This window comes from Serinus canaria, chromosome 20 (assembly GCF_022539315.1).
Source record: "Serinus canaria isolate serCan28SL12 chromosome 20, serCan2020, whole genome shotgun sequence".
Classification (NCBI taxonomy): Eukaryota; Metazoa; Chordata; class Aves; order Passeriformes; family Fringillidae; genus Serinus; species Serinus canaria.
In genome coordinates, this window is record NC_066333.1 from 5,394,974 (window position 1) to 5,665,393 (window position 270,420).

General features: G+C 50.0%; 5 protein-coding genes across 15 annotated transcripts; 3 read left to right on the forward strand and 2 right to left on the reverse strand.

Moving 5' to 3' along the window:
• The first annotated feature begins 18,784 nt into the window (after nucleotides 1–18,784).
• Nucleotides 18,785–84,616, forward strand: TOP1 (DNA topoisomerase I). Its single transcript, XM_030231955.2, has 21 exons — nucleotides 18,785–18,936; nucleotides 19,435–19,459; nucleotides 47,697–47,799; nucleotides 57,506–57,632; nucleotides 58,172–58,230; nucleotides 60,967–61,062; nucleotides 63,487–63,562; nucleotides 64,514–64,611; nucleotides 68,932–69,047; nucleotides 72,292–72,413; nucleotides 73,087–73,209; nucleotides 74,626–74,813; nucleotides 75,444–75,588; nucleotides 76,618–76,761; nucleotides 77,779–77,964; nucleotides 79,436–79,504; nucleotides 80,108–80,222; nucleotides 80,917–81,044; nucleotides 82,111–82,205; nucleotides 82,927–83,076; nucleotides 83,213–84,616. Exons 1-21 carry the CDS (start codon nucleotides 18,904–18,906, stop codon nucleotides 83,313–83,315), a joined length of 2,301 nt encoding a protein of 766 aa, XP_030087815.1. The 5' UTR covers nucleotides 18,785–18,903; the 3' UTR covers nucleotides 83,316–84,616.
• Nucleotides 84,617–89,149: 4,533 nt separating this feature from the next.
• On the forward strand, nucleotides 89,150–131,505 carry PLCG1 (phospholipase C gamma 1). Of its 4 annotated transcripts, none has more exons than XM_050982077.1 (32): nucleotides 89,150–89,420; nucleotides 107,385–107,537; nucleotides 107,896–107,989; nucleotides 108,429–108,476; nucleotides 112,753–112,837; nucleotides 113,831–113,914; nucleotides 114,085–114,107; nucleotides 115,166–115,238; nucleotides 116,214–116,315; nucleotides 117,043–117,161; nucleotides 117,940–118,025; nucleotides 118,469–118,589; nucleotides 118,962–119,130; nucleotides 119,546–119,668; nucleotides 120,527–120,628; nucleotides 120,857–121,044; nucleotides 121,305–121,505; nucleotides 121,860–121,979; nucleotides 122,264–122,444; nucleotides 122,720–122,797; nucleotides 123,297–123,400; nucleotides 123,637–123,733; nucleotides 123,834–123,906; nucleotides 124,132–124,289; nucleotides 124,800–124,896; nucleotides 125,347–125,571; nucleotides 126,370–126,518; nucleotides 128,702–128,816; nucleotides 129,009–129,170; nucleotides 129,674–129,762; nucleotides 130,391–130,578; nucleotides 130,900–131,505. In XM_050982077.1, exons 1-32 carry the CDS (start codon nucleotides 89,219–89,221, stop codon nucleotides 130,940–130,942), a joined length of 3,852 nt encoding a protein of 1,283 aa, XP_050838034.1. In that variant the 5' UTR covers nucleotides 89,150–89,218; the 3' UTR covers nucleotides 130,943–131,505. The 4 variants fall into 4 exon arrangements, with proteins under 4 accessions (XP_050838034.1, XP_050838036.1, XP_050838035.1 ...); XM_050982079.1 differs by having other exon boundaries at nucleotides 130,394–130,578; XM_050982078.1 differs by having other exon boundaries at nucleotides 89,151–89,420; nucleotides 123,837–123,906.
• Nucleotides 131,506–136,358: 4,853 nt separating this feature from the next.
• Nucleotides 136,359–178,306, reverse strand: ZHX3 (zinc fingers and homeoboxes 3). Of its 7 annotated transcripts, none has more exons than XM_030233130.2 (4): nucleotides 178,231–178,306; nucleotides 161,098–161,204; nucleotides 138,924–141,644; nucleotides 136,359–137,493 (listed from the first exon to the last, which is right to left on the reverse strand). In XM_030233130.2, the coding sequence occupies exons 3-4, from the start codon at nucleotides 141,492–141,494 to the stop codon at nucleotides 137,431–137,433; spliced, it is 2,634 nt and encodes an 877-aa protein (XP_030088990.2). In that variant the 5' UTR covers nucleotides 141,495–141,644; nucleotides 161,098–161,204; nucleotides 178,231–178,306; the 3' UTR covers nucleotides 136,359–137,430. The 7 variants fall into 7 exon arrangements, with proteins under 7 accessions (XP_030088990.2, XP_050838038.1, XP_030088996.1 ...); XM_050982081.1 differs by lacking the exon at nucleotides 178,231–178,306 and adding an exon at nucleotides 143,017–143,213 and having other exon boundaries at nucleotides 161,098–161,695; XM_030233136.2 differs by lacking the exon at nucleotides 178,231–178,306 and having other exon boundaries at nucleotides 139,401–141,644; nucleotides 161,098–161,695.
• Nucleotides 178,307–182,445: 4,139 nt separating this feature from the next.
• On the forward strand, nucleotides 182,446–193,134 carry LOC103818791 (phosphatidate phosphatase LPIN3). Of its 2 annotated transcripts, XM_018917202.3 has the most exons (20): nucleotides 182,446–182,569; nucleotides 184,536–184,736; nucleotides 185,062–185,157; nucleotides 185,915–186,126; nucleotides 186,348–186,458; nucleotides 186,896–187,016; nucleotides 187,176–187,587; nucleotides 188,196–188,292; nucleotides 188,414–188,577; nucleotides 188,660–188,753; nucleotides 188,933–189,002; nucleotides 189,092–189,184; nucleotides 189,756–189,823; nucleotides 189,963–190,092; nucleotides 190,334–190,482; nucleotides 190,648–190,734; nucleotides 191,671–191,823; nucleotides 192,118–192,229; nucleotides 192,321–192,424; nucleotides 192,536–193,134. In XM_018917202.3, the coding sequence occupies exons 2-20, from the start codon at nucleotides 184,545–184,547 to the stop codon at nucleotides 192,669–192,671; spliced, it is 2,601 nt and encodes an 866-aa protein (XP_018772747.1). In that variant the 5' UTR covers nucleotides 182,446–182,569; nucleotides 184,536–184,544; the 3' UTR covers nucleotides 192,672–193,134. The 2 variants fall into 2 exon arrangements, with proteins under 2 accessions (XP_018772747.1, XP_030088633.1); XM_030232773.2 differs by lacking the exon at nucleotides 185,062–185,157.
• Nucleotides 193,135–193,749: 615 nt separating this feature from the next.
• Nucleotides 193,750–205,592, reverse strand: EMILIN3 (elastin microfibril interfacer 3). The gene is made up of 4 exons (XM_030232774.2): nucleotides 205,396–205,592; nucleotides 202,246–202,368; nucleotides 199,147–199,394; nucleotides 193,750–198,239 (listed from the first exon to the last, which is right to left on the reverse strand). The coding sequence occupies exons 1-4, from the start codon at nucleotides 205,590–205,592 to the stop codon at nucleotides 196,345–196,347; spliced, it is 2,463 nt and encodes an 820-aa protein (XP_030088634.1). The 3' UTR covers nucleotides 193,750–196,344.
• Nucleotides 205,593–270,420: the final 64,828 nt, after the last annotated feature.

Genomic DNA, 270,420 nt, shown 5'->3' on the forward strand with positions numbered 1-270,420 from the left:
ACAGCAGTAGCTGAAGGAGTCCTGGGAGCTTTGGGGTAGGTGCTTGCTGGTGTGTGTGAGGAGGGAGATCACCCTCTAGACTTCTCAGTAAATCTGTGCCCAAGCTGTCAGTGTGAGGAGTAGCAGGGACCCAGTATTTATGCTTAATGCTAAAGTTTGTCTCCAGTGCTGATGTGTAAACGAGACTAAGGACCTGCAGATCTACAGCTGAGAGGGAGGGGGATGGTGATCACCTCTTCCTTTATAAAATAGCCCTGTCCTGGTCACTAAATCATTAAGGTTGGAAAAGACCTCTAGGATCATGGAGTCAAGGCATCAACCCAGCACTGCCAAGCCCATCAGCAACCCACATCCCCAGGAACCACATCCACACTCTTTTGAAACACTGCCAGGGGCAGCAATCCCACCACTTCTCTGGGCACCCTGTTGTGATGTTGACCACCCTTGCAGCACAGAATTTTTTTGAATTATCCCACGTAAATGATGACAAGGGATAGAAACTTTGCTGCCTGCCCCATCATCCAGCTCTGCCCTGTGGACAGCAGTGAGGAGGGAAAGGAGTGGGTGCCCCAGAGTGTGACAGAACAGGTGGGACCCAGCCCCAGCAAAGGCCATGGATGCTGCTGGGGCAGCCACAAAGGAGTTAAATTTGATTTCCTCATGGGGAAGAGGCTTGCAAGGGAAGCAGGTAAAAAATGGCTTGGCTTCATCTTTCTCCCATTTTAGAAAAATTAATTTTTGAGAAACCTCCACAGTTTCACTATTTCTGGTGCTTAAATCAGGCCGCCTGACAGCCTGTCCGGGGCTATTTATGGGTTCCCTTGCCGTGGCCATCTTCAGGGAGCCCGGCTGCATCTGCAGACCACGAGTGCCATCTTCTGGGAGCCTGCAGCCGCATCCCCTTCTCCTTCCCCGCAGCACCCCCGAGCTGTGCCATAAATCTCCATTCCAGAGGAAAAAGTTTCACTGCACTGAGCCTCACCCTTGGGTTTTTCACCACTGGGTACCAAGGCACCACCGGCAGCAGGGCAACACGGGGCTCCTCGCTGTCCTGCGGGGAAACTGAGGCACAGACACCGTGGCTGTGAACCAGTTCAGATGCACAGAGGGGTCTGAGATGTTCTGTGGTCTCTGACACACCCAAGAGGCTCAGGATCAGAAGGGGCTGTTGTGCCCCAGGTTCACTCTCAATTTGGGGCTCTTCTCTAGCATCAAGTAACAAACTGAGACCTCCTTTTTCTTTTCTCTGTTAGTATTCTGTTAAGGAGAGATCATTTTTGTGCGCCAGGATTTAACTCCAGAATTGTGCACTGTAAGATATTCTTGGCCTATCACCTGCACCGAGCTAAATCCCAGGGAAGGGCAGCATTGGAATGAAACTTTTTGCTTAAAAGGAAGGAATTGCCTCAGCTGGAGCACAAGGCAGTGAGGCTGCAGAGAGGGAGTGCTCAAAGAACCCCAGGAAAGCAGACAGAGGCCATGATGTGGGGACAGTGCCCCTCTGGCAGAGGTTTACAAAGGCTTTCATTTCTTTTCCTGTAAAACTCACCAGAGCATTTTGCTCAGGTCTGATTTATGGCAGTGGAAGTGACCAGGCACATGAGCCAGCAGTGGTGGTGGCACGGAGGGGGCTGCCAGGCAGGCCCAGAGCAGCCATGCCCATGAGAAGCCAAAGAACTGGCCTTTCCAGTGAGTGTGGATCTGTTTGACTCTGGACAGTGATCCCCATGCTGACAGGTGAGGCAAGCACTCCCCTGGTGCCTGGCACTAGTGTGTGCATGAGTGCAGGTGATAGGATGTCAAAAACACCTCTGGTGGTTATTGCAGCCCCTGGAGCAGGGCACAGCTCAGCCTGCATGGCAGCCTGCAGCCCATCCAGCAGCTCTGTGGGTGCAGCCCATCAGCAGTGGTGGGAACATACAGCAGGGTGGGATGTGCAGTGTGCAATGTTCAGCAGGGACAGATGTGCAGGGTGGAATGTGCAGCAGTGTGTGATGTTCAGCAGGGTCAGATGTACAGTGTGTGATGTCCAGTAGTGTGGGATGTGCAGGGTGTGATGTCCAGTAGTGTGGGATGTGCAGTGTGTGATATTCAGCAGTTATTGAGCAGTGTGGGATGTTCAGGGTAGGATGTTAAGCAGGGTGGGATGTTCAGGGTGGGATGAGCAGCAGGGTGGGATGAGCAGCAGGGTGGGATGTTCAGCAGTGACAGATGTTCAGCAGTGTGTGATGAGCAGTGTGTGATGTGCAGCAGTGTGGGATGTCCAGGCTAGGATGTTCAGCAGGATGGGATGAGCAGCAGTGTGGGATGTGCAGCAGGGTGGGATGTGCAGCAGTGGGGGATGTTCAGGGTTCAGGGTAGGATGTTCAACAGGATGGGATGTTCAGGGTAGGATGTTAAGCAGGGTGGGATGTTCAGCAGTGACAGTTGTGCAGTGTGTGACGTGCAGTGTGTGATGTGCAGCAGTGTGGGATGTCCAGGCTAGGATGTTCAGCGGGGTGGGATGAGCAGCAGTGGGAAGCACAGCAGAGCTCTCTGTGTAGAGCACATGCCAGCACAGTCTGTACCACACGATGGTGCTCGGAGCTCTCACTCCTGCTTTCCCCGCAAGCCAGCGCTGCCGGAGCGGATGGCAGATCTGGCCCTTGGAGATATCAGTCTCCCAGACAGACCCAAAGAGCCCTTGCCATGGTGTCTACACTCTCCTCTGCTCCCTGCCCAGCCCCTTACCCAGCTGTGCTTGAAAGTGCTCCAGAGTTCATTGGGGTGCCCATGGCTGTATTATCTCCATGGGATTGTCACATTGGCACCGACAGGTTCTGCCTTGATGCAGGATATGGTCATTCAATTTGTCACTGTGAATTGCTCAGATCTCACCTGGCTCATCCAGGAATTTGGTCCATTTCTGTAGTGACTCTCAGGGTCCCTGGGTTGTGTAAGACCTGCTGCTTATGTGGGTTATGGAGTTCTTCCTAAAATTTTATCAGTGACAGGGTGCATCCAGCAGAAACTGGGAAGCAATAGGCCAGTTTGTCATGTTTATAAAAAGAAAGTCCTCTTACACTGCCTTTCCAGCTGCTCATTGCAATCACTGGGAATCTGTGCTAGTGTATTCCGAGCATTTTTTGGTTCCCAAAGTTTCCAAGGTGACTTGGAAAAGTGAGGAATTCATTGAGTAAAGGTCCAACAGCTATATTCTTCTGTCATTCCTCCCATGTTTTGTCCTTATCAGCTAAAACAAGGCCTGTCCTAGCCATGAGTAGAGCTGGTCCCTGTTTATCAGCCCCTCAGCAGATGCAGCCATGACTTTTGCATGCTGTTTTCTCCCAAGGCTGGAGTAACAAGCCCTCCAGCATCATTCCCTTTCACTCCAGAGCCTGCAGGGAAGCAGCAGGGCAGGCAGCAACATCCCATGGGGTAAACATAGGCGTGGGTCACCCAGTGACTCCCCTGGGTCACCTCAGGCACCAGACGGGTGTTCCCTCTCCTTTGATCTTTCTCTTCCTTCCAAGGGGCTGAACTCCCTCCTGGGCACTGCTTTCCTCCCCTGGGGTGAAGCAGAGGGTGGCCCTGCTGCAGCTCCTGCTACATCTCCCTTCCCAAAAGGATATTTTGCAAGCTGGATGTTCAGAGATTTGGTTTTAACAAACTTTGCCTGCATGTGCAGCAGGTTCAGGAGCTCTGGAAGAGAAGGAGGATTGGGTCATCTCCATGGGAACATCGTGGGAAGACTGATATGTGCCCCGAGAGGCAGGTGCAGTTATGAGCATGTTCCAGATCCTTTCCTGCAGCCTTTTTTTTTTTATGTTTTTCCCTGCTGAGGAGGAAGAGCTGGAGTGTTTTCTAGGAGAAAAGAACGTGAACATCTGAAACAAAAGCACCAGTGCAGATCCCAGCCCCTTTTGGCAGCAGGTCTCTGTTGCTTGTCACAGCACAGCTGAGCGAGTTCCAGCCGCACCAGAGCCCGAGGGAGCCAAGTGGGCTTGCCCAGGAAAGGACAACCCTGCTGGCAGGGTGACACAGCTGGTACCAGACATCACCAGCTGGATGCAGAGCACTTGGAGATGGCACTTGGCAAGGCCTGGGCAAGGAGGGTGAAGAGAGCAGCTCCTGGTCACAGCCACGGGGTGCAGCGAGTTCTTGTCTTCTCACTGCCTCACCACCACAAGCCCTTCACATCACAGCATCACCTGGGACAGCAAGATGGACTCCAGCTCAGTTTGGTGAGCTGAGCATAGATCTGAGCACCCAAATATTTCTGGTGTAACCAGGAGGGTCAGAGGAGGCCAGCTCACCTCAGTCTCCTCTCAAAGCCCTGCTGACCCTGGCCAGCACCAGGGACTGCCAAGAGTCCTCACACATGCTAACCATTTCCAGGAGTGGTGGTGGGCTGAGACAAGCCCTTCAGCCTTGCTGGAGCCAAGAATGAGAAACCAGATGGTGCATGACCTGGTAAAGCCCCCTGTGATCTTCTGTTTGTTATTCTCCTACGAGCATATCGGGCTGGGAAAAAATCCAAGGGTTCATTTCCAGGACCCAGACTCCTTTCATGTGCAACAACTGCACCTACCCTGGCCACACACATTGCTCACGAGACTCTCTTGCTGCTGCAATAAGGGGTTTGGGTGCAGGGGGTCTGGTGAGGTTTCCTAGAAAAAAAAAAAAAAACAGGATTTATCTTCTCATTCAGCTCCTCTGGGGTACAGCTGCAATACAGCTCCCATTTCTGTAGGGCACCTAAAGAGAGAGTCCCAGCCCTGGCAGCCCTCCCATGGGTGTCACTCCAAAATTACTAGCAACAAGAATATGTTTAAAATAAAAACTTCTGCTCTGGGCTATATAGGAATTAATCACAAATAAATCACAACGCTCAGGAGGAACTTTATTGTTGCCAAGCTGATTTTATCAGTTTGCCAAGTGGACACAAGTGCAGAAGCAGATCTGTAACATGCTCCTCAGGTGAAGAGTGTATGCTTCTCTCCCACCCCATTTAATTTCTGCTTGCCTCCTACTCCAATTAATTTCTGCCTGGCAGTGAAATTTGGATGGCTGGTCTCTGCAGGGCAGGACATCAGTCCCAGTATCTGTGTGTGCAGCACGGTCAGGACTGGAAAAATCAAGGCAGCATTTGCAGTAACAATAATAGTGAAGTCCCCAGAGTGACATTTCAAATGCAAATGAAAAGAATAAAAATATCAGTTCCTGTTATAACTTTGTTGCTGCTGTAACCAATCCAAATGAAGGCTTGAAGCCGTCCCTTCTGCCTGACTGGCAGCAGAGCTGTGACTGTTTAGTTTCATTCCCCCTGCCCAAGTGGACAAGGACTCAGCCACGAGCTGAGAAATGGGGTCAGGAGCTGAGGCTGACCAGACACTCTCATTGTGGCACTTGCCAGATGTTAGTCCCATCTCAGGCATGCAAAGTGAAGGGTGACAGCAGCTCTGTATGGTGTAACTGATAACTCAGCAGAGCCCTGCAGTGAGCCCCTGAGCCCTGCTGGGCACTGGGGGCTTTGACTTTCCAGACATCATGCACTCCAGCCCTGGGATGGGAAATGCTTTGTGGAGTGGGCCCAGCAAGAAAGATTTCTTGCAGTTTGGATTTGGATGTTCACCTCCAGTAACCAATGGCATCCCTTCACTCTTCCTGAATTAGCAAACACAGTTCCCTTCCCTTCCCTTCCCTTCCCTTCCCTTCCCTTCCCTTCCCTTCCCTTCCCTTCCCTTCCCGTCCCTTCCCTTCCCTTCCCTTCCCTTCCCTTCCCTTCCCTTCCTTCCCTTCCCTTCCCTTCCCTTCCCTTCCCTTCCCTTCCCTTCCCTTCCCTTCCCTTCCCTTCCCTTCCCTTCCCTTCCCTTCCCTTCCCTTCCTTTTCCCTTCTCACAATGCTGAGCATTCACTGCTGTGTTTTGTGGCCTTTGCACAAATGCACATGGATAATACATTTTAATCTGAAATCAGCATCACTCAATTTGTGTGTCCTGGGCAGAGAAGGGGGACTGGGGTGCAGAGGTTTGGGCTTGTGTGAGCCCAGAAGCACAGGGCTGCCTCCATCCCATGCACAAGGTAACTCCAAACATGCACAGCCCCATACCCTGGCCCTGTGGTGAGTATTCTGGAAATTCAGAAGCACAATATCTAATCCATTGTAAAAATAAGCCCTTTGACATTGATCACTCAGGATCAGTTTGGCTACCAGTGGGAGAATCTAGCAAGAATTTATGGTCAGGATTCGTGGTCAGAGAGCACATGGAGGTGGCACTTATTTGGGCCATTCTACCAGTAGCTTTTAAACCAAGACAGATCTCTTTATCTGAAAACATATTTATTTTATTATTTTTTTGTAGCAAAGAGATTGTCTGAGAATGAAACTGATGATTTTAAAAAACAAAGAAGAACAAAAAAAGGACCTGAAACTGCTCGGGCTGTTTTCAGTTGCCAAGATGAATGAAACGTAAAAAAATTAAATGGGCTGCAACTTTTGAATTCTAAAAATGACCAGTCTGAAAACAAGAAAATCCAAGCAGGTGCAGTCAGCTGCAAGCACTGACAAGGCAAGCTCCTCTGCTGGCAAGTGGTGGAAGATTTCAGCAGGCACACATGGGACAACTCAAACCTGCTCATCTGCAGGGCTCTTTAATTATCAGGGGAGACCAGAGACACGTTAAGGCTTTGCTGTTGCTCCTCATTCCTGGTTCCCAAGGCTGGAGGCTGCTGATAGAGCTGCCAGCAGGGCAGATCAGACCTGCAACCCTGACACAGAAGGGTGCAGCAGAGAGCAGCACAAATGGAGGTAATGCATCAAGGGAGAGAAGGCAATGCAGCTCAGGCTTGTGCCCCCACCCACAGCCCATCCACAAAGTGTTCCAGCCTCTCCCTTGTCCTGGGACTTTTCCTCTCATTTTCATCAGCATGATGCAGGGGGAGATGATCAGGACAACTGGAGGACAGACAGCCTCACCAGTGTAATAAAACCTCAAGATTTCTACTCTCCAAAACCACCACCACCTCCCACAGCCCCCCACAGCAATTCAGGAGAGGAAGCTGTGCACAGTAATTCAGAAACAAATCTGAGCTGCCCACTTCAAGATGTGGCTCTGAAAATTCCCTTCCTAGTGTGTAGTGCCACCATGGGATATGCATGGGTGGGTGGAGGACGGAGGACAGGACCTGAGTGCCCATCACTGGTGGCTGAGCCAGCTCGTGATGCCATCCATGGCAAGAAGGAGCTGCTCCAGCACGGATGGAAGGGCAGCACTTACCCCATGGCAGGGGGAGACAGCCAGGCTCAAGAGTTTCCTCTGGGCAGCAGCACTAGGACCCAGCAAAGCCCCTTGCAGCACAAAGCCCATGCTAATCAGAGACTGGAGGCCCCAAAGGTCATGGAACTGAGGGCTGAGGAGATTTCCAACCCACTGCACTTGTATTTGGGGCATCTCCTGCCTTTGTCAGTGACTGTGACCATCAGCTGCTCCCAGGGCCATGTCCCCATCCCTGCCTCAGCACAGGGGTGTGATGGGACACAATCACACTGACACTGGTACATGAAACAGGGGTAGACTGAACAGAAAGGGCAAAAGCACCTTAACACCCACAGATGTGGGTTTATGCTCAGGGGCCAGCAGTAATTCTTCTCTGGCTGAAGCAGAAAACCCTTCCCAGAGCCCTGTCCCTCTGTTCCCTTGCTCACAGCAATTTGGGTTGGTGCTGATCAAGTTCATTATATTTCAGTTACCTATCAGGCAGTTGCAGTACAGAGTCCTAAGCACCATGACCACATCTGACTGCCCCAGGGGTGCCTCTATGGGTCTGGATGTGCTGACAGCTCTAATGCCTCCTGCCCTGGTGACCATACAGATGCACAAACACTGCAATGGGGCTTCCAGAGGCTTTGCTGAAGTTTATTAGTTTTTATAATGGTCATGAAAATAATTGGATCTCAGACACACACCGGTAATTTGGTACGAAGGAGAAAAAAAATGAGGCCAGATGAGGTGTAAATCAGGAGTAACTCCAGGGCTGCTGGAGAGGTGTGAGCAGAGCAGGGTGAGGCAGAGAGGCAGAGTACAACAGTGATGTGGGATTTGGGAAGATCCCAGAGTCCTTGCTGAAATTACCTGGCCCATCTCAGTGAGGAAGGGGATGATGCTGGAATGCCTGGACCAGGTGCTGCACCCAGGAGCTGTACAGGCCCCAGTGACTCCACTCACACCTTGCAGGTGTCACAGCGCTGTGTGTGATGGGAATTAGATCCTTGCAGGCATTATGGACACTGCTGATGGCTGTGGGCACTGGCAGCACTTGCCCCACTGTCTGCCCAGCTCCCATAGAAATCCACAAGCTGCTGCCAAGCTCAGGGCTGCCACTCTCTGCCAGCTGGGACCCTCTCACCTTGCTCAGTACCCATCCCCATCCTCCCTCAGGGCCAGCAATGCTGATGGCAGCTCCTGTCCTTGCCAGCTTTTCCAGCAGGATTTTCCCTCTGAAGCCCTTCAAGGAGATAGCATCACCCTTTTCCATTTTGCAGCTGGGGAAACTGAGGCCCTGAGGAGCACCCTCAAGCAAGCAAGCAGCCAGAAGAGCCTGAAGTCTCTGGGGCTTGTCCTGTGTGCTGGCATAAGGGGGTTTCCCCAGCACCATTCCCTGTTGTGAGCCTTTCCCAGGCCTGCTCTGGGAAGAACAGAGCAGGGTTGGGATGTGCTGACCCCAGCAGGGGCTCAGGGTGCTGCTGGGTGGGTTGAGCCTTGCCGCAAGCAGTGCAAGCAGCAGCTGACCATGAGCTTTCCACCACAAAGCCACCGATCCTGTTCCCCCAGCTCCATCCATGCTCACAGGCTCTCCATGCCAGCTCCATCCCAACAAAGCAGTCCCTGTTCCCTGCTCCATCCCAGCTCCTCCCTTAAGCCCCACCCCAGCCAGGGCTGGATTTATGAATGAGTGCCCTGCTCTGGTGACAGCAGGCCCTGCCAGCCTGGGGTGTCTCACTCCAGGGAGGAGGCACAGCAGGATTTCTCTGCCATCAGGAGCAGCACAGGATGGGGATGGCAGAGCTTTGGGGTGCACAGCCTGCACCCCACAGAGGGCACAGTGCCACGCTCCCCTCCCAGCCCCAGCCTGGCCCCATGCCCACTTGTTGGGAACTATTTTGGATTACAACTCGTGAGCTGCCTGTGCCAGGTTGCCAGCTGGCACCACTGCATGGGAAACAGCTCCTGATCCTCACCCCCTGGCACAGCAGCACAGGCTGTGTTGGTTCCCTTTGCTTCTCTGGGCTGCAAACTCCAGCCATGTGAGGCTTTCCTGGGAGAGAGGCATCCCCACTGGGACCTCGGGCAGGCAGGCAATTCAAGCAGCTGGCCTGCAGCCCTTGTGCACCACCAGGCTCACACTTTGTGTTTTTAGCAGCAGCTAACACAACACAGATGAAGGATGGCTGATTTCAACACGCTCCATGCAAACGAAGACACAGAGCTGGCAAAGCGCTCAGCAGCATCACACGCTCGAGGCACATCGTGTAAACCTGACAGTGACAGCTTGTTCACTTGCCCAACACCTTGTGTGCCCAAGAGCTCTGCCCATACTCCTGGGAAAACCCTTCCAGCACCTCTCTGAGCCAGGTCAGGGCTCATCAGGATGGTGTCACTCAGACACTGAGCTCTCTTACACATTATTTTCTGCTGGTGTTGATGCTCAGCATCCACAACTTCCCAGGAGACAGGATTTCACCCTGAGCTTCCAGACCACACTGGAAGTGAGTAGCTGCTTTGGTGTCATGTGTCCCCTCCCCTCTGCATGTCTGGCTTGGGACCCTTCCTGGAGCTCTGTGAACCATAACAAACCTTTCTTGCTGCTTTCAGACTGGCTTTGGCTCAGTGTTGTGCCAGCAGCTGGCCCAGTGTATTTGCATTTATTTCTTCTGCATCTTGATTGCTCTAAGTATGATCATCAAAAACAGTTCCCAGCACTGCAGGGGCTGTGGTCTTCATGGGCAGAACAAATGGAAATTGCTGCTCTGTGGCATTTCATGGCTGTACAGCCCCATCTCCAACTCTCTTCCTTCTCCTGCATTTGGAGAGTCTTGGAAAAGCAAAGGGGAGCAGTAGCAACCAGAGCTGAGGCCCAGCTTAGAGGTGAGAAAGGAGCTGGTTCCACCTGGGTGGGTTCTCACTTGGTGCCTGGAAGCAGACAACAGTTGCATCTCCATCCTCTCCAGAACCTTTCTTCCTCCTCCTCCCTCCCCCACGATGTCCCTGCTGGCTGCTCCCCTCGGAGCCACAGAGCCTGGGCTCGTGGAGCCTCTGCCGTGTGCCTGGAGGGAAATGTGTTCCAGCCCACAGCAGCAGGAACTCAGGGAGACCAAGAGCTAGACAAAACCACTATTTCTGTCTTCCCACTCCAGCTCCAGGCTCTGAAGTGACACTTTCCCATGGGCTCCTTGTTACTTTTATTTATTTTTTAAGGCTTCTTCACATCCACGTGGTTGGGCTGTGATATGAGCTATGCTTTGCTTTGCCACCAGGCTGCTTGCCTACAAACACACGGCTTACACCAACCCTACAGGAAGATATTTAAGCCTATATTTCAAACCACATAGAGCTGGCTAAGCCTCTCCTTATAATTGCATCTGCACACCCTTGCTTTATTACCTAGAGTTAATACTCACATATCTCCATGATGAATTCAGAGGTGCACTACTCTGATAACAGCCTTAGGAAGTCATCTGCCTGCTGCCAGGAGGTCTTGGGGCTGCATGCAAGAATCCCTCAGACACACTAAGAAAAGCTCCCTATCTTGAGAAAGGCTGATCCTGCTGCCAGCTGCCTGTGTGTGTGCCCAGACCAGCTCTACCCCCTTCTCCAAGCAGACACCAGGGGCTGCTTGCACAGAGCTCCTGTTGTTCTGGGAACAGGAGCAAAAGATTAGCATCCTCCTCAGGATCAGACAGAGGCCTTAGATGAGGTTAAATACCATTTTAGATAGCTGGTTATCCACATGTCTGAAATGTCTCCACAGCACCAAGGCTTTCTAAAGCAGTGATGGTTTTGCCTGGCTATCTCTCTCTCTCTCCTTTGACACAAATGTTGAGTCAGGCATGGATGGTACAGACCAAGGACTCGATCTGCTGGACAATCCTTTTTCTGGTTATGGTCTGCATGCTTTGCCTTGCTCCATCTTGCCCAACCAGACAAGGACATGTTGTTGAACAGGGTTTAAAGGTTACCACCATAAGAAGTTTATCCCACCACCTTGACACAGGGGGTGATTGCAACTTCCCTCCTCACCACTTACCTGCCCATTTTCTGGCTTCATCCAGAAAAAAAAAAATCTGTATTAAAGGAAAAACATTGTTGTTGTCATTGTTATTGTCATTATTATTATTGTTATTGTTATTAAGCCACCAGTTTGTTTCTCTGGCCCAAAGATGCAATTCACCTGCAGTGTAAGCTTCCCTTAGCATGGAGGAGTGCTCACATAAGGTCTAATCACTGATCTAATTAAACTGATTTGCTGCTGTGTTAAATCAGTGAAGCTATATTGAGCAGATCAGGTCTATGTTTCTATTCCACCTCATCTTAATAAATGATAATAAAAAGCACCTTCAAGACATCAGTGTGAAGAATTTAAACAGAAAGTTACATTTATTATTTTAAATCTAGTCTCATTATTTCCAGGCTAGGGATTTTTGAACAGAGATATGAAATCCTTGGCCTTGACAATATTCATCTCATATATTATCAAGAGCTCTACAGTACATGGAAATATTTCTTAATGTTTCAGAAGGGTTTAGAGAGTTTAAAAATCTAAATTCCAATGAAGGTAATGACCATCTTTTAAAATAAAAAAGGCATGCCAAAACCCTCATTATTTTAAAAATCCATTTCATCATTATTTTCATTCATTATTTGAGATTGATTATTGTTTCCCTATGAAGTATCTTCATTACTTCCTCCTTGACAAAATTACATTAAAGTAGTTATTTCCACTTGAGGTTTTGGTGGATTTCCTGATCAAGGGTTCATGCTTTGGCTTTCATAGCTCTGTTACAATACTAACATTGCAAGTTATTTTAGGAAACATTTATGTTCCAGCAAAAACCATGATAAATATATTTAAAGCCAGTGATATGGATGTTTTTAAGCAGGGCTATCTAACATACAGATTTGACCACTGGATTTTCAGAGGCAGCAGGATTTTCCTATCCTGCCTGACAGCAGGACAGCCCTAGGCTTAGACACTAATATCCCTCCAAAACCTCTCCAGCCTGTTTGTGATGCTGCCTGTGGACATGGTACCTGGCTGTGACATGGAATTCATGGTTAGCACCCAGGGTGCAGGTGCTGCTGGGTTTGCTCTGTGGGGTGAGCCCTGGCAGCCCTGCCCTGAATGAACAGCCCTGACATGTTCTGCACCTGCCCCTGCTCATTGTTCACCACATCCTGATATTAGTGCAAGGATTTGCACCCAGGCTGGACCCAAGCACAGTTTGATGGCCTAGGAGGGGATGCTAAGAGCTAACCCACCTCCAGGGAGAGGAGAGACCTTAACAGACCCCACCTGGAGCTACAGCTGCTCAGTAATGGCAGTATTGATCAGGCTGATTAGCTCAGACCTGAAAATGCCCCACTCCTTCGGGTCACTCTCCCCTGATCAGCAGAACATCCCACACCTGCATTTCTCACCCCATCACCTCCACTGGCAGGAAGGAACTGTGAGCCTCATCTGCCAGATGATGAATTGAAGCACATAGAGCCCAAAAGGAGGGTAACCTACAATAGACCCTCCTTCAAGTAGGAGGTTTGCAGCCCCAAAAGCAGGGCTGGTCTCTATCTCACCCTTACCAAGGGTCAACTCACAAAAGACCTTCTGGTTTATTTTCTAAATAAAGGGTACCAGCTGTACCCAGAGCTCAGGAAAAGCTGCAGAAGAGAGCTGAGGCACTCGGGAAGAGTTGCCAGTGCCTTTCTGGCTGTCCAAGGAATGTGCTGGAAGGAGTGCAGGGTGGGATCCCCCATTCAGCTGGGTGACCAAGCAGGACACAGCGCTCCTGGAGCCAATCCCTGCCGAGAGAAAGCTGTGGCTCAGTGAGCACAGACACCACGAGAAAGCTGTGCCAGAGCAGGAATCAAGCAGCTCTTGCAGCCCTGATCTCCTCACTGGGAAGTGCCGCCCAATTGCATGGGGCCACCAAAGCTAATAAAGCCATTAATGGGGCCACATGTCACCTCCTGACTAAGGCAGGAGCAATTCACACCTCATTCGAGGTTTCTAGTCAGAAAGCGCCCACGTTTGGCTGGACTGCTCTCCAGCTTGGAGGACAAGCCAGCTTAAGGTTAGTTCCCCACATTTTGCAGGGATCTTTTCCACTGAGTTTTCCAGGCTAGGCTGAGCTTAGGCTGTCTCAGAGCCCTCCAGCTAAAAGCAGATTTTTTGGCATGGGACAGGAGGGCGATGGCAACTGGCACGTCACAGGGAAGCCGTGCCAAGAATCTCTGCTGAATTTTCAGTGCCTGCCACTGACTCGAGCAAAGTCTTTAAAGGCTCCTTTTCCAAAGTATTCCCGAGTTCAGCAGGGCCAGTCTCTGGGATACGTCTGGACTGGCACTTGGAGTGACGAGTATCAGAGCTCCCATGGATTTTGGATGCGTTTAGGCTGCTTGGATCTCCTGGAGTTGGGCCCAGCATTCTCCACATGGCGCAACTCCAGAAATGGAAATACTCCAAGTGAGCAGTTTCTTTCCCAAAATGGGGATTCTTCTCTCCTTTGGATGGAAAACAGTAGACACAGGAGAAATATTATCTCATTGTACTGTGAAGGAGAGACATTTATTAACTGTGGGTACCAAATTTAACTCTGGGTATTTTTTAATAGCAGTTCTGATGTGAATAGAAATGCTTGGATGCTTTTCCTTGCAATGTCAGGAATCTGCATCACAGAATTATGTCATATTGTGAGAAAGAGCCACTGAATTCAACTACAGGAGATAAAAGTGAAACCAGCTAGCCTAAATTCATGAGAAATTCATTCCAGGGGGCACAGATTATATGAAATGGCTCCTTATCTCAGCTATATTTGCAACATGTGAACGCTCTAAAAGAGCCATCCTATTGCCTCCCACGCCTGCCACGTTATGCAAGGGTGGCTTTTCTCACGTGCTCTGGGGCTCCCAAAGCACCCACGCTTTGCTGCCGGGAGCCCCGGGGTGGGGTAATCTCCAAATACCGGGCACTGACTGCTCTGCAGGGCAAAATGAAGAGGCCAGGCTGCAGCAAGGTATTGTTTATGGGCTTCTCATTGTTTTTTTGTCATTGTTTTCTCAAGCAGGAGAGTCACTTTTATTTGCTAGGAGGAAGGCAATGAGGCTCAGAGGGATAGATGTGCCTGACAGCATTTGGTGCTACACACTGGCCACGCAGCAGCCACAAACCTTCACGGCAGATGTGTGTGTATGTGCTTGGGAATGTTAGCTGGAATCCAGGCACGTGCTCCTTGGATTATGATCCGAATGTTCTCCTTTCCATTACACCAACCTCTCTACCACTGCTGTCTCTCTTAACCAAGGCAAATGAGGACATAATGAAGTTCAAGTGATATCAGCTATTGTTTTCTAACTGGTAATTTCCCAGGACTTCTGCAAGCTTCTCCCATCCCAGGTGAAACTCAGTAATTAAGACTGACCTTTGAAAGCTCCCACTTACAATCATATCTGCTGGTTCTGCTTAATTTGCTCCCTTGCCTTACACATAAAACTGTGAATAATTGCTGCAGTTTATTAAAGTGCATTTCTTTCAGAGCACTGAGATCGTTTAGTTTCAATGCATTCGACAGTACATAATAAGTATGAGTGTTTTGAACAGGTCATGCTCATGAAAAATGAGTGGGGACTCATGTATCTGACTGTTCCTATTTTGTATCAGTGTCACTTGGTTCTAGAGATAGCAGGTTTACAGGATGATGCCAATTGGGAATTCTGCACATCAGGCAGGTCTCTGGCTGTGAAAAAAATGTACAGTAGTGATAGAAATAGCCAAACCATAGCTCTTACAAATGAGCTGAGACTAAAAAATTCATTACAGGCTTTTAAAAATAAGATTTTTGGGTTTCGATGTGTTTTGTAATTGGTTCTTTGTTACCTCCTCACAAGCAAAATGCATTTGTTTCATATTCAGATGGAGGGACATTTTTTGCTTTTTTTTTTTCCTCCAAAAACATAAATACTAGAAACTGGCTGCTGCCTCTGACAAAAGTGGAGATTTTTACAAAATTATATAAAGAAAAACTAAACACGTGAACTTGGATCTGTGGAACTGCTAATAAAATTGAATGAGTTGTCATTGTTGTGCTCCTCCTTCTGCACTCCAAAATAAGCTCTAAGGCCTGAACTTTTGAGATTGTAATCAAAAATACCAAGATATGAGCATATTTAATTACCAGTGTTGTTTCACTTTCAAACTTGAAATGCATCATATAATCAAGTTAAATATAAAGGAGAATTACCAGAAGGAACACAATGTAGATGGCTTCACCTGAGGCTAAGACCAAGGCTTGGAAAGAGGGCTGTGGAAGGTTTAGGGGTTTGGATGTTGAGGTTTCTTGTCATGTGTTGGTCCATGCACGAGAATGGGGACTCAGGCTGGAGCACGGTATAGGATCCCATCCTGATACAGGACTGCAAAGGTGGCCAGGAAAACAGCACCCACCTCCCCCTCCCAAAACATGCACCCTGAGCACAGCGTGAGGCCCCCAGTGCACCAGATAAATCCAATCTCAGAATTCACCAGGATCAAGAACTGGAGGCTTTTCTACTGGTTTTGTATCCTGGGTGATTTATGATTTAATTTAAACACATAGTTTCCAGCTGTTTCTTTTTGCAGGCAATCACCTAGGCTACATTAACCCGATGGTGATGTACTGGTCCCAGGGAGCCCTGGGGAGAGACCACAGCACTCCGAGGTGCGAACTTCCCCCATTTATCTTGATGGGGTGTGCACAGCTTCGCCAGGGAAGCAGGTCCAATCACGTTAACCCCTTCACTGCCAGCCTCCACCGTGGAAAGGCTGCTTAGAATCAGAATCTCCCAAGCTGGGAGGGATGCACAAGGATCATCGAGTCCAACTCCCACGTAGGACAACCCCAAGAATCCTTTGTGCTTGAAAGCATTGTCCAAATGCTTCTCTGACTCTGGCAGGCTTGGGGCCACAGCCACTTCACAGTGGTGTGTCCTGTACAGCCTTCCTCTCCTTTGGCAGAGCCTCCCGTGTCCCAAGGGATGTCAGCCTGGGAAGGAGTGAGGGAGGTTCAGTCTCCTGGAGGGTGGTGCTGCAGGTTATAGGTTTGGAGATCAGAAGGATTCTAATCGTACAGCTCCTTGCAACAATGGGGCCACACAGGTGTTCCGGTTTAATGTGTTTTGAACAAGCTGTATAATTTTATATATATATATATATATATATATATATATATATATATATATATATATATAAAACCCTGCCTCTTGGGTTCTTACAGCAGAGCAAGGGCTCCCTGCACTCTCCAGCATAATCCTGTGGAAGACTGGGGACAAAACGGATCAGCATGGCTGGGTTTGGGAGGTGCCTCTGCAGGCTCACCTACAGCAGCAGGTTGCACAGGTTTGTGTCCCCGTGGGTTTCCGATAGCTCCAGAGGAGGAGGCTCCGTGCAGCAGATGGGAAGCGATTCCTGGGAGGCAGCTCGAGCACGGCTGTCTCAGCTGCAGGTTCCCTCGTGGTGTGAGAGGCGTTTGACATTCGAGCAGAAGGTTTTGCTCGTCCCTAATGGCTCTGGCACTGCTGCCAGGACCTGAGATACCAAACTGGGAAGCTCCCTGTTCCTTCGGAGCTCTCCCACCCGGCTGTCAGCAGGCTCCTGCGGGCAGCACCGCGCTAAACCTCTCGTGGCCGGTTTCGGGGGCTCTGCTTTGCAGCCAGACGCGCAGTGAAGGTGGCAGCCGCTGGAAGGGGCCGTGCTGCCTTCCCCTGCACAGGGCTGGCTGCAGCTGCAGCGTGCCGGGCATGCTGGTGGGTCCCTTTCTTGTGTCACGCACAGCCACCTGAGCAGGGCTGCTTGGGGAGACAAAGATGCGAGGTTTAAAGTGAAATTACTGCTTCAAAGGAAGAGCTTTTAGGAATTTCTAATGTTGGAAGCAGGAGGTGCCAGCCCGCTCCCCGGCTGTCTCGAAAGACACAGTCCTGCAGCCCTGGATGGCAGCAAAGGAGGGACTCAAACCCAGGGCAAAGCCTCCTTTCACCTCATTGTGAGCCAGGGCCACACACCTCTTCCCGGTGTCTGAAACAGCCCTTTCATTATGTTTATATTTAAAAATCTATCAGTGACTAAAGCAGTTTGCATAATAAACAGCTCCAGAGCCAGAAATATTTGCCTGCTCTCGGTAAAAAAAGGAAGTCCTCAGATCCTCTTCTGAAGACGGTAAGAAAGTGACAGAGTTTTCCCTTTGCAGGATATAAATATGCAGTGCAAATAGGTGGCTGCTGTCACTGCTTACATTTTGATGTATCTCTTCAGATAGCCTGGCAGCGCCAGGTTATTTTAGTGTCAAATCAAAGCTCTGGTTGTATAAAGAAGCTGAGGAAAGGTACAGTCTGTGTTGCAGCAGAGGATGGAAGCTCCAAGAAGACTGGAGGCAGTCCTGTGAGACACGTACCAGCCATGCATACTAAACCTGCCATTTAGTACACCGACAAGAAAACCCGTTTATAAGAGCTGCTGCGGAACAGAAATAAATGTCTTCAGGTTTGGGCGGAGGAAGGAGGGGTGTTTTTCTAGGCAGGCACGTGCTCCATTATCACATTACCTAAAAGAAAATAAAGCTTTGGTCCCCTTTTACCCTCCATTTCCTTGCAGGAGAAAGAAATTTTAAGAGCCTGCTTATGCCAGAAGAAAAACCTTGCGGGCTGATCCCTTTTTAATGCTCTTGTATGCAATGCACCAGTGCTGTCCTTGACTCAAACGAGTCAAGTGAGCCCAAACCTGCCTGATCTGCATCTCCCCGCGGTTCTTGCGGCCCCCGCACTCCAGCCTGGTGCGGTGGCGTGCAGAGACGGACAGCGAGGGGTCAGCCACACCGATAACAGCACTGATAACGAGGGGTCTGCGGGACAGGGGCGCGCACCCCCTCGCCTCCTCTCACTAGGAAATGCTCTAATTACCAATGAACTGGTGGCTATGGGGGGGGTCTGGGACTTCAGACCGGCGGGACTTCAGGGGAAGCCCCGAAGGCCCCACAGCCCGCAGGGTTCGGGGGCTGGGGGCCCGGTGGGGTGCGGGGCCGTCGCTGTGGGGTTACCGCGGGGACCAGCGGAAACTCCTCCCCTCAGAGCAGCCCGCCTGCCATGCGGCCCTGGAGGCGGAGCCTGTGGACGGGGGAGGGGCCTGTATGTAAATACAGCAGGCGGAGCGGAGAGGTAGCGCATGCGTACTGCTAGCACGGCGCAGCATGGGTTCTTACACAATGCACCGTGCTGGGCAGCCGCGGGAGGGGGCGGGACCCCACATGTAAATGAGTGCAGGGTTTTGCCGCGCCATTGGGTGAAGGCGAGGAAGGGGCGGGACCGGATATGTAAAGCAGCGAGCCGGCGAAGAGACAGTGGGGGGCAGTGGGTCGGAGCGGTCACGCCGGCGGGGCGTGGCCCCCATGCAAATCATGCCGGCTCCGTGGGCGTGGCTCGGATGCAAATAGGCGCGCGGCCGCTTCCCGCCCCCTGCCCATCAGTCCTCACCGCCGCTTTAAAAGGCGCCGCGCCTGCGCAGAGCGCCGAAACCGGGACTTAGTCTGTTACACAACCGCGCTGCGCTCCCCGCGTCCCGCTCCGCCCGGCGCTCCTCTGCCCGCCGCTCCTCCCGCTCCGCCCGGCCGCCCGCGCCTCCGGCATGAGCGGGGACCAGCTGCACAACGATTCCCAGGTGAGCGCCCCGTGCCCGCCTGCGGGGCGCGCTCCCGGGGGACCCCCACCGCGGTGCTCGCATATCCCCGTGCCGGCCCTGGGCTGGCCGCCTCGCCGCCCCCCGTAACCCCAGCGGGGGAGCCGTGCTCTGCAGCCGCCCCCATAAGTCTGGGCAGAGCCCTGTCAGCCCAGCTTTCCCTCTGCGGTGGGATGCGGGGCGGTGGGAGCGGGGACCCGCGTGTGGCCCCCCGGGCTGGGTGGAGAAGGGGAAGGGGCGCCTGCCGCGCTCCCCCGGCTCGCTCCCCTTTGGGGGGCCTCGGGAGGGGTCCCCTTATGAGCTGTGCGGGGGCTGGGGGGCGCTTCACCGGTTCCCCCATCACCTTCCGCATCGCGCCGGGCTTTTCCCATTTAGTATTAAATTCCCCTAAAAATGAGGGTGAGGGCGAGAGTGGGGGTTCCCCGGAGCGTCGCGGACCTGGGCGTACTGACGGTGTGTCCCTGTGTGCTCTCCCCGCAGATCGAGGCGGATTTCCGAGCGAACGGTGAGTGCGGCCCCGGCGCGCCCCTCGCACAGACATGGCGTCCCAGAGACTAAGTCCCGGCTCCGCGCTCACCGGCCCCATTGTTCCCATCGAGCTGCCAAAAGCGCCCCTTTCCCGCCGGGATCGGCCCCCCCCGACCCCCGCCGCCCCGAGTGGGGGCACCGCAGGCCCCCGATCCGAGCGTAGCGGCTCGGCCGGGGTCGCCTTTGGGCCCCGATTCCTCCCTGGAAAGTCGCCTTGTCGACGGTCGGGACTTAGTCTCTGCGCCATTTTCTTTTTCTCTCGCTCTCTCTGTGGCTTTTCTCTCCTTCTCCTCCTCCCCGAGCTGCCGCCGAGCCGCCTCTGCAGAGGCACTGGGCCGCCATCCCCGGCACCAGCCTCTTGTAACCAAAGGGAAAGCGAAGTTTTTAGCTTCAAAAAAAAAAAAAAAATTAAAAATCCCAAGTCGCTTTTTTTTTTTTTTTTTTTTTTTTTTTTTTTAAATCGCAGGCTCCCTCCCCCCACTGCTCCCCGTCTCTGTTCCTTTGAGGGAATCCCTCCCTTCCCCTAAAATGAAAGGTGATTGCAACATGTTGCTCTTTAAAAGAAACTGCTGCATCCATTTTAAGATCAGCCTTATTTTTTTCCTGGCTATTTAAATGATGTGACTTTACCTTGCTAGATGGGGTTTTTTAAAATTAAAATAAAACCTACTTTAAAAACCCAACAGACCATAGTGTAGACAATTCCAGAAGGGTAGACAGCATCACTTTAGGGACTTTGCCAGCTAACTTAATTTTGTTTAGAAACATTTACAGGAGTCCTGTAATTAACTATATGTTTATATATATGTGTAGACACTTACATATAATTTTTGTATGTTTATATATAAATATATATGCATATCTCTATATATTTATATTCATATATATCTACATACATACAATATTTTCAATCAGCCTGTTGACTGCTAACTTTTTCTGATAATTTATTAATTTTTATAGGAAGCAAGCTGATTGCAAGCCTGTCTCATTTGATAGGTGTCAAATCGAAGGGCTTAAATAGGGTGGAGGGGAGTTGAGGGTACACAACCAACCTTTGTGTGTGTGTATTACTGTCACTGTTTGGGATGTGTGAGGAGCTCTGAGCTGTCTCCTGACTGCTGAGGTGGTAAAGGACAAAAAAGGTGGTTGAAAATATCTGCTTGACTTATAGTTACACTAATTTTTAGAATGCTTTTCTGGATGATGTCCACGTGCCTGGTTGCTTTGTAGGCTACAGCGTGTAAATATTTACAGATCTACGCTTGCGAGCACCTTTCGTTCTGTCAGTTCATTGGAATGTGATTGTGTGTGTGCAGCAGGAGCAGACAGTATCAAATATGCTCGTTTTGAACTCTTAATTCTGAATTTTTAGTGGGGCTCTATCAATAATTGTTATCAGGAAAAAAGGGTGCAGTGGATTTCCCAAGAAGTAAGGGTGTAACTCTTGAAGCAATTTAAATGTAAGCTTATATAGGAATGCTTGTAGCCTTCTTGTACTGGAAAATACTTGTTTCATCTAAGGATCATCTTTATTTAGGGAAAAATACTCCCTGGTAAACTTTAGTTATTTAATACTGTTGTACATAGAGGAAGTGATGTATATTTGACCTTTTGACTCCATCTTCCAGTGAACCTTTCAGAGGGATTTTTCTCCTCTATTGTGACCATGTGCTGTTTTATTCTTCTAAGAGCTTTAGTCCTGCAGCTCTTAAAACTCCTGTGGTTTTTATTTCTACCATGTGTTGAAGGAATTCAATACAGAAATTCAAAGTCAGACACCTTGATGGAAAAACCAAATTCCTGGTAAATCAAGCACACCCAACAAAATCCATACCAGTGTAGGCATCAGCACTCTTTCCCTCCTACTGCAATTATTTATGGCAGTCATGTAGCATCATTGTCATTGATCAGAGGTCCCTAAACCCCAAAACCCTTTTCAGCACTGGAAGGTACGTGTAACACCGTTAGTCTTGCTAGGGGAATAATGCTGAATAGACACTGGGCACTCTGACCTTGTGACCACCCCTGATCTCCCTGAAAATCTGTCACCTCTGCTTGCTCTGAGCCTTGTTTCCTCTGTACAGGAGCTCTTTGCACTGGTGCGTCGGGAATTGTCACGCGTGGATGTGAGAGCAGCAGTTCTCCTTCAGGCAGAGACTGAGGCTCTTGCTCTTATTTTCTTGATTTTTGATCCTATTCAGTGGCAAAGATTAGGAGTGGGTGGTAGGAATCCAAGTGCCAGGTTTTTTTCCCCCCGGATGTTTAGAATTGGTTTGTACTTTGATTATTGTCAGGCAGCGCTAAACAGTAGAGCCAAACTCCTTTTAGGGTCTCCTGTATTTCACATTTGGGGGAAGGGAAGCTTTTCTGGGGGCTGGTACTGACTCATTCTAAGTGTTGAGTGTAGCAGCAGTAAAGATTTTTGTTAGTAAAGAGTGTTTTGGGTGACTTTTGGCTAGTGTATCAGTAATAGGGTAGCTTAAGCACTTTGAAGCTTCCTGTTATTAATGTTTCTATCTGGGTCAGTGGACACACTCCCTCGGGTTGTGGTCACACAAGTTGTTGCAGCTGCAATAGGTTGGGTGGATCTGCCCATTGCAGGTCACCACGGGGCAGCCTGGTTGTAGCTGGAGCCTGGGTCTGGTTACACACCCATTTCATTGATAGCAGGGTAGTGTTGGGTATGAGAGGGGGTGCCAGCAGTAAATTCGTGTTCCTGGCTATTTCTTGTCATTAAATAGCCAGATCACTCTAAGCAAGAGTGTCCTGGGCAAATTCCAACTTGAGTAATTGCATTCCATTTCAATATCCAGGTTCTCCCCCCTGTTTGGCTGTAGTGGGTATTTTTTTCACCTTAGCTGTATTTTTAGTATCCGTACGCATTGCAAAGAATTTTCCGTGTTCAGTCCTCACAGTGCCTGTTTGCAGACCATGCTGAGAGCAGTATTGTGCTGAAACAGCCAGCCTTTTCTGCAAGTAACATCCTTGCAGTCCTCAGCATTCAGAAGGGAAATGGAGTCCAAAATTGTTGTTTCCAACTACAGCTTGGATGCTAAAAATGTCCCCACGTTCACAGATTTGGATTCTATTGAGTTTTGCCTTTAAGAGCTTTGTTACTCAGGTTGGATGTAACATCCTCTTACTAGTGAGGGCAATGAGACTAAAAGCAATTTATCTTGACTTTGAGCTCTCCCATTGTGTTTGCAGAGTGCAGTAGATAAAAATTACTTTTGTTTGCAAAATAATCAAATTGCATTCCAAAACTACTAAATTCTACTAACTGCTATTAGTGCCTTGGCTGCTCAGCAGCCTGTGATCAGAACTTGTGTAAAATCCAGAACTGCTCAGTGTGGAGACTGAGGACATCACCCCAAGCAGTGCTTTTTGCTTCCAATTGATTTGGCCAGTAATGTTAAGATGCAATTTGAGGTCAAGTATCACTGGAGTAACCATTACAATGCGTTAACAGGAGTCAAGTGTGAATTTGTCCACCGTCACAGAGGTAGCTTCTGGAATTCAAATATGTTTGAAGGAGGGGCTTGCTTTAACAGTGAGTATTTTTTTGGAGAAAAAAACTGAAGCCCTTACTGCTGCAGCATCTTATCAGGAACTGGCAGGTTTTTTTTGTTGGCCCAAGCGCTCCTGGGGCATCTGTGTATTTATCAGGCTGGCAACATGAAGGAATGAGCAAGAGGGAAATTCAAATTAAATAACAGGAGTGCTGAACCAAATGCCTTACAAGTTAAGGAATTTCAGCACGTTTTATGTTTTGCATTAAATTCATGTTTCATGGATGACAGAGCTGTGCAATAAGAGGTGTGGGTGATTTAAATGCTAACAAACTGTAGAGCAACATAGCAGAGATCTTTAGGATTTCTCAGTGGTTGTGAAACAGTCTGTTGGAGACCAGATTTGTGCTTCCTTGCTGCTGCCTTTGCTGGCGCCTTCTGGATGGGTGAGAGTTTTTTGAAGGAGAGCAGGGCCACTTCTGGCATAGGGCTGTGTGTACCTTAGCACTGCTGTTAGAGCCACTGCGCTAAACAAACTGCACGGATTTAGGAAGTGTGAAGGCACTGCCTGTGCTCTGTGTGTGTGTGACATGTCAGGGAGAAACTGTCTTTTAAGTTCCCTGGGAACATGTCTCAGGAATGCTTTAAATGTCAAACGTTTGGCAAGGGATCCAAAGTACAAAAGGTAATTAATAGTATTTAGGTGCAGATTGATATCTCTGCTGAAAATTTCCTTTGCCTTTTCTGTGATACATGGAGATGAGAATCCAGAAGAATGTAGCTTGTTCCTTCCTTGCATGGCTCCCTGCCTTCGCTCCAGACTGCAGTGCTGGTGGTGAGCCTGCATTGTGGGAAGTGCTGCCCACAGCCTCAGAACAATACTTGGGTAGTTTTAAGTCTGCAACCACTTAGTTGGTTTTTTTTTTTTTAATTTTATTTCCGAAGTATTTTACATAAGACGCCAATCTCGGCAAAATTTCTTATTTTTGTTTTTTGCATTGATTTTCAATATGTTCAGAGCAATCTTTATCAGGGCTTGTTAGGATATGAGAGTGTAGCTTCACTGTGGGAATTTTCAGATTGTGATAGGTGAGAGTATTCTGAAGTAAATTTGTCATTCATGACACTTCTCAGAAATGTAAATAAACATATTGTTGGTAAGCTGTTCTTCACCATCATGTGCTACATAAGTTGGTTGCATTTATTTTCCCCAGCAGAAGCCTCAGAAGGGCTTTGCTAAAGACCTTGAGGTCTGTTGTGTTAATTGTTCTGACACATTCAGCGTTTAGGTTAAAACTTAATGGGTGTCTGGTGGGAGTGGGGAGTTAAGTGTGTTTCTGGGAGCTGCAGCCGACTTGTGTTTTTGTTAAAACTCAGCAGAATTACTTAAATGTGCTGGAAGATGTGTTTTGGGGGTTAATGGCCCGTGTGTTTCTTCCTGCTAGCAGGTTTTCTTAAGATGTTTCTTCTTTCACTCCAGTGTTAAGCACTCTCTGTTATTAATGTGTTATCAGGGCTTCTTTGTTTACTTTGTAAAACATGAAAAATTTTGGACCAGGGGACTTGTGTAAAAATGTGCTTTTTTTGCATTGCTTCGTGTAAATTAGACCCACAGCTCATAAATGTGATCAAGCACAAATCAGACTTAATTTCATTTACAACTGTGACTTCAGATATTCGTTAGATAGTTCATTGAATTCCAACCTCCTGAGTTGCACTGTCAGCAGAAACTGCAATAATATGTAATTATAGCAAGTACTTAACATCTCATTGACTCAAATTCCTCTGTTAATGATTTCACTGGATTCCTGTTAAAGTGATACCTGCTGAAATAGCACAAGCCACTGCCCTGTTAGAGGGAGGCTCCAGGTCAGATTCTCCCTGGTGTTGTAAATTGGTGTAGTTCTGCTAAAATCAGTGGAGCACTGACATGTATCTGCTTTTTTGTTACTGGACTGCAGGGATGGGCTTTAATGTCACAGTGACTATTTAAGAGAAATACAGTTTAACCTAGGAAATCATTGCAGATTTTTTTTTTCCTGTGGCTTTTCAAGATGGGACAGTTTCTCTTTCAAGTCCGTTTGAGCTGATTGTGCTGATGCAGTTTTTCATATCCTTGTAGAACATTCACAAATATTTATTGGCTTATTAAATTTAATTGATTTTGTGGCTTCCAGTTTTATACATACTGCTCCTCATTTTATAGAAAACCTCACACTCCAAAACATGGGAGCATAATCTATTTAGTGTTATATATGCTGCTTCTGCCTGGGTTTTTGAAGGTCTGCATCTTAGCTTTCCAAATCTGATAGAAGATAGTTGATGTTGAAATCAGTGTTTATTACATTGCTCCCCTGGGACTGTCCTTTTTGACAGAGCATATGACACATCTGCCTGTACCTTCTCCCTACAGGACTCTCTGTTCTGAGCTGTTCAGCACTGTCAGCATTCAAATGTGGATCATCTTTAGATTTCAGAATGGTCAGGGAATGAAAGAAGAATAAGGGCTTGCTGTGGTTTTAGCAACAAGTTTGCTGCTGTTCTGCTCTTCTGAAAAAAAAAAGCAGAAAATAAATTTAAAACCCAGTTCAGAGCTGCAGTCGGATTACTCCTTTTAAAGTGTTCCCAGTTACTGTTGTCCTTACTCTGCCAGTAGCTGCCTGCTCCAGTGAGTTCCTCTGTGTGTGCTCTGGTGGCTTCCACTGTCCATCAGTGGTTGAGGGCTGGAATTACTACAGTGTGGAAGTGCTGTTCCAGGCAGAGCAGAGAGAGCCTTTTCTGCTGCAGGCTCCTGCGATTTCCTAGCTCAGCTGAACATGCTGTAGTAGTGGTTTCCCGGTGTGTATGAGACTACAGTATTTTTAGCACAGTGTTTGTTCAAAATGTCCTGGCTGACATAAATGCTAACTAGCTCCAGTGGATTTAATGAGGTTTATAGTTGGAAATATTTTCATCTTGAATGCTTGCTTTTTAAACTACTGATCTTAGTCAACTGCTGTAATATCTTGCAGTGTCAGAGCAAGAGTTAGGACTTTTGGAAGGTGATGTGAAAAGAAAGGGTGAAGTTAAATTTGGATTCTTGTGACCTGCATGGTATAAGGAGGATTAAAAAATTGGTTTTGGCTTGAGAAATATGAGCATACCTGCATGTTTTCAAGTGGAAATTTGGTTTCTAAATTTGACTTCTGTAGCTGCTCAGCTGATGAACAAGTGAGAGGTCCAGAGTTGAGAATGAAAGTTGAGAATGTGGAGCAGTAGTCAATCTTCCTGAAATTTGTTCTTTTGTAACATGTACTTAGCATCAATGATTCCCTGACTTCTTTGAGAAAAAAAAAATCAGGATTTTTTAAAAATCCCTGTCTGTGTCAGCAGGAGCAGTGGCAGGAAATACAGTTTTGTGCCAGTCCTTGCAAAAAACAATGATCTGGGAGATCCTCCAACTGGTGGAGGTCAGACTTGATGCTTTTGGAGACGTGGGAGACCTTGGCAATTAGTTCTCTATTAATACTAATGATAGAGATGGAGTTCTGTAATGAGGGGAGATGAGTAGGAGAAGGACAGCGGTTCAAGTAAGAATTGCCTCACAGATTCTCTAGTGTTGTCACAGAGTTCTGGTGATGTTTTCCATCATCTCAAGGCCTGTTTCTCTGCTAGAATAAAATACTGTACTGCTGCTTTACCCTGGGGAAGTTCACCTTGTTTCATGGCTGTTGCTTGAGTCTGAACAGTTTCTCTCAGAGGTGGTTGCAGCAGTAGTTCAGTTTGGAAGAATGACTTGCACTGCCAGCTGCTCTGGGCTTGGGATCTGCCTGTTCCCAGTATGAAGGAGCCCCAAGGACAGGCAGCAGTGAGCATGCCTTACTCCTGTCTTGGGAGGCTTTGGAGGCGGGGGCTGGAAAATGTCTGAAGTGCTTATCTTGATGGGATGGGGGCAGTGCAGGCTCACTGGAGGCACAGCAGGAAAGTTAGTTTAGGTGCTTGTCACTCAGCCTCGGCGGACAGTGTCTCCTCAAGAAAAACACCCTGCATCTCCACCTGGAGTACTTAAACCCCTTTCTAAGTCTGAAGGTGTTGACTTCTGAAATTGGGATGATGGCAGGGTAAAGAGGGACAGCATCAGAATGTTGGGAAATGGTTTTAATTGGAGGCTCTTGTCAGTCTCAAAGAGACAAAAGTTCCTTCCCACAGAGCTTCCGATCAGTAGAGGTTTTCGGATTCCTTATTGATATTTTTGACGTGAGTGTATTTGTTCATGTTCACCATATGCTTTGTGCAGTTGTGAGCTTTGTGGGTGTCCCTGGATGTATTTTTATCTTATACCTTCGTCAGAGAAGGAGCTTTTTAGGGAGTGTTAGCAAGACAATGGCTTTCTTCTCTATTAGTATTGCAGAATGCTGAGCCTCATGGTGCCCACCAAAAGATGGAGATTTTCCTTCATAATTCTGCCCAGCATAGACATGTTAGAGACAGATGGACATTCATGGAATTCAGCTTTGCAGCGGAGTAATTCTGCAGCTGCCTGTATCTTTCCATCACTGGAGAGAGATTGATTTCTGCCTCAGGAAAGCTTGGAATGTACTTGTAGCTTCACTAAAATAGTTTTATCAGTCTGTGTAACTCATCTTTGGCCATGTCCATGGAACTCATGTTCCATGGTGGGGATGTACTTGTGTCCTGGTTTGGGCAGGCTGGAGTTAAGTTTCTTTGTAGTAGCTGGTACAGTGCTGTGCTTTTGGATTTGGTATGAGAATAGTGTTGATAACACACTGATGTTTTAGTTTGGACAACTAGCTGAGTGCTTGCTAGGTCTCATCAGCTGCAATGTACAGCTGACAATCTCTTTCACACACACAGCATTCAGCACATAGTGCAGCTTTATTTAGGGGAGAAATACTCTTACATTCTCAATGAAGGCATAGTTCTGGTTCTTCAAGATGTCCATTTTCTTTCATAATGCTATTTTTCAGTGGTTTTCTAAAAATAAGATCCTGGTGGCTTTTATTCCTTATTGCTCATTTTGTAATCCCAGTCATTGATTTGCATAGTGTTACTGATTTTTGCAGCAAGCATCCAGGACCTCAGTAGTTGAATATTTTGCTGTGTTTAAGAATAAATTATAAGAAGAAATTCAATATGAGACCTGGTGTTGAACATTTATAAACTGCATACAGCTTTTCTGTCCAAAACCCACTGCTGGGTTCACTCTACTACTTGGTGTATGCAGCAGGAAATTGTTTCCATCCAAATGTCTTGTCAGTTTGGTGCGGCTAGATGTGTGGCAGTGTCTAAAGGGAATAATTTTAAGAATTTTTAAGAACAGTTTTTTAATTTATTGGCCAGAGATGTGGCTTCATAGTTAAGAAGTCAAGAAAATAATTCTTAGGGATGGAGCAATCCCCAAGTGCAGATAGCTTTTTAATTTTTTCCTGGCATTTGTCACATACTCTGCTCTGTTGCCTAACACAGCTTCTGACACATGAGAGCATGAACTTGTACAGTGTTATCCAGAACATTTTTTTCTTTCATTTGTCACTTCTGTACACATTTTCAATTGAACAACATTACAGCAGCTTTTCCTGTGCATGTAACATGGAATAGATGACCTGTACTTTAAGGCCAGGGCAATGTACTTTAGTTGAACTTTTTATTGATGGCAATATTTTACTACTCAAGGCTTATCCTGGTATTTGAACAAGGGCCAGACTTGTCAAAACAGCTGCTCCTCTTCCTCTGAGGTTGCACTTTCTTGTTTTGCAGAGGTGACTTATAAAGACCTTTTAGGAGAGAAGATGCTTCAGTGTTTTTCCCCCCTTTAAACTATAGTGTCTGTTGCCGATTTTTCAGTAGCTGGAGGCAAGACAAAGACACCCTGTTACATTCCATCTCTTTGGAGACCTGATAACCAGGTGGAAGGCTGTCTTCCTTCATCTGCTCTGCAGCAGATGCAAGTGGATGGAGTTGGTGCTGTCCTTAGGGAGATTAGTAGCCGATAAGTTGGCAATTCTTATTGCAGCTTCTGGTTTGGTGCAGTGCTGCCTTGCCAGCTGTCAGCTTGTCTGGAGTGCTTGGTGCTCTGCTCAGGACATGAGGGTGTGAAGGGTTGAAAGTGAAGAGAGACTCTTTTGAAGCTGAAGGCACGAAGCACCAGGGAGGGACATTTTGTTACTCATGGATGCTGTGTCTGGGTTTAAGGTCATTTGTGCTGTACATTGTTATCTTGTCCTCAGGCCATATTGTTTAAATAGGCAACACAATGGGGAAAGAGGGAGTACTATGCTCTTCTCAGAGCTGGAGAAACCAGAACATAGTGGAGTGATTTTTTTTTTCCAGCACAGAAGTAGATGTAAAGCTGTCTGGCTGGGATGGAGATTCAGTTCCATCTTGGACACTTGCTCCTGACTTTTAATTCCTTCTCCAGCTTAAGACTGAGGTGCTTATCAAAGGGGCAGCACATAGGAAAAAAAAAAAAGGCGCTTCTGCATATTGTTATGCAATTTTAGCATATTGTTATATGAAAAGCTCATCTTAGGAGCTAAGGTGGGCATTTTTTTCTGTGGTACTATATTCTTTAATGAACACTTATGGTACAATACAGATTAGAAATGTTGTGTGGAAGGTTCTGCAATTAGTGAAATCACTGATTTTGCAATAGGGAGACAGTGTCTTCCTGGTTTGTGTACAGGGTTCTGGTATCAGGTATGTCAGTCTCTTGCACCATACAGCCACCTTGCTATGAGTCTCTCCTAAGTGGGCCTGGAGCAATAGGAAGAGCAAATTATGTCTTCTCCCAGTTTGTGAATGCTGGTGAGTGTGTGAGTAAGATCAGTTTTTGGAAAGATAAAATAGCTGGGATGGGCAGGTACTGGTTTAAACTTGCCTTAGGAAGGCACCTTACAAGTCAGACGAGCACTCTCCAGTTTAATCCAGCCTTTTGGGAAATGGGAAGCTGGAACTCTTTGGAGATCCATGTGAAGGGGATGATTCATTGCAACACAAGCAGTATGTACAAAATGGAGGGATGAAGGAGAGCTAGTGACGTACTCTGAGGTTTTTTCTCTAGAGTTAATGACCACCAGATGGGGAATAAAAGGCAGCCTGCTTTTCTTTGGAGGACCGGGAATGTCATTGAGGCTGTTAAAATGTGCTGTATCTGTGGTAATGCTGCTTGTGCACAGCAAACCCTTTGATGTGTGGATCAGAGTTAACTTCTCTTGCTGGTGTTTCCCCTCAACACTTGGGGTTTAACAAGGGCTTTGGATGAAGATGAGATTCTTACAGTGTGGTTTACAGAGCACCTCAGGGATACAGAGCAAAAGTCTTTGAATTCTTTCTGCAGTAGAAAAAGTGAGGTGTAGGTTGTGTTCCTGTGCACAGTGTAAGTGGCCAGACACCCAGGGGCAGTTGGTTCATGTGGACAGAACTATGGTGCCAGATGAGTGAGATGAACTCAAAACAACAGTGACCTTGATTAACTTCTGCAATGTTGCCCAATCTCTCTGTAGGTGTCATCTCCATCCATCTTTGCAGTAAGCAAGCACTGGCACAAATCAGAGTCTGAATGTCAATGCTGTTAAAACTCTGATGCTCACAAGTTGTCATCCTAGAAGTGTGTAGGTGTTTGGGTTACTTCGTCTTGCTCCATCAGATGGGACATCTCTCCAGCTGTCCAGGTTACCTTTGGACATGAATGTGGAAAACATTGGCATTTTTCAAGAGCCTTTTACACTTTTGCAATCTCCTATCCTGCCTTCTTCCTACTCCAAAACCTGGAAGACTGTCAGAGGAGCCGTCATGTTGTCTGAGTCATGTTATCAAAGCTGTGTATGTCACCTGCACTTCATTAGGGAGCATAAGCAGGCTGTCCTTGAAATACCTGTTTTTATGAGTAGATAGAGTCTTCTAATTTAAAATATGCTGCTCTCTGGATTTTGGTAGCTGTCATAAACATTGTCTTTCTTTTATCATCAAGTGGGCTTATTCAGCATCACCTGTATCTAAAGGAAGCTGCTTCCTGGGTTTTAGGCTGTTGTAATTGTACAGATATAAAAAGTACATTGATGCTCTTGGCCCTTGATGCTCTGTGCTTGGCAGCTTTAGTTGTCAGAATGAGGTCTTGGGAGAGCCCAGTAGTTTTATTTGCCCCAGTCTATAGCTTGTCTTGCAGTAGATGGAGGCTGCAGCTGGCAATCCCAGTAATTTAATTCTTAAATTGAATCCTGGGCAAAAGACAGAAGCAGTTGAACTGGCAAGTGCATAATTTTCTTGTTTCAGAAGTGAAGGTGTAAAGCTGTTGTTCTGGAAGCACTGCTTTCTGTCTAACACGTTTTCCCCTTCCTGTCCTGCCCTGTTGTTGTGACTTCTGTCCACTGATGCATAATCGTCAGTTTATGGCTTTGCTCCGCGCCACTGTCAAAACATGAGCTTGTCTGTGCACAGCAAAATGTGAATTTACATTTGAACAACAGTCTGAGTTAAAATTCTCCTTCCCTATGTTCATGAGTGGGCCTCTCCTGCAGCACTCATCCTGGGCAATATTTGCCTCTTTCAAGAATCTGATAGATTTTTCTTCAAAGCTCCCAGTGTTGTCTTTGCACACCAGCTGAATCTGGTCTGCATGGCAGCAGGCTGGGTACTACATGGCTGCTGACAGCAGGGATAGTGTTCAGCAGGGGCACTGGATCTCCCAGGAGCTAATCTGTGCTTGGGCTGTGCCCATGGCTGCTCAGTGTGCTTGGTGAGAATGTGAAACGATGCTGACACCATGGCCACGTTTCTGAGGGATCAGAGCTTTGCTAAGTCTTTGTGTACTAAAGCTAGGGTGTATTTTTAAATGGTTTCCTTTGTAGGGAATGAGCTGTGGAGCATTGTTTTGTGAAATAAGTCCCCTGTAGCTGTATTTCACAATAGCATGAAACAGTGTTCAAAACAGATGTGAGCCTCATTTATTAAGAGCAGAATTAGTTTGGTTTTAATTTAAGTTTTTGTGTTTTTTCCTCCCTTTTTGTAAGTACCCCATCCATTCACCCTAGCACAGGAGCCTCATGGTCAGATTCTAATTCAGAGTAAGAAGACTTGAATTCCAAAGGGAATTTGTTAGTGTGTGATTTTTCTTTTCTAAGATAAATTTTTATATTGTCTTTTTGTGTGTGTTAACATTTTAGTTTCTGCAGAGCTTTGGAATTAGTCTTTGACAGTTAGCTCCATAGGTAACCAGAGTCAAATATAGCCTGACTTTGTTTTTCCCTAGTACTAAGAAAAGTATTAAAAAATTATTGTTGTTCATGGACTACAAAAAAGTGTAATGGTAATCTTTATCATAGTATCTCCAGAGGCCAGACAAGTAAGTTTTCCACTGGTTTTCAGTTCAGGAAAGATACAGTCTTCAGAAGGGCTTTCTTCTAAGCATCCATGAAGTGTTTAAAGTTTCAAGAATTAATGCAGATTTGTGTAGTTTCTAGGTTTGTGACAGGTCTGTTATATCCAGGTCTGAAGGTGGTGTCATTTGGTCAGCAAGTGTCAGGGACACTTGTTCAGTTCCTCATCCTGTGAGCTCAGGCTCTTTTTAAAATCTTTCCTGCCTCTTCCCAATCTCTGCCAGTTATTCTTACAGTTTGTATGTACTGCTAGGAGGTGTGTTCAGCACTTTGCTCACTACAGGTATGTGATTTCCCAGATCCTGTCATCTGAATGGGTTTAGTTACATTCAGATCAAGTTACCTGAGGAGATTGGTACTTCAAAAAGGCACAGACTTAGGTTGTCAGGCATCTTTGTACACCAAGAGTCAGAAGATGTTTCTTCCCTGTAGGTCACTGCAGTTTTCCCTTGCACTTAATCCACCCAGAATTAGCCTTGTACATCAGATGTGCACGTAGTTTGTAAAACACTCTGTTATAGAACAAATGCTGACCATGACCTTAACTGTAGACTTTTCATAGTAGCAAAGTTAGATGGGTGTTTTTGTTTATCATGTTTGGTATTAGCAAATTACCTCCTTGTGTTACTTGTCCATGCTTATGGCTTTCACTTAAAAAGGAAAATTGCAGTTTCTCTATCAGGGTAGCTGTCTTACTGGGAAGTGCAACAGGATTCCACTACTTATCACAGTGACTGCAGTGACAGAAAGTGTCTTGGTTTATGTTTTGATCTCAAGTAACTCATACTCTAAAGTCTCTTGTTGTGAAAACCTAATGCTGAACTGTTTCTCTGGTTGCAGATCCTTTCTTGAGCAGAGACTGCTGCACTGCTTCACCTCGTAGAGGTGCAAACATGTACATAGGAAACCAGGTTGAACTTACATTGTATCCAACAAATTTGGGGAATTTAGTACAACATCAGGAAAAGAAAAGTGTTACAAGCTGTTACTTAATTCTCAATTTTATTAAACCTTTTTCTTCAGGAGTATCTTGATCTGTTGGAGCAGCTGCTTAGTTTTGAGGGTGGCCTGTGAAGTTAAGTATCTCATGTTGTTTGCTACAGAATATCTCATGTTGTTTGCTAATTTTCAGAATAGGTTATTCGCAATTATTCTTTCTTCTGGTATTAGGGCCACTTCTCATGCAGCTTTCCCAACTTATGGGCCCTGTTTAGTATTACACAGCCCATTAATGAAAGCAGAAGGCTCCAGGCTTTCACTGTCAGAGCCTTTTTGCATTGGAGAGGATCGAGTAAAAGGTGATCACAGGTCGCAGTTGCTACCACAAGAAAATGAGCAAATTTTCTCTGGTCTGCTGGAGACTGGAGTACAGGAAATAAGATAATTGCTAGTTCAAAAATAATGTGGTACACTTTAAAACTTGCAGAATAATGTTGCCGAAATGCTTGGAAACTCAGACAGATTAAATGTATTTGGGTATTGCAGTTTCAGAAACTGCTGGTGCTGCTTTGCACTCCTGGGTAAAGCTGAACTTGCTCTGAGGAGAGTGAGCCTGGCTCTCTGCTGGATACCTGGATAGTGCTCTCACTCCCACAGGTGGTTTTGTCTAGCACAGGCTTGAAATATTTGGGAGATCAGGACAGGAGGGAATGGTGCAGCTGCTGCTCTAGGGTCTTTGTGTGAGAGCAAACTGCTAAATCAGCTGGAGTGGCTGCAGCTTCCATCTGGTATTAGTCATTCATGTAAAATTGATAATAAATTTTAATAGATGTATTGATTCAATTTTGACTCTAGTAAGAATTATCATAACTTTAAAAAAATTGTCTCAACATATATAAAATCGGCAGCCAAGAAATTTCAAAATATTTCGTAGCATTAGAGCTGAATCATGCAGGAATAAATTATGAGATTGTAAATAGTCTTAGATGTTCATCTTGTTTCCTTTGCCTATTTCTGCTGTAAAATAATCAAGTGGAAATAAATATTTCCTAATGCATTGGAATACCCCTGAAAATAAGATTTATAACTTGGGTTTCTCACTTTAGGTTATATTAAAGAGAAATAACAGAGCCTTGAATCTTTATGGTTGTTTCTGTAGTGCTCATATTTTTTTTAACATGTTTCTACCCTTGTCACCAGTAAGCATTTAAAAAGTATCAGGTTCCATGTTTAGAAAACTGGGAAGCAGAGAATGTGATTATGTTGCAGTAGCTGTAGAGCAGAACTCTGATATGATGGGAGCCTTTAGCTAAGCACTTAGAGTTTGAAGTGTAGTGATAAATGAACTTTTGATGACACTCTGCACCTGCAACCTATTTCCTTTGGTTTAAACAGCTCATTTAGTGACTGTGGTAGTGGAGGGCATTTGAAAGCTCAAAAGAAAAAGCTGTTTCCACAACTTGTTATTTCTGTGTAGGCAAAGAAAGAACTGCTCTTAAAATTGAGGCACAAGGTAACAGAATTGATTCAGTTCAGTTTTTGAGGACTATGTTTGCTTTTTTTTAGATGGGAAACAAATTGCATAAACATTTCCTCCCCTTCGTGTCTTATTCAAGGCAGATTTGAGTTTTTCATGGGGTGGAATCTGAAAATGTTGGCCGTGTGTTCCATGAAGAGATGCCAGCTATTAGTTTTTAAAAAATAAAAAAAAAGAAAAAGAAAACAAAACACAACAAAAAACCCTCACCAAACTGATAAAACATTGCATGGAGTTTTTTAATTGAAGAAGCTAGGAGTGTACCATGCATAATAATGTAGCCAAAGCCTTTTATCCTGTGTCAATAGGTTATGCTTTATATTCAGGTATTTGTAGTGGTGTGATGTAACAGTTGTCAACTAGTGAGATTTGGCCTGGATTTAACATAATAAACAGATTACAGCTGCATAAAGAGATTAAAATCAGTGACTTAAAGTAACATTTTGTAAATGGAAGACTTCCAGTGGAATTTAGTGCAGCTACTTATTAAAATATTGCAGTCATAGTCTTCCTTTAAAACTACCATGTCCTACACTGCTCTGCTGATCCTTCTTTCAGAAGACTCAGGAGTACAGAAGTGCAGAAATCTCAACTGTCATTAAACATTTACCTTGTGTTTACTTTCTCGTGTGTTTTAGCTGGAATCAGATTTCTTCTTGTATGCTAATTGTGGTAAAATCCCCTTAAGGCAGGGGAATTGCATTCCCTCCCTTGACTTGAGAATGGGACTTGTGGCAAGGCTGATTTTGATAAAATGCTTCTAGACACTGCTGGAATTGGCCTCTTGTGGGTGAGAGATCAATTAACTCACCCACAATGGGGACAGAGGTGAAATTGGGCTGTATCCATCCAGTGCAGCCCTATGCTTTAAATGAATCACTGTAGATACGAGGAAAAAAAAAAGACCCAACCAAAAAAATCCTGTCTGGGATCATTGTGGGAGTTGCTCCTACAGTAAGGAACCAGTTCAAGTATAATAAAAATGAGTTCCCAGTCTTCTGAAACAAACGACTTTGGCCATGCTACCCCATCAGTTCAGTATGACGGGAATGATATTAAACAAGTAGAATAATCTGACTCCAGTGCATAAAGCAGTGGTATTGCTTGGTAGAGGTGATTTAAAGCTTATACCAGCCACATTTTTTTGTCTTGTGCATTCAGTGTACACTCTCAAACCAAGCATTGCAGAGGCTTGTTCCCAAGGGTGCTGCCTCTTTAGTCTTTCCTCCCTACAGCAAGCAGGAGCCCAGCACTGGCCAAAGCCACGCGGAGTTGTCAAGGCATGGTTAATAAAAGGCTTTGAGCAAATGCCATTAGAGCCTCTCCCTGAGGACGCTGAGCATGTACCACTCCCATGTGTATAAACTGTGTGATCCTGGCTGCTGACACAGGCTGGCCATCCACTGCTGCAGGAGAGGCAGGTCAATGCAGCTGCTTTTTTTTTCCCCTTTGATTTGTTAAATTTTTCCTTGGGGGAGCCCTTGTTCTGGATTAAACCCAGGACAGTGAAACGCACCAGCCCTGTCCTTGTGTGGTGTTGGTGTGAACATAGGCTCTGTCTGAGCTGCTCTTGGGACATCACTCTTGTGCTAAGGAAGTGTCAGGATTTCAGGCAGTCTTTACAAAAAACTTATTTTCCATGAATAAAATAGTACAGCAGTGATTTACACAGCCAGCAAGAGCAAATGTTTTTCTAGGTGACATCATTGCAGGGTGATTACTCCTGACAACACAGCAGTTTTCTTGTAATCTACTACAGTTTTTAAACTTCACCCCAAAATAACATCAACCATATTTTTTAAATATGGCTGAAGTCTCTAGTATGGTCTGTAAGGACTAGGATTTGTTGTTGTTTGCCCCTGTTTTCTCCTGGCTCACCTTGTAAGTTTGCATGCAGTAATCAGCCGTTGGCTTTGCATCACAAATTGTGCTGTTTACACCTTTCCAGGCTAATGATGGTGTAAAGAGCATTTGGAGGCAGAAGGAGCTTGTGCTGGGGGCACTGACTCAGTGTGCTGATGGTGTTCAGAACACGAAGTTCTCTTGTCTGTAGTGCAAAGTTGTGACAGACTGCACCAAAAGATTCTCTTTGCTCTTGACCCAGTCTGTTGAAGTAGCTCTCAGAGCTGTTCCTGGAGCAGTTCTTTGCCAAAATTCTCCCAAAGGTGATCCAGCTCTCACCTACCTGTGTTTGTAGTGAGTCAGCAGCACTGTCACTGCATGCTGTGCTGGTAGTCTGGGCTTGGTTCTTGTACTGCAGCTGAGCACTGGCTCGGGTTCTTCCAGCTTGGAAGCAACCAAAGAGTTAAAGTGCCTCTGGTGTATGTGCACTTGGTGTTTCAGTCCACCTGACTTGCACATCCCTCCTGAGAAGGGACTGATGAAAAGTAATGTGTTGTCCCCAAAATTCTGCAGCCAAAATGGCTTGCCAAGAGCTCTTAAAGGAAAAGATTCCTGAAAACCAGAAAAATAAGGGTTAATGAAAAAAGGGGTTTGCTTTAGATAATATTGAAGTAAGGGATAGGTTATCTCCTGCAGTCCCTGATAGCTCCGAAGTCTAAACAGGGCTGTAAATGTTGGGATTGTCCTGTTTGCTCACCTTCTGCCCTGGCTCTCCAGAGGCGTGTGCCCCTGCTTCTTTCTCCTCAGCCACTCGTGGGTGACCCTGGCAGTTCTCTTTGTCTCCACACACACATCCCTCGGTGTGGTGGGTACATCCCTCCCTTTGTCTCTTCCCGAGAAAAGATTTTGTGTGACAGCACCGCGTGACAGTTTGTGCGCTAAGCTGTGGATCTGTGCTAAAGGTTGGTTTCTTTCTGACTGTGAAAATAGGATTAGTCCCCCTTGCATTATCTATTTGAATGCCCTGAAATTTTACCTTCTTTCATAATTTTAAGCTAGTTTTACACCCCTGGATGCCAGACTGGTTTGTGAACAGTTGTCCAGGCTTTCCTGGCGAGTCTGTCTGTCCTGCCGTGCCGGTTATGTTAACTGTGTTTTGCGCAATAGGGAAGAAGCGGGGGAGAATTTGGAAAAGCCTGAGATTAGATGGTGTAGTAAAAGTTTTCAGTATTAGCAGACCTAAAATCCCCAAGGAACCTGCGTTTATCAACTGCTTTTTCCCCCTCCTGTCGATTTGTAACAGCTGTTTGTGCTCAGCCACAGTCACTTTATGTACCTGTAAGTCCTTCAGGATTCCAGTCTTGTATATTTGTGTATTAGCAAATGGGGATGCAGATGGAGCTACAATATGTGTAAGGTTTTCGAAACCTCAGAGGTAAGTATGATTAAACTTGTTTCCCCTCGATCTGCTTGTGCTCTTTAGATCCCATTCTCTGCCTCATCTCAGCCTCCTGATGTGCAGGAGTGTGGCTGTTAAATTTTGAGGCAAAAGCGTGTCTTGATTTTGCTTCATTTTAAAAGGTGGACATGCAGTGCAGAACTTTGTTTATTCATGTGGTTGTAGACTCATAAAGCAGTAGGAAAAAATTGCTGAATCCATTTCTACCCCAGTAAGGGAAGGCAAGGAACTCCAGTTCTGAATGGAGGAGGCAATGGAAAATAAGTACTTCCACTCATAAGAGTGTAGCCTTATAAGAATAAATGTCACTGGGGACAAGAATGGGTTTGCTCTTGGTTCCTTAGGAGACTACTCTGGACTCTACTCTGTTCATGCCAGCACAGCAGCATTTTGAGCTATTCACTGACGCCGGTCATTCCCTGAAGTTTTAATTTGCTGTTCTGTTTTATTCTGCTTTGTTAGTGGAAACATACTAATGGGTATCAGTCTCTGTCTCTTATATATACAATTACAGGAGAATGTTTTACATCTTGGGAATCCCTGGAAACACATGTTTCTGTTCGCATGGAACTTTTTTGGTTTTGAATGCAAATAATGAATTGAAACTTCATTGTTGCCTCTCGGTCGGGAGCCCTTTGGCATGTGTAAGAAGCAACTATTAATTTAGCCTTTCTGTACTGATCAAACATGTATTTTCATGCTTTATAAGGCTTCCTTGGACTTGTTCTTTGTCTAATATTGTCTACTGCAATTTTCCTCGCAGTGATTTTATGCATTTGTTACAACAGCTAAGATCTGCTGTGGAATGGGCATATGTGAACGTGCCACCTCTTTGGGAAGAGGCCATTAAAAGGTGCTGACAAGTCATTAAACTTGCTGCTTCTGTCTACACCATTAGTTGTTTTGTTGCAGGATGCCCATAGTGTAGCAGTTTCTTAAGGTCAGCATCCCTGTATGCCATACAGCTATCTCAATTACTTAAGCATTAATTACCCACAGAGTATTAGCTACTTCCCCAGCAGGTGAAAGTGAGGTGCACAGAAAATTAGCAATTAATCCAGTGTGACTGAAAAAAAAATTTGAAGAAGGGCTCAAAACATGTGCACTAAGAGTGTCTGTCCTCTTTCTGAAGAGGCTCTTAAAACACGTCTTGCTTTGCCTCCCGAGCCTCTGTAGTCTGGGTGAGATTGATGAAATGCCAGCAGTGACATTTGCTTCAGGTTAACTTCATCTCCCAGAGGCTCCAGTCACACAAGGTAGGAGTGATTAGTCAGGTTTTTTTTCTGGCATCCTTAAGGTCTCCCTGATAAAGTTTTAATGTTTGGGGTATGGGCAAGTGTACACACCAGCCTGTCCTGTCCTGTGGCCACCATGTGCTGTCCCTGTTAGCAGTGCTGGCACATTGTTTTACCTCACTTCCTTGGATTGAAGTTGTCCTGAGATTTCGGTGGAGCAAAAAGTGCATTGGTTTCATTTTGCAAACTTCATGTTTTAAACAGGCTGTGTAATATCCTTGCTTGCATACTAAAACTGGAGCTTAGGGGAGCTTCTTGAGAAGTTAGTGGAGGTGTTCTAAAGGACTGTGAATGGCTGGACACAATTCTCTATCCACCTGTCTCTACTCTCCTGTGAAGATTCATCACCAAGTCATTCCATTGGTTTCTTCTTTTCCCTCTATTCAAAAGCAAGGAATACTGCCTTTAAATGACAAGATTAATGAAGAACGCAGTGTCTGAGGGGTCTGTCTTGTTCTGAAGCCAAGTTTCCCAGACCAGTCCATTTAAGGAAAAAGACATAATATCTGTCTGGCCCTCAGTATCTTTTGCCTCAAGTAACTGCTGAAGTGTGGAGAGGGGTTGTGAGGTCATTGGTTTTACTCTGGTTCTATCAAAAGTACTCAGTTTTCAAGCTTTGGCAGAATTGGGTACAATGTGGTGTGGTCAATTCTGGCTCGGCTCAAAACAGGTTTTGTCTCAGAGTAAATACAGTCTGGGAAATGAATAGACTCAAATCTATTCAGTTGTGCTATATTCCTTCATTTGAGGCCTTAGAAAAAGGAAGAATGCTCTCTGGAGGAGTTTGACTTTTGGTAATAATGTTCCTGCCCTAGAAAGGAAAAACTGTTGGGTTGTTCTGCTGTACTTCTCCAGGCTCCCTTTTTGAGTTTTCACAACTTCTTTCTTGTATTTTTTGTAAGATTTGAAAATGAATGACTGCAGTAAAGAGCTGCATTGTGTATTCCACTTGTGCTTAGTCACAGTTAGTTTAGTTATTTTGCAGCAAATATACTATACTATAAAACTCAGATTTTAGATGGTTTATGGAGGGAAACAGTGCAGTGTTGAATTGTCAGCATCCCTCAACTGCTGCACCTGGCCCAGTGAGGCACCTGAAGTGAAATAAGCTTGTGATAGCACAGTAACTTATTTCATTTAAATTTGATTTTGAGGAGGGTTTTAAGGATTTCTATTTCTTTAGCAATGTAGATTGTGGAGGTATCTTTATAAACACTGGTAAAAGGTTTTGTGTCAGGTTGCTTTTGGAATGGGTATCTTTGCCATTAAGTATGGCATTATGAAATGAGGAAGCAGAAGCCAGACAGTCTTGCTTCATTATCATTGTAGTTTCTTTCCTTTTTTGACTGAAAACCCAGATCCTACTTCTGCTATTGAATTTCAGGCTTAGGTTATGGGAGACTCAAGTGGTGGTTTCACTGTTTCTGTCACTCTCGTTTCAGTATTCCAAGTGTTTTGCAGTGAGTTATTGCAGAAATAAACCAGCACAGCAAACAGACCTGCAATACTTTCTCAGGGTAAATGTTTTATGTGGATTCTGCAGTTGTGTAAATAGGGCCAGTAAGTGACATATCCAGTTTCACTTGGGAAGTTTATTTTAGATTATGGTTTTCTTCTCCAGTGTATCATCCATAATACCATCATCTCTCTGAACAATGCCTTCTGGGTATGGTTTTCTGCTCTTGACACGTGTAGCTGTGTAGAAAGGTTTTCCAGTTTCTGTATCTTTCATATGTACACTTTGGTTTTCTTTGTCTGCCTTGCTTTATTGGCAAAGGTGTTGTCTCCCATACCTAGCTGCAGCTCTGTTGTTCTGCCCAGGAGCTTCTTTTTCCTGTGTTGCAGCAGTGTCAATCCATTTAAATAATTCCAGAAGTGCTGTTTCATTGATTGCTGGAACACCATGACCATAATGTGACTTCCTCTAACTGGAATACAAATATTTTAGAAAAGTTTAGAACTCTTCCAGATTACTCAGGTGGGATTATTGTAAGTGGGTTTTAAATGGTTTAATCAAAGCACATGAAATCAGATGACTTGTCCAGAGTTAAAACCTGTTCAAGAGTGAGGGTCCCTGTGCCTCAGACCATGCCATGTTAGCCTTATGGTGGCTTTTCTGAGCCACACAGGACTTGCAAATAGGATCTTTTAATTCTGCACCATGTTTGCTTTCTCAGGCAAGATTTATAAATTGACCAGCACCTCAGAGAGTGACCTTTACACGTGGGATTGCATTGCCTGTTTAGGTAATGTACTATAACCCCGTCACTATCTGTGTTAAAGATCTTGGGTAATGACTCAGTGTTACACTCTCTACTGACTGGTATCTGTGTATTGTAAAAGTTAGTGCAACACTAGACCATTCTGGTCAGATGCCAAGGGCAAAAGTATGTGTTCTTTGCCAGGAACGTGAATAATATTTTAGACACCTTGGACTACATTCACACGTTTGAACACTCATAATCGTCCCTGGCATCATTTCATCAACTAAACTGGAGTAATTTTAATAGTAGTCTTTATATACAAATTACAAGAGATTAAAACTTTAAAAGTAATATGGTTTGACAAAATAAATGGAAAAAAAAATCCCTTGAAAGGAAGAAGTCTTTTTCTGATAATCTGCATTTTAGTATGCGTGCTTAAAACAAGAGCCTGTGAGGGAGGGAAAAAGCAGTAAAATTCTTTCATTTAGGCAATAATAAAGAGACTTTTAACTTTGCTTACTATTGCATCACAACCAGTGAGAAGAATTCAGGCTAACTAGTAAAGAGGCTGCTGTGAAGTACATGGCCCTACATGAAGGTGGTGTTTGAGCTGAGAAGGGACTGACCATTTCTGCAGTGACAGGAAGCTTTTGAACTTGACCAGCTTTTGAACCTAATCCAGTGTTAGAGTTACCTCACTTTTAGCTGCATAATTTAGCAGTGGAACTGGAGAAGTCTTTTTCAAGACTTTCTTTCCTTTCCAGAGAGGCTGAAAAGACCCTGCTGGTTTCATCTCTGCCAAACCAGAGGGTTTCTTGCTCATGCTTCAAGTTGAATACAAGAGAGAGCTCTGTTCTCATACACAGCATTGATCCTGAAAGCCTTGAGAGCTCATTTGCTTCTCCTGTAACACACAACTAACACTGAGGAATTGGATTTAACTCAGGGCAGAAATTTCAGCCACTCATCTGAAGCAGAAGTGTTACTGGAATGACAAGAGGTTAAAAATGTTGGTAACAAGATGGATTTTTCATGCTGTGTCCTCAGATTTTGGGCACAGATTGTGATTCCAAGAATCCAGACAGCTTAAATCACCTTTCTGGACATTAGTGTAGAGAAGTATTGAGTAATGCATAAACTCAAGCATACTCAGCATTAGAAGTATTTCTAGCAAGAGGAAAAGAAACTGGGATGTTTTTGGAACCAGAAGGAAAATACAAAAAGTCCTTGTCCATAGAATCTAGTAAGACATTTTAAAGAACAAAGAAACCTCTCTGTAAGCAGATTAATGAGCTATTCAAATTGTGCTCACAAAAACTTAGAAGAAGGTGAACAGAAAGACAGCAAATCTTAAAGGCTAATATTTATCTGGAAAAGCTACTGTTGACCAGAAATTGAGGTTACCAGGTGTTAATTTGCTGGCTACCTCACTTAATTGGGGGAAAATTAGAAGGAACCAGATTGTGCTCAGACCTTTTTTTTCAGTTCTTTAAAAAAAATTCTAGTGCAAAATGATGGAAGGGAAATTAAAGTGGGGGGTGGGAGTGGGATAAAATGGCATCTGTAGCATCCTGTATCATGTGCCAACACTATTCTCTTGACAGCTGTACTGATTGGGCATACAAGAGCTTACACCCTTCTCTGATTTCAGTATTTTATTAGTAAAGTTGCTGTCAAAACTGCAATATTAATGTAGGAAGTAGCCCTACTTCCCTTGATTGTGACATGTAAGTAGTATTTTGGAAGGTGTGCAGAGACAGGTGTTCAGAAGTGGTTTTGTGGCAAATGAATTTGGCTTGTGAATTAAAACATCACAGTCCCACATAATTGTTTTGTCACCAGACTAATTAAGCCAAGGGTTATGCTTGTTGTGAAAGGGGACCGCTCACCTCTGCCATCTGTTGGGACTCTTCCTCTCCAGGTGACAACTGCCTGCTGAAAGAGGCTTTCTTTGCCTTCATCCCTGTTCTTGCCATGCTGCAGTTGGAGATGCCTGACCTTTTACAGCTCTGTTCCTGGATAAAGAGTAAAACTTCCCCGTTCCAGGCAGACATATATACAAGTATTGCAAATAGGGTTATGACTCAGCCTTTCCCCGGGGACTCAGCGCTGGAGCGAAGGCGGAGCAGGGAACAACACAGAGCCACAGACCAAAAGTGCTTTGAATTTCCCATCCTTAAACCAACGTCCTTGTAATCTGACAGAGTTAAAAGATGAATCAACCCTGCAAAAATGCAGAGCTGCTCGTGATTTGTTGGAGGTACAGGGGAATGGCAGGAATAGTACAGGGACTGCGGTAATCTTTTGGAGACATACCAGGCTCAGCATTAACAGACAGAGATCCAGTGCCAGAGACATCAAGCTTTCTAGAACAGAAGAGATGCCAAAAGCTCTGTTTGGGTTAGAGGATACTGAAGGGAAAGCCTCAGGGGTAATGGATGCTTGCCCAGTGAGCATAACCCCTGTCCCCGCTGTAACCTTGTGCTGAAGAGAGACTTTGCATCTTCAGAAATATTTAAATGTCACATAAACTTTTGGGGGTTGAAACTTTGCTCACAGTAGATGGTGGATTTTGCTAATGGTCTTGGAGAAGGAATAGTATTTATCTCCTTGTTTAGTGTTAGAGAGATCAGACATACTTACTGGAAGACATATAAGGCAGGAAACAAATTTGAATGTGTGATAATGTCAGAGCTCTTTCCGTAGCTGATGTGAGGCTGGACTTAGTCAACTACTAATCAGCTGCAAGCTGGGAGAGAGTTACTGGAGGCTGGAAGATTCTTCTAGGAATCAATATGCTAAATATATCAAGGAAGATACATTACAGACAGGAACACTTCCCGTTGATTGCCTGTGTGCTGATGAGGCTTGGAGTGAGGTGGCCCCGTTCCCAGCTCAGTCATCTGTTGCCTGTGTAGTTCAGTTGGAGGTGATGCTGCCCTGGCTCCTGGCAAGTGGATACACAAATGAGAGTGAAATGGCTTAAACTTGTTTCATGTCAGCCATCAAATAACCGTTGGCATGGACCTCCAGATAAAGCCAGTCTGGAACAAAGCATTTTTGTGCAGAACACCAAAAAAAAAGGAATCCCGTGCTTTTTTTATTACCCAGTCTCCTGAACTTCATCCAGCTCCACCCTCAAAAAAAAAAAAAAAAAAAAAGACTAAGAGCTTTAATGCCTTTTGAGGACATACATTTGTCAGTTCAAGACAACTGAATAAACTCTTTTGAAGTCTTCATTCTTAACCTACCTCATGGCATTGTGTCAGAAAGCAGCACCATGGAGTTTGAATACTAGGCAAATATTTCAGAATAATTTAATCCTTAGGTGACATACCTGGGAGATTGACCTCCATGGAAGTAGTACATTTCGAGTGTTGTTCATTGGGAGGGACACCAGGCAGTTCTGCCTTGACATCTTTGTGCTTTTGGTTTGAGACCATGCACAGGACCCATTGTTCCCCAGCCACTGTGGCCTTTGGGCCAGAATAGCTCCATGGAAGACCTTCCTGTTAGCAGTCCTTTGGTAGACAGCAAAGGAAAGCTGTCTGGCAACAAATCCTAGCAAGCAGAGCTAGTTGAACTGGTCAAGCTTTTTTTTTTTTTTTTTTTTTTTTTTTTTTTAACTTGCAGTACCAGGCTTTAATTGTCTGAAAATACCAAATCATTTTAAGCAGAGCCAAGAGGTAACAGATACCCAACTCCAGCAGTTCTAGGGTATATCCCTGGGACTGCTTTCCAAAAATAAATAATAATTTCAGCTGTAAAGCACCAGTCAGCTGCAAGTCAGTGATCAAAGTGTTCTGCTATCTGCTTTTCTTGGTGACAAGTCATCGTGTGGCTGTTAGTTCTAAAGAGAGCAGCACTGAGCACAGTCACACACGTTTTCCATTGATTGGTTGATAGGAAAAATTGATTGTGTGTGTGCTATACGGTGACTGTACATAGCTCTGTGTACAGCATCACGCTGGTTTCTCTTGCAATTTACCTATTCATCAAGTGTAAATAGCTGCTGTTTGCTGCAGCCGGGGCTGTGAGAATCAGTGAGTAAACCCTCTGTGGAATAAACCCCAGGCAGTTTGCAAACAGCCAGAGCTTCCAGCTCCTGGCTGAACTGAAGAATCGCAAGTGTGAAACGCACTGCGAAAACATTTTTGCCAGTGAAATGTGTGTTGTCCTGGTGGGAAGAAGGGCTCAGAGAAATTGCTTCTCTGCAGTTCAGAGCGTGTGGGTGTCTGGTCCCCACACAGTTTGCTAGAGATGCCTGCAGACTCTGCCTGCTGCGAAAGAGATTTTGCTCTTTAGGTACTCGAAAACTCTTGGGTGCTTTATGCTGTAGCACCAAATGTTCCACATAACCTGCCACGCGTATATCAAAATAAGGAAAACTTAAGCCCTGTGATTTAAACGTGTGCACTGTGTACACCAGAGCACTGGGAAACATTGCTGAGTTCAGGGGGATGGAGGAAAGGTGCTGAGGGCAAGTTGGAGGCTCTTGGATGTCAGTATTCCTGTATTGGTTTATGTTGACTTTCTGCAGGTGTCTGAAAGCAAACACTGAAGTTACAGAAAGCAATAGGTTAAAATCATGTTCTGTGAGTATGTTTCTTCTAAATCCATTTGAATGTTTTGAGGTTTTAAGAGCTGGTGTCAGTTAAGGAGAAAAATGAATTTGTGGCTAAAGACTTGGAGTCAGGAGGATGAGGCTTGTTCCTGGCTCTGCAGTGCATTTCCCATATGACTGAGAAAGTCACAAAATCCTTTTGTTGCAGTTTCCTATTCTTAGTGCAGGGATGGGAGTCTTTTTAGAGGCATGGTACCATTTTTACAATTAACGAAGCATTAATACCTTACATCCAAGATCTCTGGTGGAAATTCTAGCACTGGTATCTGAAAAACAATTTACAAAGTCAGCACAGATTTTAGGTTTCTTGAAGAGCCTGTTTAATTTTGGTTACTTTGAGTAGCATGTTCAAAACAAAACCTGGGGGGGAGTCTTTGGGTATTGCATATATTCCTCCCATTATACTGATCTTCACTGTAAATGGCCTTTTGAGGTGGTTTTGAGGTGCTAGTTCAGCCTCATCTCCTTTTTAATATACTTGTAAAAAAATGCTTGTAAATGTGTTTATTTGCAATTCAACAGTGTTGCTCTTTTTCTCTGCTGAATTCATTTCCTTGGTGCTTTAAAGGACTTCATTGTACAGCACAGTTGTCACTGAGGATGGGAAGTGTCACTCAGAGTAGAAGCTGATAGCAATAAAATTACTGTGTTCCTGTAGATTCACTTGAATGCCAACTCCCATTTCTGACCTGTCACATAATTGGGACCCGCCCTGACCTGTGTGGGTGGGTGACCACCAACACAGCTCGTTACAGCTGTCAGGTTGCATTTTCTTGGTGGGGCTGTTATCGGAAGGAGGTAAATGTGTCCTGCAGTAGAGAAGCAGGAGGAGAGAATTCTTGCTCCTTTTCACCCTTTCTTTTCATTTTCTGCCATTACTCCCCATTTTCCTTGCTTTCTGCCTGTCATGTTATATACTGTTTGGGATAAGAATAAAATGGTTTTCGTTCACAGCAGGGAGAAGGGAAGGATGCTTTGTCAAGATTAAATACTTGTGGAAGTAGAAGTATTAAATTTTGGGATTCAACAGGCCTGACACCTCAGCTTTGTGCTTTGTTCCAATATCCTTTCTGTGTATTCAGAATGAATACTTGGAGGCATAGGAAGCCAGGCTGCCAATCTGCCAAATAAGGTTGAACTTGCTGTATCAAGAGGTACCTTGTTAATGGAAGGACTGCATTTCTTCAGGGTCTATAAAGCATTTAAAGGTCGTTGAACTAAAGACCACGTAAATGCAGCTGTTGCCAAGATGAATTGACTTGTGCTACAGGAACAATGAATCCATTGAGGACCTCTGAAACCAAGATTTTTGTTACAAATTTTGAATCACAGAAATACTAGGATGCGGTGGGGAAAAATGCAGAGGTTCACAGGGGAGGTGTGGAGTTTTCTCCCAATTTAATTTCTTTTGTTTTGCCTCTCTGGTTACAGATTCTCACAAACACAAAGATAAACACAAAGACCGAGAACACCGGCACAAGGAGCACAAGAAGGACAAGGAAAAAGACCGGGAAAAGTCCAAGCACAGTAATAGGTGAGGAAAAAGTGGATGAAGTCTTCATAGGCTAAAACACCATTGAATGTGCAGTCTTACAAGAATTAGTCTGACAATAAATGAATATGGAATTGCTACATTTTGAGTGTGGTTTTACAAGTGTAGGTGCTTTAAGCCTGATTTTTGTCATTGCCAGCATTTCCATGTGGGTGGCTGAAGCTGTGTATCTTGCAAATGTGAGCTGATACTAATGTATAAAAGATTATTGTAGGTTAGAGTTGTTAAAGGTGTAGAACACTACCTCAGCCTCCCCGTCATGCAGATTGGTGGGTTTTGTTCATAATCTTTTGTATGTGATTCCAGTTGTTTGTCAGAAATGTAGAGTTCTCTTCGTGCTGGTATAAGCCCCCACTGCTTTAGCGTAGTGAGACCCCCATGTGGCTCCTAAGCCTTCTCCTGATTAGAAGTGTCTGGAAAGATGGTTTCCCAGAGAGATGGTGGTGTCCTTGCCTGTCACCACAGTGCCTGAATATCCCAGCTGTGTGAGGCAGCACTGGGAAACTGCTGAGTTAGATGGATCCCAAAGGATTGTGTGCTGTTTTGTCCAATGTGATTTATGCACTACTCTGCCACTGGATGAGGAAGGTGTTTGATGCCAATCACTTGCCAGGTCACCCACATTGATGTGATGGCCTGTAGCTCTTGAGCTGCTGAATTCCTTGGTCCAGTTGCTCCCTAGCCTGGGCTGTGAGGTGCAGGAACCAGGATGTGGAGGTCTGTGTGATGATTTGGTGTGGTGGAGCATGGGGCAAATACATGACAGCTAGAGTGTTACTCAGGGAAATTTTCCTTATTGTAAGTCCAGACACACAAGTGTCATGGAGCCTATATTGCCACCAAAACTTGGAAAAATGAGTCCCTGGAAGGAAAGATTCTGGTGTGACACTTGGTGAATGACAGATAGTGTTTATGCTGTGGGCAAGTGAGTGTACTAAGTAACTTCTGTGCAACTGTGATAGCACTGTCCAAAAAGGAACAAAAAGTTTGTATTAACAATGATTTCTATTAAAAAGAAGCATGAAAAGGAGAGAGTCTGTGCAGAGAAGTGGGTTTGTTTTATTGGGCACACACTTGATTTGAATTTTCTGTGATCTTATGAGAAGTTACACAAGCCTACTGTTCCATAATGTGTCTTTGATTGGGGAAAACCCCTAGGCCAAATAACTTGAATTTGCTGGCTCTCACAACAAAGATGAAATACTTTGGACATGTTCTTTGCCTTTGTTCACACATCTGTATTGCCTTGATTTCTAGTTTTCATTTTCCTGATCATCATGCACTCTAAAACTGACTGCCTCACATGTCCAAATGTTCATTGCTTTGCTTGAAAAACCATTCTCCTGAAATCTTAGCAGAGCACATTCTTTTCTAAGGAGTAATGTAAGCACTGTCTTTAAATTCCCAAATTCATTAATGCTTTGACTTCATTTGTGTAGGAGGTAGAAATGGTCAGCATGTTTTTAACTGGAAAAACTAATTATGGTTCATAACTTGTAGCTGACTTAGCAAACAATAAATATCAAAACAGTGGAAAGAAGGTTGAACGGCTGTGATGTTTTGAGGTGTAGCTCAGGAGGTGATATGTAATCATGTCTTATCTTGAAGTACTGTCTTCCTCCCTACCATGTTGTCTTGAAATCCCTCTGCGAAAGGTATCATGTTTTCTAGGCACTGTGCCTAGTGCTCCCAGTTGTTTTCATGGCTCTGTTAAGTGCTTGTGTGTCCTGTGAGCACAGTATCTGCTGCATCCTGGGGTCCCAAAACAAGGTCCCTCCTGTGGGTGGCATGACTGAGTGCATGCATGTGCAGGGGGTTTGTTCAAGGCATTTTTGGGGAGAGATTACACAATAATGTGTAACCTGCTCCTCAGGTTCCTTCACAAGGGAAGCTTCACTCTCCCAGACGGAGTGCACACTGCCTTTCTAAGCTGCCACCTTAAAAATGAATGTATTATAGTGCTGAATCTTGAGATTTGGTTTTGGAGCTGGTTCTCAGGGAAGTTAACATACAGGAACCTGAGATCCTGTTGGGATCACTCCTTTAAGGGTGCTCCAGAATCTTCACTATCCCATTCATGCTCGGTCATGTACAGGGTACCTGGATGCTTGCTGTGTAAAAACAGCAGACTTGTAACAGAACTTCATAGAAATAGTTAAAATTTAAACATTTCTTCTCTAAATGCTTTGCTGTCACCCAAGCAGTTCTGTAAATGTAAGTTGCTGTGAGAATGAGATTTTAGGTGACCACTGTTTGAAGGATAAAAAACCTGCCTGTTTGTACTGAAGTTTCTCCTTTGACAATGAGAAATGAGTGAAAAAGAGCCATGAATCTAGTAGAAATTAAAGAAAAATTCTCCAGGACACAAGAACAGGGTGGGTGGGATTCAGTGGTTTTTACCTGTATGAAGAATTTTTAAAGCATAAAAATTTACAGCCTTTGATAAAAGGCTGTAAATTAATCCTTTGAAAAAGTTTATCTTAGATGTATCAAATTGCATGTAAATCTTCACAAAATCCATTCTGTATTTCAGAAAATCTGCAGTGTTACTGCAAAAGCTGTGCTGTATCTTTAGTAGTTCTCAAAAGAGGTTGAATGGTACTTCAGCAGAAATTGAAGCCATTGTTTTCTGGGAGGCTTGGATTGGTACCTCAGTGACATTTTATCTGTGGTGTGTGAAGAGCTCCTGATTGCATTCTGAGAAGCACAGTGCACACTGGGCACAGTTAAGAGCAGTGTGTGGTTGTGTTTGAAGCAGATCATTTTTGTGTCTGTCTGTAATAGTTTGACAGTTTCATTTCCTGTCCTGTACTTAAAAAAGGCTTTTAAAATAAAACCTGCATCAAGAAGACAGAAAAACTCCAATGCAGGAGAATAAATGTTTCCTGTATCCAGATTTTGAAGGATCTAAACTGCCAAGATAAGTCTCTGAAATACCTAAAATAGACAATTTTGATTTCATATGACAGAAATGTGTGGAATGGTATGTAGAACTTCTTAATTTTGGTTCTTGCTTTCTTCCTCTCCCACTCACAAGATGACACTTCTGTGTCTTAACCACTCATTTACAGCTGTAGTAAACTGAGAGAGAACATTTGTGTGCCTCAGACCTCCTCATCACCCCTCAAAGAAAGAAAATGCAAAGCCCAGGGAAGAACAGTCTGTATCAAGAAATAAATCCACATCACTATCCAACAAAGTGTGGGTTTTTTGCTCATTTTCTCAGACCCATCCTTCCTGGTCTCCAAACAAAAATCTAATACACATCCATTAAATATAAATGTCAGTGGTTATAAAAATAAAATGAAACAAATCCCATGTGGCAGTAGGTTTCTGATCTGTGGGAGTTGAGTGTTTCAGACAAGTAGACCACATAAAATAATGGAATAACAGGTCCTTTGAAGCCAAGCCTTGTTAGAGAGCGGGTTGGAAGTGTTGGCAGTAACAGGTGTGCCTGTGCCAGCTGTCCTGGGCTCTCTGCAGGGAGAGTGGGCTGCCAGGAGCCTGAGGAGGGCAGGGCTGGCTGTGACAGGGGATGGGAGCAGAGAGGCTGCTCTGCAGTGCTGAGCCCTGCTGTCAGCCTGACAAGCACCGGAGCCGCAGGAAGAAAATCTTCTGTCAGATTGCATATTTCCTCCATTTACTAAATCTCTTGTGATCACAGCTTGGGATGAACCGAAGCTTGGAACACAGAAGGGATTCACAGACCTGATCTTCACTGGCATCTTCTAATTTTATGCTTTTGCTAGGAAAAACACAGATTCTGGGCATTTGCTAGCCATGGATGAAGATAAATTTCAGTTCCGATTTCTTGCATGCCTCCTCTGGTTTATTATGTGATTCTGATCTGCTTTGAATGGTGTGTGTTGGGGGCAGGAAGAGGCAGGGATACCTGATGTAGGGGTAAAGGCAATTAAAAAAAAAATAGCACACTTGCTGTTTGCTAGGACGGGTGGGTTTGTTTTTCTACTCCATTTTAGTGCACAGTTCACCTTGAGCAGTTGTCTAATGTGGCACTGCCTTCCAGTAGACAAAATGTTTTGCTTTTTACTTAGTAGTCTACCTAATTCTCACATGTCCATGGAAAGCATGTGCTAAGCATGATCCTCATTTCAATGTGTGACTATCGTTCTTATTCCTAAAATTTTTATCAGCTGTTGATTAGTCCAGCTTTTTATCTTGTTCCTCTTGCTGAAGGCTTGATCTGTTATCTATGAAAAGACTCCTTTCACCACTGGGAAGAATGATTTCAGGTTGTTCTATTTCATTGCCAGAAACCCAGCAAAACCTTTGGGGCTCACGTGTTTATTCCCTGTAATTCTATATGATAACCCTCTAACAGCATAATATCCTGCAAGCCAGCTGAAATCCTGTCCTTCCCTGGGGTGCTGTTGCTTTGGAAGTGCTCCCTGCACAGGCAGCCCTCCCTTGGTGTGCATTAGGCTGGATGTGATCGCAGGTTTCCATTAATACTGTATTGCGTCAAACGAGGCACGGGCTGTGTCACCTGTGCCCTGTCCCCATCGTGGCTTTAGGCTGCACTGAAATCACAACTCCCTGGTATTTTATGCTTCAGTTGTGCTGCAGCAGCTCCCGAGGAGGCACAGCTCCGATGGCAACCGGCGCTGGCACTCGCTTATAGCAGATTCCCTGTCACGAGCTAATTACAGCAGAGAGAGGAAATAAGAGACACTTTAGATAAAGCATCCTTCCCAGCTTGTGGTTTTGAAGCTGGAATGGAAAGGGCCTGGGAAGGGATTATTAACGTACATGAATGGCACCTGAAGAACGCAGTGTTAAATTACTGCAAAGCTGTTGCAGTTTGAAGGAGGAAGCTGTGATCTGCACATCTGCTGTTCTTTGGAAACACTTTCCACTTGTGACTTTCCCATGTGATCTCAGCCTGAGCAGCTGCTGCCAGGTGCCTGGGCTCCCTTCCTCTCCTCTCTCCTGCAGGCATTTGCATTGGGAAATATATCCATGCTTACAAGGGAAATGGCTTCTTCTGATGCATTTTCTGCTTCATGTGCTTCAGCCTGAGCTCTCCACAGCCTTTGGCTGTCCTTGTTTACATTAAAACTGTAAATGGAAGACAGTAAGCAAGCTGGCACAGGATGGAGTGCTTCAGGAGATGTGTGTACTCACCTGGCCTTTGTCTGAACTAAGCCAGTAGTATCATGATACACCTGTAGATGATGTAATCCCTTGTTCTGCCTGTGTTAATGTAGTCTCCTGCTGCACTTGGTTACCTTAAAAAAACACTAACACTGCAGGTTTGTCAGCATTAAACATCTTCAAGAGGCATAACTGTTGAGTTCTGTTGCAGTGATGCAACTGCAGTGGTTTTGGTGAGAAGGAAGACTTTACTTTGTCAGCAGAGCTGGGTATGAGCAATTGTTATGATCCACTTGTCCTGTTTTCAGGCTAGCTTCCCCTGGAGCTTCCCTCTATCTTATGGGGGTTTTGCTGTCCTACTTCCATGTCTCCAAGCTGGCTTGTTGGCAGAGAGGTATGTGCAGGAAAGGTAACAAAAGATTCACAGAGCTCTGAACAATGAATTCAAGATAAAATTAGCAGTGTGCATGTGATCTTGAGACCATTTTGCTTGGTTTTTTTAAAGAAAAGTTGATTTTTTTTTCTTCCAGTTTTGAATTGACCAGGAAGATAGGCTTCTGATCTTTAAATTGTTCCCAGTCCCACCTAATAATAGCTTTGGGATTGTCTGAAATAGCTTTCTGATAGAAGGCTGAAACTCCATCTTCAGGGTAAGGATGGCATCCTGTTGCCTTCTCTTTTCTTTTGAGATGAGTGTGGTGGTTAAATTGTGTTCCCTGTAGGCTCACATGTGTGTCTGAGCCAAGTGAAAGACCAAAGCAGCTCAGCTTGACTGCAGTTAATATGCGAGAAACTTGCTTTGCTTTGGGAGAAAAAAAGAAGTTCCTTTTCTAAGGATTGTTGCTTGAGGCCTTTGTTATCAGCTCATTTCCAAGGGAGGTTTTCTGGGAGATGGAGATTTCCATCCCTCCAAGAGAAGAGAGGCACAAGCCTTCCTTGATGCACATGTCAGAAGTTCTGTGCTGAGCTGTAGAAGAGCTGTGGTCCAGTGTCTGGAAACAGGGCTGGCAAGCAGGCTACTTACAAATAAGGGAAAGAAATTTATGCTCTCTTTTAACATGGGAGTGAAAAGTACACAGATATCAGATTTTTATCTAGGGAATTCCTCCCAGTCACCAGGAACAGCAGCAAGCAGGACCTCAGGGCCAAGCCACCAGTGCTGATCTTTGGAAAATGAAGCTGCAGAATGAAACTGGAGACAGAGTTTCCTTAGGTTATCTGAGCCCACATTGCTTGGCTGAGAAATTTACTGCTCATTGCAGAGCAAAGGGGAAGGATAGTCTTGTGATAAAAAAATTAAATTAAGACCAGCAACTAAGTCAGGAAGTAAGACTTCTTGATTCTGGCTCTAATGCTTGAAAAATCTGAGAAACTACACTGAAAAATTGAGATTAGATTGCATGACAGCTTTTCAATGCTGGCCACTTACTGTCTTTCAAGAGGGATGTCATTTGAGCTTCTACTTGAACAAGCCTAAGTTTTTAGAGGTTTTAGCACTTTTTTTAATTCCAGCTGTAGTCTGCAAGCATTCAGCACACACAAATATTGCCTCTGCCTCTCTAGACCAATGGGATTTTGTTTCTGTTTCAAGCTTAGCTTTACTGATCTACTTGGTCATCCACTGGTTTGCTTTTAATTGTGCTTTGTGTACATCCCAGGGCTCTTCCTGTCATGTACTGAAAGCTAGCTGCTTTTGGCTGTTAGTGAGATTGAGTATGGTGCTTTGGAAAACCAAACTGCTTCTCTTTTTTGGTCTTTTGTGGTTTTATTTTTGCTGTTCCAAACTCCCAAGCAACAGCCACTGCCATGAACTTTACCTCAGTGCACTAACTCCAGTAGCTGCAGTGTGTACCATGCTTTAAAGATCCAAGTTAATGTCTGAGAAAAACATGCTATTTCAGGCAGGATTTAAATATCAAATAAGAGCAAGAAAGAGTCAGAAAATAAATATAAGTAGACTTGCAAAGAACAAGATGGGTCTGAACCTTGTGTGTTACGATTTTTTTTATACATTAGAATATATATAATATATATACATTTTTTTATACATTAGGATTGTAGAATCAGAGACTGTTTTGGGTTGAAAGGGACCTTAAGGTTCAGCTCATTTCCATGCCCTGCCATGGGCAGGGACACCTTCTACCAGACAAGGTGGTCCAAGCCCTGTCCAACCTGGCCTTGAACACAGGGATGGGGCATCCACAACTTGGATTGATATAGGAAGGTTGAATATTGATTATTGATATTGAATGTTGTTATTATTATGAGTGTTGGTTTAAATACATGCAGGTTCAGCTACCCCTTAAATTGTCAACCTTAAACCTTTGGCAAATGGGGTACCTGGCATACAGATACCAATGCAGGGTACCAAGTCAGAATTTCCAAACCTTCCTGAGTTTAAAAATTATTAGTAATGTGTGGGGTTTTTGCTTTCAGACAGTCAGTGAATCTCATGGGAGCAAAGGAAAATTAAATGGGTATGTTGAGCTTGGAATGCTGATGAATAAACAGGGTACAGAAGCTGGGATGAGAGATCAGAGCAGGAGCAGCAGGCATGTTGTGGATTTCCAGGATCCAATGTCAGGATGTTCTGTGTCTGTTCTCGCATGGCCTGAGCACACTGTACATAACATGATCTGCTGGGTAAGAATAGTCTGCAGTTGTTATGCCTGCTCACAGGCAACATGTGGTGCTGTGTGTCTAACTACAAGCATTTCTAGAGTGCCTGTTGCCTTTTGATGTTCAGATAGGCCTTCACTGCTTTGTATGAAGAGGTTGCTAGAGAGTTAAAATGAAACTGGTTTCTCTGGCTGCTGATCTCTTGGTGTCACACAGCATGTGAATATACTGATTTCCTTCAGAGATGGATTTTCATGCTTTAGCTGCTTGAGCTTGGATGGCTGGTGTGTGTTTATTCAATTTATTCAATGTATATTTATTGGAGTGTTATTATTCAAGCTACTCTGGGCATGAATTATTTAGACCTTTGGCAGGTTCACATGCATTTGTCCACGCTGGTGTCTGCAGCTGTAAGCTGGGTGTGGGTTGGTGTATTTATGACTGTGATTGCCTTGCTCCTAATCACACACAGACTGTGGGAACTGGTTAATGTGCTGCTCGCTCTCTGTAGCCATCAACCTTTTTGCAGTCTATTTCTGTGATAGAAAGAAATCCCAAAGAATCTGTAATTTTTAAAAATCGTGCTCTTGCCCAGCATTCCGAGTTTGTTTTGCAGGGCTGTGTTCACCCAGATTGGTTTGGGCTTGCACCTGAGTGTTGAAATAACTGAAATAAGGAAAGTGCCTTTTTCTAGTAAAGCTTTGTAGTGCATTTTGTAATCCTGAGGAGAAGCACAGTGTGTCCCAGAGAGCAGCAGTGATGGGAGTCAAGCGCTGAGAAGGGAGAGTGTGAGCAGCCAGCATGAGAAGGGCAGCTTGGTTAGTGCCTAGCCTTGCTGATTTACACCATGCCTTTGACTTGCTAAAGCCCTGGGTGACCTCAGAGAGTCCACACAACCTTATAAGTGTGTATTGAAGGCCTGTAGAATTGCCAGGCTTGTTGCTTGGCTTCCACACCACTGCTGCTAATCCTTGTGGCCAGTTCTTGATGTTTCTATTCTGAGTCTCCTGAGAGTATTGCCTCACTTTTGGCTTCAAGGTTTGTCATTCCATGAGAAACCTCATTTTCATTTGAAAACAGCCATGTGTCTTTCTAGATGATAAAAAAAGCTTGAAAATGTGATACAAATTTATCCTGATGTCTCAGAAATCAGAAGTGGGTAGAAACAGAATAATAAAGGTTGATTTTCTTCTCCTTGTACGCATTTTCTCCTGTGTTCTGACTAAAGATTTTAGGTATTTAAATTCTCAGTGCTGCTATTCATAACACCAGAGTAGTTACAGACCAGACTCTCACTTGGAAGCACCTTTGTTGGGTTCTTGCCCCACACCATGGGGCTGTTCCAGCAGAGCTGGGCTGGCTCTGGCGGCATCAACAGCTCCAGCTGAGGGACTGCAGCATAATTCCTGCCTTTTCTGTTTGACTTTGCATAAACACAAGGACATCACATATCCTGTTTGCTCTGGTTTTCCCATCTGTTTGGGAATAATAGAGATCAGCGCTTTTCTCTTTAAGTTCCAGAGATGAGAGCTGCTACAATGACAAACTGTTGTCTGAGCAAAAGCTGACACGGGCATTGACGGGGCTGGCGGCTCTGTTCCAGTGACCTTTTATGTGGACTAGGAAAAAGAGGAAAAGCAGAGACAGTGGGAATTCATCCTAAAGTGTTGAGCTTTAAGTGTAGCAGCTGTGGATTTCCTCAGCAATCCAGGCTGATGGGTTTCCTGAAGAGGAGACTTGGCAACTGGGATTTTGTGGTATCCCTCCTGTTCTTCTTCCTCCCAAGGAGAATGGGTCATGCCTGACAGGAGACTGTGGTGGATCTTCCTGTTAAGGTGATCCCTTATTTTTTAGGGTTTGTAATCATCAAAACCTGTGACTCTTTACCACTGGAAATTGTATTAGTCAAATCTCCTTGTGTTCTCCTCTGCAAACACACTCTCTTGTCTTGCAGTGAGCACAAAGATTCCTCGGAAAAGAAACACAAAGACAAGGAGAAAACCAAACACAAAGATGGCAGCTCAGAGAAACACAAAGACAAACACAAAGATAAAGACAAGGAGAAGAGAAAGGAAGAGAAGGTGGGTGTCTCCTGTGGGAGAGACAAGAGGATGGTTCTGGCTTATAATACTGAATAGAACAAACTCAGTGGGTTAGATGTAGCTTGTACTTCTGAGTTTTTATCAACTTGGAGAGAATTATCCCAATGCTAACCCAGACACTTTTTTTGTGGAGTGGTAGTTATGAACTCATAAGGGCTTTATCTGCAGGAATGTGAATAGAAACAGTTCCACTGTGGAGCTATGTCCACTGGCTCCACATTTTCTCCCCTTACATTTCACTTTGCCAAGCTTGGGTTCAGAGACAAGGGAGAAAAATCAGTCATCTCACATTCAGTCCATGCAAGAACAAACTGTATACTTAATTCCAATTTGCTGAGGAAATTTGAGGGCCAAAAAGTACTGAATTGACGAAGACTTGCAGAAAATGTTGCCTCTCTGTCATGTAGGTCACTAAGGACTACAGGAGATGGAGATAGTCACAGTTCCTTCTGCAAGTTAAATATTTAGGGTTGTATGTTGGAAAATTCTAATCAGCTCCTACTTTTTATGTTTTTCAGATGAAGTCATCTTCTGGTGACATAAAAATAAAGAAGGAAAAGGAAAATGGTTTCTCCAGGTAAGAAATCAGGTCTATGATTTGGAAAAAGCTGCAGTTTGACTTTTTATAGGTGCTCAATGTTTGAATCCTCTCACTTGGTCTTGAGAAAAAATTGGGGCACTCTTAAGCCCTTCAGAAGATTTGTTCTTCTCAGTTATGAGAATGGGTAGATCTGCTTACCCAGTAACTGGAGATGGGAGCTGTGGAATACCTGGTGTCTCCCTTCACATGCTGGGTTTGTCTGAGTACTCAGGGGCTGGATTCTGCTGAGGACAGACTGAACTATGGGAACAGTGGTAGCTGGATTTGAAAGAGCCTCTGTTGTAAAATTGGAACTTGAACCCTGCAGACAGTCTGCTGGAGACAGGACCCAGCAGAGCCAGTCCAGATTGTCTCTGTGTGTCTCTCCTGTGTTGTGACTGCAGCCTGAAGCCTTTGTAGAGGAGTCACAAGAGTGACGTGTAAAATTAGAAGTACCTTAGGAAAGGTATAGATACATAGATGTCCTACTCTAGTACTAAATTCCTGCTTATAATAGAACCTCCTGGGCTTGAGTGTTGTATCAGTCATTGCTAAGTAGCCTTATTAAAAATCTGTGAGCAATTGATACAAGAGTACTTTTTCTTAATAGTCAACCAAGATCTCTTGAGACTTGTTTACAGTCCAGCCATTGGTTATTTTTAAGGTGCTAAATCCAGTCCACTGACTTAGTGAAGGTGTGTGGTATGGTGGATGCATACATCCATATCTGTTAGTCCAGAACAGCGCTTAGTTGTTAACAGATTCTTAATTCTTTTGGTTTGTGAGCCCACTTAAAAATCAAAACAAACAAAATCTTTCCCATCTTACCACGTTCTGTGGATACAGAGAAGATGGGAGAAGACACCTACCTGGCCCGTGCCTTTTAGGTATTCTTTATTTGTTTTGAGTTTGCCATTTTGACATGAGTTCTTCCATCTGTTTCATTTCCCTGCTCATATGTTAAAAATGCAGAGGAAGGAGCGAGGCTTGGCGCAGGGCAGAGGCGCCATCTCCAGGCCCTTTGGGGAATACTCTGGGAGTGGAAGGCAGTGACATTCAGGTGTTTCATGGTGGAGCAGGCAGTTCATAACTCTCTCTAGCCTCTGCTGCTCAGCAGGATGGCATGATGTGCTAATCTCACCAAGGATGTTGGATGCTCTCATATCAATATAGCTGAATCCTCCTTAGGTCCAAGAGCATTTTTTCATGTGTTTGGGAAAAGACTGGAGGAGCCATTGCATTTGTGCCTTCTTCAGGGTCAAGTGCTGGCTAAGAGTAAAGTAATTATTTTCTTTTTTTTTTTTTTCCCCTGCTGAAATATTCTTTTACAAGTTCAGCAGAAAAAAATGTCCTCACTCAGATGGTTTTGATTTTCTTCCTTAAGGCTTGGTACCATGAGCAGCATTACAGTCTTGGAAACAATGCAAGTCAAGGTTCAGCTTGGTCATACAGCTCCTTTCTTTTCACAGATTCACAATTTATTTCTTCCATTAAAACCCTTGTGCAATGTTTCAGTGTTAAAATAGTTAAAATTCCTAGTGACTTTACAGACTGTAGTTCTGCATTTCTGCCTGAAAGGGAGAATATATTAAGTGGAACTTTTTTTCCATAGATGTTTTTCAACTGTCTCTGTGCTGCAGACTCGTGTCTTAGTCAATTCCAGGTGATGCAACAGAAATGGCTTCTAGAGGAGCTTGTTTGTATCTCCCCTGAGCTGCATCTTCCAGCACTGCAGTGGCTTTATAGCTGTGAAGGAGCAAACTACTTGTTCTGCTTCATGGACACACTGCCAGCTAACATGAGACTCCCTAATGTCTCCTGCTGACTGTGGTCTACAAAGCTGAATGCTGCTTGTTTTAACTCCTACTTCATCTGATTGCAAAATCCCCATCTTGGCTTGGAAACTGAGTCAATTTGATGCAGAAATTGTTGGTGGGACACGAATAAGGAAGCCCAAGATGGCTTCAAAATGTAATTTTGGACTCTTTGAGACATCTTTTTCTTTATGAAGATCAGTGAAATGCTTCTCTGAAATACAGAAATAATGAGTTTGTCTAACAGAATAGTGTCTCTTGCACTCATACTCTATTTTTTTTCTTTTTGCTAATGTATTGGGACATTATAGCTGAAAACATTGAGCCTAACTTTGTGGTCTGTTGAAAGGGACAGGATTGTTTGCTTCCTCCAGTTTGGACAGTGAAAAGAGACCAATCTGTTTAACTTTGCCAAATCTTTGTTTCCTTTTCTGGTTTTCACATGCCTCAATATTTAGTTGGCAAAATGTTCCAGGGAATAGCTTTCAAATCTTTGTTTAGTTGATAATCTTTTTCTGTCTTAGAAGGCTCAATAAGGATATTGAGTTGAAACTAAATAACATCCTGCATTTGAGTCCACACAGGCAGTTCAGTTTTTAAGAACATTTGAAAGTGCTGGAAGCTACAGTTGTTTTTACTCGAAACCTCAGAGAAACAAAATTAACTTTGAGCTGTTGAAATTGAACTTGATGTTTCTTGAGAAATGGCAAATGTGTAGACATTGAACTACTCTCCTTACAGTCTGTGAGTATTTAGAAAATGACACATCTCAAGCCTTTGCTGTCTTGTGATGGCAGCACGTTCCATGGAAGGAAGACGTGCCCATTTTGCAGATTATTTCTTAAAATTTTGCTGTTGCTGGTTTCCAAGAAACTTCATCTTTGAAAGTAGAACTGTGTTTCTTTGCTTGTTTTTGTAGTCCACCACGTATTAAGGATGAACCAGATGATGATGGGTTTTATGCATCTCCTAAAGAGGACTCCAAACCCCTGAAGAGACCTCGAGAGGATGATGAGTAAGTAGTGTGGGTGCTGGTGACTTGGATGTTTGCCTTTAGTTTAAAAGGAGAACATTGAGGGAGCAGGTGGAATTTCAAGTGATCAGCAGAGACTTCTTGAGATGGCTACTGGAGGTCTGAGACCAGACTCTCTATGCTGTTACAAATTCTCTGAGCAGGGCAGGGATAGTATTTGTGCTGTGCGAGGCAAAATGCCACTACCTGCTTCTGCAGATGGTGCTGTGAAATGTTGCAGAACTAGTAAATAAAAAAGAAAAACCCCAGAAGGCAGGTAAAGACTGATGAAGACTGTAAAACAGAAATGTGAGCACGTGAGGTATTAACGTAGCTAAGTGGCTGCGGTGGTTTCTGTTGGGCAAGGAAGTGACTGCATGAGAGGTAGAAAATGCACTGTCAGCCTGTTTGGAGGCAGGGGGAGGTTTCCCTGCACTGCCTGGCGTGGTTTGCCTGGAGTCTCAATGTGTCACAAGTTATGCTGAGGCTTGTTGTCTCCCAGAGAAACACCCATGATGTTTTCCTGATGCAGGAACCCACTGAAATACAGCTCACTTCCATCTCGCTGGGATCTGCCGCTGTGCACATCCAGCTCTTCACGTAGTTTGTCCTTGTTAGCAGGCAGGAGTTAAAGGCTTGGAAGGGTGTCACCTTGGTGGCACTCCATCCTACAGGTCTCATTTCCAAGAGACATGGGTGGGACATCTTTTCTTTTGTGTAATCACTTGCTGCCTTCTGCCTTTGTATGACTTCCCCTCTCACATCTGCAATGGAGAGATTAAGGACTGGGGTGTTCCTGTACGTTAGGGAGTGGTTTGTCTGCATAGAGCTCAAGAATAGTGACGGTAAGGTTGAGTGCCTATGGATGAGCATCAAGGGGAAGGCTGGTAAGGCAGATAGTCCTGCTGGGAGCCTTGTTCCAGACCACCCAACAAGGTTGAAGAGGTGGATGAAGTATGCTGTGAGTGGCAGGTTGACGTTTCACTGCTGCCAGCCCTTGTTCTTGTGGGAGACTTTAACCTGCTGGATACCTACTGAAACTCAACCCAGCAGAGAGGAGGCAGGCTGGGAGGTTCCTGGAGTGTGTGGAAAAGAACGTTCTGTCTCAGCTGGTAAGGACAGGTGTGGCCTTACAGGGGTAGTACCCTGCTGGACCTGCTGTCTACAAACAGAAGGGCAGGTAGGAGAAGTGGTAGTTGGAGGCTGTTGTGGCATCAGAGGGCTGAGACCACCAGTATTGATGTTCAACAAGACCAAGTGCCATTTCTGACACTTTGACCACAGCCCTCTGCAGTGCTCCAGGCTGGGGGCAGAGTTGCTGGAAAGTGCCCAGCAGAAAAGACCCTGGGGATGGTGGTCAGCAGCAGCTGAACATGAGCCCAGGTGGTGAAGAAGGCCAATGGCACATGGCCTGTAGCAGGAATAGTGTGGCCAGCAGGACCAGGGAGGTGATTCTGCCCCTTTACTGGGCACTGGTGAGGGCACCTCAAGTTCTGGGCCCCTCAATTCAGAAAGGACATCAGGAGGTGTGGGAGGAAGTCCAGAAGAAGGCACTGGAGCTCAGGAAGGGTCTGGAGCACCAGTCCAATGAGGAGCAGCTGGGGGGGGGCTCAGCCTAGAGAAGAGGAAGCTCAGGAGTGACCTTATCACTCTCCAGAACTCCCTGACAGGAGGGTGCAGCTAGGTGGGGGTCAGGCTCTGCTCCCCTGCAACAAGGAATGGGACAAGAGGAGATGGTCTTAAGCTGCACCAGGGGAGGTTAGGTTGGACATTAGGAGGAATTTCTTCACACAAAGGGTGATTAGATATTGGAATTGCCTGCCCAGGGAGGTGGTGGAGTCACTGTCCCTGGAGGTGGACATGGAAAGAGTGGACATGGCACTCTGGCCTGGTCTGGTTGACAAGGTGGTGTTGAGTCATAGATTGGACTGGATGATCTCAGAGGTCTTTTCCAACCTCACTGGAAATGAGGTTGTGTTTATGTAATTTGCCAGTACTCAATTTTGCTACTGTTTGAACTAGTGGAGGGTGCAGAGAGTGAGTCTTGTGGGCAAGATCCCAGACTGATGACTGGAAAGAGAGTTGGGATAGAACATGCCAATAAGGTTATACCCATTTATCCCATCCCATGGAATCACTGAGTGGCTGCTAATGCTTTTGAATTGATTCTTCATTGAGGAAGATGTTTGTTTCAGCAGTGAAACTCGTGGAGAGGTATTGATAACAACATCTTGTAGGTTTTGTAGGCTGTTGTGCTGGATTGGGATTAGTGAGTCTTCTGAAAGAGCCAGGGTATAAGTTGTATTCTTTAGAAATTAAGAATGCCAGCTATGCTGCAAGCTTGTGCACATAAACTTTATATGTCTATGACTTCTTATTTCTACTGGAAAATGGATCAATTTCATCAGCAAGTCTTTTTGTTCTTAGTGCTGACTACAAACCCAAGAAAATCAAAACAGAAGACATCAAGAAAGCAAAGAAAAGGAAACAAGAGGAAGAAGAGGTAATGTGACAGATGAGTTTATTTTTATCATAAAGAAGAGCCAGGCTATTTGGTGTGGGATTATGCAGAGCAGGAGGAATCTGATTTTGTCTGGAACAGAGCTGTGTGTGGCAGATCCCCACTTAGGGTGCTGATATTAACTTATCTGAACTGTAATTTATAAAAAGTCAGGGGAACTTTTTTTCCAACCCTTCAAACAATGGGTGGAGAAGATGCCTCCAGGACATGAACTTCCAGGCTGTTCCAGGCAATTCACAGTCCTTCTGTTAAGGAGCTGGCAGGGGGCAGGGGAGCCTTGCTCACAACATGTGGTAATTGCACAGATGATGTGGCAGGGTTCAGAGGCAGGGGAGATGAAAGAGATTAGATGCTAGAAGGAAGCTTAAAGCATTTAGATGGAGCCTAGGTGGAAATTTCTTTGGAGAGGGACTTGGAAAAGGTTGGCCATAATTTGAGACTGACAAATGACATGTCTAGCAAAGACACCCTTGTGAGACACATGCTGCAGTACCTCTGGGCAATAGGGTTAATTCTTCCCTTCAAAGGAAGTGTCTCTGCACTGAGCATGCACCATGATAATCCCAGAAGCCACCTGACTATGGTGGTTGTGCTCTGCAGCATTTAGCAGACCAGACAGACCAGTGTAGAACAGGGAGGAGGTTCTGTAACACAGCAGTTCCCTTCCCATGGCCCAGACTTGCCCCCATCAGGTGATAACTGGCTGTGTGCATTTAGCATGTCCCCAGTGTAAAGTAAAAGAATTTGGCTGAAAACTTGAGTAGGACCATCAGCAGACTTTGACTTAATGGGGTGATCTAAGAGCACATTTATGTGGTGAAGCCACAGGAATTCAGCTCTTATATACCCCAGGACAGAGTCTTTTAACACATCTTTTCAGGGAAGGGGGGAAATACAGTAGCTTGTTCTAACAGGATCTTATTCATTTTGCAGGACAGCAAAGCAAAGAAAGTCAAGAGCAAAGATAAAAAAGTCCCTGAAGCAGATAAAAGAAAGAAGCCGAAAAAAGAAGAGGAGCAAAAATGGAAATGGTAACTATATATAGTCAGTGCTGTAGGCTCCCATCTGCACCTGGACTTGCCTGTACCTCCCATGCTGGCTGAATAAGCACATCTGGCTTTCTCTTCTGTTGATTCATGAGGATTTGTTCTGAATAATTGGCTTACTTTCTGGTAAGCTCTAAATAAATATCTCATTCACTGTGTTCATCCTCTGAAGTAGAAGTGATATCCCTAAAACAGGAAATATGTGTTTTGTGGGGCTGTCTGGGTGGTTGGGTTTTTTTCCCCTATCTGTGTCATGTAGAAGCTACCTATAATGATCAGATACCAATATTCTTCAATATTCAATATTCTTGTGCCCAGAAGCTGCTCTGTGCTGAAACTCTACAGAGCAGTAGGAAAGCTTGTAGGCTTGGGGGTGTCAGCAGGAATATATTAATAGGTGCAGGTGGATTCAGGAATATATTAATGTGTGCAGATGTGTTAAGCAGTATTCTAGTAGAACTTATCTGTGTTCCATGGAGGTACAGCTTGAGTGGGTGTCAATTGTGCCTCTCAAAACTGCTCCTGCCTCTGGCACAAAAATGAAACTTGATCAACTTGATCGAGTGACCAGTTAGCTCAGCCTGTTTGATAAATGATTTCTGAAAATGAGTTTTAAATGAAAAACACTTTCTGTCTTGCCCAGGATCCTTAAGTAACATCACTGAAGTTGTACTTTCACCCACTCTTAAATTTTTTTAGAACCTTTTTTAAGTAAGTCTGACCTTTGTGGTTCATTTGGATGACAGACCTGTGATGCATCAGTAGTGCTCTGTGTAAGAAACCTCCTGGATTCTTTTTTTTAACCCTCCATAGTAATTTAAGCTGTTATTTCTAGATTTGAGGGAGCTACCATTTTGTGTGTTTTGAAGTTTTGGCCTTAGTACTTCCCTCATTTTAGTGCATATGTACTTCTTGAAAGCATGTGTGTTTTCTGCCCGCCTGTAATGTTTTTTTATGACCTTTCAGGGATGTTTCCTTTATCTTTTCTCAGCTCATTTGGCTGTTTTTAATAGATCTGTAGAGTTGGGGAAAGGTCTTTGCAGTCTTCTACAATCATTTCAGGTTCAGTCCTTTACTCCTTTATTGACACAATTACTGATTCATCCTTAAAAAGGAAAAAATCTTTTGTAGTGTTTATAGTTATTACATATTTCTCTTTATCTGTCCCAACTTCCTCAGAACACCAGCACTTGCAAATCTTTTTCATACTTGAATTCTCCCTTAGAAACTTGGGTTTCCAGCTTCTCCCCAAAACTTCCCTTCTTCCTGAGCAATCCACTTTGTTCTCAAATCCTTTGACAGCATATTTAATGTGCTGTAACATTACCAAACTACAGCGACACAAAGCAATAAGAAGCTACAGAAGATCTTTTTAAGCCTTAATGATCTGTTTGTCTTTTTGGCTTTGTCTCAGATCCCCTTACTGGTTCTGTCTAACAGTATTCTGTTATCCCAGCTCCCTTCTATTGGGGGCTGTATCCTTGAACAGCAGACCTTTACTGGAAAGCTGTTCTCCCCTCACTTACCTGGGCAGTTTGTGCTTGCTGCTGAGGAAAAGTGCCTTGGAAAGCATGTTTTGCAGAATTTGGCACGAGGTAGCTGCATTCTTCTGCTGGTGTTCCTGTGATCCATCTGCAGCTTTGTATAGCCTGTATCTGCTGGACAAAGTTTCATGTGCACTTCACTTGTTTCTCTTAAGGGCATTTTATGTTCCATCTGAGTCAATTTTCTGAGCATCTGATACCTTTTTTTGGCTGCTTCCTCAAGTGCTTGCTGCCTTGAGCATTTTGATCCTGACTTGTGTGCATGCTTGATGCAGACATCCCCAAGGCACTGGCCTCATTCATCACCGTGTGCAGCTCTTGCAGAGGTCATTTTCACGCCCCGTCAGCGTGTGAAGAATGTGATCCAGAAGTGCACCTTAGGAGCACTTCTCCCACCTTGTGTCACAGCAAGTTCATTTCTTTGAAATAACGTATCCCTGAGATGTGTTAGGGGTTTTTTCCCAAGAATGTTCTCTCTTCTCATTCCACTTCAAAGATCTTTTCCAACTTTTCCTTCCCGAGCCACCCTGGCATATTTAGACAGGGTTGATGTGGGATTTAATTAAGAAGCCTATGTGACTGATGAGTTGTTGCTGGAATCAGTGAGGCAGCATTCTCCCACAAAATCATGTGTACCACATTGCTTTAGAACCAGAAACTGCCAAGGGCAGTGGTGCTGTAATGCTTTTCCTGTTTGAAACTAAATGAGGATGAAAAATGAGCTACACTCAGGAGACTCACTTTTATCTTTTGTCTTAATGCTTATGTGTGATGTTTAGGAAGGTGGAGGTGGGATTGGGATGGTTTGTGGTCTTTTGGGGGCACACTTTCTGGTAGTTTTGAGCTTAGAAACTACCCCATGAATCCCATGTTTCCTTGTAGCCATCCCAGAAGACACAATATCCTTCTGCTGTCTATTTAAACTGCTGCCTTTCTAATACTGCTTTTACATGCATCCTTTGTAAAAGAACAGGAAGGGATAGAGGTACTGAATTTCTCACCAAGTAAATACCAGAGGAATAAATTTGAAAAAACAAGAATGACAAACCTGTCCTGAAAACAGTAACTACTGTGAATGATGCCCTTATTTTATTCTTACTGGAATAAAATTGCTCATTGTGAGAGAGAAGCTTATTCTGGCTGAGAGAGGTTTAGATTTATTTTACTGAAAGGAGCTTCTGAGTGGAAGAACCTAGGCCTATGTTTGACAAAATATTTATATTTCAAGCTTCTAATTAATAAAAGAAAAACAAAACAAAACACAACAATCATTAGGAATGTAAATATTTGGAATCTGTGTCAATATTGGTTTCTTATATCAACATGGTTTACTCAGGCCTTCTTTTCAGCAGGGACTGAAGTCTGACATGCAGTTCTGTATTGATAGCTGGGTTTGGGTGCTTTGCTGTTAAAGTTGTTGAATCTCATCAGAAGAAGTCAGGTCCAGTGGTGTGCTCAAAGATGGTGCCTTTCAAACTCCAGCCAGCTGCTGTGTTGCTGCTGTTCCTAAATTGTTGATGTACAGACACAAGTGAAGGATTTTGAGTGTCTTCTAGGAGAAACTCTTGTCTCTGTACAGTCTTTATCTTCCATGCTGTGACTTTTATCTCAGTAGAGATGAAGCAGTCAGTCAGTGCATCACAACTCCTGAGATGCAGGCAGCCCATACTCATCTTTGCTCAGCTGCTGTGGCACCTGGAATGGGAATACTGCTCCTTAGGGCTGACACCAGACAGAAGCTTAAACTCCTTTTTTTTATTGTCATGGCTGCTCAACAAAGTTGTCTGGGCAATTCAGAGACTGAGTGCTGTGACAGGTTAATGGCCTCCCAGTTGATTGATCACTAAGGTGAAATAGCCTTTCCCAGCAGGGAATCCTGTGCCAGCAGCATGTAGCAGTGATGTTGTTGTAATCATGAAAGGAGCTTGGAGGGGAGGAGTGTGGAATCAGTGGCCTGGGCACTGGGAGCTGGGGGGAGGATCCTGGCCTGGCAGAACCCTTTTCTCTGCAGATGAATTGCTGACCCTGTTCCCTTGGAATGTGGGATTGGTGGCGCCTGCCTTGCTGTGTTGTGATACCAAATGCATCACTTACAAAGCATTTTTATAGAGCATTTTTTATAGAGTGTCTTTAAGACAAACATGCAGTTTGCTGGTTTGCTCTGTTTTTCTTCAACTATGCTTTTCTTACCCAGAGAATTGGAATGAATTTAAAATGACATAGGAGGTTTTAGTCTTTCTTCTCCAAGCAGGTTTGTTCTCATTTAGGTCATAAATGAGCATCTGTTTCTTTATCTCTGCCCTTAATGGCATATTGTCCACATCTGAAAGCAGCTGCATAATATACCACAATTGTTTGACTTTGCTGAGCAGGCATCCTGGACCTGATGTTGGATCACAGCTGAAACTAATTTGGCATGATTCTCACTGGTTTACAGGGTCCAAATCTTATTTTCTTAAGATTTAAGCAATTTCAGCTGTGTGCTTTTGTGAAAAGAGGAGCCCATGAGAGGTGAGGAATAGGATGGCATCAGATAATCTGCAGCCCAAGGTGTTCTGCTCATGGTTATGACTGTGCTTTTGGAAAAAGAAAAAGAAGGAAAAAAAGGAATTAAATAGTGATAGTACATTGAGTACTTGTTGTTGCTCTGTACCTGACAAAGCAGTGATTTCTTGCTGGTTTAGCATACTCTCATACCCACACAGTAATAAAATGAAGATTGGGAGTTAAAATTGTATTGGTTTGTATTTCTCTCTTGAAGGTGGGAAGAAGAGCGCTACCCTGAAGGCATCAAATGGAAGTTCCTAGAGCACAAAGGTCCTGTATTTGCTCCACCATATGAACCTCTGCCTGAAAATGTCAAGTTTTATTATGATGGTGAGTTAATCTGTATTTCTACTTGCTAGGAAGAGAAATAAACATCTCAGAGTATTGCACTGTTCTTCTGGGGACTGAAGAGCTGAGGAGGTGGTTGTGTTTTAGTGGTTCACTTAAATCAGCTCCACAGCAGCAAAGTGAGGTCTGTGGAAGAAAAGGAATTTACCTGAGCCTGCTGAATTCTGCTCACTGAAGTGACACAGGGATTGAACCTGCTCTCAGTCCCTTACCGGGGTGAATCTCTCAGGTTCCTTAGCAGAATGAGGGTGTCTGATGCCTCAGAGTAGCAGTGACCAGTGGAGTATGTAATTGTAGCTGCCTCATCAGTGGTCACCTTTAGGCTTGCTCTTGTTTTCTTTAACATCAAGAACTGCAGCTTCCATCATCCATGGTGAAATTCATCATCATTTGATGGCTTGAGCGAAATAAAAGACAATTGAATTTGGGTCAGATGATTAGGATCTTGTAGGAATGAATGATGACCCTGGTCATCAAGGACACAGCCCTCTCATGTCATGGTCCCATTCCCTGACCACTGCCTCTGCTAGAACTAATTGCTGTGGGGTTCAAGTATCCTGGGCTGCCTGGCAGGTAGAGGCTCATGTGGAAGGGATTATAGGATGTGATGCCTGTTGGAGCCTGGACTTGATGACCTGTGTGTTTCCTTTCTGTGATCATGTTAAATGAAGGATCAAATTAACCCAGGATTGAATTAAGTGGGAGGTATTTGAATGGATGAAAATGTAATTTTTGGTGATGGGGACATCTGCACATGGAACTCTTCCAGGAGCAACGTGCTGTTTTCATGTGATATGACACAGTGTTTTGAAATACTGAGGAATAGGTGGCATTACATTTTCAGCAGCAAAGTAGTGAAATAAATATGCTGTAGCCTATTAAAGGCCATCTCCAAGCAAGTAACACAGTGATCAAGGATGTCTGCAGCCTTCTTTCTTAGGGTTTGATAAGAGCTGATACAAAGTTATAAATTGTTTTCCTGTACTGAAAAATGCATGATCTCTCCTCTTGTCTAGAGAAGGGGAGGGGCAGATTGCACTGTGCTATCCCTTGGTGCAGACAGCAATAAGCTCCTCGTCTCTCCAGCCATCTATTTCACAGAGCAGCCTCTGCAGGGATTTCTGCAACCTCTGCCTCTGTCATCACAGAAATTCATCAATAAGCTCAACAGACACGGGCTGGGCAGGGAAGGGGGTCTGGCAAATAAAGACATCCCATAAGTCTTCCTTGAGAAACTAGGCAAAAAATCAGATGTCTGATTTACACAGCAGCTGCTGAGAGCCTCTGTCTGTGCTCACAAGGCATTGTCTCATTTCAAGATTATCCCAGGGTGATTTGTAGAGCCCAGTAATGAGGCTGTGGCTGGCCAGCAGCCGGCTCACACTGGAGGAATCTGTCCCTGGCCTAGGGATTCACTGCCTGCTTTTATCTCACAAAAAAACTGCTGGGGCTCTTGGAAGTGCCTGCAGTACCGATTCAGGGAAGGAGCTTGAAATGCCAAAGCCATCCTTTTTCAGTGCCTCTGGGTTAACCAGTCACTGCTCATAGGCCAGAGTTGGCTCTGACTTGCACATTTTTCTGTAGATGGGGCAAGGTAAGAGTGGTGGTGGCAGTTGCAGTTGTGGCCATGGGGTTTCTTTTGCTTGTTATGTCCCCTGGTTGCTCTCTAGTTTTCAGTGTTAAATCAGGTAACTAATATTCATGCCTCTGCAATAAATCCTTTCTTTACCAGCTCTATCACTAAGAGCCCTTTCAAACCTTTGTGAAAGAAAAAGGAAATTGTTTCCAGTGAAATATATTCTAAAGTGATTAGATAAAGGTGACTGAGCCTTCAGCTAGATGGGAAAAATATCAGACATTTTAGCCCCATAACATGTTACTAACTCGATAGCCTCTGTCAAGCTGAAATTGCAGCCTGGAAAAACAGTTTCCCTTGCTGTCTCTCCCTTCCCCCATTTCCTGTTATAAGCAAACAAATGCTGTATTTTAGGTTACAGCTTAAAAATTGGCAGAGTTACTGTTGGTTTAATTTAATTGTGGAATATTCTCAGATCATTGGGGGGACGTTTTGCTAAGTCCTGTTTTACAAAGCTTTATAGATCTTAAGGCTTTTTAACTGACTCCTATGCTTTAATTTTAGAGATGATGCAACTTTTGAAAATATGTAGTAAACCCAAAGCATGGTATTTTTTTTTCCAAGAGCACAGATTAAGCAGTTTCTTGTGTTCATTTGTGTGCAGTAAAATGGTTGTTAAAAATCTCCAGGTATTGACGGCCAAGCATTGGAACTTTAAATATTTCTTGCAACTAAACTAGCTGGAGATGTGAGCTGCATGCAGAATCCTTCAGAGGGATCACTGGCACCCCACATTTCATCAGGAATGCAGTCAGGACCAAAAAATGCTCGACAGGAATGTTAGATGTTGAATGCACAGCCTCGATGCAGCAGCAGTCTCTTTCCCTTGTGCTTCATTCTCCCCTTGCAGCAATTCCACTTTGTGCTGCAGTCATGCAGAGAAGCTGGAATGTGACCCCTCCATTCACTGACAGCTCAGTCTTTCTTAAAAATGACTGCCTTGAGCCTGCTTTGGAGAGGCAGGAGTGCATTCCCACAGCAGAGGGAACAATTAGCAGAGCCCTGACACATTTCCCTTCAATGAGGGAGAGTTCAATATTTGGCATCTCTTTCCAGCCTATTTGTAGAGTATCCAGAGGAAGGGCTCTTCCTGCCTACAAGTAGCTAAAGGCTGGAAGGGGTGTTCCAAGGTGGAGTCTGTCTGTGCATTGAAAAGGAATACAGGGAGTGTTTTTCCCACATGTCTGAGTGCTGGAATATGAAATTTAATAAAATCCCTGCCTTTTTGACATCAAACAGCAGTGTCTCCCCAGGAGCACGCCCAGCACGGGGGTGGCTCAGCAGAGGGTTTCCTGCAGCAGGCCTTTTCCCCTTCCTGCCCTGCAGCCCAGACCTGCCTCACATCAAATTGCTGTTGCTTTTTTTAAATGTTTAGATTCCAGAGGAAAATTTTTTCAAAATGTTTGTAGTGGAAGTCAAGCAATTGTGCTCCTCTGTTTCCTTTGTCCATTCAAGTTGCTGCATTATGTAACATTTTAAGACAAACTTCTCCGTAGTAAAAATATAATCCTTTAGGGTAGTTACTGTGTTCTCTTTATGACTTTGATTCCTGTTTACCATTTTCTTTAAGAAGAAAACCTTTCTTTGTAGGTAAAGTCATGAAGCTCAGTACCAAAGCAGAAGAAGTTGCCACATTCTTTGCAAAAATGCTTGATCATGAGTACACTACAAAGGAGATCTTCAGGAAAAACTTCTTCAAGGACTGGAGAAAGGTATGCACATAGTCTGACTGTGGGCATGGCCAGTGTCTCCTCAGCACTGACCAGAGAAAAGGGGCTGCTGTTCCATGCACACAAAAGTTGGCTTGAGGCAACTAAAAGCTGCCTCAGACTGTAGCTGTGAAGTTTCCCGTTTATCCTGTAGTTTCACCAGGAAGGACCCTACCATAAATGCCTTTCTAAACCAGCAAAGTCAGGTTCCTCTGTTGCAGCACCATGTGGTGTAGCTGACTTGCCTGTTAATGCCTTTTGTTAGAGCCAGATTTGCTACAAGGAAACCCCTACTAAACAGAGATGTTCACTTCAGTCATCAGCCATAACAGCAAGGCTTTGGATAAGTTTAGTGCTGTTTCCCTGGATATATTTCTGGGTTTTTCTCCCCATCCCTCAGCAGTCCCAGTCAGGGTGTGGGAGTTCTTTGGAAAGTGGTGCAGCATTGCCCAGTGACTGGGGACATCAGAACCCTGCTCCATAGGATCTGCTGCTTGTCCTTTCCTCTTTGACCTCAGCTGGAGTGAGCGTGTGCAAGAATTTGGGGATTCTGGTGGGGGTTATTGTGAGAACCTGGCTGTTATTCCTGTTTGAGCTGCTTGGAGTAGGGTAAGCTCTGCTCTGCATGAAAACTTTGTGTGTGTGTAAACTTAAAGCACTGCTTTCTTTCTGCAAGGAAATGACCTCTGAAGAGAAGAGCACTATCACCAACCTCAGCAAGTGTGACTTCACCCACATGAGCCAGTATTTCAAAGCTCAGTCAGAAGCTAGGAAACAGATGTCCAAGGAGGAGAAACAGGTACCAGTGGGAATTCTGGAGGCTTCTTGGTTGTAAACATTTCTGTGCAATCATTCCCCTTGCTGTGCATACGTCAGTGTTTTTCACCAGCTTTCAGATTATTGCTTTCATGTGAACTCTGCAGCTCAGGTAGGGCAGAGCACTGTGTTTATAGCTGAATCTTCATCCTGACTTGAAATGATATTGATAGGGCTGATCCTGCTTAGGGAAAGTAAGTTAAGTAAGTAACTGCTTAAGTAAAGTTAAGTAACTGCTTAAGTCAATCAAGAGAATCAGAGGTGCTGCTGCTGGGCTCATTGGTCCCTGGGAAATAATGAGCAGTGGATAGTCAGTTAAGGATGGCTTAGATCAGGATGGTGGAAAAGATGCAGCAATGCCATTAATTAATAAATTGAGAGAAGAAATCTTCAACATCAAGTAATGCTGTTTTTTGAATAAAAAATAAACTTTATTATCCAGCAGCATGGCTACATGTCTCGTAGGTTAAGAATTAAATTACCTGCAGTGAATGCTGGAAGGCGGGAACTTTGCCCAAGTTCTCAGCTTGATCTTCTGCAATGCTGTAGTAGTTGTCCTTTGAATGAAGGGCCTGGCAGCTTGGAATTACAGCCTTTGGGATCAGGGGGATCCCATCAAAATGGAGAGCCCTTGTCTTCCTGCTGTTTTTGTTTGAGAAATGTGGGTGAGCCCTTCAGTTCCTGTCCATGGTGGCTCTTAAAATGGAACAGAAGTGGCTTTTTCTGTTTCTTAGCTGGTGCAGCAGTGCTGTCTGCAGGTCAGATGTTTTATTTTGAGCTGCAGTGTTTTTATTTTTCCTGCTATATAATTAGAGTTCAGGCACAGAAGTATGCAGTGAAATCTCAGCACATTCTTTCTTAGAAGACTGTGTTCTGCTTGTGAAACCATTTGCTGACACAGGCTTGACATGCAGCAGCCTGGAGACATTCCTTTGCCTGCTTTCTGATGCTGAGTTCAAACACTGAATTCTTTTATACACAGAATTTTTATACATAAACAACGAGATAGGAAGTCCAGTGGATGTGAAATGCTCAGCATAAAATATAAAGTAGCAGTACTGTGCTGGGGGTACCCTTGAAGCTGAGATATATAGATAGAGATACACCCCTCTATTGTGGTAAAATTATAGCTGCCTTCACCAGCACTGATCTGTTTCCCTCAAATACAATGTTTCAGGGAATTTTCGCACATTCTTTCCCTTTTCCACAGTTTGTGCTGTGTGCCTTTTATGAGTGCTTTTCTGGCCAGTCTGATACACCTGCCACAATGGGGATCTGGTTTTTGGTTGGGTCTTCAGCATTAGTGTGGAGCAAATGCAAAACTGTTTCAAGTCTTGGCATACAAAGGTGCGTGTGGTGCTGCTTGTGCCACATCATCTTTGCTTTTGGCTTTTCCCAGAAAATCAAAGAGGAGAACGAGCGGCTATTGAAGGAGTATGGTTACTGTGTGATGGACAACCACAAGGAGAGGATTGCCAACTTTAAGATTGAGCCCCCAGGTCTGTTCCGAGGCCGTGGGAACCATCCCAAAATGGGGATGTTGAAGAGGCGCATCATGCCTGAAGACATCATCATCAACTGCAGCAAGTGAGCACTGCATGCTTCACGCCTTGCCTTTGCTTTCTAGAGCTCATTTTTTAAAACCCTCCATAAGTTGGAACTCAACCATGTAGAATTAGGGATGCAGCTTATCTTGTTCTCATATGGATAAGAAACTGAGTCATACAAGAAAAGACTGAGCAAGGCAATCATGGGTTTCATGTAGAACTTTCTCAACATATTTTCTTCCTCACGCCTACAGCCTGCATCTGCCTAAACTGCCTTTCCTGCTAGTATTTCCAGAAAATAAGTTTCTTATACATAGGTTGCCCTACCTTGTCTTCCATGGTGTTGAAGGCTAAGGTTTGGTAGGCTTTTCTTCACTCCTTCTAGTCCTCATAAGTGTCCACACTATTACATACAGTGTTCACAAACCAAAACTGGTCCTAGCAATTACAGTATAATTCTTCAGCAGGTACATGTTAGTAGCAGTTACATTCCTGATCTTTGTTCAGTTTTATTTTCTTGGTTTCCTGCTTGTGGAGATAATACATTTCTGTTGCCTCAGTTCCTTTCCCTACACTTTTTTTGTGTAATGCTGTTATTACCTTCTCTGTTTTGATGCTGGTGGGATTTTCTTTAACTAGCTTTTATTATATGTTTTCTAATTCTCTGTAGGGATTCCAAAATCCCTGCCCCTCCACCAGGACACAAATGGAAGGAGGTTAGGCATGATAATAAGGTGACCTGGCTGGTGTCATGGACTGAGAACATCCAAGGCTCTATCAAATACATCATGTTGAACCCTAGCTCAAGAATTAAGGTAAAGATCCAGTTAAAAAAGCAAAACCAAAGCAATCTTCCTGGTCGTGTTTCCAAGAAGCAAATGTAGCTCATGGTTAGGAGAGTGATAGGAGATAAAGCTACCTGGCTTTTTCATCCTACAGTGGTTGAAAAACACAGGGAAGCTTCTGTGCTTGTGCTTCTGTTCCCCCTTGAAAGGAGAGGATAGAGTTACTGCCCAGGAGAGCAGGTGAAATCTGGAAAATGTCTCCTGAAAAGAATCATTTCACTTCTAGTAGCAATCCTTTAACCTGTGTAAACCTAAAAGGAAGCAATTTATCCAAGAGCAGTCTTGCTCTGGTGGATGTTTCACATACATTTGGCCTTAAGTTCCCCTGCCTGGTGTTGTAGTGAAGTTCTAACCATGGATTGTTAATTAGTTGTTTGTAAAATTAAAAACCTGGCCAGGCTCCTGGCTGAGAAGGCTGGTAAGGAGCTCATGACTGAAGGAAAATAAACTCCTGCTGTGGGAGCAAATACCCAGTCTGTGGATCAAGTCCATAAAAGCAAGAATTTAAGCTCCTTTCATGAAGTCTTTTTCTGAGAGATTTTTTCCTGGATTGGAAACAAGGAGTTTGTCCTACAAATACAGGAGGAAAAATATCTCTATTCCTGCCCTCTTTTTGCTGTGTCTTGAATATATAATAATGATGATGAACTGTTGATGTTGCTTTTGCCTTTTATGGGTATTTAATTACACAGCTGAAAGAACATAAGTGCCATCTGAATAAAGCAGAGGAAACCATTTGTGTTTTGAGAAGCAGGGAAGATGTGTCTTTTGTGTCTCTCTCTAGTTGCTTCCATGGAACTATTTAATATCATGGAAATCTGAATGACCTGCAGCTGTGTGGCAGCACAGTGTGAAGCTGAGCTGTGCAGCAGCAGCATCTTGGTGCTTTTGTACAACGAGACTGTTTGCCACACACGGGCTTGCAAAGCCTTGAGATGCAGATTGGAGCTAGTCCTCTGCCTGCTCTGTAGTGCTGACTCTGTTCCAACTTCCCTGCAGGGTGAGAAGGACTGGCAGAAGTACGAGACAGCTCGGAGGTTGAAGAAGTTTGTAGATAAAATCCGGAATCAATACCGAGAAGACTGGAAATCCAAAGAGATGAAAGTTCGGCAGAGGGCTGTGGCACTGTACTTCATTGATAAGGTGAGGCTCCTTCCTTGGCTCCTCTCCTGCTGGGAATACTTGGGAATGCTGTGTGTTTGTCTTGAAGGCAGAATTGAGCCCAGTTACTAAGGTATCCTGAGACTTCCTGGTGGGCAGGCTCCCTTTCCTTCCCATTACCTGGAATCCAGAGCAATGAACTATTGTACTAAACACAGCTATTTCAGGCAGCATTGTTTAGTTCAGGCAAAACTCACAGCCTGGTTCCAGAATCACCCAGTTGGATTAGTGGGAAGATTGTGTGGGCCTTTTGTCTCCAGCTGCTTCAGTTTTCCTGCTGGGAATTTCTGCTGGTTTGTCACCTCTTCAGCATGAGGTCACAGTTGTGAGGTTTTGTAATTATGCTAATTTTTCCACCACTACATAAAGAAAACTGCAGTTGTGTTGATGCATTTAAAGCAACATAAAACCAGTTCCCAGAGAGCTGCTCCCTAGTAGCATATGGTGTCTTGAATAACTAAATTAACAGGTTTTGTTCAAAATGGTTTGATGTAAACCAGGGAACTTTAATGTCAATAATTGTGGTTTCATATGACCACCGAAGATTTCAAAAGTTAGAAATTGTCTTAGCCAGCACTGTTAAAATTTGTGGGTTTATGCAGCCAAGTGTAGCATTTAGATAATTTATACAAGCCAATATTTATATAACCTGTATGCTATTTGAAATGTATTTAGTGTGCAGTGAATAGGTAGGATCATAGAAGATGAACAACTGCACCGTATGAATTGTTTCAAGTAGAGTTCACATGGAAGTCAATTCGATTTTTAAAAACTGCCACACTTTTTGAAATTAATTTCCATTAGTCAGACCTGTCTCACAGTTTGAGTTACTTAATGAGCAAAAGTTGGTAAAGCATCCTGGCTTAAACTGTGTAAAAAAAAGGAGATACTCTCCTCTGCACCCTGCTGGTTCTAGGCCAGTATCTGAAGGTTTGCAGCATCTCTTTATTCTGGGGACGGTTTGAATTCCTTACGTCTCTTGTCTTGATATAAATGTAGCTTGCTCTGAGAGCTGGTAATGAAAAAGAAGAAGGAGAGACAGCTGACACCGTGGGCTGCTGCTCTCTGAGAGTAGAGCACATCAAGCTGCATCCTGAGCTGGATGGGCAGGAATACGTGGTTGAGTTCGACTTCCTCGGGAAGGACTCCATCCGATACTACAACAAGGTCCCTGTGGAGAAGAGGGTAAGGCACCTCCACAAGCACATACACACACTGAATAGCACAGGGATGTGGTCAGCACAGTCTGCATGGCATTCAAGGGTTGCTTTATCACTGCTCAGATACCGAGCCAGAAAATAAGTCAGTTAGTGGTATGACACAGCCCAGCAGATGAGATGTTCAGACATCTTGCAGCTCTTCCCTGTGGTCTCAGTGTGAAGAATTGATGTACAGAGCTGTAACAGCTGTGTTAAACAAGCTTCCTGGGTCTCATTCTCATCATCAGAGTTGGTTTTGTCACCTATAGATGCTGGAGTTGCAGGCCCGTGTGACAAGTTACAGCCTAAACACTTGTGAAATACTGCTGGCACTGGCAGAGGAGCAGTTTGACTGGGGCTTTGATAATAGACACCTCTGTCACAGTGGTTTGGGTCACGTTGGAGCCGAGCCCTCACAGATAGATCTTGATCTTGGCTGCTCCAGAGCCTATGGAGAAGGTGCACTGATACCTCTGGCCTATGAACTTGGGTGTCTGCCAGGCAAGACTTCTTATGTCATGGTAGTTCTTTTACTTCTGCTATCCACAGTTTCAAATCTGCCGTGATTTTGGCCTCATTTCAGAATCAATCCCTCTCCAGCAGGAGGGCACTATCCAAAATGTTTTTGTGGGTGTAACAGCTTTGCATCTGGCCCACAATTCTGTGGTCTGAGATAACTTGTGTATAATACTGTGGTAATTGTCATGACAGCCAGCAGTAAATGTTGGTGCCTTGAGGAGCAAAACAACTGAAAAAAAATAAAACTACTGCTGCTCTAGAAATTAATGTTTGCTGGAATTCTTGGGTCCCTGTGTAAAGAAGAAAACATATTTTTCTATTTAAATTTATTGGTATCTCTTGGTATTTTTTCAGTTCTTAAAATGGGCAGTTGAGTATTGTGGAACTAGAAATATTTGTATATTGGGTGTATATAGAAGAATGTGTGTTGTTGAGAAGCTGGAGAATTGGAGCATGCAGAGCTGGGATTTGTGGTCTCTGTTATAATCAAAGATGCTTTGATTATTCTTCCTACCCCAGTGAGACATATTTGGGATGAAATTGTATGAAACAATGCAGCAGGGTTGGTTTCTTGGAGCTTCAGTCCATGGGAAATGGCTCAGTGGTCTCTTGGGCACAAGTAATAATGGGAGAGAAGGAAAAGGCAGTAGCTTTGGGGTCCCTTTCTCTGTTAGGCAGCTACACCAGAGCAGTTAGGTCTCCTGACTGTAATTTTGATCCAAAGGATGATGAGGGCATCTTGTTGCTGGAGAGGATCCTGCAGCACAGGCATTGCATTGAGAGATGGGTCTTTGCCTGCTGGGAAGTAACATCCAGCATCATCACTGTTCCTGAAAGCAGTTTAATGGCTCTCTGGCAGTCCTGCTTTCATACAACTTAGTACTGCCCAGTGCTGTTTGGTCTGTGTGCCTGACATTCCTGGTTTTCTTTTCCTGCAGGTGTTTAAGAATCTTCAGCTGTTCATGGAGAACAAGCAGCCTGAGGATGACCTCTTTGACCGCCTCAATGTAAGCACATAGTTCATGGTGAGGGTGGTGGAGCATCCTGAACAGGCTTGCTCTGCACCAGGCAGTAACAGCTGCTCTGTTCCAGAAACGGTTTCAGTGGAAGTTTTCTTCCAGAGCACCTCAGAGCAGGGAGAGTCTGTCTCAGTCTGGTGTCTGAATTGTCCACTGTGCCTACAGGTTCCCAAAGCAATGGGCCTTGGTCCTGGTGAGCCTGCCTGGCTCTGACCTGGGGAGGTTTTTTCAGAGTTCAGAGATGATGAATTGTGAGGTGACAGATTTTCACACGCCATCCCTGTGCACACTCGGCTCTGTGGGAGCACTGCGGTGGTCCAGGCATGTTTATTGTTGCTGGAAACCAAAACCTCCACACCAAAAAAACCCTTTTTGGCCACTTGTGGTACTTGTTACAAATCTAATACTTGTTGGTTCTTTGTTCACTTTTGCTGTGGTTTCAGTTATGCTGTGGCTATTCTGTTGTGGTCAGGTCTGAGTACACCAGGTCTCAACCATGAGCTGCAGTCTGTGTCAGCCTTGGATCCAGAGGTTTCACAAACACTGTGGCCATTCCTAATGCTCACTGTCATCTCCTTTCTGCTTCTTTAGACCAGTATATTAAATAAACACCTTCAAGACCTTATGGAGGGGCTGACAGCCAAGGTATTCCGTACTTACAATGCCTCCATCACGCTACAGCAGCAGCTCAAGGAGCTCACGAATCGTAAGTCTTGCCCCTGAAGCTGTGAGGGGAACAGATCTTACCCTGCAATACAGATCTGACTTCCTTGGCTGAGCCACAAGCTGTCTATCTGTTCACCACTTCCTTGTAACAGTTCTCCCAGTGCAAATGTCAGGCAGCTGAGGTCTGATCAAAAATCTGCTGTCAGACAGTCTTTTATGGTAGTTGAGCAGCTCAGCACTGGGGCAGAACAGAACTGACTTGTGAGCACATTGGGGTGGGCTTTGCAGGTTATGCCTATCCTTAACCAAATCTGTTTGCTTTCTGTTAGTTTGCTGTAGATGACAGGCAGGGCAGGTGCATGTGTAACAGCCCCATGTTTCTTGGCTGCTCATGCACAACCCCTGTGAGCAGGGCTGCCTTGCACTTTGCAGCTTTACCAAGTGGGCATATTGGACCTTTGAAGCCCAGCAGTGTCCTGGGCAGGGTAGTCCTGCTGTCCCCTGCTCTGGCTGTGCTTCTCCTCTGTTGAGTTGAGGTGGTGTCAGTGGTGATGAGGAACATCCAGGAGTTAAGGGCTGGGATGGAAGTGGCCAGGCTTGGGACTGTAGTTGGAGTTGCAGTGTTGAGACTGGACAGAGGAGGGGAAGGTTGGTTCTGCAATGGCTGTGGGACACTGGCTGTGGCACCACACCCTGGAGAACTCACTTGCTCACCACTCTCCTGTCCTTCACAGCGGATGACAACATCCCAGCAAAGATCCTCTCCTACAACCGTGCCAACAGAGCGGTGGCCATTCTGTGTAACCACCAGAGAGCTCCGCCCAAAACCTTCGAGAAGTCCATGATGAACCTGCAGAGCAAGGTACCTCCCTCTGCCCAATTCTGAGGGCTCCAAGGGCTGCATCTCAGGAGTCAGCATTCCTTTCCCTTGGGGTGAAAGCAGGGCCTGCTTTTCCCTGTCAGGAGTTGGTGGTGTGCATTAGATATGGGCCTGCTCAGAGAGGAGCAGTGAGCTGGAAGGGGCTTCTCTGAGTTGTCCTCTACCTGTAAAGAACAAGACCAGGCCCTTTTTCTGCCCTTCATCCTATAGCTGTGTGTTTTGCTGCCTTTGAAACTTGAGAGCAGCAGTCTCTGGCTCTGATCTGTGTCCCCTAAAGAACCTGGAGTGGGCAGCCACCCTTGTTGTGTGAATCCCAGGCCACTGTCAGTGGTACATAGTACATTATGCCCCTCTGACTTGACCTCTTCCTTTGCAGATTGTTTCTGATGAAGGCCATGAGGTCCAAAGGGGTTAGGTCTGTTCCTGGTCTGGTTTTAGAATAACCTTCACAATAAGGAGTTCTGGTTTGGCACTGCAGTGTCCCCTGCTTCCGTAACACCTAACATGGCTGCCTTCTCCCTAGATCCTAGAGCTTGGGGATGTTTAAGGGGAGTGGTTGAACAGGGGCTGCAAAATGCTGAATTTCCCTGAATCCCAAACTTACTGAAGTAGAACTGCCTGAGGCATTAACACCTTGCAGTGTGTAGGATTTGGGGCTGATTCCTACTTGAGGGATCAAGGATCATCCTGCCATGTGGCCGTCAGAGAGCTGGTAGTGGTGGGATGCAGTGAAGGCAGACAAGCTGCTAGGAGGGGTTTGTTGGCCAAGCCAGACCAAGCCAGTTCCTCAGCCTGCATGGTTGTAGCTGTGTGAGAAAGCTCCCAGACCAGCTTGTCTTTGGAAAAGAGTGAGGCCCTGTTTTCTGAGGGGGATATCTCACCACACTTGGCTGTGCAGTGGCCTGATTGCTCTGAGGAGTGGATCTGACTGCTGATAGATTCTGAACGTGGTCACAAACTGACTCTCTGGGTCATGCTGCCCAGGGGTGACTGACACAGCTGTCAGCAGCTCGTTCTCAGTGCTGCCATCTGGTTTTGCCTCTCCTAGATTGATGCCAAGAAGGAGCAATTAGCTGATGCCAGGAGGGAACTGAAAAGCGCCAAAGCTGATGCCAAGGTCCGGAGGGATGAGAAGTCTAAAAAGTAAGGCTGGTGTTACTGGGCTGAGCAATGCTCCCAGAAGGGGCCCTTCACCCTGTACTCCACTTTCCTGGCCTGTGATTTGGGAAGGCTTTCTTTTGCCCTTTTCATTCTATGCAGGAGTGGCCACCTTTGGGGTGGTCTGACCTGTGGTTCCTCTCGTGGTCACTTGTGCCCAGCCCTCAAGAGCTGAGCCCCTGCCAGTGCTCACCCACCCTGTTGCTGCCCTGGACCAATGTGCAGCATTGATGCCTTCCTGGGGAGCCTGGGCTCGCACAATTAATAATTAATTAATTGCATAGGCACCTCCCTGAGTTCCATACTCCCTGTTGGAAGCCCATGGCACCGACCATGTGCTGGGGCTCCGTGTGGGCTCTGCAGAGCAGCCACAGGGGAGCTGAGATACAGGAGCTCTGGAAGCAGGATCACAGCATGACTTGCTGAGGGATAGATGGGCTGGTGTGGGAGTGGGTGTAGCATCAGAACAGTTCAGGCTGTTGCTTCCAACCCTTTAAAACAAAACTGCTGCTTAAGATTCCTGCTCTGCCTCTTGGAAAATGTCAGTTCTTAATTGCATGTGCTGAGTGTGTTGTTGTCACCATCTGTGCTGACACAGCTGCCCTGTGTGGCTGGTGGCATCGCTTACCTTGAGCAGAGTCCCTCTGCGTTCCCACAGTGCTGACAGGGCATTAGGAATTCAATGCTTTGTTCTTTGCCACCCCAGGACAGTGGAGAGCAAGAAGAAAGCGGTGCAGAGAATCGAGGAGCAACTGATGAAGCTGGAGGTTCAGGCTACAGATAGGGAGGAGAACAAGCAGATTGCTTTGGGCACCTCCAAACTCAACTATCTGGATCCCAGGATCTCTGTTGCTTGGTAAGCCCTGCCTGGGGTGTTCTGGGGTGACCCACCCCTCTCCTTAACCTCTGTCCTGTCCCCCCACATAGCAACAAGGGCAGGGTCTCTGGCCTTCCTTTTATCCCTAGCTCTAACAGCATCTCCTCTCCTGCAGGTGTAAGAAGTGGGGAATTCCTATAGAGAAGATTTATAACAAAACCCAACGAGAGAAATTTGCCTGGGCTATCGACATGGCAGAGGAAGACTATGAGTTTTAACCTGTTTTTATTGAGATGAATTTTATGGGAAAAGGGAGTAGCCTGGTTTTTAGGGAGTTTGATAAACTGTGAGCCTTACTTGTCCTTGGATGCTGGGGAAGGGGGAGGAAAGGGGCAAGTGAGCATCAGATAAAACAGCCAACATCTTGCAGAAAGTATAACCTGGAAATATCTTAAAGGAGCTGAGCCAGTTGTCCTATGGACAACTTATTTAAAAATGTTTCAGAGATCCAAATTCTAGCTGTCTGGTTTGTGTGGTTTTTCTCTTGAGGCAGGGCAAGTGGATGGGGGATTTGTCAACCTTCCGCCAGGCAAATTCACCATCACACTGAGAGCGTGGGAATCTTTAGCTACTGTATACAAAATCCAATTATATTGGTGCGTTTTTACAGTTAGGGTTTTGCAATAACTTCTATATTTTAATAGAAAATGGACTCCTTTACCCCTGCCCTTCCCCTCCCCCTCCCACCCCATTTCAGAATTTAACAAATAAACAAAATTTAAGGAACCCAACGCACCTGTTACAGCTGTCACTATAGTCATGGAAATACCCAAATTTTTTTCAATTTGTCACTTGAAACAGTCGTGGCATTGGAACATGAATTACAAATATCCACCACATTTGTTCAGAGCAAATCATGATGGGAAATCGGCCTCCTGACTTGAGTGTTCCTATTTTAAATGTGAATTTTTATTTCTTTTTAATTATTTTAAAATATTTAAACAGTTTTCTTTCTTTATGATCTTAAAGATCGTGTAGGTTTGGGGAGCGGGTGGGGGGAGGGGGCCGTGTGATGGAAAGATGTGTGTGGAATTTGAGGACAAATGAAATTGGAAACAAATGACATTCCCATCACCCTTTGTTCTGAACATGCTCTGTACACTTCCAAGAACTATCTACTTTTTAGGTTTGTCAGACTGTTTTACCTTCCCCCCCCCTTTTTTTCTAAGCCCCACTCCTCTCTTTTACTTGAAAGATTTTATTGTGTAAAAAGAAGTTTCACAGGTCAATAAATTTCGAGGGAAATGAGCATTGGTCCAAAAAGGAAAATAATCAAGATTTTAGGGCTTTTATTTTTTCTTTTGTAATTGTGTAAAAAAATTTTAAAAATTAAAAAGCAGAATTTTAATGTGAAACCTTTTTTTGCTATAATCATTAGTCTTAGAGGCATTGTTAGCGTAGTGTGTGTGCAAGACCATTTCCTGCAGCCTTTCCTCAACAAGTATCTTCTATTTTTATCATGAATTCCCTTTTAATCAACTGTAGGTTATTTAAAATAAATTCCTACAACTTAACTGAGTGTTGGTGTCTCTGTGTTCTTTCACCTCCAGCCCTGGATGTGAGGCCCCCATGGTCACTGGGCTGGGGGGGATGGTGGGGTGCAATTCCTGTTCCCTGCCCGAGCAGGAATTCCCTGAAGGATGTGCCCATCCCTGCCTTGCTGTGGTTGTGCTGTGCACCCTCCATGGTGCCCACTGTGCCTTTCCTTGCAGGCACAGCTCACAGTTTGCTTTGTCCTGGGAGAAGCCCTGCCCAGGGCATAGAGAGCAGGAGCAGGGGGATGCAGTGATCCCAGAGCTGCTCGTCCTGGTTTCCCTGCTGCCTTTTACTCAGCCCCAGCCCTCTGCACAGAGCAGGATGGAGGGAGAGCAGTTCCTTCCCCTTCATGGCTGGAAAGGGCAGGTGATGACAAGGGCAAGGGTGATGATGCCAAAGGTGAAGGCAAGGACATGGATGATGCTCTGATGGATGCATTCTCCTCCCTGGCATTGGGAGCAGCCCTGGCCTGGTGTCCTTGGGGACTGTGGAGCAGACACAGCTCTGGCTCCTCTGCAAGCACCTCCCTGTGACCCAGAGCTGGGTGGTTGTGGGGTCAGGCTCAGCCAGCTGAGCAGGGCAGCCAGCCCTGAGCAGGGCTTCCTGCTGCTCGCTGCGATCTTCCAGGCACTTTGTTGTGGCTGCACAAACTTGGGAGTTTGGCAGGAGCTGCCGTTTGCTCTCTGGGGCCTTTCCAAGGTGCAGCGGTAAAAATGCCAGAGGAGAGGGAAAGGGGCTCATTGTGCTCCCTGCCTGCCCGTGCCTGAACAATGCAGCCTGTAAAAATAAAGTTTCTATTTATACAGCCCTCCTTCCCGCCTGCAGACCTGGCCCAATTATCCCAAATCTTACAAATTCCAGTATCTTGCGCCACTGAGCAGGGAATTGTGGAATGCAGTGGGAAGGGATGTTCTTCCACAGAGGGGGTCCCCCACCCCAGCATTGCTGCTGGTAGATCCACCTCCTCCCGGGGCATGGTGGGGTGCTCTGGCCAGGCTGGGAGATCTGTGTCTGCCTGGAAGTGCAAGGCCAGGCTGATGTCCAAGGCTGGAGCATCTTGTGCCTCTCTGTCAGCAAGAAGGAGAAGGATGTTGGTGCAAAACCCACCCTTGAAAATTCACCCAGCTCCCTCCCAGCACTAGGGAGCACGGGCTCTGTCCTGGGCAGGGGGCTGAGGAGGGTTTAATCGGTGGTTTTGCCTGTGGCACAGCAGGGTGAGGACCACACACCCCACGCTTTCCATGGAGAATTCCCAGACCCCACTGACTCACTGTGCAAACAGAGAAATGGCCACAAACGTGCCACATCCTGTCTTGCATCCCTCCACTGCTGCAGCGCCTGCGCTCGCCTGCCCCAGTGCCACCACCCCCGCAACAGGGCCTGTGTTTGGCAGCCAGGGAAACTGAGGCAGCAGTGATGTGGAGAGGGCACAAAAGTAGCTTTGAACTGGATCTTGTGCAGCACAAGCCCATGGACAAGGCCTGGCGGCCGAGGGGAGGTGCAAAACCCTGCAGGATGCAGCCCCATCCCCCTTGAAGTCTTAAGGATTCCAGGGTTGAAAATTGAAACCAGGTGAATGCGATATTAAAAAAGTGTGTGCTCCCCGCACAGCACGGGGGAGTGGGGACAGGGAGCCCGGAGCTGCAGCGGGTTTCTCGCCAGCTGCTCGTGTCACCCAAAGGGAACAATGCAATGCTCCAGGCCATGCCTGGAAGGGGCAGGGGCTGTGGGGGAGGCAGCCTGCGGGTACGGCTTTGCCCAGCTCCGCGGAGAGCGTGCGGCACGGGGCCGGCACCGCGCCAGCCTCCGCAGCGGCTGCACAGCCCCGGGCGGCTCTGCTTTCCATCCCCGGCACAGCACTGCGCTGTGTCTGCCAACACCAGCCCGGGCAGCTCCGTACCGCCTGCCCCCAGGACCCTCCACATCCTGCTCCCCGCAGCACCACGGAAGCTCTTCCCCCGTGGCGATTTTCTCAGCTGGGGTTGTCTTTACCCAGCACAGAGCAGGCAGCGATGAGTAAATAACCGGAGAGGGGCATCTCTCCCGGAAACTGCACCACTTCGGTTGAGTGTCCGGCGCCTCCTCTCAGTGCGTGCTCCCCGGGGCAGGGGAGGGATGCATCCCTTCCCCGACACTGGTCAGAGGGATGCTGGGCTGCAGGGACCCCCTGCACTTGTCTGTGCGGTGGGCTCAGACCGCTGTGTCCCCGGATTTTGTCCCCCAGGCCTTGAGCACGCCTGGGGCTGTCCTTAAGCCAGAGGTCACCTGGCCATTGGCCTTTTCCTGGTGGGAGGATGCAGCTGCTCCATGAAGCCTGCAGGATATGGGGGATGGCATCCCGTGCTTCAGAACTCTGAAGGGGGAGGTGCTGGGGCCGCTCCGAGGGGAAAATCCCCCTTTTCCCTGAAGTGTTTGCAAGGGGAGATTGCAGAACTTGCAGGCTCCCACAGCCACATGATGAACACAGCCCAGGGAATTTCTTCAAAAGCAAAACAGGAACATAATGGAAGTTTTTGCTGCCCTGAGGGCTCGGGTGATTGTTCACAGCCTGGCTGGTACAGGAGCTGGGACCACCAAATGGGGCTGTCAGGCAGCAGGCACACAAAGGCTGTCAAATTTCCTGAGCTGTCAAATCAAACAGCAGAATTCCTTGGCATGAAACGTCTTACACACAGAGAGCTAATGCAAGGCTAAAAAATGATCAGTCAAGCTTAGAAAATAAAAAATATCCATCGCAAACAGCTCATTGTAAACCACATCCTCCACGTGCTGGCCTCAGCCACCCCGAGCTCCGTGCTGAGGACACACCTTGCCGGGTGCTCTCCATCAGCGGGAACAGGCAGTGTTTGGGAACAAGGGAGTTACCTTTTCTGCTTCTTCCATGGCCACACTCCCTTCTCAGGTTTTGCCCTCAAAAACAAGGGTGTGCCCATAATGCTCAGCTATTTTAAGACCACTGGGAGCTGGCTGCTTCCTGCCGGTCCCAAGCGAGGCCATTACACGAGGCAGGAGCCACTTCCCTGGCAGCCACGGTGTTTCACCCCGGAGAGAATGAGGCCCCGAGTGCTGTGCCAGCACCAAGCACAGCTTCCAGTAGCTCTGGCTCAGCTGAAAACATCCCCAGCATCCTTACAGGGCTATCACACACTGCTCATTTCTATCAGGGCAGGTTTAGGCTCTCACCTTGCCTGTTTTTTACACCAGGTACGATCCTAAACGACCTTATAGGGTTCCTACTGTGTGTGCATGTGTGTGTGCTGGTGAATGTCCCTGTGGAGGCAGGTGGAGCAGTAGGACAGAGAGAGCTGCTCACATGTGGGATCCACTCAGGGATGGGCCCCACGCTTAGAAGATGATGCCCCTCCCAGTCCCAGCTGTGAGCTGGAGGGGGTGAGATAAGGGCTGCTGAGCACAGGCTGCCTTGCTACAGGCCTGTGGACACGTGTGTGTACATGTGTACAAGTGTGTATTCACAGAATCATTAAGTTTGGAAAAAAGAAAAAAATCATAAAGTTGGAAAAGTCCTCTAAGATCATCAGGTCCAAGCAGTAACCCATATTTATACATTTATACACATAAATGGGACAGCCTGAGCATCCAGTGCGCCATGGGGTGCTCTGATGGAAAGGAGGGAGTGGGGAAGAAGGTCGGTGGCACACAGAAAGGGAAATCACAGGCTTTAACCACATGAATGGAGCAAACTGCATTGAAACGCTTCCCAATTCAGCCACTTATCCCCTCGCTAACCCTGCTTTTGTGTGGTCTCTAACCCTGTTTTTTCGTGGGGCCGGAGAGCAGCTGGAGAGCGTCCAGTGACCCCCGACTCCCTACAGGTCGCCCAGGGGCGGGATGCCACAGGCCACCCTGCAAGTCCTGTCCTGATTTCCATGCCAGCACGGATCCGGCTGGGATCTGTGCGGAGGAAACGACAGCAAACGCAGACCTGGCTTCACCAAGAACCCACACCATGGTGCCAGCCATACGGAGGGGTCCGTCCCCAGGAAAAGCCACCGTGGGATGCAATGTGGGGAACCCACATGTGCCACGTCAGGATACCACGCAAATCCTGCTGTGGGTGCCGGAGCCCTAAGGTATCCAGTGGGCTGTGTGACCCACGGGGGACCTGCGGGGTGCAGGGTGGTCCCGCAGGTGTGCCGTGGGGGACAGAGTCCCCCGGTCCCCCAGGCGTGCCGTGGTGCGGAGGGTGGCGCGGTTCCCAGGCCCATCCCGCACCACGCAAGGGCGGGCAGCACCGGGTGCGTGTCCCCCCCCCGCAGCCCCAGCACCGGGTCCGTGTCCCCCCGAGCCCCAGCACCGGGTGCGGGTCCCCCCCGCAGCCCCCGAGCCGCAGCACCAGGGAGCCCCCAAGCCCCAGAACCGGGTCTGGGTGCCGTCCGGGTGCCCCCCGCGGACCCCCCGCGCTGCGCGCCCGCCCCCCGCGCCAGCAGCGCTCCGCCCCTTCCCCTCCCTCCTCCCTCCTCCTTCCTCGCTCCTCCTCCTCCTCCTCCTCGGCTCCCCTCCCGCGGCGGCGGCGCGGGGCGCGGCGGGGCTCGGGCGCTCCCGCTCCCCTTTGTTCGCCGCGCCGATGGCGGCCGGGCCGGGCGCCGGCCCCGGGGCGCCCAGCGAGGCGGAGGCGGCGCAGCTCTGCCGCAGCTTGGAGGTGGGCACCGTCATGACCCTGTTCTACTCCAAAAAGTCTCAGCGACCCGAGCGGAAAACTTTCCAGGTGAAGCTGGAGACGCGGCAGGTCACCTGGAGCCGCGGCTCCGAGAAGGTCGAGGGCGCCGGTGAGTGCGGCGGGAAGGGGCGCGGAGGGGCTGCGCTCCCGCGGGCGGGGCGGCGCGGCCGGAGCCCTCCGGGAGCCGCCGTTCGGGGGGCGCCGGGGCTCCCTGGCGAGGAATGAGGAAGAAAATGAAAGATAATGAACCCCCAGGCTCGCCGTGCCCGGCATCTCCCCGCGGGCAGCCGGCGGGGCGGAGAGGGGTCCCAGCGTGGGGCCGGCCCCGACCGCCCAGTGCGCGGGGGATGCGCGGGCCGGTACCGCCGCTGCCCCCGCCCAGCGCCGCCTCCCAACTTTCCGCATCCCTGCTCGGCACCAAACTTCCCCTGGGATAAACGAGGTGTTTTCCCGGGTGGTGCCTTGGCGAGCAGCCCCTAAAGGCTGTAGGGAGCCTCAGAAGGAGGCAGGATTAGTGAGCCCTTTTGCGGTCGCACCTCGGAGCAACAGATGAGACCAAATGGAAAAGGTTAAACAGTAGGAAAACTAGCCCAAAATATTGTGCTGTGGTTCCGTCCTCTTCCCCGTTGCCCTGTGCACATCAGCCCGAGGGTGATGGCACAGGGTCAGGTGAGCCCCAGCTTCCTGTGCTGGATGGGGACAAGGCGGACAGAGGAAAGGATGCGTAAGAAACCTGAGTGTAAAACCAGGTTTCTTATGCATGGGCGTAAGGTGGGAAGGGGGTGAGATCTGGCATGCTCTGCACTCTTAAACTTGGTGTTGGTTTCCCAGGTTTTCTTAAATTATCCTTCCTGCCCCCGTGTGCACCAGCATGAGGACAGGGTCTCTGTTCCAGGTGGGACATGAGGAAGAGGGGACGTGCACGAAGGCCAAGGGCTGGGAGAGCAGGTGCTGGCCATGGCACTGGCCTTCCCTGTGCTAAGGGATGTGACTGAGGCCCAGCAAGGCCAGGGAGGGGTTGTCATCTCTCCTGGCAAGTGCTGCAGGTCCAGGATGCAAAGGTGGGATGCTGATAGTACCAGGGGCTTAGATGAGGAAAGGGCATGGAGATGGTGGCCACATCTCTGTGGCAGGTCACAGAATGCTCGTTTGGGGCTTTGGTTTGCCCTGAGACCCTTCGAGTCCTCTACCTTCTGCCCTGTGGTGTGTGCAGGCAGATCTGGAGGGAGCCTTGGGCTCCTTTAGCATCATGAGGATGTGAAACTCCCTCATCTCTTTCCCAGAATGGCCTCTGGGAGTGATGAGGCAGTGTGAGAGGGAGGAGAGAGCAGCATTCTATTGCCCCTGGGCTTAAGTTGTTCCTAAACTCAGGCTGACCAAATGTTGGTTTTGCTGGGAGATTCTGGTGTGAGACAGAGCCCACAGACTACATGTGCCCCTGGGGGACAGAAGGTCCCCTCTGGTGTCTGCAGGGATGGTTGTTCCTGGGGACAGACCTTGGTGTGTCCCTGTAACCTTTGGGGGAAATCTAGAGAACTTCAGCTTCTATACCAGAACTGTGGGCGTAACAATGATAAAGCCATGGCTGCAAGGAATTCTTATGCTGTGCAGACATCCAAGAGCAGTGAAAGCAAAAAGAGTGTCCCAGGGACTGAGATGATTGTGTTTCTTTTAATGTCACAGAAGAAAATTCCTTGAGGCTTCTCTACTGTGCCACAGGCAAGGTGTCTGGCTGGTGGCTTTGGGCTCTGGGCTCTCCATGTGTGCCTCCCAGTGCTCGTGGTGTGACCCTCCCAAGGGACCACGGGGCCTTCCTGGACACAGGACATCAGGCTGAAGAGCTGCTGTATCTTCATCCCCATCTCTCTGATGCCAGATGCTTTCCCCATGGCATCCTCTCTCACCAGAGCAACCCACCCTGTTCTCAGTCCCCTGCTCTGGTGTCACCCAGCACCCTGAGCTTGCTGGGCTGAGGAGCAGAGCTTTGCTTTAACACTTCCTGGGCAGAGCTGTGGGGCTCCAGCTGGAAATACCAGCCTGTGTACACAAATAGTGCCTGGGTTTCTAGGCAGGCAAGGCAAACCATGGGATCGATGGCCAGCAGGACTGGGTTCTTGGCCAGCTTCCCTGTTTTTATCTGGATGTGCTTTCTGGGCAGAAAGAGGATGCCTGGGGAAAGGCAGGTGTGTGACAGCTCCATGTGGCAAATACACCAAGGTATTCTCCTCCTGGCTGATCCCCTTGAGGTCAACATGGCCATGCTGGGAACCAGAGGGTGAATGTGGAGCTGAGCTCATCACTTTCAGTGCAGGGTAGTGTCAGCCATGGGCAGTGACTGATCCAGCTCTCCCCATGAAGACAAGCCATGCCAGCATAGGGAGCAGCAGGTTGGGTTTTGCTTTTGGTTTGGCCCCAGCTTGCACTATGAGAGGGTGGCCAGCTGTCAGGAGGTGAGATGTTCCTTCCCGTGGGACAGCATCTGCACCAAACGGTGTCTGGGGACTTACAGGTCAAAGATTGCTGTGATCATGGGTCAGTAATGGATGTTCTTGTGTTTCTTGAGAGACAGAGACCACCAGGGAGTTCTAGACCACCCTGGATACAGGTTAATTGTCTAAGCAGGAATGATTCTAGGTTTTTATCCATTTCAGAGCAGGTGAGCATCCACAGTATCTCACATATGGAGGCTTTGGGCACAGGGCATGTCTGTGTGGATGGCCATGTCTTGGAGAGTTCTGTCTCCATGGACACCAGCTATAGAGGATCTGTGCTCCTTTCTCTGCTCGTGGTGGGTTCTGCAGAAAGGAGATGTGTATTGGTCTCAGGGTGGGTGAGGATGGGGGACCTGGCTCCATGGCTGACAGTGTTGGGAAGAGCACAGCCCCCGTGGCTGCAGCTTGGGAAGCTCCTGTTGCATGGTGGGCAGTGCATGAAGGGGCAGAGGTCAGCTGGCTCTTCTGCAGGTGGGCTAAAGCTGCAGCGTGCCAGGAGGAGAGGGCTCTGGGCACAGCCACTGCCATCGTTCCTCAGCGTGGTGGTGCCCATTTTGGAGCTTTGCCATCACTGTCAGAGGTGTTGTGGAGCAGCTGCTGCCCCAGGAGCTGTCAGTACTTCTGATCTCTGCTAAACTCTGCAGCAGACAACCAGTTTTTTGCCTAAAAGCAGTGTTTGGGTGGTGCTTGGGTTTCTGTGCACACTGATGTGGAGTTTAGAGGGGAGCAGAGCTTGAGCAGGCTGAAGGTCACCCCACTGCTGGAGAGAGGTCCAGGGAACCTCTGTGCCTTTGGTGCCTCAACAGCCTGGTGCTGGGGGCCTGAGCTCCCTCTCTCTGCCATGCTCAGAGGTGATGTGCCACCTTTACTCAAGTTACTGAAGCCAGCAGGGCCTGGCTGGCCTCTGCAAGGAACTTTTGGCACTTAAAGACGAATGTCTCTGTGCTTCAGCATCTCCTAAGAGCAGTGAGGTAGGACCAGGGGGCTGCTGGCTGGGGAGGAGTCTGTGTAGATGTGGCACCTGGGGGCATGGCTCGGGGGTAGAGCTGGCAGTGGTTGGACTGGATGGTCTTAGAGGACTTTTCCTGCCTAATGATTCTGTGAAGGGCTGGGTGGCATGACCACACGTGCTGTAGATGGACAGGTAACCAGCTGGCCTCATTGGCCACCATGAACTGCCCAGCCTGCCTCCCCATGAGCCAGGAGGTGCTGGGGGACGGAGAGCAGAGAGCCCTGGCTGGTGTGACAGCCCTGTCCTCGTCCCCTGCTTTGTGACCCTTGTGTAGCGCTTTGTGAGAGTGCATAAAGACCCTGTGTGTGCCCCCTCTGTGCTCTCCGTGGGCAGCTCTGGCTGGGCTCAGGCTCAGCAGGGCCTCCAGCCAGCTGGGCTGCCACATGAGAGCCTCTTCTCTTGGACAGGACCTGCTCTTCCTTGAGCTCTTCACTCCAGAGTGACGAGAATCTCCATGAGCTGCGGGCTGGGGAGGGGGGGTGAGCTCCCCTGGCCTTTCCCTTCTCCTGTACTTCTTCAAAACTGTGCAAAATGCAATCCTGGTTTGTGCCAAAAAAAAAAAAAAGCGCTTTTTTTTTTTTTTTAATTAATACTTGTTTTTATTCATAGGGTTCCAGCCAGGTTTAATTATCAAGACATTGGTTTCTTGTTAATAACTCTGCAGAGGGCCTGGCTGCTACAATAGGAAGAGTGCTAATAATTTTCTCTTCTTTTTGTTAAGCACCCAGAGCAAAGGAGAGCTAATCCCTCAAGTCAGTTGTCTTTTATGCATTTATTTTCTTTTAAACTTCCTGTGTTAACTGATTCTTTATTTTTAATAAAAAGGGGTCTTGCATTCTTACCTTCTCATGCTGGGGGGGGTAATAGGCCAGCTTCAAATTGAACTTTTTGCCTTGAAACACATCAGAAAATTCAGAGAGTTTGCTCAGAGTGAGCTGAAAATTTAGAGCAGATGTTTGTTTTATAGGGGAGAGAGAGGAGGAAAAAAAAACTACCTCACAAAAACCCTGGTTGCATTCTTGCTTTCAGTGAAATGAGCTCAGTCCCTTGGAGGTGGAGAAAAGCCATTGCCTGTGTAAAAGAAAAGAAATGAGCTGTAAAATATTAATGCAAAGTGGCTCTGAAGTGTGGCTCGTACTCGCCTCAGCCGTTTCCAGCACCAACCTCTTTCATTAGTCCACTGGGGCACAGCTTCTTTAATTATGTTTTTTTGGGGCCATTTGCTTAAACTGAGGAGCTTGGAGCTCTGAAGAAGCAAGTGAGCCAGAAATGGTTTTCAAGGCTGAAATGACTTCAGAGTGAGCTCCTCCTGGGGTGCAGGATGGCTCCTGCACTGGAGGTCTCCTCCTGCTCCTCCAGCCACGGATGCAGGATGCAGCCCCTGCAGTGGGCAGGAATGGGAGGAGGGAGCTCCCCCTGAGGTGCCTGGAGCAGGGAGCTGCACAAGGGCTGGGGTGGGAAGGGGAGAGCATGGCTTGTGACTGTCGGGGTGGTTGGAGCTTCCCCTGCTGACGCTCTGCCGTGGGAGCTTTTGAGGGCAGGTTTTTTGTGTCCCCCTTCCTGCCTATGAGGGCATTTGTGCTACACACAAAGCAAGTGAGCTCTGCTCTGCCTTCACCTCCAAACTGAAACAGCCTCTCCCCTCGCTTCACATCCCTTTGTCATCCCAGTTTTACTCTTGGTAGCATCTTCCAGGAGGGGCAGGTTAGAAAACCCCTCCCCATGCAGTAAGATGTGTTGCCTCCTCCCTGCCTTGGCATCTCTGCAACCTGGAGAGCAGCTGGAAGTTGGCTGGCTGGTGTTTTCCTCTAGTACCTGCACCACGTCACCCATCCATCTGGTTCCTTCCTCTGCCAGTCAGCCACGTGGAAGGAATTGGCTTATGGGGTCCAAGCCCACTAATCAGAATGTGCTGGAGAGGTTTTGCAAAGTGTTGGATTGATTATTTCTCACCAACATCAAGGGGCTGAGTTTTTCAGGGCTTGGCTTTCTCCTTGCCATGGCTGGACACCATGTGTGGCAGCAGGAGCACCTCAGTGAGCTGGGTCTGAACATCTGGCCCTGCAGAGCTCGTGCCAAGAGGTGCCATGTTCCTCTCAGCTCCATCACCTCCATCCCCAGGGGCTGTTCTGTTGTGGGATTTTATTCAGGACTTTGATGTCTCCCATCTGAGGAGCTGAGCCAGCAGCTGCCCAAGCCAGCCTGGGATCACTCTGCTGCTCTCTTTGAGCTGCCTTGCCTGCACAGTGGGGATGGTCATCCTTATCCTTATCTCAGAGGTTTGCTGGCTCCTTATCTGATGGCAGTGGCTGCCCTGGGAACACCCCCAGGACATGCTGACTGTCCCCCTGTCCCCTGTGAGCAGGCCTGTGACCTCCTGCGTATCTTACAGATTGCAGGCACAGGAGGAAAGGCTCTGCAGCCTTGAGTCAGTGCTAAAGTCCCCTGCCCTGAGCAGCCCTGAGGTCCCTGTCCCCAAGTGCTGGGTGTGGCAGGGCAGGCTTGGCCAGTGAGTTGCTCAGGAGAGCAGATTTGGTGTAAATTCTGTGTTCCTGGGAGCCTGGGCACTGCTCTTTGGCTGGGACCTTCCCCTTCAGAGGGCTCTGGGGCTGTTGTGTCCTTTTGGAACTGACCCTCATCAGTGTGCTGTGATGGGCAGCCTGGCCAGGAGTGAAACTTGGGAACACTTGGAGTGGAGCAGGAGCTCTCAGAGCACCCTCTCCTGTGACTGCCTTACAGTTTTGGCTACATCACACACTTCTGCTGGAGTTGCAGGCTTATTGATGAGCTGCAGCAGTCAGCCTGTGGATGGCAACTTCAGAAGCTGCTGGAAGTGGAACATGTTTGATTGTGTGTCCACCTCCTCTGTCCCTGCCAAAGTGGGATCCTGCTGGGCTTGGCTTGACAGACAGTTTGTGCTGAGCATCCCCTCCAGGCCATGGGACAGGCTGGCAGGAGCTGTGGGCTCTCTTGGGGACCAGCCTGGGAGTGCTGTCCCAGGGGATCAGCCCTGGGAGTGCTGTCCCTGGCAGTGCTGTCCCTGGGGATCAGCCCTGGGGATCAGCCGTGTCTGTGCTGTCCTGCAGGGCTGTAGAACACCCCAGCACCACGCTGGGCTGTGGTCTGGCAGGTGAGGAGGCCAGTAGGGACAGTCTGTGCTCAGTGCTGGCTCAGCCAAGAGCTGGGCTGCTGGTGCAGGGCTCAGGGGTGTGTGACAGTGGCTCTAGGAGCTGCCTGACCTGGCAGGGCTGCAGCCAGCCCCCGAGCTGTGTCCCTGCTCCCGAGCTGCTGCAGGTTTTGTGAGACCCAGTGTGATGGAGCTCACAGTGAAGGAGGGTGTGGGGAGCCCAGGAAGAGCTTGCAGGGTGTGGTGAGGAGGTGTGGGCCTTTGAGCACAGAAAACCCCAGCAGCTCTCAGCTGAAAAACCATTGGCTGCACCTTACCCTACAGTAGAAGGAAATGGGTGAAGTCAGTGGAGGAGAATTGTTACTTTTCTTGTGTTCTCTGAGGTTTAAGAGCAGTAGAAATCAGAACATTCTGAAGCTCTTACAGTGCTTTTGAAAAGTTCCCCCCCACATCCTCCCTCTTTCCCCTTGGCCGGACAGGCTTGGTGAGTGGATGGTGGAAGATGATGCTGGACTAGAGCAACTAGAGGAGTTAGCATTCAGGAACACATCATCACAGAGTGATTATATGCAAGGTGCTTTTATTGAAGAGCTCTGGGTGTCAGGGGTGCACACACCCAACTCTGACCCGACACGGTTTTGAGCCAAACTTTTTATATTCTATCACTATATCACATATTAATTATTAAACTTTGTTCTATTGTATACATTGATTTCATCCAAGCATGGATTTCTCGTGATGCCCCTCAAACCCCTGACATAGTTTCTCATGATTCTTTAAGCAATAATTATATCTAACCTCATCTAACAGTTATATCATTTATCACATACTGACTACACAGTTTAACATGATCTAGCAAATACAAGGCCTAACATTTCCCAGTGCCTACCTTGAACATTTTCCCAGGGCCTCCTAAGTCTAACTTTCTTTCTAACTCCCTGAATTTTCTATGATTTTAAAATCTTTTACTATCAGAGGGATACCTGTCTAGGGAGGGATGAAAGGAGCTCTGGGTGTTCCACAGATGTTCAGCAGCTGGATGGAGAGGGCTGTGTGGTGCCTGACACCTGGGGATGCTCACAGACACCTGGGAGGCTCCTCAGCTCCCTTGGTGGTGGTGGCTGCTGCTGGTGTCCCCTGAGGATCAGTTCAGCCCCCAGCCCATCCCTGGCAGGGCTGTCCTGCCTGCTCGGGGTGGTGCCTGGCTGATCTCATGGCTGTTCCTGCTCAGCTGTTCCAGCAGTGTGGTTTTGCTGCTGGAGGTGTTACATCAGGCCCTGCTGGGAGGGTGCCTTCCAGACCAGGGAGAGCCCTTAGGAAGGGACATGGTGACAGCAGCCATTCCCAAAGGGACTCTGTAGTGCTGGAAAAGGCTGTCCTTCTAAATGGTTTTAATCTTTGAGTTTTGAGTATTCTTATTTTGAACAAAGTGCTGCTTGACGTGGAAAAAGCTTTTTCACATCGATTTCAATGAGAAACTTCCTCATTTCTGAGAATTTTCAGCCTTTCTGGAGATCCCCCAGCACTTGGAACTCTAGGCCTGGGCTGTCTGCTTCTGATCTGCCAAACTCATCCCTCCTGTCCTAGGTGTCCTTATCTCTGAGCACCTTGCTGCCTGTTGATCTGTGCTTGTCATCTACTGAGCACCTTGATACACTGGATGGCAGGAGGATTCAGGATTGTGGAGCACCCTGAGCACCCAGACAGCTGTGGGCTGATGTCACACTAGAGCTGTACAAGTCAGCAGAGCTTTAGGGTGCTGCCAGCCCATACTCTGAAAGTCTCTGTGATTTTCAAACCGATTTTTAGCTCAATCTCTGCTGTCCCTGTGGTCTGGTGGCTCTCTAGCCTGATCTGGGGTCCTGAACTTGGCTGGCTGGAGAGCTATGGAAAGCCTTCCAGAATCTGGGATGGACCTCTCCCTTGTTTTCCTCTGCAGGTCCTCCCTTCTGTTTGTACGCATTTGAGGCTCTGAGGTTTTGGTCAGTCCCTTCTTGTGCTGTCATAGGGTGCCCCAGAGTGTTCTGGCTGTCCAAGCCAAGCAAACCCTGGTGCTGGTTTAAAATCATCCCAGGGAAGGTCATGGTCCAGCACATGAGCTCCTGTGATGTGAGATGCTGTGCTGAGCTGTTTGCCCTTAAGGATGCAGTGACCAAAAGCCACAGCAGAAGGGGTAGGACTGTGACTTACAGTTGTGTTTTCTCCCCAACCCATTACAAACACATTTATTTCCCTTTTCTTTGAATATGACTCTTTTTTTCCTGCCTTGACTTATGGAATCCCAGAGCTGTGCTGCCTTGTGTTTGCAGCTCACCCCAGCCTTTATCCCTCTGGGGGTGTGCAGGACTCCTGCCTTCCCAGTCCTGGTCCTTTGGGAAGTCACCTCCTGGCTGGAGCATCTTAGGGACAAGGGTGGCCTTTCCTGCTGGCTCCAAACTCCATCCCCCAGGAGCTGGCTGTGTGGTGTGTCCCCTGCACAGGCAGGACCCCAGTGTCTGCAGGGATGGCTGCAGGAGGGCCACTGTGCTCTGGGTGACACACAGCCCTGCTGTGGCTGCTCTGCTGCCTCCTGGCTCTGCTCCAGCTATCCTGCTCTCCATCTCTGCTGGAGCTCCTCTGAGTCCCTCTGGGCTGTCCTCTGCTCCTCTCCTCCTGGGGTCCCGTGCAGAGCCCCATCCTGCTCCCTTGGAGCATCACCCCGTGGTGGGGCTGCACCAGCAGGGCTGGAAATGGCCACATCAAGGACAGCTGTCACTGCAGGCTTGGCACAGCAGCTGCCTGAGAGCCTTTTTCCTGTTTACTTGCTCCCAGAAGTGCTGATGGTGTGGTGATTAAAGGATATCCCCCCTGCATGTGCCAGTGCATCCTTCATCCCTCCTCCTCCTCACCTGTGGTGGTGCAACTCTCAGCCCAGGTCAGGCTGGCTGTGGTGGGGGCTTGGCCATGCTGGGAGCAGGGAATGTCCAAGAGGACTTTCACCCCCTTGGCTCCCTGCCCTGGAGATCTGCACCCCATAAATCTGCTTCCCAGCTGGCAGGAGGTGGGGCAGGGGCTGGCTGGGCTTGTTTGCTGAGCATTTGGACACTGCCTGTCAAGGTCCTTCTTGTCTGAGGCTCATCAGAGCAGAGCACAGAGCCTGCTGCCTCGTCCCTCCAAACTCCTGTGCTTGGATTCCTGCCCTTAGACACCACTCACCCACCTCTGGCTCCTCCTGCCAGGATTCCAGGGCACTCTGGATACCCTCCTTCTCTCCCGGGCTTGCAGTCCTTGTCCTGTTAATCCCTGCCAGCTCACAGCCCTCCCTGAGCTTCAGAAGACCCAAGAGCTGTGTCCCTGATTCCAGAGCAGATCCCAAGCACTGCCAGGGCAGTGGGGAGTTGGCTCTGCTTGTCTCTGTGTCCCAGCAAAGAAGCAGAAATTGATTTTTATTGGGTTTTTTTTTCCCTCTTCTGTGTCTCACATGTCCTGCAGTGCCTTGTGTCAGCCTGTTCTCAAGGTCTTGCTGCTAGTTGGATTATTGTCCCTGTAACCTCCAGCAGCTCAGGCTCTGGGGCACATTGTGAAGAGCTCTAGAGGTGAGGGAATAAAATTTTTGGAGCATTGATGCATCAGGTTTGATATGAGCCATGGAGCAGGTTGGAGGACAAACAGGAAGAGGTCTCCAGTTCTGGGGACCAAATAAATCCCAGGTGAGGTCATTTAAAAAAACAAACAGTCCCAAGTGGTTTCACACACCATCACCATGATCTTGTGCTTCTCCCCCATAAACTGAAAATGCTGCCATGTGCCAGGGAGTGTGGCTTGGGCAGTGTCTGATCAGTGCCTGGACATCTTCACTTGGATGGTGCTGTAAGAAGTGCCTTGGCAAAATCTGCCCTTGGCATTGAAGGTGAAACCAGCCCAGGGGGTCCCATCGTGGTTAGAGCAGATAGAGCAGTCTGGGGGAAAGGGAAGAGGAGAGTCACTGTTTCCATTTCTAACCACCTCGGGACAGGTTTGATTTCACCTGCAGCTGCTCTGGTAACTTTGTGTCAGGTTTGTGGTGGGGTGGAGAAGGGACTCGGGTGGAGCATCCAGGGAGGAGGAGGTGACAGGAGAAGGTGCTCCCTGCATTCAGTGGTTGAGATGCTCCTGCCCCTGGGACTCTCTGCACTCAGTGGCACAGAGGGAGATGGAGGGGAGGGCACACATCTGGAAGTCACATCTGTGCTCTGGCAAATACTCAGCCCTGCCAGTCTCAGAGCAGCTTTTGAGTTGAGCGTGGGGCAGGAAGAGGCCAGGTTGTTGTGGTGACTTTGAGCAGCTCAGCAGCAGATGGGATCTTCATCCCATCCTTCTCTTCCCAGTGTTGCCCTCCCACTGCAGAGTTCAAGCCCTGCTGGGGACAGGGACAAGCCACTTCCCTGCTGCCACTGAGGGTCCTGGCCAGCAGGCACCTCTGCTGTAAACCTGTCACTGAAACTTGATTGTGTCATCTGGAGGGGTGGGTGAAACCTGAGTCACAGCATTTGAGCATCACTGACATTTCCTGCCACTGTGACAAATCTTTTCTGTCCTTTGGTTTTCACTCCTTGCCTTTGTGCCCTGTCCTGGGGACAATGTGTCCAACTCTTGACTCCAGTTGATTTGTGACAGGGCATGACCCCTGGGCATGAAAGTTGGGAAGGCACCTTTGTTGAGTGCAGAAATCCCCAAAATGCTCCGAGGAGATCTTGCTGCTGTTGGACACTTGGGTCCCCAGATCCACCTCTGCCAGGGCTTCCTCACTGGCCCTGCCAGGCTCCCAGCTGTCAGGCTGTGAGCTCTGCATTCAGAACTGCTGGATTGCCACCTCTGCCCCTCTGTCCTGCTTGATTTCTGCCAGTCTGCTTGGTTCCATCCCCTTCCCCTCACTGGCACTGAGCACTCTGGCTGGCTGAGAGCCTGGGGGCATCAGTGACCCTATAAGGTCCAGGAGAGGGATGCAGAGACATTGCACAGGAGGGTTCCCTATTCAGCCAGAGAGCAGCTCCCTTCAGCCTCTCACCCTCTTCCCTGCTGAGACACAGCATGTATTGGTGCCTCTGGTTTATTCTGTTCCTTAAAGGACATTGCATTTCTCACCCAGGCAGGCAGGGCTGGGGGGTGAACCTGCCATGCCATGCAGAAGGAAGGTCACCTTGGGGGTGGGTTGTGGAGCATTCCCTAGGCAGGCTGGCCAGAGCACCAGTGCTGAGCTTCCCCTTTCCACATGAGTCAGTGGAACTTTGTGCCTCTCAGACAGGGAAATGGCTGAAGGGTCTCTCAGGCTGCCACCAGCCTGATTTCATCTGGGGCAGGGACACCAACATCTTCAGAGCAGCATCTGTGCAAGCAAAATCTGGGGCTCTGCCTCAGCTGGAGCAGCTGTGCCTCTCTCTGGGGTGGGAATGTGTTCCTGTGTCCTGTGTGGTGACAGTGCAACAAGTCCATGGCTCTCAGAGGTGCCAGCCTTGCGAGAGGGACTGGGTACAACCAGCAGCCCTGGATGCCCAGCTTGGGATTTGATACAAAACCTCACAGCTCTGCAAAGACACAATTTCCATGGAGGACAAGAGGGAGCCCCAGCATTGCAGGAGGAGGATTGCTGGAGCCCTAGCCTGGCATTTGCCATCTGCTGCCTGTCTCCTTGAGCTCCCCACCACTGGCTGGGAGGTAGCAGCATCCTGCTTTGCTCACTTGGAGGATCAGCTTGGGTTTTTTACACACATTTTCTTGCAGCCGAGGGTGAGCAGGGGAGATGTGCTGATGATAACAGGTCAGGCAGCTGCCAGCCCACAGCTGCCTCTGGTTCTCACATCAAGAGGATGTTCAAGAGCTCTTGAAGGCCACCTGCGTGAGGCTGATGCTGGCAAGGCAGCCTGGGAAGAGGCCACCATGCCCTGTAGCAGCAGTGTCTGGGCAGGATCCTCTGCCTCCCTGCTCCAGCCCTTAACAGGGGGTACGTGTGGGGTGGAGGAGGGGAGGTCTCGTCCTCACATCCTCTCAGCAGCATCTCCTATCTCCCTGCACATCTCCTGCAGCTTCCTCTGCAGCTGATAAGGATTTTGGGGGGGTGAACAGAGGAGGGAGGAATAGAGGAGCTCAGAAGCCACAGGCCATGTGACTGGGGGGCACAGCAGAGCTGGGGCAGGCAGAGGCTGGGGCAGGAAGCCCCAGTGCCCACAGAGCAGCCAGCACCTCCCCGTGTGCCCTGCGTGGGCACGCTGCTGGCACTGCTGCCCTCTGCCATTCCCAGGTGCTGTTCCAGTCCCTGCCAGATCCTCTCAGTCCACATTGAGTGATAGGATTGCTGAGAGCTGAGCCAGGATCTGAGGGGGGATCCAGGCTAGCCCCAGTCACCCTGGCTAGTCAGCATCTCCCTGTTGTCCCCTCTCCAGCCCACTGAGCTGTTTTTCCCCCCAGCATCTCCCCTCCCAAGGTGCTTTCTGCATGGATGTTGCTGGCACTGGGGTAGTGATATTGAGACTTCATAGCAAAATCCAGTGGCTTGGAGCAAAAAAAAAAAAATCCAGTTTGTGATGCAGGTGAGATGAAGCAGCTCGTTAGAGCAACCTGAGACACAGCTGAGCTGAGTCTGGAGGGGAAAACAGCCTTGCCTGCTTCTTTTCCTGAGGCAGAGGTACCACCTGCCTGCTGTAGCAACAGGAGCAGTGGGACCCCCTGATCCCTTGGGCACCAGGAGGGCTCCTCCCTGGGATAACAAGGGAAGTGAGAGGATGTTTTATGTGGGTTTGAGTGCTGAACTGAAAGGGCTGAGTTACATTTTCAGTTCGTAGGGGGTGAGGGATGCTCTGGGGCACAGGGTGCTGCTGCCTTGGTGATTGTTGGCCCCCGTGGATGCCTCAGCCGTGCTCCCTGCCCTCTGAAAAACCAGTTAAGGTCAAATGAGAGGCCTCAGCTGGTTTCTTGCTGTCCTGTCTGGATAAGCCATCTGCTAATGGCACTGGCTCTTCCTCTGGAAACCTGATAGTGGATGCTGAGCAGCGAGGGGGATGCTGTAACCTCATCTGAGCAGGGATGTTCAATTCAGGGATGTTCAGTTCACCATCACTGCCTGCTTTAGGCTGTGGATGAAGGGGAGCTTGTGGCCTTGAGAGGTGGAGCAGTTGTCACTCTGAGCCCCAATACCAATGTGACATGCACTCCTGAGGGTTTGGGCTGAGTGCTTGGCTTCCTCCGAAGGGGACGCAGAGGGCAGGACCGCACTGGGTGTGCTCATTGTGGGTGTCACACACGTGTCCCAAGAGCCACCCTAATTCCTACCCTGTGCCAAACCCCAGCTCAGCTGGCTCTGCCTGATTCCCCTGCAGCCTGACAGGGCTTTGGGGCTGTGCAGGAGGAAGGGGCTGGATGAGCAGCGAGGGGCAGCGACAGCTCCAGACAGAGAGGTGCTGAGGGCTCTGGCCCCCGGCCAGCCGAGCACTTAGAGCTTGCCCAGCCATTCCTGAGCTCACAGGGGACTTGTGCTGGGGTTTTGTTGTTCTTGCAGGCGGTGTTGGGTTGCAGCAGCAGAGCCAGGGGCAGGGCTGCTCGTGGGGGGAACACCCGGCTGGTGGGTGCCAGCAGGAGCAGGTGAGCCAGGATCCTCCTGCAGCTCCAAATGGCCACTGCTGGCCCAAATGTCCCCTTCAGGGGGCTTGCCCTGAAATAGTAAAAGGGAGGTGGTGCTGCTTTACTCTCCACGCTGTTGCATAATAGATTTTTCTTGTATTGTACTCACATGCACATCCATGTCTTTTTCCTCTTTCTCCCTGGGGGCCGCCTGACCCTGCGGTGCCCCTTCCAGTGATGGGAAGCCTGGGGATGACCACATGGCTGTGCTCAGTGGGATCCACAATGCTAAATAGCAGGAAGACTCTTTTTTTAACCTCTTTTTCTTTGCCAGACTGAGTAGGCTGGAGGCTTTTCCGCTGCCCCCATGTCAGCCAGCTGGGCTGGCAGTGACCCCGTGGCTCTCACTGCACCATTCCTCCCCAGGGAGACACAGCAATGCCTCTTGAGGGGGTGGGTGTTTGCTTGGAGGCTGCCCCTGATAAACCCATCCTGGAAAGTAATCTGGCCAAATGCTCTTTCGGTCAGCTTTTAACATTTTAAATTTTTTTTTTTTAATTTAATCAGTTTTCCATCTTTCCAGAAATCCTCTGGAGGTGGTGATTTTGCAACCCTCAGAGCCTGTTCCAGGCTGTCCTTATCCTTGCACGTTACAACACCCTATCCATCAGAGGGTAAATGAGGCTTGGATGAAGTTTCAGTTTTAAATGACTTCAAGGGTGGATCTGGTTTTCATGTAACCAGAGGGTAATTTGGTGGGTTTTTTTCTTATATGGTGAGGGAGGTGGATCTGGGGTCAGCTTTTTCTTTCTGATGCAACCCACTCCTGCTGAAAGAGGGCTCTTTGCCCAGAAATGTGACTTTTTTTTTTTTTTTTCAGCCCTGGAGACAAAGGGAGGGCCAGGCTGTTTCTTCTGGCAGTGGGTTGTGGGGAAGTTTGGGAGGTTGTGAAGGGCACAACTGTTTGTAGAGCCATGGGATGGCTCAGTGTGCGCTGTGGGACCATGTGGGGAGCTCAGAGCATCTCTGGGCTGCATGGGCTTTGCTGCCTCCTTGCCAGAGCCTCTCCTGGCTGCTGTCTGCACACCCTCCCAGGAGGGCTGGAGAGGAGCCAGCCTGCTCCAGGCTCCAATCTCAGCCACTGCTCATCCACCCCTGCCTGCTGCTGGCTCTGCTCTGGGGCATCCAGCTCTGCCAGGCTGCAGCAGGGCTCCTGTTCCATCAGAGAGCTTCCTCTGCCATTGCTGTGGGACCAGGTCCTTCCTCTCTTGCCACATCCCAGGTGGGATAAGGACCATTTGTACACTCTGCCTCCCCTGGGGGAGAGGGCAGCTCGGGGAGGAGGGGGAGATGTGGCTCACCTTGGTGGCAGAGGGCTTGTCTTTGGAGGGCTTGTCCCAGGTCACCTGCCCAGGTGTGCATGTGGCCTGTGGAGCTGGGACCTCACCAGATGCTTCACCCTGTCTTTGCCCACATCCTCAGTAAGCCTTTCCCAGCAAGGACACGAGGTGCAGCCCCATGGTGGGGACACATGGGTCATGTCACAGAGCCCGTGCCACCCCTGATGGGGAAACTCCTGGTGCTGAGCAGGGCAGAGCCTGCAGAGTGTCCCTGTGACACCTGGGCTCCAGCAGGGCAGCCTGGGCTCAGCCCTTGCTGCACCAGGGCGATGGTGCCATTTGTGCTGGCTGTGCTTCCTGCTCAGAGTCACTTCCTTCCAGCTGCCAGGGGCCCAGCCAGGTGTTGGAGGCTGCAGGTGGGTGAGACTGCTGTGCTGAGAAGAGGGCTGCACAAACCAACCCCAGCACACTCAGGCAGGTTTGGGAGGGTGAGAGAGAGGAGCAAGCAGCTGCTGGTATGCGTGGGCTGGAGGTTCCTGCCCCATCCTCACAGATCCTGCCCTTTGCCCCAGGAATTCCCTGCGTGCTTTTGTCCTTGGTAAGCACCTCACTTGCTCCAGGGCTCTCTCCACTGTGTGGATTTTAGGTATGCACTTTGTAACAGCAGCTCTGCCTCGCTGGGTAGTAACCTGCTGGTGCTCTGTGCAGGGAGGGGTGAAGCACAGGGCACAGCCCACTCTGCAGCATCCCAAAGTACAGACAATATGCTTGCAAAGGCAGGCCAGGATTCCAGCACTTTCCTGTGGTAGTTATTGCCTGGTAAATTACCATGAAAACTCAGATATCTGACATGTTTTCCCCCACTGTGCTGGTCAAATCCTGCATCCTCCAAGGACAGGATTAGCCTTCAACCCCGCTGTGTGTGTCCTGGATGCAAAGACCTGAGCTGTGGTATGGGCTTTTATGGGCTAAAATAACCTGCTGTGTCACTAAGGATATGAGCACGTGGGTAAGGTTATGGCAGGGCATGCTAACATTTGAGCTGCCAGACAGCTCCTTTCCAAAGGGTAGATGATGCCTCAAAAAGTCACATTCTTGCTTATTTTAGGAAGCTTGTCTGTCCTTGCTTTGTAGCCCCAATGAACTGGGTCTTTCTATGCTCTTGTCACAGCTTGATGAGCTTTGGAGGGTTATTAGATTCATGGAATATCCTGAGTTGGGAGGATCATGCAGTCCAGCTCCTGGCTCTGCACAGGACAGCCCCAGAATTCACAGAGGGGTCAGTCTGGATGTGTCCTGTGCCAGGCAATGAGCAGGCTGCCACTGTCTCCAGGTGCACCCTCAGTGCTGCACAGGAGCAGGATCCAAGAGAGGATCCCACGTTCTTTGGGCTTTGCAAGTCCTCCCAAAGTCAGTCCCTGTGTCTGCCTTGCTGTGGGGTTTGGAGGGAGCATCATCTCTCATGCTGCAGTTTAGTGCTGTGGGTGATGAGCAGGTCACATTTCTGCCTAGTTTTAAACTGCAGTAAATAGAAATGAAAGGCAAGATGATCCACAGTGAGTGCAGTAAGTGGAGTTTAATTGGGATGAATTACATGCCAGGTTTGCAGTAATCTCCATCCTGCATTGCTCAGAAGCATCATCTGCTTTGGAAATGTGACTCAGAAATGTTGTTATTTGATTCCCACGAGCATTTAAGAAACTATTTTTCCAGGAAGCAAAAATTCTTGGGTTTGGGTTGGGTTTCATTGTTTTGGTTTTGGATTTTTTTTTTTTTTTTTTTTGCCTTGCTGCTGCTGTTGTTTTCTCTTTGTTCTGTGGCAATAGGAGTCCTTTCCCAGAATTTCCTCTGGGGAGGGAGGCTGTGAGATGCTCCCTTTTCAGTGTCTCTTCAGCTCTTTCTCCTTGTTTAGTGCTAATGCTCCAGCATGCTCACAGCTGCCCCTTCCTGGAGATCCCTGTGGGGGGGATATTCAGCCATTTTTGGGGAACACAGAGGTAACTGGGGGGGTTGTGGCTGGGGAAACCTCCTCAGGAAGAAGTAAGAGGGAGCTGTGCTTACAGGCTGTAGGGCTGGGGCTGCCATCATGTGCTAGGTGCTAACCCAGCTCTTCAGATGACTAAATCCACTTCATCTGTGTGGATCTGTAGGGGGTTAGAATATAAGGAAATAAAGATAGTGTAGAAAGTAATCTTACCCCTAAGGAGTTGCAGCTGGGCCAATTAGCAAAGATTAGGAACAGGCCTGACTTTAACAGGTCACAGCTGTGAGCAATGAGAGGAAGAGTGCTATAAAAGAGTGGGGTGACTGGGTGAGAAGGGAGCTGCAGTCACTTGGCTGCTTTGTGAAGAAGAAAGAGTCAGTGCTCTGAGGAGCTGCCCACGAGGAAACACCAAGAAGGTGTGGAACCTTTGTGATAAGGAGACAACAGTATGGAACCCCTGCAATAAGATGGCAACAGGTGTGCCCTTTCTTCTCCAATGCTGTGGGAATTGCGAGCTATTCACTGAATGTTTTCCCTTTGTCTCAGTGGACATCCGTGAGATCAAGGAGATCCGCCCGGGGAAGAACTCCCGTGACTTCGACCGCTACCAGGAGGATCCGTGTTTCCGCCCCGACCACTCGCACTGCTTCGTCGTCCTCTACGGCACAGAGTTCCGCCTGAAGACCCTCAGCTTGCAAGGTAGAGCTCTCCTGGGCTTGTGCTAGGCAGGGTTGAGCCAGAGCTTCATCCTCACAGAGCTCAAGCAGCTTGGCTGCTCGGGGACAGAGATAACTCCCAGCCCTTGGGAGCTGGAGGAGGAGGGAGCGGGACACGCGGGGGTGAGGGGTCCAGCCAGCCACATCCATCCCACAGGAGAGGAGCAGGAGCTTGGTGGGGAGAGGAGACAGTCAGAGCATCTGCATGGGGGGGAAATGTTACCAGAAAGGAGATGAAGCAAGGAATAGGGCATGTAAGATGCTGGGGATAGTCCTAGGAGGTTTGGGTTGGTGATCAAGCCTGTGTGTCCCTTCTTCCCACTCCTATTCCTTTTCCACAGCCACTTCTGAGGATGAGGTCAATATGTGGATCAAGGGGCTGAACTGGCTGGTGGCAGACACTCTGAGGGCACCCACCCCCCTGCAGATTGAAAGGTGAGGAAAGCCTGTCCTTTTCCTGCACTTGTTTTATTTTTCCCCCCTTCTGTCTGTTTTGACAGAAGAAGGTGAGCACAGTGACATCTCATTCCCTCTCTGAGCCGTGCTGACCCAGCACTTCTGCCTCTGCACTCCAGAAGCTTCATCCTCCTGACCCCAGAGTCTGATCTCATGCATCAGGGAGAAGGAGTTTTACCACAAATTGATGTTTCTGTGTGTGTGCACAGCCTGTATTAGCTGGAGCACTTCTGTGCAGAGGCACTTTTAAAGCAGAACTTGTATGAAAATGGGGAAGGCTGCCTGTGAAAGGGGGCAGAGCTGGGTTCCTTGGTGGGAAGGAGGGATGTGGGAGAGTGGATGGTGTGGCACTGAGCAACTTCCAGAGAGGGGCTGGAGCAGGGGCTGAGTGTGTGCCTGTTTGTGCCTTCCCACCTAGGTGGCTCCGGAAGCAGTTCTACTCCCTGGATCGCAACCGGGAAGACAGGTGAGCAGAGAGGGACTGCAGCCGTGTTCAGGGGAGGGTTTGGGCTGGAAGGCTTCACCTTTGGCTTTGAAACCCCAGCCTTTGGGTTTTTTGTTGGGTTCTTTAGGCTTTTAATGCTCATTTTCAAGGAACCTTTAATCCAAGTCCCAAACTTCCCTGGCTGATTTTCAGTGAATTAAAAAAAGCATAACAAAGCTGTCTTGTTCTCCTGACCTATTTCTCAGCTGTTTAGACCCAGTAACTCCTTGACATCTTCCCCCCAGCTGGCACTACCCAAGGAAGCAGACATCAAAGAGCCAAGAGGCAGTTCAGGGCCCCCCATCGGGGCTGAGCTGGGTTGTGTTTATTACTCTCCACCCTGTTTGTTCCATTCTCCTTTTCTGAGGTCTGTAAGGGCATGGATCATCCCACTGCTTGGCTTGTGGGGCTCCACTGCTTGGCTTGTGGGGCTCTTGGGTGAGTACTTAGTGTTGTCCTAGCCAGTAAAGTGTCATGAGGAGGTAAGGGAAGGGAATTGGGTCATGATTCACCATGAGATAAGGGAGGGGACGTTTTCCTGCTGGGGACGTGAGTTCCACCGTGCTCTGCTCTCTGTCCCACTGCCATCACCAGTTTTCCAGTCCCACTGCTGCTCTTACTGAGCTGCTGTTGTTTGCCCCCTTCCCTCCCTGGGACATGCTTCTCCCCTGGCAGTGGTGTTAACTGAGCCCATTAACCTTTCAGCATTGATCCCATGTTAATGTGCTCCCTCCCCTGGGGGCACCAGCCCTGCCTCCAGCTGCTGTGCCACACCAGGATCCCACCTGCCCCTTCTCCATGATCTCCAGAGAGGGCTGGCTGCAGGACTCTGGGCTCCAGAGCATCCTCTGCTTTGTCCTTGTTGTGCCCCTCCCAGGACAGCCAGCCAGGGGACAAATTGGCCCTGTCCAGGAGCAGGGCAGGGGTTGTGCTGCATGGGCTGCATGGTTATGCTGCACGTTTTTGCCTTTGCAGTGATTTATTCTGTGAGAGAGCACCACTGGGTGCATGGGGATTTTGTGGAGGGGGGATAAATCCTCACAGAAAAGGAAGAAATCTTCACAGAAAGGGAAGAAGAGGAGCTTTAATCTGTTGCAGCTGCTCTGCAGAAGCCACACACATTTTGAATCCAGGCTAGGGCTGTGTACACAGAGGTGACCGGGCACAATATTTCCTAATTCTGCAATGGAGAGCACTGAGGCAGGTGCAGGGGTAGCTGTGTGGAGGTTTTGGAGGAGGAGTGCAGGAAAAGTGGAAATAATTGGTCCTTTTTTCCCTCTGGTTATGCAGTAGAAGTGATGAAATGGCATGCCAGCAGTACAAAAGGAGATTGCATGTATAGATCTGTCTGCCCAAGGCAGCTCAGCAGAGCTGACAGCCAGCCTGTTGCATCCCTGTTGTTTCTATTGATATCATCTTTCTATTAACATTTAGAATTAAGGCAGCAAAATCCAAGGTATTCCTTACCTGTCACCCACAGGGAGAGGTTTCAGTGCAAAATCAGGAGAGCTGCTGCTCCAGCCCAGGCAGTGAGAGAAGCAAAACATCAACAGCAGGCATGGGGAAAGATTGGGAGTTTTCCCATTTTACAAACATTTTACAAGCACCCATGTGTTTTCTGCAAGGTAGAGGCTACAGTTATGTGACATACACATCTCCTGGATTAAATCTTGGCCCCTGTGAAGCATTCCAGCATTAAATTTTATGTCACTGAGCTCTTTGCTTTTACTTCTCAGCCTGGAAGTAGGTTTCAAAGGGAACAGTAAGTTGTGATTTTTTAATTTTTCTTTTTTACAAAACCCCACTTGCACACCATCCTTGATCCTTTCCAGAACAGATAGGGTTTTGGCAGCTGCAGAAATCATTCCCAGCATTTGTGTACCCCATGGCTCTTGTGCTTGGGCCTTTTCTTCTCTCTGCCTTCCCTGTCTGGGGGCTGGGCTGTCCCTTGCAGCACCAGCAGATGGTGGCTGTTTCCACTGGCTGCTGGCCCTTTGGGTATTTGTTTTTCCAAGGGAGGTTAGGTGGAAAGAGGAGGATAACAGGATGCTGGGGTTTTTTTTCCTAATTGCTCTGGAGAAGACTGTTTCACCTCTGGCCAGGAGAGCTGCCCATGGCTGGGATTTATAGCACTGAGGGCTGGCAGGGGAATGTTTCCATCCCCTGTGAGAGGGCTGGGCCTCTGGCTTGTTTGTCATGAAACCTTAAAAACTGTTCTGTAGAAAAAATTAGTTTATTTTGTTTTTACTTTCTAGTCTGAAAATACTACCAAGCTGTTTTTCCAAGGTCTCCAGCAGCTTAACATGATGAGTAACACACAATAAATAAAATCCTTCCATATCCTGGCCTCCTTCTGTGGCTGAGAGGGAAATGCTGGTCACAGCTTTGACAGGGCTTGCTCTTGTCACATCAGGGAGCAGGGCTGTGGTCCAGCACCTCCTGTGGAACAGCTCAGCATCACCAGAGCTGAGTGGCAGCTCCAGCGAGTTCCCAGGGATGGCTGCTGCTGGTTCTGCTCTTCCAGCCTCTCCTGCTCTTTTTCCACAAGTGTTTTTGCAGTCTCATGCTCTCAGCAAGGAGGGAGAGCAAGGCTGGACAGCCCTGGGGACTCTGTGTGTCCTTTTGGGGGTCCCATGACAGCTGTGGTTCCTGCCATGTGAGGGCATCTCTCCTTGTACTCCTGGCTCACTCCACACATTTCCCTGTCACCCAGGACCCCCTGCCTGGGGAGGGGTCACACAGCACCCATGGCTATGGCTGCTGGGTGTGTTGGAGAAGGAAAGGGGCTGGATCTCCTCCCCAGAACACTCCCTCTGAGCCCCCAGGTAACTTCACCTGCCAGGGAGGCAGAGGGGCAGGGGAGCACTCGTGCTGTGTGTGTGTTGCTCACTGTACAGCATGAGGGAAGGGGAGGCTGGGGCCATTTCCCAGCTTCTTTTCTTTTTCTGTTCTGCCAGTGAGTGGCAGGGTGCTGCAAAGCCCTTGGATGGTGGGGTGCTGGCCCTGGGCAGGGCACAGGAGCTGGGCCAGGTCCTGCTGTGGCTGTGTGTGTGGGTCCCCAGGGCTCTGAGGGCAGGAACAAGGGCTCTCTGTGTGCTGCTGGCTGCCCAGCCCTGGGCTCTGCAGCGCCTGACACCAGCCGGTTTCTCCCTCTCCGTGGAGCTCTCTCCATCCCTCCTCCTTCCTGTGCTGTTTGAGATCACCCTGCTCTCAGGGAAGAGTGTAAAAAAGATGTCACATGTGAATGCCAGCGTGCCCCTGGGTTAAATCCCCCGTGCAGGGCATCTTCCCTGCTATTTTATATTTGCACCCCAAAGCCATAAGGATTTCCAGACTTGCCCTATGCTTTGTGGGATGGGGGAGCATCCTGCAGGATCCTGTGTTCCCACGTGCTCAGTGGGGGACAGAAGCACCATCTGTGATTGCAGGGGTGGACTCCCAGGACTTGCTTTTAAGGCAGGAGCTGCCAGAAAATGATTGGAAACAGACCCCTCAGCTTCTAAATCCTGCAGATGGGAGGCATCCTCATTTTTCCTTGCTGCAGGCTAGTACCCCATGTGGGGACAGCTCCAGAACAGGCAAGGGCAGCCCAGAGCTCCTTTCTGCCTACTGGGCTGTAGGATCCTGCTCAGGGTTGGCACTGGAGCTTTCCCTGCTCTGGAACCAGCACCTTTGGTGTGGAGGGCTTGGGGAAGCACAGCCACACTGCAGCCTGTGGGGCTGGGGGAGCACAGCTGGGCACAACGTGGCAGTGCTGTGGCTGGGGACCCAAAATGGCTTTTTTCCTCTCCTTAAGGTAAAATTAGGTGAATCCTAACCACTTAGAGAGCCTGTCCTCCTCCAGCAGGCCAGGGAGTGGGTTTTGGAAGGGAGTTGGTCACCCAGCATCCATGCTGGGGCACAGATGCAGAGCAATGCTTCTTCCTGGTCATTCATTTAAAGCAGTGGGTGCTGCCTGTCAGCTGTGGCATCAGCTCGATTGGGCAGAGGGTGCTGGGCTCACCCTGCTCTGCCAGGAGTTGTAGGAGCAGTGTTTGCAGTCCCCACTGACATACAGGTACCTCTCTCTGCTCCCCACATCTTCCCCACAGTTCCCAGCCTCAGCATCCTTCTGGGGTCACTCATCCATCCCTGTGCCACAGCTGACGTCCCTTTGGGCACGGCCTCTCTGTGCCTGTTCAAGCCCCAGGGTGAGACCCCCCCCCCCCTCCATCCCAGACTCCTGAACAGGTCTCTCCTCTTTCCCCTGCCGAGCCAGGATCTCTGCCAAGGATCTGAAGAACATGCTGTCCCAGGTCAACTACCGGGTCCCCAACATGAGGTTCCTGCGGGAGAGGCTCACGGTGAGTGTGTGACCCCTCTGCTCTCCCCCTCAGCAGTCCATTGCCTGCCTTTGAGCAAAAACCAGTGGTAGTTCAACTCCCAGGGAGTGTTTGCATATTGCAGAGCCTCCCAGCCTTTCCTGGGAGGGCCCCCACCCACGGTGGTGACTGAAGAGGTGCCAGCTCCCACTGGGTGCCGCACCCTGGCCCATTTGTGGCCAGCACCCTCTCCTTACCCCACCCTGCCTCCCACACTCCTCTCATTGCTCCTGGCTCCAGTCATGGGCTGGTGCTGGTGGGGTAGAGTGCAGAACAGCTACCAGGTCCTGCATCCTGGCTCTTGCACCCCCTGGCAGTGATTGATGCTCTGCCAGCATCACCGCTGACCTGGGCATGAAGGGTCATCTCATGGTGGCCAGCTGCTCCCACCAGCACAGAACTCCAAGGCCAAGGAGTGGTGTATCCAAGGGAGAGCACACGCTGTGGGTCTTGCAGTTTCCAGACACTTCAGACACTCTGGGCAAACAGAAAATCAAATTATCCTTTTTTAAGTATTCAGTAAGTGGTGACACTTTATCAGTGTGTGGGTGAGCTTGGGGAATTGTGAAACTTGTTTTAGGATGTGTCTGTGCCCTAGGCACTGCAGGGTCTCACGGCCCCAGCAGAGACTGTGGCAGATTTGCTAAGATACCCAGCACTGCCCTGTCCACGAAACCATGTCCCCACGTGACATATCCACATGTTTTTTGAGCAGGTGCAGGGATGGTGACTCTACCACTGCTTGGGCAGCCTGTTCCAATGCCTGACCACTGTTTACATGAATTTTTCAAAATATCCAATCTAGCTCTCCCCTGACACAACTTGGGGTCATTGTGCAGGAGGCAAAGCCTGAATAGGCTTTGGCCTTTTTCTTCTCCTTCTTTCCCCAGGGATACTGGTGGGCAGAGACATTCCTTAAGCCATGCAGAGTTACCTGTGGCCTCTGTAAAACCCCTGGGTTTGTTTGTTTTTCAGGATGTGGAGCAGAGGAACGGGGATATCACGTACGGGCAGTTTGCACAGCTCTACCGCAGCCTGATGTTCAGTGCCCAGAAAACAGTAAGAGCTGAATTCTCCAGGGGAGGAGAGGGAAGGGAGAAACCATATTTGTTACTGGGCATTCCCACTTAATTGACTTTTTAACCCTGCTGCCCTCAGGGTGAGCTCTTCTCTTGAGAGTAAAGAAGTAACTGAGAGCAAACCTAATGCTTGTGCTTCTTCTTTTGCAGATGGATGTCCCATTCTTGGAAAGGTGGATAATTCTCTGTGTTTTCTGGGGAAGGGGCTTTTTCTTTTGCTTCATAACATGCTTTGGGGTCTGCAGCAGCATGTTGGGATGAGGCATTATGCACTCCTCCTGCTCCTGTGCTGCCTGTCGTTCTGTGCTCTGAACAAGCATCACTGCTGTAGATGCTTTAGCCCAGGGCAGAGAGGGCTCTCTCCCTCCCAGACGCCCCAGTGGGATCCAGCTCAGGTCAGCTGGTTGATGTGAAGTGATCAGACCTTGAGCCATCTCTCAGGGATTGTGCTCGTGGTGGCTGCAGAGCCCTCCCCACCCAGGCAGTGCCTCTGGTGCCATTGCCAGCTGTGCCCTTCCCTGCCCTCTGCTCACCTTGGCTGTGATAGAAAGAGCTTGAATTTAGACACAGGAGCTAAAGAGTGAAAGACTTACTGACTTGTCCAGTAATTCCCGATGGTTTTCTTCCTTTTTTTCCCTATAACCATAGAAAAGAGATTCCAGGACCCTCAGCAGAGCAACTGGCTCATCCCTCTGCCCAGGGCAGCCAGCACTGCCCAGTCCACTTTGGATTTTGTGGTGTTAGTGCCCAGCATGGCCCTTGGCTGCCCATTGTGACTTACATCAGTCATGGGCCAGTCTTTTGAGATAATCACCTACAAACAATTCCCTTCTTCATTCCCTCTCTTGCCACCATGAGCCCATGTTCCCTGCATACCTGTAGGTCTGTCCTGTCTGCAGTCACCCCTTAACTGCCCTGCCCCTGTTTAGTTCTTTACACTCAGATTCAAACCAAACCCTCTATTTTTAATTTTTTTTTCCACTAATCCATCCCTCTAATGGTTTTTGCTGCCCTTCCCCAGAGTTCCATGTTACCATGCCTTTGTCAGTGTGAGCCCTGTACTGCTCCTGGAGCAGTCCCTGGTTCTGGGATGTGGACATGTGTCTGCTCTCCTCAGCTCTCTGCTCATCCCACTCTGCTCCTTCAGTGCTGCACGTGCCAGGGAGGGCAGATGGCATCTCACAGGATGTGCTGCACTAGTGACTGAAGTTTCTCTCTCTCTGCTTGCCAGGGGTGCAGAAAGGTCTGAGCACTTCAGGGTGTCACTGCTGGAGCTGCAGAAGTTTTTGCTGGAGTACCAGAGGGTGAGCTCAGCACAGGCAGTGGGGAGGGACAATGGGGTAGGCACTGGTGGCATTTGGGATCCAGTGCTCTGAGGCTAGCCTTGCTGTGGGCTGCTCTGCCTGGCACAGCTCATCCTTCTGGAGCAGGAGGTGTTGTAGGGGAGGTGCTGGGGAGGGCAGACCTGAACTCAGCTGGGCACCATGGCCAGAAAAGGAACCAGGAGATCTGGGAGGAGTGGGGTGGGGGGGTCCCAGGAGGCAGGAATTGATCAGTGGAGGTTGACCCAGTCCCTGTGACCTCAGCTGGTCACCAAAGGTTTGCTGCAGCCAAGAAGTCATGTCCATCCTGTTGCTCAGGAGGTGTCAGCAGTTCCTGAGAAGCAGCTGATGGATTCATCTGCTGCTTCTTCAATTTAAAAGCAATCTTGGGTCACTCAGCAAGCACAGCATGCATGTGCAGACACACACACAGGCACCAGCTGTGCATTTTTGGGCAGCACAGACCCCTTGGCTCTTGCCAGGTTCCTGTCTCATTGCTGGTCTCCTCCAGGAGGCAAGGCTGGCTGGCAAAACCCTGCCATGGCTCTTGGCTCCTGCTGTGTCCTGTCCCCTGCTGCCACCTCCCTGCCTGTGGTCTGCAGCCAGCAGGGAGTTAACCAGTGGGGAGATACAGAGTTTTGGTGGCTAGTGAAAGAAACCCAGGGAGAGAGAGCCAGAGGAAGCTGGGTTGGCTTCTGCTGCTGAAGGAGGAGGGATGGCAGATGTTGTTCAAAGGAGCTATTGGAGAGAAAAATGCACTGAGAAAATGAAGCCCACTCAGAAGCAGGGCAGATTTCCTCCTCGTGTGCTCTCCAGCACTTGTGCTGACAGTTGAGTTCCTGGCAGAGATGGGCTTGTATCAAAAACCACCTCCTTAATGGTTAAAGCTTTGAACTGGATGAGCTGCAGTAATACATTCTGAAATGGCTTCTTTTATGTCTCCCCTGGGCTTGGCAGGAGCTCTGGGCTGCAGATACCCTTCAGGTACAGGAATTCATGTTCAACTTCCTGAGAGACCCTTTGAGGGAGATTGATGAGCCTTATTTCTCCTTGGATGAAGTAAGACACCTTGAAGGTGGCGTGTGTGGGGTGGTGGGGTGACACAGGGGATGGCACCCCTGGTGTGATGTGTGCTGAGGTGTGACAGCTCTGCTGTCTGTGCCTTTGCTGCAGGGTGGGGGTGCTGGAAGGGTCACAGCTCCTGGGAGCTGTGTGGCTCTGGGAGATGGATGTGGTTGGCAAAGGGAATGGCTTCTGGGCTGTCCTTTAGTGCTTTAGTGTCCTTGAGTGTCCTTGAGTGTGTGCAGCTGGGAGCACTCACCAGGCAGTTCATCTGGAGGAGGAGAGGGGCTGCCTTTGGCTTAAGGCTGCCTTGCGGTGTGTAAGGATCTCTTCAAAGCAAAAAGAGCTGAATAAGGAATAAAACCAACTAGAGATGACCATGTCACTGGCACTCTGGACTAAGCCAAGGTCCCTTGACCCACATGGCCTTAGTAAGCTATTGCCTGCCATGTGAGCTACAAAATAAAATGCAGAGGCATTAACTTGTCTCTAGCTGGGTCAAAGGGTCTGGCACACAGATACCTGGCAGAGCTCAGTGTGTAGGTGGCAGTGCCCAAGCTGTGGTCACTCAGGCACCCTGGCTCAGGTCACTGGTGTGCTGTGGGCAGCCCTGGTCAGTCTGTGCTGGATGTCTGCTGGCACAGAACGGGAGATGTGTGTGAAGCTAAACCACGGCAGCTGGCTCCTCTGCATCATTAACACGTTTCTGTTTCTTCCTGAGCAGTTTCTCACCTTCCTGTTTTCCAAAGAGAACAGCATCTGGAACTCACAACTGGACATGGTGTGTCTGGAGAACATGAACAACCCTCTCTCCCATTACTGGATCTCCTCCTCACACAACACGTAAGGACAAGGGGAGGGCTCTCTCCACCCAGCTGCTCTCAGCATCCTTTTCTCGTGCTAGGGTGGGAGTATTTTGCCTGATTCCAGTGATGGGTCAAGAAGGCTTTTCCAAACCAAGGCCTTCCTCTTGGTGCCCCACTCCTCCCTTCTGTTATTTAGCCATAAATGTTGTGCTCAGGCACTGTCAGCAGCACACATCTGCACAGGCCTTCAGGTGCCTTCACATCCTGAGCTGTTGCTCTGGTAATTTCTCACCATTAGTAATGTCATTCTCCAGAGCCTCTCTGGACAGATGTGATAAACCCTGTCAGGCTGAAATTGGCCATTTTCTGCTCTCTGCTGCTAGAATAATTTTGTAGGAACTGCTTTCTGTGCAGACAGGCTCTGTCTGTGCTCTGTGTTCATGCTAACCTGAATTTAAAGGACTGAGAGCCTAAGCCAGCTGAGCAGCCCTGAGGGCAGGCAGTGAGATCCTGTCTGCCTGCCAGTGCTCATGAGCAGGGTGAGCCCTGCTCTCAGGCTGCAGGGGGCTCTCTGTGGCACCAGTGCTGATGTTGCTGTCTGAGGTTTGTCTCAGGAGCTGGGGCTGGACCTCAGAGTGCTGGCAGCCCCGTGCAGCAGGGGCAGAGCTGAGCCCCTCACCCGGGGAAAGTGGCAGGCGTGGAGAAGCACCACTCCTGCCACTCCCATGTGCCAGAGGCAGGTCCACAGTGTCCCAGCAGACACCTGTGCCCTCAGTGGGCTTGTCACCGTGCTGATGTGTTGTCTCACCTGGAAGGTACCTGACGGGGGATCAGTTCTCGAGCGAGTCCTCGCTGGAGGCGTACGCCCGCTGCCTGCGCATGGGCTGCCGCTGCATCGAGCGTGAGTACCCACACTGGCCCTTCTGCCTCAGCTTCTGCTGCTCAGGGAGGCTTTGCAAGGAAGGCACAGCTGAAGGGAGATCAGGCCAGTGGCAACACTAACACCATGATGTGCAGAAAGAGCTGAGGTCGTTTGCTTTGTGGGATTGGGTGATCTGTGCCCGAGGTTCTGTCCCACAGAAAGCTCAGGGTTTCACTAATCACCTCACTCCTTCATTGCCTTCCACTGATCAGCTCACTCCTTTATTGCCTTCCACTGATCACCTCACTCCTTCATTGCCTTCCACTGATCACCTCACTCCTTCATTGCCTTCCACTGATCTCCTCTCTCCTTCATTGCCTTCCAGTACATTTCCCAGCAGCACCTGGCTCAGCCCATCTCATGTCCATGTCTTGCCTGTGTTCCAGCCTTTGGGCTAAGTTTCTCCTGTGGGTCTCTTTCAGTGGATTGCTGGGATGGTCCTGATGGCATGCCAGTCATCTACCATGGACACACCTTAACCACCAAGATCAAGTTCTCTGATGTCTTGGTCACCATCAAGGAGCACGCCTTTGTCACCTCTGAGTGAGTACAGCAGGACTTCAGCTAGCAGGGCAGAGAGATGGTGGAGCCAAGGCTGTAGCAAAGTGAAGCTCACTCCAGAGCTGCAGCACAAGGCCTGGATGTGGTGGGAAGGAAGCATGTCATGTCTGCCAGCCAAAGGGAGATTTTTCCCAGAAAAACGTTATGGGAGGGAGAGCTTTGGGTAAACCCCAGTAGTTTGGCAGTCCTTCTCCACCCTGTGCACTCCTGAAGGGTGGCTACAGGCAGCAAAGGTGGCTGTTGATTTGAGCTGCTCCTGGAGGACACAGAGGCCAGGCTTTGAGACAGAGCTCAGAAGCCCTTGGTTCCATCCAGATCCCATGCTGGTTTTGATGTCTCTGCTCCTTCTCCCAGTTTCCCTGTCATTCTGTCCATTGAGGACCACTGCAGCATTGCTCAGCAGAGGAACATGGCTCAGAATTTCAAGAAGGTTTTTGGAGACATGCTCTTGACCAAACCAGTCGATATTTCTGCTGATGGCCTTCCATCCCCAAACCAGCTCAAGAGGAAGATTCTCATTAAGGTGAATTCCCTTGCCCAGCAAGGCTCCTAAGTGAGGGAATGGGTGAGGATTTGGGACTGAAGGCAGCTGCCTTTGGAAGGGGTGGTTGGCAGTGTAGGGGTGGAAGTGGAGACCTGATGCTAAGAACAACTGGATACAAAAAAAGCTCTCTCACTTCAGAGAGCCTGCTGGGAAGTGAGCTCAGCAGCTGGGTGCTGCCTTTTTTTGAGGACATGGGGGATGTTGGTATTTCTGCTTCAGGAACAGCCTTTGGGAAGAAGGGGTGGGACTTCAGTGCTATTTGATGATCCCTGTGGCATGGGTCGTGTTTATTCTAATCTGGAGGACCCCACTGCAGCAGACCTGGGCTTTTAGGGCTAGTCACCAGGAAATCTGTGCTGGTTTTGGGTGCCTGACCCCTTCTCTCAACCCACAGCACAAGAAGCTGGCAGAGGGCAGCGCTTACGAGGAGCTGCCCACGTCCGTGATGTACTCTGAGAATGACATCAGCAACTCCATCAAGAATGGGATCCTCTACCTGGAAGACCCCATCAATCACGTATGTCTGTGCCATGGTGGCCCAGTCCCTGCTCTGGTGGCTCTGTCAGGTGCTGTGTGTGCTGGAAGGAAGGGCTGTGGTGCAAATGATTGAAGAGGCTCTCGGTCTGTCTGATTTCTCAAGTGTCCCTGAAGGCTGGGGGAGTTTTATGCTGGCTCTCTCTGTGCTCTTCCCTGGGAATCTCCTGTGGGCCCTTGCTAGAGGCAGAAGGCTGAGCTAGAGGGAGCTCTGGGCCAAGGCACTGCAGCCTGTGATTTGTGCTGCAGGAATTTCTGGAGATGGCTGCACTTCCAGCCCTGCTCCTGCCAAGCGCCTGCACACCTGACACACCTAAGCAAGGGTTTATCTTAGTAAAGCACTGAGTGTGCATCACTGTGTGCATTTACTCACAGCCCACCTTCAGCAGCTTTACTCTGCTGAGGGTCTGTCTGGCAAAGCCACAATGCAAATGGAACAGGGTTTGTTTGCTTTTTTTAAAAAAAACAGTAAAATGCAATGGTAAATTTACATAAACATCTCTGGTATCTTCACCTCAGATTGCCTCTGTGCTGAGTCCGTGCAGACTGGGATTTTTTTTTTTTTGCATTGATTTGCTCTTCATTTGGTCATTTCCCTTTATTAAGTGTTGGAGTGTTTGCAGTGTGATTTGTCACATGCTGAGTTTTTTGCTACTGATAAATCCATGCCTCTGGGGGATGTATTGGAAGCTCTTGTGACTCACTGGAATCAGTGTTGGTGGCTGTCCTTCACAAACCTGATCGTCTCTCCCTGTACTGGTCAGGAGGAGATGATCCCATGGGTGGTGGGCAGTCTGGTGCTTCCCCAGGGATCTCTTTGCCAGAGTTCATCTCCTTGCAGGAGTGGAACCCACATTACTTTGTGCTGACCAGCAGCAAGATCTATTACTCTGGGGAGACAACCAGTGACCAAGGAAACGAGGATGAGGAAGAGCAAAAGGAGGTGAGGGCTCTGCTATGGGACTGTGAGTTGTTCCCTAAGGAAAGGACTTGACTGCTCAAGGGGCTGAGCATTGCCAGCTGACTCCAGGGGGAGATCCTGTGGTGGGGAGGATGGGAGCTGCTTCAGGAACTCCCTGCTCCCAGCTGGAAGACCCCTGAGCAAAGCAGAATCCAGCACCATGAGTCTGCCCTCAGTAACCCAAGGTGATGGCTTTTTTTCCCCTTCCAGGTGAGCAACAGCACCGAGCTGCACTCCACGGAGAAGTGGTTCCACGGGAAGCTGGGAGCGGGCCGCGACGGGCGGCACATCGCGGAGCGGCTGCTGACAGAATATTGCATCGAGACTGGGGCCCCTGATGGCTCCTTCCTCGTCAGGGAGAGCGAGACCTTCGTGGGAGACTACACACTCTCCTTCTGGTGAGGGCCCTGCTGCTCTGTGTCGCGCTGGGGTTGTTTTCTCTTGCCGTGTTCTTCAGTAGTGAGGTCCTGTTCCTGCCTGGTCTGTGAGCAGTCTCTCCCCTGTTCCTGTGCCCCAGCATCATGCCAGCTCCCTGTCCCAGTGCAGTCACTCTCCTGAGGGGCAGAATGCCGTGTCAGGCTGGAGCTGTGCCTGAGGCAGGTGTAAAATCTCCGTGGACAAGGCTGGCTTACGCTGTCCCTCCCTCCCTGTCCTACAGGCGCAATGGGAAGGTGCAGCACTGCCGGATCCACTCGCGGCAGGACGCCGGCAGCCCCAAGTTCTTCCTGACAGACAACCTGGTGTTTGACAGCCTCTACGACCTCATCACCCACTACCAGGAGGTGCCTCTGAGGTGCAATGAGTTTGAGATGAGGCTGACAGAGCCAGTGCCACAGACCAATGCCCATGAGAGCAAAGAGTGAGTGCATGTGTGTGTCCGTTGGGCAGCCGGGACACTGTAGAAAGCTCTCCCAGATCTCTCCTCAGCCATTCCTCCCTTGCTGGAGTTTTCTGGTCCCCACTTTCTCCCCATGGAGCTCTATCACAGCAGCTATGCTGGCCAGCTCTGTTGTTCATGGAGCTGAATGTCATGGGTTGTTTGGGATGCTCTGGCCCCTGCCACCCCTTACCAACAGGCTCTGGTCCTGCCTGCCCTATTGCAGTCCCTGTCTTCCTCTGGAGGATTCAAGGAGCCTTTCAGGGGCTGGAGGGGAAGGGCTGTGGGATGGGCTGGGTGTGTGTGACCTGTGCACAGCCATGTCTCTCCTGCCAGGTGGTACCATGCCAACCTCACACGGGCCCAAGCTGAGCACATGCTGATGCGGGTGCCCCGCGACGGAGCCTTCCTGGTGCGCAAGAGGAGCGAGCCCAGCTCCTACGCCATCTCCTTCAGGTGTGTCCCTGCAACAAGGGTGGTGGGTGCTGGACGTGGAGCTGGAACACTGCGAGAGCAGGACAGGTGCCATCAGCCAGCCTTAAGCCCTCCCAGAACTCCTGTTGCTCTGGGATGGCCCTTGAATAAGTCCTTGAGATCCTGCTCTTCCTCCCATCTTCCAATGGGAGATGGCTGTGCTCAGCCACCTCACCAGGGGCACCTTTTCCTTGGTGTCTTTATTTTGGCAGAGACCTTCTCTTGCCAGGTGCCAAGTGGCTTCTCCCTGTGTTTCCTCCCTGCAGGGCAGAAGGGAAGATCAAGCACTGCCGGGTGCAGCAGGAGGGCCAGACTGTGCTGCTGGGCAACTCTGAGTTCGAGAGCCTGGTGGACTTGATCAGCTACTACGAGAAGCACCCGCTGTACCGCAAGATGAAGCTGCGCTACCCCATCAACGAGGAGACCCTGGAGAAGATCGGCACAGCGGTGAGTGCAGGAGCCCCAGAATCATGGACAGGTTGTTTTTGAGCTGGTGATGTGTGAGCCATCTCTGTGGGCTTTGCAGCCCACACCTCTCGGGGCTTCCTGACACTTGAGTGGAGTTTGGTGCTGCCCCTCTGAGCCAGGCTTGGGCTGCTCTTGGCTGTCTGCAGCATCTCTTTGGTCTTGTGCCTTCCTGGGGCACTCTCCCACCTACCCCAAGGTAGGGAACCTTTTCCCCTACAGTCACTGCTGTAACCACTGTCCCTTTGCTTCCACAGGAGCCGGACTATGGAGCCCTGTACGAGGGACGCCATCCTGGGTTCTATGTGGAAGCCAACCCCATGCCCACCTTCAAGGTACATCTCACTGTTTGGCAAAACAAAACAAACTGCAGAGCTGGAGGATCTTTTAGCAAGGGTCTTTTTTAGCAAGGATCTTTTTATTTTCTAGGAGCTGTATTAGTTTGCACACCTATTTCTAGACTATGAAGAGAGAGACAGTGGAGGTTGAACCTCCACTGTCCAGGTGGTGGTGCCTCTCCAGATTCCCAAGCTGGGCTGCCTCTTGTTCTGAGCTCTCCAAACTAAGCCCCTCAGTGGCTCTTGGGACAGAGGAGAGTGCCTGTGTGGGTCCATACCAGACTTGTGAGCTCTGCTTTGGCATAAATGGGACCTTGATTTGCTCTGCAGGGTGTCACTAGGTCTGGCAGCAGGTCTGGATACTACCTGCCTGCACATGATGTGCCTCACAGTCCCCAACAAACACATCTGTGGTGGGAGGTGATCTCTCATGCTGTGGGCTCGTTGTCCATGTGTCCATTCCCTGCCAGCCTCATGGGACCCCTCCTCATTGCAGTGTGCAGTCAAAGCCCTGTTCGACTACAAGGCCCAGAGGGAGGACGAGCTCACCTTCACCAAAAATGCCATCATCCAGAACGTGGAGAAACAGGAAGGAGGCTGGTGAGTTGGTCCTGAGCCTCCCTTTTCCCTAGGGGATATGGTCAGACCTTGCTGTCACCATCCACACAAAGGTGTGTCCACTCTAGGAGTGGGTCTGTCTGGGGATTACACGTGAGCAGCACAGTTCCAAAGCCTCACAAACCCATAATGGATGAGCTGCCTGTTCCCCTGACCCCCACTCAGAATACTCTGGGGTCCCATGGCAGTGCTGACATTGCCCCTTCTCTCCCTTCCAGGTGGAGAGGAGATTATGGTGGCAAAAAGCAGCTGTGGTTCCCTTCCAACTATGTAGAGGAAATTACCAGTCCCACTAGCCTGGAGCCAGAGCGGGAGGTGAGTATGGCCATGAGTGCAGCAAGGAGGGTTTGTGCCCCCCGAGCTGGGCTGCTCTGCCCACTGTGCCCAGCACCATCCTGCTGTGCTTCCTTCCCAGCAGCAGCTGGATGAGAACAGCCCCCTGGGAGACCTGCTTGGAGGGGTCCTGGACGTGCCCTCCTGCCAGATCGGTGAGTGCCAGGGAGGGAGCATTGCAAAGGCCCCTCGAGGCTTCTCAGCCCTCACTTATTGCTGCCTGGGCTCCATCTGTTGCCTCCAGAGAAACGGGAGTTTCCTGTCACTGTAGAGTGCCGGGGTAGCAATGTGTCCCTGTGCCTGTCTTCTCCCGTCCTGCCTGTGAAGGGCCTGGCTCAGCACCCGCAGTGACCCTGTCCCCTGCTCCCTGTCCCTCGCAGCCATCCGCCCCGAGGGCAAGAACAACCGGCTCTTCGTGTTCTCCATCAGCATGTCCTCGGTGTCACGGCTGTCCCTGGACGTGGCGGCCGACACGCACGAGGACCTGCTGGACTGGGTGAAGAAGATCCGGGAAGCAGCTCAGACAGCTGATGCCAGGGTGAGTCTGGGGAGCCCCTGGCAGGGGTGGAGGCCTCTCCTGAGTCTCCAGCTGCTGGGTTTTCCAGGAGCTGAGGAGCTGGTGGGGGGTGATGAGGTGACAGCCTGTGATGGCTGGCTGGGCAGTTGCAGAGATAAAGCCAGAGCAGTCTTGGGCAATGTGGCAAAGGGTGGTGGCCACACGGCTTGAGAGGTTCAGGATGGATATTTGGGAAATTGGACAACAGGGTGGGTGCTACAGGCTCGGGAAGTGGGGGTCTCCATCAGTGAAGGGTGGCAAGGTCACAGATCCCCTGTGCTGGGACCAGTGCCAGTCCTGCTCTGGGCAGGATGTAGGACCTACCCAGGCCCTACCTGTGTGATGCCCCCAGCACAGACCTGGCAGATCTGTTGGTGGTCCCCACAGTGTGGGCAGGAGCCACACCAGGCAGTGAGGGTCAGCTTGTGAGCTGGGTTATCCATCACCACTGCTCCTACCTGGCCTGACACCTCTCTCACCCTCTTTTGGCAGCTCTCTGAAGGGAAGATGATGGAGAGGAGAAAGAAGATTGCCCTGGAGCTTTCAGAACTGGTGGTCTATTGCCGACCTGTGCCCTTTGATGAAGAGAGTGAGCATCAGCTGAGCTGGTGGCCATCACAGGCAGTCACTGTGGCATTACAGACCCTGTGGTGTGCCCCAAGGGGCTGCTTTGGCTAAATCTCAGCAGAGGCTAGGTGTCCAAGGTGTCCAAATCCCCAGTTTACTTTGGAGCTCTGGGTAGCTCCAGAGGGTACAAGCTCCCTTCCTTATCCCTCTGTTTCTGGGATCTGTCAGCACACAGAGCAGCTGCTGAGGGAGTGGGGCAGGGGAGCATCGTGCCTGGTCAGTGGGAGCTGTGTTGGTGCTCTGTCAAATTGGTGTTGGGCACCTGGCAAACACCCACTGGGGCAGAGCAGGTGTGAGACACTCACTGGTGGCTGCACCAGGGGTGAGAGGATGGCGTCAGGAAGGAGCTGGGGTGGTCGGGTGTCAGCAAAGGGAGCGTGCCCCTGGCTCACCCAGCACTGTCCCCTCCCAGAGATCGGCACAGAGAGGGCCTGCTACCGGGATATGTCCTCCTTTCCCGAGACCAAGGCAGAAAAGTACGTCAACAAGATCAAGGGCAAGAAGTTCCTGCAGTACAACCGCCTGCAGCTGTCCCGCATCTACCCCAAGGGCCAGCGCCTCGACTCCTCCAACTACGACCCCCTGCCCATGTGGATCTGTGGCAGCCAGCTGGTGGCACTCAACTTCCAGACCCCGGGTGAGGGCAGCAGGCAGGGACAGAGATGGTGGGCTGGCTCCTGGGGTGCCCCCTCAGAGCCACCTGCTGAGCCCTGCTGCAGGAAAATGGGGGCTGGGAGGGGCTCTGGGTCTTGGAAGGGCTCTGCAGGCAGTCAGATCTGGGTTAATGTGCTCCAGAGGGCTGGGCTGAGCCGAGGAGCTGCACTGAGGCTGAGGATTGTGCCCTGAGAACAAGATGGAATGGAGGGGAGGCAGGGGATGGGTTCTCCCAGGTCCCTGGTGACAAGCAGGGCAGGCAGGGAAGGTGCCAAAGGGAATGGTGCTGCCCAAGCTTGGGACACCAGCTGGCTGCATGGTCTGAGTCCAGCTGGCTGCTCTTTCTGCCTTTGCCCAGCTTCCATTCCTGCTCCTGCCATGCAGTCCAGCCTTCCTCTCCCTGGCCTTTGACAAACCCTGCTGTGAGCCTGCTCAGCTCAGCGACACCAGCAAACAACCGGCCTCTTCTTTCCTGCTGGCTTTTTTATTCCTTCTGTGAGTTCAAGCATCTCACAGGGGGTTTGGCAAATGCTACAGGCAGCACACAGAAAGCTGAAAATAGGAGGAAAAGAGGGAGGTGACCCATGGAGCACTGGGTAGTTGGGCAGATTGTGCATGGGAGAGTCACCTCATGGCCCTGACACGTGGGGACACATTGCTCAGCATTGCCAAGGGGTGAGCCAGGTCCTCTTTTCAAGAGCTTCCTGGGAAGCATCAAAGATGGGGGTGATGATCCAGCTTGTGCATCCTTCATCTCCTGTCTCTCCTGCCTGTGCTCTAGACAAGCCCATGCAGATGAACCAGGCCTTGTTCATGTCCAGTGGCCAGTGTGGGTACGTCCTGCAGCCAACCAACATGAGGGACGAGATCTTTGACCCCTTTGACAAGAGCACACTGCGGGGCACAGAATCACTCTCCATCTCCATTGAGGTCAGTACCTCCTCCTGGTGGGGGGGAATGCAGGCTCAGACCCCAGTGGGGTACCAGATTTGGGGTGAGAGAATGTTTTTCTGGGCTCCTGGCTCTCCCTGCCCCTGTCCTGCAGCACAGACTGTGAGAACCCTTGCTGTCCCCTGTGGAGGGCTTGTCCCCCTGTGAAGAGCTGCCACTTTGAGGGAAATTTGGGGGTTTGGGGAATCACAGAATCATGGACTGGTTTGGATTGGAAGGGACCCTAAAGGCCCCTCGCTGAAGAGAGGCACTCGTGGGTGCTGCTGAGGGTGCCTGGAGAGGAGCAGTGGGAACATCCCTGGATGCTTCCCCAGGACTCCTCCTGTCCAGGTCCCCATGCCAGCAGGTGGCATCCACGAGCCGCAGAGGTGACATCCCTGTCCCCAGAGCCCAGCCGGGGCTGCATCCACAGGCTAACAACACAAGAGCTGTGCCTTGTCCCCTCCTTGTCACTCCGTTGCTCCAGGCTCGATATTTCCTTTTCCCCCTGCTTGTGGTCCCTCTTGGGAAGATGCTCGAGGTCAGGGCAAACTTTTCAGGCCATTTCTGTGTTGTGCTGCTGGTGATGATAAGAGGAGGGGGGCTGAGGGGTGCCAGTGGATGGGGTGTGGATTCCTGATGAGTTTTTTTACTTCCCTGATGGTGCAGCTGAGGCTGGATGGTTCCTGTGTCAGCTCTCAGAGCTGCACAGCAGAGGCTCTGCAGGGACATGGGAGAGCTTGCCAGGCAAAGCTTCAGAGAGCTGTGCCAAACCAGCGGGTCATGTTTGGACCAGCAGGGTCCAGTAGCCTGTACAGGCATTCCCTGTGGTCTCAGAACCAAGCTGTGGGTCAGCAGTCTGCTTTGCCAGTCCCCTCAGCTCGTGTAGACGAGGAGGATGCAGTGGAGATCCTGCCTAGAGGTGTTCACAGGTTCCCTCTGCAGCCACCTCTGTTTTGGAGTGATCCCACCTAAAAAGCAACAGCCCTTCTCCTTGGGGACGCTCTATCATGTACCTTCTGCACCACTGACCCCATGCCCACTGTCTCCCTAAAAATTCCCTGCGTAGGGGGATAGACTATAAGAAAATAAAGATAGTGTAGAAAGTAATCTTACCCCTAAGGAGTTGCAGCTGGGCCAATTAGCAAAGATTAGGAGCAGGCCTGACTTTAACAGGCCACAGCTGTGAGCAATGAGAAGAAGAGTGCTATGAAAGAGTGGGGTGGCTGGGTGAGAAGGGAGCTGCAGTCACTTGGCTGCTTTGTGGAGAAGAAAGAGTCAGTGCTCTGAGGAACTGCCCACATGAAACACCAAGAAGGTGTGGAACCTTTGTGATAAGGAGACAACAGTATGGAACCCCTGCAATAAGATGACAACATCCCTGCCCCATTCTGTTTTCCAAGCTCTTCCTGCACCTCAGGATGCAGCTGCCCCCACCAAGTGCCAAGAGTCATTGTGCCATAGCCACTGTCGCCTTTAAGAGACAGGCTCAGCCTCTTGTTGTCTGGCAGAACTGCCTGCTGTCCCCACCAAAGCCAGCTTTCATGGATGGAGAAGCCATCTCGAGCCCAGCATGACTCAAAGCACATGATCCAGAGTTGGCAGCAGGTCCTTCCCCTGCAGCAGCAGCGTGCTGGAGCGACATATGGCCACGGGCAAGGGGGAGCTGCCATGGCTCTCTCCTGCAAGGAGGCAGCTTGGCATTTGAGTGGAGCACAGCCTCTGCTGCAGGCACGAGGCAGAGCAGGGGTGGAGAGCAGCTCCTTTTCCTCCTCACAGCAGGGCAGGAGGGCTGAGAAGTTTCAGCAAAGATGAGGGGGTCCAGGGTAGTGCTTCCAGCAGGAAACAGTGCTTGGTGGGAGCCCAGCTCCAGCTTGGCCAGCTGGGGGAGGGATGCTGTGGCCCAGGCCTGGCTGTGCTGGCAGCAGTCAGGAACCTGGAGCAGTTCAGCTGGTTTTTTTGTGGCTTACAAGTCAAACTGTGGACCAAGAACACTGTAGCAGCTTCCAGGGGTGGGAGCTGTTTCTCTCTGAGCTGCCGGCTGGGCTGGCTGTCAGTGCTCCTTCTCTCTCCAATTAGCAGAGCCAGGGTGATTTATTTGGGAAGAAAATGTCCTGGTATGCAAACACATTTTTCCCCCTTTGTTCCTGTCTCTTACCAAGTCTCTCCTGCTCTTTGCTCAGGTCCTGGGGGCCAGGCACCTTCCCAAAAATGGAAGGGGAATCGTTTGTCCTTTCGTGGAGGTGGAGGTGTCTGGTGCTGAGTACGACAACGCCAAGCAGAAAACAGAGATTGTGGGTGAGTGGGTGGGGAAGGAAAGGGAGGGGGTTGCACAGCACTCCTGATCCTGGTGTGAGCCGTGGGCTCTGCAGCAAAGCCTGGCACTGAGCTGGGGGCTGCCCTCGTGCTGCCCCCAAGCCCAGCATCAGCCATGGGGGAGGTGGAAGGACTCAGTGGGGCTGCCCAGTGACAGCTGTGTTTTGTGAGCAGCTGACAACGGCCTGAACCCTCTCTGGACCCCGAAGCAGTTCCACTTTCAGGTCAGCAACCCTGACTTTGCCTTCCTCCGCTTTGTGGTCTATGAGGAGGACATGTTCAGCGACGAGAACTTCCTGGCTCAGGCCACCTTCCTGGTGAAAGGCTTGAAGACAGGTGAGGCACTTGGGACAGCAGGGAGGGGGGTCATGGTGGTCCTCACCAGTTCACACTGTTAGCCACGGAGATGGTGATTTTCATGGGAGGGTGTTGTTGGGCCCCAGGCTGGCTCAGCCTGTCCTCATGACAGGTCACATTCCCAACCAGTTAAAGAAAGGCAGAGCCATTTGCTAACAGCCCTTGGGGCCACCTGCCACTTTGAGGGAAACTTGGGGGTGTGGAGGATCACAGAATCATGGACTGGTTTGGATTAGAAGGAACCATAAAGACCATCTTGTTTCAGCCCCACTGCCATGGGCAGGGACATCTTCCACTACCCCAGGCTGCTCCGAGCCCCATCCACCCTGACCTTGGACACTTCCAGGGATGGGGCAGCCACAGCTTCTCTTTGCAGAAGAGAAAAAGGGTCTTGGAAAGAAAAACCCCCTTGAGTTCTGTGCCAGGGCACTGCCACCTCACCTCCTGTGCAGCGAGTGACACTAGGGCTGTCTCTGCCATAGGTTTCCGAGCTGTTCCCCTGAAGAACAACTACAGTGAGAACCTGGAGCTGGCTTCTCTGCTTGTCAAGATAGACATTTTCCCTTGCAAGGTGAGACTGGCTGCACACAGAAGAAGGTGACCATGCTGTAGGGCTGAAGAGCAGAGCCAGTGAGACCAGCCTGGCCCTGCCCACTCTCCTGCTCCATTTGGGTTGGTGAGGCTCAGTGGTGCCTGGCCTGAGGCCTGAGTGCCTGTGGATGGCTGAATGCCCAGTGCTGCTCCATAGGGATGCCCAGCAGGAAAGCAAGCACTGGGTTTGCCTCCTGCAGCAGTCAGGGTGTTTCAGGCAGGGTCCTGCCTGCACGGGGTTTGACTTGCCTGGAAATCCCTTCAGCAAAAGCTGGAGAAGGCGGATTTGTCACAGTGCCTGTCTGTGCTCCAGGGACATTGCAGCTTAGGATCACAGAGCTGGCTGGCCTGGGGCTGTCCCTGTTGGCATAAACAGAGGGCAGGGCTCCTTCTGAGACAGATGGTTCTTTTATTTCTTCATTTAAAATGGTGCTGGTGGGAGCCAGTGATGGCTCTTAGAGCAGCTGCACATTGCAAACCCCAAGCCCCCGTGAGCCCTGGACACCCTGCAGGACAGCCAGGGCCCTGCACCACTACTGCCCTTACTACAGGATATATGCTTTGAAATCACAGGCCCTTGACTACAGCATTGTTTTTCCTCTTCCAAGCAGGAAAATGGCGAAATAAACCTCTTCAATGCTTCATCCCTACGGGAACGAGCAGGGGATGGCTCCAGCCAGCTGCTGGCAAGCAGAGGCAGAGAGGGCTCCTTTGAGTTGCGGTACCAGCAGCCTTTCGAGGATTTCCGTGTGGCCCCAGAGCAGCTCGCTGACCACTTCGAGAGCCGGGAGAGAAGGTGAGGCCAGTGCTCAGTCAGCTTTTCCCCTGCATTTAGGCTGGCTGGAGGCAATGAATTCAGCCTCCCCCTAACCCAAAGTGGAGCTGCAGCCTGGTTTGCTGCTTGCAAACCCTAAATTTGCGCTGCAAGTTGTTCCAGTGCTTGTGGCAGTCACTGCTGTGGGAGTAGGGTGGGACACCACAGCTGGTGCCATTATCCCAGTCATGGGCGATGTGGCTGAGCTCCTGCTTTGCTCCAGTGGGCAACACCCAGCAGAGTGTTGTCCTTGGTCATGCCAGGGTGAGGCTGAGCTGTGTCCCTGTGTGTGTCCCCTTGCAGGGTACTGCGGAGGACCCGGGTCAACGGGGACAACCGGCTGTAGCCCATCCCGGCGGGGGAAAGCACCTCCAGTGCTTGTGAATCTCACAGCACGCTGTGAACTGGTTTCTATGGAAACGGCACTGCTATGGCCTACTTTCAGGCAGCTTTTCCAGTTTCTCTGCTGAAGTGTGTTCAAGTGGAGAACTAAAAAAAAAAAAAATAAAGATATTGGAAATAAACCCCACCCCGAACCAGCCCCAAGCACCCACCAACCTTCACCACGAAGCCCTTAAGAAGCGCGTCGGTGCGGCCAGGCTGCCAGAGGCCAGAGACCAAACTGTCTATAATCACAAGAAGAGACCTAACAATTCCCCATCCAGCCTCTGCATCACTGCTCTGCCTGTACTCGAGATCGTGTGCAGCTGCTGGAGCCTGTTTGCAGCCATCCTGTGCTGTGTCCATTGCCAGAGCTCTGGGCCTGCAGTGACCACAGCAGCACCTCTGTCTGTCCTGGTGCCACCACACCCGACCTGTATAGCCACTGCCGAAGGGTCCAGTAGTGAAACTCTACATTTACAGGACCGCTCTAGCTTTAAATGACAATAAAAATGTCAGTATTATGTGTGTGCTGGCTCAGGTGTCTGGTGGTCTGTGCCCTGCAGAGCTGAGATGCAGCCATTCCTGAGGAGAGGCTGCACTGCTCCCTCCTTCCTCCTGGCTTTAGGGGAGGAAAAATAACCAGGAACAGCCCCAGGTTTTATGCTGTTAACTCAAAAGGGTAAAAACAAAGTTATGTGCTCCAGTTGCCTGTGCTGTTCTGAGGGAGGCTGGGGACAGAACTCTGGGATGAAGAAGCACCTCTCAGGCAGAGGTGTCTGGGCACTCACTCGTGGCCTTACACCATGGAGAAGTTGTCATTCTTTTAAAATAAATGAGGAGGTTGTGATGGAGCACTCCCAGCCCAGCAGCTGGAAGGCAGGCACAGCCATTCCTGGACCCTCCCAAACCCCAGTGCAAGCACCACTCAACTCATGTTTGATTTTTACGCTCTTTATTTAGGAACAACCAAAAATGTCAGGTTTCATTTCAACAAACTGTACAAGCAAGCTCTTCCCCTTGCCCACCCTCACATCCACATATACAAAAGGAAGGGAAACTTGCCGTTCACTTCTCAGAAGTGGCATTGTTGCTACAGGGAGTTCTTGCCCTCAGAATAAGAGCAGGTAAAGTCCATAGCACGTACAAGCTACCCTAGCCCTAGTAATAGCTACAGCCCACAATCACAGGCAGCTTCTTTTTTTGTTTCCTCTTTAAAACCTTTACCAAAAGTAAAAACTATTTCCTGTTTCACACGATTGCCAAGGTGACCATTTAAAATTGTGGTCTTGAAAAAAAAAAAAAAATAAAACCAAAGTAACAACCCCCCTGGAACCCCCCACACCTCCCCGGTACAAAGACAGCTTTACACAGCAGAGCTCTCACCCTGCTCCCTCACTGCACCGGCCACCCTTATGAAAGGTCCCGTTGCAGCTACAATTACATTTTCCTTTGGATAAATCCAAGCAAAAATTCCAGGTCATTCAGCACCAGCATGATTTCTAAATAATAATAATTAAAAAAAAAAAAAAGAAAAAAAAGAGACCCCATTAGGCTGACTTTGTGGTCTGCTGAGAAACAAAGTGATCAACACGCTGTTCCCAAAGTCTCTCTTTTAGTGCAATGTTAGTATGTGCAAGGGGAATCACAGCCACGTACCCATAACACCACCACGAGCCAGATGGGGCAGAGAGAAAGTGCAATTTTAGCTAGAAATTTTCTATGCCATGGATTCCTAGCCCAACCTTCACTAGCACCAGTAAGCAAGAATCCTCCTAACACCAGTACAGGGAAAAAGGGGCTTTAATTGTGCCATCAGAATATGCCAAACATCAGCCAACAGAGCACTTGGGCCATAACAAGAAAACCCAAAATTAAAAAAACAACAAAAAAAAATTCACTGCTTACATAACTGAGCTCCAATCCAATCCAGCATTCCTGGCACACACCACTGCCAGTAAAACATACAGCAGAAACTAAATTTCTCAATAAAAAGAAGAACAGGGATAGCCTGCAAGTGCCTCATTCCCCTCCATGTGTTGTGTTGCCTAATCTTACCCTGCTGGTTTTGGGATCAGCTGAGAAGTGACACCTGAGCTTTACAGGTGAGCTGACTCACATCAGGACCTTGACAGATTTGAAGAGAGCAAAACCAAAATTATCTGGGCAACAGGGAGAAGACATTTACAAGCATTTTGAATACTCTCACCCTAATGGGAATGCATAGCATCCCATTCACTTTGTAATTTGTGCCCAAGTGCTGAAAATCATCTTTTTCTTCTGATTCCCAATGAGCAAGCTTCTGATCAGTTTGCTTCTGTTATATCTGTAAGAGAGGGGCTGCAGGGAAAACAATATAACACTTCTGCAGGTGACCAAAATCTGTTGCTTTCCATTAAAAAAAAAAAAGAAATACCCAAAACCCTAAATAAAAAAAAACCAGCCTACTACAGCTTCCTTCTCTTGAACTGTCAGGGGACACATAACAAAAATTAACCCAGCAGGTATCTTCCAGCTCTGGTGAGCATGCTTCAACCAGGTTAAGGACTACAGCATTTCTCTGCCAGAGAACTGCAGCTACTGCTCTTGCTGGTGGCTTCTCCTGGTGACCAATTCAGGGAGGGGACATGAAATCACACTTAGTACCTGCCAGCACCTGTGCCCATCCTCCCACCATGCTGCAGCATCACTCAGCTCTCAGGTAAGTGGAGATAGGAGCCTGTAGATCATTGTTTGTTTAGTGTTCTGCTAAAAAAAAAAAAATAAAAATTCAAGGATGCTAATTACAGAGCTGAAAAACAAGGTAGCCAAATGAAACATGGAACAATGTCTAGAAATCTCATGGCAGCGGCTGCTGACATCAATGAATAAAGAAACTCAGTTCCTTGCACCAGGAGAACCAGCAGCCCTTCCCAGGAGCAAGCCAGGGCCAGCACAAATCAGGGTTTTGGGTTATTAAGCAATTGGATTGTGCCCTTAATCTAAGCAGCCTCAGAGACATAAGTAACAAGATTCACATGGATTAAAATTGATGGTTTCTGCTGTGCCTGCCAAGTCCAAGCTCAGGCACAGCGGATGGAGGTGGGGAATTCAATTTCCCTTCCTTACTGATGCTGGCTACATCACCTCGATCTTACACCCCTTTCAAGTCAAGATAGTCATCTTTGATTAGATGATGATAAATATTCACACACTGTGAAGAATTGTGGTGACATTTCCTCTTAACACCACAAGAGCTGCTGTTGGGACTGTCAAGCCACCTCTCAATTTTTCTTTCCAGTTTCAGATGCAAACACTTTTCCAATGTCCTGCACCAAAACTGAGTCTGTTTGGAGATGGCACCTGTTTCTCCTCCTCAGCAGAGAAACAGAAGACCACAGAGCTAAACCCTCAAAAATCTTCAGCTTATACTTTTATGGAGATTTCAAGTCAACTAAAAAATGCAGATAACAAGGAATGTAGGAGTTAGAAAGGGAACTCGATCATGTTTTGTTTTCTTTTTTGTCTCTAAATCTTACCCTCCCCACGCAAAGGCGTTTGCCAGCCCCGTTGCCATGTCCAAGGGGAGTCTGCATGGAACCACTTTTTAAAATTCCTCCGACCCAAAAGAAAGAAAACTCCTGCTGTGCTTGTATGAATGCATGGAGACAAAGCTCAAAAACTTCAGCAGCTTCCAGCCCTCAAGGCTGGTTTTTCTGTGTACACCGGGAAATTCTCCCTCTAGCTCACAAGACTTCTTTTCAATTTTTCTGGAAAACTGGCTGAATACAATCCAAGTGCAAAGTATTTCAGCTAGTGCATCAAAACATGTTTTGAAGGGACCAGTTCATACCATAGTCCTTAAGCATTCCTGTAGATGGAGTGGGGATCACTCTTTCAATCAGCCATAGGCCCTTAAGTGTACACCAAAAATCCCACAGAAAATCACCTTGAATGGGCAAACTACACTTCCAACATATTTATATAGCAAGTAGTTAGTAAAAGTGTACATTTTTAATGTACATCATAATGCAATAAAGAATCAATGGCATATTTGAACTGTATATATGTGTAGTTAAATAAACCTGCATGTACACAGACACTACAGAGTAAATTGACCTACCTGTATTTGTTCTCTGAAGGTGACACTGTACATACATCCATATTCTCAGGCTGCACAACTCCCAGATCTGCTTTCAGCTCTAGAACCACCCAGATTCTGCCACCCTCTCTGATATTTTGGGGTGCACAGGATTGCACCCATGAGGGTAGCTGTCACCACTGGGCAGCTGTCCCTGATCCCCAAAGAGGGACCCACTGGGATGCCACCAGCTGAGCCATCACCAGCCAAGGTGGGATGGCTGCTGGTCATGCCTCCAAATGTGTCATGACCATCAGCAGTGCTCCCAAAGGCAAATTTAGGGAGGCAAACAGGCTCCTCCAGGTCAGAGCCACCCCTGCTCACAGCGTGGTGGGATGGCTGCTCTGGCTGTGGGATGCACAGTGCCAGTGGCCACATCCAAGGCCTCACTCTGCTCTCTGTGGGGTGCAGGTCACCTCTGTGTGGAGCAGATGGTCACACATGGCCATGGTCTCACACCAGGGAAGCCCTGTGAGCTCAGGCACAAGCACCCAGCACATCCCACCGGGCAAGGGGAAGCCTCTGCCAAAGCACTGAGCAGCCACAGCCCCTTCCTGCAGCTGAGCAAGGCGACCTCTTGAAGAGGGGGCGAAGAAAGAATTGCAAAAGCGAGGGCAATTAAAGGTAGAAATCAGACACCAAGTTTGGAAGAGGTTCTGAAAGAGCTTTTTTGTTTTTAAAACGGTTTTTTGTAAATCTCTGGATCCAATCCTTTGGGGTTTGCTACCCACCCTCCTAATAAATATCATTTACCACCAACAATAAAGTCTCCCACATTAAAAAGCTCTCACTAAATAAAAACCTTCTACTGAAAAAGCTTGGCTGAGCTGGCTTGGCAAAAAATAGGGAGCTATGACTACTCTCCATAAATACATCAGCAGATAAACACCAAAAACTATTTAAGTTAAAGGACAATGTTGGCTCCAAAACAAACCAGGAATGTACCAGCCACAAATTAATTCAAACTAGAAATTTAAATACAGTTTCTAACCACTCAAAGGCAGTCAATTTCTGGACTAGCCTTCCAAGAGCAAAAGTGAAGGCAAAACATGGAACCAATTTGGAGTTGGGATTTGATTAGTTTGTGACAGAATGATCTGACACAGCATTTGGCTGGACTATTCAGCTCAACAGTTTCCCTTCTAGACTTTGTTTTCTATTAGAAAAGAATATTTAAAGCAAAAATGTCCAAGCAGTTGCATCACACAGCAACCACACAAGACAACACACATTAAAAATGTACAGGTATCAGGCAGCAGACTGGATAACTGGGAAATTTATTTTGCTCTTTTTCCAGAACTATTGCACATGGCCGGGGGAAAAAATAAGAAAAGAAAAACCAAAAGAACTGGAACAAACACTTGAAATCACCAGCAGTGCTGCAGGAGGAACTGCCATGTAGGGCTGCAAGAAGGAAACTTCCTGGTGGCAGTAGAGCCGCTGCCTTGGTGACAACAATGACTTGAACCACTCACAGCCACACTGTGACTCTCTGCGTTTGTTCTCTGAAGAACAGACTGTTCTCTCCAAACAATAAAAAGGATTCCAGGTCAGGATGCAAAAATTATGTGCTAGTTCTCAGATATTAAAGAGAGACTTGGAGATTTAACAGCCTGTTACAGTCAGTCTCCAGGAGCACAGGGGAAAGTGTTCTTGCCAGCAAGGGACAAATGACACCAAACTCCATCTCCAGGGCTGCCTCAGTTCTGGGAACCTGCTGCTTATCAGAGAGTATGCAATGCTCACTCTAACCTCATCTGAAGGGAGGAGAATCTCACTCAAATGCAAGATTGGCAATTTTCTTCTCAAATCCCTTCCCTTTCATAATACACTCACACCTGTGTGCCCACAAAGCCCTTCACTGCCAGGGCTTAAGGACCAGAAAGGGCAGAGAGGATATACGCAGCCATGCCAACCTTTAGAGAACAAACACCTTAATGGACAGATGAAAAAAAAAAAAAAAAGAAACAAGAAACAAGTACTATGCCATGATAGTCCATATCTAAGCAATGACCTTGTTTACACAATGTCTGAGATTTGTTATGCTTGTATAGGCAGCTGTAGGCATCGGTATATGAATATGAAATCTGAAAGTCTGTCACTGGAAAGCAAACAGGAGCATCCTATTTCCTGGGTGTGAGCTGAGCCCCTGCCCCTGCCAGCTCCCAGCCATCTCCTTGGCTGGGCCACCAAGAGCTCAGCACCGAGAGCTCAGTTTGTGCATGTGCTGTCTCGTGTGCTGTGCCCAAAGGTCTCATGTATGGCAGTGCTTCATCACCACGTCCTGCTCCTCAGGCTTGGGTCAGGCCGGCCCATGGGTTTCTTAAACATCACTAATTTCTTCTCAAGGGTAAGAGCGGATCCTCCAGGGCTGGTGGCTTGAGTTCAGTCTGTTTCTGAAAAAGAACACAGGTGTCAGAGATGCTCCTGGCCTTGCTCCAGTTGGGGTGCTGGGTAGGGAGGAGGGGATGAAGGAGTGCCTCAGGATAGGCAATATCAGGAACCTTGATAGAGTCAGCTGCAAAGAAGGGCTAGCAACATTCAGAGGGGCCAGGAAACCCAAAATCCTTGAGGGATTAGAGTTGGCTTTGCACCCTTAAGGAGGGATGCACCTTTTCTAAGCACCTCTGTGCCATGAGGGTTGACAGGACTTTCGCTCTGGCTGGCAGAAAGCCACGCTCAGAGGGCACTAGCAGGGGCACCCCACCAGTCCCCATACTCACCCTTCCCCTGCAAAGCACACACAATGTGCAGCAAAGGCAGGACCCATCCAGACCCACGCTCCACCTTCTCCAAATTAGATGGGAAGGGAATCAAAGAGTTTTACTCGATTTTTGTAACTTTTTTTTAAGGTCTGCAGCCATGGCAGAGGTGTGTGGGAAGCTCCAAAGCAAGGCAGTAGGACTGGAGAAGATCCCAATCCCAGCTGGCCAGCAAGGAGCTGCATATGTGGACCATCATGGGACAGGACCAGCACTCGGCCATCCCCATCTGGTGGGAGCCCTACCAGGCTGCCCACTGTAGCCCCCAGCTGCACTGCAGAAAAGCCCACAAAGGGCTTGGAAAGCAATGCTCCTCTCCACCACACACACAGACACACGCTTTCCAAAAGTGACTTCTGGAGACTCCACATCCCCCTCCTGCCTTTGCAGCCTCCACCTTCACCACCTGAGCCTTTCTCCACAGCGAACAAGGATGCTCGCATCTGGAAAGCAGGCAGCAGGAGAGAGAAAGGCAGGCAAGGGTGTGTCTGCTGCTGGAGGTCAGGCAGGGACATGGAAGGAACCCGCGGCACAGGACAAGCAGCCAGGCCCCTTTCTTCCCAAATAAAAAAACTAAATCTGTGGGTCATCTTCTAAAATGACCAGACACTCCTAAAGTTTTACTCCAGACAGGATTTGGTTTCTGAGTGGTGCCAGCACCGAAAGACCAAGGCAGGAAAGGGCAGGCAGGAATGGCGCTCATCCTGCCAGACCCTCCTCACCGTGCTTCCTTTATGCCTTTCCTTCAGAGAGAGCTCCTCACCACTTCCTCAGTTAAACCTCAAACACTAAGCTCTTCACCGAACCTGCTTCGGAAACACGAGAGGCCCAGAGCCCCGTGCCCCCCGCAGCCCTCCCGCCGAGGCAGGGGCCTTACCCAGCCCTGTGGCGGGCGGCGGCCCGGGGGCGTCGGGGCTCCCGGCGCTGCCCTCCTGGCCGCCCGGCTCCCACGCCTCGCTGCTCTCCGACGCCTCCGCGCCGGCTCCGCACGGCCCTTTCCGGCTGCCGGCCGCCTCGGGGCCGCAGCCCCTGCCCTCCTCCTCCGCCTTCACCGCAAACCACACCTTGAGCTGCTGGGCGCCGAGGCGGGCGCGCTCGCAGAGGCCGGGCACGTCCTCCTCCCGCAGCCCCTTGTGCTTCTCGTAGTAGTCCTCGAGCACCTCCCGGCCGGCGGGGCTGACCTCCACCAGCCCCGGGGGGAAGACCCCCTGCCGGTAGTTCTCATACCACTTCAGCTGCCCGTTCTTGTAGCCATAGCGGCTGTCCCCGAACCAGCGAATGACCTCGGCCCGCGGCAGGCCCGTCTGGGACACGATGGCATCATACTCCTGGTTCGTGGGGCGCTGGGTCTGCACGAACATTTGCTTCAGCAGATGCCGCTGCTGGGCCGTTTTTTTGAAGTTCAGTTTGGTTTTGGGAGGGGTGGGCGGCCGGCTGGAGCTGCCGTCCCCCTTTTCATTTGCGCCGGTCCCCGGTACCTCGTTTTTGCCGTTGGACTCGGTCACTCGCAGGTTTTTCAGGTTGATTTTGATGGGACTCACCTTCCGCTCCGCCGAGTTCGGGTTGCTGCCGGAGGCGTCGACTGAGCCGTTTTCACTCGTGGCCCTCTGCTCATCCGAGGAGTCTTCCCCTTCCCCGCCGCCATTCTCTGCCTCCTCGTCCTCCTGTTGAGCCACATCCTCCACTTTCTTATTCTCCTCCGCCACCTTCTTCTTCCTCCTCTCCGAGAACCAGCTGTCGATCTCCCTCCGTGTCATCTTTGTCTCCCCCCTCAGGCGGTTCACCTCTTCCTCCGCGGGAAGGGGATTTTGGGCAAAACTGCTCTCCAGGGCCTTCAGCTGCTCCGGCGCTCGCTCCTTGTACTTGGTCGGGGTGAAGTCGGGTGCCTGGTGCCACGACTGCCGCCGTGGTGGGGGGTGAGGGGCCGGCGTAGCCGCCACCGCCGCAGGGCTCAGCTCAGCTCCTCTGGGTGGGACGTCTAAGGTGATTTCGGGCAGGGAATCAAGAGCACTGTCTCCAGGGAAGACGGCCCGGCCGCCTCTCACATTCCTGTAGTGGTACCTCCTGTCACTGAACCATTTTCGGATCTCCTTGGTGGACAAGCCCGTGATCTTTGTCAGCCGCTCGACCTCAGCCTGGCCAGGGAACTGGTTTCTGCAGAAGCTGCCTTTGAGGGCTGAGAGCTGCTCATGGGACTTCTTGTTTTTGTAGACATTGGGATCCAGGAAGGTTTGCGAGGAGATGGCAGGGCAGGCGGTGAGCAGGGACTGGGCGCTGTTGACCACCTTGACCCCGGATGTGTTGCTGGAGCTCACGGTGCTGTGCTGCGCTGCCGGCTGGGGCTTGGGGACAGAAGTCACTGCCAAGGTGAAAGAAGAGCTGGTGCCCTTCAACCCATTTGCCATGATGGGCTGCGTGACCAGCAGCCCCCCTGTCCCCTCTGGCTGCCCCACCACGTGGCCTGGTAAAGTTGCCTGGATAAGATGGGGAACAGTCCCAGGATTTGCAACCAGGGGCGTGTTCAGCACTGTAATGGTGGGTTGTGGCACAGACTGGATAACAGTGTTGAACATCTTCTTCCTGGCATCTTCGATCTCCTCTGGTGACCAGCTAATGCCCTGCTTCAGCCTCTGGGCAGTGAACCAGATCTTCAGTTGCTCTTCTGGGTACTTGGTCACCACAGTCAAGTAGCAGAGCTCAGCTTTGGTAGGGTAGGGGAACTTGTTGAAAGAGTTTTTCAGGAAGCTGTTGGAATCCATGGCAGCATTGTATGTGGGAATGCTGCTCAGTGGGATCATCACCTTGGGAAGGGACTTGGATGTAGGGAGCTGCTGATGCAACGGGGGCTGCTGCTGCAGAGACACAAGTTGTGCAACACCCGCCGGCAGAACAGGCACGTTTCCTATGATAGAGCCATTCACTATGTGGGATGACTTTGATGAACTTGCAGTGGGCTGGCTGACTGGCACCGACCCATTTGGGAATGAATGCTCTCCATCCTTTACCTCTGACTCACCGCCCAACTGACTTGACACATTCTCCTTCAGCGTGTGGATTTTTTTGGCCTCGGGTTTACCCTTCATTATCTTCATGATAGGGGTTTTGGTAATGATAATTTCAGACTGGCCGTCTGCCCCTTCCTCAGGGACCTCTCCTGGCAGGTCATGGCTGCTGGTGGCCTCACAGAGACTCTGCTCCACGGTTGTACGACTGTCCTGCTTCACCAGCCTCCAGACAAAGCCGGTCTCACCGGCGTGCGACTCAGCGTTGTGGTGTGAGAGCCCTTCATGGCTGTTGGCCAGAAAGCTGCACCCGACACACGCGAACGCGGGCTCTTTGCTGAACTCTGAGTGCTCAGAGTCCAAGTGCCCAAAGAACTGGTGAAGGTCTTGAGAGCCGAAGTCACAAGGCTTGCAGATGTAAGTGTCACCATCGGCAATGCCACGGTGCCCGTTGGACAAAGCTCCGTTATTGCTGTTGCTGGCCCCAGCATCACTCGCTGCTGGTCCTTCTGCCGGAGCCTCTGGTTGTGTTCCTTCATGATCATCTTCTCCAGCATCCTGTTCGGTCTCCTGAAGCACCAGAGTTTTTACTGGTATCATGCAGGGAGTTGTGGATTTCCTTTTGCTAGCCATCGCTACAGTTGATCCAGAGGACTATTTTTCTTTCATTTAACTGAAATTCAAATTTAGAAAGCGCTATTGCAAGTGTTCTGTGGTCCAGATTCCAGCAAACTCATGATGTCCCAAGGAGTTGTTGACAAATGTTCATATTTGCCACTGAACCTGAGGATAAGGAGAGGGAGGAAGGGTTAGTTCCCTTGGTATTAGACAAAGTACAACTGCTCTGGTATTTAACTGCTTCACTCAATAAATAATTTTTCTTCTTTGATTGGAAAAATCTAACTTGACCTTGGATTTACTGTATTTTCACACCTAAACTTGTGAACTATCTGTTTTAAACCAAACACACAAACATGTCAGTTTTACAGCCCATATCAAATTCTCATTTAAGGAAGAAAAACACTGAATTTCCCCGTCATTCTACCCTGTCAAGTCCCATCCTTGGTGTTTCAGCAGGGAGCACAGTGCCTGGGCTCCCTGTGCAACCAGGTCCCAGCTCAGCCTCACACAGTAGGTGACACTAGGCAGGGTCACCTGGGAAAGATGCCTGCTTTCCATCACAAAAAAAGGATGAAAAATCCACATATTCCCTACAGAACATTTCAATTTTTTCAAAATCAGCATTTTCCATCCATCCTGTCAGGAAGTTTCTTGCCAGCTCAGAGCACTGTGCCTGTGCCAAGACCCAGAGCTGCTGCTGGGAGCGAAGAGGCTGCAGTATTTTAGCCCTTCTTGCTCAGCAAGCCTGCAAAGCATTTGGGAGATGCCCTTCCCATCCTGTGTACACTTCATTCCTGTTCCAACACCATCTGTGAGCCCTCATCTGGAGCTGCAAGGCAAGGTAAAGGCTTCAAAGCTCAAGAGCAGCATCACAATGTTCTTGGCTCCTAGGCTTCCCCTCCCACCACCTCTGCAGCTTTTGGCAGTCACACCACCCAGTGCACTGGGGTATTCCCTAACAAAGGGTAATTTCTCGTCAGTGCAAGCCCATCTCGCTGGCCTTGGGCTAACCAGAGATTTGTTACATTTAAAACCAAAACCAAACAAAAATAAGCAAAGCCCAACCAACCAACACTAAACTTTTGCCTTTATTTTTTTTTTCCTCCTCTGAAGCTACAGCAGACCCTGAAGTGCTCCAGCCCGTGGAAGGTCAGGGCTGGCTGAGGCATTAGCCACAACCTTATTCCTGGCCTGATGGAGCTTTCCCACTTGCACAGCAAATGCTCTGTGCCTGAGATCATGACCCCAGGGCAGCAAAGCTGCTGTAGCTGGCACCAGGAGTTGTCTGCCTGGTGACACCCCTCTGTTAACCTTTTCTACAGCAACTCTGCTTTTTTTATTCTCTTCAACAGAGGGATAAAATGGTATTTTTCCAGACTGCAAGGTCACTTGGAAGCATATGGACACACTGATTCATATTACAAAGACTCTGTGCCAGATTTCCCTGAGATTTACAGTAACAGCAACTGAGCTTTATAAAAACACTCATAAAAACTTGAACTGGAAAAAAAACCCAAAAAACAAAAAGACTTACCATCCTATGAGATGACTCACAGAGGTAATTCCTATCAGTTACAGCAGTTGTGCACCAGCAGCTTTCTCAGATCAGATATTTGGAGCTGATCTCATGCACTGAGAAATGCAGATCAGGCAAATGCCTTGTTGGTGCTTATGCAATACCTCCTGTGCTTAGTTTTGTTGGTAGTTTTTAGAACAGAGGAATGAAAGATCCTCATGCAAAAGAAACAAAAAAAAAAATTAAATGGAGGAAGTTCAATTTCAAATGACCTCCCTAACTTTATTAGATTTTTTTATAAAGCTTGTTCTGAAAGCTGACTTCATTTTTTCCTAACGGGAGAGCCTGGATGGCTGGCTCTGGGCTCAGCAACTCTCAGGCACCGTTTGAAAGACTGACTGGAAAACGTAACTTCCCGTTAATGTGGGCTGATCTGAGATTACAAAACAGTCCTGTAAACAGTGTTAGTCATCACTGAACTTGGCATCAGAAAAGACTGCTTGCTATGCTAAGGCATGGTGAAGAGCTAGAAGTTATAACTTAAAAAAAAAATAATAATCTATAAATAAAACAGGTATTAAAGCTGTGAGCTGGATTTAGAGCGTGTGGATTGCACATCTCAATACCTGCTTTGTGCCACTCTCATCCCACCTTCTCGTGGTTGGTCCTGCCCTCTGCAGAGGGCCAGAGAGCTACTCATTAGCATTAGCAAGTGGAAGATTTGGATGACTATGAATGGGCTGTGCTATTCAGAGGGGAACAGCATCCATTTGACACCAATCCCGAGATGCTCATTTTTGATGCTAAGTTAAATATTACACAGTCTAGCGGGCTGTGATGACCTTTCCAAGTCGAGTCAGTTAGGGAAAAAGCAGTAAGATCAGCCTGAAGGCTACAAAATACAGCTTTAAAGGCTGAGAGGAGTTTCATGTCAGGGAAGCAATGGTAAAAGGGAATACTTATTTCATTTTATCCTGCAGCTTTAGCACAGAGAGAAGCTGCTGGGCCCTCTGCAACCTTTTTTCTTTCCAGCAAACTCCAGTCTCCACTACTGAGACAGCTCCAGTCTCTTACAGATCTGACCCAGCATTTATAGAGACTCCAGATATCAAAAAGATGATTTTTATCTGTCAACAGAGTAAATTTGATACAAGGCACCAGCGACACACAAAGACCCCCATTGTGCCACATTAACAAAGTGCCTCTCCCGAGCACTCCATCGCTATTATTTTGGGTAAGTGTGAACGGCCTGACCCACCTACAGAGAACCTAAAAGCTCTGCATTTCATTTACCAGCACATTTGCATCAAACTCTGTGCTCTCTCCAACAACTTTCCTTAAAAATGCAATCAAAGCAGCCCCAGCCACCACAGCTCTCCTGCGGGGCTCCAATATTAATGCCACCTGAGAACACAGATTGCAAATTTTAGCTGGAAGTGAATCACAGTGGCAATTTACTGGGGGAAAAAAAATTAATCAAATGTACTGTTTGTCCATTTCATTTCCATGGAACAGTTGCATAACCACATGTTGGGAATATGTTTTATTCACTGCTCACCTTTTGGAATGCACTTAATACTTTAATACACCACTAATATGTAACAGAATTGATAATTCTCTGATTTCTCCCTCATTAACAAAAGTGAGGGTGTTCTAATGGATAGGGTGAATTAATAGCAGAAAAAGTAATCAATTGAAAAAGATCCTTACAATTGATTTCAGTGCATATATCACCACTGCAGATGCCTAGACCCATCTGCACAGCCATGAGTGAAGAGCTCCATTTCCTATGTATTATTTTATTATTAACTGGAACAAAGAGACAAAGCTGAATGGAAGAGTTACCTGGAGCCAGGAGACAAAGTTATTGTACTTAAATTCATGGTTCCTATTTAATTTATACCTGCTAATTTCATAGCAAGGTAGCAAAGCAGGTCAAATGTCCAGTGCACCTAAACCATCCCTGCTGCTGGAAAATTGAGGGAAAACCAACTTAAAGCAGAGTAAAACCAGTTTTTTTTCCCAGGGATGCTCACAGAAATGCAGGCTGGAGGGAAAGGTGGCAGTTCCAGGTACAAAACCAACGCTCTGCAGAGCAGCTTTGTCTCTGCTGAGGGAAACAATGCCCAGACCAGTCACAGTGAGCTCTGCAATAGCAGAAAATTTACTTCTACAGAGATTAACAAAGGGAGGTTTCGAAATCTGCACTGCTGAGTATGAACTTTCAGCTTTTTCCAGCTTGGCTGGATATAACTGGTTTGGTTTTAAATGTTTCACTGAATTAACGAGTTAGGTTGTTAATGCAAAACATTCACTGCATGCAGAGCCAAGGTCCCCAGTTAGCAGATTAATTTTTTGTGACCTTTTGCAAACCTCGCCTAGAAACAGCAACCAGAAAACCCACCAGGCAGCAGCACCAGGACACAGCAGCTCCAGTCCCTCTGCCCAGGCATGGGAATATAGGGACAGTGCCCTCCCCTGCCCCCCAGCCCTGCCAGCTCCTCTGGGACAAAGCTCCATGGGGACACAAAGGATGGCTGCGTGTTCTGTGGGCTCTGGTGCTCTGCTGAAGAGGGAATGCTCCGTTAAAATAAAATGAAATCAATAAAAAATTTGATTTTTAAAAATCAGCACCAAAATAGAAGTAAAATAACAGTTTTCTCAACACTTCCAGTGCCTGCTAGGCAGGCAGACACGCTCCCCAGGTCAGAGACAAAGTTAATGTTTCTGTCTCATATGGAGCCAAGCACAATATTGGCACTCTAAATAAAAGTGGTTTGTTTTTGAGTTGAAGCTCTGCAGGCCCCAGCTGATAGCATCATATGAGGGGGGAAAGAAGAAGAAATCAAAGGAGGAAAAAAAGTTGATGTTTTTGAGTTTTTGTCTCTTCCCTTCAGGCTCTACCTCCAGTCAGCGTCAGAAGATGCAGCACTGGCTCTGGGAGTTCCAGATGACTCCCAATCACACTGTAATTAGCCAGGTGATTAAATAAATTATCCCTGTGACCGGCACCATAGACCCAAACCTGAGGGCTGAGCCCCCTTCCCACCCCCACAAACATCCCCCTGTGCTTGACAGCAGGTCCCCCCAGCATGACAGGCACCCAGCTTGCCCTGGGAGCCAGCTCAGCAGCCTGGGACTGGTGGCATTTACCATGGTGCTGGGGAAGGGAGGACAAACAGGTCCATGTATTTGGGGTACAGGCCCTCTTGCCAGCCAGAGCAGTCCTGGGACTCTTCCTCTTTGGCTGGGCATTAACATTCCTTCTTCCTTTGCAGTCCATTCACAAGAAGTCATATAGGAGTTTCACCAGTCTGAATTATTTATTGCTGAAGGATGCCCAGTGGGGGCTACTGCTAATCCATCCCAGGGACACACTGTGTGGATGGACACCTCAGCAAAGACCTCTCCAGGCCACATCCCTGTCATTCCATACAGACACAGCCAGCAGGGACAGATCACCTCTCCAGAGAAACTTCCAAGGTGTGGGAGGGACCTCTCTGCCAGCTGTGCCAGCATGGCTCTGTGAAGGAGAAGAAAGGGCAACAGTTGGCAGGGCTGAGCTCCTCTGTTCCCACTCCGTGGTTGTGCATCTCAGCTAGCAGGAGTCCAGCATCCTCCCCGAATAACTCTGCAAAGGCTGCAGCTGGGAGGAAGTCACAGCATGGGAACATCTCCAGCAGCCTAAAAATGCCAGCAGCAGAGCATCACCCTGGCTTCTGGCACACATCCCCATGCCATGCCCTTGCACCTGGAGGTAGTGTCTGCCACCCAAAGCTTGGTTCATAACCCACACCGAGGTCATGACACACTTAATTCTTTTGGGGTTTAACCTCATTCAGGACTGCACGTTCATCAATGAACAGTTAGGGAGATTTTCCCCTCCAGAGCAGACTGGTAGCACACAAACTCTGCAGGCACTCAAACCTTAACATGAACAAGCAGAGCCACCAGCAATACAATAACCACAGCACCAGAGAGGCCACGCAGGCAAGAAAGGCTCTTCACATCTTATTATTTCACACTGCACGAATGTACAAACACACGCACAAACTTCAGCAGTTTTGAGCTTCAAGCAGCATCACAGTCAACGTTTGTACTAAGGAACAATTTCTCTTTATGCCAACTGGTCAGGGTGCTTTGTAGCTTAAGCCTGGCTTTGAAACCACGGGTACAGTCTAAATGCAGTGGGAGCCGGTTGACCGAACAATCGTATTCATTCTCCATTCCTTGGCAGGCCTAGAGCAGAAAAGAGTCTTTTCCATTTAGACCAGTTAAACAGAGCTATTCATTAAAATTTCACCCTTCTCCGAACTGCTGGACTTCTCCATTTAAAACCTACCTTTAAGAGAAGCCCTCTCTCCTCTGCCCCACAGTGCTCCTCATCCCCCTGTCTCAAGTAGGCACCCATTTCCAAGCTGTGTGTTTGGGTTGCTCTTGTGCTGTAACAGCAGCACCTCTCCTCTGTGTTGGTATCTGGGCAGAGGCTGCCTCAGCACTCGGGGACTAAGGGCAATTATCTCTGCTTTTTTTTTTTTTTTTTCCCCAGACAAGCACAAAACTGAGCAAGATGGAAGGTTAGAAAGAGCTGGCTGAAACAGAACACGATTAGAGTATAAAAATAGGTCACTGGGATAATATAACCTTTAGACTACTGGCAATGTGCCCCCCTTAGAGACAAGCCTGTGTGCTATATTTCAGGAGAATGTGAGGAATAAAAAACAACCACAACAAAAACCATCAAAACAAAACCACTGATCATCCCTCCGAGCTTTGCGTGCTTCTGTTTGAACATCACTAACATTAATTCACTCCTTTTCCTCTGCCTTCATCCATTTGATTGAGCACAAAATAAATGTTATGTAATCATACCATTAACATCTTCCAAAAAAGTAATAATCTCTTTTGGCACAGAGGCTTCATTACAGATTTGCTCCGCATTGCACTACCTTAGCAGGGTTCACAGTTCCAGCAATCCAGCGACCCACTCCACAGTTTCAATCCTCAGATTTTGTCCATGCTGCAAACATTCCCAGCATTCCCCCAAAGCAAAAGGCCCAGCAGAAAGATAATCACATCTCAACAGAGCCAGCTCTAGGGTTAGCACTACCAGCAGAGGACACCAGATAGCATTAATGGAGCTTCAAGAAGTCCCTCAGCTCATCAGTATGTGGGTGTCCCACCACCTTACACTCAGCTGGTGACTGCCAGCAGGCTGGTTTGTGCCTGAAGAGGATGGTATGACCATGCTTGTAAATACACTGGAGCCCTTTCAGCCCCTTGTGCTTTCTATAGGATGTTTTATCTTTGCTTGCATTGCCAGGGCTTTGTGATTTCATCTGAAACACAGGCATCTCACACATCAATTACATCCTGCAACACCACCTTCAGATATGCCACACGCCTTGTAATCCCACCCTTGGAACTCATTGGCAAGCATCACCATTTCCATAGGATAAGCCCAGCTTTGGCAGATGCAGCCCTCCAGAATGTATGTGAAGATGAATAGGTTACACCTAAAATACACTTGTGCTTTTATTATCTGAAATTGCTGAACTGGCTCCGAGACAAAAATCTACTGGGGAGCTCAGAGCAATGAATAAGCACCAGAGGTAGATCTTTGTCCACATCAAATTTCCAACAAGGATACTTGAGACTTTTAAATCAGCAGGGAACACTTGGCTAAGCTGCTGAGGAGCTCACAGGTGTGAACACCCAATGGCAACAGAGCAAGCACAGTGCCACAGCCCACTGTGCTCTCAGTGCTGCTACAGCCTGCCCCTTCCCAAGGAATCATCTTGGGGAAGCCTTGGAGCCCACCTTTCTGATGTACCCCTGCTCACAGCCCCACTGCCAGGCTTGCATGTCACCTCCATACGGGCGACCTTAACCGAGGGGCCATCACCCCAACTTCGGGAACCACAGCTCTAATGCCCGCACTGCATTTACTGTTAAAAGAAAGCCAGTGTCAGCTTTTTACCAGCACCAAAACGATCCCACTGCAGACACAAACCCAAAAGCCTGTCACACAGGTTTCTCACCAAGCATCCAAGTCCCCTGTGGAATGAAGAACCTCTTGCTGAAGCCAGGCTGATCACCAGGCTGATCACCAGTTACCGAGCAGCCGCAAAAGGGACAGACCCGCAGCAATTCCAGGGAAGTAAAGAGTGCCCAGAGCTTTAAAACAAGATGTGGGTGGGAAGGACTAAACCAAGCTACTAAACAGTACCAGAGGGGCTGGAGCTGATCATCTGCAGCACAGCCTGATGACTACGAGTGCTGCAGCCCCTTCCCAGCTGAGCATTTTTGGATTACTTCATCCCCTGTGCCCTTTTGCAATATGCAGCTTTGAGAGCTGTATTACATCCTGGCTCAGCCTCAGCTCCCATTCCTCCACTTACAGTTGCTATAACCAAAAAGAAAACTGCAAAATACTTCGTCTGAAAGCAAAGAAACAGGGGTTGGCAGGTTGGGATTGTGGATTATTTTTTTCCATCCCCATGCATTCTGCTTCAGAGTCGTCCTTTCAGACGCTGCGCGCAGCCGATGGCTTTTGCAGCTTATTGAGCCCGCTGGTTTATGGCAATGTTTTTCTGCTCACTGAACTGGCTCATTCTTTCAGCAGAACAAACTGTTCCACGTTGAGGCAGGAGTTGGCTGTGTTTTAACAAAGGATTTTTCCCTTCTGACAGTGTTTTGCAAAAGACCCAAAAAAAGGAGTTTGGAGCCAAGTTACAAAAGGTCAGGAGAGGCGAGTCAAGCACTGGGTGTAGTTCCTGTATGTCACAGCCAGACAAGGAAATGGGTGGGGAGAAGAGGAATAGCACTTCGAGCTGCAATAATATGTATAAAGTGATATTAATGAGGAATGGGCTTTTAAATGAGGATGGCAAGTATGCAGGCACCGTAATTTTTGCTGTACAACAGCAGGCTTGTTAGGTAGGCTGAGGCTTCTGCAATCATTTATCCATGTGAAGCATGCATTTGAGAGAGTTCAAGTAGCACTAGGAGTGAGAAAAAGGCAGTCTTATTTGCTTCCCCTCCCCAAGCTGATTTCAAGGAGCTACCGCACTCTCATCTCCCGTCAGCCAAATGAATATTCAAAAGGCTTTTGCCAAGCCAGCGCCAGTCAATCAGGGAAACAATGCTGCAGGGAAAAAAACACTGGGCTGAGAGACCTGTGTGAGACAGGCACCTTGTCCCTCACCACGGCTCTGCTTTAGCATCCAAGCCTTTCATGTGGTGCACGGTGCTCCTGCCAGGGCTGCTGCTCTGCCTGCTCCATCCCCTGCCACCCCACAGGACAGCAGGGCTACAGCAGAGCTGCTGGATGGAGAATGAGCATCCCAAACCAGGGTGCTGCAAGTGGGGATGATCCCACGACTGGGGTCCCAGCAACACAGCCCCTCCTGAGGGAGCTGGTGATACCTCTTCCCTCTCTCTGCTACAGGCTGGGACCACAAATGTTTCTTGCATGGGATGGGCAGGTTCCTGGTGAGGGCCCACTCCCTGCTCAGCAGCAGCAGCTGGTAGGAATTGGGTCTTTCTGCTGTGTGCACTGCACATGGACAAGCCAAGATGGACAACTCCGGCCTTGCAGATGTTGGGAGGAGGTAGCCAAGGGGATCTGCAGCAGTTGACAGTATGTCATGCCTAATACTCAAGCTTTTCCAGGCCTCAGAGGATCCCTGAATAGAAAGAAACCACCCACCACTGGAACACAGCCACTTTTGTGGCTGGAAGGGGCAGATGTTCAACCCCATACAACAATGCAACACAACAGTTGAGGCTGTAAGTGAAGAATGCTGCATCCACTTAAAACTGAAGAGGGAAATTAGGGACACCATCTAATTCTAGATCTACCATTTGGTCCTGATGCTTAAAGTTCACATACCTACTCTGCAAGAGTAGCCCAGGGCTTCCTTCCATTGCCTTAAATAGGCAATATCCTGGACTAAAGCACTGAACCACAAGGACTTCAAAAGCATATGGTCAGACTGGCAAGTGCTCAGCTCCTTCAGCTGGAACACCAGTTCCCAAATAAGTTCAGTTCCTTTTTAGCACCTACATAAGTGACAGACTTCCAGAAGTCCCAACTGGACTGCGCAGGACAGGCCCTGCTGGCATAGAGAAGGGCAGACCATTAAGAGAGCTCAGTATCTCTGACAGCCAAATCCTTTGCTGAGATGAGCCTGGGGAGAAGCTGAATTTCAGAAATCCTGCTCACCACAGCCAGCATTAAATCCTTCACCACTCAGTTGCCAAGAAGAGCTTGGCATGGAGAACAACCATCCTTACCACCACACCCTCATTCAGTGATCCCCAAGACTTCTCATGGGACAACCTTCTCCCTCTTCTCTGAAATACTCACCATGTCTTTTAGGATTGATAGGAAGAGAAAAATGGATTTGAGACGTGATTTGAGACCTCTCTGGACAGAATCTGGGCATCTGGATCATGCACCTGCCACCCAAATGCAATCCTGGTCATTTGCTCCCTGGTTAGAAACTGTATTTGTTCAAAACCATTTGTCAAGACACTCTGGACAGAACTCAGACACAGAACAAAGTCCAAGGGTTATTTGTGATATGAACCATGCCAGTCAGGACTCTCCTCCTCCTCCAGCTGTTTAGTGACACTTGGAATGGAGTGGCCTTACTGGACAGTCAGTTATTTTTTTTAGTTGAAACTCACCATCCTCTAGATCAGCTGTGAGCTGAAAGCATTCCAGTTATTTACTGCTGGAAGCAAAAGGAATTTCCTTACTCTCAGAAAACAGACATTTAAAATTAGTTTCAAGTTCAGTTGTGATAAACAAATCACATTCTCCTCCTTTCCCTCCCCTGTTTTGTTTTGGGGTTTTTTTGTTTGGGTTTTTTGAGGGGGGAGGGGGGATTGATTGTTTGGATTTTTTTGTTTGTTGTTTGTTTTTTAAATCATGCCTGCTAGTCCAACCAGCCTTTTCCTCAGTTGCTCTTTGCAACTCTTCATTTAAAAACTCATTCACAAGAAGGCAGGGGAACTACAGACATCTTCTGAGAAGAAACAGCAAAGCCAGATCCTTGATTTCATAGCTTTTCCTTTGACACTTGATTCCCTGAGAACCTCATTAAAAAGAAACAAACCACCATGTATTTAGGTTTTTTCCCACTTCCTGTGAAGAGCAAAAGCTTAGGAACTGGAATGGGGGCTCAGGACTCCAAATCTCTGCTGACAACCAAGATGAGCCCACTCCACCTACCCTGCCCAAAAGCTGGGGATGCAAACAGCTCCCAGCAGATTGATGAGGAAGACAAAAGGTGTTTTAAATTGATATGACACTGCAACTTAAAGGTTTGGGGTTTTGGACTGAGTCCCACAAGCCTGAATTCATATGGATGTACTTTGTACTTTGTGGATCACAAGGCCTTGATACAAGGAGATTCTTTTAAAAAATTCAGGCGTGCTGGGAGAATTGCCTCCTTGCCATGTTTTAGTGAGTCTGCCCATGAACTGCCAGCAATTACCAAGCTTCTACTCTGTATTCAAAGCCCTATACAATGGAGTTTATTATTTTTAAGCCTTTCAGACATCAATGTAGCAAACTTAACAGAGCTATTTGGAAGATTAAGACACAAACACCACCATATTATTCAATTTAGTTCCAACACTGAACACTTATTTCTGTAAAGGATCACAGCTAATACATTGCCAACTGCCAGCAGAGACAAACACTTAAAGTCACACTGCAGCATGGTCTTATAAACCAAATTTAAGATAGAAGAAGAAGGAAATTACTATCATTATGCAAGTACAGCCTGATTACCACCAAGCGATAGCAAACCTATCTTCAGGTCCTTCGAAAATCCATCCCTAGAAATGACAGCCCAAGGAAATCCTCACTTTAGTACATCTCCAATACCTGTATTAGATGATTTTTTAAAGTATTTTATATGTTCATATGAGTGCAAAGAGACTTTGTTTCCACCTCACCACCCCAGTTCACTGTGGGGAATTCACTTATAGCTGCTCTATTTGCCAAATCAGACCTGCAGACAGGTGACAAAGGGGAGGGATGTGAGAAAACAAAACGGATTTGTGCCTTTTTCCTACCATTACAGTGCTCACAGGAGAGCTGACTGCTGCATTTTGCCCTCCTGAAACCATGCTACCCTTCACAAACAATTGCATGAACTTAGGTTAGACTGGGTGCAGGAGTAGCAGAGGGGAACAACATCCTTCGTGGGAATGAAATGAAGTAAGAGTCCATTAAAACAAAAAAAATCAGTTTGCCTTACAAAGACTGTCATTTCCTTAGAGCTGACTTAACCTGAAGCCTTTGGAGAAAATCCATCTGTTGCAAATTTAAACTTTCCCAGCCCTTCAAATGAACATGGAAAACTTCTCATTGCAAAGTGTCCCATGAAGAACATAAATATTTCTGGTTTACACCAAAGGCATCACAGACTATGTTATAACTTCAGCAAGTCAGAAATCAAGAACCCCACGTGGCTTTTCAGAAAGAAATGAAGGGTTGTCTCATTACACCAGTCTAAAACATTCATTATCCTCATTAGGCTAAAGGGCACAGCAACATTATTAACTCTGTTTCACAGCACTAAGAAAACAGCAGGATAAAGTAAACTGCAGGAGTCAGCACTGGGGACAGTAAGGTAAAAACATCCATGCTGTGTCAGCAGGCAGCCTGCACACACAGGAATGGGGATGACTGACTGGCAATGCCATGATGGAGCATTTCATTTCTAGGCCAGCAGCCCAAATCACAGTCAGGTTAGGAGAACATGGTCCTCCAGGCACCTGCCCTCTTCTCTGGGCTAGGAGTGAACAGAGCTGGGAGCAATTTGATGATACTGCACCAAAATGACAGCGTGTCACACTGGATCAGGCTCAGGACAGCAGAACTGCCTCCATGCACCAGCCCATCATCACCCACCACACAGGGTTAAGGGAGAAGAAGCTTCCCATGGCAGGGCAGCCAGGGGACAGCACTCACAGGCTGCAGGACTCATCCCTGATCCCATCAGGAACAGACAGGGCAGAGGAGCCCCTCGAGAGCAACACCCCTGTGATCCATTCCACATTGAGCTGCCTCCCCAGGGGCCAGAGCAGGCAGAGTGAGCAGCAGGGCTCCTCCAGGGAGCTCTCCATGGATCACTGCTGTAACACTGCCAGGCATAGCTGGGAAAGTGGCTGACAGCACTGCCCAAAGCACTGCCGCTGTGTTTGGGGTCCTTCTGGACCATCTGTTTTCACATCAAAAGTAAGCAGCAGCCACACAAAATTCATGGCCAGCTGCTCCTATCTGCACCCTTCATCCTCCCCACCCTTCTCAAAATTTGGCACCTTTCTCAAAGTCTCATCATCACCTGCAAGTGCTGGTGAGTGCTGAGAAGCTGCCAGTGCAGGAGACACCCTCACTGTTTAAATGACTCAAGCTGCCATCCTGGGCAAGGTCCCATGGGATATTCAGTGTACAGTCACTTGCCATCCCCCAGAGTACATCAGTGTTCTGAAATCATTCACCAGGGTTCAGCTCCATCAGGAAATTGCTGCCAGCCTCCTCCTCGTTGCCTGGCATCTTCCCCACATCCCTCCCTTCCTTGGTCAGTAGCTATTTCCATGGCATTTTAGAATTTCCCAAGAAACATGTGCAAAGCCTCTCCCCAGGGCTCCAAGATCCTCCAACAGACAGCCCTGAAGACTTTTAGAAGTCACACATCCATGTGATCTTCCATACACATCAGTCTGGAGCTCACCCTCCCCCACACACAAAGTGGCTTGAACAACTACAAGTCTCACAACTTGGGGAAAAATTCACAGCCTTAAATGTTTGTTGGCCCAGCAGGAAGATCACACAAACCACAAAAGGGAAAAACAAGAGGGTTAGACAGCAGAAGTACTTAATGATACCACATCCTGTACATTGAATTCAATTTCTTCCCTTTCACTAGTGTCAGGGGTGCTGTTCTAGACAGTTTTACTCCTAGTTACAAGGCTGAGTCTGAGGAACAGCCAGATCTGCCTGTAGCCTGAGATTTACAATCCTGGTCTAGAAGCAGCCCCAGCCTGTTGCTGTGCCCTGGAGGCCACATGCTGCCAGCTGCCCAGCCTTGCAGCATGCCAGCAGGACAGTCAGCAGCCTAGGATACCTTGAAGGAGAAGGGGGTTGGGTGTTGGCTCTTGGGAAGAGAAGGATGGAGATGAAAGCAAAGCTTCTGTCCAAAATGGATGGATTTTTCCAGCTGCTGGGCCATGCCTCTTGCAGAGGTGATAGAAATTTCGTATGAAATATTCACACCAAAGATGAAAGAGTGGCCACAATTCACACTTCTGGTTCTCAACAGCCTGCACAAGCCACTTGGACCAGCTGTGTGACCAGAGGGAAATACAGATAAGAGCATTTTTAATATTTCTGGATAATCAGATACTCCCCAAGAGCATTTTCCCACCCACAACCACCAACCACGAGGTCTGATTTTCTGCCACATCCCAAAGATGATAATTTCCATCCACCCACAGCATCCCACACCAGCTGGAGCTCACTCACTGCCACAGGGTGGGGGTCTCAGGCTGGTGGCTGCCCCAGATCCACCCCTGGATATGGCAAAGGGAAGAGGGGCTGCATGCCCCCAGGACAAAGGAGGCTCAGCATCACTCCTTCTCAACTCTGCTGTACCTAAAACAGAGGCAGCTCCCCCCAGGACAGCTGTCATGTGAGGGCTTCCCACAGCTCATCCCATGGGAATGGCAGGGAGCCTTCAGAGCAGCACACGGGAGACAGGCAGCCCCTTGTTCCCCCCAGATGTCTGCTCTTCCAACCACAAGGTTTTAGCACATTTCAGGCATGCTGGAAAGCTTCTCCTGACATTTAGGGAGTGGGGAAAGGGGTGGTCAGTGCTTTACCCTACACTGGGAAGGAGCAGGGAGAGATGAAATGATCTGCCCAAGGTGTCTTTGCACACTGCCATGGGGAGCAGGACCATGTGCCATCATCTCTATCCCCAAAGCCATCACCCCTCCTTAGCATTCACCCAGGTTCAAAGCAGAAAGGCAGCACAGGGGCACCAGAAACCTGCTCTGCCCAAACTGGCCATCAATTTAAAGCTCAAGAGCTGACAGCAGTGCTAAAGAAGATTTACAGCTCAAGAAGCAACCACCTTGCTAGTGCAGCTATACCAGGACCTAATGGAACATATTCTCTGGGTACCTGTAAAACCCTTTCAATGGATCATCCTGTTCTGTTTTCCCCAGGAAAACAGAAAAGAGGCCCATGAGATGGTCATGCTTCCTAGTCCATGCAGGTTCTTCACACAGCTGCTCTGGAAAAGGGTACAGACACCTTCCCACTGCCACAGCTCCTGGCTGGAAGGGAAATGCTGTCACCAGTGTGTTACAGAAAGGGAAATGAGGCACAAAGCAATTTTAAATAACTCATCCAAGGTCACAGGAAGCTTATAGCAAAGTCAGTAATTAAACTCAGGACTTGTGAGTCCCAGTCTAGTTATTTATCAGAATTCACCCTTTAATGGGTCACCTGTAGTCAGATACCCTCCTATTTTGATCTGCCACTGAATTATAGTGGCAGAGGGAATTATTACAAGTATCCCTTACAGCCCAACATGCTTAAAGGGCTGTTTTGGAAATAAAAGAAAACTTGCAGCATGGAACAGACAACTCCTCAGTGCTGCAGAGAGCTGAACTACCAAAGTGATTACAAGGCTCCAGATCAAGCTGGGAAATAAGAAGCTGTTTTTCCTCTGCAGTGAATCACTTTGTTTTGAAGGGTGGCCTCCAGTCCACAGTTTGAAGGGTGGTTCACCATTTCACCTTGGATTTGTGTCCTCTTTCACAAATACCTCTGAGGACACAGAATATTGGAGCCTTAGCTCTGAGCCAGACATCCCAAAGCCTCTCCCTCTGCAGCAGGCCTCTCCTTGAACCTGATGTGCCACCGGTTTGTGTTGGTACAAAACAATAGAATGGACTTTATCCAGACTTTCACAGGCCACAGGCACAGTTCTTTCCCTTCAGAAAGAAAACCTGCTCAAGCACACCCCAGTCCCCTCACAGAGACTGGACACAGCCTTCAATGGAGCCTTGCACAGCCTCAGGGCACCCCTGCCAGACAGGGCTGGCTGAAGGCATCTCTGGAGCATCCAACTGCTGCTCCTGGGGCTCTGCTGCTCTTGGAGCCCTCCTGGGGCACTGCTCACCTCACCAGAGAACAGCAGAGCCACTGCACATCCCAAACCCCAGCACAGGGAGAAGCCCTGCAAAGGGGAACAGCAAAGCCAAAACCTCCTGACAGACAGATGTGGTTTGTAAGAGCACAGACAATCAAACCACATCTGTGGATATCTGCAGTGCTCAGATCCCTTTCAGCTGATGACAAATAGTGGAAGTGTTGGGCAATAGGTTTGGAAAGGGACATGCAGGATGGAATTTGCCTTTCACAAAATACAATGTGAGGGGCAGGAGTCAAAACTATTAGTTTGGGGCTAGCCAAGAAGTTGATGCATCCAATTTATGGCCTCATCTTTCTGAGTACAAGCAATTTAATTTGTCACAGTGATATTGTATATGTGTCCTGAGCAAACAGGTCAGTAAGAAGTAAGAGTAGGAAGGGAGGAATGATGGAAAAGGATGCAATGGCATTTGGAACAATCCACCTGATCTGCAGTTGGGAAACTTTGCAGTTACACATACTGATTGGGGAGATAAGAAAAGAGGAGGCAAGAGAGGCTTGCTCAGAGCTGCAGCCCTGCCTGGGGACTGACGGGCACTGGTCAGTGGCAGCCCCCAGCCATCACCTTCCTAGGGAGCACCAACACTGCCAGCTTAATAGAGAGAAAAGGAAAAAGGAGAGAGAGCTTCACCTCTTCTAAGACTCTGTCACAGAAAGAAGCCCCATACGCTACCAAATTCCATGGACAAAGGACAATCCTGTTTTGCAAAGCCTTTGTGTGGGGAATTCTTTGCTTTGAGCTCTGCTGTAGCTTTGCAGATGAACGAAACTCTTGTGAAAAATTCACCTCTCAGGGTGAGGAAATGAAATCTCTTTTCCCCATCTGTTCTTCACTGGCAGAGCAGAGGCTCTGGGTGGAAGGGCTGCATGAGTAGGATAACCCTGCCCCAGCCCTTTAAGGCTACTCACCAGAGGTCCTTGCTGTCCCTCCACACCACAAACCCCAGTGAGGAGCACATCCAGGGCTGCAGCTCCACACAGGGCACACAGTTCTGGGAAAGCAGCTCGAGTTGTTCCCACCATGGATCCTGTCTTCTCTGACACCATCAGATCAGGGTGAACCCCTCAGCCCTCTGCAAGAACCAGCTCAGCAGAAACACCTCCAGAGGGTTATTAGCAACAAGACCAAACTAGCAGCTGTGGGCCTGCAGCTCCTTGGGCCCTGAACACGGGGCTGAAGAGGCGTGACATCAACTATGTCAAAAATTTGCTTGCTTTGAAATCCTACTCCTGCTTATTTATGTTACAGGAGTACCCAGAGGCCTGAGCCAAACCCTACAGAACTGGGGCTGGAGAAGTGCATTTGCACACGTAATGGCCATAGAATCACAGAATGGTTTGCATTGGAAGGGACCTTAAAGATCATCTTAGTCCAGCCCTGCTGCCATGGCCAACCCTACACCAGGCTACACACAGAGTGGCTGCCCATGGCCAGCCACAAGCATCTCAGAGTTTTCACTAGAAATGACTCGCAGCCAGGTTGGAGGTGAGGAGGTGCTGTAGGAGGGCAGGCTACAGGAAAGAGGCAGCACAAGGGCTGGGAAGGAAGCCAGCAGCCAGGCATCATGGCCAGGGGTGTCCCTGGGGCTCCTGCAGTGCTCCCACAGCAGAGCTGAGCTCTGCCTCCAGCAGCCAGAACACCCTGCTGAAAATGCTGCACACAGAGCTCTGCAACCCCCACAAGGATGCAGAGAAGGCTGTTAACCTAAACAGACAGGTCTGAGATTGATTTGCAGGAAGGATGAAATCAAGAGGCAAAAATAACATTTCCAACACACCAGTGACATACCAAGCCCTTAATCCAAGGCACTATTTACAGGCCAAGAGCATTCCTTGCTGCTCTTACCTTCAGCTGCAAGGTCTGGGTCAGAAGCTGCCTTGGAGCAGCCTGTTTGAAGGTAACAGACAGCCCAGGGAGCAGCCAAGCCCAGAAATTGGGATTTGCAGGCAAAGATAAATAATTAAAGGGACAACTGAGCACAGCTCACTAGACTTTGCTTCACAATGCAAGCGCTGAGAGTGGAAAACTCGAAACATTTCCTCCCCAAAAGCATTAAATGCCCATTTTGCTATTTCAAAGTCTTCTACTTTCTCCAGCATCCAGATATTCACTTCCCAGATGCACTGCCAGGAATAGGGTCTTGTAAATAAAGTTTTACAAAAAAGGAAGGTTAACACACAACATATTTTTCCCATTACTTCAATACATCCTGCAAGCTCTGCAAGCTTGGTAAAGAAAGAGTCTATTTAAAAATCTAGGGTGGGGAAGAATTAGCTCACCAAAACCATAAACAGATTTGCTTTGCACTTTCAGGCCAAGAGAAAAACAAGACAGGCCATGCACGTATTGATGCACACAATGGCACAATCGTTTTAAAAACAAATGAATTGGGAGGGAGAGGACACCACAGGAGGGTGGGGGAAAAGGAGGAGCAGAGAGAAAGGAGCCAACTTCTGCAGCAAAGATCCTCAGCTTGGTTCTTAAAGCTCCCTGAGAAGATACTGAAAAGCCCCTGTGGGCCAGCACAGGACCATGAGCTTGCAGGGAGGATGGCACACTGCTACAAGGCCACAAGCCATCTCTGGGTGCTGGCCCTTCAGTAATGAACAATGTCTTTTTCTGCAGATGGAGCACAGAGGAATCCTTCTTATTTACCCAGACACCTTCCACATGAACCATCCAGTTCCATTATTGCTGTATTTCCATGGCAGATACCAAGGGATATAAAATGTAATGCCCTTCTCCCTACTCTCCCTCCTAAGAGACTGACTCTGTTTACAAAGGCAGAGCAAAGCTACCAAAGCTTCACCCTATTCCTCCTGCAAAATTCCCTGTTTATAATAGCCAGACAACCAGCCAGCCACAATGTTCACTGCATTTGCACAATTACTGCCATGAGGTTTTGAGGACCCACCTAGATGCAATTAATGGAGGGAACTCCAAGGAGGACAGCTCTCAGGGGGCTGAGGGTGCACGTGTATCCCAGCACATCACATGCTTCAGCAGGGTGCTTTAGTTTATTCGTACCAGTTTAACAGGCTAGAGAACTGGAAGTGTGTCAGGAAAGCTGCAGCAAACAGCATCAGCCCAGTTACTGTACTCCCAACGCTGATTATTTAATAAAGTCTAGAAACAAGCAGTCTCCAGATGTGGCACAAGCTGGGTAGGAACCACTCCAGGGTTTGAAAATCCCCATTTCCACAGGGACACTGTCATTTATCACACAGCCATGAACTGGGTGAACAAATTCCCTGCCAGTCTGCTCACTAATGTTCAACCATGGAGCTTACTTTTTGTACAAATAAAATGGCTTGGCTCTGCTATGAGACCCAATTTCTTCTTCAAAAGCCTGGAACAGTGTAATGGAAAACTGGAGTGTTATTTCCAAGCACACTTCTTCCATCCCCAGAAGCCAAAGGGAAAAAGCATTGCTCTCCTGACCCTTCATCCACACCATGGGACAGATGGATATTTATTAAGTGATATGGAAATAAAGTAAATCAGCAACTAGCACACAGATAGAGGAGCCAGCCAGGAGAAAAGTACAAACACACAGGCTATCTGTACTCTGCTTTGTTCAAGGAGTGATATCCAAAAGCAAAGAAAATAAAAATTTCCCCCTTCTCAGGGACACCTGGAAGCATAAGCCAAGCTTGATCTGACCACAGAGCAGTCCCTGCTCTCAAGGCAGCAGAGCCAGTCACTGCAGGATCATTTCCTTCAGCCATCAGGCTCCAGCAGCCTGCACAGAGATCTCTGTGACACTGGAATATACCACATTTCCCTGTCCAGGCTGCACAGGACAGAAGGTTTCACATCACACACAGCACCCGAGGTGACAGCAGTGTCCTACCTGCTCGAGGGACCATGTCCTGAGCCTGTCGTTCTCCTGCCCCTCCTCTGTGCTCAGCCACATCTTTAAAGTGCCTGCAGTTGCCTCAGTAGCACCAGGATTCAGGGCTGGAAGAGAAGACATGATACCAAAAGTTACTGCTGCACCCCTAAAGGAGAAGGCAGCCTTTGGTGAGCAAAGGCTAAAAGCAAAAATAAAACACTGATCAGTTTGAGGTGTCCACCCTGCCATGCTCCCACAGTACATCCCCACTGAAGCATCCTAAACACCCATACTTGGGGTTTTTTTCTCCCTCTCAATTAGTAAAGACATTATTTATCAGAAGTTTCCCAAATTTGCTGAATTAATCACCAAGCCCTGAACCCAGTGAAAGCAATCCCCCAGCTGCAGTGTGCTGGAAGCCAGTGACACTGCTGCCCAGCTCCCTGTGGACTTGGACCATTACAGGGCTGGAAACCTCAACTGGCCAGAACATATTTAGAGCAGCAACCACAGCACCCTGACTGCCACTGCCACAGCAGCAGCTAAATATAACAAGCAGCTCTGCTCATAGCTGTGGCCTTCTTTTCTCCCCTCATTTCCCCCCACTGCCATCCAATCCCTGTTCCCTCACTACTGGAGAAGCAGCAGAGCCAGCTCCATGTATTTCCTAATTTCTAAACTTTACTATCTAAAGAGATAAGCAGCCAAGTGGATTTCTGGGATTAAGTTCAGACCAGGGGAGAAAACATATTGAAAAACAAAGAGTCACCCTGGAAAAAGGTGAGCCAGAGCTTGGAACAAGGATGAAAACCAGGAAAATTAGGTTGTGATTGCACAAGTAAAGGAAAATTTAAAGTTGTTTGTTGTGACAGGTCCTCCTCTCCCAGCAGTATGTCCCAAGTGTCCCATTCCCAGTGGCAGGAGGGCTGGAACTATGTGATCTTTAAGGTCCCTCCCAACCCAAACCATCCTGTGATTCTATGATTCTGTGAACTGTCCCTGTGCTTCAGCCAGTTCCAGTCCCTAAAGTTCCCTGCCAGAGCCCCACTGGTCTGCTGCTCAGGTTGGATCCTGCTGACCACACACTTTGCACACAACTGTTGCATTTCTTGGATTATATAAGTAAGTGGCACAGAGAGATTTCACCAAATAACTGCATTACAACTCAGGAAAGGGCTCCCCAAACCCACCCAACATCCTGCAGACAAGAAATTTTCACTGTGGCTGTAATTTTACAAACAAAACTCAGCAGGATTAAAAAAAAATTAAAAAAGCAAAGTAATTGGACAAGGGTAGAAGGACACAAAGGTTTTCCCTCACTAAGCACTCAGGTGTCCCAATGTTCTCTGCTGCAGAGCCATGCTTGGAGAAAGCTTTCTCCAGACCTGCAGTACTGACTGCTCAATGTTATTTGTGATAAATTATTTGCTGTACATTATTCTCCCAATTTAATTCACAGGAAAAGCAAAGCAAGCCCAGAACCAGAGGGGAGAAAAATCAGGAGGCCTAAGTCTGGCAAATCACAAGACTTGAGGGAACAAGAAAAAATGCTTTAAATGCCTGCTAGATGCCACAGTTTTTTCTTTTTTCCTCACTTTTCTTTTTTTTTTTCCTCCCCTGAAATGAAGGGAAGGCTTACCCCTAACCAATCAGGTTTCAGCACACTTGGAAAGATCCCAACATGGAATGCCGAGACCTTGACACAACAGGTGACAAACTTTGCTGTGCCAGAAAAAATCTAACATATAATAAGAAACAAATAGTAGACTGCTGATGGAGTGGGTTTTTATTCCAGAAATTTGTGTAAATGTCCTATATGGACTTGCACAACCCCAGCACTTCCCAAACTGAGTGATAACAGCATGGCCCCACTGCTTATCTGCCATTCCTCCTCCTCTAACAGTGCTGCTCCTCTCTCTCTGCCATGGTGCATTTAATATCCTTCACACACTCCTTTAGGGATTCAGCATATGCCTAAGACTTCAGCAAACAAGATTTTACATTCCTTGGAGTACCTAAATTAAAGAGTGACCTCGATCACAGCAGTCAGAACAGCTTCGCGCTTCAAGAAATTAAAGGTGGCTTAAATAGAAACTTAAGCTGGAGGCAGAGATAAATCTGAGTCTTCCAAAACCTCGTTCTGAAATATGGAGTAAAGCCCCTGCAAATTTGGCACCATGAGCCATGATTACCCTGGCAGCTCCTCCTTGAATTCCCTGGAATTGCTGCTTCAAGAAGAATAACACAGAGGGGGCTGGGGCGGGAGGGCAGCGACTGGGGTTTCCTCAGAGCAGAACATGCAAACAGCTCAGCTGCTTATCACTGAAACTGGAACAGCAACAAGGACAACCAAGGCATGCTTTTTTCCCTAACTTCTTTCAGATATTAAAATCCCAGCATCCAACAGCCAAGATACACTGAGGTCCTTCTGTCTCAGTTATTTGCAGTGTCTGCCAGAACCACAGCCATCATTACCATCGCACTGCTGTCCTTTCAGCTTCCCAAGGCTTAACTGAGCAGCTCAAACCTGCACACAGTTCCAGAATGGAGAATATCTTCCCCAAATAGCAAATTCAACACACACTCAGATTTTTTTTTAACAGCTGTTAGCTCTCTTTTGGGATCTTAACAGATCTTCTTGCTCTCTTTTGGGATGGTTTTTTTTGACATGACTGAAAAGGGAACTAGGCTGTCCCAGAATAAAGCCTCCTTGCAGAGCAAAGCCTGGTTCACCCTGAGACTCACACAAACAGACACAGCAGCCCCAAGCCCACCTCCCTGTCCTCAGAGAGGTTGGGTTGAGGAAAAACAAAACAATACAGAAAAACACAAAAACAATTTCCCTGCTCACCAGTCTCCAAAGGGGATGCTTTGAGGGATGCTTCACCTTTTCTTGCAGCTCTCAGAACTAGGAAATAGCTGAGCTGTGAAGACACTTTGCAAGATCTCAGCTTTGGCAGAGATGGGCACCTTCCTGAGGTGTCCACATGGAGCTGAAGGAAACTTCTCAGACATGTGACACCTTCTGACACTGCCCAGCAGAGACTGTCTGGCCCTGCAGCCTCTGCTGCTCGTGGAACACTGATTTTAAAAAGTTACCAACCCCAAGGTGCAATTAAAGGACTGACAAGTTACCATTCAGGATCTCTAAAGTGGCTGTTTCTATTTCTCCAGTATTTACAGAGCTGGGAACTTGACTTCACTGATATTTCTTTAAAGAGAAATAGCTGCACTAAAGGCAATATCATTCACTCTCCTCTCTGTCTGTTCCAACTCAAGTGAACCAGCATCCTGGAAAAGATCCTGAGAGAGACAAGTTGTACAATTTAATGTCCATAACATTCAATTTCAGAACCAAAGAGCATAAAATATTTCTGGGCAACATCTGCTTTTGTAGGGAGGCATGCAAACTTACATTATGTTTAGTCAATTCAATCTTTTTTAAGTGCCTGAAAATTTAAGCCACAGAACATCATTTCTCATCTCTTGCTTATTTGAGACCAAAAACAACCTTCTCCAGCCTCACCACTCCAGGCCAGGAGGGAAGGGAGCCCAGGACAACTCCCACTGCAGGGGAATGAACTGCACCTTCCTCATGCATCAATGACCATCGAGATATATCAGAAAGATATTTCCAAGTTATTTTAACCTCTGACAACTGATGCTCCTCAAGCTCTTCAGACCATCAAATCCTGTTGTTACTTTCAGCCTCTTGATACTTACTGCCTTAATCTTGCCCATTATTTAATCTGAACTTTTTTCTCTACAATTTTAGGACTGTGACCTCTTTCTCTTCCTGCTGTGGACACAGAGATCAACCCCCCCCCTTCCCTTTCAGGCACCTGGAGATGCTTTTCCTGCCTTGCTCTTCTCCCATCTAGAGCCAAACAGCTCAGGTTTGTTCAGACCAGGGATTTCTAGACTTCCAGTCAATCTCCTTACAACTGTCTGGATCTCCTCCAGCCAACCTCTCCTCTCTCCTGCCAGAACCAGACAAGGACACTTTCCCCCATCCTTCTGCACTATACCACTCCTGATGCTGATGTTTATTTTCAGCTGAGTTTTATGCCCAGCCCCCAAGAATTTACAAGCAGAGCATGGTCCAATCCATGTCTACTGGAATAATTTTTTCCATTGCAAAAAGAAGGAATTATGGAATATTCCCATGATGCTAAAAAATCCTATTGCAAAGTTTTACAAATTACAAATCCTATTCAGGTTGGGTTTAAAAACAACCCAACAGGTGTATACAACATGGAGCATTGAAAGTCAGCAAATGATAATCAGCTTCTCATCCAAAAAAAGGAAACAACAGACTCCCACTCCTCCCATTTTCATCTCACTAACCCAAAGGATGCTCTCAGAACCACACAAAGAAATAAATTTAATTATTATTAAATAAATTTAACTATTATTAACTATTTAATTATAACAATAAATTTACTATTAACAAATTTAACTATTATTAGATTAAATTATAATTTAATCTATTATTTGAGAGCAGTAATCATCACTTTGTTCCATGTTTTATTCAAGGCTGATGGGGCTTTGATCATCTGTGTGATTTTCCAGTTGAGGAAACAGAAGAGCACTGGTTTCCCTTTCATCCAAAAATCCCAGGCCTACAGCAGGATGTGGGAAGCTGTGGCTCCATTCCTGCACTGCCTGGAGGTTTTGGCATCTTCAGCTTCAGCTCCTGCTGAGATATTCTGGGATGGGGAACTCTGTCAGTCCCTCGGGATCTGCTTCCCATGCTGAATACCACATTTAAACTGTCAATACATTCAATAACATGGCTGAACAGTTCCTCTGCCCTTATCTCCAGCCCCTCCCAGCTGCAGTTGCTGGTGCCATTCACAGTTTTGTGGGAGCAAAGAGACAACAAAAGCAAAAATAAGTTTTTTCCAAAAAACATTCCCTTTGACAGGCAGCCCTGCCATTAACTGAGGGATAAAAAAAGCCTGGGAGCCAGCAGTGACAATGCTATTATAATACAAATTATTAATACAAGGGACCTCATTGCTCACAGCTTCCACATGCAGCTTGCCAAAAACCAATGCTTCCTATTTTTTTGGGGTGCACAGACCTTGAAAACTCCACAGTTAGCAAAGAAAAAACCACACTGACAGTCTTACACTGTCCATTATATCTTTTTAAGGTGACTTGTCATTTAAACTGTCAGCTTGAAATCTAATCACTTTAAAAAATGAATATAATATTATGTATTACACTCCCAGGCTGCAACCACTGCCAAATTCCTCTGACAGTTTTTACAGGATTATAATCACATTCCTTTTTTAATGTTTTATTCTCTTGCTCCTGTGCCAGAGAGATGGGAAGGAGAGTAAATGGCTACTTAAGAACAACACATGATAGTCCAAACCAAAACTGGAAATGGAGCACAGAGCTGTGTCCCTCCTCCTTGGAGAGGGGATGCTCAGCAGCCAGAACACTTTTGGACACTGGTGTGATTTGAAGGCCAGTTTTCCCATGAAAAATCCTTTTATTAAAGGAAAAGCACTGATAATTGTGAGGCAAACGTGGGAGGACAAGCTTTATGTTTGTGCCATTGAGAAATACACGGCTCCTGCAGAGACACAGCTCAACTCTGCAGTGGCCACAAAGGGACCATCAGTGGCACCCCAGCAGAGACAAGAGCTGAGCACACCAGAGCCCTGTCCCAGAGGCTGCACCTCCTCCATTACTACTCCATCTCCTGCTCAGAAACCCTCCTGCCCCTTCTTCTCCTGGAATTCTGCTATTAAGATGGGCCAGAAGAACAGATCCATCCTCCCTGTTTGCTCTGCACACCACGAATGGGGCCAGCCTGAGCAAAGTGCCAGCTGGGTCCCAGTGCCAGCTCCTGCAGGGACCTGGCTGGGGCTCAGCCTGGGGACAGTTACACAAAACAAGGATTCTGGAATTTCTTAGTTGAACCTAAATGTCTTTTTTTTTTTTTTTCCCCTCCCCAAAAAATGCCTGGAGCATAACAGTGCTTACTTGTACAAAGAGGACAGACAAAATTGTCTAGAAATGGAAGCAAAACCTGATTCACCCAAATTAATGGGCAAATTTTAGAACATGAAAAATGTTGGGATTTTTCTTTTTTGTCTGCAAGGTCCTTTTTTCTTTTTTCTTTTTTAGGACAGTGTTCCCTTACAAAAGCATTCTTCTGAAAGCACTTCTCCCGTGAAGCTCCCCTCCAACAGCTACTGTTACAAATCTGTGATAAAAGATGTATTCAGCAGGGCTTGGCACACAAATAGCACCCAAACGGGCACTGCCAAAGCCTTGCAATTTTATCATGATCTCCAAAATACTTGGAGAGAGAAAAGATGCCCCTACAGGGAGTTGCAGGGAGCAGCAGCATAAGAGAAGTTCCATGTCCTGGGGGCATGAGGACCTCAGATTGATCAGGATGGGGAAAAAATGTACAATTCTGGAGAAAATCTCTCAAGTAGGAGGGCAAAGTGATCCAGATTTTCAAGAACTGATGATCAAGCAGAAGGAACCTTTGATGAATTATCACTTGATTTGATCCATCCTCAGGATTTTGCGGTGTCCCACTGGTGACTACTTTTTGGGGGGCAACTTCCCAGACCTCTCCAAGAGTTTTTAGACCAACAGAAAGCTGTCCAAAGCTATCCTTTAGCATCAGATCAGCCATGTCACAAACCTCCAACTTAGGCTTGCAAGAGAAATAGAAATAAAGCCCCCCACTGACTCAGCAAGGTCCATCAAAACCTGGGGGACACACAGAGCTCCTGATGGGGGGACAAGCCTCGGTGACACACAGCAGTGGCTCTGCTGCTCCAGCTGTGGAAGTGTGGCTGAGCCCAAACACAAGTGTGTAACACCTACAGGGCACCAGTGCAGGACAGACAGACACACACCCAACACAAGCACAGCTCCTCTGTCCTGCTGCTCCTCCCTTCGTGCCAGAAACAACCCATGGCCAAACTGGACCCAGCATTCATGGCACAGGGGAAAAGAAACATCTCAGCAATTAATAGACTTCAGCTGGAATCTCCCAGGAGACAGTATTAAAATGAAGGAGGGAAGAAACAAACAGAGGAGAAAAGAACCAACCTAGCAGTGTCTGCCATGCCAACTTCTATAGCCAAAAGTCAAGCCCGGGACCCCATGGCACTGTTCCCAGTCTGGGACACTGGGAAACAACCAGGCTGATGGATCTCCCTACCACTCTCTGCCCAAGAATTCCCATTTTCCAGCTTTTCTCCACAGCCACAAAGCTCTGGAGGTTTTGTTTCCCTTTAAGAAGGCGAGGTTTCCACTGAAGTCTCTGGTTCTGAGTGCTGGGCTGTAATCCAGGAGCCCCAAGAGGCAGCAATGGGCTGCAGGCACTGGCCACCAGCCCACCCCTTTCCAACCAGCTCAGCTGGGGTCTGGATTTGGGAATCAACACTGCTGCAGGCAGGAAGTAGTTCCCAAAATGCAGAGTTTAACCCCAAAATTGCATCATGAAGCAGCGAGCACAACTCTCTAACACACCATAAATACATCACTCTGTACCACACTCACCAAGTCCAGCTCTGAATCTGGTTCACACATAAGACACAGAAAATATAAATGTTCTCCCTGATTTTGGTGCAGTATTCCCAAGCTGATCCAGAGAACCTACAAAGTCACTAAGCTATAATTAGAGGTTTATTATAAAAGGTGTTTGGGATGCCTGTCAGCACTGAAGGACACTCTGTATTTAAGGTACCCTTAACATACACAGTGGCAGTGTGCCATTTTTTGAGCTTTCATTAAACAAAAAAGCCAACTTGTTTACTCACCTCAAATGACTTTTCTCAGTCTCTATTTGATTTTTTTTTCAAATCCCTGACTTGATTAATTGCATTTTAAAAAGGCAAAAAGCAAAAGCCATCAGTGAGGTGGTTTAAAACATACATTTGTATCCATAACTCATAACATGATTGCCTGCTAAATCTTGCTTTTCACAAAAACCCAAACAAACTGATGCAGAATGTGCATATTTAATCACTGGTTATTGTAGGGCTGTTGGCATTAACTTAAAAAAAAAAAAACAAATCAAGTGTGGAGGGGAAATGGAACAATGTGATTCTTCTTTGAGACAGTCTCTAACATTAGGAAAACATGCCAAGAAAATCCCATAGTGCTCCACTTGCAGACCTTCCCACAGCATACCAAGCTCGAATTGATAAAATAAATTCTGTTTCAAAGCACACAGGCTGGCCTGGGTTTTTCAAATAGTTTTTTAAAATAATATATGGCAATAATATCACACTCCAGCATATCCTGAGGCTTTGGGAGGGAGAGGACCTGAATGCCACCCAGCAGAGGTGCTCTGTGGGACCTGCTCTCCCTCCTGGCTGTCACTGCCCTGGCTCTGGGCAGGTGTCATTCCCCACAGTGGAAACAGGGGGCACATGGGATCACCAGCTTCATGCCAGAATGAGCATTTTTCATTAATTAAAAGGTGGCTCCATCACACATTCCAGGATTTCTCACCACTGCAGCACAGCCTGGACCCACCTCTTGTATGCCTAGGGTTTCAGCAAACCATCCCAGCACTTCTAAATGAAAAGTTTTAAGCCTACAAGCACCAAGCTCTATCATAACTTCACAAATGTTCCTAAAATTGAGTTTAAACTGGAATGAAAAAACATCTCTAAAGTGATGCTCTGGTCCAACAGCTGGTAGCAGCATCACTTGTGCTTTGCTGTTGGAAAACAAGCCCTGAGGGGGAGGTGGCCATGGCCAAGAGGGAAAGATATCATTAGGAGATAAAATCATCTCTGCTAATCCTGACTGTGAACTCAGGTGCATAATCAGACCAGCTGCCAGGTACAGCTCTGCAGAGGTGACCTTTCCTTGTGCTGTCTGCATGTGACACCATGGAGCTATCAAGGCTAAGAGAGCATTTCTACTTCCTCCTAACACCACCCACCTTTGGGGCAGAACCAGCCAAAAAAAAAGCAGGAGAGGAAGGCAGAGCAGAGCTGCAGATCCCTGTGCCAAGAGGGTGTGCAGCTCCTGAGTGCTCTGAAATCACCAAACACCAATTTCCATCTCTCCCTTCAAAGCACAAGAACAAAATATTTGGGAGCTGGATGGATGCACATAAACATATTTCACTACTAATGACCATATTTCACTGCTACTCCAGTGGACTTGTTTTTGCATCTTGCAGCAAAGCACAACTGCAAGGGAATGTTTTCCTCTACTAGAAGACTATTTACTGTTAGACACCTACATAAAATTATGGATATTTGACTTACAGTTCTATTTCTCTTCCCAAAAAGACAGGTGAAATTGAGCTACTTGGTTGTAAAATTAGCAATACTTTGTTGCTAATTCAGATCCAAGAACCTCCCTCAGCTCTTTTTTCTAATCACATGCAGAACAGCTACACTGCACATACCATTTTTCGCTACATTGAGCTTGACGAAAATTTAAGACTTCCTCCCCACCCCGTCTTGTTTTTAATGGGAGATGTGATTATTGAAATTAATTCGAAAAACAGTCAGCATTCACCAATCAGCTCAGCAGTTTGGGTTTTCTTCATCTGCTGGTTACATGCTAATTATTGTACTGGTGAGATTATTTCCCATTCACATTTGGAATTTACAACCCAGTAGGGATTTGATTAAATTAGAAGAAAAATAGAAAAAAAAAATAGAGAAAGAAATCAATGACATTTTACATTCAACATGGGGGGTTTTTTCCCATTTTGTTCCCAGCCTCATGCCTACAATACCCTGACAGACTCAGCCCCAGCAGAGCAGATGCACAAGGCTTTTCCCAGCATTAAGGACTGGAGCAGAAATGAAATCCACAGAGCAGATTTTTTGGGAAGGCGATGTAACCCTCCCATGTTCATCAACACCTCTGTTGTTCTCCCATCCTCCACTGCCTCACAGCAACCAGACCCTTTTCTACTTGGCAGACATTTGCAATTAGGAAGGGAAATCTCCCCACATGCGGGAAACGAGCCCCCATTTCCAAGGCCAAGGCTCCAGCAATGCTGAAATGCCCACACAGAGGCAGGAATGATGTCCCTGCCCCTTGAGCAGCTCTGGGGGACTGGGTGGCTTCATCCTCACACCAGGAGAGCACAAGGGACAGAGTAACCCCAGCCCAATAACACCCAGCAGCAGGGACCACCTTATCCTGCTCTCAGGTCTTCCCTATGGAAACCCTTTTTTCAGAGATACTCAGCAGAGAGATCCCAAATTTCACTTCTGCATCTCAAATACTATTTACCATCTCATTTCACCTGGACAGGCACAACAACATGGTCAACAGCAGAGCTTTGAGCACACAAGGGATGCAGTGTTTGTCTGTCAATGCTGTTTATTTGTGGTTACCCCTAAAAGCAAGGGCTGTTCCTCACCCCCACCCTCTCCGTTCCAACCATCCCCTTGAAAAATAAAAAAAAAAAAAATCAAAAAGCCCAAAAAAACAAACAATCAAAACCTATCCTAGGTGTCAGAGAAGATCATAGTAGGAGCACCAAGGCTTTAAAATTGCTTTGAACACCCCAATCTCCTGCTTGCCACAAACTGCTCAGCACCCACAAGCTGCTCAGAGACCTAAATCCTGTTTTACAAGAAAAACAATGTCCTGCAACTCCAAAGGGAAACAAGGGAAACACACAGGTGAGACCACAGCTGAAAATAAAACTGAAAAAACAGATCTAAAGAACTGACAAAGAAAAAGAAAGATGCCAGGAAAATCAGGAGAGCATAGAGGAGCAAAAGGAGCTTGGAAAAGACTTAGGAGCAGGTGGACACACTCAGTGATTGCTCACAGGAGAGGGGTTTTGTAAAATTAACCCCCAGTACACCAACTCAAATGATACCTCCTCCACAGAACCTTCATTTCTAGAGCCCTAATCAGCAGTACTGTGTTCCCAGGGCAAAAATTCCAAAAATTCCAGAAATTATGCTGGCACATGGCAGAGCAGCCACAGCTCAGCACAGGCTGGCAGAGCAGGACAACACCACACCACCAAAGCAGACAGAACAACAGAGAGAAAACAACTAAAAACAAAGGACCTGCAAACCTGCAGCAGTTCTACTTCATCCTCAGTCTCTCTCTGGCTTTGCTGCCTGTAAAGCAACATGGAGATGCCAGACACTGGAGCAGGGAGTGCTGGCTGCCATTTAAAACATCTGCTGCACTTCCCAGTGCACGCAGGGCTGGGGGAGCAAAGCCCAACAGGTGGATTATGATCTAAATGAAATATTCACATCATTTGCTTGCTCACAGCCCAGACCACAGCCTGCCTCCCCTGTGCCAGCACAGCTGAGGGGGTCTGTGCTTGGATTTTTGGGTTAAAGACAGCTCTGCCTCTGTAAAACAGAGACACTCCCCTTCTCTTAAATGTTTTCTGACGTGGAAATGATTCCTAGCAAAAAAAGAAAGAGCAGGATACATTTCAGAAGGGGAGCTGCTTTTACATCCTGTTTAACAAATCAAAGCACAGCACACAGCAGGCTTGCACAGGTCAGGCTCATCTGTCTCCAAGAGCCACCCCACACCCAGGAAACAATGTAAGAACCAATTAACCTTTAATGCAAAGTGTAAACACCTGTCTTAGCAGGGCTGTGAAAAATGGCATCACATTCACCCTTTCAAGGCCTCCAAAGCCACCTGCTCAAGGTGCTGCTTGAGAGGGGACCACCTCTGCAAGGCTGCAAGCTGTAAGAGAAAGCCCAGTGCTTTCCATCATTGGAAGCTGGAATGATCCTTGTGCTTCCCAAGCCCCAAGGCAGGACCTGGAGGCACCAGGAGGGTCTCCACCAGTGAAGCCTGCCCTGAGTACAAGCAGCAGGAGCCAGGAGTCCATTTGGATCCTTCACACAGAGACCCAAGACTTCAGTTCATTAAATATGGTACACATCCAAAAGCATCCAAGACAAGCCCATCTCAAACATCCTCCTGCACAAAGTGGAGTACTCCAAGTACTCCAGTGCACTCCAGCACAGCCCCTTGCTACCCTACACTGAGGACATCTGGAGATGAAGAGCTCTAAGATCAAGTATCCAAGACTTCAAGCCTAATTTTGGTCCTCTTAACTAAACTCTTTACTTTTACCATTTTAAGAGCAGGCAAGAAGTTTCAATCCCTCTTTAAAGACAGATACCAACTGATTCCTGCTTATCTGGGGAAGATGGGAGCTCCACCAGACAGCAGGGCTGTCAAGCTTTTGGCAGTAACTGCACTCTCTATCTGTGGGATAACCCAAGCATTGGACTTACTCTCCAAAAGGACACCAGCAAAACCACGGCTGAGGCTTTAGGACAGGAAAGCAAGACACCAGAATGGCCACTTTGTTGAGCTTTGCTGTATTCTGGGAGTTTTGTTTTTAAATTCATTGCAGCAGCTGGCCCACCACTGACCTGAAACTCTTTTGGAAAACAAAAATATTCTCACAGCAAAGAAGCATCTGGATGTAAAGAAAAAAGTGTCACAGCTTCCAGTTTACAGCACTGCAATTGTAGAGCACAAGCCCACAGATGATGCACAGACTTCCAGATGGAGAGAGGGACAGGACTGATTACATACAATTATTAATGTGTGTCCCTACACCACTGGAAAAAAAAAAAAAAGAACTGAATGTGCTTAGGAAGAAACAAAGCAGTGAAAAATAAAATGACTACCCATTCAAGTATTTGTGTAACACTGGCATGACACCTTAGGGAAATAAATATTTGCTTGACCTATTTCCAAAAGAGAAGTTTTTTATAAGTCCCATGAAAACCTCTTTATTTATTGAGGCATGAGAGCAGAGCATTTGCAAGCATCCCGCACACCAAGCCATGTTCCAGGAGCAACTGACTCCCTTCTTACCCTTCCCAGAGGAGCAAACTGATGCCTTTACACCAGTGGGACAAAATCAGCCTGAAAACAACATCAAGGCACTCCTTCAGGAGAAGAAGAGTTAAACAACACCGACACAAATAGCAGAGAGCCCCCCTGGAAGCCCCTTTCTACTGATCCATCTGCCGGTTGCTCAGTGAATTTTTGAGTGCTCACACTTTAAACCTGTGCCACCCAGGCTCTTCACTGAGAAGCCAGGCATCAGAGCTCATTCCCCACCCTATTCCTGACATGGCTCTCAAGCATCTCTGTATTAAAATTAAATTATGAAAAGAAAAAGCTGTTCCCCTTTCCCCCAAGCAGCCCAGCAGCAAAGCAGGCAGGGAAGCCCCATCACCCAGACTGAATTTTCTGAGCATTACTGGGCAGGAGGGTGGGTGGAGCTATAATGGAAACTTTTGCAACCTCCAACACCATGTTATTTTATTTCATTTTTTTTCCCCCAAGCAAATGCTAAAACACATGAGGGACCTGGCTGGAACAGCAAGGGCAGCACTCGCCTGCAGTAGGAGGAACCTTATAGATGCCATGACTGCAAATGGACACACAGTTTAGAAGGTTCATTGCCAATTTTTCTATTTCTAATTTAAAAAAAAATAACCAAAAAAAAAGGTAGAAATAAGGGGTGAAGAGCACACAGATAAAAGGGAGTCCAGTTAAGTGTCCCCTTATTGTGCCTGTAGAACAAGGAGAGGGCCCCCTCACAGTGCCCCTCTGTATGGGGAGAGGAAAGAGAAACCACAAAGCCTTTGAAGCACATGAGAGCATCCTCCACGTGGAGATGAGCCACGGCTGCCATGGCTGTGACTGCTCTGGTGACAACCCAGCCCCTGCCTGGGCTCTGCTCTTGTGCCATGTGTCATCACCAGCTCCTGAGCTCCACCACAGTCCACCCCAAGCAGGCCTTCCCCGGCACTTCAGCAAGCTCACCCCATTTGCATTTTAAGCATTGTTATTTAGAACATTTGTCAAGAGAAAAAAAACAGAAAGAGAAAAAGCAAACAAAGGAGGGGAGAAGTACAAGACTTCTTCCTTTATAATTAGAAGCATCACCCCACTCCTACTTAACAAAGCAGAAGAGCCATCACAGCTGCCAGAGGGAGAGAAGCTGCTGACCTTCACCACAAAGACCATCAGGCAAGAGCAAGCAGGATCTTCTCCTAAACAGCCTCCATAGCAGGACTAGACTCATTCCACCTGGAGCAGGTGTTTTAGTTACTGACATAATCCTCCTGACCTCTTATGTAGTTAATGCAAAGAGATAGACAACTCAGCATGATTCTGTGTCTGCAAGGGGCAAATCACCCTTAGGATGAGCAGGGTGGGGGAACCTGGACCTGGCTCTGCAATCCCAACAAAATCCCTCTATTCCAGGGTGGCCCCCCCCCCACAAGAATGAGGGTGATGATAATTTACATTAGCTGTGAGCAAACCAAGGACCTCTCCATGGGGTAACCTCCCTCATGCTTTTTTACATGCAAATCAGGTGGAAAACCAGAAAGGAATAATAATATCAGGCAAGGGAAGCAAGGGATCCATTGCAGCAAAGTGGGCAGCAACAAGCCAGCCCTGTGGGGGTTAACTTGCACAAGCTGGGAGGGCTGAGCAGGATGGGGAGAGATGTCTGCTCCCACCTTCTGCCTTTTGTTTGCACAGGCTTCTACAGACTCCCAGTTGTTTGTCTCCATTCCCAATAGTTTTCAGGGGGAGCTGATACCCTGTCTGCTATCAGCCCAGTCCCTGGAGGGGATGAATGTGAGCAGGTCTTGCAGGGCTCATGACAGCCCAGATACTGTCCCACATTCAGGAATAGCAAGAGACGCACCTGTGTGGCAGCCTGGCACAAAGCAGCGGAATCCAGGTGCCCAGAAACCTGGGGGAGGTGCCGTGAGATCAAGGCACAGCCGTGCCCTGCAGACAACGCTGCCTTCAGACCTGTCCCATCACACAGACAGGGAAAGGCTGGACAAGGGATGGACACAGACCTGTGTCCCAGGGCTGGACTGCAAACCCAAGGTGCAGATAATTCCAGGAGCTACAAGACGAGCTGTTTTTACACAGTAGCACCATAGTAACCAAAGCAGAGGGAAAAGCTCTCATACTCCAGGGGACAACCTTTTTGGAGAGGAGGAGCAGGAGGGAGGTCTAAATAGAAGAAAAACCCTGCAGAGCAAGGAGACACATATAAAGGAGAACTGGAGCCACACTGCTGTTGAAATCTCCCCACACTGACAACCCAGATGGCTCTCAGTACCAGCCTGGCTCACCTGCTCCAGGCTACCCTGCTCCAGGCTGTCAGCACCACCTGCATCCATCCCTGTGCCTCCCTGATGAAAGCCAGCAGTCCCCATGGGGCTGGTTTCACTTGGCTTTACAACAAGGAATTTATTGATGGGGATGTGCTCCCACGAGTGACTTCAGGGCTTCAAGTTACTACAGCTTTTCTACAGTAGCAAGAATTGCGGAGGCTGAGCCCTGTCAGAAAAACCTATGCTAAAGCCCAACCCATCTATAATATAATTAACACCAGCTACAGATTAGGCTGTATCTGAAGCAAATCATATCCAACAGCCTCCTCTTTCCCACCCTCAAAGGTGGGTCAGGACTCCAGAACTGTGTGGGTATCCGTGTGCTGCGAGTTACTGGGATGCACTAAGAGGAAACAATAAACAGACTGGAACAGTCTGCTCCCTCTTCTCAGCTACATTGCAAAATACATCAAGGTCACAGACCCAACCTAGTTAATAGGAGTTATCATTAAATTGCTGTTTTCTTTTACGGTAAATAAAATGCATCTGAGCATCTGGGTGGTTTTCCCTTCCTCTTCATCTCTTAAAGAGAGATTAGTTTAGAATAAGCTGTTCCAGATAATGAAATAAACTTCTGGCTTCCTATCCATGGAGAAGTGTTCCTCAGGACACTACGATCCTTGCTTGGGGACTGCAGCCAGAGTAGGTGGTCAGGGAGAAGATGAGGGAAACCCTCCCTGTTCTACTGGAGCCACCCTACAGCACTGTGCAGAGAGTAATCCCATGGCTGGGCAGAGTTCATGCCTTTAGTGGGCAGAAATGGGAAAAATCAGATCAAGAAAGGCTTGTATATGAAGTTTTCTAGGTACGTCACATGGCCTTACAGACACATCACCTACCACTCCCTCAAAACTTTCCCATCAGGTAATCAGAGTAGCAGAGAACTCCTTTGAAAAACTATATTGTCTGAGATTTGGGGGCGCAGACAAAGACAAAGCGTGCCCTGAGCAGCAGGATGGGGCCACTTCTCACACAGGCCAGCGTGCCAAGCCAATGTGACATCCAAGAGTCACAAGCCCAGTCTCCACCTTGGACCCACATCCCATCCCAAGGGACATCTCACCTCTCGCAGCACAGAGGCCTCGTTCTGCTGGCACCTGGCCACACGCCCGGCTGCCACCGCAGGAGCCCTGGCTAGGAGCTGGCATAGCCCGGGCAGGACTTTACCCCGGCAGCCCGAGAGGGTGAGGTTAAACCACTGTCCCCAGCCAGGCAAGAAAAACACCGAACGGGAAATCTGGGGTTTAGTCCCGGCTCCGCCGCAGATTTTCTGTGCGGCCTCGGGCTCGACACTTAGCGGCCGCTCAGCTTTCCTACCTGTGAGCAGGGAGATGCCGTCTGCTCACATCCCGGTTTGTTCCAAGCACCGGCACTTTAAACCTGGCACTGCCGCAACACCAAGAGCTCTAAAGATCCCCACTGTGACCAACCCTCCAAGCCCCACCTGCGACACGAGTGGGGTCTGCTGCCCCCCTGCCATAGAGCGAGCAGCCAACGAGGACTAGAAAAAAAGCACTTTTCTTCCTCTAAAAACCCAGACTAAAAGAAAAACAACCCAGACCACGCCGGGGGAGAGGGGTTCCGAGCCGCCCCACGCAGCCGAGTGGGTCCCGGGCCGCCCCACGCAGTCGGGCGCTCACGCAAAGCTTCCAGCACGGCGGGACCCGATTTTTAACTGGGTTTATTTCAATTTTAATTGCTGGCGAGCCCCGGCAGAGCGGCCCCGCCGCTCCCCGGCCAGCGGCAGGACAGGGCTGGGCGCACCGGGGCGGCGGCGGGGCGGGGGGGTCCACGCGTGTTCCGACCCTCGGGTGGGCACTCGCACGGGGACGGGGGACCTGCGACCGCCTCGGCCCCGCTGCCGCGCACCTGCCGGGGCTCTGCGCTACCGGGGGCAGCGGGTGCGGGCGAGAGCGAAGCGCGGGGCGTGGGACTCTCCCCGCTGCGCCGAGCGCTGGGCACTCACCCGCGGCAGGTCCGTGGCAGCTCGGCGGGGCTCGGTGCGGGGCGGTCCGGCCCGGTGCGGTCCGGCGGAGGCCCCGGCCCCGAGCGCGGGGCGGGCGGCGCAGCGGGGCGGGCGGGCGCCGCCGAGCGCAGGCATCGGCGGGGGGAGCGCGGGGCGGGCGGGCGCGACACACACCGGCATCAGCCGGGCTCCATCGCCGGGCGGGGGGGCGCTGACGTCACCGCAGCCGGCCGGAGCGCGCGTGCGCGCGGGGACACCCGGGTGGGTCGGGGCAGTCCCGGGACCGGCACCGGTACCGGGATCTGGGATCTGGCATCTGGACCGGGATCGGGATTGGGATTGGTCACCGGATCTGGGGTCGGGACAGGGATCGGGACTGGGCACCGAGATTGGGATCTGGACCGGGATCAGTCACCGGGTCTGGGATCTGGACAGGGATCGGGACAGGGCACCAGGACTGGGATCTGGACCGGGACCGGGCACCGGAGCGTGCGGGGAGCGCTTGCACCGGGGCTTTGTCCCCGAGTGCTCTCAGCAGCCCCCCGAGCGCCCGTGGGGTGCGCGGAGCGGGGAGCAGCCCCGAACACGGGGAGGGACGGTGATGAGGAGCGTGCGGCCACCGCCGGGGCCGGGCACGGCGCGGTGCACACCGGACCCCGCTGTCCCCGCCGCTCTGCCGCTCCCCGCACGGAGCGGAACCGGCCCGGCGGCGCGGGGCTCCGGTGAAACCGGAGGAGGGCGATGAGTCCGGTCGGTCCGCGGTCTCCATTAGCACTGTCAAGAACCGCGGGCCGCTCGGGGCTGGCAGCCCCGCACGGTGTCCGAGGCGGCGGACTCGGCGTGGATGGTTGGGTGGCTGGAAGCCCCCAGCCTCTTCCCTTTCCCGGCCGCTGTCCCCCGGGCAGGTGGGACTGTGCCACCCGGTAAGGGACGGGGGCTGCTGTGGGGGGCTCAGGGGTCCAGCCACGGGGTGAGCCGGACCCCAGAGCTGCTGTCTGGCCCCCCGGCACTCCCCGGACTGGAGAGGCGCTTGCGGTGCCCAAACCGCTGCTCCCCAAGGCTTTGGCAGCGTCACTCCCAGCCTGCTGTGAGCAGGTCAGGAATCGAACCGAGCACCAACTATTTCCTTTAAATAAAGTGTGTCTTGGAAAGATCTTGTCTTGAAATCAGACACCAGCTTTGGACAAAAGATAAAAGATTTTCCAGTTGCCTAAATGTGCACATTATCTCACTTTTCCTGGATTCGGAGCTGATGGTCAGAGTCTGCTCACAGTTACATTGATGTAAATATATCTCTTATCTAAAGCTATTGGCTTTAGAGTGTGTGTCCTGGCTGGATTGTTGGGAGTTGGGGCACAAAAGCTGAGGACTCTCAGTTCAGAGACTTCATTTTTCAGGACCATGTTCTGCTCAGGGCTCTCAGCTCTCCCAGTTTGAGGGCATTGCTGGATTTCTCTGCAAGCCCTGGTTCTTGGAGCGATACAACTGTGTGGGAATTGCAGCTTTCTGGGGTTTTTTTATTAAGTAAGCTTGAACCCTTTGTGTTTACAGAAGAAATGTGAACTTCCAACAGGTCAGAAACTAAGAGCCAAATCAGCAGAGCATGTTTTTAAACCAGAATGGATGGTTTCAGCCAGTCCTACTGCTGTAATTCAGCTTTTTCAATGCTTGTGATTGGGGACTGAGGATGGCATTTCCTCCTCTTCAGGCAAAATGGCTTTCCCACCCACTCCATCGCATGCCAGGCCAGTCTGACTTGATCTTTCTGGGAATGGGAATGAAAAAACAAAACAAACAACACTGTTTTCCTGTTGTGTTCCTGACTCCAGGGCTGGTATCCAGAACAGCTGGACTTTCAGGAGTTGTCCCTATGCCTGAGGGAGTAGGACACCTGAGCTTCACTCCCCATGGCTTTCACAGGACAGGAATTTGACCCCATCCAGCTGTGCTGACTTGGTGTTTCTGCCTTTCCTCTCATCCTGTTTTGCTGAATCACTCCTTTCACAAGCCTCTGGAGCTCTTTGTTCATCCAGGAAAGGAAATTAGAGCCCCAGCCCAGTCAGCTGAGGGTCAGGAAGCTCTGCCAACCTTTCTGAAGGTCCCCCTCCTCTTAAATCGCTGATTCTTGCTGCTGGGAGAAGAGGCCATGATAATGAGAAAGCCCTTTCACATCCCAGTGTCTGGCAGGGATTCCCTGGAAGATCTCAGCAGAGGAATGTCAGTCAGGGATGAAAACCCTGCCAGCAGCAGGCAGCTGCTCCTGGGAGCTGCCTGGCACAAGGACCTTGGGCCTGATGGGTTGATTGACTGCTGTCACCCAGCCCCATGGCTCTGTCCCCCAGCCCTCACCAGACCTGTGGTGCCTGCAGCATCCTGTTCAGTGCACAGCATTCAGGAAAAGGCATCCTTACAGCTGTGTCTCAGCCTGCCTGGCTGCTGCCTGGATTTTGCCAGTATCTCAGGAAACCCTCTGAGCCATCACTCAGAGCAGCTGTGGCACAGCTGGAGATCTGCTGCAGGGGCATGGGGGCACAAGCAAAGGTTGGTGTGTCAGGAACCAGGAGTACAGATTGGTGGGAAAACCAGCTGGGCAAGGAGCATTGGAGGTAAGTGATGGAGTCTGTACTTCTGCAGGATCCCCAAGTGCCAGGAGCTCATTCCTGTGTCCAGAGGGTGGAGGCTTGGAGCCACAGCAAGACTGAGCTGCCTGCTTGCTCCTGCTAGCATTTTGTTCCTTCTCAATGTTCAGCTGCGGATGCACTCAGCTGGCTGAGGAAGAAATGGTATCCTGTGCTCAGATGTCCTTTGATGAATATCCTCTGCAGAATTTTTTACCAGTTACCAGGCATTTGCAGTCCCCCCGGTTACCAGGCATCTGCATCAAAATCTGCATCCAAATCTGTCCTTGTTTTTGTGTTCCAGCCCTGAGGTTTGTGTTACATCCTCAAGGCTTGCAGGATGTAACCCCGTGCCCTGGGTGAGACCCACTCCAGTGGAATCAGCAAGCACCAGTCTAAGGACAACACCTGAAATGACATACCCAAGGTGTATTGATGGAGGTTCCAGCAGATTCCTCCTCAGCTGGGCAGAAGTTCCCAGTGACCTGGCCATGGGCTGTGGGGTTTGGTGGCAGCTGCCTGCCCTGCAGTGCCAGCCCACCCTCCTCAGGGACTGCAGCCATGCTGGGCCATCCATAATAGCTGCTTTCAGTCCAATTTCGCTGAGGGACAGAGCTCTCAGAAGACTAAGCAGCTGGAAAATAAGCTTCATTCCTCAGCAGATTTGCCACAGCCTTCAGGAAAGTTCCTGTGTTGAGACTGGGATCTTGTGCCCAGGCCATGCTTGGCACTGGACAGGCACAGGGGGGATGTCTGTGCCTCCAGTTGTCATCAGCATAACTGAGGAAAGTGAGGTTCTGGGTGCTAAGAGGGCTTGCCTGGGAATGAGCTGTGGCATTTCTGTAGATCAACCCATCATCTGGGACCAATAAGCTTTGGATCCTTCTTCTCAGGGTCTAAAGATGTCCTAAGCAGCCATCCTTGATGTTTGCTGCTTCCCTGCTCTCACAGCACAATGTCAGCTCCATGAGTGATGTGTTGGAGAGCCTCCATCCCTAAAGTGCCACCACTCAATCCCCATCACTCCAAAACCCAGCAGAGAGGCTGCTGGGGAATCACCAGCACAGAAGTCAGGTAAATATAGGACAGAGTCCACACCAGCCACATCCCTGCCCTGGAGTTATAGTATGGTGGGAGTCAATCCACTTTTTGGGGGCCACAAAAAAGCCCCACCACCTCAGTTTCTCACCTGAAGCTATTCCCACATCACTTCCCCACTGCTCTCAGGTTCCCTGAGATCTGGAGAGCATCAATTTTCCTAAAGTGTCTGCTTTATGTGCTCTCCTTTCACCATGCCCTCTTTTCCCATCCCCATGGAGATGATGCAGGGCAGAGGAGCCCCTGGGGTTTGGCCACCCTTTATGTCTCATTAAGGCTTCACCGTGTCCTTGCAGGACAGTGGCTTGGAGAAGGAAGGGTCTCCACGGGCACAAGGCAGCTGTGCCCGGGGCTGCGGGAGCAAAGGGGCTGCGGGACTCGCCCCGGGCGCCGGTGCCACCGCAGAGCCAGCCCGGCCGGCCGGGGCCCTCAGAGGCCCGGCGGGAGGCAGGGTGTGCAGCCCGGGGCTGCTCGGGGACGGGCCCTCCCCTCGCTCAGGTGAGAGGAAGGAAGCAGCAGGGAGAGGAGGAGCTGAGGGTGAGTGCTGCTGCCGGCACAGAGCAACCCCGGCGTTTAGTTTTGCCCCGAAGTCGAGGAGGTGCTGAGGCACAGCAGCTGCCCAGGTAATGGAGAAGGCCCTGCTGGATTGCAGCGTGTGATGGATGGGAGCGCGGCTGTGGGTGTGGATGTGGTGCTGCTGGCAGGGTGGCTCAGGAGCAAAGCAGACTAGTGTCAGCAAAGCACCTGGTTTATTTTGGGCGGCTCTTTGGGTCTGGAGGTTAATATGGGCTGTCGGCAGGGGAGGAATGTCCCCTTCATCCTCCATAAGAGCTGCATGGTGGAGGGCTGTGGTCCTGGCAGGTTTGGGGACTGAGGGCTGGAGATGCCCCATTCCTCTAGAGGGTTTACTTATTGAATATGACTTGAAGACCATTTCTCTTGCCCTGTCTGCCTATTAATGTCTCCCCAGACTATAACCTACCCTTCATCTCCCTGACGGGCCTGCTCCATCCATGGTGAGGCCAAGGCCTGCAGGGAAAAGCCTCTTTCTCTCCATTCCCTGCCTTCCTCCAACCATGCCAGGTGAGGCCTACAGGGAATTAAATTCACTGAGCTGAAAACTGTACCACAGCCATGCAGTCCCCAGCAATGAGATGCTTGGGGAGTGGGCAGCTGCCCATTGAGACAAGGGGGGACAGTGGCTCTGCAGAGGGGACATGGCCCTGGCACTTGTTTTGCTGTGTGGCTGCAGTGTTGTGTTGAGCTCTTGTGCCCTGCGTTCACCATGAAGGTGGTGCTCAGTGCATCATGTCTGGGGATAATTTCCAAGTCCCCCACACCAAATCCTGTGGGATTTCTCTGCCCAGGACTTTCCCTATGCACTTTTCAGGTCTGTGTCAGTGTGTATCTCAACTGGAAGCTCATAAGTGCTACCTGGGGAGCATCTGGGTCAGTCTGATCATTTCTCCTCTCCAAAACTGCTCCCATGAGCAGAGAGGAGCTGTCTCCCATTTGCTGCCAGGCCCTGCGGCACAGCAGCGAAAGCAGCTGGAGGGCTGCCTGCCCTGGCAGCAAGGCCTGGGAAAGCTGGGCTCAGCAGGTTGGTGAGAGGCCCCGTGATCCGAGCCCTGGTCACAGCAGAGCTGATGGATCCACTGAAGCTTCGGGAGCTGGCTAGCACTTCCCTGCTGTCATCCTCCAGAGAAGATCTGGGATTTGGGCTTACTCCTGGCTGCCAGGGAGAGGTGGAGGACAGGGCATGGAGCAGGAACCACTTCAGCCTGCTCAGACTGCCTTCCAGGAGGGATGTCTGGGAATGGGACAGGGCTGAGCTTATGCAAAACAGATCAGAGAGGCTGGATACCTGCTGGGACAGAGGGCTTGTCACGTGGCCTATGCTTGTCATCATCCCTTTGGGTAAGGAACCAACCCCCCCAGCTGCCCTTTGGGTTGAGTGTGCACTGGGTGCTGTGCTGAGAGTCCCTGGGGACACCACATCATCTCCTGGCTGTGCTGCCCAGCACAGGAGTACTGGCTTGTACAGGAGCCATGTCTGGCCAATTCTGCAATGCCTAAGTGGGATGCCTTTCCTTCTGAGTGAAATGTTAGGTTTGGACTTTATTTGAAGTGAGTGTGTGATGTATTGAGTAGCTCAGACTTCCCACCTCTCTGCCATGAGTTTTTTGGGAATTTCTAAGGACAGTTCAGGACAGGAGGTCTCCTGCCAGCCCAATTCTTGCTTGAATGGGATGTTGACAGCTTGACTTTGCAGTGTTGCTGTGAGGCTGTATTTGCCCTCTCAAGGAGGAATTGTGGTGGTGTATCCCAATGGAAAGGACATCTCTCCTCCGAGGTGTATGTAATAACTCATGCTCTGGCTTCTGTCCTGGTTTCTGGTGCTCACAGAGGCTGTGGCTGATCTTCATCAAAGCCCTCAGGTGTTTGTCTCAGTTTCTCTAGACACTTGCCTGTCCCTATGATGGGGCTGTGTTCAGCCATGACATGACTCTCCTACACTAAACTCACATTGCCTTTAGTTGCTGCAGTTCTCTTCTCCTACCTGGTTCTATTTGTGTCTCTTCCTTGCAGTCTCAAACCATGAACTATGTGGGGCATCTGGCTGAGAGCGTCTTTGTCACAGTGAAGAGGCTGTACCATGACCTGAACCCTGCCACCCTGTCGGGCTGCATCGATGTGATCGTGGTGAGGCAGCCCGACAACTCCTTCAAGTGCTCCCCGTTTCATGTGCGCTTTGGGAAGCTGGGGGTGCTGCGCTCCAAGGAGAAGGTGGTAAGTGATGCCTGCCCTGGGGCTATGCTTCCTTCCCAGAGTCTCCAGACCCAGGATCTTCTATAAGTCACAGCTTTGTTTGACGGGAATGAGAGCCCGCTAAAAGGGTTGCCAAGTTTTTTAGGGGGATGCCTCCAAATGGAGCCCATCCATTTCCAGGGTGGAATGTGCTCTCCAGGAAAATTGGGAGAGGTCCCTTGCCTTAAAGGCTGTGTGGCTGTCAGCCCTGTGAGCAACTTCAACCCATCCCCTCCACCTGGAAGTGCCCTTTTGCTCCAGTGGATGAGAGGGTTCAGATGGACAGGATGCTTCTGTCCCTTACTAGGTTGACATTGAAATCAACGGAGAGCCTGTCGACCTGCACATGAAGCTGGGAGACAATGGAGAGGCCTTCTTTGTCGAGGAGCTAGAGGAGCGTGAGGTTGGTTATGAGGAGGTGCTGCATGTCTGTGTCCTGGTGTGACTCCCTGGAAGTGCAGTGTTGAGTTAGAATGACCAGGTTTAGAATGCTGCTCTTCTCCAGAGTGACTCCATTGTCCCATCTGATATTTTCTGTGTCTGGAAAGGTTCCTGCTCAAAGGACCTTGCAACCCATGTGGTGGAGCACCCTGAGGGAGTATTAGACCAAATATCTGCATCCCAGACTGGTCTCCATCAATGAGCATGGCTGCTGGCCAGACAGGTGGATATATTGGAGCTTGGCCTCTCAGGGGATCTTGTGGCAGGGATGAGAATGAGACAGATGCTGTGGCAGGCTGCCCGCTCCAATGGGAAGTGGGATGAGACTAGTTGTAGCTTCCAGAAATCCTGGCAGCTCTTCTCTCAAGCATACTTGTGGTCACTGCTGGCTTGAGCTGGGTTTGGAAGTAGGAAAGGGCTCTGGAATCAAATCCCATTTGTAACTTTGGTCTTGTGGTGCCATCTTCTGCCTGTCTCTCGTTGCCCATGTTAAGGATGTCTTTAGCTTGTGGCTGAATCATCCTAATATTCTTTTATTCACATGTTGTAGGTACAAATCTTTTCCTTTTAGGCCAGGCCATAAAACCACCCCTGAGCTGAGGGCTCGGTGGTGTTGGTTATGATGTTCCATAGTATGTTCCATAGAGAGAAAGGAGCTGCTAGGCTGAAAAGGAATGTGCTGGAGGGAGCTGATGTGCTCTGCCCCATCCCTGTTCCAGGGTGGCATCCCCTTCTTCCTCTGCACGTCCCCCATCTGCAATGAGCGGTGCTCAAACGATGCTGCTCAACCCTCCCATGGGCTGGAGGCCTCCAGCACTGGAGTGATCCTGCGCAAGAGGAGGCGACGCAAGAGAAGGCCCAGGAAGAAGGAGGTGTTGGACTCAGATTCTGACAGCTATGATGAGACCAAAAAAGAGCTGCCAGGCCCAAGGTGAGCTGCTTGGTCTGGGCAGGGTGATAAAGTAGGCCAAGCCTGTGGTTTCGTTTGGTGATGCCCAGCAGTACTGAAACAGGGGGGAAGTGCAAGTTGGAGCCCAGTCTCCTGTGGAGTAGAAGGCCAGGGAGAATGGTGAAACTGGGTATTGCCAGCTTTCTGGAGAGGAGGCTGCTGCTTGAGAAAAGCACAAGTTCCCTCTCTTTCCTCCTTTGCAGTGATGCAGCAAGTTCATCCTTTGCTGGTCCCCTTGAAGTAACTGGGTTGTTGGAGCCGGAGCCCCCAGATGTATACCCGTACTCCGATGGGGACCTGCTGGAAGTGGACAGGTAACAGGCAGAGCCAAAGTGTTCTGCTCAGCTCTGATGAGACCAGGGCACGTGCCCCATGGCAGGGAAGGAGGGATGGAAAAGTGACTTGGAGGTGTCAGGAGAGGAAAGTTCTCCTAGCTTGATATGGTGTGGCTGGAGGAAAGCTCAGAGACCACAAAGGACACTTGTGGCCATGGTCACAGGTGTGAGAAGCCTGTGTGCACAGGGCTGTCTGCTGATGAGGTGCTCTGGGCAACTGCTGGCATAGCACTTTGCTTCCTTGGGCCTCAGCTTCCACAGATCTTGATCCTTTAGGAGTGACAGTCTTATAGGGTAGAAGTGACTTTATGGGAAGCCAGCATTACAGAGTTCTTAGCCCTAAATGTCCTTGCACTGATAGGAGAGCAAGGGGCTGCAGTGTAGGCGAGGCCCCGCATCACCTTCTCTTCCTGCAGCTGCATGCTGAGCCATCAGTCATCTCACAAAAGTGATTCTGAACTGCAGATCAAACCACGGGAAAGCTTTTCTCTAGGGGCTGAATCCCGCATGAAGTGGATCTGGGGAAGGCTCCCTCAGGTAAGTCCCTGCTCTTGCTCTTTTTTGGGAATGGGTGTCCAAAAGACCTGCAGAAAGCAGAGCAGGCTGTGGCCAGGCAGCCTTAGAGAAGCTGTCCTCTTCTGTGTGATGCTTTGGGCAACTTCCCATCCTCAAACCTGTTCTTCTGCTTCCCTTGAGGTGAATAAATTGGTGCAAGTTAAACCAGCCAAGCGCACTGGTGCTGCAGCAACCACCATCTCAGCGACAGTGGATGAGGCAACCCCTCTTGTTGCCACCTCTGAACATCCAGGAGGGGTTTTAAGCCCAGCAGAATCTCAGGACATGCCCCGTTCCTTACCTGTGTCTGCAACTAAGCGAATACTTACACCTGAGGCTAGGGACAGCATGTCCAGGCTAAGGGAAGTCCTCCATGCTGTCAGATCAAAGAGATTTTTGGGGACCTACTCAGTCCCACAAGAGAAACAGGAGGAAGATGTGAATGCTTTGCCAGAGGTGCAGCCAGATGTGGAGCACTTTGAGGGAGCCACTGCTCCAAGGCAGGTGGGCTCAGAAGGCCCTGCATCCCAGCTGGAGAGGCAGAGGAGGCAAGGTGAGAGGGTGACTGGTGCTGCTTGAAGTGGTGTTTGAGCCTGCAGATGTGTCTGACTCAGACGAGCCTCTGGGTTGTCCCTTCAGTGTAATTCCATGACTTCCAGGTATGATGTGTTTGGTTTGCCTTCTCTGTGGGCTACCAGCTCCTTTGCTTTGAAGAGACATGCCTTAGGTGTCCACCTTTCAGTGACCACCCTGCTCCCAGGAAGGCTTTCTTGCCTTATGTTCTCTGAAGTCCATCCTTCAATGTCTCTGCTTTTGCATACTTAGAAGATTTTTCAGCAGTACAGGCCATACCTTAATTTCAAGTGTCAGGAAGCACCTGGCCTGACTTGTGTCTTCATCCCAAGCTTGCCAAATCAGGGAAAATCATAGAGAAGCATTTCTGTGCCCTCCTTCACAGTGTATTTAAGGATCATGCTAGTGCAAGTGTCTTGAGGAACTTGTGTTGCTGTTGACTTTCAGCAGTTTGTCCAGTAGGAAAATGTCTGCCCTGTTTGTACAGTACATGGATGTGAGGAAAATGCTGCTGGCTTTATCAATAGATGCTGGAGTGATTGGAAAGGTGATTCAACTAAGCTCTCTCTCTTCTATCTATGCATTGAGGATCCATTGAAAATCCTCTCAAGGGTCCCAGTGCCATTTACCTGGAAGACTTCTCCGATCCTACCAAGAAGCCAGTGATTCTCTATTTGGCCGAGAGGTATGAGTTGCCCCAGCTGGACAAGCTCAGACATTTTTGAGCAATTCCCATGGCATAAAGGATGGAGGTATTGTTTAAAGCTATTCTCTGATGTCACCACTGTTTCTTCCCTTGCTGGCAGTGACACAGAGCAGAGTTCGAGTTCAGTGACAGACCCCAACAACCCTCTGAGTACCCAGCTGCCATCCACCTCAGCTGCCAACAGCCCCGTGGACTCTGACTCGCTGCCCACAGTTGCCCTGTCACTGTGTGGGGGCCTCAGGGGCAACACGGAGATCTCTCATGGTAGGTGGGAGGAGAGGGGCAATCTGCAGCCCTGAAATCCTTTCTATCCTCCAATGGCATGACACAGCCTCTGTCCCACCAGAGAAGTTCATGGAACACAGGGTCTCCTACCAGCAGTTTGCTGCAAATCCAAGGCTCATCAGTGACCCAAACCTGGTGATAATGATCAACAAGAAGTGAGTGGCCTACTTTTCCTGCTGCTTCATCCCACAATGGACAGCATGGCCCCTTTGTCCCTGTGGAAACCCTCCTGTAGGAATGTGACTCCATCTCAGAGCATGATTGCACCAAAGTAGTTGTGGGACCTGGCCATGCTGCAGGATGATGATATACTCATCCCTCTTGCTTTTTCCAGGTACTACAACTGGGCAGTGGCTGGTCCCATAGTCCTGGCCCTGCAGGCTTTCCAGAGGAACATTCCTGAGGTCAGTGGTACAACACATTTACTGGCTATGATTCTCAGCAGGGCCTAGGCTGAAGAATGACCTCATCCCATGTTCTGCCATGTTCACAGAGCATCATTGATGAATTGGTGAAGGAGAACATGTCCAAGAAAGACAGAAGATATTGGTTCTCCTGGAGGAGGAGAGAATCCCCAACAGCGGAGGTATGTTTGCAGCGGTGGATATGACAACCATATCCCTAGGGGACAGACATCATTCTGCTGACTGGCCAGGGTGGGAGCAGGGTCCTAGGGATGGCCTGAGGTTGACTATGAGGACATCCAGGACCTGATGAGGTGACTTCTTAACGTTGCTACCTGTCCCCTTCGGTCTGTTAATGCCTGAGTAGCAGAGCAGCACCTGGTAATGCAGAAATGTGGACCTTGTAGTAGTGAGACCTCCTGCTGTGTACCTGTCATGCCAGGTCCCTGGGCACCACTTGTGCTTGCTGGTCTCTCTGCCCCACCACAGCATCAGGCTGTGCTTCCTTTCCATCAGCAGTGTCCGTGTGAAGGCAGAGACTGCAATGATACATCTTTTGGCATTGCTGTTCCAACTGGAAGAAAAGCAAAGCAGCCCATGCTCTTGCTCTTAGCTCTGTGCAGGCACTGCTCAGCAATAACAGAAACATCTCTGTTATCCAACACTGTGTTGAGCCCAAATCCAGAACACAGCCCCATACTTAAGTCACTGAAGAAAATTAACCAAAACCAACACACCCCTCTCTACCTGCAGCAGCAGCAGCAGCCAAGGCCAGAGAAAGCCAGCCTGGGAACACTATGGCGTGACTTTCTTCAGCAGAGGTGAGTGCCTCCCTCCCGGGCCACCTTCTGGAGTCTGGATACTCCTGTTCTCCTATGTGACTAATTATTCTTAAGTTTGCTTAATAAAAGAGGATAGAAAGCTTTTTAAGACTCTGGCTGACCCCTTCTCTTTGTGTAGGCAGGAGGAAAAGGAATCACCCAGCGACAGTGAGCCCCAGCAACCTGGGGACACGTTGGCAGAAGAAGCTCTCCCTGAGAAACCTCTGCCAAACTTCAGGAAATCCCTGCGTCTCTCTTCAGAACAAATTGTATGTATTTATTCCTCCATCTTCACTGTCCATGTGTGCAGGGGTGAGACAACCCTTAAACAGGGATTTCTCTACTCCTGACCTCATGTTTTCATAGGACATCCAAATATTTTGACCTTGTTGGCCACCTTGTAGAGTCTTGGGATCTCTGGCATGGGTGGGTGGCAGTCTGGCCTCTGGCAAGCCTGGGAGTGGTGTGAATTGGAGCTGGTGTAACACTTTTGGTGCCCCTCTGCCCCAGGAAAGGTTGAACCTGCAGGATGGCCCCAACGAGGTGGCATTCAGCGTGACAACTCAGTACCAGGGTACGTGCCGCTGTGAGGCCACCATCTACCTGTGGAACTGGAACGAAAAAGTGGTGATCTCAGACATTGATGGCACCATCACCAAGTAAAAGGCCTTTCTCCCACCCCAAAATCCTTGTTTTCCCCTGTTGGGGGAAAGTTCTCCTTGAAAGGCTTGCATAAGCAGGCAGAAGGGAGCACAAACATGACTGGGGTGGGGGTGGATGCTCACCACATATGATGGCACTAACCCAGCCTCCTTTCCTTTGAGATCGGATGCTCTTGGACACATCTTGCCACAGCTGGGTAAAGATTGGACTCACCCTGGGATTGTTAAACTCTTCCACAAGATCCACCTGTAGGTATTGGGTCAGCTGAGTTCAAGGGGAAGTGGGAAGCTGATTGAGTCAGAGTCAGGGCTTCTTACTTGCTGATACAGGCCGAGATAGCTGCACTATCTGCTGTCAGTGGTGGCTGATGTTGGCTGCGCTGCCTATGTGATGTTGAGGGATGAAAGCAGAGGGTCCCCTGGGAGCAGATGCTGGCATTGCCTTCCCTGGAAGGAGTGTGTGTCAGTGGAGGCTTCGCTATGGAGATATAGCTGAACAGAAGAGGAGACAAGACCACCTAAGGTCACACCTGAGAGAGGTGGCGCAGGGGTCCCCAGCACTGTGGTGCTGGAACCTCTCTGGGCACCCAGCGATCACTTCCCGCAACCCAGGGGACTCACCTGCGAGGGGTGACACCAGCAGTGAGTCCCTGTGGAGTCTCTAGCTTGGTGCCTGGCCCCTGTGGCCACTGAGAGGCACTGTGGGCCCGTGGATGGCTCGTTCTGGCACTGGGAGGAGCATGGGAGGGATGCACTCCCGGGGATTGCAGGGACCGGCATCTTGGCTGCCTCTGGCCACCTGGTACCTCCTCTGCCGAGCTGTCTCCTGCCCAGGCATCTGCAAGGGCTGGGTACAGCCCTCCACAGTTGACAGGCAGTGCTGTGGGATAAAAGTGCTGTGTGAGGGCGCTGAGCACCAATGGGTCTGTGCAGCTGGTCTGGGTGTGTGTGTGTGGCTGCTGGGATGAGCATGGAGGGTGGTGCAGGGGCTCCCAGTGTGAGGCAGGTGGGGATTTGTCTTAGTTGGGGTTTCCAGATAAGGGATTCATGTTCTTTGTGGAACTACCTTGCTTACTGGAATAAGATTTGGTCTTAGGCCAGGTACTTTGCTACCTCTTCCTCGTTGGAGCAGGAGAATGCTTTGCCCAGACCACAGCTAAGAGTGGCTCCCTGTCTTCTCTCTAGGAATGGCTACAAGTTCCTCTACTGCTCGGCCAGGGCTATTGGCATGGCCCACATCACCAAAGGCTACCTCAAATGGGTCAATGAGCAGGGCTTTGGCCTTCCCATGGGCCCCATGCTGCTTTCCCCCAGTAGCCTCTTGTCTGCTTTCCACAGGTACTGTCTTTTCCTGCACTTCCTGTATCCCTGGGGATAGCACCCCCTTCCCCCCCCCTTCCCCAGCTTGACCCTGAGGGTTGTCCTGGCCTTAAACTGCTCTGCCCTCCTTGGTGCACAGTGCCTTTCATGGGAGGCAGCAGGGGAGCTGCCTGACCTTGCTGGAGCGTCACAATGAACTTCTGATGCACAAAACCTCTTACCCTTCAAATCACTTCCCTGAGCCCCAGACAGCTTTGGTACCCACAGTCCTGGCCAGCTGATGCTACTGTGACCGTGTCTCTTGTGCTGCAGGGAGGTGATTGAGAAGAATCCAGAGGTGTTCAAGGTCCCCTGCTTGATGGACATCCGAAAACTGTTTGCTACGAAGTTTCCCTTCTATGCAGGCTTTGGGAACAAGCCCAATGTGAGTGTGTCTCCAGGTGTGCAGGGAGGGCTCAGGCTGGGTGGTGGTGCCTTGCTGCAGCTCTCATGCCATGCTGGCCTTCCTTGAGCAGGATGTCTATGCTTACCAGCAAGTGGGGCTGCCAGAGAGCCGCATATTCACAGTAAACCCCAAAGGAGAGCTGATCCAGGAGCTCACAAAAAACCAAAAGTCAACGTAAGCAAAGTGTTCATTCCTCTGCATCTTTGGGATGACCCAGCTTTGATGCAGAGAAGCATCAAACAAACACCCAATTACCCCAATGTAACTTCTTTCTTACCCCCACAGGTATGAGCAGCTGTCAGAGCTGGTGGAGGTGTTCTTCCCTCCTGTGGGACGGAGGGGGAGCGCTGCTCTGGTGTCCCCGGAGTACAGTCACTGGAGATCTCCACTGCCTGATGATGACTGGGATGGCTCCTCCTAACCCCATCCCTGTGGAGACCTGACCCAGAGCTCTCCTGCGTGTTCTTTGCCAGGACTAAATGCTCCAGGTGACCTCGCCCTCCCTGTTTGCTGCTTGGGAATTTTGCACTTGTAATAGAGGTCATGACAACCCTCAGCAGGAAGCCAAAGGGGGTAAGAGGGAGTTCTGACTCTACAAAAACTCCAATTGCTAAACACAAATTCCTGAAAGCTGGGTCTCTTCTGGTGTTTGTAGCTCCTCTAAAGCCTGGCTCTTTTTTAAAGGTGGTGGTTATTCACTGTTGTATTTATTGAGGAGCCTTTGACATAGCTATTACTACCTTTGGTATGACCAGTGTTCCAGACAGTCCAGCTACCTGCAGTTTGGTAGCTGAAACTGCCTACCAACTTGTAAAGGTTGATGGAAGATGCTGGGGTTTTGAGTGTTCTGAACAAAAAACAATAATAAACAGTGCCTTAATCAAGGTTGTCTCTTGTCTGCTCTAGTCCTGTGCATATAAGTGGGAGTTGCTCCAAGTCCTTTCTAAAATGTGATTTGGCTTATTTAAGCATCCTACCAAGTGGGTGCTGGGGATGATGGGATGCACTTTTATCAAGACCAGGTTGCTAGGAGCCTCATCCAGCCTGGCCTTGGATATTCCCAGGGATGGGGCATCCACAGCCTCTGTGCACAGCCTGAGCCTGTGCCTCACCACCCTTAGTAAAATACCAGTTTTCTTAGATAAAACCTAAATTGACCTCCTGCAGCTGAAAGCCATCCCCCTTTCTCCTCTCACCACAGACCTTGTTGAACACTCTGTCCCCATCTTTCCTATGGGACCCTTCAAGTCCTCTACAGTTGCAGTGAGGCCCTTCCATGGCTGTCTCTTCTCCAGGCTGAGCATTCCTGACTCTCTCTTCATGGGAGGTATAAAGTAAAACAAAGGCAGAAGCACTGCTGGGCTCCTTCCTCCAGTCTGGCATCTACCTTCTCCTTCCCTGACCCCTGTGTGTAAGTCATTTTGTCTGCCACTTCTGGAAGCCACACAAGTCATTTTGATCCTGGAAAACTCAGCAAGAAATACTTTATTTTTTTCCTTTCCAGTACAAACAGTTTTTCAGCTTTTAAAATCTGAACAAATAGACATGGTTTTAAAAACAATAGAACACAGTCTTTTAACAGGATCAGTTATCAACTGCCTCAGAAAGCTGCCCATGCAAGCACAACCCCATGGGCAGCATTTCCTTATTCTGCAAGCAATTTTTAAAAAATGCCCAGTTTTGTACAAAGTTCCTTTCATTTTTTAAACATGAATAGCTGAGAACTGAAATAACAAACTGTCCATAGCTTCAAGTGACTAGTCAGCAATAGTCCAAACATAGCACCATTTTCTGGAAGGCCAAACTTCTTCCTTGTCCTGGTTCTGTTATGGCCAGTCCTGGCTCCCTCTTTTATGGGGAAGCTGTTCCTGTTCACCCACTCTAATCCAGCCCTGGCTGGGGAACAGGAAGCCTGGCCCTTGGCTTGGTTTTCTCTTTGGTTTTCTCCCTGGTGTAAAGGGGATGGAAAAGGGGCTTAGGCAGGATGCTCCCCCTGCAGGGTGAGGGCTCCCCTGGCCCATCACAAAGTACTCAGAGTTGCCTTGAAACTTCTTCCTGAGGCTGGAGAAAGAGTTTTGTTGTCTAAGAGCAGTTTTTTCAGGATGCCCAAAGGCAGCAGGAGATTGTTCCTCAGCTGGAGAAGTGTCTCAGCAGCTGGAGGGTAGCTCCAAATCAGCAAAGCCCAGAGCAGTGAGAGCAAATTCTGGTGCTGTGAGCACCTGGCAGGGCTGGGCAAGTGGTGGGGGGCCACGTGTCCTCTCTATGCTCCCACAGCTCATGCTCCTCTGGAAGGGGACCGAGCTTTTACTGCCTCAGGGGAACATGGCTACTGGACTCAGTGGTCCCTGTGGTCCTCCCTAAACTGGAAGCATGTTTAAGGGAGCTCACCCAGATTTTCTTGGGGGAAAAAAGGTGCCCAGATGCATCTCTGCTGGGAGTTGCTGCTGGTTTGAGCTAGTCAGAGCACAGAGCTGCTCCTTCATGCAATTAGGGGGGATCAGGCAGGGAATTATGGTGCAGAAGAGCAGGGACAGCCTGGTGAGGGTGACAGGCACTGTGTGAGAGCCAAAGGCTGGCTGGTGTGGAAGGGTTCATGAGCTACAATGCTGAGAGAAAAGTATGTTCCTCTGCTATAAAGTGCCAGAGTTGCTTGGGTGGAGGCTCTTTAATTTCCTCCTCATCCTAGTAATGAAGTCCCCATTGGCTGATCAGTGGAGGATGCCCATGGTGGGCTCCTAGGAGAGATGGATTCTGTGTGCGACAGCTCTGCGGGACAAGGCTGGAGTTGCACAGGAACATGGACAGTGTTTTCCAGCTTGCCTGTTTGTGGGAAACCAGAGTCAAGCTGGGTAAATGATGTGGGTTTTTCATTCTGAGCTGAGGACAGGCCTCCAGAGGTGTTCTCACAGATGCCCTGCCTTGTTCCACATCAGTGTTGGTCCCAAGGCTATTGGCAACCCAGTGGGATCAGAAGAGCTTGAGGAGGACATGGGCTCCTGCTCCTCCACTGGTGCACTCACACCCTGCAGCAGCTGGAACTCTCCTGCCTGGGATGAGATGATGGAGTTCACAGCTTAAGCAATAAAACAGGAAAGAGACAGAGCTGGAGGACAGTACTGCTCTGTGCACAGCTTGGTATCTGCAGAGACCTATGGACACAGTTCTTCTCAGGGAAGACACGTGTTTTCCATAACCATCATGTCAGTCCCAGGTGTAACTAGAGAGCCCAGCAAAGTAGGATTGCAAAGCACAGCAGCCCCCAAAACCAGCTCTCTCCAAACACTGCTGCCACAGCTTTTTGCAACTTGGTGTGGGTCTTTGGAATATGGCAAAGGACATGGGGGCAGCATTAGGAAACTGGAATCAGATGAGCACCATGGCACAGGATTGTTCAAAAATATACATACACATACTATATATATATATATGCATATGTGTTTTCCTAATGCACACCCTCATATGCTCCATAAGGCATCTGCATCTGCATGGAGGAGGGAGCATTATAAATGGATTTACCATACACAAGGAGGGCTGCCATCTCAGAGAAGGGAAGCCAGTTCCCGGAGGGACGTGTGAATACGTGTGTTCTTTGAAATCTATGATTGCTGTGGTGAGTTTTGTTCCCTGCAAGGAGCCCTGGCTCTGCTCAGTCTCTGGATTAAGATGCAGGTGGTCTTTAGGTCAGAGAAACTATTCCTCAGCTGATAACTACAGGGTTTTATTCTTCAAGAAATTATAAATCCACAAAAAAAAAAAAAAAAAAAAAAGAAAAAAAAGTTTCTGCTTCCAGCTTACTCTTGAGTTGTCCTTCCGGGGTCATCAGCCCAGGAGCCAAAGCAACACACCCAGCCAGGAGGCAGTGACACTGCTGCGCCAGGGTCAGGACAGTTGCTGAGCATCAGGAGGGGAGCACCAGCATGGTGGAGTTAAGGAGAAGTGGGGCCAACAAGATTAGGGGAAAACAAAAATATGTAGCAGCTTTTCATAAAAAAATTATCCCAAGAACTGTTGTCACATTGGAGTGAGTCTGTGTGATATAATTTAATCCTGTCCTTCACAGCAGGAGAAGGAAGACACATGGCATTGCAGTGTGGCTAATGCTGCCTCCTCTCCGCCTTCTCCTCCAAGTACCCGACCTGCTCTGCCAGCTCAGAGACCTTAGCTTGGCAGTCAAGCAAGTTGTCCTTCAGTCCTGTTATTTCCTGAGAGTGGGCAGCCAGTGTCCCGTTCATGTGGTCCATGTAGTCCCACAGACTGCCCGTGTGTTTCTCCAGTTCCTCCCTGATGTCATCCAGGCTGCCGGGAATGGCCCCCAGCCTGCCGCAGGCGCTCTCCACCCGCGCCACCCGCTCATCGAAGCGAGAAACCTCCTGCTGCAGGCCATGGGCCACGTTCTTGCAGGAGCTCAAGTCGCTGACAATCCTGGCTTTGAGTCGCTCCAGGTCTCCCTTGAGGTTCAGGACACGGCGGTTGCTGAAGAAAAGCTGGGAACCTTGGTCGTTGACTTTCTCCTGGATGGAGTGGACCTCATCCTCAATCTTCCGCTCGTGCTCATCTAGAGAGGAGTTGACATGCGTCACTGTGTCTGAGTACTGGGAGACGGAGTCCTTGAGCCCTGTCAGAGACTTGCTCACAGTGTTCAGGTTGATCTTCAGCAAGGTGATCTCCCCTTGCAAAGCCCCTGATGCTTCCTCCTCGATTCGCCGCTGGATCTCCAGGATGGTGGCGTTCAGCTTGCGCAGGAGGTCGTAATTGCTGTCCATGCGGAGGAGCAGGTCCTGGTTCTTGTTCTGGCAGTCCTCGATCTCCGTGCGAAAGGTCTCCACATCTTTGGAGGCAGAGGTGCAGCCCAGGGAGCAGGTGCTCTCCAGGGTGATGAGGCGATTCTGCAACGCCTCCAGTGTCTCATCTGTCCGTTTCCTCATGCTGGCAAGCTCCCCTTCCAGCACAGGCACCACTGCTCCGTCCATGCCCATGGGAGAACTGACATTGCTCAGCTCCCCCACGATGGTCATGAACCTGTCCTCCAGGGTCTGCATTTTGTCTTCAAAGGCAGTCCTCATGCCATCCACCTCTGCCACCACTGTGCCTTTCATGCTGTCCTCTATACCAGAGCAGCAGCTCCCTGTTTCCCTCTCTGTGGCATTGAGCCTGGCTTCCAGGTCCTCGAAGCGCCCTTCAAAGAGGTTCCCTAGGGTGACAGTGGAGATTTCTCCATCCAGGCGTGAGTGCAGGTTCTTCTGGGACTCAGAGATGCTGTGAAGGCCTTTCTCAAGGATGTTCATGCGATCTGTGAGGTAGTCCAGGTTGCTGCAGCAGCTTTCCACCACCGTCAGCCCTTGGATCTGGGTCTCCAGCTGAGAGATCTCTTTCTTGATCTCCAGCTCCTTCCCATCCAGCGTCTGCTGCAGCCGCAGGTTGGCGGCTTTCTCCTCCTCGCACTGCTGCCGCACCTCTTGGATGCGGAAATCACACGTGGTCTGGATCTTGCCCAGCTTCTTCTCGAAGCCATCGAGCAGCTCTCCACGCAGGTTGCTCAGCCTCGTGTCCACATACTCCTCCAGCAGGTCAATGGAGGTGAGAGGCGAGGGCCGGGCGGATTCCAGCAGGTGCTTGATCTGCCCATCGTGGTCCAGGACCATGCCCCGCACCTCGTGCAGCAGATCCGCCTTGGTTTTCAGCACGTCGCTCACCTCGGTCACTTTGGTCAGGATGTCCCCTACGGGAGGGTACGTGGCGATGTCAGCTTTGTCTGCCACGTCCACCAGGCCGTCGGGAATGATGCCGAAGCCCACGGAGGAGTCTGGCGTGCCCGGGCTGTTCATCAGGGAGCCGATCATCTTGGTGGTGTCCTCCTGGATGGCCAGGCGCAGGCGGTCCCCCAGCCCACTCACCATGGTGTGCAGGCTGTCGTAGGACTGGGAAAGGCGCCTCACCTCCTCCTCCAGCCGATCCAGGCGGTCCCCGAAGAGGCCAGGCAGCTTCCTGCCTGCACAGGGAAAGAAACAGGTGTCACAGACATATTTTATGAATAATCCTTTTGCCAGGATCTTTTCTCCTGAGAAGCTGGGAAGCTTCAGCTTCTCCATGTTTTGCTGCTTTGGAATGTGATTTGGAGAATTGGTTACCCAGCATGTGAAATTGTTTTTACTTGATGACCAATGACAGCCACCTGTGTCGAGGCTGTGAGCAGTCACAAGATTTTATCATTCCTTGCCTTTCCTTGCTAGCCTTCTGATGAAATCCTTTCTTCTATTCTTTTAGTATAGTTTTAATATATAATTTTCTTTTAATATATCATAAAATAATAAATCAGCCTTCTGAAACATGGAGTCAAGGTTCTCATCTCTTCCCTCGTCCTGGGATCCATGCGAACACCACTACATTTGGTGAGCCCTGAGTGAGGAACATTACCACAAATAGAGAGGGCACAGTGAGGGCTGGTGCTCCTTTAACTTCCTTTCCCATAATAACCTTGTGTCCTGCCCTCTGTTATTGTCACTTCAGCAAAATCTCAGCCCACATCTCTCCTTAAGCTATCAGGAAACCCTCTTTCCTCTTGGGATCCAGCCCTCTGTTCCGAAGTTCAACAGCAGGTGAGGATAACAGCCCAGGAGAGCTTCATCTTGAGGCACCCCACATCAACCCTATAATTAATGGGAAAATGCTCTAAATCAATCAGGAAAGGCAATTTTGAAACTGCATGTTTTGAAAGAAACAAGATTTAAAAAACAAGTGGTCCTCAAAGCAATCAAATGTCAGGTCTCTGATGGAAAACACGTCACCCACTGCAGTTTTGCCAGATTTATGCTCTACACTGGAACCAAGAGAACCTGGAGGTTCGAGTGCATGACAATGCAATGACCTGGGGACATGAAGCAGGAGCAAGATCTCACCATATTGATTCTTCTTTGGTCCCGGGAACAGGTCAGGGTGGCTTTTGGGATAGGGAGGAGGTCTGGGCATTGGAAACATCTTTTGCCCAGGGGGCATTTTAGGGCTGGGATGCTGGGGCAGAAGGCCAGGCTGGTCTGTCGGGCTGTCATGGCACCCTTCTCCCATGAAGCCTGGGCAGCACCTCCAGGACAGCTCGGTCACTGTCTTGTATCCAATCTTGTATTTGGGCCTGAAGAAGGTGCGGTACCTTGCCAGGAGAGGGGAGGGAGAGAGAGAGAAGACAGTTTAGAGAAGCAACCTCAACATCAAGCAGTAGAGCAGGGTCACAGTCCAGTTGAACGTGGGAAATCTGGGCACATGGGGAAGCCTGGCTGAAACCCTTGAGCTGCACCTGCAGACCATGGCCCATCTTCTCCAAGAGCTCACTGCAGCATTACAGTGGGGTTTTGGTTGAGTATTTTTTAACCTGGGACACTGTGGTGATTTAGAACTGCAGCTCTAAGTGCATTGCTGCAGTTCCTGGCCTGAGAGGTGACTACTGTGACACTGTGTGGCAGCTCCTGGCCAGCAGAGCACAAGATGAAATGATGGAACCGATTCCAAAGGCCCTACAAGCTCACATTACTTCCAAGAGGGAAGTGGACTGCTTGTAAAAGTGGTTTGCACTTTGAATTGACCTACAGAATTTCCTAGTGGGATCAAAACAATCCTCAGCTGTAATCCTGGAAGCGCCCATGAGGGTTGAAATACCTTTGAAAAGGTGTTTCCTCTCTGTGTGGAGGGCATCAGTTTGCTGGGAAGCCTAAAGAGGCTTGGGCTGGCCTGGTGAGGGTCTCCAGGGGGATGCTGTCATGTGCACAGAGGGATGGCTCCTTACCCTGCCTCCTGCCCCAGCTGGGATGCCCTGGGAAGTGTCTCCATCACTAATTTGGGTATTACAGCATTGATCCTCCCACAGCCAGCACACAAGGTGCAAGGTGCCACCTCACAGCTTCCCCCTCTGCTCTTGCTCTGAATGGGGTCCCACCAGCCACTGGGGAGGATTCAGCTGCTCCCTGCTTTCCTGTGAGGCAGCAGTGCTGGAACAGGGCCCTGCTGGCCCCTGTGTTCCCCCACCAGCTGAGCTGAGCCGTACAGGGCTGAACACAGCACTTTTCTTACCACCTCCAAACACCAATGCTTTAAGCCTGCCTTCTGGAAATTTCCAATCTGAATTTACCAGGGCCTGAAAAGCCTGAAGTTTGCTGTTTTGCAACAACACACACCATCAGCCTCTTGTTCTTCTCTAGCATGCTCAGCAGAAGGTCTTGGAGGAGCAGCACAGCCATCCGTGCTGCAGAGGGGCTGCAGAAGGCACTAATCCATCAGTCAGGGCAGTACACAGGGCTGAGTCCCTGCCATCCATGTCCTTGTCTGAATTCAGTGTCCCCAGCCCAGGCTGTAGCCCCTGGCAGTGCTGCTCCCACACAATTCCCAGAGAGATACAGCCACCTCCATAGACACCACAGGACAGGAGGATAAACCAAACCCAAAGCCTCTGCTCTTTGAATCTCTTCAAAATTTCTCAACATCCATTTCCCAAGGGGACAGTTTCAAAACAAGCTCTTCTTGATACTTCTCTTCACAGATTCTGCTGAATTTCAATGATCTTTCCTTCTGTTGTAGTGTGTAGAAACCTGCCTGGATGTACCACAGGAGATTGCTGCTCCAGCCACTGTCAGGGGGTGAAGAAAAGTGGCATCCATAAGGCAGAGCACCTTCTCTGTGTCATCCCAGCCTCTGCAGAGGAGCTCAAAGCCTTGGGCACTTCCAAATCTTTCTGCTGCTGCTCCAAACAGCAGCAAGGGGAAGTATTTGCAGCCAGCTGCACAAACATTCACTGATGGCCCCAGCACGTGGAAAACCCATGCTTCCCTTTTGTCCATGGATACAGCATCTGAGGCTCTGCAGAAAATTCAGCTGTGGGTCCAGCTGCTCTCAGAAAACACTCTGGTTTCACCCTGGTTTTGTTTGAAGGAGACAGAGGACATCGTGGAGATGGGAGAGGCTTTGGAGATCTCCTCCATGGGTACCAGCAGCTGCAGGATGTCCTGAAGTCCCCAGATGCTGCTAAAACACTTGTGATGGGAAGAACAAGTGAGTGAGTGAGTCCAGCTGCCCATCTCTGCCAGGAGAGGATCTGAGCAGAGCCCATGGCACCACTGGGGCACGGAGAGTCCCAGCCAGCTGCCACAGGATGGCTACTAGGCTCTGACAAAAACTTCTCTCATCCCAGTTTTCCTCTGTGCTCAGCTCTGCTCCACTCCTCCATCCTGGGGAGGATGCAGGAGAGCTTTTCCACATGGAGCAGCATCCCTGGAGGGTGGTGAAGGACAAAGACCCTGCACCACTGGTGGCTCCAGCTGTGGCACAGTAAAGTGTTTCCCTCCAGCACTGACCAGGTGGCAGAGTTTTGCAAGTATTTTCCTGGAGCAGGAAGCACTGAGCCATCCCCAGCCACAGGCTCCATTTCCTCATCTTCTCAGCAAGGTTCTCACTGAGCTGCCATCATTCTGCCACATTGCAGGTCCATGACAAACTGCTTTTCTACACACCTGCACAGGACTTCCCCACTTCCCATGATTTACAGATTTATTGCTGAATCATTGAATAACCTGAGTTTGAAGGGACCCATAAGGATCATTGTACCCAGCAACTGCACAGAACACCCCCAAAAATCACACCATGGGCCTGAGAGCATTATCCAGATGCTTCTTTCACTCTGTCAGGCTTGGTGCCAAGATCAGCTTCCTTGGGGAGCCTTTTCCAGTGCTCAGCTGCCATCTGGGTGAAAACCTTTTCCTGATATCCAGTCTAAACCTCCCCTGACAGTTTCTGAGCAGGGATAGAGCTCCCCCTCCCTCCTGACAGATCCCACCTTATCTCCTCCCAACACCACTGCCCTGCCACTGTCTGCCATGTCCAGGAGAAGCCCTTCAGCCCCTTTCACTGCCCTCTGGAAAGTGGGGGTTCATGGTCAGAACGGTGGCACAGGGTCTCAGGAGATAAATCTCTTTGGGAGGGGAAGGGAGCCATGGCCCAGGGTGCCCCATACTCACAGCACTTTCCCTGGGCACTTGGGTCCCCAGCTGCACTTGTGGTACTCAGCCTTGACGTAGCTCTCGGCCCCGTCCTGCAGCGTGCACGTCACGTTGCGCTGCACCACGTAGGCACAGTAACTCCTGGGGGGACACAGAGAGACACTGTCACCCCCCACCCAGCAGACAGCACTGCCAGACACTGCCAGAGAGCTCTGGGGGCAGGAGCTGGAAGGAGCCCCCCAGCTTGGGCAGCTGCTGAGGAGGGGCATCACAACCATGCTGCAGGAGCGTGGTTCCTGTCATTGTCACAGCCACGTTGTCACCAGTGCTGGTGGTGTCCCCAGGGCTGGGCTGTGCTTGGCACAGCATGGACTGTGTGGTGAGACAGGCTGTGAGGACAATCAGAATCCCAGCAGCAGCAGTTGTTGGAATAGGATCCCAGAAATAGCTCCAGCAGTGCCTGGCAGGAGTGGTCTGTCTTGCTGCAGCTCCTGGAGTGCTGCCAGTGCAGGGGCCCCCCCAAAAGCCTTCTGCCCTTGCTGTGGGTGCTGCCACAGACAAGGCACAGGGAGGAGATGCTGCTCTGTAGGGCTGCAGCATTGTGGCTCCCTCCATCACGGAGGCAGGGGCACAGCAGATCTGTGGAGGAGGCTGGAAACCCCCTCAGATCTCTGGGACAATACAGAGTACAGAGAGCCTCTTCCCTCCTGCCATCCCCCTGCAGTGCATGCCACAGGTACCAGCCAGCTTTCCTGAGCCAAGCAGCACAGCCAGGCACTGAGGATAAGTCGGCTGGGAGGAAGGCAGCGTGTGGGAAGGATGTAGGGCTGCTGCAGGACAGATGGAGGCCAAGGCTGCTCCAGCTGAAAGCAGGGCTGCTGGCAGGAGCAGATGGACTTGGTCCACAGGGGCAGAGACAGCAGGGATGTGTGGGGAGGCAGGGATTAAGGGCAGGGGGATGTGGCAGACGGCGGAGCAGGAGGAGAGGAGGGCACAGGCCCAGGGTGCAGAGCTGAGCTGAGGCAGGAGGTCAGCGGGAGGCGGCAGATGGGCCAGCGCAAGCTGCAGGTGCAGGGAGGTGTTCAGTGAGGCGGGAGGACGTGGCTGCCCCTGTGCCAGCTGGGGGCTTGGTATGGATGGATAGGGAGCACACTTTGTCTTCACCTGTTTGCCATCAGTGCTTGTCCCTCCTTCATTGATCTTTCCCCACTCAGGGCGAGCCTGAGTGTGACATGGGGGGGCTGGAGGAGGGCTGTGCACACCCACCCTGCTCATGCACACACTCACACTCAAACAGGAGACACCATAGACCTTCTTACCAAACCCTTCTGCTCCATCCTGACAGTCACAGTCCCTTTCCTGTACCTCCACCTGCCAGAAGTGTCTCAACATCATCCAGACCACTACAGCAAGCCCCTGAGAGCTGGGCTGAGGCCCTGCAGCTCATCTCTGTGCTCAGCCCTGAGGCTGTTCTCCACAGGCCATGTGATGGCCATGCCAGGGAACTCTGACTGCATCCCAGCCTGGGAGGCAGCTGAGCTGCAGCAGCCCCGGCTGCCTCCCAGTGCCCCCATCCAGAGGCTGCACAATCTCCAACAGCCCCCAGGGCAGGAGCTCTCTCCATGAAGCAGCAAGGTATGAGCAGGGTCATCCTCCCTCCAAACCTCTCTCTTCTCCCTTCCAGCAGGGATCCCCTGGTCCCACACCCCCAGCACATCCCACTTGCTCTCCCCAGGAGCTGCAGCAGCACATCCACCCCAGCCCCTCTCTGATCCACCAGGATGGGCACACCACTCCCATTTGTGACTGGCATTTCCAGCCTGCCCAGACCTGAGCAGCTCTGCCCTGGCAAGGGGCTGCCAGGCTCAGAGCATGAGTAGGTCCCTGTGCTGCTCCCTGCTCCTCCACAAGTGAGTCATTCATCCATGCACAGGACCACAGGAGAAGGAAGGCCAGCCACTTCTCTCAGCTGGAGAGAAGGGAGTCTATGTGTGTTCATGTGTGGAAATTCAGGATCACAGACTATCCATAAACCCAGGACCTGCTTACAAACACCACCAGCTGCCTCTAAGTTAACTAGTAGCCAATGCAGGCAGATCTACTAGCCACTACTAATAAACCCTGCCTACACAGGTTAGTGTGGTTCTGGCTCACTCTTTCTCTCAGAACCCCCTTCCCTTCTCACACACCTGTGGCAAGCAGTTTTATAGCTCCAGCCTGATGTTTTTACAGTGAGCAGCTGGAAAATTTTATGGGTTTCTGAAAGTTCTCACTGGCACTGCCAGTATTGTTCATCCCTAGTGTTACTTTATTCGTTTCAGCTTGTTCGTAACCCCACATCCTCCCTCTTTCAAAGGAGCCCTGCAGAAACTGCCCTAGCAAACAAGCAGAGAGGGAAGGAACACCCCCCAATGTAACAGAGTTCTCCGCCCCCAGTGTAACAGCTCTTATGCAACTGAACGGAAAAAGTCTACAGTTTGTGTAAAACCCACATTCCTCACTGCCCGAGCTTTCCAGGTTTCTTGAAAACGTATTTAAACTCCGGCATGTATGTACTTTACAAGCAATTCCCTCCAAGCCAAGCTGTTTTCACACCTAGGTCTGTGCACTGCCATCCTCCCCTCCCGCACATCCCCACCCGCCGATGTCACGCAGAGCAGGTACCTGCACCCACCCCAAAACCACACACGGGCACCCCCATCCCCACCTCCCCCAGCGCCGTCCCGCACCGCACCGCAGCACACGTGTCCCACCTCACGGAGCCCGTTCGTTCCCTCCTGGAAATACAACTCCCGGAGCCTCCTCTAGATGGAGGGGGGCACCGAGACATTCGGGCTCTGCTGCGCTGCCGCCAGCCCTCGCTCCGTACCTGGCGGATGATACCGAGCAAGGGATGCCGCGGTCGGTGCCCAGGGACTCCCGCCCAGCCAGGGATGCCTGCAAGCGAGCCCTCGGGAAGGCACCCACGGTCGGCACCGTGGTTTGGGTACCCGCGGCAGTGTGTCCCCCGGGGATGCTGCCCGTAGAGCCCAGAGGCGCGGGCGGTGCGCGGTGGCCGCGCTCTATTCCCGGTAAGGGATGCCCGACGGAGCCCCGGCTCGGTGCCGGGCACGGCGGCTCCCGGTGCCCTCCGGATGGGTTGCGCGGCCGCGGCCGGGGGTCGCTTACTTGTGCTTGCCCACGGGCTTGCCGGGGCCGAGCTGCGGGCTGGAGCCGGCCGTGTAGAGGCTGTACCTGCCGCCGTAGGGCAGGGGGGCGGCGGGGTGGTAGAAGGTACCCTTGGCGTCGGCGAGGGCCAGCAGCGTCCCCAAGGAGAGACAGGCGAGCAGCGCTCCGCGGCGGCGCAGCGCCCGCGCCCGCCGCATGGTCCCGGCCCGGCGGTGAAGCGGGATGGGATGGGACGGGATGAGATGGGATGGAACGGGATGGGATGGGACGGGATGAGACGGGGCGGGACGGGGGGGCCGCTGGGCCCCGCCGGGACAGCGCTGAGGAGGGGACCGAGCGCCGCTCCCTGAGCCCTGCCCGGCCCCTGCCTGTCCCTGTCCTTGTCCCCAGCCCTGCCCGGCCCTGCCCGGCGGCACACGCCGCTCCGCCGCCCGCCCGTCCCCTTTTGTACGGCGGCGGCGGGGGCGGGCCGCGCTCCTCCTCCCGCCCTCCCACGGCCGCCGACCCCGGCCCCGCGGGCGGGGAGACAAAGCGGAGCCCCCCGACCCCCATTCTCCCCCCTGGAGCCCCCCCCAGCGGTGCTGCAGCCCCCGGCCCGGCCCGGGAGGAGCGCTGCCCACCCCGGCGGGGGCTGCGAGGGGCTCACACTCTGTCCCGACCCCGGCCCCGTCTTGTCCCCTTGTCCCGATGCCCTCTCCCCGCGCACTGGGAGTTTGCCCCCACGGGGTAGCAGGTGCAGCGGGATCTGGAGTCCTCTGGCTTCTGGTTCCCCCCAGTCCCCATCTCTGCCCTGCTTCATCCCGGAGCACAAGGGAGAGAAAGGCTGAAGCGACCCTAACGCTGTCCCCGAGGACATCTGTGCTGCTGGAGATTGGCAGCTGTCAATCATGGCTGGCACCAGCCTGGCTCATCGAGAATCCCCCAGCGAACCCAGCACCTGCAGGAAGGGGGAGAGGGAAGTGGTGCCATTTTGGAGCTCTCCTCAGATTTTGGCTTTGGATCCAGGCTCCAGGAGAGAATCCCTTGCCTTTCCCTGCAGACTCCTGGATCTCCCATAGCCAAGCACATTTTGTCTTTCACGGCTCTGGAAGGCATGTTTGTGTTTCCTTGCCATCCTGCCCTGCAGAGATCCCTGCTGTCCTGCACCCCGATGCCCCCACCCACAGGTGACCCTGAGCACCCTGCCCTGCCCTCCCCAGGCTCCACACCATTAACCACAGCAGTTCAAGACCCTTTGTGTGAGCCACGGCTGTTGGGTAGAGAGGAAAGGACCCCACCTGGGGCACTGGGCATTTTGGGAGGGGGTAATATCCCCAGTGCTACCCAGTGGAGGTCTTATTGAAGACCTGCAGAGGTGAAGCCATTCTAGAGAGCAGGAAATTTTGTGATATATGCAGGCAGTTACACCCTTGAACATCCCACCAAAACGTCACCAGAAGTTTTTTGATGAGATTCCTGTCTTGGCTGGCAGAAGCCAGCTTTAAGTCAGGGAAGCACCATGACAAGATGTGCCATGCTTCTCTGAAACTCTTGGAAGAAAACAAGAGGTGACTAAGAAAAGGTGGCCGTGTGAAATTCCAAATGAAGGAGTGAAACCTGCTGCTGGGGGAAGGAGGCATCAAGGCTTGGGCTGAGACAGAGATGATAAGATACTGAGACAAACAGCCTTTTTCAGTTAAAAAGAATCTTTGGCTCAGTCTGAGGTGAGTACGGAAACATTATCAGGAGAAGAAAAATCCATCAGAAGGCCAAGCTGGGAGAGGCAAGCTGGACAGACCAGGCAGAAAACCAAGAGGAGGAAGCCTGAGCACTGAAGCAGTGCATCCTCTTGGTTCAAGCTGCTGCAGGGTGTTGCTGAGCCTGTCAGGCTGCACCCCAGAGGTGCTGCAGTGTGCTTTGTACGTGGTACACTTGGCAGCACATGAAGCAATCCTCATCCAGCTGGTGCACTGAATTGTTCTGCTCCTCTGGGATGCTGCAGGAGGGACGCTCCACAAGCAATTCTATAAAAACAAACAAAAACTGACCGAGCCTGCCTGGTTCAATGCTGGATGCCAAAGTGGAGAATGAAGTTTGAGCATGGCCTTAATTTTTTTTCCCTGTGCACAGGGAGTGTGAGCCAGTTCTAATAACAGCAAGCTGCACGTGTGTGTCTGAGGCCTCCGGAAAAAAACATCTGGTGTTGCACGGCTTCAGAAAGAGCCCTTGGCCCCAGCCTTGGAGCCTGTGCTGTGCTGGATGGGTACAACAGGGCTGAGCTAAAAGTGCTCCTTCATTCTCACCAGCCTGGCTGGGAAAGGGAGGAGGTGGGAGCCATTGCTCTTGGGTGGGTGTGTCTGTCTGTCTGTCTGTCTGTCTGTCTGGCACTGCTGTCCAAACTCACCTTTGAAACACCAGATTTCAGAGTGAGGCAGGATCCTCAGAGACCCTGATTCCCATTTTCATGTTCTATTGTCTAATTGTTTATGAAAAAAGACATCTGAGTAGACAAGAGAACGCCAAACTTGGGTCCCAACTGAGGAAATGGATTCATCATCAGCTCTTTTGTAAGACAACAGGGAATCCATACAGGAAAGAGCCATTATGGGTGCCCCAAATCATGGGGGAAACTCTCATGTGCCTTATTAGCTGTGAGCTAATCCAGCCATGAGACACAGAGCAGCAGGAAACTGGGATTTGTGAAGTTGCTCTTATCAGGGAGCAGCTCAGGTTGAACTCTCTGGTGCCCAGCTGTGCTTCGGGCAGCCCCCACCACACTGCAAACTCTGGCCAGGCACAGGAGGGTGCCCATGAGGAGCCTGGCATGGCAACCTGGCTTTGGAGAGGTCTCATGTGGAGAACAAACAGGAGACTCCCTTCTCCCAGGGCATCCTCCCAGCATGGGCATGTCCCAGGGCGGATGGAGAAGATGCCAAGCCCCATCTCCCAGAGCTGTGAAGCACATGCTGAGCACTGAGCTCTCCAGCAGAATGGAAGGGCTTTGCCACACTGAACTGCTGCCAAAGGGCTCTGCAGAGCTGCTCTCTGGTCAGGGAGCACCAGCCCTTGGTGCTTCCCAGAGGAAAGATCTGCTTCTCCCCTGGCTTCACCTGGACAGTGAAGGGGATCAGATCAGAGCTGCTGCTGCTGCTGCTGCTCAAATCTGGATGCTGGGAAAACCCTGCCCACAGGGGTGCCTAACTAGGAGGGTCGTGTCCATCAGTGATTCCATAGGAGCACATCCTACAATGGCTCACCATGTGCCATGGGAGCTTCCTTCTCCACTGGGACTGCAGGAGCTGATTATTTTGGTTCCACCTCTCACTCCTGCTCCAAGCCAGTCCAGAAATGAATAGGTAGTTTTTCCCTGCCAAGGATCCAGCAGGAACATGATGCAGGACACAGGAGGCACCCAGAAACAGGAGCTGAGCAGGAAGAGATGAGAGCAAGAGCAGAGGCACTAGGGGCAGCTGCTCCCCTGCTCCAGCTCCTGGGGAGGGCTGGGGGAGCCACCACGAGGCTAATTTCACGAGCGGATGACACCAAACAGTGACCTGGTCTGCTTCCCATGCTTTTTAATTAACACTTGCATGGCCTCATCAGCTGAGTAATTGCCTCCCTTCATGGGTCAACAAGCCAGCAGCCCCTGACCTCCTGTTCCCATCTGGGTATGAGGTTTGGTGCCTGCACAGGGGTGGGTGTGTGCTCTTGTACCACCAGATGCACAGAGACAACAAAAGTGATAGCACAGCCCAGGAACTGTGCAACTCAGCTTGATCTTGGCCAGGACCAACCTTTCCCACCCGAATGCTGAGCTTTAAATAGGTACCAGTGGTGGAAACCCCCCCCAGCATGCTGGGCAATGAGAGGGCAGTTGCTCTCTCTGTTGCCATGGGATAGGAGCAGATTGCAGCAAGGGAAATTTAATTTGAATATTAATAATAAAACAGTATCTGCTAGTAAAAATAATATAGCCCTGGAGGAGACTGTATTGAGCCATCTGGAGATTTTAAAGGAAAGGTTAGATAAAAAAAAAAACCTGTCAGGACCAATTTGGCATAGGGAAATGGATTGGATGGCTTCCCAAGAGCTCTCCCAGCCTGAGTTTTTTCCAAGTACAAATTCATTTCCCAAAGTGGCAAGGCAAGAGAGCAGCTCTATTTAGAGTCAGAGTTTCTCCCCAGTGATTCCCACTGGATCAAAGGCATTCCTTGAATTGGCACTCACAGAGGCCTTTTCTCTTGGCAGCAGGTCTGTGTCTGTGTGAGAGAGGGACCCTTCTGGACAGCCTGGATTTCCCAGGTGCACATCCATCAGGACCCACTCAGGACTCATTCTCCCATGTCATAATCCCTGGGAAGATCCCACAGCTATCCCACACTGCTTCCCCAGCCCTGGGGAGGGGTGGGGACACTGTGTTGCCCAAGCTGTCAGGCAGGACACATGTCCCAAACCGCAGCAGGGCAGTGGGGTACCAGTTCAAGCAGAACAGTGATAGTTCTGCAGGTGCTCCAGTTCCCAGCTAAAACTGAGCTCAAGGAAAGTCCACCATGCTCATGATTCAGCTGCAGGACTGGAAGCTCTTTCTGGCTCCCAGCACATGCTTTTGCCAAATCCCTGCTCCTTGCTGGGCATGGACCACTTCTCCCATTGGTGTCAAGGGGAAGGGGATGCAGGTGTGTCACAATAGGACACGAAGCATGAGCTGAAATGTCTCAGGTAAAAAAGGGGTAGTTTATTTCCAAACTCCAATATTTATAGAATTTCAAAGGTGTCTATGGATTGGAGGATGAAATTGCCACCTCTCCAGCCACACTGGTCAAAACAACAGTTTATCAAATTCTTTCTTCCTCTAGAAAAAAATGCAAAACAATCATAATCTACATGAAAAGTGGGTGAGAAACTCCATTACAAAACTGTAAACAGCAGAAGGCTTAGAAGAATTTAGAAGAACAGGGCAGCACAGGTGTGCAGGCAGGAGGCATGCCTGGTGCATCAGAAACCCAGGCAAGGTGACAACATTTGTCTGATTTGGATCCCCTGGCCACAGTCCCAGGGGTGTGATTTCAGAGCATGACCCCCAAACTGTGGGCTGGGGGCACCTGGGCTTGCCCAGGCTCCAGAGGAAGCCATGGCCATGGGCTGAGAACCTTGGTGGGAAAGCAGAGTGACTTGAAGTGGCCAGGCAGCCTTATCTCTGGCTGGAAAGGCACACGCTGATCGTTTGTCAAGATTAGCGCTGCGGTAGAAGGGATGGAGCTGCTCCAAATCCAGCTCACATCTCTTCCCCGGGCTCAAGGCCATTCATAAAAATGCCAGAGCAGCAGCAGCGGCAGCACACACTGGGCTTGTGGTTTAGGGAGGACTAGGAGGGGTCAACCACAGGTTATCCAAGCTCTGAGCAGGGAAAAGAATACACAGGTTGCTTTATTTATATATCCATTAGTGTCTTTCCTTCAGGAAAATGTGCAGGGAGACTGGCAGTGGGAGATTCAGCAAGGATGAGGGGCAGGCAGGAGGTGATGTGCTTAAAAAGCTTTCCCAGCTGTGCCAGGACTCCAGGGATGAGAGCATTGACAGGCAACAGCCATGGAGATGGAGCAGGAGCAGGATTCAGCAGCACACAGGTCAGGATGAAGAGGATGAAGACTGAGTAAAGGAGGAGATGACACCCTCCCAGCAACCCCCAGCATGTTGATGGTGGGACCCTGGGAGCCTGTGGTGGTGGGGTAGCTGGCCCTGGGAGCCCCAAGGAGCAGCAGCCCTGATCTCAGCTGAGCAGGAGCCTGGGAACGCTATAAAAGGCTGGTGCCAGGGCTAGGGAGGAGTAGGGATTTTTCACCAGGGTATCCAGGGTAAGAGAGAAAAGGTTGCTCTGTGGCAGGTAAAGATCTGGGAGGGATCCCTAGGGCAAGAAAAAAGTTGGTCAGCTCCTGCCTACCTGAAAGGATATCCCTGGAGCCAAAGGAAAGGGATAGGAGCAGAAAATGCCTTTGGAGTGCAGGCTTGAGGCTGTCAGGCACAGAGCTGTGCTGGCAGGAGCAGAGCTGAAGGGATGTGCTGTGAGGGAAGGTACTGGTGCAGCTGGGGACCTTTGGTAGGAGGAGTTCTTGCAAGGCAATTCCTGTCCATCCTGACAATTCCTGTCCATCCTGGTGACTCCTGTCCATCCTGACAATTCCTGTCCATCCTGGTGACTCCTGACAATCCTGACAATTCCTGTCCATCCTGGTGACTCCTGACAATCCTGACAATTCCTGTCCATCCTGGTGACTCCTGTCCACCCTGGCTTTGCTGGAGAGGGCTCTGGCAGCAGGTCATGGGCTTGCTCAGCCTGGCTGAGACCATGGGGTCCCTGGTGCCCTAACAGAGGATCAGCCATGAGAAGAGGTGTCTGAGATGTCCCATGGATCTGGGAGAGGGGTTGGTGCCAGCTCATCCCCAGCACATCACATTGTCCTACAGACTGTGCTGTCCTGAGGAGCCCTGGCTTTGGGGAATTGTGTGGCTTCAGGGCTCCTGTGTCAATGTCCTCTAGGGACTGTCCCTGGTGCAAGAAACAATTTCACTGCTTTTGGGTTAAAGAAACACTCCAGAACTGTTTAGATGATCTTTAAGGTGCCTTCCAGCCCAAACCAGCTGATATGTTTGATTGCTTCTGCATGGCTCAGCCTGGTCTTTGCAGAGCTGTGCCTTTGGATTTTAGGAGATATTCTTCCTTAGCTGTATGTCCAGCTGAGTCACCTTCTGCCTTTCCTGGGAACAGGATGATGGCAGCCACCCAGCAACTGAGTCACAAAACCTCTGCTCAGTGACCTCACTGCTGCACACAGCGGAAGAAAAGCACCACAGGAGCAGAAAGAAAATACTTTTTCTTTGGGATGTGAGGAATACTGAAGGGCAATAATTCAAACAAACTTCCTAGGTGATTTTTTTTTTTTAATTCACCCACGGGCAGCTGGTTTGTGCAGGCAAGGAAGGACAGCAAGGCAGGTCTGCTGGGGTGACTTCAGCAAGAGAGAAGGACATGAGGGACAGCTGTGGATACAGATTTCCCTGTTCCTGGTGGGCCCTCAGGGGTGATGGCCAAGTGCAGAAGTTGCTGCAGGGCTCTGTGAAGAAGCAGCCTGAGCTTTGTCCCCTCTCCCCCATCTCCTGCATTTTAGAGGCACAAGCCACACAGAACTTCCCAGGATGCACCCACAGCACCTCCCCTTGGATGAGGATTGTCCCAGTGGCCAATGAGTGTTTCTGTGGTGACTGATGGAGAGCAGCCCACCTGGGATAAGTTATCCTGCACATCTGATTCTCTATTTTGTTCCTATTTTTGCCTATCATGGACATTTTGCCTGGAGTTGGGGTCCTGGGACAGCAGGGAGCTTTCCCACACCTCAGCTCTGCTTTTTCTTGGCTGTGGCCATGACCTGCTTGCTCCAAGCCATGGGCAGCACGGCTCCCTCATGTCCCCAAGCACTGGGTGACTCTGGATGTACCAAATGTGGGAACAGCTGGGCTGAAACCCTGCCATCATCCACATCTCTTGAGGCAAGGGGATGAGTGGCAGTTATTTTTGGGTTCAAAGAGGGGCCCTCCACGTCCTGTTGCTGCAGCCAGCTCTGCCCCATCCCCTGAGGTGACACCGCAGGCACGCGGGTGCCATGAGGATGGCCATAAATAACAGGTGGTTATTTATGCACAGGGAAGAAAGAGTAACTGATACCAGCTTGGGCTCCTTCCAGACCTGCTTGGAGCTCGTGGCTGATACTTGGCTTCACCCTCTTCCCTTTGCAAGCAGCTGTTCCTGCAGGCCCTGCATCTGTGCTTGGGTTTGCTAATCCTCTGTCTCACTGTACAGCAACGTGCGCTCGCCAAGGTCCCACTGACCCATCACCAACAAACAACAAAAACAGGAGGAGGAGGAGGAGAACTTGATATCTTCTGCAAGTGAAATGGCTTGGGTTCAGTCTTGGAGAATTTCCCGAACTCTCAAGGAATTTCCTGATCTTAGGGATCTGCCAAAATTCAGGGTCTGCCTCGGCTGGGCCGTGCATATTTCCAGAGCACATGCTGTGGTGATGTGTTGTAGGTTTCCACCCCTGTCTTTGCACTTGCTCCTCTGTGGCACTCTCTCTGAATGGGTCAACTACAACAGAAAGGAAAGACTCACTCTGACAGGCTGCAGGAATACAGAGGGATTTATTTAACATCCCTTTATTATGGGATCAATGGGATTTTTGATCCTAAATTCCTGTCTTGCTTCCCCATGACAAAACCCAGGCTTTTACTGCAGCCCTCATGAACATGGAAACTTGGGTGCAGCTAGAATACTTTGGGTTAGTGGTGGACCTGAAATTAAAGGCATAACCTCAGCTTAACTAATAACCCATATTTTTACCCCAACAAAATAAAATGCCTTTGCAGCAGAAGGCAACCTCAACCTTCCTTGTAGCTGGGGCTCGATGTTCATGTGTTTATTGCACGTATTCCAAAAGCAAACAAGGTTCTGGGTGGGAAGAGAGCAGCCCCTACCATCAGAACAAACTCAAAGGAAATTCCTCAAGGTCTTTTTCCTAAAATTAATGCTGTCTGGATTGCAACCAGGTTGTTTTTGACCAGCTTTAATCTGTGAAATCAACACCGACTCAGGAAATGCTTAGATTGACTCTGAAGGAGGATTTGGCCAGAACTTTTCTCCTATTTATAAAGGATAGTTGGAAAGCAGCAAAACCTCCCAGAGGGGACCTGTCCTGACCTCCCATTTAACCAGTACAGTCCAGAGGGGTTTTATCATCCCTTAGCTCTTGGGTCTGTCCCTAGGAGCTCAGCAACCTCCTTGGGTCATGCTGGAGTCTGGGACAGCTTTTCCATTGGCTTCAGTAGACTTTGGACCAGTAATCCTTTGGGAAAAACCCCAGACCCTTCAGGCAGAGCAGAGCCCTTAGAAACACCATCCTCCTCCCAGCTCCAACATGGACCAGCCCAAGGAGCTGCTCTCTGCCTCCCTGTTTGCTCTGGATGCCTTGGCATTGCAAGGTCTCCATGGCATCCCCCATGTCCCCTGTCCCTTCTTCCCCATCCAATGCCCTTGCAGGGCATTGCAACTGTGTCACCCTTGAGAGAAGGAGGAAAAGAAAACCCAGCGTGAGCACATGTGGCGGGCAGGGGGAAATGGCTGCTGCAAAGTAAGCAGTGCCTTTAAAGAAGTGTTTGTCTGGGATTTGTTTAGTTATCCTCTAGGTAATTTTACAGCTGAGGAGGCTGGGCCATTCAGGCAATGGCCAAAACAATATCCCCACTGTCTGAGCAGCTCTCGTGGCTCGGCACGGCTCAGTGGTGCTGGGGGGGCAGAGGGAGGAGGGCAAAGAGAAGTTTCTTTTGCTGTCCATAGCCAGAAAAGGCCAGGGAGGATGTCCTGCAATTAAGACATTGCTTGGAAGGCTCAAGTCACTCGCCTGTCAGGTTGAATAAACCTCTGGGCTCAGGCTGGCTGTGAGGGGGGGAGGAAGTGAAAAAAGCCCACTCCCATCATTTTGATCTGAATGGTGGCTCCAGGTTTGGGGCAGAATGGGATTGCTCCCTGTGGAGGAGGTTGATGGGATGAGGGCTAAGGTCCCTTGTTCTCCTGGGCAGTGTGGATTGGAGGCAACTCTGCCCTGCCTGTGCCCATCTGTGCCCCCAGGCCCTGGGAACCCATGGCTCCAGCCTGTCAGACTCAGGGAACTGGGACTCCAGAATGCTGACTCACCCTGATGGGGATGTCTGTGCCAGGCCAGTCCTGCCCCCACCCCACCACAGCACGGTTTGTCCCATCGGATCCCAGGCTGAAATCCCCACTGCAACCCCCAGGAAAAACTCCCCAGCCTCTTCCCAAGGCCTTGAGCAGCCCTAGTTGGAAACGTGGGGGCTCGAGTCTGTGAGCACTACGTGCAAATAGCTCACATCAGCTCACAGAGCTGTTCCCAAGAGCTGGAGCACTCGCTGCTGGCAGCCAGCTTGCAGGAGGATACTGATATTTCACGCAGACATGGCAAGAAACCAGCCCTGTTTCCCATTCACTAGGGGTGGCTCCGAAACAACACAGAGATCTGTCACAGCATATATGTGGCATCTGTGCAAATTGGCCTGACTGCCTAAATAATTCGGTATATATTTATAAACTGTGAGATGTAACGTTTTTTCCTGTTTACTTTTCGGTTGAATTCCTTGCTCATGGAAATGAGAGCTGCAGCACAGTGGCTAGACACAACCATTGTATGGGGAAGGCACTGTACAAACTGTCCTAGAAAATTCTGCCAGAATGCCAGGCCATATCAGCCCTGATCTGCAGCCCCTCGCCCCTTCCCACAGTTCCCCCCTGCATGGAGCTGAACCCAGCCCAAAGCTCTCTACCAAGGGGGGTGTTTGCCCAAAATATTAATTGGGAGAGAGATTGGTTTGGACTCAGAGCAAGGAAGGTGGAAAAGAGGGAGAAAAGAGTGGGGAAGTTTTCCAGCTTGGCAGGATTGCTGTGAATCTGAGCTGGGCAAATCACCCATGGATGAAATCAGAAGAGGTGTCTGCCCCACCAGCCATGGATGGGATGTCCTCCCACGTGCTGCTGAGCATTGTGGAGCTGGCAGCACCCTGTGCTGGCACTGATGGAGGTTGGCAGCTTGAGCCCCTTTGTGGCACATCACTGTCCCCACCAGGATGTCCCATGGCTGATCTCAGTGTTCTCTCAGCATTTGCTGAGTGTCTCTGGGGCATTGCTGAATTGCTGTGCCCAGAAGAGTGAGGTCAGCCAAGGGGGGGCAGGTCCCTGGCTCTGCTCCTTGGTCTGTTTGTGTGGCCAAGCACATGGGATGGTGCCCTGGTTACGTGGGAACTGCAGTGCTCATACCAGAAGCAGCCCTTGCACTCTCTTATGGGTTTGGAATCGAGGTGTCCAGAGCATTTGTGCCTCTGGAATTTGGGGGATAGGTGCAAAATGGCTGGGTTAAGGAGCTCACAAGGCTTCTGCATCAGCCAGCAGAGGAGTCAATGCAGGTACAGCTCTTGCTGCCAAGTGCTGCAGCCCCGTGAAGGGCCAGGACCTGCTGGAGCGAGGGATAACACATCTGCGGGGGAAAGAAGGGAAAGGGAAGGGAGAAAAGATTTTAAACACTGAAAGTGAAATGTAAACTCCAGTTAATGGCTGCATGGAGGCCACATGTGAGGCTGTCAGCTGTCCAAGGGGGCTCTGGGAGAGGGGCCCAAGCTTCTACATCCCTCAAAGGGGCTCAGCCTTCTTCATGTACCTCGAGGGCTGGGCTAGCACGTCCCACCCTGCCTGGACCATCCAGGTCCAGCATGGCCAAGGGGAGGTAAGGAAGGAGCAGCCTCAGGTCCCACTGCTTTTCCCCATGCCCCTGTAGCCCCCTCCCCTCTCAGGGGCACTCTGACCCTCAGGAGGACTCACTGCTGGACACTGGCTGCTGCTCAACATCCCCTGCAGAGCAGGAGAAGGCAAAACAACCACTTCCATGGCTGACAGACAGCAAGGATGGAGCAGGGCAACGAGAACGTGTGGGGCCTCCTTGGGTTTGCACTTGCATCACCCTGGTCACTCCCCTCCTCAGATCCATGTCACCTGCTGGTGGCATCTTTGCTTTCCACTCTATTTATACCATCAATTCAATTTAAAACCTATTTAGCAGTGACCACAGCTATTGTGTCATATTTATTTATGGTCTTTCACACTTGCTCCCGTTCACTCTGTCAGTTATTTCAGTCACATTTCTTGTCCCTTACATAAAGGTCTGGGAACAGCTGTGCTGGAGCAGATCAAAGGCCTGGGGAGCCCCACGTCACCTCTCAAATATGAGCCAGCAGCAGGAACTGGGACAGGAGGAATGAAGTAAGTGTGCAGGGATGCTGCTGGCAGTGAAAGGGTGAGGCACACCTCTGGGTCAGCCCCCTGCAGCCCCCCCTGAACTGCTCTAATCTCCTCTGCAATGTGGTTTTACTTCTGACCTCCCCACTGCCCCACCACCAATGTCACATTTTGTGGTGCCCCTGGTGAAAGGGGACTGTGACCATGGCATGCATTCATTCCCCTGGGGCCGTGGGGGAGCAGATGGGGGTGGCAGGGATCCCCTGTGAGCAAGGGGATAACAATAATTATAGAGAGTAACTGTTGAATTCCTAGGAATGCCTCAGAATCAGGGTTTCTGTGCTTGCACATGGCTCAGGGAGCAGGTGGAGCATGGCTGCCTCCCAGCCTCTGCCCTTTGTGGGGGGATGATGTGGGATAAAAGCATCAGGAGGTCCTCTGCCCCAGAGGCCTGACCTGAGGATGTGGATGAGCTCCCACAGGAGTGATGGGATGCAGAGATGGCACCAGTGGGTGCTTTGCTCAGAGCCCTAAAGCAAGGGGGTTGTGGGGTGGGGAGAGCAGCTGTGCCTGCAGGAGGGAAAATGGGGCTCCTGGGATGGAGCTGGGCAAGTGGAGAATCACCATTAAGGGAAGAGTCCATGGAAAGCCTGAATTCTGGACACAGTTGTTTCAGACAATGACAAAGACCATCAAAGGAGGGGAGACAGGCAGAAAGGAAAGCATAATTGGATGTTTTGGTAATCCTTTTCTGAAGGAGACTCAATGGCTCACCGGACTGGAACGGGGTAAAGGCTCATCCTCCTGGAGCAGCTCTGTGGGAGGGCTGGGACAGCCCTGCCCATCCAGGGGGGCAGGCACAGTGTCTCCTCTGGCATGACCAGAAGTGCCAGCCCGAGGCACACCACCTCCTGTCCCCTCCCTGGCAAAGGGCAGTTGGTGCAGCTGGGTGAGGAATGGGCACAGCAGCTCCTGGGCAGGAAAGGGGATGGTGGGGCTGTCCCCAGGGCACAGCTGCTGCTGCTGCTGCCCATGGGACACTGTCACCAGGGGTGTCCCCTTTAGACAGATCCCAAGCTTTGCACTTGACTGGCTGAGTCACGGCCAGGCTGAGCTGGCCCTACACCTCCTCCGGGTGCCACATGGCCCCACCTCAACTCAGAACCTTGTCCCTGCTCAGGGTGATGGGCCTGATGGAGTCTAAACCCTTCGCCGCAGGACTGGAACCTCATTTTCCTCTGCTTTACCGTCCTGGTCAGGTGTTATCCTGGGGGAGAAGGGCCTGAAGAGTGCAAGTGGGGACAGCACAGGGGCAAGGCACTGCTGCCTGCTGGCTGGGCGTGGAGGGAAGGCAGGACGGTGGCAGAGGGAGGTTCTGGTGCTCTCCCCAGTTCTCCATCGGGTTTTCGATCAATGTGGAGAAACCCGCGGCAAAGTCAGTCCCGCTCCCCCCACTCTCCCCTGAAACTGGATCTATTTCCTGGGATTACATGCAGCACCTTAAAGAAAATATTTACAGAATTTATATTCACATCCCGTTCGCCCTCTTCTCAGGGGGCTCTCCCGTGCCCTCCCTCCCTCCAGCCCGCACTTCATCTCCCCCGCCCGCCTCCCCCCGTCCTGCCACAATGCCCGCCTTTGTGAGAGGAACAATGTTTACTCTGCACCGAGGATGGGGGATTGGCAGTGAAAAGGGAAGGGCTGCCTGCCCCCGGCCCCGGCCCCGGCCCCGGGCTGCTCTCGGTGGCGGGAGAAGGAGGAATTCCTGCAGGAATGCCGATGGCGACGGCCGGCCAGGAGACAGCCCAGACGAGGGGATAAATATTCATGTTGGAGGAGAGAGGGAGGAAAGAAAAGAGAAAGAAGGGCCTGGGGACCGCTATAATCCAGGGTCCATCGTTTTTCTCTGTGCCTTACGGGTGTGTTGGAAATTCCCCGCTGCCCCCGCTGGGTTTAAGGGTGCGTGATGCAGAACGGGTGCAGTTTTCTGTCGGCCTAAAGCAGGAGATGAAAGGCATGTCTGGGTCGGGGAGGGCTGCACAGCAGCCCCAGGAGCGGAGAAGGGGATCTGGGCTCGGAGGCGAGGGCTGTGGGAGCCAGCATGTGGCTGCAATTATGGGGATGCTTGCGAGGATGGTGCACTCGACGATGGAAATGCATCGCTTTCCCTCCCCGCCCTTCCCTTCCCTGGCTGCCTTTCCCCACCAGAAGCCAAGATTTCTCCTGCTGCTCCTTGCTGGGAAGCCATCCAGTTGAGAAAGGAAGGGAGGGAGGGCAGCCCTGCAGCTGAGGATGGGTGACAGGGATGGGGACCCCAGCCCGGGCACCCCAAGGAGGGGTGGCAAGCCTTTAACTTAGCCAAAAATGCAACCTTTTTCTTTTTCTCTCAAGGTAAAAGCATTAAAAGCTGGAAAAGATGTTTTTATAGGATGGCTTTGCCACTTCCAGTGCCCTCTGCCGTCCAGCAGAGCAGCCCTCGCTGCCAGGGCTGGGTGGCAGCAGCAGTAGGCACTGCTGCTCTTTCCCATTGCAGCCCTGGCCCTCTGCCGGCTTTCCTGAGCCTTTCCCGGTGTGAAAAGGGCTGGACAGAGCCCATAGAGCTCACCCTGGGCCAAGGGCATCTCAGGGACCCCCAGTGCCTGTGGGAGGCCTGGTGGGGCAGGAAGGACACGTGGGGATGGCACCGATGCAAGGATGGGCTTTGGAGCCAGCCCTAGTCAGGAGGCCAGGAGCTGTGTCCAGAGGTGAATATGGAGCCTCACACAAGCTTCTTTGTGTTTCTTGAAAAACCCCAGGCTCTAAATATAGCAAGTACTTGGGCATTTTACTCTGGGAAGGGAAAACAGCTCCAGTGCCAAGAGAGATCCTCTTCTGTTTGCACAGTGTGAGGGCTGCATGTCCTCTGTCTGCACCCATCGAGGGGGGTCTGTGCTGACAGGGGCTGGCTCACCCCGAGCTCTGCCTGCCCCTGGGGAAGCTCGTCCAGCAAGCCTGGGTGATGCCAGAAATCCTGCACTGTGCTCTGGGCATCGAGTCCAGCTGATGCATGAGCATGCTGAAAGGCTCTGCTCTCTCCTGGAAGCAGCACAACTCTCTTCCCAGTTTGTTCCAAGAAAAGAAAAAAAATATTTGCTGTTTAATTCAGGGCTGAGGCAGGAAATCATCATTCCCAAGGCCCCCTCTCCTCACTGATCAGGACAGTCTGGTTGGGTACCACATGCTCTTACCCCAGGAAGAGGGGAGTCTTAGGAAGAGGCATTCACTGGGATATTCAATTCACTGAAATACTCCCACTGGTCTCTGAAGAGGCATGAGGACCTGTACCCTGGTCCATCTGTGTCACAGGCAAGAGCTCCAGCAGCTCTCTGAGCGCTGTTTATTTTCTCCCTGACAGGTGGGAGGATACAGTTATCCATCTTCTCCCTGATTCCCAACCTGATAGGTGCAATGGGAACACTCAATCCACCCAAAAATATTTTTCTTCACCTAATTTCCAGATGCTGTGCTAGACTAAAAGCAGACTGTGCTGTTTATTGTTTATTGGATTTAACTCTGCTGTTCAGGCAATCCATGCCTTCATCCATCCTCAGGCTGTTGGGAGCAGCCAGGCACCACCTGAATCCACCCCTGCTGCAGCTTGTGCTCATCCCCTCAGCCTGGCTGTGGCTCTGCTCTGGAGGGGATGGCAGGTCCCTAGTGGCTCATCACTCCCTGTCACCACCAAGGGCTGTGGGTGGTCTGGGCAACCCACCTTTGCCCTGGCCTTTGCTCCCCAAATCAAGGAAAACAGATGTGTGGCACCACAGGGGCTCTGTACTTGCAGGGCTCTGCCTCACTGCCTTCCCAGCTGCTCTTCTCCTGGGCTCTCCTTCAAGCAGGATCCTGCAGATCCAGGTACTCTCCTTCAAGCAGGGTCCTGCAGATCCAGGTGCTCTCCTTCCAAGCAGGGTCCTGCAGATCCAGGTACTCTCCTTCCAAGCAGGGTCCTGCAGATCCAGGTGCTCTCCTTCCAAGCAGGGTCCTGCAGATCCAGGTACTCTCCCTCAAGCAGGGTCCTGCAGATCCAGGTGCTCTCCTTCCAAGCAGGGTCCTGCAGATCCAGGTGCTCTCCCTCCAAGCAGGGTCCTGCAGATCCAGGTGCTCTCCTTCCAAGCAGGATGCTGCAGATCCAGGTGCTCTCCTTCCAAGCAGGATGCTGCAGATCCCAGCACCTCCGTGCCATCACACCAGGGCACAGCCCTCGGGCTGGGCTGGGCGATGGGTGACTGCAGAGAGCAGAGGGAACAGGGCTCTGCTCTGAGCCAAAGCACATCCCAAGCTCTTGGAGTGCCTGGGGCATTCCCAGGCTCAGAGGTGAGCACAGGCTGTGGAGCAGGGCTGGGAGCCTTTGCAGTAAAAGCTGCTTTCCTGTCATTCCCCATGGGCAGAGCTGCAGCTACCGGAGAGCCGGGATGGACACACCCAGGGAATGCCGGGTCTGACCACGGGGGCAGCATTGTCCTGGCAGGGTAGGAGGACTCCCTGCTGCTCCAGGAGCAGTGCCTGGCTCCCACAGGTCCCCCAGCACCAGCTTCTGCTGTCCCTGGGCTGCCAGGCTGGAGGTGTGCAAGGCTGTGCAAATGTCACCCACCACAGAAGGGCCACCGTGGTCACCCTCAAAAGCTGCAGGGAATAGGTTTTGCATCTGATTGTTTGAACAGGGAAATGGTGTCCCAGAACTTGTGTAGAATGGTTTGGGCTCCTCTCCCTGGGTCTACTGGAGGAGGTTTTAATGGAGAACAGGAGTGAGTTAAAGGGTGGAAAGAGCCCCTGGATTTCTCTGGGAACGCAGAGAGGATTAAAAGCTCTGGTCCCTATATTGCTTTTTCTATTTCCTTTCTCCTTTTTTTTTTTTTTTATTTTTTCCTTATGGTATTATTTGATAGTTAGAGGAAAAAAATCTGGAAACATAACTGCATAAATTGCTGTTATTTCCGGCTATCCCTGCAGAGCCTGGCTCTCTCTTCTCCAGATGGACTGGCTTAGAGAGCCTCCAGCTCCAGAAAGGCTCCCAGGGGCCCAAACCTGCCCTCTTTTCATTTGCCATCTTGAATTTTGCTCCCACCACCCGTGCTGGCTGTGGGAAGTAATCCTGCTCCCCGAGCCAGGTAACGGAGGCAGCTGGGCTCCACGGGCCCCTGAGCTGGCTGGGAGCACTGGGAAACGCTGCTGACAGCACTTTGCTGTGTGTCCCTGCTCCTCTTGACAAAGACAAAACCTCCTCAAGGTCTGCTTTCCCCTCCCCATGGGTGTACAGGGCTGTTTGGGGCAGTTTATCCTTCCCCAGGGACAGCATTCCTCCTCGTGGATGGGAGGTAGGGCCGGTCTCTACTAAGCAAGAAGCAACAGGGCAAGAGAAAATTACCTCAGCTTGTGCCAGGGGAGGTTTAGATCGGAGATTAGGAAAAATTTCTTCATGTAAAGGGTTATGCAGCCTTGGCACAGGCTGCCCCAGGGCAGTGGTGGAGTCACCATCCCTGGAGGGATTTAAGAGAAGTGTGGATGTGGCACTTGGGGACATGGGTCAGTGGTGGCCCTGGCAGTGCTGGAGTAACAGTGTCTATGTCCCGTGTCTGTGTCACACTTGGTGGCCTTGCAGGTTTTTCCAAACACAATTCAATGTCTCCATGATGCTCTGGGGACCAGCAGGCAGGGCAGGCACAGGGTCAGGGGGGGCAGGATGGGAGAGGAAGGATCCTACAGCAGCGACCTGGTGATCAGTGCCCAGCAGGAAGGAAGAGACCTGGGTCAAGTGATTCCCAGTAATCCCACAGCTCCTTGCCTGACTGGAGAGCAGCCCCAGCCCCAAGGGAACCTGTCCCTCACTGTAGAGAGCTACTCCACAGTCCTGCTCTGCTGGCTCCTGCCCTACGACCAGCGGAGCATGCAAAAATTCCTCAGGTGCAGGAGCCACTATGTATTCAGCCTCATATGTGCAGAAAAATATGTATATGTTCCATATGCATGAGAAAGAGGCCTTGAAAACTGGGAGGATGCAATGATCAATAAATTATAGCGTGGATAATATTTTCCACCATCACCAAATAAATCAGATCTTATTTTTCCCCTTTGTCCACAGATTTAATGGCAGCAACTGTGCCCTTGGTGGTCGTAAAACTCCCTCCTCCTCCTGAAGAGCCTCCCAAACAATTTGTCATTTGGCCTTTGCTTGTTTGCTTTAAAATTAGCTGGTCCAGACATTTAATAGCCCAGGAGCTAAGAAATCCATCAACATATCCCAGCTTCCAACTATCTCTGTGTGCACTCTGAGGCTGCACCGCATCCTGGTGGGGGAAGGAGGGATGGGGAGGGAGCAAGCTGTGGAGTCAGGGATCATGGGGGATATTTTTCATCTGAGCTTTAAGATCACCTTTCCTATTTCTACTTCTTTCTTTCTTCCCATCTTTTCTTTCCCCCCTACTGTCACATCACCTCTCCAGCTGCCATGAGCAATACTCTCCTTCCAGCAGAAGTGAGCAAGGCAGGAGCTGACCCTTTCTCATAGGTGTAAACACTGCCTTGTTAAAAGGGGATAATTACCGGGGTCTAGTTAACCCTGGTGTAAAATCAAAGTGAATAGAGCCCTGCTGAGACTTCCAGCCATGTGGACCATGACGCCTGGGCTCTGGGGGAAACAGCCAAGGCTTCACTGCTTGTCAGCTCAGTGCATTCAGTGGAAAGTTAACTTCTCCCTGAAAGAGAAATGCTGTCTTTTGGGCTGATTAATACCCCCCAGACACAGGACCAGCTGAGGGTGAGTCCTTTACCCACTGGAGAACCTTGCCAGGAGTTTCCTGGGTGTCCTGTTGGGAGCAAGCAGGGGTTCAGCTGTGGGTGGTAAGCTGTGTGTCTCTGGACAGACTGTAACCACAGCTGGGACCTGATGAGTATTTTCAGCCCTGGCACCCCTGCACCCTGTGACAGTCCCTGGGGTCCCAGGAGAGGCAAACCCAGGGCTGCACACAGGAGCTTGGAGGGTGCCATTCTCTCTGTTTCTTGGAGGAGTTTGTGCATCACCACTACAGAGAGGTTCCTGTGCAGCTGGAGGCCTCCCATGGAAGCTGAAGGGCTGATGTGGCATTTCTGGCCTCTGCTGCCTCAGTGCTGCCCTGACCTGCATCCCCACAGTGCCCCGGATCATGGGCAAGGGATGGCAATAAAGAAGCTCCAGAAGTTTTCTCAGCTGGCAGGAAGGTGTGCACAGGAGGTAAGAGTGGAGGCCAGCTCTTTTCCATGCATCCTTCCCAGCAGAGCCCACTCTTGCATCCACAAATGGAGAAGCTGCTGCCCAGGCATGCTCAGCTGGGTGGGGAACAGGGGCAGCATGCCCAGGTGGGATGTCCTGGACAAAGCACAGAGCAGGCAGTCCTGCTCCCCCATCCCAGAACACCTGAGGCCATTCCCAGGCCAGCAGGCAGGAGCAGACGCCCGTCAGGCTCCCCCAGCCAGATTGAAAGAGAAGCCAACTCCCTCATGTTATTTTTTCCTATTTGACCAGTGGGGCCAGTCATAGTCAGCTCCAGTAATTCAACCTGAAACGCCAAGAATCCTATTTCTGCCTCTCTGCTCACTCTCCAAGCTCTGCCCATGGCCTCAGAGCGAGATAAACCATCTGTGGGTGAGTCTAGGCTGTGAGCAAGGCCCACGGGCTCAGGGCTGGCTGCAGAGAGAACTGAAGGCATTTTGATTGCTTCCAGGATTACTACCCAGCATGTTTATTCCTCCAGTGAGGAGGACTTCATAACTCAGGGACTCCTGACAATGTATATATATTGAAATCTTATAAGAGTAATGAGCACATCCAATGATATTTTGTTCTCATCTTGCCAATATAAACAACTCGCTGGACTTACCAAATTGCATTGGGTCATCCTGAATAATTAGGCTTGCATGTTCCATTTATTACCTTGAAAATCCTTTCTCATTGTATTATATATAGATAGATCTATCTGAATGTAATATGTTCAAATGAAAACCAGACACAGCTGCGAAGGAATTTGAAATATGAGGCTGAGAGTACAAGAAGCAGCAGAAAGGTCCTCTGCTAATAGGAAAAGCCAAGTCCAGGGCTGCAGAAATCAGGGAAGGTCAGGTGTGAGCTGTGCACGGGGCTGGGCTGGGCTGCACCTCTGCAGACAGTCTGTGTTTAAGGAATTCCAGCAACTCACTGGTGCTGCTTCTACTGGCAGGATGTGGGGAGGAGTGGAGTGGGATCCCAGAGCCTGGATCTGCTTTGATGTCCCCGTCAGTGCCAAGGTCTCTTTGCATGGCTGCAGACCGTCGGTGGGGTCAGACACTGTGACTCCAGAGAGCATCTCCAGACCTTTTCAAAAAACCTTTGTTCGGGATCCAGAAAGTCTCCCGCAGCATCAGCAGGCAAGAAACTGTCAGCACCTTGGAAAAATGAATCCACAGCAGGGTGAGGCAGGAGTCCTGGCTGCCCCTGGTGTGGGGATGAGGGGTGAGTCTGGAATGAACCCAGACAGCCTTGCCAGCAGAAAATATAAAAGCCTTCCTTGGAGCCATAATGGATTAATGGTGGGGTTTTGGAGAAAAACAGTGGCCCCTGTATTTCACTGATAATGCCCCTGTACAGCATGAGCAAAGCAGAGAATTAACCCTCAGGATCTGAGCTACACAACCTTTGCCAAAACTCCCTCTGCCCCTCCCTGAAATGTGGCAGGGAGGTGAGCATCTCCACAGTGATTCCTAGCCCCAGCCTGCTGGGATGCTGTTCATCATTTCTTGTCTGCTCAGGAGGGGCAAAACAATATGGTCCTGCAGTGCAAAACACCTTTCACAGCTTTGCTTTCACTATTCTTCCTTTTTAAAGAACATTCCTTGGCAAAATTAAGAGGAAATGGATCTCACAGACGCAAGTAACTTTCATGGCTGGGATGGTGCATACCAAGACAAACCTGGGGCTGGAAAACCCTCTCTGGACACTCCACACCTTGCCTTGGCTTGCTGATGCCTGCAGGGCTGGTGGCTATTGGCCCCCAATGGCAGATTCATGGCTGGCTTGGTTTGTTTTCTCTGCAGGGACAGGGAGGAGGAACCTGAGGGTGGAGCAGAAAAACCCCATCCCTGGAAGTGTTCAAGTTCAGGTCCAATGGGGTTTGAGCAGCTTGTTCCAGTGGAAGGTGTCCCTGCCCATGGCAGGGGGGTTGGAATAGATGGTTTTCAAGGCCTCTCCCAACCCAGACCCTTCTGGGATGCTGTGATTCTGGGACACACAACTTGTGTCAGCTCTTGTGCCTTTGCCACCTTCCTCTGTGAACACTGCCATAGAAATCCCCAAAATGAGGGCAAGGCAGGAAAATCTGGCCCAAGTTCTGCTTGATTAAAGCTCTGCTTTCAGAGCAGAGCAAGGTGAGAGCCACAATACCTGTGCCATGGGGAAGGTGTCCTGCAGCTGGATGTCACCCAAGCCAGGGAGAGCCAGCACTCAGCCACAGCAAGGATCCTGGTGGCACAGAGCTGGCAGCAGGACAGCAGGAGCACCTAGCAAGGATATTTCAGGTCAGCAGGGAGGTGCAGGAGGATCAGCCCTGCTGGCTCTCCCCATGGTTCTGGCCAGCGCTGCCGAGTGCTTCACTTGCATGAACACCGAGAGTAAAAACAAAATGACATTCATTAGATGTTTTAAGGAGTGTTCAGGCATGTAATCCTCCTGGAATGAGGCAGCCATAACAAGTTACTGTAGTTATTGATGGCCATGTCAGTTAGCCTTTTCCAAGGATTAATCACCATCCTGCTCCTGCCCCACAGGATGTTTTTATCTCCGTTTTCTCTCAGTGTTGCAGCATGCAAAGCTGACTGGGCTGACCAGTGTGGCTTCTGAATCTGGGGAGGGGGGAGGTAAACTCACAATTAGATCCTAAATATTTCACAGCTTGGAGTAGCACAAGTTTAGCACAGTTTAGAGGCATTGCTGGGGCAGAGCTGTTGCATGTCCAGATTTCACCATGGAGAGTCTGAATTTAAAAGTCCCCATCACTGGAGTCTGGTGTAGAAATGATAACCCCAAGGCAGTTTGCAGCCTTCAGGAAGGACACTGCCCCAAGAGGGGTGATGCTTTGACACCACTGCTCTTAGAGGTTCATCTGAGACATCATCCAGAGAGGATGGTGCACATCTGAGGCAGAATTCCTTAAGAGGACTGCAAACAAGGCTGTACCATTAATAAAACACCTGAAAATAATTGCTTGCTTTGTTCTGAATAAAAGGGGGATCTGCCTGTGTGACTGGACCATTGCTGAGCTCAGCACGGGAAGAGCACAGCATGAGAGTGACCCAAGCAACAAGTGCCAGAATTTTCCCAAAACCGAGGCTGCCTTGAAGAGTTGTGGAGTTTGGGCCCCCATGTACAGGGGGAAATATCCCAGCTATGAGTCCAGCAGGGGCATTCAACAGCTGAGGACTTGAGGACAGACAGTGCTATCCCAAAATCCACCCAGGCCAGAGAAGGGAAGCAGAGCAGAAGATCCTGGAGTGCTTGGCTTAAAGGGTGCAAACAAATCCAGGATCTTCAGCTGCTCTCTGGAGCATCCCCAGGGAGCTTGGCCCTGGCCCCAAAAGAGCTCTGTGGCTGTGGCCAGAGGCAGGGTCCCATGGTGGAGGTGCACAGTGCTCACAGAGCCAGCCTGTGTGTATCCCTGGATGCTTTCTTGCAAAACCTGGCAGGTCTTGGTGTGCAGCTGACTTGTTAATTGGGAACGAGTGACTCCAGGAGGTCCTGACCTCCCGTCTTTGGTCAGACCCCGTTGCCTGTGAATGCTGTGGAGCAGTGACTGCTCAGGGAGGAGGGGCTGCCTCTTATCTACCCACTGGCCACTGCATCCAGGGCCAGGATTTGTGCTCCTTGCCAGTGCCAGCATAGCCAAACCTTCAGCTGAGGCTGGATTTGGCCCCTTGCCCCAGGCACTTGCATTGGCACTCCTTAGCTCACCCCTCCTGCAACATGGGATGGTCCTAGGGCTCATTTTCACTGCAACCCCAATGCTGGCAGTCTGGAGCCTGAAAAAGGCTTTCAGGAGGGCCCAAATCCCCCAAATATCTCAACTGCCCAGCTGTCCTGTTGGGAGCAGAGATTTGCCCCTGACCTCTTTTGCATCTACGCACATCACTTTCCCGGTGCCTGCAGGGACCCAGAGGTGTTTCTTGCCTTCCTGATGCTCAGATCCCTGCCTGCTTGGAACAGCAGCAGATGGATACAGGGTCTCACTGTCCCTCTCTGGTGCCTGCTCATGTCCCATCAGTGACTTTGAGAGCAAAATATTCCCTCAAATAACTGTCCCAACAGCAAGAAACAGCGAGAGACAATCATCAGCTCCACCAGGAGCGCTGCCCACTCATTACAGCGGCTCCCTCGGCGTGTGTCAGAGCCAAGCATACCGGCAAGGCTGGAAAAACGCGGCACAGCAGAGGAATTAGCATTAATCAAGCCTAATCCCCCGAGGGAATCGCCCCTACGTGTGGCACAGGCTGGGCTGCATCCCAGACAGGCTGGCGGGTCCTGCGCAGCCCCCGGCCCAGGGCACCCGGGTGACTTCCCTCCGACGGGCGCTCTCCCTTTTCCCTCCTCCTGGCGCCTTCGGCAGACCCGCCCCCTGCGTGCTCTCCAGAGGTTTCCCAGGAGCTGATTAACCTCCGTGCCCAGCTCCGGGGCCAGCCAAAGCGGCTTTGGTCGGGCGTGTGCGGGGCTGCTTCCTTCGGAGCCCAGCGGCGCCGGGAGCGCAGGGTCCGGCACGGACACCGCTTCCACTGGGGCATCCCCGGGAAAAAACCATCTGGAGAGAGGTGCCCTGGATCCATGGGAGGTGCAAGAGCTTGAGGTGCTCTGCTCAGCTCATTCCTGCTCAGCTCCAGCGGGAGGTTGCTTCTCGGGGCTTTAGCTGCTCACAGTGACCCCCAGATGTGTTAGAAAGTCTCTTTTCCCAGACCAGCGGTCAAAGAAGGAGTCAGAGCTCTTCAGTTCTCGTTCTCAAGGTTGTTTATTGTTTTTTATCTATAACATTCTTTCTCCTGGCCTGCTGAGGTCCGTTCAGCAGGTCAGACAGAGGCACACTGACACCCTCAGGGCCGTGTTATCTTTTTATACTAAAAACTACATGTACAATATTTACCATAACTTCCCAATACCTATCATCTATGTTAGACAGTGATCTTCTACTCTAAACCAATTTAAAAGTGCCACCATCACAGGAGAAGATGGAGGCCAAGAAGAAGAAGAAGAAGGAGACAGACAGGACACGCCCAGATTACTCCATTTTGCCCCCTGAACCCCCATTCTAAAAACCCCAAAAATCAATTTTTCACCCCATGACAAAATAATTATTAATTCTACTTAGAGTTTTGGGGCTTGCAGATCCTCATATAAGGCTGGTATTTTTTTCCATGGGTCATAATCAAAGTCACAGGGGTCCTGGGCTCTGTGCCAGGGTCTCTGAGCCCCCGGCAGGGGTCCTGGCAGTCCAGGGCAGCCAGAGGGATGTCCTGAACTCCGGCAGTTGCTCTGTGCCTGGAGACACGAGGTGTTTCAAAGGGCTCTGGAGGTGCCAGGGGCAGAGGAGCTGTGGGGACAGTTTTGCTCTGACCCTCCTGGATCTTCCCAGCTGTGCCTTGCATACTGCTTAGGAAGCAGGGGGAGAGCCAAGCCCCTCTTCTCCCAAGCCAAGGTCCACCTCATCCACTCCAGCTTTTATGACCATCTCCAAAAACTGGTGCTTGTTACTGGTGCAATGGGGTAAATTAAACTTTTTGTCAGCATCATTTCCTCTGGTTCAGCTAGGTGGGAAACTCTGCATTTTACAGCCCCCTGGCTTCTCATTCAAACTGGGGTGGGGGGAAAAAGAGAGAGAAAGGAAAAATACCCTTTAATAGAATGTTCCATGCTGGAAGTGCCTCTGGAAACACAGTGGAGGGGGAGCATCAGCACAAATGATAGGTGCAGGCACAGCGGGGTGCAAGGGATGGGGAACAGGACACAGCTTCTGGGTTCAGGGCTCATCCTCTGTTTTCCTTGTGGCATGACCATGATCTCCTTCTCCTCCCGTGGGCCCAAGTCTCCCTGCCATGCTCTGCCCTTGGCAGACTGGCAAGGGCTCTGAATCCAGAGCTCTTGCCCAGGAGCCACCCCAGGAGCCTGGGACCCCTGCTGATCCCTTGCCATGTCGAGGGCATTTGGCACCCTCTGGACAGAAGTTGTTCCATTTTCACCCCTAAAGCAATGGGACACACTTGCCATGCCCCAGCAGAGCCCCTTTCTCCAGGGAGCTCCAAATGCTTCCTCCCCTGCTTCTAATTCTGCCCAGCTTCTGGCTGCCCCCCACCCCAGGTTAACCTCTCCATCTACTTCACTCTTTCCCCAAGTTTGTCCAACAGGAGAACTCCCTGGATTTTTTTTGTGGCCAGAGCAGCTGGTGGGAGTGCAGGCTGCTTACAGCAGAAAAAGAGAAACAGGATGCTTGGCTCCTTTTTCCTGCTCCCTGGCCCCTGATAAAAGCTGTGATCACCAGAGGAGACCACCAACCCAGCCTTTAAAGTCCAGGCAGGACTGGGAATACACATTCAGCTGGCAATGCTGTGGATGCAGAGTGCCCTTCACCTGCTCAAGCTGGGAGCTGTGCAGAGGTGGAGGAGCCACGTGTGCTTGAGCACACCCTGGGAAAAGCCAGACCAGTGTCCCAGCAGCTGGACAGCTTTGCCCCAGGTAGCTCTGATCAGCAGCTTTTGGCTATGTGGAAGAAAATCCTGGTTAACCATGGTGGGAGATTGTTTTTTAGGGCTTTTTTTACAGCACCAAGCTGCAGGTGTGGGCATGTCCTCAACCAAATGCCATTTGGGGGGAAGATCTCTGATGAGCCATCAGGGACAGGAATGGGGAAGGTGCTGTCTGAGGCAGGGAGGATGCCAAAGGACGTGGCTGCATGGGCACTGCAAAGCTCAGACCTGCCTTGCTCCAAACAGCAGTACAGGCCAAGTAGCAGCAAGTACAGCTCCACAGACCTTACTGCTGCATTGTCAAGCAATTTACTATTATTTGATACTCTTTTTTTTGTTTGTTTTTTTTTCATTTTTACCCCTTTTGTCTGTTAAGGAAACTTTCCTGCAGCTTGCACACCAGGCTACCCGTACTCAGTGTATTCCTCAACATATTATCCCCAGGGGTCATTATTTTATACTCTAATGATTGCCTGCCTTGGTTAGCTGTGCCTTATGAGATGCCATAGGTGCTGGTTCTCTGCTGGGAAGGGACAAGTGTGACCCAGGCTGGAAGGAAGGCTGGGAGAAACCACTGGCATATCCCAGTGCCTTGGAGAGTGGGAGAAGGCCTGAGTGGCTGAGGACCTAGAGAAAAAGTTACACCATTTGCCCTGCTTTATTCCTAAAAGATCTAAATATTCTTGAGACCTGCTGGCTGCAGCCCTGCTGCTGGCCTTGCCCTCGTGCAGACTGGGACATTAAATGTGTCACCAAGTGCAAAGGTGGACACCGGTCAGCCCTGTCTGTGCCAGAGGGTTTGGTGACTCCCTCCTCTCCTGGAGCCCCATGGGCCCAGCCTGAACATTTGTTTTCCATCGTGCCCTGCACAGGTGAGGGTCAAAAGCTCAGGCACCATGGAGGATGAGGGCAGCAGCAGTCAGGGCTCAGCTGCACGGAGCTCAAGACCCCCATCTGAGCTCATCTCCACGGAAAACATTTGGGGAGGACACGGCCAGTTCAGATTTGTCATGTGGAGCAGCTTGGCAGGTCCAACCCCCCTGGGGCCCTTTGCAAGCATTAACCAGTGGATTAAAGCATCCCAGCCTCTGTTCTTGCTGCTCAGTGTGGATCTCTCAGCCCAACGCCGCCGAGACGAGCAGGAAAAGCGCGGCCTGTCCCTTTAAGTCCAAAATGACGAGTGTATTTCTCGAGGCTCTGGAAAAGAAGTCAGGACTATTGGCTTCTGCGTCACCAGCACCGGCCATTGAATCCCTGGAAATGTTTCATATTTGGCCAAACTGGCTGTTGACGGAATAGTTTCTGATTTAACACTCTCGGCTGCAGTTGGGAGCCAGCTGGGTCTTGTTAGCTCCGGAGAGACCGTCCTTCCCCTCGCCTGCTGCAGAAATACTTCCAGCACAGCCCCCTCCTCCTTATTCCCAAACTGACACTGAAGCCACTCTAACGAGATCTGCACAGGAATCCTGGTTATTTCAGCCTTCAGCCAGCTTCCAGCATTATTATTATTATTTTACCTTTTACTTTAATGCAGAAAAATGTGCGTGATGAGCAGCCCCAAGCTGGTCTGTCTCCCACCCCCAGCCTAGCCCAAGTGTGGAGCAGATGTGGGTGTCCTTGGGAGCTCCCAGCCTTGCACCAACACCTCCCCTGCCCACTCCTGTCAGACCCCATGGTGTGCAGGGGGTCCTCCTCACTTCTCCTTCCTGCTCATCCTCCCACCCTGTCTCTCCCAGCTTCTCACCCTCTCTGCTCTACTTTCTCCCTCTCTATTTAGTCTGTGTGTTCAAAACAGCACAAAAGCTCTTACAGCTCCCCGGGCTGTGACCCAAACAGTAAAGAATGTTTATGTGCTGGTCCTCTTCCATTCCTGTGTATTAATATTGCACACACAGGCTCACGCACTCACACACGGCGCTCCTGGTGCCTCCACGGGCTGCTGGCCAAGGGAGCCCAGCCAAAGTAAAGGCATCTGGGCCCTTCTGCAGAAGGCAGGAAAAGAAGAAAGAAAAATACAAAAGCAAAAAAGGATTTGGAGAGAAGCAGCTCCTCCAGCCCATGCTCCTGCTCCCACTGTGGATGGGGCCAGGGAGTCCTGCACAGATGGGGGTTTGCCTGTCCCAGCAATCCTGCCATGTCCCTTGTCACCCACCCAGAATTCCCCATGGGACTGGGGCAGGTGGTGGAAGCTTGGTGTGAGCCACAGGCTCATACAGAGAGGGGATGGATGTGCAGAAATTGGGGGTCTGCTTTGGATGGGGCTGCTTGCCAGAAAGGTGCAGCAAGCTGCTGGAGCCCCCCTCACCACACAACACCCAGCCATGGGGACTCAGTCAGTCACCACTGAGATGCTGAATCCCCAGAACAATGCTGGCATGTCTGGGTTGGAAGCCCATGTAAAGGCTCTGAAATTGGTCACGGGAATGGCTGAGGTTCTGTCCCCTCAGTGGCTGAGGCCACACAAGAGCCTGAACACCACTGGCCTATGGGCTCTCCAACAGGGCTGAGGGAAGAGCTGCTGTGAGGGGCTGTGAATCCTGGATGGTCAGAGGCAGGATGGTCCTTACTGCCTCTAAATCACCTGGGGATGTTGCTAAAAAGGAGGAAAATGAGGCACAGTGGGTAGGCCAAGGGGGCCAGGATTTCTGCTGGTTCTTCCAGAAGCCCCCTGGGTGCTGGGGGGGCAATGCTGGGACAGGTCTGCAGAGCCAGTGGCCAGCTGGGAAGGGTCAGGTCTTTGAGCTCATCCTGCTCCCATGCAGGGCCCTACAAGCAAGGAGACACACACATGGCATCACCAGCACCTGCAGGCTGCAATTTAGGGGCAAGAGAAGCCTTGCTCATCCACATGGTGAAGATGCTGCTTTGTGCAAGACACACTGCCCAGGCTGATCTCTGCAGTGCTGCTCTGGGCCCAAAGGCAGCTGGGCTTTCCTAGGCTGGTCCTTTGCACCTCTGCTGGACACACAGCCTGAAGGGCAAAAGCTGCTCAGTGCCAGTGAAGCCACTGAGGCTGCTGCCAGATGCTGTGAAAGCTTCATGCATTGCACAGTGTTTAACCCCAGCAATCTGATGGGCACTGAATTTCCTTCTCATCTTCCAGAAAAATGACCTCCCCGAGGTCTCAGCAGGGGTTAACTCTGTACGAAGTAGTCACGCAATGGGGAGGGCTTGTTCCAAGCACCAAATAACTTGCAGAAGTAATGCATTTGTTCCTCATTAGGATAATTGCCCCATGGCTTTTCTCTGTGGCATTGGCCAACCTAACTCACAAATGTCTGAAAACACCAGCTAAAGTATGACCAAATTTAGGAGCTGAGTCGAGTAATGCATCGCCTTGGTTTGCCCTAAAACATGAATTGGCTGGGAGTGCTCCCACAGATTGCATTTCCAGGGAGCATAAGGAACCCATTGTGTAATTAGGGGTGGTATTCTAACACGCTGCCTTGGCCACGCTCTGCCCTCCTCTACTGAGCTACTGCACCTCTTGGCACCCCCAGGTGGTGGGTGTGAGTGGGCAGCAGGCGGGATAGGATGTGTGTGCCACAGAAGTGTTGAGGATGGTTATGGCACAGCAGGAAATAAGGGCTTGCCTTCTCCTTCATCCCTCCAGCATCCCCTTTGGAGCTGGCCAGAGTGGGATGTGTGTGGCCATAACCTGTCTGATGTCAAGGACATCAGGGGACAGGGTGAGGCTCTGTGCTGGAGGACCCAGCTCAGAACCATTGCTGCCTGCCTGCAGCTGTCAGCCATCATCAGGCTCTCCCCAGCCATGGGATGCCCTTTCTGGGAGCTCAGCCCAGCAGCAGCAATCCTGCCCCAAGGCTGCAGGGAGGGAGTGAAGCTGAGCAAGGGCTGGCCTGGGAGTCCTTCCTTGTGCTCTCCTGCCTGCCCTGATCCTCAGCCCCTCATCAAGGCTGGCTGGAAGGACTCTCCATGGCAGATCTGATAGATCCATTCACACTGGGCTGAGTCTGGCTGTCCCACCCTCCCCCCTGGCCTGCAGGCTCTGATGCTGAACCTTGCCTGCCTCAGCAGGCACTGAGTGACCCTTGCTTTGGCTCTCCCCTCTCCCATCATGTGGATGTTTCCTGCTCCTTTCCCAAGTTGCTTTGAGCAATCCAGGCCCTAAACAGTGGTGTCCCTAAAGGAGCTGGCACTTGGATCGGCTGGGTGCTTGCTGTGACCAAGCAGAACATCCCCCAGGATATCAGCTTTCCCCATCTTGGTTTAAGCCGTGTCTGACAACCCCCCCTTCTCTTCTCCTTGTGAATCACCTCTTTACCATGCAAGGGACCAGGTGTGAGGGCCACACCTGGGGCTGGAGTGGCTCAAGGCAGAGCCTCAGGGGTCAGTACCCTCTCCCTGCCCAGCACAGCCAGCTTGCAGATGTGATCTCCCATTGGAAAAGTGCCCAGGTACCTCTTCCATGCTCATCTTTCCGCATTTGCTCACCTGCTCTGAATGCCACACGAGGTTTCATTCTCCCAAGAGTGTTGACATTTGAAGGTATTAGAGAAATCCTTTTCTACTGTAAAAATAACTAATGGTTTAACCTGCAAGTTAACTCAGTCTCCTCTGTGCCCCATCCCTGCCAGTCCAGGAGCTGGCCAGAAAACAAGCAAGAGTGCTTCAACACTCTCCTTCCAGCAACAGCCCTTCTTCCTTGACTGTTTGTTGTCAGAACTGTGTGTTCACCTCTCACACCTCATCTCAAAATGTTTTCCCTCCTTGTGACTTTTGGAAGCTCTTGGAGGGGTCAGGTGTTGCTGCCCTGGTTAAACAGGGCAAGGACAGTTCCCTCTTTCCCACCCACTGTCCTCCTATGGAAGAAGGGTTAACAGCAGAAACACTGGTGAAAGCAGGAAAACAAACTTAGAAAAGACTGTCTGTGAGCCAGGACATCCATTCAGAACAATTAGCTGGCCTGTGGGGAGCCCTGCTCTGCTAAAGGCATACACTTCCCTCCTATATGGATTTTCCACCTAATCTCCACATTTCACATGGACGTGCTGGGGGGAAGGGCCCGGGATGAAGTGTTCATTCATTTCCCTTGCTTTGTTTCCACACCTTCCATAGGCTGTCTCCTGGGCTAGGGATGCCTTTGTATCCCCTCTCCCCTCCCCTCTCACCCCTCCATCAGGCTCTGTCCCATGGCAATGGGGGGAATGCACCTCTGATAAACACCACATTTCTGGCAAGGCTGTCTGTGCACTCGTATGGCTTCCTCACAGGAAGAAAATGAAAATAAAAAGGAAAAAGAGAGGAGAAGAAGAGTCCCTTTCTTTCACAAAACCATAGAAGCATCCTCATTCATGGGAGCAGATGGCTTTCCAATTGACTCTGTGGCCGAGGGCTCCTTCATGTGCTCAGCAGAGCCCCAGAGCCCGCCTTGTGCTGCTCTGCAAAGAGCAGAGAGAAAACCAAACCACTGAGACAGGCACGTGACTGCAATGCAAAGCAAACCCAGCTCTGCAAAAGCCTTGCTGCAGATAAAATCAAGCCCAAGAGTGGATGTGAACTCGGGAATCCAGACCAGTTCTTTTCCCCCTCGGACTTCCCAGGCTCCAGCTGAGTGCTGATTTTGTCCCACCAGTCTTTGTTGATTTTTTTGGCACTAGGGAGGTTCAAACTGAGACACAGCAAACCCACAGGAAGCTGCTCTGACCACACTTTTTCCTGAGCTGCCTCAGAGGTCCCAGCCTGGCTGGTGAGTGATGTCGGGGCAGGGTCAGTGCCCCTCCACAGGTGCAGATCTGTCACTGCCCCCTGACCTCCCTTCTCCTCAGGGCTGTGGCTCAGCTCGTGTCCCATGGGGTGCTGCAGGGTTGGCATTGACTCTCCAGCTCTTTCCTTCTGCCATCAGGTGGCAGTTCCATTTTCTCCTCAGGGCAGCCAGCCCTGGGCGTTCCCTGCTCTCTGCTCTCCAGAAAGCACTTAAGCCTCTTGCTTTCAGGCCAAGTACATCCCTTTAAATCTCCCTCCTCGATCTGCACACTTAATAAGTCTTAGCATTTCATTAGCAGATGTTAATAGCAATGGCACAGAGCCACACACTTTGAATTTAAATCCTCCTTGGCTTAGCATGCACCACTCATCCCCCTGTCCACCTAGCAGCTAGGATCCAGACGTCTGCTGCATCCCTCCTTGCAGCTCTTCCTATCAAATGGGGGGACAGCCAATTTTCCTGCTAATTGCAGTGCTGGAGAAGGGGGACACTGATCCTGTGGCACCAAGACTCGCAGTGAGGGAAGGGGAAACCACCAGGCCTGGAAATGCCTTCAGAAACCTTCCCTTCAGCTTCCAGCAGGGAAGTGAACCTCACCAAGATGAACCAAGACAAGAGCTCAGCTGGAAACCATCAATGACAGCATAGAAACTGGTCCAGAAGGATGTGTGGGCTGGTCCCACTGGTGCTTTCTGAGCTCTTCCCACAGGCACAGTGGGAAGGTGACAGTCTCTTTCCTCTGATGCTTTTCACTTCCAAGTCCAAAATGTTTCTGCTTGAGGAAACCTCTGTCTGGTTCATTCCTCCTAGCAGTTATCCTGCTCAAGTTTTCTCACAGCAGGGAAAGCACAAAATGGGCCCTGGGAGATCAAGACATGGTCAATCCCTTAATTCCCTTTAGCTTCCAATCTTCAGCCACTGCTTAATCAGAATCCCCACCAATCCTTCCCATGTGTGTGATGCTGATACCTACAGATAGTCCCAAGGAGGTCCATGGGAGGACCACAGAGCTGCCAGGGACTATTCCTCATCCCAGCCTTGCCAGTGAGCTCCTTCCTTTCCCCCACAGAGCTGAGCAAACCAGCACTCAGTGACCCTTCTTGCTTTTTACCCAAAATGAGATGTGGAACCTGAGATGAGCGCCCAGGATGAGTACAGCTGTGCCAGAAAGGACCAGGAAGAGCAGTGCCCAGGAAGCAGGAGCAATCCCATCTGCCATGGAGGCAGCTGCCCCCTCTGGCACAGCAGGGAGAGCTGGCTGCTCCCCCTGGCCCACAGAGGACCAGGCAGACACCCTGAGCCCACGCTGCACATCTGGAAGTTGGATCCATTAAAACAAACCCTATTACATAACAACAGACATCTGGAGCCTGTTACCACTACAATTTTAGAAAAAAAAAAGGTTTTTTTGATATGATCTCTCTTAAGAATGTGGCAGAGGGGCTCGGAGCCAAAGTCTTCCAAGAATGGCTGTAACTGCTTTTCATAAAGCATCCCCCAGCTCCTGCTTGGGGCAGGGCTGTTCCCTCTCCATGCACACTCTGTGAGGGCACACTGATGCTTGGAGGCACTGAGGAAGGTTTCAGGGTGAAGGCAGGTGCAGTGCTAGAGTTTCCTGCATGAATCTATAGAAAATAAACACAGTTTGCTGTGGAGGTACTTAGATACTCCAGGGATGAGTGAGTGGATGGATGGAGGGAAGGAAGGAGAGCTGTGGTTTGCAGACAGCAGGGTCAGTCCTGCTTTTCATAACAACCAGCATAAACAGCCACTTATTGGAGTGAGAAGTGCTGAGCTCCTGCAGCTCCCACGTCTCTGTTTTGCTGACTTTCTCTTGAGTCTGCCCTTGCAAGCCCAGACACTGCCATTATCCTGCAGCACAGCCTCCCTCAGCTTCCATTAGCTCCTCATGGCCAGTCAGACTCACTGGCCTCCTCTGTCCATGGACCACCCCCAGGCCCCCTCTCTGCCTCTGCTGCCCATCAGCTCAGTTTGTGACCTTCTGCCCCGTCCTTCCCCAAAGTCAGGACAATGATGGGATCAGGGTTTTCCTGCCAGCTGTATTTTCCCCCTCTTTGCAGATTGCATCTCCAAGCACATCTCCTCCTTCTCCATCTGGTGCCTGCAACAGGATGGTCTCTATCCATGGACCCTCTGGAATCTGGCTTTCTTTAACCCCCCTGGTCAGACATTGTTTCTGCTGAAGGCTCCACCCTGCCCATGGGCTCACCAGTGCTGAGCACCAGATCATGGCAAGGCCAGTGCTTGTCTGGGAGAAGCAGAGGAAATCTTGAGCTGGCAGTGGCTCAGTTGGCATCTGCCGTGCTCCTGGAGCCAGCTCAGCAGCAACACCATGGAAAGGACCTGGAAGGTCATCTGGGCACATGCATTTGGTGTTAAATATTGAAGTGTTGTTGCTTGGGAGACCTCAGGGCTGCCAGCCAGAGCGAGGGGCTAACTCAGGTGCCACGGCCAAGATCCGGTCTGAGCAGTCGCCGCTTGTTCCTTCCGTAGGTTTTTAATGCTGCAGTTCCTGGCTCCCCCAAAGCTCCTCAGCTGGTCCAGGCCATAACAACTGCCCAGAGCTGGCCCTGCAGCCAGGAAGGGTTTGCCTGGTACTGTCAGATCCCAGGCAGAAGCAAGGAGGGTTTTGGCTGCCCAGACTACATCAGGCTGCTTCACAGAGCAGAGTTGGACCAGCACGCAAGGAATGGAAACTCCTTTCCTTGCTGTTGATCTATCTGCAAGAAAGTGTTGGAGAAATCTGGTGGAGAAATCCTTCCTCCAGTTTTTTAAGGGAAGGGTGGAGCTGGCTCAGGATGGATCCTGGTTGCTGGAGACAGGACACAAGACAGGGTGTTTTGTTATTTTGTTCCTGCATTGATGTGTCAGTCCTGAGGACCCCCAGTGAATGTGCAGAGGGTGTTGAGTGCTCCTCTCTCCAGAGCATGGCTGGAAAAGTCCTGGAACAAAGAGAAATGACAACTCTGAACTGAATACTCCCTAGCCTCCTGAATCCCTTCCTGGGTCATTTCCCAAAGCAGGAGGGCAAGGAGGAAGAGAATGGATCTCCACTTTGGACTGGAAGGGTAAATTTCAGTCTGGATTTTAGGAATTGTGTTGGCACAGTGCAGTGGAAGCTCTGCTTTCTGTACAGGGCTGGAGCTCCACATTAACACCCTTCATGCCTCAGAGCAAGGCTGCACCACTTCCTTCCACATCAGCCTATAAAAGACACAAATTCAAACTCAAACTCTCAGGTTTTTTGCCCTTTGTACCAGGCAGACCTCAGTTTTCCAGAAGTCATAGCCTGGGTAGGTTTTCATCTCATCTCATCTCTAGCTAATGCACCTTTGAGGAAGTGCTCCTCCCTGCCAGAGCAGAGGGTTGCTGGAGCCTTGTGCAGAAAATGCTTTTCTTTTGCCTGAACCCTGTCCTTGGAAATGGAGGTGCTGTTTTGGCTGATGTGCAGCCAGCCTGGAGAAGTTCAGGCCAAGTGCTTTGAGTCTGACAAAGTTAAAGGCAAATGAAATCAGAGCCTTGTAGCTAGAAGTGTCAGGCTACATCCATTACCAGTTCCACCTACAATAAAAACTGCTGGAAATTTGTAAGAATGCTTTTTTCTTTCCTTTTTTTTTTTTTCTTAGGGTTTTTTCCCTTTTCTTTTGGAGACTCTCACCTACCCTGCAGTCTCTGGCTAAAATCAAAGCAATCCAACTCTCAACCTCATTTCCCACATGCACCCTGTAAGCATCCCAAATGGGCAATGCACAACTTCTGACAAACTGAGGGCAGGAGGAGGCAGCAAGAGTGGGAGACAAGGCAAGGACATGGTTCCAGAACACTGCTCCAGGCTGATTTTGGTTTCATCTTTGCAGCCACCATCTTGGGAGATGCTGTGCAGATGCTTCAAGCCTGGAAAACAAAAGGTCTTTATTATTTATATTTATATTTTTCTGGTTTTGTTTTTGTTTTTTGTATGGTTTGTTTTGGTTTTTTTTTTTAATTTGCAGATTCAGACACTGGCTATTAATGGGAAATTCCTGCATGGAAGGAGCAGCAAATGAAGGCTGCTGACAGACTGAGTGCAGTTACTCTGTTTGTGCCTCTCAGATGGCCCCTCTGCATCTCTCTCTGTGCTGGAGCTGCCTTCTCTTCCTGGCTCTTTTTCCATCCCTCCCTTTAAATTTGGAGGCAGTGTATGTTGCCTCTGATTTTCCACAATTTTATCAAAGAAAGATTGTGAATAAGCAGAGCAATCTGGAGAAAAAACAGACTCAGATTAGTTTCAGTTTGCCTTTGCCTGGCCATTTCCCACTGGTGCTCTCCTCAGCCACAGCCTGTGGATGCCATTTCTCCCTCTGGAGAAGCAGCAGAGCTGCTGGTCTGGTGCTTTTCTGTGCCCTGGGCAGACGGTTCACTCGTGCCTCTGGGACAGGGTGAGAGAAAAAGGGAGATTTCTGCAAGTGCCAAGCTTGGGTAAGGAGCAGAGGCTGATCCCAGATGTTCTCCAAGGGCAATCAGGGCTCATTAATTGCTCATCCCACCCAAGAGTGTCCCCAACTTCCACAGGTACCTCCCCCCTCCCATCTCAGGTCCATCCCCCAAGAGGCACCAATGTCACCACATTTCTCTTCACAGAGAAAAGCAAGGCACAACTTCCCAAGAATATTTCTGGGATTCATACTCTCTGAACCTCTCTCTGAAAGAAAAAACAATTCTTATCTCAATTGCTGCTCCTCTTGTTGTTCACAAGTGGAATGCATTGTGGAAGAATTGGTTTTTTCTTTCTCTGAGGTTCAGAGAATGTGAATCCCAGAAATCCTTGGGAAGTTGTGCCTTGCTTTTCTTTGTGAAGAGAAATGTGGCTACACACCAAGGCATGGGAGGGGCAGGAGGAGCCCCCAAAAACTCCAGCCCCAGGACAGCACTGTGCTCTCAAAGGTACAGCTGCCACATTTCCCTGCTCTGCCTGGCACCCCCCCAGGGAAACAGCCCTGGACCACTGCAGTGGGACCCTCTCCCAGCCAGCTCCCTCTGGGGTGTCCCCCCATCCTCTGCTGCAGACCAGTCTGGCCTTTCCATTTGGGATTGCTGCAGGAGGTGCCATGACAGAGGTCCCTGATCCATGGTGCATGGCCAGGCCCCCCAGTCACACATCCCACATTTCTCCCAGAACAGCTCTGCCATGTTCTGGGGATGCAGCACTTGGCCCCAGTGCAGGAAGGTGCTGGCAGGCTGCCACAGTCCTGTCCAAAACCACAGACATTCAGCCTCAGAGCAATCTCCCAAAAAGAGCAAAAAGTCAAGACACTGATTTGCAGATACTGTTATGAACCAAAGCCCAGAGCTCTGCTCATTGTAATAACTGACATAATCGAGGTCATTATTTATACAGTATCTGCATGAACATTTGACACTGGGAAAATACTTGCAGTTCCTGAAAGACGGGCAAATTCTAGCACGAGTGTTTATTCATGCCAGAATCTAATGCAGACAGTCACTTTTCTTTCTCAGAGGATGTTTTATCTGATGAGAGCACAGACAGAGATGGGCAGGCAGAGCTCAACCCTCACTCAGCTGAGCCACGCTGGCAGTGCCTGCCCACTGGAGATCCTGCATGGGTGGTGGGGAAGAAAGAGGATTCCTCTCATTTGTCCCAATTGCCTCAAAGCTCCGTGATCCAGGGAAACAGCCTCTAGAAAACCCCTGTTTTGTAGGATGAATCCATCCCCTGCAAGGAGAAGGAGAGGTGCTCCTGCAGGTCACAGCTAAAATGCCAGTGGGCAGCTGAATCCCATCACCCCCAGCAGTGATTTACTGCAGGGAAGATCCTCAAGGAAATAAATAAAAAGAAGGAGATGGCCCAAAGGTGAGGAAGAGAGACCTGATGTCTCTGCCAGAGCCCTGCACTTTGGATAAATATTTGAAGTCCCTGTAAACAAAGATCTCGCTGGGGAATGGAGAGAAGCACTTTCACTTCTCCCCCAGCAGGCTGGGAGAGGCGAGCACACTGGCCAGCAGCCAGGCAGGGCAGTGCCCTGGGGACATGCACAGGCACAGGCAGGGGTGGAGGTGGCAGCGGGCAGGGGTCACCAGCCAACCCAGCTCTGACCCTCCTGCGGGCAATCCTTGTGATCTGGGATGGCTTTGGGGCTATTGGAGCCTCCTGGGTCCCCTCTTCTAGCACACCCCAGCTCCTGATGCATGCTGAGCTCCAGCCTGAGACAGGAGGCACTGAGTGAAAGCCATGCCCAGAGCAGAGCAGAGTGCAGGGGTTAGCTCTGTGCCCCTGTGAGCCTTCACACCCAGTGAAGAGAACAGCCCCACGTTCCTTCCCCTCCTGCACCCCTGTGCCTTTGGCCCCTTCCCACCGCAGGGAGTTTCCATTGCTCCTCTCAAACCACAGCCCCATGCTTGGGAACCTGAAACCTGTATTTGCTGGAGAGAAGAAAATCAGATTGTAGGAAATGCAGCACATGAAAAGAGGCAGGGGGAGAAGAGGGGGGAAAAGCAAAGCCATTTTTTATTGCTCGTAGAATCTGTCCATTTTCCATGGCTGTCACATCCCCCTTCCACAGCCAAGACACAACGGAAAATATGTTTGACTTTTTTTCCTGGCAGGTACCTATTTCTGTTGGTTTTTTGGGTTGTTTTTTTTTTTTTTTTTTTTTAAAGGCACCATCCCTTCTCCAAGAGCCCAAGGCTGGGTGAGAGCTGGGGTGTGTGGAAGGGAAGATGAGCAGCTTGTTTATTGAGGGAGATGGCAGGACCTGGTGGGAAAAAGGGAGCTCCCAACCAGAATCACTGGTTCTGCCTTGTTTTCCTCTACCTTGCCCTCTTTAAAGGGATCATTTAATTGATAATTACTAATTATTATTGAATTAGTTATATTGCTTAATTAATTTTTGCATTAATATTTTTTTTTCTTGTTCTATCCAATGGGAGCAGCCAGGGTGTCAGCATTATGACACCCAGTCCCAGCACGGCTCAGGAGTGGGGCAGAGCTCTCAGAAGGATAAAACTCCTGCCTACCTTCAGCCACATAAAAAAAGAGAGAGCCAAAGGTGTGCTTGCCACAGGGTTTGATGCTCTCCCTGGCAGGGACCAACAGCATCCCCAGCCAGGGCCACTGCCAGGCTGCCTGTCCACACACAGAGATGGTCCAAGCCATGGCCAAGAGCACAGAGGGACCTGCACCCAGGGAGGAGAGAGCCTTGTCCTGCCAAAGACCCAAATTAGAAGAGACAAGCCTTGGGAAATGGCCTTTGAGGAGCCAGGGTGGAGACAGAAACACTGAATATCAGCCAAGCAGGAGGGGCCAGGAAGGGGGAGGCTACAGAACCCCAAGTTCAAGGCTGGACCAGCCCCACCAGCATCTGCCTGTGGTGAGGAGCCTCAGAGGACATGAGCACATCCTGCAATGGGCAGGATCAACACCCAGGGAAGAACAAGTCTGGGAAAGGGTGAAACATGGGAACTGCTGAGACATAAAGCACAAGGTTAGAGGGGGCTGGAGATGGGAGCTGTGTCCTGGGCAGAGCAGTAAAGGCACAGAACTCTGTCACTGCCCCTGTGGGGCTTTGCAAAGAGCACCTGCAGTGTCACAGCCCAAAATGGCACCAACAAGGCCACTTCTCAGGGTCCCCCTTCCCAAGGCACCCAGGAATAGGTGGCAGAGCAGAACCCATCCAATGAGACTTCACTAGGGAGAGGTGAGAGTGCCCTGGCCTGGCAGAACCACCAGGATGGATTTGTGGATTGTTCCAAACTCAAAAGCTTCAGCTGCCATTTTTAAAGAAAAACTTAATATTCTTCATGGAAAGCAGCTGGGTTTCTATTGATTTAAGCCAAACCTCACATGTGGGATAGCTGGCACAACCAGTCTTCCTACTGATGCTCAGAAACAAGCACAAGGTAAAAGCAAAATAACAGATTTGGAGTGTGGGTTCACCTTGTTTTGCTCTATTCCCTTTGCTTTCCAATTCACAATCTTCTGGGAGCTGGTGAAGTTGGGACCTGCCCCCATCCCTGGGTATAAGCACAGAGGTATGGTGATTGCAGGGCACCCCTGAAGGAAGGAATGAGAAGGACTCCATTGATATCAGAAGGTTAATTAATTACTTTATTATACTATATTCTTCTATATTATGTTACACTATATTACATCTAAACTGAACCTGCCAAACACTCAACTCTGCACACAACTGCACTCCAACTGCCCAGAATCAGTGACTGTCACCCAACAGTCCTGACTCACACACACACACTTGGCCCTGATAGACCAAGGAAACAACCACCATCACTTTGGGTAAACAATCTCCATATAGCATTCTACTTTGGCACAAACATAGGCACTGCAAATAAGATAAGAATTGTCCTTCCCTTCTCTGAGGTTCAGAGAATGTGAAACCCAGAAATATTCTCGGGAAGAATTGTGCCTTGCTTTTCTCTGTGAAGAGAAGTGTGGCGGCATAGAGGTGATGATGTTTCAACCTCCGAGCCGAGGAAAGGGAAGGACCGAGCTGCCCGGGGTTTTTGCCGCTGAGTTGCGTTCGGGAAGAGCCCCTGTAAGGGGGCAGAGTCTGCAGGGGGAGCGGAGCAGCGAGGGCAGCGAGAGCAGCGGAGCCGCTCCTCTGCCGGCAGCTGGGGGAGAGCTGTGTCCGCACCTGGTGCCGGGAGAGCTGGGCGGGCTGGGGCTGCTGGCACCCTGCTCATGTCTGTCAGGAAAATTAATGCACAAACACCAGAGGTTTATGTCCAAAAAGGAGACAGAGGAGTCCTTTTACTTTATTCGAATAAAAGGAGAAGCCATGGGGCATTCCACTGGGGTCTCTCAAGTTTTTGGAGGACCCAGCCTCCTTTTTATCCCAATTTCCTAACTGCATTTCCCTTCTCTCTTTCCCCATTGGCTGAGGTACCTGAGGGGTACAGACTTCATGGAACGCCCAATACCGAAGATTTCCTTCTAATGTACAACCCTCCCTTTTAATTTCTAATTCTTATGGAATTTAGGGTTTTTCCCTATTGTTTCTTTCATCTTTCAATGCCCGATTTCGTTTAGCAGCAAACCTACAGATTATTTGTAAAGGCAAATTTTTTTTCCATTCCTCAACCAGTGGAATCCTTCCCATTGTTTCTTTTATCTCTCAGTGCTGGCTTTACCTACCAGCCGACCCACAGCTTGTTCGTAAAGACAAATCCTCCGTTCCTCTGATGTCCTACAGCCAGAGCCCTACACAGGCACAAGGATGGAGATGCTGCTGGGGCTCCCCGCTCCCGCTGCCCAGGCGGTGCCAGCCCCTCTCCATCGTGCCCTGATCACCCTGCCCACCCTCTCTGGGGCTGGCAGCGGCGCTCTGCAGAGGAGGAAGCAGAGCTTTGCTGCGCTTTTCCGCCCCGCGCGGAGCTGTGCGCGGCCGAGGTGCGGCGGGTGCCAAGATCCAGCGCTCCCCGGCCGGCCAGATGAGCCGGTTTCGAGTTTCAACCGCAAGCCACGCGAAGGAAGGAAAAAAAACAAGGGCTAGTGAGACCATGACCTGAGTTCAACTTTGGGGGCTGGTGTCTCTCCAGTGCTGCATCCTCCCTTCCACGCTCCCCGTCCCACGGCGGAGCTCGGCCCTGCCAGCAGGACGCGGGGCAGGAGGGTCTGTGGGACTCCGTGGTGCGGTGCCCTCCCCATCCCGCTACCACAGGCTGGGGACCCAGAAAATGCTTTCGTTTTAAACAGAGCAAGACCCTCGCTGAGACAGTTCCTCCCCAGCTCCTACCCTGCAGAAAGGCTTCGATCTATTTAATCATCCAGTAAAACCTCCTGCAGTTATTTTCGGCTTTTTCTCCGTTTCCTTTCCCGTTTGAGCAAACAGAATCAGATCCGTATCTCACCAGCAAGACACGGTCTCCCTTCCACCCCCGTAGCTTTGTGAACTGGAAGATACCTGCAGTAAAAGGATGCAGGATAGCAGCGCTGGACCCTTCCTTTGCCCTCGTCAGTTACCTGGGGCTGCTCTAGCACTGGGGAGCCGAAGGAAATACCTGACATTCCTTCTCCATGCTCTCATTCCTCAGGCAGACCCCGCACAGGCCAGCTCACTGTGCTCCCGTCAGATTCCGCGGGGAGATTTTCTCTTTCCAGACACGCCACGAACTCTGCCCGTCCCCCCGCCCGGCCAGGAAGGGGGGACCCCGCAGGCTTTGGGAACTGGCAGGATGGAGCCAGGGAATGCAGGGGACACGGGAATGTCTGGCAGGATGGAGCCAGGGGATGCAAGGGACACGGGAATGTCTGGCAGGATGGAGCCAGGGGATGCAGGGGACACGGGAATGTCCTGCTGCTGTGCTAGGACATGCTGGGACAGAGGGACCGTGCTGGCAAGGGAGAGGGAGAGGGAGAGGGTTTCAAGTCTTTATTTATATTTTTTCCCTCTGCTGCTGCTGGCCAGCAGCTGTGCACAGCTCCTCCAGCATCTGGAGTCTCTTGGCCACCGGCTGGGGCTCTTGGAGGACGTGTTCGCTCGTGCTCACGCTGAACTGCGGCACGCCGGGTGCAGGAGGAACGCGGCTCTGGCCGGAGCCAGCGGGGCTGTGCCGCCCGTGCGCTGCCAGCGCCGGCTCAGCAGCAGCTCCAGCTCCTCTCTCCTTCTCCTGCCTGGCAGATGCTGCACGGAGCTGCCTTCCACAAGGGGAAGGCTGCCAAGGTCTGCTGGGGGTTTGGTGCAGTCCCCGGGCCGGCTGCGGGGCTGAGGCAGGTGAGCCAACGGGGCCAAGCCCAAATTTCCATCTCCGGCCCCATTGCTCCGCTCATGGTTCCCAGATGTGGGAGGCAGTGGCCAGCATGAGGAGCGTTCCTGCAAGGTTTGGGAGAAGCCCAAATCCTCGGGAAAAGCACAGTGGGGAGAGTGGCTGCTGCTGGCAGGGTGTTCTGAGGTGGAAAATTTCCGATTGCATGTACCAAGCACCTGGGAAAATGAGGAAAATCCTCCAGGCTTGTGTAACAGCCATCATGAGAGCTGGAAGGCAGCTGGGTGCTGGAATTTGGGACCCTTCCAGCCACAGCACCAGCCATGCCCACCTTCTGTGCACGTATTGGGGGAAGGTGTTTTGTGACCCATGGGTTGTTCAGCTGTAAAGAGCAAAATAAATTGTTACCCCAAATTTTAGAGGGATTTCACACCTCCTGAGCCATGCTGCCCCTCCCTGCCTCACAGGGCCCTTGGCTGCTCTGCCCCTGCCAGGGGGATGTTGTGCAGCTGCCCACGAGCACTGGAGCAGGATAGGAGGGACTGGGAAACCTCAGCTCCCTCCCAGTGCTGGCTCTGACCGAGCAAACCCTGGCTGTGCTCTCCTTGGCTGGGACCACAGCCTATTTTTGGAAGCTCTTGAGACTTCCAGGGATGGAACTGCCTTTTTTTTTTCCCCTTCATTCACAGACGGGGTCATTTTGATTTGTTACGTGTTTGTGCATGGGGTTTTTATTGTTGTTATTGTTTATTATGTCCTGCCTTTTATTCATGGCATCAAAGCAGCAGAAATGAAAGGCAGCAGAAGAGGGGAAGCTTTGGACTCGCCTGTTCGGGGGAGCAAAAGCAGCCAGGTGGAGACATAAGTGTCTCTGCCATGAAATGTCTGTTCTTCCTATCCTCTGGTGGCACTTGCCAGATCCAGGGATGCAGAGGGAAGGAGAGGAGCAGGCAGGTTTCCACCTGGGCCCCAGCCTGGTTCCAGGCTGCCCACTGGGGATGCTGTGGAAACTGTGACTTTCCAAGAAACCAGGCTCAAGGCTAAGTGCTCAAAAAAGAACCAGACTGCCTCTGACTGGGGACATTACACTACTGGTTCCCTTTTCCATCAGCTCTAAAGTCTCCCAGCCCTGAATATTTCTTGAGGGGGTGCTGCCTTCTCCCTGCTCCAGGTGCCACCCAGGTCCCATTTCTTGGGAGCTCCTGATTCAGCAGCAATCTCTCCAAAACACCAGTGCAGCTGGTTTTCCCACGATGCAGCAAAGGACCCAGAAAGAGCCAGGCCACAAGAGACCCAGCTTTGAGTAGAATATGACCCTTTCCCTGTGGTGTGGATCAGACCTTGACCTCTCTGGTGACAGCAATGCAGGGCAGAGAGAGCCACCTGGTTTGTGACCTACTGCAGATGGTGACACTAATTTGGATGTCCCAGGAGAGCCAAACCCCCTCAGAAGATAGCTAATTCCACTAGGGATCCTGGAATGCTCCAGGGGATGTGATTCCTTATGCAGCCTTGGTCACAGCTCCTTCATCCCTGCTGGGCTCTACAGCATTCTCCAGGAATCCCCACCTCCCTCAGGTGCAGGTGGGGAAGGCAGGAGGGCCAGAACCTTTCCCATGGGATCAGGGCTGAGTGGCTCTGCAAGCCCCAGCCCTCCTCCTGAGCTCTGCCCATGGAAAGGGTTAATGCAGGACATGGCATCACCCTGGCTGGTGCACATGTCCTGACCCAAGTCAGGAGAGGGGACACCAGGGGACTACACCAGGTTTTCCTCTTCCTGGGGCTGGCTTGCCCTTTCTTTGCACTCCCTGCATGCAGAGGTGCTCAGAGGGGTTTGCAGCTGCCCAGGGATCAGGTCCCCCAGCCCAGCCAGCTCAGCAGGGTCACGGCCAGCACGGTGCCTCGGTGCTGGGCTGCTCTGGGCTGCCTGGGAGCTGAGGCAGGAAACATAAAAACAGGCTGGGCTGTGCTTGCCAGGGCTGGAGCTGCAGGGGCCGGGGACTGCCACGTCTGTGAGCAGCAACAACAGGGCCTAAATATGCTCCCTCCCCCTTGCCCCCCCTCATCCTTCCCTGTACGGCCCCTGGGCTCACAGGAAAAGGGGGGGAGGGTCTTGGGGAATGTTCTGGATGAATCTCAGGGGCACAGAGGCTCAAGCTCAGCCAAGGAGCAGTGATGGACAGTTGGAATCCCACAGTGAGAGGAGTGAGGAGTCTTGGGGGTGTTTCTGCAAATATGCTCCCCTCTTTGCTGCATTTGTCTCCTTGTCCCTGACCAACACTCCAGTCAGGCATCCAGCTCATCTCCACTCCCATGGTGGGAACAGTCCTGCACCATGTCCCAAAACCACAAGGTTTTGTACCTCCACAGAAATCCTGTCCTTAGTGAAAAATGTCACTGGGGTCCCTGGGAGGGGAGCACTGAGGTTCCTCTCAGCTGAGGGGATTGGAAATGGAGCAAGATGGGCTGGCAGGGGGAGCAGTGGGGGCAGGCACTCCACCAGGAAAAGCAAAACTCCCGAGCTGTGTCCGCAGGGCTTTGTGACATGTGAAAGTGTTTATTTCATTGGATGGGGATGGAAAAACAGAGCCCCAGCAGAGGAGGTGGAACAAAATCTCCTGCAACAACCCCTGGCTGGGAGCTGCCAGCTCCCATTCCTGCAGCACAATTCTCCTTGGGACCCAGCACCGGAGGGAGCTCCGTGGCTCCAGCCCCTCCAGGGAAAAACAAAGACCAGGAAAGGGCAATAACGAGCCTGCCAGCAATTTACACACTTGGGGCCAGGCTCTGCTTGGTACACCCAGTGTAAAGCTGTGCCTGGAGGTGTTTCTCCAGGGAGGCTTTGGTCTGGAGAAGAAAATGCAATGAAATAGTTGAAATCTCTCTAAAATGGTGGGTTGGAATGGATGCAGGGCAGAGGGGAGCAGCAGGTAAATCCCATGGGATGGCATTACATCAAAGTCCTGTTGGAGTCTGTACAGCTGATGGAAGGCTACCTGGAGCATCTCTGCACCTTCCACTTCTCCAGATGGGCTGGCAGAGGAACTCTGGTACAGGACACCTGTATTCCCATTGTGGGACATCAGACCATGGGGCACTTGCAAGGCTCTTCCCCCCAGAAGAGCTCAAGGTGCTTGGTGTGTGCCTTGGAGAGGAGGAGCCAACTGGGTCCCACTGCACGGCCCCAGCAGCCACTGCAGCAGCAGGGAAGAGTTAAGTGACTTTCCCAAGCTCCCCAAGTGACTCATAGGCAAGGCCAAGCCAGATGTCAGAACCCTGACTCTGGGACTGAGTGGTCTTGGGACCTCCCAACTCTTTGAAAGAGCAGATGTGCTGAGAACCAGACTTGGCCTCAGTGTCCAGGCTCGGGAGGAAAGAGAGGAAGGAGGTAAAAGAGAGATAATGCAACAGCTCTGAGGTGCTGAAAGGGCCCATCCAGGGTTCAGAGGTCAGTTGTGTTTCTGTTTTGCCTTTTGCACATGAAAGCAGTCAGATGGAGAGGCTCCAGAGGAGAAATGCAACCATGCTCCCTTCAGCCTTCCTCACACAACCCCAACACTCCAACCCAGCAAAAAACTCCTAGAGAGGAGAAGGAGCAGTTCGAGAAGACGTCAAGCACCTTCATTGCCTAATAAATTCCTGGCTTCTCCTCTGGGAGGAGACTGGGTCCAGTGGATGTCAGCAAGGGGGAGTGTGGGTAATGTGCAGAAAGGGAACAAGGCTGAGAACAGCTCTCATTTCCCACTGGCTGCAGAACAGCAGCTACAGATATAAATATGTGTGTGCATACATCTCTAATGTGTCTGGAAACTCACAGGGAGATCTGGCCAACATGGCTCCACATCACTCCACCAGACACTTTACAGAGATCTGCACTGTAAAACTATGTGGGATGGGATGGGATTGGGGATCCCAGGCTGAAAAACACTTTTTGGCCCTCACCAGGCTCCCAATCATTCCCCTCAAGGGCCACCCATGCCTAAGCAAGCAGATGATCTCCAATTCCCAGCTCCTGCACAGGCAGGTGAAGCTCAGACCTGCCTTCCCTGCCCACTGCTGTCCTCATTTATATGGGGAGACAAGGGGAACCAGGATAGAAGGCGAGGAGAGAACAAGGGGTGATTTTCAAGGAAGAAATTTTTTCCAGTGAGGGTGGTGAGGCATTGGTACAGGTTTTCCAGAGAGGTGGTGGATGCTGATCCCTGGGAACATTCAAGGCCAGGTTGGATGGGGTTCTAAGCAGCCTGATCTGGTTGAAGGTGTCCCTGCTCATGACAGGGAGGCTGGACTAGGTGGTTTTTAAATGTCTCTTCCAACCTAAGTCATTCCTTGACTGTAATGGAGCTGACCAGGAAAACATACAGAGCCAGTTTTACTTTCTGATGTTTGTTTGGAGCAAAGCCCTCAAGAGCACCAAATCTGTTGGGGTGCCAACCTTGAGACCTGGCACTGGCAATGAAAGAAGCTTGTCCCTCTGTGCACTGCACTCACAGAGCAGAACACATTCTCCATTTCATGGGTTAGCACAGCTCCCTCCCATGCTTGGGGCACGTGCTTTGCTCAGCCTGAGAACTTCCAATGGATGGGAGAGGTTGGTGGCTCAGTTTCCCTCTTGATGCCTTGGCCATGAACCTTCTCAGTTCCCTTAAGGCCACAGGGCTGGGAAGGGAAAGGTGGAGTCCTGGAAACATCCTGGGGATGGACAGAAGGCCAAGAAAGTTTCCAAGATGGAAGCCATCCAGCATAAATGTAAGCACAGGGCATGTGTGTGGTCTCCACATATTAATGCTACTAATTGGCTTTCAGGGGACATTACCAAGACCATGGTCAGGCCCCACAACCAAAGTGAGGCCTCATGATCTGGGTCCAAGGGAGGTCAATTCCTCACTGCCCATCACTCACTGTAGGGTGAGCAGCCGAGAAAAATCCTTCCTGACACCTTCTCCAGGGATTTCCCTCCTGCTCCCTCCTCAACACCCTCCAGTGATATCTGCCCCTGTCAACACACACACACACCTTCCAAAGCTTGCTTGCAAAAGAGAAAAATCTCTGAAAGTAGCAGGTGTCCTTAAGTCCTGTCAGAATCCATCAGTGCTGTCTCTGGGGCTCAGCTGGCCCTCAGAGCCTGACCCCAGATCCAGCCAGGCTGGTCCCTGCAGCAGGGCTCTAATTAGGGCTTGGCAAGGAGCAGCACCAGCACAGAGGAATTTGAAGCACTGCTGGGTCCTGCTGGCTGTCCCATCCTGGCAGCAGAGCACCCAGCTCCCACAGGAGCATCCCAGGGATGCTGGGCTGCCAGCAGGGCCCACGGGGAGCAGTGGGCACCTGAGCACCGGGTGGGTGGCACATGGGCATCCCCAGGGCCCCGAGGGGCTGCAGAGGTGGTGGGGGATGAGGTGAGGAAGGGGCTGAGCCTCCCCTGGGGAGGGGAATGGACGGTCAGACGGGTGTCTGCAGGGCAGCTGTTTGTTTTCTCACCCAGAATTAAAGGAGCACGATGTGTCAGGCAAGATCCCTCATTCAAACACAGTCCACTGTAAATCTTCAAGGGCTGGACTGCCAAAGAGATTGAAAAGGGGTTAAGCACTCGTTTCTCCGAGGCTGACAGAGTTCAGCGCATGTAGCCTGGAGGTTCTCCAAGTAGCCTGATGTTTTATGTCTTTGGGATGTTTTTGTCTTCCTTCAGTTGTATCCAGTACTGGTATTGTGTTTATATCAGCAAAATTCTGGATTATTGCCTCTTTTTATTTTTTTTTAGCAAACATCTGCTGCTTCTGCTTGTAGCTCTTTGTACCACTGCATCCTGCCAGCGAGGAGAAGCTCCAAGTAGGACGTGGGTGGCAAACGGGATGCTCCATGGCAGGCAGAGGAGTTCAGCAGAGCTCAGAGCTCAGCCTGCCACTGTTCTGGGTGACACAAAACAAACCGCCTTAAGAAAAGGTACTGCTGGATTCAAGCACAGAATGAGGTGAAGCTTCCTGCTCTGACGGATTGCAAAGCCACAGGAGGGAGAGCTTGAGGAGAAATAGCTCTTGAAGTGCATTTTGGTAGGGTCCCAGAGGATCCCATGGCTGGAAACTTGGTGGAATCACATCCCAGAGGAGATGGGCTGGGCTGGCAGGTGGTGGTGTGGCATCATCCTGCATGCTGATCTGCTTGGAACCAGGCACGCACGGAGGCACTGCTGGATTATTTTACACCCAGCATTTCAACAAGGGCTCCCCAGGGACCTGGTGCCTTGCTGGGAGATGGCACAGCCTCATCTGCTGGGGGTCCCATCCCCATGCAGTTTCCAGTGCCAGCCCCACGCCTCCCAGCTCTGCTGCCCGATCCTCTGCCCTACAAACCCCTGTTGCCTCCCCCTCCCAGAGCAGGAAGCATGAAGCCACCAGGAGCCAAGGGACCCCGTCCTCCCCCTGGCCACACACACCACCCTGCTGCCATCCCCTGTTTTGCATCCCGAAACCGGCACATGAGGAGGAATGTGAGTAAACACGGACCGCCCCAGCCCCCTCCCGTCCCAAATTCCAGTGAGCGCCGTAGAGAGGCCGCTGGTGAGCAGGAGCAGTTTCAGTCAGCTCCCTATTTACTTATGAATTCCAGCCAAAGGGGCGACAGAGGTGCTGGAGACCTCTCAGCAGCCAGGCTTTGCACCCCTCACACCCCAGCATCTCCTCCCACTCCAAAGGAGCAGCTCCCTGGGTCCCAGGTACAGTTTCCCCCTGCTCAGTCATTTTCCCTTTGCTGCTGTCTGCCAGTGCCTCTCCTCACCTCCCTGCCCATATTTCTCTATCCCTTTCTTTCTGCATTTGCTGGGTAAAGGGTTTCTACATAAGAAAATGCAATCAAATCAGAAGAGAAATGGAAAGAAGCGACTTAAAACTTGCTAGACAGACGTTTTCTGTGCAAGATCAAGGGCCAAATTCTGCTTTCATCACACTGGACGAAAATCTGGACAATCTTCCCTTGAATTAATGGCATTCCTTTGTAAGGGGAACAGAATTTCATTCATTTGCACCTCGTACAGCAGCAGAGGGGCCATTAATCCTTACAGCTTCCAGTCACGTCTGCCCCAGTTCACAGCTCCAGCCAGTCCTGCATGGGAAGTCCCAGATCATTTTCCTGCATCCTTCCTTGACTTGTCAGCTCATGATAAACAGCATCTCCTCCAGATCCCACATGTACAAGCACACTGAGTGATTACATCAGCCCCAAACCCACTCCAATAAGATAAAGTGTAGCTTGCATCCAATTTGGATTACTCCACATTCTCCAGCGGGCTCCCTCCTCTCCTGTGCAGCACTCAGGAGCCAAACCTGGTGTCTGCTGCAAGGCATTCAACCCACCACCATCCCTCCCTGGAATCTGGGGATTATTGGTCCAGGTTCCTGCCAGAATCACTGCTGGGGGAGCCCTATTGAAGCAGATGCTCAGAGCTGCTTCTGGGAAGAGAGGCTGCCCTCGCTCCCTGCCATCAGCAGAGCTCTGAAAACACCTTCCCAACACCAGTCACAGCCTGGGAAGAAGGTGGGTGAGTGTTGGAAACTCTGAAGTTCATCTGTGCTATCCATAGTGAGAGGGAGCAAGCTGCTTTAAGGCTGAAGTTGGTATTGGAATCTGACCTGTTAAAGCAGTAGATTTTCTGCTGCTTTCCAAAGGGAAGCTCCAAAAAAGACAGGAGACAGGTACCATGCTGGCTGGGGACGTGTTGGGGTGATACCAGTGACATGAGGGAGCTTTGCCCATGTGTTAGGCAGGTGCTGGACATGCTGGGCAGGTGCTGCAAGGCCACAGGAGATTTAGTCTTGTGCTCTCAGGAGGTGTCTGACCCCCTGTGTGGTGCCTTCAGCCCACAGCCACTATGGATGGGAGCACCAGACCCTTGGCAATGTTGGCTCCTTCACCCCAGGAACACAAAGGTCATAAATTAGGAAATGGGACACAGAGTATGTGAGAATGAGCCCAGCACAGAAGGTTGCTGTGGAGATCTTTCAGAACCTTGCTCCCAGCCTGCCCTGGGCACACAGAAGGAGCCAGGCTGGCACAACCAGCCCCAAAGTCCCACTGATCACACCTGAAACCCCTCTGAGATGGCTGCACTTATTTATTCAGATCAGGGGATAGCAAATCAATGATGATTTTATAACGTGGACAAACACTTAAATCTCAGCATGTCTGCACTGAAAGGTCAGCAAGATGCTGCCAGGGAATGAAGAATTTCATCTTAACACCTCTGAAGAGCCTAGCAGGGAATGCAGCAGGCCAAGCTAGCATCTCAGCAGTACAGCTGCCTTTCAGACTTCCTTCCCAAGGCATTGGAGTACCTCAGACCTTGGGAGTGGCTGTGGGATTAAAACAAGGGCAAGGGGATCTGGCAATATCTGGGAATAATGGCTTCCTGGGCACTAAAATGAGCTGTGAAAGGGGAGCCTGCCAGTCTTTGGAGGGAGCTGGGGTGCAGATGGGAGCAGGCAAGAGCACTTCCTTGCTTTACATCTCTGGGGCTGCTGAGAGCCCCTGGGTGCATAAAGCCCCAGCTTCCTGCCAGGTCTTAAACCTTTGCAGTAAGAAAGGGTTTTAAAACAAGCAAACAGAGGGAAATCCTGCTGTTTGCTGTCTTTCTGTGGGAAGTGCTTGGCATAGGAAGGAGGAGGAGCTGGTGGCAGGCCAAGCTCTGCTGCAGCAGGGACCAGAGGAGCAGCTCTGCAGAGAGGGTGAATGTTGCTGCAGGGCAGTGGAGTTCAGTGCCTGGCTGCCATGCTCTGCTCTGCTTCTGCACCATGGATTTCTCTGTCCTGCAAGCAGGAGGCCAGGGAGCAGAGGGGCAGAAGTCCCTTACCCCAATAGCCATCCAGCTGAACCTGTGGAGATGGGTTCCTCTGCAGGGATAGAAGGAGCTAAATGGGCTTTGGCACAGCACCTCACATCAGTTCCCCCATTTGGAGCAGTTTAGTGTTGACACACCACTGCAGATATGCTATAAAATTAGAGCAAGGGTGGAGGACAGCATCCCCTGAGCCCCACAGCATTTTCCTTACAGAGCATAGATTTGGTTTGCCTTATTAGAGTTGGGGATCTGTGAAAAATGGGTGAGAATAAGCCTGACTGACCCACTGGGACCCAGCACTGTGCTGGGGGAGCAGGAGCCAGCCCTTTTAGGGCTGCAGAAATGCCTGTTCTGAGTTCAGACTGATGTGGCACAGTGATTTTTCTGCCCTACAGGAACAGTCATTTCAGGCAACAGCCCACAAAATGGCTCTTCTCACAGAAGCCCCTCAGGGTATTAGCAGATTTGGATGGGGAAGGGGGTCCTGGAGCTCTTGTTGGGTTTTCATTGTCCTCACAGCTGGAATGACCCTGTTGATTTACACAAACTTCTCCAGACACATGCTGGGGTTTATGCTCTACTGGCATTTGCATTTCTACAGTCTGGACTCAGGCTGGGAACTTTTATTGAGTGGATTCTAGCAAAACAGAAGGCAAGGAATAAAAATAACTTTTTCTGGGCTGTGTTGATTGCTCTCACACCGGCAGAAATCCAGGTCAGCTCTATTGATTCTTAAGGAGTAACTGGGTTTATGCTGGTGTAACTTTGTCCCCAGAGCTGCATGAAATGCTCACAGCAAAACCTGAAATTGCATGGAACTAACAGAGCTTCACTATTGGGGTTTCATTACAAATTTGAATCTCAGACCAAGCTTGTCAAAAAATTCCTTAAGGTTCGTGAACCTTTCAGTCAAGCCTTGGCCCAGAGTCAAACCGAGCCCGAGCTGATTTATGGCTTTGCATGGAAATAATGTGAAATCAGTGGGTTTTGTTTGGTCTCTAAGCTGAAGCTCAATGCTTGCAGCTGAGCTTGGCTTTTGAGAGGTCAATTCTCTTTGAAAGATGAACTCAAACCTGAATCTGCAGTGGGAGCTGTAGGAGATGCTGTCAGGATTAAAAACACAGCCTGGATTTGCAAGGGTAATGAGAGGGGTGATTCCTGCCCAGCCCTTCGAGTCTGAAAGAGCTGTGCTGCTGCTCCATGCTCCGAGCTGGGCAAGGAATCAAATGCAATTCATTAGGACATAAGGGCATGTAAGGATCATTTGATTCAGCTGGCTGCTGAAGTGAGCTAAGTACTATTAGTCCTAATCTCCGACAGTCCCTGCGACAGCCTCTTGGAGAGGCAGGAGATAGCAGTGCTCCTCTGATACTCCACTTCACACTTCAGGGCTGGTGCAGCTCCTGCTGGTTATATATTGCCTGTGGGATTAGGATCTGCAGGCAGCAGGGAAGCAGTTGACAGTGTGGTTTGGCAGCACAGGCCTCCTCCCCAGACAGAGCCAAGAGCACAGCGCTCACAGCAGCCCCAGAGAGGGAGAGAAACCTCCCTTAGCTGTGTGGGGCCATGCTCAGAGCCCAGGCAGCTCAGCTCGCTTCTCTTTGTGGCCATTTTGGGGTGAAGGAAGCCAGGATTAGACCTTGTTCCTAGAGCTAATGTGGAAATGGCCATGCCTTGGTGGTACCAGGGCCCAAGAAGGGCAATGTGACCCACATGCATGGGCCAAATCCTGCTGTGGCACAGCTGGGCTTGTGTTTGACCACCTCATGAGAAGACCTGTGGTCTCTTGGCAGCAAGTGAAGGAGGCTGGTGTGGGTTGGAGGAAGGAAACATTTCTGGCCCAGAAGGAGGACAACAGCAGCCCTGGAGTCATGGCACCATGAGGCCTCTCCCTGAAGGCTGGTGGGATGAGGAACATCTCCTCTGAGATGTGCCAGCTGGGTGCCTGGGTATTCCAGAGTGGAGGTGGTGTTTTTAGTGCTCTGGTCATGTCTGGGGCACCCAGATGCAGTGAGAGCCCTGCATGTCCCAGCCCTTGCTGGGAAGGGCTGTCTTGGCCGTGTCACTGGGCTTGCCACCGCAGAAGCAATTTTCAAATTAGAAAATTAGGAAAAAGTCTTCATTGAAAGGGTGGTTAGGGATTAAAAATTGTGAAATTACTGTCCCTGGAAGTGTTTGGAAAATATCTGGATGTGGAGCTGGGGATGCAGTTCAGTGGTGAACACGGCAGCGCTGGGTTGACAGTTGGAATTGATGATCTTAGAGATGTTTTCCAAACTAAACAATTCTATGATAAATCGGGAGCTGAGGTCTGCTGGGAGGTCCTGCAGAAGGCACTGAGATACCCCAGGCAGGGTCTGAGGAGCCCTGAGACAAGGAGCTGTAGTTGAAGGGCTGGGCCATCCTCACCTGTTGCAGGGAGCTGTGGCCTCCGAAGGAAAAGATCCCCAGAAATGAGACCCAGCCCTAGGGCACTAAAGCCAAACCCTCCAATTCCCCAGCCCTGTTTGAGCAGCACCATGAGCCTTTCTCCTACCAGGACTATTTACTTGGACCTCTTGGATGGCTGGATAAGCTCCCACTTGCATTTGTTGTGGTTTTTCCTTTGAATATATGAGACTGCTGTGTCTGGTGGCTTTAGAGCAGTCCTGTTGGAGCATTTTAGGGACTGGCAAAACTGTGTTTACCTAATCTGAGACTAGAGAGCAACATGTAATCTTCCTGGGCAATCACAGCTAATGAGTGGAGTTCACATGTTAACTTTTGGCCAGCCATGCACAGAGCAAACAAGCCAAAATGAGATTAATTGAAAATCAGTTGAAGGGACTTGACATGTGCTCACAGAGATGGCCCAAGCAAAACTAAAGGCGAAATTCAATGGATAAATAACTCATTGTGAGTTATTTGCTCGGCTCTACTTAAGTGGTTGATTATGTGGGTCTTTGGTTAATTGACTTATTGAGTGGCTGGCGTGGGTTTTTGGCTGCTCGCTCACTCCCTGCACGTTTTTGCTATTAACTCAGCTGTTTGATGGAACAAGTAGTCTATTGTCTGTTTTTTGCTGGCTAGGTTGGTGTTTGGTTGGATGTTGGCTCTTGGGCTAATTGAACACATCTGCTGCTGGCTGTATGGTGGCTTGCTGGGTTCATCACTGGCTCTTTGTTTTGTTGCCTGTCTGATGTGTTGGTGGCCCAGTTTGTCACGGCTCGGATGCGTGCCTACCTAATTGCCCTCCTAATTTCCTGCTCCTTTGAGCTTGCAAACCAGGTTCTTGCTTTTCCCCATTGCCATTTGGGGTTTCCATTGCCTCTTCCATCATCCTTGGGCTCCCAAGGGAGGACTCCTCCTCCCTGCCCAGCTGCACTCAGTGATGATCTCTAGGACATCTGAGGATTGTCGCTGGGAAGGATGGACATTTTCTGGAAGTCCATTCCCAGCTGTAGCTGTGTTCTGCAGGCCTGGCACTGCTCCCACCTGACCTTTTACCTTTTCCTCATCATGTCTGCAGGGAAATGTGGCACAGGAGTGTTTGGGTTGGAAACAGGTGGGATGTTGGATTGTAGGGAAGTTTCAGCTAGAGCAGAGAAAGGGGAGGGAAAGAAGGGGAGTAGAGAAGAGATGAGACCTGGGCAGGAAATTATCTCTGGAAGTCCACTAAAAAGCTCACTTGATTTTGACAAGCGCTACTCATGCTCTTCTATTTGTCTTTGGTCCTGGATCTAACTTTAATTTTGGGGTGAAAGAATATTTTTCCACTGTGCTGAGAGCAGAGTTTCATGCTGGGTAGGGTAGAAATTGGCATCATGCAGTGAAATGTATGTCTGAGAGCCAGGAGCCAGCTGAGGGGACGTCATGAGGGACAAGGATGGGAAGGAGGGGGAGCATTCCCTGTGCTCTTCCTCCATGCCTTGCTGGAGCACCTGAAGTCCATTAGCAGACAGGTCCCTGCAGGCAGCCTGTCTGGGCTGGGCTCTGGCTGATGTGGGAGGTGGTGACTGGAGCTGAAGCTGCCTTGACAAGGCACCAGGGAGACATTCAAATGAGCTTCTTTACAGCTCTCCTGCTCTTTTATTTCATCTGCCATGCTTGTAAAACACTCTCATGGAGGAGATGGCAGCGTGTGTGTCCTGCTGTGCTTCCTGCTCCTCTGGGGAGCCTGGCAGGATGCTTGGCAGTGTGAGCAGCTGTGACATGTGATGCAGGTGTCCCCTACAAGTCCCAGGGTGGCCCTTTTGTAAATACCCTGTTCCTCAGGCACAGGGAATGAATTGGCTCTCTGGGTCAAGGGTAAATTCATGGCCAGGGTGGGAATGCAATGAAACTTGCTCTGGAAGAATTCATGGCTCAGATGAATTCACCCCTGGGCTTTGCAGCCCTCAGAGATCTCATCTCCAGCATGGCTCAGTGGCCCATCCTGAGGGATGCTTGTTGTTCCTCTTGGACACTCAATGACTCCCCTGGAGTACATGCAGAACCGGCTGCTTCCCTGGCCAGGGACACAGAGGAAGATCATCCTGCATGTCTGGGCAGTTTCTGCTGCCCCAGCCTCCCTCTGCAATGCCACACACGAGATATCCTTGGACCTTTTCTATCCTCTGCTCCAAGCCTGGGGTTCTCCTGGTGAGCTGCAGCACTGGCTTTGTCTATCAGCCCTGGTGCTGCAGAAGGAGCAGTCCCTCTGCAGCACTGATCTCCAGCTCGGGGACAGGAGACATTTTTGTCCTGTGACATCCAGGCCTGGCTCCCAGCAGGGGAGAAGGATGTCTGTGCCTTTGGGCAATACCTTGGAGGAAAGGAGTGGGATAAAGAGATACCACTGAGGTCAAGATTTCTGTTTCTGACCTTACCTTGGATTTCTCCAGCTGTACAGTGGCCAAAACCATCTAGGAGAATGTGATGAATGGAAATCTAAAACTTAGGAGTCCCCCTGAGCAGCCAGACTCGCTCAGTGGGGATAAGGAGCAGATCTGGTACTGAAAGATCTTCCTCCAGCCATTTGGTTGCACGAGGAATGTGCATGGAAATAATTCCTACATTAGCAGTCAGGTCATCTTCTCCCCAGCTGCCTCATTCTTTCTCTTTTTCCATTTCTGTGGCTCATTCCCCAGCAGGCAGCCTGGGCTGGACTGGCAGGAGCTGTCCTGGGGCATGACAGGGAGCAAGGAACTCGCTGCCTAAAGCTCCCTGAAGGTCACCAAAAGGTAAGGGAAGAGAAATAGGCCAAATTCTACACATTTTTGTTGCTGTCTGAAGTTTCTCCTGTCTTGGAAAATGCCTGCAGGGCTGTCTTGCTGGAAGCCTTCAGAAAAACACAGGGCTTTGGGAGGGCAGATGAAATGAAGGTGATCCAGGGGGGTAGATTTGTTTGTTTAGCTTCTTGGAGAGGCTGTGAGGAAGAAAAAGGTGAGTGATGGGGTGATTTCCACTTAATGTCAGTTGAAACAAGGGGGAGAGAGGCAGGAGAAGAGAAAATAAGGAGAGACTAGACCAGCAATGGATTATGTGTCTGAGTCTTTGAACTTCAGAGGGTCAGATAGGTGTCCTGCAGAGCTGGTCCTTGGCTCCCACTTGGAGCCATCAGAGGCACCAGAACAGTGTTCCCATAATTCCTGGGAGGGATGCCCTTGGAAAAGAGCCCTGCCTGCATCCCATGGGATAATCAGTTTACTGGATAGCATGGAGCCCTCCAAAACACTGCTGCAAGGGCTGGATCAGCTGCTGCTCCTGGGTGGCTTTACTGGCATCCTTTGTGCAGATTAAAATAAGACATGCCCTTCCCAAAGCCAGCACCCAACCACTGGAACAACCAGGATGCAACATCTGGATCAGCTCAACAATGTTTCTGGTGGTTCCTCTGGTGCTGGTTCCTCTGTCCTCCCTGGCTTCCATCAGCCCCTGGCAGGATGTTTCCTTAGCTGCTTCCTCAGCACATGCAGCAGAATGTGGCTGCTCCAGTGCAGCCCAGCTGGACTGTCTGAATTAAGCAACGAGCTTCTCCACAAAGCTAAGAGCCATCCAGAAATTTCTGTAAGAATGGGGATGAGGAGAGCAAAGGGGAGCTCTGAGGTGTCCTGGAGCCAGCAGGGTTTGTGAGTGCTCAGCCCAGCAGAAATTTCATTTATCCAAGGCTTCCAAACTGAGTTTTTTAGCCCCAGTGAAGTGAGGACAAGTATTAATATGTGGATTTTTGTTCTATAGTAAGGAAGAATTTTCTGGATGAAAGCTTTAATTAGATTTATTTGGACCATGTTCACATGCCTCCTGGGTTCACTTTCTCTGAATACTTTAAATAACAGTTTTATTGGCAGGAACATTTGTGCAAACTGCAAATTTGGGGTCAGCATCTCAGCTGATATCAATCAGCATGGGCCTCTCTGAGGTGGTGGAGGTACACAGATTTACACCCACAGAAAGGCAGACTCCCTAAACGAATATTGAGAAATTAGTCTTGGAACCCAAACTTGGAGAGAAAACCTCCAAGTGTTTGTACTGGAAACCCTATCCTGAGGCTGCAGCAGCTTTGGAATTGCAGCAGGGAGCATCAACCACGGGGCAGGGGGGATCCTGGCATTCTCCTGCACCTCCTCTGTCTCCCACACTGCAATGCTCTGCTCCCAGCCAGCCCTTCCATGCTGCTCACCCTCCTGTTGCCACCAGCCAGGCTGAGCTCCACAGTCTGGACTGGTTGCTCCAGCTGCATGGAGAGCCCTCACCCTTCAGGGACATGATCCAGCTCCTCACTGGGGGCTTTGGGGGTGTTGAGTTTGGAGGCTTTTGAGGGATGGAAAATTAGGGGGACTGGGACTGAGCCAGGGGATGGCAGGAGAAAAAGGAGGTGAGGGGCCCTCTTATTGCTGCCTCCTGGAGGAACTGGAGCATGCCCAGAAACAATAAATGTCCAGCGATGATTTGATGTGAGTTAGGATGGAAAAGCATCACAGAGGGTGCGTCTGAGACAAACTCATTTTAAACTGCAGTGAACTCTTGGACAAATTATTGTGCCTTTGCAAAGCTGTGTTCCATATGGGCCAGGAATCCTTGGAAAGGGGGCTGTTCTCTCCCTGGGATGCAGAACCTGCTCAGGACACCTTTGGCTAGTGCTGCAGATGGGGAAAGGTGAGGTCATGGGTGGCTGGGCTGATGCAGGAGGAAAGGAGGGAGCAGAGGTGCTGGATGGTGTGCTGAGAGGATAGGCTGCCTCAGCTCCCTGTTAGTCCAGGGGGCATTCAGGACCAGACCCAGCAGGGATCAGGTCTAAATATGGCATTGCTGGCAGGATACTTCACTGGGTGCAACAATCTTTGCACCCAAAGTGCTCTCCAACACATCTGTCTTGCATGATGCAGACTGCAATATATTGTAAAAATTATCTGTAAACCTAGAAGAGGCAAAAGCTATTCCCAGGTTACTGCAGGTAAAATTGGAGACCACCATCATGGAATCTGGTATATCCTGAGCTGGAACAGACCACAAGGATGGTAGAGCCCAGCTCCTGGCCCTGCACAGGACAACCCCAAAAATCACAGCACATACCTCAGAGCATTGTCCAAGAACTTCTTGAACCATGCTTGAGGTCATTGTGGACTTGTCATACACAAGTGGCAAGTCCCACACAGTGATGGGGACAGAACCTCTCTGGTCCCACACAGTGATGGGGACAGAAGTCCCAGTCCCAGCTGGTACTGGCCACTGAAGCAGGACTGGAAGAGGACTCAGGTGGGATTCAGGCACCTTCTGGGAGCAGCCTTGTAAAGCCTCCATTAGATTTCAGCATCCTTGGCTCAGCCATGGGGCTGAGCTCTCTTGGGAAGCCCCAGCCTCCTCATGGCAGCAGGGCAGCTTTCCCTGGGTGAAACAGACAGCTGGAACTGCTGCCCCTCAGCACTGTGCCAGTGTTGCAGGGGCATTACAGTTGGCTGGCTCTCATGGCCCTTTTTAGGCAAATTCTGCACATCTGGCTGGAGCCCCCAGCTCCAAACCCCCTGTGTAGGGCTGCAGGTGGACAGAAGGTTTTCATCCTTCACTGACCTAAGCAGATTATTCTTCCTTCCCAGGCCAAACCTCTTGGAAAGGAAGGATGACATCAGGTGTGCAAAGCAGGCATAAATGCCATCCAAACCAATTAATTACCTCACTGATCACCACTGCTCTGCATGCAGGGCCGAGGGGAGCTGCTCTGCCTCCCCAGGCAGCCAGAGTCACAGGGAGTTATTCAGAGAAAGGAAAGTCCTATTTTGATGAGGGGGGCTGAAAGGGGCATGGGGGATCAAGCCCAGGACTTGTCCATCACTATCCATTTGTCCATCACTATCCACCCCAGAGCACTGGGGCTGAGCCCTGGGTCAGGCAGGTAAGGGGCTCTGGGGTCTGTGCAGTCACCTGGAATAAGAGGGGAAGGAATGTGCAGAGAGTGTGGCCTTGCTGAGGGGCTTTGGGGTGATGGGAGTTAGAAGAGAAGGGAACAAGTATCTCCTGGGGCTTTGCAGGGGGCACTGCTCTTCTGGGAATTGGCTGTCAGTCCTCAAAATAACAATGCTGCAGAGGGAAATGCTGCATCCCACACATCCAAGGTTTGCCTGACGCCAGGGCTCAGCAGGCAGCACCTGAGCAGCCCCAAAGCCACCTCAAGGAGCATTTGGCTCCTTCCCCCATGGATTCCATGCAGGGCTTCCACAGCCCAGCAAGGAGGTCCTGCACACAAGCACATCTGTGCAGAAGGTCCCAGCACACACAGCAAAAAGGATCCCAGACAAACAGTGTGAGTCCTCCAGCCCCACTCCAGCAGGGGTCTGGGGAGGGAGTGGAGGAAGGCCGGATGTGGGCAGCCCTGCCCTCACACCCAATAAAGTGAGCCTGTGTCTGGTTTGTATCGAAGGCAAAATGAGAGAGAAAAAGCCTCTCCAAAATGAGATTCCTTTCATGACAGCATGCTGACATGCTCCGGAGTGATTTTGGCAAGAAAAGGGAATACTAAGCAGGAGCTGGGGTTTGTAGGATTGCCCAGGCTCTGGGGGAGCTTGGAGAGGGCTGCTGTGCTCCCCCTCCCCAGCCCTGCACCCTCCTGACACCTCTTGCTCTCAAGCTGCCCCCCACCCTTGGTGCTGATGTCCCCAGGGCACTGCCCTGCTGAACAGGGAACTCTTTGTAATGCAGGGGGTTAGGGTTTTATTTTTTGCCCTGTTTTTCTCTCCCTCTGGTCCCTTCAACTCTGGCTGAGCCATCCGTCCCAGCCCCCCTGAGCTTTGCAGGCTCAGTGCTGGTGGTGCAGGTGTGTCCCCAGTTGGGGACAAGTCGAGTGGGCACATGAGGTGGGTGATGCTGCCCCTATCCATGGGGGAAAGGGAGCAGGAAAACATCAGTCTCCCGTGCAAAATATCTCCCTCCAACTCCATCCCCCCCGGACTCTGAGGAGCCCTTTGCACTCCACCCTTGGACAGCAGACTGAGGGAGCAGGCAGTGCACTCGGGGGAGCACGCATCCACAAAACCTGGATGTCCAGGGAGCAGCTACATCCCCCTGCTCTCTGGGAACGTCCCTCCAGAGCCATCCCTGCGCTTCAGGACATCGAGTTCCCAGCCCCTCGAGCTGTTTCTCATCCCCGTCGGGTACCTGCAGCCTGGGGAGCGTTTCGGCACCGCGTTTTTTACGAGCTGCCGGCTTTGGCCCTGGCTGTGTCCTGTGCCTGATCCACCGGCACAGGATGGGCTGGAGCCCGGCAGGATGCGGCCAGGGACCGCGGGCGCCGCTCCCACCGACGCGCGGCGGAATTCGCCGGCGCTTTTTCAAGCATCTGGTGGTTGAATATTTATGAAGTAGGAGAGCAAACCAAACACGGGGAATCAAAGGAAACTGAACCTAATACTTGCAGTTGCTAAAACAGTCAGGAATCGGATTTTTCCTGCCGGCTGGAGGGCAGGAGCAGCGGGTCCCTGAGGACAGTGGGGTGGGAGGGAGCAGAAGAACCCATCAGCCTGCTCCATTCCTGCAGGGCCAAGTCGGGCTGGTGAAACCAGCTCATGATAGCCACGCTGACTTACACCCCTGCTGCTGCTCCAGCCCCAAACTATCCATCTCCTTCAGTAGGATCCCGGTCCTAAGGTCTTTTTGAGAAATTCAGTGCTGTCTCTGCATGGGTCTGGTGCAAAGAAATGCCTGTTGCTTCCCTACCTGCAGGCAGCTGGAGGGCAGGGACAGCCTCATCCAGCCAGAAGAAGAAGGAACCTCTGGGTGACTGTTCCTACCTGGGCTCAGAAATTTTGGGATCTCTGTGCCACAGCCTTGGCTGCCATGCCAGCAGCATCAGCACAGGCAGGGACTTGGACTGGACTCAGGTGTCAGCAGCACTGGAGGCTGGGACTTGTGCTGACAAGATGTATTTCTTCAATCTCTCTGCATTTATTTGGTTTTATTCATTTAAAATTACTTTTAGCAGTTTTTCTGATTGCTCCCTGGGGCCTTTTTTCTTTGTTAGGGACTTGAGCAAAGCTGGAGCAGAAGGGAAATATCATCAGCCAAGCTGGGATTTCTACCACATGGAGGGGTTTTGTGGCCATCAGGGCATCCACTCACTCACACACTGACAAAGCCAAGGAAAGGGTCTTCTCCAGTCACTCAGCCCTGGGAGCAATCCTATCCTTTCCCTAGCTGGCTGCTACCTTTGTGTCACTACCGGAGCTCTGCTGGTGACTTGCCAGTGTCCCTGCTCTGAGGCCATCAGGAGGACACTGGGGAGAACCTGCCCACCCATTGCAGGAGGCAGTGCAAGGGATGGGGATAACTTTATTCTCCTCCGCAACAGAGAGAGGATCTCAAGCTCAAATATCCCACATTTCCAGGCTTCTCCATGCTGATGGTTCCACCTCACCCTGCTATTCCCCAGGCTGACAAGCCTCACCCCCAGTGATACAGCAGTACCTTGGACAGAGAGTCCATGCTGAACCATCACTGTTCACCTTCCTTGCTTGCCAAGCAGAGCTTTCTAAAAGGCTTTTGAAGACAGATGTGCCAGAGGATACTACCCTTGGAGATTTCATCACTTAGAAGTGCTCTGGGAGCAGAGGATATCTCTTACCACTCCTTGTCTCCAGCAGTGTGGAGGATGGAGGGAATCCTGGAGCTGCTCAGCAGTGGTACCCATGGCCCTGGCAGGAACTCAGTGCTCTGCTGTATCTTGGCAGCTGCTGCTCCCAGAGTTTCAGTGGATCCAGCACAAACCCCAGCCCCTCTTAGAGGGTTTCCAGCTCCAAAACCTCTGGATTTCCAGCACATCTAGGGAGGGGTTTGCTGGGATGGGTTTCCAACAGTGCCCATAAGCCTGCCCTGCCACTGCTCCCATGGGATGTGGAGAGAAGGCAGGAAAATGTCCCCCACATCAGAGGCACTACTTTGGGCTACTTGCACATCCCCAGAGGAGGCAACACCAGGAGTTGTGGGTGTTCCCTCCTGCAGGAGGAATCCAGCCAAGGAGTCCAGATCTGATATCCCAGGAAAACAGGAGAGTTTTAACATGTTCAGTGGGAATGATGCAAACAAGCCCATGTGTAGGAGCCTCTCATGAATTCCTATCCCACTCCCAGCTCCCATGTATCCTCCTGCCCAGGCCTGGGCAGTGCTGGGATACAGGCCTCATCACTGGGGTGGCACAGAGCAGAGGAGATCAATAAATTCCTTTGCCAACAGGAGATGATGCTGGAGGGGCTCACACAGAGGCTGTTTCCTGGGAATGCTGTCAGCATGGCATGGAATGCTGTAGGCACTGCCAGCCCCAGCCCTGCCAGCTGCCTGCCCCTGGAGGGACTGGGCTAACTGGGAGAGCTCTGCAGCAGCCACTGCTCCCAGGGGATGGGATGGGTTTGGGTCCAGGCAGCCTGGCAGGGGGATGTTGGTGGGGCACAGAGTGGGATGGGAAGGGGAGGATGAATGGTGCTGCAGAGAAATCCATATCAACAGTTTAATAAGACCTAGGAAAAAAAAAGTCTCCCAGCTGGGATTCATCAGTGAGAGCTTTCCAGGAGTAATAATAAGGAAAGCAGACTGCTGCCAGCACAACAATTCCTTAGTGCTGGCTGGGTGAGGTGTGGTCCTGGGAAGGCAGGTTGGGCAGCTGATCAGCTGAGTAGGGACCAGGGGTGCCTCTGCAGAGGGTCCCGAGGTGCCAGGCACAGAAGGGCTGTCTTGGAAAGCCATTTGCAGGCATTTAGAGCCGGGACTGCTTCCCTGCAGACACCCCTCAGCCCAAAGCTGGGCTGGGGAACAGGCTCCTGCTCCTTCCCAGCGCTGGTGGTATTAAGCCTAAAAAGGGAATTGTTGGAATCTTTACCAAAGAAGGAAGGCCGGCTGCGCTGCTGGCAGGCAGAGCTGGGGGGAGGGATGCCACAGCCCAGCCCACAGGTCTGGGGGCTCACTCCCCTGCTTGTCCTGGGCTCCTCTTGAATGCACAGGGGCCAGATGCAGCCCAGAGGTGCTGCAGAAGCTGGTGCTATGCAAGGCCTGCTGCAGGGAAGGAGCTGCCTGGACCCTGTGCCTTGTGTGCAGCAGGTGTTGGGGGATGAGAACTGCACTTCCCTCCATAGATTCACCCCGTTCCTTCCCTGCCTGCAGAAGTTTAAACAAGGTTCCCACAGGGGGAGAAGGAGTCATACCCCAACTTCTTCCCAGTCCTCCTCCTCTATGCTCCACCTTCCACCTATTCTACACACTCCATCCTCAACTTTGCATCCTCCACCTTCCATCCTCCATCTTCTACCCTCCACATTCCACCCACCATTCTCCACTCTCCATCCTTCACCCTCACTTCTCCCTCCCCCAAGCCCCCAGCACCAGGTGGAGCAGCAGAGGAGAGCTCTGCCCTGGGTGTGCAGACTTTGCACTGCTCTGCACCCCTCAGAGGGGCCCTGGCCCTCCTCCCCAAGCTGGCAGATGTATTCCACCTCCTCATCCCTCTGTCCTTGTCACCACCAACAATCAACTGAAGCTCAGGCAGAGACAGGCAAGACACCCTGAGGCTGCAGGGCTGTGCCATGAGGGCAAATCCTGCCCTGATCAGTGAGTGCTGCTGTCCAAAGTCCCAGCAAGGACCAGCCAGAGGATCTGGGGGTGACACTCCCAAGCTATTTTACAATGAGGGATTGCAGCTCTTGATGGGCTGCAGGTCAAATTCACAGTTATTAGAACTTGGTAAATGTGGTTTTAACAACCATCTGGCTCTCCTTTTATATGCAATAACCATCCCATTACATCGAAATAAAATCCACATTTAAAGCTCTTAATTGCACAAATGGCCTTTAACTTTTTTTCCTCTCAAAAAAAAAAAAAAAAAAAAAAAAAAAAAAGGAAAGGAAATGTCCCATTTCCATCTGTCATAGCAGAAGAATTTGGCTGAGAGTCTCCAGCCTCCTCTTGAGGCTGGGCTGGTGCATGTGGAGTGTTTCAGCCCTGGGAGAAGGCACTGGAGCCAGCCAGGCTCCCCATGGCCCCTGAGGATCCTTCCCCCAGGGCAGCGGTGGGGTCAGGCACCCTGCAGCCTCCCAGAGGGGTCCCAGCACCCCCGGGGACTGTGTGGCCATTTCCTGATATGGACTAGAACAGGGTCAAAGACACACCTGACAGCTTGAATAGAAGAGAAATCCATCTCACAAAGGGTTTTGAGTTCATTTTATTTTGGCTTTGCTCCAGTTCTGGGCAAATCATCTTCCCCTCAGCCAGGAAGGGCAATGGAATGGGAAATGCCATCTCAGATGGCCAAAATGTGACATTTGGTTACAGCAAAATGTGAGCTGACACAAACCTAACCTGGCAAACTGAAAGCATTTCCTCAGACAAAACAGTAAAATCAGGCTCACCTATGAAGGACATTTCCTGCCTTGCCCCAGGAATTTTGCACTGACAGGATTTTGCACTTCAGAGGAGCTACATCTCCCAAGGGAGACCAGGACAGGAGTGACCCAGTGCAAGGCAGCATCCTCTGTGTGACACATGCTCAAAGCTGTGAGCATCTCCTGTTGTCTCAGACATGTTCAGGCTCAATAATTGGGAGATTTAGGTGAGACTGGTGGTTCAGCACTGTGGAAACCAACCTGTGGGCGGCACACCTTGGCTGGGCTTTAAAAACTACCAGGAAGCCCTTCCAGAGCTGAC

Coding starts and splice junctions, on each gene's coding strand:
- EMILIN3 (XM_030232774.2), bottom strand. CDS start 205,592: ATGCGGCGGGCGCGGGCGCTGCGCCGCCGCGGAGCGCTGCTCGCCTGT. Junction 199,395..202,245: donor AAGTGCCCAGGGAAAGTGCT/GTGAGTATGGGG, acceptor TCTCCTGGCAAG/GTACCGCACCTTCTTCAGGC. Junction 198,240..199,146: donor ACCAAAGAAGAATCAATATG/GTGAGATCTTGC, acceptor TTCCCTGTGCAG/GCAGGAAGCTGCCTGGCCTC.
- TOP1 (XM_030231955.2), top strand. CDS start 18,904: ATGAGCGGGGACCAGCTGCACAACGATTCCCAG. Junction 47,800..57,505: donor AAGTCCAAGCACAGTAATAG/GTGAGGAAAAAG, acceptor CTTGTCTTGCAG/TGAGCACAAAGATTCCTCGG. Junction 64,612..68,931: donor GAGGAGCAAAAATGGAAATG/GTAACTATATAT, acceptor TCTCTCTTGAAG/GTGGGAAGAAGAGCGCTACC.
- ZHX3 (XM_030233130.2), bottom strand. CDS start 141,494: ATGGCTAGCAAAAGGAAATCCACAACTCCCTGCATGATACCAGTAAAA. Junction 137,494..138,923: donor TCGGCGCCCAGCAGCTCAAG/GTGTGGTTTGCG, acceptor GTTCTTTTTCAG/AAACAGACTGAACTCAAGCC.
- PLCG1 (XM_050982077.1), top strand. CDS start 89,219: ATGGCGGCCGGGCCGGGCGCCGGCCCCGGGGCGCCCAGCGAGGCGGAG. Junction 116,316..117,042: donor CTTATTTCTCCTTGGATGAA/GTAAGACACCTT, acceptor CTTCCTGAGCAG/TTTCTCACCTTCCTGTTTTC. Junction 123,401..123,636: donor GAGAAACAGGAAGGAGGCTG/GTGAGTTGGTCC, acceptor TCTCCCTTCCAG/GTGGAGAGGAGATTATGGTG.
- LOC103818791 (XM_018917202.3), top strand. CDS start 184,545: ATGAACTATGTGGGGCATCTGGCTGAGAGCGTCTTTGTCACAGTGAAG. Junction 186,459..186,895: donor GACCTGCTGGAAGTGGACAG/GTAACAGGCAGA, acceptor CTCTTCCTGCAG/CTGCATGCTGAGCCATCAGT. Junction 192,230..192,320: donor GCTTTGGGAACAAGCCCAAT/GTGAGTGTGTCT, acceptor TTCCTTGAGCAG/GATGTCTATGCTTACCAGCA.